General features: G+C 42.6%; 1 protein-coding gene across 11 annotated transcripts; it reads right to left on the bottom strand.

Moving 5' to 3' along the window:
* Positions 1 to 120,712: 120,712 nt before the first annotated feature.
* On the bottom strand, positions 120,713 to 283,182 carry NRP1 (neuropilin 1). Of its 11 annotated transcripts, none has more exons than XM_058297700.2 (18): positions 281,575 to 282,183; positions 278,064 to 278,238; positions 223,417 to 223,598; positions 217,688 to 217,915; positions 211,183 to 211,338; positions 209,237 to 209,403; positions 183,690 to 183,845; positions 180,279 to 180,423; positions 171,006 to 171,337; positions 166,949 to 167,093; positions 163,854 to 163,958; positions 159,212 to 159,271; positions 153,785 to 153,922; positions 149,602 to 149,876; positions 149,016 to 149,112; positions 146,415 to 146,465; positions 139,378 to 139,508; positions 120,805 to 120,939 (listed from the first exon to the last, which is right to left on the bottom strand). In XM_058297700.2, the coding sequence occupies exons 1-17, from the start codon at positions 281,639 to 281,641 to the stop codon at positions 139,411 to 139,413; spliced, it is 2,577 nt and encodes an 858-aa protein (XP_058153683.1). In that variant the 5' UTR covers positions 281,642 to 282,183; the 3' UTR covers positions 120,805 to 120,939; positions 139,378 to 139,410. The 11 variants fall into 11 exon arrangements, with proteins under 11 accessions (XP_004476210.1, XP_058153683.1, XP_058153681.1 ...); XM_058297698.2 differs by lacking the exons at positions 120,805 to 120,939; positions 139,378 to 139,508 and adding exons at positions 141,450 to 144,291; positions 282,657 to 283,182 and having other exon boundaries at positions 149,602 to 149,873; positions 163,875 to 163,958; positions 281,575 to 282,100; XM_058297697.1 differs by lacking the exons at positions 120,805 to 120,939; positions 139,378 to 139,508 and adding exons at positions 141,450 to 144,291; positions 282,267 to 282,572 and having other exon boundaries at positions 149,602 to 149,873; positions 281,575 to 282,100.
* Between the last annotated feature and the right edge of the window lie 5,176 nt (positions 283,183 to 288,358).

Below are 288,358 nucleotides of genomic sequence, written 5' to 3'. Positions count from 1 at the left end.
TTGAAAATACAATTGATGAAATAAGGGATTGGTGGATGGTCGAAAATAGAAACCAATACAGCTGAAGAATAAACGAGATGAAAGACTGGATCAAAAAATTCTAAAAAACATCAGGAAGGGATAAAAAGATGAAAAAAAATGAGACAAACTAAGCTTAGACAAAGAAATAGAAGAAGTATCAATATACATGCAAAAATAAACTCAGAAATAGATCAAAAGCAAAAGGAGGAGATTAAATATTTGAGTGCATATTGACAAAGATTTCCCAGAATTAAAATGGTAGAGCTGGGATCCATACCCTTAGCTACTCACTTTTTGCTTTGAGAATCAATGGACAAACTTTGAACTAGAAGAAAATTCAGCAAGCTTATGGATAGAAGATGGGAAGCATTCTTCCAAACCAGCAATAACCAACTACAGGTAAATTTAGAAAGGATGCAGAGAACCTTCTGGGGAAAAAACTAACCACTAAAGGACACAAAATAAGAGCAACTTCTTAAAAACCTTGGCCTGGAACTTGGGCATGCCACTTCTGCCCCATCTATTTGCTGGAATGATCACTCCTACCTACACAACTAATTATACAGATATCTGGGAAACATAGTCAAGTTTTATGTTCAAGAAGAAGAAAAGATGATCCTGGTGAACAAATAGCAGTTGCTGCCACAGGACAAAGAATAATACTTTTAAAAAACACACAAAAAACAAGTTCCTAGTACAGACTGGTTAGGATAAAGTGCAATGAGCAAGGTGATGATAAGATTCACCTAATTATGTGTAATTCATATCCTTTCAAAACCATTAATGCTCTCTCAGGAGTGGGATTGGTGAAGGTGGAAGCTTTGGGGAAAGGTGGGTAAGAAGCCATGATTGCTGTAGAGAAGGAAGTTGGTGTATTAGTCAGAGTTCTCTAGGGAAACAGAATGGACTGGAGATATCTATAAACAGTATGAGATTTTATAAAATTCTCTCATGTGACGGTGGGGATGCACAAGTTCAATTTCTGTAGGACAGGCTGCAATCCAGGGGCTCCAATGAAGGTCTTGATGAGTTCCCAGGAGATGCTGGCTGTCTGAAGTAGAGATGGGAATTCTCTCTCTGAATACTGAAATCACTTCCTCTTTTAAGGCCTTCAACAGACTAGTTGAGGCATCACTCATTGCTGACAGCAATCTCCACACTTGATTGTAAATGTAACCAGCCACCTATGCAATCAATTCACTGATATTAAAGTCCATGAAATGCCCTTGTATCACAGTTAGCCCAGTGCTTGCCTGACCACACAACTGGGTGCCATTAACTGCCCAAGTTTATATGCTAGCCTAACCATCACAGTTGACAAGGGAGAAGGCATGCAGGAAAGTGAGAATTAGTCTTGTAAGAGGTTGGAAATCTTTGCCAAAATACTGTGAAGAAATTCAGCCAACAATGGTTGTCTAAATAAAGCACCCAGCTATTTCCAAATATCTTTTTGAACTGTGTTGTCTCTCCATCTGAAGAGTGGCATGCGTGTAGATCATTTGTTTCAACAGTGTTTGCTAAAGCATGGCAATCAGAATTAGTGGTAACACCTTGGGCCCTTTCCAACCATCGTTATTCACTGGAATTCCCCAAAGGGCCTCTAAACTTGGCATTGTTGAAGCCCTGGTGTACTAATTTACTGCATAGAAGAGTGTGTAGGGAAAAATACTGCCAGGTAGATGAGGAAAAATACTTATCTATGTATATGTATACAAATGATGTGCAGACAAACCTGGAACTTTAAATGTGATTGAGCTCAAGCAAAACTGACTAGGGATTCTTAAATGTAGGAAACAGGGCAGGATGCCTGAAGAAGAACTGATCCCTTTTGCTTCTGTTTTCTATCTTAATATGGACTATGCTGCAGCGGAAATGCCTGATACTTGGGTGGTGATTAACAAAGTATTTTTATAGTCATTGCCTCTTTCGAGTTCCTTAGCAGGCCTGAGGATAATTTCAATTAAGGCTGCTTGATACCTGGACAGTTCCCTCATTTTTCAGGTGAGAAAAGAGGCCTAGAAAAGCCAAAGCCCTTGTCCAAATTCACCAGTGAAGGTGGTTGGTTGAGTCAGAAGTAACATTTAGACAATCTGAAGCCTTGTTCCAGGAACATCTTCTCAAAAGCATGCCTTTATAATGTCCAGCATCTGTCCCTGCAATATCATTTAGGACAACTCCAAGTCCTGGAAATGCACCCACATCTCATCTCTTCTTCCCTCTCCCTGCCCTCAGCAACTACCATGGCCACTTTCTCCAGATCAGTGCTAAAGTTTCTTCCATTACTAGTCACAATAGTTCTATAATAGAATACTAGTAAGTTCACTCTAATCCATATTTTATTCCTCCACCCTGTGGACCCTTGGTTGGTGATGTCCACTTCACCTCTATATTGAGAGGGGGCTTAGATCCCACATGGTCGATGGATACGATTCTCATGCTTGGAGCTGTAGACACTCTCGGTTCCCAGGTGTTTGTGCTTGACCATCTTCACCTCCCTATTAGCTGGCCTGTGCAAGTCCAACAAACCAGAGAGTAGGAGCTGAAACTCCTGCCATATCAGGAGTTTCAATATCCTGGGGGAGAGTGTAAACTATAATGTAAACTATAATCCATGCTGTGCCGCAGTGCTCCAAAATGGGTTCACCAAATGCAATGAATGTGCCACAATGATGAAAGAGGTTGTTGATGTGGGAGGAGTGGGGGTGTGGGGTGTAGGGTATATGGGAATCGCCTATGTTTTTCAGTGTAACATTTTTTGTCATCTATGCACCTTAAAAAAAAGACAATTTCATTTTTAAAAAGTTTGAAAAAAAGGAAGTAAATATATTCTTAGGGTGCAAACAATTAGTGTTCCAATAGGCATGTGATCATATTTAAATGATGATAGTAGGAAGATAATCTTGATTTCATTGGGAATCTTAGGTTTCCATAAAACAACTTGGAAAATTTTTTCCCCGTACTCCTGTTTATTCATGAATACTGTTTATCTTACAGTGAACAGTATAGATACTGTTCATTTTAATCTGAAGTAAAATACTTTTAAGAACCTTAAAAAAAAAAAGGAAGCATGCCTTTAATATTCTTAGGAATATTTTTGGGTGGATTGTTAGGGTTGGCAGGAGGAAGAGGCATTTGGGCAGAAGGGAAATTCAGTGTAGCAAACATTAAGTGCATATTATATGCAGGGCACTGAGATAGGGATTCGAGTATTACCCTGTCTTGAGGAGTGCGGACTTCCTACTCCCTCTTGCTGGTTTGCTGTTCTTCTTCCTTTCCCTATACGTTCCAAGGCATATTGCTCCGGTTACTCTTACAACTGACATTGTAATCTGTGAGCTCCTTGAGGGCAAAGGTTAAATTTTTCCTTGCGTTGGCCCAGCGCTGAGGAGATTGTTTGGCCCAGGGTAGGCACACTGAGTGCCAAAGGCAACAGAGAAACCCAGGTAACCCAAGGACAAGAGGTGGCCATGGATGGTCCTTGGTGACTCAGAACATATGCTTTCCCTAAAACCTGCTTCTGGCTGGTGGGTACCCTTACCTCTCCTCAGCCTGGAGGTTACTGACCACCACAAGGAGTCCTTAATTCTCTCCAGAAGCAATGGGGAATCTTAGCTCTTACCCCATAGTGCAGAGCTCCAGTAGGCTCTCCAGAGGTGTAAGAAAATGAAGGTGACTTGTGTATGAAATTAGAAGGACTCCTGTCCCAGGTGAACCCCTATTCACCATGGGAATTCCAGCCAGGTGCTCCGCAAGGAGCTGGAGCAGAGTCCAGGGCTCAGCTTGTAGTTGCCTGAGTGGTGGTAGGGCTCCAAGGTCACACATCAACTGTACCTCCACCTTCTCCTCCTCACTTCCATTCCCAAGAAAGTCTTCTGAGGGACCCCATGCAGAGCTTTCCAGAAACAAGGTCTAAGGTGAACTGGACCATCTCTTTCCCAAGCCCAAGGACTCTTGCCAAGGGTGACACTGACAGCTCTTTGGCTCTTTACCCTGGTCTTCCCTCTCTGAGTCTTATATGGGGCCTCAGAAAATGGTTTGAGGGGAATTCTGACATCCATCCCTCAGGCTAAGTCTTCCATTCTGTTCCGAGAAGCAAGCATTCCCTTGGCACCACTTTTTATATAGTACTGTGCATGACAATAAAGCCATTTTTATGGTGTTGGAAAAAATATAAATGGTGGCTGCTCTGCTTCATTCAGCAGAGGGAAATAAACAAATACGGTTTTTTCCCCCCACTAAGCTATCCTCATGCTCTATTTTTCAGACTGCAAAACATCAAGCATTGTTAAGGAATTATAAATAGCATGCAGATCAATCTGTGACATTGCCATCTTAACCAGGCTCTTTAAATCCTAGTAATGATTTAATAGAAAAACATTCACTGTGCACCTGCTTCGTGAAATGCAATTATTTCCCCTGGTGAGTGGTGTGTGATTCCTTTCCCCTGTTCACACCGAGCTGGGCTTTCTTTCCCTTTTCTCCTCCTTCTTACTGATCCTGCACTTTTTTCCAGGAGCTTATGTTTATCTTGTGAATTAGATATGCCTCTGCATATTTTCCTGGGGTAGTGTCTGAAAATGTGATTAGGCAAAGGGGAAAGAGCCTCACAGAAGAGTTCTTTTTTTCCAGCTGAGCTAAGGGTTGGGCCAGCTCAGGGGCTTTCTCTATGAATAAAACACACAGCCAGTTTGGCTACTGAATCACAATTCAGGACTGAATTTATACATAAAGAAATAATTTGTACCTGGTAAATAAATATCATGACTGGACAGACCTATTATGACTGGACAGAGCTCCATGCTTGGCTTTATTTTTTTCTTTCTTATTCTTTATGTTAAAAGGCAGAATGCAGAAACAAACACCAAAACCATTTAAGAGCAAACACTAATGCTCTAGATTTGTTTACTGGGTGGGCTGATAAGGGATTCCAAGTTTTGGTGATCAGGCACTGACGGTTTCCATTCCGTTCAGGTTCTGCTCTTTAGGACTGTTGATTTGGAAATGATTTTAATCAGGGCAATTTGGGATGAACATGGTTAGGGAAATGATTCAGTTGTAAACAAAATATCCAGGTCTAAGCAGTTTGTGAATAGAGCATGTGGTTAGATTTCCTTTATTATCCAAAAGATGTTGACTTGAGCCTCCACTCATCCACGACAAACCTGTATCCCCACCCCAGGTAGTCCCTGCTGCCGTCTGATACGTGTTCTCCAATAGGGCTTTATGTCTTCGGAATCCACCTTCTCGCCCAGCCACTTTTCCACCGCCTCTATAGCGTCCCTGCTCATCCTTGGGGCACAGTGCTTCTCCACTGCCTCCGCCTACGCTATCACGACTGCGGCTTTGGGAGAGATCCTCTTCCATGAAGTGCCCATAGGACAGTTTATACTAGGCGGCAGCTATTAGCACAGCTTCACTACAGGGTGGAGAGAAAGCAGAGGGAGGATCACTCAGGCAGTAGCTTAAAGGCTGCCAGAAGTGGCTACCCTCAGACCCTAAGATCCAGACCTGCCTGGCTTCTGGGCTGCCTGCCCATGGCCTGGGTACTAATCACCCCCCATCCTCTGCCCCCTGAGTCCTCCCGTCCCATTGCTATCATCAGGCACAGAGAGGAGGCATGCTTTGCCTTCCACCAGCCGAAGTCCTGCTCCCAAGGCCTTGGTTTCCTGTTCCAGAATTTCCCCCTTCCTTCAATAATTAACAAGGGAAATATCCACTTCCTTCCCTCCACGCACAGTTGTGACCTTGCTTTATGGCCCCAGCAGGATGATTACATCTGAACTTCAGGGTTGAAGATCAGTGTATTACGGATTGTTTATTTCACTAACAACAATCATTTATGAGAGTTGAGACTCCAGCCCAAGCTGGGTGGTGCCACGCCCAAGCCAGGTACTTTCCTTGGACACTGTTAGGCTATAAAGTCAAGATAAGAAACTCAGTTCCCCTCTCTCTTCTGCAGGACTCCTATTCAGGTTTTGCACAGCTTTTCAAAGCAAAGGGCTTTTGTGCTCAGTGCTCTGTTACTTCACAAGGAGCTAAAAAACATTCTCAGGACCCTTCCCTTATGTTCCCTTCTCCCACCAAAGGTGAGAACTTCTTAAATGGCTTTGGCTCCATGAGACCTAACAGTGCCAGAATGCTTTATTGAGCATATGATCTTTTCAGTGTAAAACATGGCATCAGGCCAGGGGGCTCCTCGAAACTCCTGGGAACAATAATGGGGGGACTTTCAGAGCCCTGTAACTCCACGGCCACTTAAGGATTTTCCCAGAAGGCCCAAACTAGAAACTCTTTGCAGCTTTGTCTGCTTCTTTTTTTCCTGATTCTACCCATCCAGTTCTGAAAACAAGTAAAAACTTTGACTGATAAATTAGTATGGGATGCACTTAATAATGAGGAAAAAATGCTCTGTATAGGTGGCTATTTTTTTTTTTTTCTATTTGGGTTACTTGAAGGATCTGAATTAAAATAAAAAGTAATCAGAGCCAAGGGGTTATTGGGGGTGGGTGCATGGGGAGGAAAATTCAAATATTTTTGAGCACCTGCTATGTTCAGTGCTCTGCTGGGTAATTTACATGTGGTGTTTTAGTCTACCCCTCAACCATCGTGTGAATTTGCTCTTTTATAGCCACCTGACAGGTGGGAATAATGTCCCCGAGACTCAGGGATATTAAGATTTTGTGCAAGGCCACAGAGCTGGTTTGTGTGTGTGGAGCTTGGATTCAACCTAGGTATGGAGGATTCCAAATCTCCTCTCCTTTCCATTAAACCAGTTTAAGAAAAGGGAATATTTTCATCAAGTTTGCGGCATCTCCTTCTCTACCTTGGACCTTTGCATATCCTTTTCTGGATATGTGACCCTGCATCTTGGCCAATCAAGGCTTCTCTGAAACCACTCATTCACTCAAGTTTTTACTATGTGCCAGACACTGTGAGATTGAAGGCACAGAAGCCAATGCCAGTGGGGGAAACCATTTCAGCAATGTACTTTTTTGAAACAATTTTTAATGTGGTAAGGTATATACAATAGAAAACTTTCCATTTTAACAACAGTCATGTATGCAATTCAGTGATATTGATTATGTTCACAATATTGTGATACCGTCACTGTCATCCATTACCAAACTTTTTCATCACCACAAACAGAAACTCTGTACCCATTAAGCAATAACTCCCCATTCCTTTCTTCCCCTGACCCCTGGTAACCTGAACTCTTACTTTCTGTCTCTATGTATTTGCTTAGTCTAGACATTTCGTATAAGTGATATCATACAATATTTGACCTTTTGTGTCTGGTTTATTTCACTCAACATGATGTCTTCAGGTTCATCCATGTTGTAGCATGTATTAGAACTTCACTCCTTTTTGTGGCTGAGTATTCCATGGTATGAATGTATCACATTTTGTTTATCCATTCACCAGTTTATGGGCACTTGGTTTGTTCCATTCATCTGTTGATGCATACTTGGGTTGCTTCCCCCTTTTGGCAGTCATAATACTGCTATGAACATTGATGTGTAAATACCTGTTCGAGTCCCTGCATTTAATTCTTTGGGGCATATACCTAGAAGTGAAATTAAAGGTCATATGGTAATTCTATATTCGACTTTTTTGAGGAACCACCCGACTGTTCTCAACAGCTGCACCATTTTACATTCTTACCAGCAATGTATGAGGGATCCTATTTCTCTGCGTTCATGCCAACACCACTTTCCGTTTTTTAAATAACAACTATGCTAGTGGGTGTGAAATGGTATCTCATTGAGGTTTTGATTTGTACTTCCTTAATGACTAATGATGTTGAGCATCTTTTCCTGTGCCTATTGCCATTTGTATTATCTTCTTTGGAGAAATGTCTATTTAAGTCTTTTGCCCATTTGTTAAAACACACTGCAATTTTAACATTACTGAAATCACACTTCATACCTGGCTGCCTATCCCAGCTACACATCAGTGCCCCTGAGAAAAGACATAGGGTTGCAACTTGGGTCATTTGGGCCATTAAGAGAAATTGAAACAAAATTTGTGCCTTGCACCCTACTACACATCTCAAGTGCTGGAGTCTTTTTTTCTCCTCCCAGGTTGTGTGCCTTGCACCAATGCTCTTTGGTTAATGTGGGTGCAGCCTAGAGAAAAAGAGAATTGGTTTTTTAAACCAAGTTGTAATTTTACCAGATGTGTGTTAATTGAAAAACAAAGGAAGAATGAAACGATAGATGGTCCAATCTAAGCTAGACAAGGACAGTGGTTAAAATAAATAAAAAGAGGGCTGAAGGATCAGGAAAAAAGTAGAGGGAAGAAAGTGAAAGGGGATCTTGGTATGGTGGAAGACTGGTTGGAGTGGTTGAAGATTGGCAAACAGGAAGGAGAGGAGAATGCTATCACAGCATAAGGTATTGGCTCAGTGATTTTGGAGGTAGAGCAATTACAGGTCATGAATGTATTCAAGGTGTCCATGGGTTTGATGGCTGAAGTGAAGTGAAGAAATCACTGAAGAATCCACAGAAATGGGTGGCTATGGTGTCAGAAGGGTTGTCTGTGTTGATACTGAAACCATAAGGACTGAAGGCAGGGCCTGGAGTGAAGAGAAAGATGGTGAGGCTGGTGAAGACAAATTTGAAGTTTGAGATCATGGTTGGTAAAGGGGAGCATTAAAGAAAGGAGAAAGATGGCATAGTTTAAAGGAGCAGATCCTTTGGTTTACAAGAAGCTGGAGAAAATATGCCTTGGAATTGGCCATGGGGAATACGGATGGTAAAAACTCACTGCCTGGTTTCTGAATACCCACTATTTGAGATGCCATGTCCTTGGGGGACACCCCAGCTCTGAAGAGGAAGAAGCTCAGAGCAGATATTCAAGACACAGAGGAGTGTGTTGCTTATGGAGGGACAGGACCGGAGGTCACAGGGAAGGGGTTTGGTAGGTGGGGAGTGGTGGGAGTTTGGCCAGAGGCAAGGATGTAGAGAGCGTTATGAATATAGTGGTGTAAATCAAGATCCCTGGTGTGTCTGTGAGGGGCAGGTGAATTTTAGTTTGGGTGTGGACTGAAGAAAACAGGAATGAAAGGTAGGTGAACTTATTCCAATAGTCTTTGAGGTGTTGGGCCCTTGCCTAACTCCTAAGCACCTGCTAGGAACGGATAGACAATGTATCTCACTTGGCCAGAATAATGAGGTTTACATACTGCAGACTATGCTGAATCATTACTTGAATATATTTTTTCTTTTTATCACCTGTATCTCATTTGGGGTTACTTTTGCACCTATATTATTAAATAACAAGTGACATTGGTCTGCAATTTATCTCAATATGCATATTTATATTTGTGTATCTTTGTGTGCTTTTGTATGAGAATTATGCTAGCTTTGTGGAAATAGAAAGATTCTTATTCATTCTCCATCCTCAGGAGCTCTTTCCCTAGCACAGACATCATCTGCTCTTTGTAAGTATGAAAGAATTGTTCTGTGAAATTCTCTGAAACTGTGCTCTCCCACAGGGAGCCAGTAGTCATACTGAACACCTGAAATGTGGCTAGAGAAACTGAGGAATGGAACTTTTCACTTATTTTAAATTAATTTAAACTTACATTAAAATGTACTCTTTCAGTTTTGGAAAACTTTTTAGTTTGTTTGGAATTACCTGGGCATGAATCAATTTTTACAAATTTCATGAACTCTAAATATAGATCAAGTATTTCTGGTGACATATAGTGAATGAATTTAAGTTGCACTTTATTTTTTTTTTATTATTATTATTTATTTATTTTTAAAGATTTATTTATTTATTTCTCTCCCCTTTACCCCCCACTCCGGTTGTCTGTTCTCTGTGTCTATTTGCTGCGTCTTCTTTGTCTGCTTCTCTTGTTGTCAGTGGCACAGGAATCTGTGTTTCTTTTTGTTGTGTCATCTTGTTGTGTCAATTCTCCGTGTGTGTGGCACCATTCCTGGGCAGGCTGCACTTTCTTTCGCGCTGGGCGGCTCTCCTTACGGGGTGCACTCCTTGCGTGTGGGGCTCCCCTACGTGGGGGACACCCCTGCGTGACACGGCACTCCTAGCACACATCAGCACTGCGCATGGGCCAGCTCCACATGGGTCAAGGAGGCCTGGAGTTTGAACTGCAGACCTCCCATGTGGTAGATGGACGCCCTAACCACTGGGCCAAGTCCACCGCCTAAGTTGTACTTTAAATGTAAAATAGACCCTGGGTTTCAGAGACTTCGTACAAAAATAAGATGCAAAATTAATAACTTTTATATTGATTTCACATCGAAATGATAATCTTTTGTATGTGTTGTGTTAAATAAAACATTAAAATTTAAAGACTTCCTGAGTGATCAGAAGGCTCCCTCCCATGATTCTTTGCTGCTTTCTACATGCTCATCCTCTTTTTGTAACTGTAATTGATTTTGTATTTTTAATTGTAGGAGGGTAAATTTTTAATCAGGAGAAAAAAGTCATGGAAAAAGTAGGCGAGGGAAAATATTAATGAAGCTTTCAGGAAACTTACAGGAAAATCCCCTGAAAAGTCGTCATCTGTTATTCTTGGTATTGACTTGTTAAAAGTGAATCTCATTACCTTTGTTTTATCTGGCATATTTATGGAATGTGTTTATTTATTAATGAATTTTTTCTAAAGCAAATGTAACAGACCCATAAGGGCATTCTCATAATCACTTAGCTATATGGCTGTGTATATTTATTACTAGTCTTTAGAGGCCATCCAGAAACGGCGAGTTCCAGGAATACAAAAAAGCATCCAATTCCTTAAAATGCCTGTGCCCCATGAATCATTTATTCAAAGGATTAAGAAGCAGAGATATTTCTAAGTCTGTCTGTGATCAGAATAATCTCCCTCAGCAACCTTCCCAGAATTGTCCATTACAATTTTCTTTTTCTTGAAACGGGTGGATGTAGCAAAGACAAAGGCACAGAAGCTGCTCCTTGATAAGCCAGATCTTGTCAAGTGAGACTGTGGAGAAGCAGAAGCTATGATCTCCTTTCCTCTTTACACCCACATCTCTTCCCCTCTTAATAATAATAATCGACCAAAGCTGGTGGGCATTGCTGATGTTTACAATGAATACCCAAAGAGACAGTTGGCATTGCCAAGTGAGACCGACTCAGGTAATCCGCGCCTGGGCTAGCAAGGAAGCACCTGTAAGCCATTTCTTATTCTACAGATTGGAAAGTGAGGTCCTGAAAATGTCACCTGATAGTGTCACCAGGAGGCTTGGGACTCACACCTGGGATCTTACCATTCCGCACTGAGGTGCGATATTGTGGCGAGTTTGTTCATCTGAATTCCCAGTCCCTTAAACCTCATGTGGAAGAGCCACAATTATTACCAAGCCTGAAAATCCAAGTGTTTGCTAGGCACTTAGAAGGATGGATGGGTAACAGTCATCAGAGGTCCCAGAAAGTAAAGGATACACTTTGGAAACAGTATGTCCATAAACAGAAAACAAATACATGCACATCAATTATGAGGCTAGTGTTTCTTATCTTATAAATGCAGGACAAGCACCTGGATGGAGTTTTTTTTTTAATTTTTATTTTTTTAATTCATTTTGTAAAAATATTACATTAAAAAAATATGAGGTCCCATTCAACCCCACCACCCCCACCCCACCACTCCCCCCACAGCAACACTCACTCCCATCATCATGACACATCCATTGCATTTGGTAAGTACATCTCTGGGCATCGCTGCACCTCATGGTCAATGATCCACATCATAGCCCATATTCTCCCACGTTCCATCCAGTGGGCCCTGGGAGGGTTTACAATGTCCAGTGATTGCCCCTGAAGCACCATCCAGGGCAACTCCAAGTCCCAAAAACGCCTCCACATCTCATCTCTTCCTCCCATTCCCCATACCCTGGATGGAGCTTTTAAATCCATGGCCACCCTTGAGTCCTGTGTAAGTTATCACATGGAGAGAGGTCTCACATGGAGAAAGGCTGCACTTGCGGGCGCTGGGCTCCAAGTGCAGGCCCCGATTGCTCCCGTTGTGATTTATTCTGCTCTCTCCCTCTCTTTTAAAGTACTGGGCAGGGAAGTGGTTTTGGCTCAATGGATAGAGCATTCGCTTATCACATGGGAGGTCCAGGGTTCAAACCCAGGGCCTCCTTGACCCCTGTGATGAACTGGCCCATGTGCAGTGCTGATGCGTGCAAGGAGTGCCATGCCATGCAGGGATGTCCCCTGTGTAGGGGAGCCCCACACACAAGGAGTGTGCCCCGTAAGGAGAGCCACCCCATGCAATAAAAGTTCAGCCTGCCCAGGAGTGGCGCTGCACACACGGAGAGCAGACGCAGCAAGATGGCGCAACAAAAAGAGATGCAGATTCCCGGTGCCTCTGACAAGAATACAAACGGATACAGAAGAACACACAGCGAATGGACACAGAGAGCAGACAACTCAGGGGAGCTGGGAGAGAAATAAATAAAAAATAAATCTCAAAAAAAAGGTACTGGGCAAACAATTAGGCCTGTGTTTTATGGGCGTGGGTCTGATTCCACGAGTTAGCAGTTCAGGGCCCTTCCGTGACCCACCGCTCCCTGCCCTGGGAACTGGGGGAGGCTGAGGAGGAGCTGAAGGAAGTCAGGCCTCAGCCTGCGTCGGGCTGGCAGACATTTCAGCTGCCCTGACGGTGATTCGAATAACGTGAGGTCACATTTAATAACTGTAGAGCTCCCCATGGATGTTTGGATTTGGGGGATCTTGTTAAAAAAAAAAAATCTGGCCACACCAGGTCAGACTCCCATGGTAGGAGCTGCCAGGGTCTGTCCGGCCTGTGCCCCGAGGGCACACCCTCTCAGGAGCCTCCTGCCCCGAAGCCATTTGAAGTTGCGACCTTTATTGAAGAGGAAATAATAAAAGCCACTAAACCACATCTCCACCAGAATGCATTTGTGTTCTTAAAAGATCACTCATGCTAGGGCAGGGTTCTTAACAAGGGGTCCGTGAGCTTGAATTTAAATAAAAAGAAACCGTGATTCTTGTGGGGACGTATTGGTGCGGGTGGGGTATATTTATGAAACAATCCACAGTATGGTGTGGACTTATGAATAGTAAGGGGTCTTTGGTTTCCACCTGACTGGCACAGGGGTTCGTAGAGCAGAAAAGGTTAAGAACTCCTGCCCTAGGGTCAATTCTAATATTGGGGGCTAGAGAAGTGAGCCGGAGAGACACGTTTCCTTCCACAGAATTGACACTCCAGGAGAAGAAATAATGCTCCAAGTCCTGCAAAGAGAAGACGCTGACTGTGCAGGGCAGAGAATTCGAGTAGGGCGATGTGGTCTCAGGTGCGGGGTGGCTACTGGGTAAGGAGACCCGGGGGGAGCTGATGCTTTAGCTGTTGTCTCAATGGAAAGGAGGGCGAACCGGTCAACAGTCAGGGGGAAGAGGGTAGAAGAAGGAGCTACTATAGGGACACTCAAGGTGGGAACAAGTACCTGAAGGCGGTTGTGAGGAGGACGGGGGAGGGAGAAGGAGGGGTTGAGGCGGGCAGGAGCCAGAGCAGGGGCTGCTGGCAGCCCAGGGTGGAGACTCGGCTTTTATTCTAAAGTGGACGAGAAAGCACCAGAGGATTTTATATAGGGGAGTTGTGTCATCGGATATAATTCACTGCTTCTGGTCGTGCAAGTTTCCCATCTCCAAACAGAGAACTTAAACCCCAGAGGAGCTTCTCTAGCTGCCTCAGTTTGATTCGCAGGGATGCGTTATCTGTGTAATAATGAACTAGTGTCCTGAGGCTGCCTAAACAAGTTACCACAAACCTGGTGGCTTTCAACAACCCGCATTTCTCCTCCCGCAGTCTTGGAGGCCAGACATCCGGAGCCCCGTTTCACTGGGCAGGGCCCGCGGCGGCTGCAGGGCTCTGGGAGACTCGTTCCTAAACGCCTTTCCCAGCCTCGGGTGGTCGCTGGCGTTCCTCGGCTTCACTCCAGTCTCTGCCTCATCTCCATGTCGCCTTCTCCTTTGTGTCTCTCGCTCTCTCTTAGAAGGACACTTGGGAATGGATTTAGGGTCTGCTCAGATACTCAGGATAATCTCCCCAGGTCAAAATCCTTAATCACATCTGCAGAAAGTCCTTTCACCTTGAACATTAACATTTACAGGTTCCAGGGATTACGGCCTGATATCTTGGAGTGGCCTTAACGCAGTCTTCAAAACCCCATTCTGAATAAAGTCATTCCCACTTGAGGTGAAAGGATGATTCACGCAATAAATGCTGAAATGTTAATAATTAGCAATCAAATTTGTCTCTTGTGAAGCCGACCTCGAGATAAGGACTTGAGTGAAGATAGTTTATCTGGGAGGTGATTTCCAGGAATCACTGGTAGCGGAGTGTGGGAGTGAGACACGAAGGGAAGGAAATCCATAAAAATGCCTTTGTGAGTGAGCGAGACTATGGGCAGTGGAGGCTCAATCCTGTTGTGGAACTCACAGAGATTATGTACAATGTACCGTGGAATTATTTCATCAGAGAAAAAGAAAGTTTAGGTCTTTACCCACTAGGCATTGGTTGAGGGCTGCACCTGGAAGTTTTAACTCCCTGCCCTTCTGGACTGTTTCCTTACCAGCTGGTGAGCCAAGAAGACACTCAGGCAAATAGTGGCAGGTGCGTGCACTTGGAGGCCCGTGGGTGTGACATCACAGGAATGAATACTGAGGAGCTGTGGGGATGGCACGGATGCTTGCTATCGTGGGCAGAATTTTTAAGATTTCTCTTGGGTCTGCTTCATTTTATAGTTATAAATAGTGCCTGAATTTCTGAAAAAAAATTCACAAAGAAAGTGTGGGAAACTCTATAAATATGTTTTAAATATATATAATTTCAAATTTACACTTATGGGTAGGAACAAAGAAATGTTCATTTAAAATCTATTTATGATCTGACTATTAGGAGGATGGTGCTGTATCAGGGTGGTGAGTATGTAAAATAGAACAAGGTTGGTCTCCTTGCTCAAGGAGTCTTGAAACAAGTTGGCAAAGCAGAGCTGCCTACGTTATTTTAATAATAGCCATCAGAGTACTGGTTCACGGACTTGAACAGTCTTTCATTTATTCATCACATATGTATTGCGGTAGCCATGTAAGGAGTAAACAAAGCAAGGGACATCTCTGTTTCCACGGAACTGAAAATTTTGTATGTAACTTCTTAGCATGACATTTAATTTCTTTTCCCTTCTGTCTCTGCCACTTCCTTGGAGGACATGATGCTTTAGCAACTTTGACAATTCATAAATTGTTTTATCTAATCTGACAGAGCTGGGCTCAGACCAAGCCTGTGTGATTCTGAGCCTGTGAGTCTACTCTCACTACCATGCTGGCCAGAGATTGACAAGACGCTGAGCCTCTTTCAGCTGAGGTTGAAGGGAACTATCTTCTGTGATTTGTTTCCATTTCCTTTTTTGCTGGTGTGGTAGGGTGACTAACGGCCCCTATAGATGCCTGTTTCTAATGCAGGAACCCGTGAGGATGTTACCTTACATGGCAAAAGGGACTTTGCAGCTGTGAAGAAGTCAAGGGGCTTGAGGTGGCCAGAGTCTCCTGGTTAACCACTTAGAAGGCAGAGGCGGGAGGTCAGAGGGTAGAGACGGTGCTCTGCTGCTGGTGTGGATGATACAGGGAGGGAGGCAAGGCTGTAGGTAGCCTTGAGAAGATGGACAGGGCAAGGAGATGAATCCCCAGCAGAACCTCCAGAGGGAACAAGCCCAGTGACCTGTTTTAGACCTCTGACCTCCTGAACTGTAAGATAATAAATCTGTCAGTGATGATTTGTTACAGCAGCAACAGAAAGCTAATACGGTATGGCAGAAAGGTTTCCTCATCCGTGGACTGTGGGCATTGGACCAGTTTATCCCCAAGGCCATTTCTGGTCTGTAAGTCTAGGTCCACTGGGCTTGGGTCCTTAGTACTGGTCAGATAGGGTCAATTCAAGATCTATGGGACAGGCCACGTTCAGAGTGTCTGGAGCACTTAGTACCAAGGATTGCAGGAGCTGACTCAGGGAACAAATCCTTTGAATGAGCAGTCTTAAATAAAAGGGACATTTTACTGGCAGCTTCTTAAAAGCACATGACTCATTCAGAAATACAACATTTGGTCGATGAATATGTCAGACTTTGAGGTAAATTTAATCAATGGACAACCACTATTTTATTTTCCTCCAAACCAGAATTTTCATATTACATTTCATTCCATTACCCTGGATATAAAGTGGCGGTTGATAGCAAGCCATATTGACAGGCCCTCCTGGGCATAATCTAGTAGTCACCCTAAATCACTTGTTCAGTGTATGATTCATGGTTGGCAGATGGAGGCTGGTAGTCACTGAGTATTTAAATATAAAGCTAAAATAGCAGAACATGCAAAATCCTTTATTTTGGCTATGTAATCCCCCTTAATTAGCTAGAAGGCATTAGATTGCCTTTGGGCATCTCAAATCATAACAAATGGAGTATTCATTTTTACCACTATGAAATGGCCATAGGCAGGCGATTCCTGGGGGGGGGGGGGGGGGGGAGGGAGAGGAGGTGGATGGGGTGACAGTGTCTGATGTTTGAAGCCACTTTCCCCATAGGCCAGTCAACTGCTGTGCTTCATGGGTTAGAATTCCCTCCACTTGTGACAGCTGCTTTCCTTTGGTTCAGGGGATAAAGCAAATCATTTTTGATCAACAAACACATCTTGATCACCCAGTAAGTGTCAGGCTGGCCATTAGGGCTATACAGATGACTAAGCCTCAGGCCCTGCCTTAGAGGACCCTCCATCTCAGGCCCTGCCTTAGAGGACCCTCCATCTCAGGCCCTGCCTTAGAGGACCCTCCATCTCAGCAGGAGCCATTCGGAGGTTCTAACTCAGGGACTGTCCCTGCAGCTTTTGAATTATTTTTGCACTACTGAGTGATTTTGTTATGAAAATATTGGTGATAGGAAAACTCAGTGATCTAAGAAGTCAGTTTCTAGGAATTCTACCTATGCAGGAGGCTTGTAAAATAGGTTTTGAGGTAAACTGGGATGGGTAATTTTATGTCAATTTAGCTAGGTTTTGGTGTGTAGTTGTTTTGGCCAACACTGGCCTGCAGGTTGTGTAGGTATGTTGTAGATGTGATTATTGTCTATAATCATTGGACTTTAAGTAAAGACCATTGTCCCAGATAATGTGGGTGGGTCTCATGCAATCAGTCGAAGGTCTTAAGAGCAAGAACTGTGCTTTCCAGAGGAAGAAGAAATTCTGCCTCAAGACTGAGCCTTCTACTGCTCTCACGTTTCCCAGGCTGCTGGCCTCCCTGTGGGTTCTGGATTCAGGACTGCAATATCACCTTTACCAGAATTTCCAGCCTGCTGACCTACCCTACTGGATCTCGGGCTTTCCAGGCCCACAATCACACGAGCCAATTCCTCACAAGAAATCTCTTAGCACACGTATACATATATCCTGCGGCTCTTTTCTCTCTGAAGAGCCCTGACTGACACAACAAGGAACAGACAGAATGGAATTGTAAAGGGTGCAGACCCCAGTTACTTGAGACCTAGGAGAACAGCTCTGGGTGGCCTTTGCATAATATCAGATTACTGTTTCCAGACCATTTAGCTCACAGTCTACATGCGGCTGGAGAAACTGAGAGGAGTGGAAACAGACCAATAGAAAACCCAGCCCTGAATGAGTAATACTGTGTTGGAGACATAATGAGAGCACTGGCGAACATGTCGCAAAGGAAAACAAAGCAGCGGTCTGTCAGCAACAGGTCACAAGAGCTGGCTGAGATCCCCCAGATTTTGCTTTTCTGAAGCGTACAATGCTGCGGCAAGTTAACCCAATCTCCTCCTTACACTGTGTAAACTCTTTGGGTTTGTCTCGGGAGGATTCTTCCTATGCAGTAGATGCCCAGTGGTAGTGAGAGCACTGAGTTATGAAAATGTTAATCCCTCCAGGGCTTCTTAGAGCAACAGAGCAGTGGCCAGTCTACTGTCTGCAGCCCAGAGCAGTGTTTAGTGGGAGAAACATCTGGGTGTGAGGGGTCAGCAGTGGGACGGGTGAGGCGTAAGAGGCAGGTGCTGCCCCTGAAGAGTTTAGGGAGACTGGCCATACCCCTACAAAGATAACCAGGAAAAGGTGCCAAAGCTAAATACCCACCACAGATTGCAGACAGTTCTGCAAGAGTTGAGTTGAGGACAGCAGGTGGGTGGGTGGGGCTCAGGAAAGCCTTGTTGAGATTCCAGTTCAGTCAATTTTGGGTGAGGCCCAGAAAAGAGTGTTTTCTTAAGTATCTGTGGTGGTTTGGAACTGTACCCCAGAAAAACATGTTCTTAAATCTATTCTTGTGGGTGTGGACCCACTGTTGCATGTACAAGTGACCTAGGAAAGGGAGTAAGACAGCAAGAAACATCCTGTGCTATAAAAATAACAATTGGAACCAAAGGCAACACGTTTTAAGCAGTTAGTGAGAAACCTTGAAGGGGTCAGAAAAGTGTTGTTTTTTGCAAATGAAGTAAGTGACTGTAATGGATGAACTCTAAATACGATGCATAATGTCATTCTTGCACAGTGCCAGTGACCCTGGTGGCAAGGGCAGGAGTCAGATCGGAGAGGAGGTCAGATCCCCTGCTCTCTTCTCGTACCAGCCACTGGAGTCTAGGAAGTGCAAGAGCCGACAAAGCCACACCTCGCAAGGGAACCAATCCTTGGCGCAGCAATGCTGGCCCATGAACACGAGGCTCTCACGACTGAGCTCCATCTCCTCCCCAGGACCGGTGTGAGTGAGAGGTGGAAAAAGGGTCTAAGTCCAAGTGTGGCCCAGACTCTGAAGTCCAAGTCCAACAAAGACGGGAATAAAATCATTGACCTTCAACTCTGCACCCTTCTTCGTCCTCCTTCCCTCCCTTTCGCTTTCCTTTTGCCTTTCTCCCTCTCTTCCTTCCTGTTCCTTTCTCTTAAAGACCGGTCTTAGGACAAGGTCCAGCGGCTCGCGTTGCTCTTCATCTCTCACCTGTTGGTGTGTCCGGCCGTGACCCCAGGCCAGCCTCGGCTGCTTTCACTGCCCCATCTGAACACGCTCTTCCTGACGCAGCACGGGGAACTGAGCTGAGCCTCCTAAGCGTTTTGTTACTGCTCCTTCCAGATGGATAAAGACCCTTCCCCCCAGACGAAGCTGGGGTCGTCCTAGAGCGTTACCCAACTGGGGGCCCTGCCCAGGACCCCTGCCTTCTTTCCCTCTTGCCTCTCAGGGCGTTTCTTCCAAGTCAGCTTCCCGGATCTGGCCCCGATTCCAGCCCTGCCTCAATCTCCCTGCAATGAACTGGTTTTACCTCCCGTCCTCACCTCCTTACCCTCTGCTCTAGGTTTGATATTTACATCCATGGCTGAGAGCTTGGTCTGGTCTCCCTGGCTGGGAGGCTGAAATAGGACACATTCTGACTCATCGATTTAGGGGTGCTCTCTCTCTCTCCTAAGGCTTTTCTCTTCTTTGACTCCATTAGGCTCCTTATCAGGGTGAAGGGAGGGCGATGATCACCTTGAGCACAAAATTTCAGGGAACACAAAAAGCTTTGGAATCAAGGTAAATAATATTTTAACAAACTATTTTAAAAAATAAAAATTAATGAGATAGTCCAAGATGAACAAAATATCAAATATTTAAATAAAGTTGGGACCGAACACTGCATCTGCACGTCTCAGCTTCACTCGCCTTGCTCGCCTCACCCTAATCCTGGCCCTGTGCCTGGTGGCTGACTGAGACAAATGGCCACACTGCAGTCGGCAGGGCTCTTGCTTCCCTTCACCCGTGAATAGCGTCTTACCAACTTTACAACCGAAGGTGCTTTGTTGGATTTTGGAATTCAGAAGACTCATTTAACACTAGGATTGAAGCTTATTAATTTCCCACTTGAGTAATTCTCTGCCAAGTCCCCTACACTTTTCCTCAAATTATGTGTTTAATTAGAATACCTTGATTTCTCAGACTCACTCAAACACTTCCCCAAGGGGGTCCCTCTGCCTTAGTTTGATGTCGCCGGGCCCTGTCAGTATCCCTCAGTCTTTGGTGTTTTGTTTTGTTTTCTTTAAATACCAAATGGTGGTGCATCTCACCAAGCGGGCTGGCCGGGGACCCTGCCCATCACCCTCTCCCTCCTGGGTCTCCTCTGGGGGTGGGTAGACGGCTGTCTCCGGAGGCTTATTCCTTTTCACTTCCAGGACAAATCTGGGGCAGGATGATCTCATTCCCCAAGACCTGCCAACTTCACCCGTGCGTGTGCAAGCCAAAAACTAGAGAACACACCTCAATTCCCGAGAGAGAAGAGCAGCACTGAGCTTTGTTCAATGGCCAGTGGGTCTACCTATTTTGCCAAAGTAATGGAGAGAAAAAAGTAACAAAACAGGTTGGTAGGCTAGAACTGTCCCCTCTGGATTATAGGATGGCCAAGCTGACCTTTTTCAGATTAGACAGAGTTTGTGGCTTGCCTTCTTTATGGCCAAATTGGACAGCCAGAGGGACTTGATTTGTGGTCATTCATTTTCTCTGTTCCTGAGCTCTTCCAGCTTCCACCTGGGAATACGTTAGTTTTGCAGGGCCACCATGGGGCAAATGTGCTAGGATTTCGATAGCAAGAAGAGTCAGCGTCGGAGGCGGCCCCGAGCAGAGGCCAGAGCCATCAGCCTGGGCCCCGGGCGGCTAAGAGCTCGGTGCGGCCTGCCACCGGGTGCTCATTAACAAGTCACCCACCTTCTCGAGGTCTCCTCGCGTGTAAAATGAGGCGCTTGGCACAAATGATGGCTGAGAGCCCTTCTGGCTCTAAGTCTCTGACATTTCGATTGCCTGTTCCTGGATGAAGGGGCATGATGGGGAGAAATTGCTTCTTCCGTAAATCCGCAAATTGGAATGAAAGTGCCCGTGCTTCCCTCTGTAAAGGTCAGCCCTGCCAGCGATCACAATTCTCGTGAACTCAATAAACTGTGCAATATTCTGGAAACCGCTGCCTCTCGGGAGTGGTGTTTAAGTCACCCAGCTGGGAAAACAGAGGACGAGAAATGGTCGTAAAATGGTTTTCCGCGAGACAGAAGCCCAATAGAAATGGATGCAGGGCCCCTGAGAGAGGCAAACGCTGCCGGACAACTATTCGTGCAGGGTGTTCCGGAAAATGAACATCTGTACTTTTAAATCCTCGCTTTTCTTTTCTTAAAGAGCCAGGGAAATATGAAAGAAATAGATTTCTTGAGATGCCAAAGAGAAAAGTGTGCTCTTTGACAGAAAAGGAAAAGGCAAAGGAAAAAAAAAAGACCTGGTGGCAGCTGGGCGCCTGTGCTGTTGCCTCCAGCCATGAGCACACTGTGACCCAATTTGCCAGCTCTTGCGGGTGTGCGGAGACCCTGGTGCTGTCTCTTCTGATTAGTTTCCCTGGAAGCAGGAGGGGCTGGGAGGAACTGGCTCAGTGGCACATCAGTAGTTATATTACACAACAGCTGTGGAAATTATTAACCTAACGTGGAGACAAATGGCTTGGGAGGGACTAAAGTTAGCAGCTCTGGAAACCTCAATAACAGTACATCATGTTGGCTTTCCTCTCCCGAGACTAAGACCCCCGTTCCTCAATGAGAACCCCAATTGCAGCTCAACTTTGAACTTTACCCGCTTCTCCTCCTTTTCGAATTCTTTGACTTCCGCTACTTAGAACTTAGAGTCCATCGTCCCAGCTTAGTCCATTTCTTTCCTCTTTTGTCTTGGACCAGCCTCCGCTTTGTGCCATTACCTCCCAAACATATGTAATCACACACACACATTCACACTCACAAGCACACCCTCACACACATCCCCGAGGCTACCAGAATCTATTGCCTCCAGGGTCTGGGCCCTCGTGAAAAGGCCACTCTGAACTTTTTTCCCCACTCCTCCAGAAAGCTGGAACTGAGCAGGTCCACTCCAGAAAGCTCAGCCCATCCTGCTGAGCATTTGTAACGGGGACTGGTCTATGACATGGTTTGGATTTGGTGGGGAATGGTTTTCTTTTTCCTCCAAACCTTACCGTTCCAACATAATCTATTGAATCTCCATTTCCTTCTTCTTAACAATGGCTCAGACAGATCCCTTTGCCTATCAGTTTTTTTCAGGTATTAAAAAAATCCATTCCTGGGAAGCAGATCTGGCCCAACGGATAGAGTGTCTGCCTACCACATGCGAGGTCCAGGGTTCAAACTCAGGCCTCCAGACCCATGTGATGAGTTGGCCCACGTGTAGTGCTGATGCGCGCAAGGAGTGCCATGCCATGCAGGGGTGTCCCCTGCATAGGGGAGCCCCACGCGCAAGGAGTGCACTCTGTAAGGAGAGCCACCCTGTGCAAAAAAAGCACAGCCTGCCCAGGAGTGGCACCACACGCATGGGGAGCTGACGCAGCAAGATGATGCAACAAAGAGAGACACAATTCCTGGTGCGGCTGACAAGAACACAAGCGGACACAGAAGAACACACAGCGAATGGGCACAGAGAGCAGACAACGGGGGGGGGGGAGGGAGAGAAATAAATTAAAAAAAAAATCCATTCTAGACCAGCGTAAAATTTATGTCATCCAATTCGGGGCTCCCATCACCTCCTTCCGCACGAGCCGCGCAGACACCGAGGGCCGCACAGTGGGTGTGGGCACGATGAAGCGGTTTCATTTCTTTCACTGTCTGCTTTTGACCCTGTGTGGGAAGATAAAGGGTTAGAGAAGAGGGCACAAGCTTTTATTTAGCCGTTCTTCTGTGCAGACGTCCAAAGACTGCCTCGCTTGGAGGGGAGCATGTGGCTGCTTTGTAGGGTGACATGGTAGGCCCCTCACACGCAGTTTCCTAGTGTGGGAAACCTCCTTGGGCTTGAGGCCTCTGACTGCACCCTCAGCTCCCACCCTCCAGCCTCTGATTGCTGCAGTTGCCTCCCCAGCAAGCAGGCCTTTTGGATGTTTTCCTGGGAAGTCTGCTCAGCCCTTAACGCATTCTACAACATTTGTCAGCCGCTCCCGCACCCTGGCCGTAGCCTGGATGTTGCTGTGAAGGCATTCCGTAGATGTCGTTAGCATCTGCATGCCGTTGTCCTGGTGCAGCTGCCAATTCCAACCAGTCCTGCCCATCCCGACTGGAGGAGGGTGCTGGGTTGACGGCAGCGTGTGTGACCCTCACGGCTGCCGCCTTGCCTCGCCCCACTCCCTAGCCCCATCCACCCTGCCCTTTCTGTCTCCAGACACGAAGGGCAGGTCAGCACGTCTGCTGCGTCGAGGCGGGCCAACTGAGGAAGCTCTGGCAGAAACCCTTCTTGCTCTCACCCTCGTTCTTCACCCAAGCCTTTTGCATCACCCCTCTGCTTGGCTTTTTGGAGGGATTACCTGTGGTAGGTAGAATTATAAGGCAGTCCCCAATCACCACTGTCCCCAGGTGTGCACAGCCTGCCTAATCCCTGGGATTGTGAACAGGCTGGAGTTTTAGTCCTGTGATTAGGTGATGTTACATGGCCCAGGCAAGGGAGATGATCCTGGGTGGGCCTGACCTAATCAGGAGTATGTGGGAAAGGGACTGGGCTCTTCCTGAAAAGAGACTTGACGTGTGAAAGGGATTTGGCCTTGGCCAAATGTTGCTGGCTTTGAAGATGGAGTAGGCCATGTGACAAGGAAGGCAGGTGGCCTCTAACAGTGGCTCTTGGATGACAGCCTGCCAGTGAAGAGGGACCTCAGTCCTCCAGCTGCAAGGAACTGAGTTCTGCTACAACCCTGGGGCCTTTGAAGGGCTCTGAGCAGCAGACGGGAATGCAGCCCCCTGACACTTTGATTTCAAACTTGAAAGCAGAGGCCCAGTCACCTGTGCTCGGACCTCAGCCTCCAGCACCGTGAGCTACTGCATGTTTGAAGTTGCTATGTTTGTTACGCAGCAATGCAAAATGAATGCAGTGACCCTTCCCCCGCTAGCGGGAAGAGGGAGGAATACCGGCAGCACTCTTCACCTAAGCTGACACCTCCCGATTCCAGTGAGTTTTCTGCAAATACTGACCAGCAGTAGGTGGTGGGTGGATGGTAGCAGGGTCCCATGGCCCTGGAGAAATGTCTGGCTTCCATCTGGGGCAGCTCTTTTGAGCTGAGGGGCACTGAGTACTACAGCTTTCAGCTTTGGATTTTAGTTGCATTTCCCAGACAACAGAGAAGGACCCGTTCACAGCCTGTCACTGTAAGGTGGTGGTCCCCATGTCTTTGTCCTGTTGTACTCATTACATTAAAAAAGTGTGACTCCTGGGAGGTAATTATTAAGCACTTTTCTCATCTCCCATTGTTCTTTTGTTCTGTGGACCTAATTATCCTCTTGGATGACCATGACTTTTATGGTCACCTTCAGATAGTAAAGGTCTTTGAATCAGTAATTAACATGTCCAGTTCAGTGTAATAGTCAACACTTTAAACTTCATTCAAGGTTACGGCTATGGCTATTTGCCAACAGCTATTATTGGCTATTTGTAGCGGGGAACTGGCGAGTGGTTGAGTTCTTAGCTTTTCTCCAACTTGTGCTTTTTTCACTACAAGCACGAGTGATACTCTAGTTTCTGCCCCCGGTGAGGTTGGAGACGAGAGGAGAAGGAAAGAAAAAGAATGTTCTAATTTGCTGGCCTCTTACTCTCTGGGTCCTAACATAGGGTGTCTCTAAAGAACCCCAAAAGGCCCATGAAGAGAGTCAGCTGTAAACAGCTGCCAAGGCCAGAGAGTGACAGACCAGCAGATACAGCTCTAGTCATGCCGGGACTGTCCTTTCCCTCTCCTCTCACTTACTTTACCCTGCCTTCCTCAGTTTCTCCTACCTGCCTCCTAATTTCTGTCTCCTTTTTGTCCTCTCACCCCTCAAGCGACAGTGTTTCTCAGCGTTCTGATTCTTTTTCTCTTGGTCTTCTATGCTCTTGTTTTTCATCTGCTCCCTTGGCTTCAGCTCTTACTTATTGGCTGATGACCCCCAAATCTGCCTGTCTGGACCTGTTTCTCCTCCAGAGCTCTAGTTCTGTGTTCCTGATGGTCCATTCAGAACTTTGACCTGAGCATCCCATGGTCTTCTAGACTCTCAGGTGTCTCAAGGCCAAGTCAGCCCTCCCCTGCCCCTAATCTATCTTTCTCTGACTTCCTGGCCATTCCCAACTCCATCAGCATCCTCCATCCAAACCGCTCAGGATCGGACATCGTTGGCTGCTCCTTCTTTCTTCCTCTCTACATCAATGCCACTGCCAAGGCTTACATTGTGCCTTCATCACAGCTTTTGATTCTATTTCCTCTTCTCCATCACATCTGCCACTCAGCGGTAACAACTGTTAATGTTTGATGCATGTTCTCGCAGCCTTTTGGTCTATCAACATACAAACCATACACACACGGGTTTTATAGGTTGGGATCACACTGTTCATATTCTTCTCTGTACTCATTTCCTACCCCCCCACTTAACATTATATTGTGAAAATTTTTGAAATCGTCATCTTCATCCACAATATTTTTCAAATATTGTGGCAGTGGAGGTCTTTGGGTTTTGCCTTGTGCTGTTCAGACAGGGTCTCCCTGGCCTTGTTCTCTTCAGTCAACGATGGCATAAATTCCCATGGAAGAAGGAAGCAAGAAAATGAAAGGATGCTTCACACAGGGCAGGTCCAGTCCCCCATGAGTGAAATTCCCTTAGAATCAGGAGTCCAGTGTGAGGTGGACCCAGACTTTGCCTGACTTACAATTGGGGTTTAACAAATACTTCCTGAATAGAGAAAATGTGCTGTAGGAGGCAGGACTAGATGTGGAGCTGGTGGACTGCAAAGAGCTATTCCCTGGCCAGGACAGTGATTGGACAGGTGGCTGCTTTCCAAAAGGACCTGTGGAGCTTTGATGAAGGTACCCCACCAACTTGTCTTCTTCCTTTGCCTGAGGAGGGGTACTTGATGATCAGATGACTAACCATTACAGTCTGAAGATTCTCCTGGAACATAGGACTTTGAGTGCTAAGACAGGAAACTGAGACAGCTGGTCACCCTACTCAGTGAGTCTCACCATGTCCACATTCTCCTCCTAAAGGATATGAATTGATTCTTGAAGCTTTGAAATCACCATCCCGCCCTGTGGGAACCTTCAGTGTGATGACTAGGACAGCTATATCTTCCAGCCAGAATCCTTTTATGTGTGAAGAAATAAACTTCTATCATTTTTATACCTTTGTTATTTGGGATTTTCTATCACTAGCAGCCAAACCTAATTCTAAGTGATACAACTGTATAAAAGTAATGCTAATTAAATTCATTTGCATAAACCCATCAATCCTACCCTTAATTACTGTGATGTGCAGTAACGAAGCATGCACCCCGAAGGGCTATTGCAAGTTTTATTTGATTACAGCCCTCAACTTAGTTTATAGACATGCTCAGCTTTTTCAATAGCTTATTGATTAAATAGCAGGGTCACCCATGGACAATTTACGAAACATGAGAGAACATCTATTTCTTCTAGCATTTGAATGGAGGCTCAGGGCACCGGGCCCTGTTATTGAATTTGGATACACAGGGGTATCTCTTTTGAACAGGGTCTTAGAGTCAGCATAACCCTCCTGGCCAAAATGTGTTATAGTCAGACTTCACTGCCTCCAGTTGTTTCTAGAGACGTGATGTAACATTTGGCATCTCTGCATCCGTAAAATAATGAGCCATTCTTCAAATCAAGATTATGCTGCATTACAAATGCTTGGTGAGGGTTTTAAAAATTACTATTCTAGTGCTGGTCTCCTTTCCTCCTTTCTCTTAAATAATCTGCTTTAGGCATTCAAAGGGTGTTGTCGTCCCAGGACACGACAATAGCTAATTTGCTGAGAGCCTCTGAACATACCCCAAGCCTGCTTAGGACATCTGCAGGCAAGTTAAATCATTTTAAGTGGAGGAATTAGGCTAATGTTCTCTGCTAGGGAAAAGATACGTGAATCTTGGTATTCTGTGCAAGACTTTTAATGGTGGAAAGGAATTACGCTGCAGATATACAAAAGAAAAATAAATCCATCCTATTTTACTAGGAGGCTGACACTTTTATTTAGAAAATTTATATTTCTGAATGCTTCCTTTGTACATTACAGATGCATTTCAAATGTGACTCTGGTAGGTTAACAGTCTATGCCATAAAAACAGATATGGGTGGAAGTGGAGATTGGGACCACTTTGAAGTAAGAAAGAAAGAAAGAAAAGAGAAGATTTAACTAATGATAAGATGAATCAAAGAACATAACTGATCTTTTTCTTGCAAAAGCAGGGAAATTCTGATATGCCTGAGAGATTCCAAATAGAAAATCATTCTCTTGCAAATTACTTTTGCCACCACCTATCTGCCTGAGACTTTAACATGGAAAACCTAAGTGGAAATTCTATGCAATGGACCTGAATACACAATGAATCAGTTAACGATACACAGATTGCATGTGCTTTCCTATATATGGGTTCAACATTGAACGCTATTTGCTATGCATATAGGATAAATTGCTCAGCTGAAGTTATTGGCTGGGCACCACGTGGGGAGTTCTAGCTAAGGAGACAAAAGGCAAGCATGAAACAGAGTCTGATTGGTTTTCCCTTAGTGCTACAGCGAGGTCATGATGTTGAGGGGATTCAGTATTTTGTTTTATTTTATTTTAGTAACATGTAACATTCAGTTTATTAATATGTGCAGTGTATCCCCTTGCTGCTGAAGGTCTGTAGGCAGAGCCCACCCCTAACTGCAGACAACCCGCAGAGCTGCAAGAAAGTAAAACAATACATAAATGTCTTCGAACAAAAATGAAACCTGCCCTGGCTAATCTAATTGCCCTTTTCCTTCTCTCCTCTGAGCCCTTCTTGAATCTCAGTCTCCTGACACGGGATAACATACACTGAGGCATTTAAGTGAAGGATACTAAAGGTGCGTGTTCTTGAAACCACATGCCTGTGTTTTCCAGAAAGAAAGGTAGCAATTGGCTTCTTCTCGTTGCCAAACCACTATCACAAGGGATGGGCAAGGGCTTGGCCAGTTGCTTGTGGTGTTTCAAGGCTTTGAGACCTGATTATCAACCTGAATGTATGCATGGCTAGGAGGCCAGACTGCTGTGGGTGCCTGCGGGCTCATCTACAGAATAATGATGTGAGAGGTGGTGAAGGAGCGAGTCCCTGGACACCGTGAGAAAGCATCGTGTTACTGGCCACGGCAGGTAGCATTCTTCTCCTTCTGAACTTCTAGCTGGGGGAGGATGGTGCCTGAGAGGTTTCAATCTTCCTCTCACAGAAGACAACCCAGTGTGGCTATGTGTTCATTCTGCCAGCGATGGCCTCTTCTTAGCATTTGTCCTGAATACTGGTGACCCTGTAGTGATTCTTGGGGGCCAATTTCTCTACTTGGCTATTTTATAACTCAGACTTTCTTCTTAAAAGAAAGTTCAACATTTATCATCCTTTGCTCAGCCTCTCGAGGGTGGCTATGGTGTCAGGCAAGCAGGCATCATCCAGCCAGCATGTTTGCACAGCTAATATATTTATCCCAAGAAGAAATAAACACGTACCAGTGCCCAGTCCCACCCTGTTCTCACAAAAGACCTATCAGGGGGAAAAAAAAGTTCACATTTCCCTTAGAAAGGTCTTAAATTGTTTTGTTTGTGGTTTCTAATTTCCTGTGACTTTGAGAAAGTTTGACCTAGCTTTTTTTTTTTTAATATATTTTATTGGAAGGAGAAAAGGTGGTGCTGTTGTTGCTAAGCAACATGACTAGGGAAGAGTGCTCATGCTTTTTTGTTGTATTATATAAACATGCAATAATGAAGATAAGGAACTAAAATCCTGACCTTTTTCTATTCCTTCATAAGCCAGATTGAAATACCACCACAGTGTCTGAACACATATATAACAGGAGCGACACCACTTCAGGCCCTGGGCCTTGACCTCCTGGAGCAGAGGGGAGCAGGCTGGCAGATTAGCTGTTTTATGAGAATGGCCAACATAATTTTTATCAGGAGGTTGGAAGCAAAATACACATGCAATCTCTAACCCCATTACTCATTCCAAGATTGTGTTTTCTGGCTGAATTTCAAAGGGCTACCTGACCAACTCCTTTGTGCCTGTAATTTTAAATTTTGTCTGATGTCGCTTTTCAGTTCACAGAGCGGGTAGAGGGAGGTCCTTGAAGACTTCGAGACGCATGTTTTCTTATTTAACAGATGAAGAAAGAGAGAGGTTAATTGGTTTGCCCAATGACACCGCATTTAACAAGATTCTGGGCTGGCACTATGATTCGCTTGTGCTAATATGCAAAACTTGGAGAGCCTAAATAATAAATTTCCCACAGAGATAGTTCTTCTCTGAAATGGGAAGTAAACTTGGGTGTAGAAGTAAGAAAGGAGCCTTTCATTTTCTATTCATTCCATAAATATATATTGAATGGTCATCATTTGCCATCTGGTAACTAGTAGAAACAAGGTCATTTGAGTTCTGAGAATGGACTTTTGGGAGAAGATCTTTCTTCTCGGCTTCAACATAGTGTCATTTTCATTCACTTATTCATTCATTCATTCGACACATTTATTGAGCATGTAGTATGTGCTATTGTTGTACTGAGCTGGAATCTGGGAATACAAAGATTCTGAATAAGCTAGTCTTTGCCTCACAAAGCTCATGAACAAATGAGGGAGAAATGTATAGAGATCCTTTCAATGGCACCTGCAACTATAAAGATGTGAAGAATGTTCTAGAAACCCCCCAAATATATTTTAAATGCAGAGCAAGGATGGGATGGTGATTTGGTAATACCTTCTGGAAGAGGGGACTTGAGTTGAACCTTATTAGAAGGGGGTCTCTAGGTGGAAATTAAAGTAATAGGAGAGGAAAAGGCATTCTAGGCATATACGAAGGTTGGCAAGTAAGAGTACACTGTGTGCAGCCCAGTGGTGGGGGACAGAGAGGCAGAAGAGCGCAGCTGTTGAACACCTGACTCTACACGGACGTCATACAGAGACTCTGGCTGAGGAAAGCCCCATCTCCACATCTCAGTGACTGCCGAGGAAGGAAAAGGGACTTTGCAAAAGTGTACACCAGCTCTTAAATCCTCCACTTGGGAGTGAAATATTGTTCTTCCTCACATTTCATTGGCCAAAGCAAGTCTTATGGCCATGCCTAGCGTCAAAGCCGACAGAGAAGTGCACACCTCTTATTTGCCCAGAAGGAGGAGAAGTGGAAGAACTGTGATTATCATTGCAACTGGACCACTAGTTAGATATTATTTAAAAAAACTCAAAAATCAGAGCTATTCTATTTGATTGTTGTTACCTATTTTTCATCTGGTTCATAAATAGCTCCTCCACAAAAGTAACTTTGTTTTGTTCCTTGGGTCCTATTTCCAAGGATTTCTCCTGGAGGGCCCACGAGGGAGCAGTCCTACTCAGAATGAAATATACTTTCGGTGTCAACCAGTTTGTCTGAAGTGGTCATCTGGTTTTACTCTTTTCAAAACTGTGTTCATACTATTTTACTAGCACTCCCAGTTCATCTGTGATGGAAGATGAGTATACACTGGCAACTACTACCTTCTTGCCACTTGCTAAGGAGTACTTATTATTAACCAACTCTGTCCAAGTATATCAACCCTAACACTTTCTTCAGATATTCTAAAATTCACACTCTGGATCACACAGGGTAGTTGGAAGCTGAAGACTTAGATTACAATGTAATGACCCCCTAAAGAATGACTTCTTCTGATGGGTATTTTGGGGTAATGTGGTAAGCCTAGATGGAGAGTACCTAGAAGAAGTAGGCTATTGTAAGGAGACACCCCCAGGTAATTTATGATGAATCTGCTGTGAGAACATTGCCCTACTTAGAAGGAACCCTCCTACTTCCTGGGGAGAAAGTTGTACTTCCCCCAAGCAGTGGTTTGTTTTTAATCTCAGGGACACTGTGAGTTACCCTTTTGCCATTAGCTGCTGTAAAACAGAATCTACCTTGTGGCCTGACAGTTGAAGTGAAAGATTCATTATGGAATGTACCTTGCCATCACCCCTGGTTCTACCTATGTTCCTAGCCTTGTTTTTTCTTCTTCTATCCTTCCCTCTTTTAATTTCTGTCAGCCTGTATCTTATATTTTTATTAATCTTTTCTGAAAGAAGGTAGAGCATAAATATGTAATGGAAGGGAAAAAATCTTTATATCATATATAATTGACCTCTTCTGTTCTGGAAGCACCACTCTGCCCCTATCCAAAACAAAAAATGAAAAAAAACCAAACAACTCAATTAAAGGTAGTTCAATCTCTTTAGTTTAAAATAATCTCTCTCTGATAACAATTTGGTATTTCAAAGTTCAGGTTTTCTCTGAGGGATATTTCTTTCAGTTAAAGAAGTCTCTCTTGCTCTCTCTCATCTTTCCTCAAATGGTGTATACAAGCAGGAAGAAACTGTATGGGGAGGGAGACGTAGATTTTTACTTTGTTTGTGTATGTGTGTGTGTGATGTAGAGAATTAATTCAGATAGGAGTGTGCCAAGCTGGATCTGCTTGTGAACAACTCAGGAGGCAGCTGGCTATCTGGGTGTAAAGTTCAACAGAGTTTAGTAAAGTATTATTACCTTGAATTCTGGGCTAAGAAGATTTTGATTACTTTGGGGGTTTACTGGGAAGCCATCTTGGTAGCACTACAGCTTCTGCTGAGGAATATGGAAAGTTCCTTCATCTTCCAGTGGGCCTCTCTTTGTCCCTCCTACTCAGTGCTCATTTTCAGCATCACAGATTTATACTTCAAAACTTAAGTATAAACACATCCATGAAAGATGTTTTAAAAAACAGACATACTTTAGGTTAAAATACTTACCAAGACAGCACAGCAAGGTATTGGTTCTCTGAGGAAACTGACCTAAGTGGATGGAAATCAGCGTTGGCTAATGTGGTGGGACACATGTGTAGCAGGAGAAGCTGGAACCTGGGGGGCTTTGTTGGTGAGGGGCTGTTATAGGTGTTCTCCCTCAACCAGGTGTCAGAATCCAATCACTGAATTGCTAGATTGAAAAGGGTGGTTTGAGAAAAAGGAGACAGGGTGTGGAAGAAGAAGACAAGGATTTCCAATTGTGTGGAGGTCCTCAAGATGGGGACTGATCCTGGGGGCGAAAGAGGTAGAGCCCTGGGCATTAAGAAGAGTCAAAGAGAAGAGGGTTCATAATACCTGACGTTACTGCCGCGTGAATGCCAACCCTTTGACGCATCCAGCCTCAGCCAACTTCTTCAAGGAGTAATACCTGCTTTTATTTTCAGCACCAGTCTGAGCAGGACCCATGAATGAAATAATTGCAAGGACCTCCCCAGAAGCAAGAGTGAGTGCCTTTGGTGTTTTTTGGCAAGTTGTTTCCATCGAGTCATAGCAAGTATCATGTCTGGAGCCAACAGACAACAAGGCCTCCTGGAAATGGTGTGCTCATTATTTACTGAGCATGTCAAAGTGCTAGCTGCCTCCAGGGCTCGCCGGGGAGTGCGTATTTGCCAGAATACCTTCATGAGAAACACAGGCAAGAAGTAAATTTGCTACTCACTTTTTAGGGCTGTCACTGAAGACACATATTCTGTTTGTTCCCTTTCCTGCTGAGGCTTCTGGATACAGAGAAAATACCATTGAGAAATAAATATAACATCAAGCAATCCTAACCAGTGCAACTGCTACAAACTGCACACCATAACTAAAGCATAAATAGGGAGTCATCTCTTTGTTCTTTTCAACTAATGACTTATGCCCCCATGTGCTGTATTAATGTAGGAGGCCCAAAATACCTCACTTGTGAGCAGGGGTTCTTAATCATTTTTGTGTCATGGGCCCCTTTGCCAGGTGAAATGAATACTACTGTAATTTATTTATTTCATACATTCATAAGTGAAGGAAATGCTAGATTTCAGTTAGAGGTCAGAGAAAAGGAAGATAATAAGTTGATTTTTTTCATTTCAAGCTCATGGACCCCCTGAAATCTTTCCATGGATCCCTCGCGGGTCCCTGGTCCTCTGGTTAAGAACCCCTGCTTTTGAGCATTGTGGGGCTTCTCTGCCTTCCCCAGGGAAGCTGAAAATGGACAAAATCTCTGAAGGTTTCAGACAGATAGCCTTTGCTTCTCGCTAGCAGAGTTGCTCTTAAAAAATGACGTCATCTGTCTTGCAGTGATGCCCCGGTGGCCCGGATCCCTGTCTAGGCTGCCCTGGCTTTCCAGGGACCAGGAGCTCATTTCCTCTTTGAGCTGGGCTGAGGCTGTCCTGTCCTGGGCGCTCTGGGTTGTAATCCTTCCTCTTTGGCTCTTTTCAGAACCAGCTCATCCCTAGGGTACGGGTTTGCTGCAGGGCCACCAGACCAGGACTGAGTTTAGCATTTGTCCTTTGCACACCTGACCACAGTCATCTCTACTGCCCTCAGGGAGCCATCCTCAGGGCCTTCACTAAACAGAAGTTAAATGGCAATGTCCCAAGCACAATGAGAGCTTCTAGGGATGCAACAGTGCCTGGGACAGAGACAACAGCTGCTTCTTGGGGGTGATCTCGTGAGCTGATTGGATGACAGGGACAGAGTGGAGAAGGAGAAGAGACACAGGCCTGGCTCAGAGTAAACTGATGGTCACCCACAGATAAGGGATGGGCAGGGGAGGATGAGCCCTCAAATAAGCCTGCAATGGCGTGGAGGGGGAAATGGAACTGGTGGGGGACTCTGCGAGGCTGACTCATGTGCACCAACGACAGGCTTTCCATCTTAGTCTGCTCTCTGGTGGGTGTGAACCCAGTGTAAACAGGATCCTTTTGAAGATGTTATTTTCAGTCAAGGTGTGACCCAGCTGAGTCAGGGTGGGCCTTGTGTGCTCCACAGGGCTGGAGTCCTTCGCAAGCAGAAGAAATTCAGGTGGAATCTGTCAGAGAAAGCCATGGAGCTGCCAGAATCTGGAGGTAGTGAGACTGGAAGAGCAGACACAAGGAGAGGCAGAGCTCCAGGAGACGGGAGGTAGTGATGCAAGACAAGGAACCCAAGAACTGCTGCAAGCCAGAAGCAGGGTGTGAAGACATTGGAGCACAGCCATGGCCTTCCAATGCCTTGATGGCTTCTAATCTCCCAAACCATGAGCCAAGAAATTACTGCTATTTAAGCCAACTCATTGTGTGGTATTTGTTTTAGCAGCTTGGCAAATTAAGACAGAGAACAGGAGAAGTTAAGAGAAAAACTAAGAGAACAAGTCCTTTCTAAAGAGACTATGATGCTTTAAGAAGGAGGGGGCAGTCGACTTTGATGAACACTGCAGAAGGCTTAAGATGAGAACACATAAGCATCCCTTGCATTAAGCAATAGCAAAGTCAACAGCAGAACTCTGTGCAGATGGTTTCTGTGGGGAAGCGGAAGGGCACTTCCTTGAGGAATAACTGGGAGGTAAGGAGCAGACACTGTGAGTGCTGATCATTCCTCAAGTTTTTCTGTGGAAGGGAGAAAAGAAATAGAATCTGAATTGGAAGATGAGATCGTGTAAAGAAAGGGTTTCATTTGTTTTTGTTATATGCACTTTATGGTAGGAGCATCTAGGGTGTTTTCAGTGTGGATGGGAAAGTCAGTAACTCGTAAGAGTTGAAGATGCAGGAGAGAGAATAATCAATAAAGGGGTATCCTAATCCCTGAGAAGGCAGTTGGGATTGGTAGTGGGAGGGCAAGTTGGGGATTAGTGTTTGGAGGAGCAGTTAGGTCTTTTCCTGTAACAGGAAGGAAGGTGAAAAAGGTGGATGCCAATGCAGGTAAGCTTGTGTATTTGGTGTATGGAAGTTGAGGAAGTTTCAGTACTTCAGCAAGTAGGAGATAAAATTATATGCCGAGAATGAGGGGTTTGGTTAAGATAGGGTAATGGATTGGGCTCCATTTATGACACTAATGTGGTTAGTTTAAACCCAAATGCAGTCAGAGTCTAAACCCAACCTCCAAGGCCCACGTGAGATCTTTCTCCACTGAGTTCAAGTCTCCTCATAATGTGAAGAGATGGTTTCTCCTGTGGTTTTTCCCCAAGCCCAGGTGACAAATTCCAAATCTCGTGTTTGTTCTTTGACTCTCCCGTGTGCCCCCCATGTCACACATACACTTTTTGGTCAATGCCTTGGGCTTTTTCGGTAGTGAGCCAGCGTTTGGAGATACAAAAAGGAGGAAGATAACGTTGCTATTTTCAAGGCTCTTGTCTTCCTGTGAAATCAAGTACATTTCAAAGGGAGGTTGGCTTTTTTTTTTTTTTAAAGATTTATTTGTTTTTAAAATTTCTCTCCGCTTCCCCACCCTAACCCCAGTTGTCTGCTCTCTGTGTCCAGCTGCTATGTGTTCTTCTTGAGTCCGCTTGTATTCTTGTCAGTGGCACCCAGAATGTTTCTTATTGTTGTGTCATCTTGCTGTGTCAGCTTTCCCTGTGTGTGGCGCCATTCCTGGGCAGGCTGTGCTTTTTTCATGCTGGCGGCTCTCCTTACAGGGAGCACTCCTTGTGCGTGGGGGTCCTAACGCGGGGGACATCCCTGCGTGGTACGGCACTCCTTTGCATGAATCAGCACTGCCTGTAGGCCAGCTCATCACACGGGTCCGGAGGCCCTGGGTTTGAACCTTGGACCGATTTAGCCCGACAGATGGGGGGGAGGTTGGTTTTTGAGAATTGCCTTGGATTATCTGCCTTCTTTGAATATATAGCCCCCTGTTCCTTTCAATGGCTTCTCTGGAAATATTGTGCTTTACTAAGATGAGAAAATGAAGACAGAATTAATTAAATGATCTTATATGATAATTTCATTATGAAGCTCCCTGCTTTATGTAGTGCCTTAGTTCTTAAAAGACTATATTTTTGTTGCTCTTTATGATCTATGGAAGATTTTCAGACACATTATTTTAATACATTAATTTATATACCACTTAATAGCTTATGTTTATTTTGTGCCCAGAATGTGTTAGGCACCTTTTAGATATAAATCAATAATCCAAGAATATGCTATTTTATTTAATCCTCATGAAGACTCCACAATGCTGGTATTATCCCCATTTATAGATAACGGAATAGAGACTCATAACTTGAATAGCGCCATTTAGCTCGGGAATGTCTGGAATTCAGATTCAGCTCTGAATTCCATATTCAGCCCTTAGAGTTTCCATGTGCAATGCTTCCTTAGGGACGTAGTAAAAGAATCTCCTGTGCTTTTACAGTAGCCCAGAAGGTAGACAGTCCTGGCCTAGGTAATGTCCAAGACTCTGGACCTCTGGTTTCTAGTCTGGGACCCTTTCCATTGCCCTCCCGCCCCCGCCCCAGGTTTGTTTTAGGTGTCAGCTTGGTTTGGTTATGGCGTCCAGTTGTTTGGTCACACTCTGTCTTAGATGTTGCTATGGAAGTGTTTTGTAGATACAATGAGCAGCTACAATCTGTTGACTTTAAGTAAAGGAGACTATTCTCAATGATGGAGATGCACCTTACTAATCAGGCCCACTCACATTATTGAAGGCCTTAAGTGCAAAAAACTGAGATTTCCCTGAAGAAGAAATTCTGTCCCAAGACCATCACATCCACTCTTCTCTGAGTTGCCCGGTTGCTGACTTCCCCTGTGGATTTCAGACTCAAGACGGCAACATCAACTGTAGCAGGAATTCCCAGGCTGCTGGTTTGCCCTGGGGATTCTGGACTTGCCAGCTGCCACGATTGTGTGAGCCAATCCTATAAAATGAATTTCACAGTATGTATATATATATATATATATATATATATATATATATATATATATATATATATATACACACGTATATCTGCTGGTTCTGACTCTCTGGAGAACTCTGTCTGATATACCCTGTGCTGACTCCACACTGAACATAGCCACCCCCGCAGAGGGTTTACCTGAGGGGGACCCACATTCTCCCTAGGTGGACGGCACTCTCCAGAAAGGCCTTGTGGGCCTGACTTCAGGGGACAAGCTAGTCCCTGGGAGAATCTGCCTCTCTGACTTGTTATGTTTCGGGTAGTGTTTGACAGGCACTAATAGTCAAGCTTAATTTATTTCTTACAAACAAAGAGGTCAGTCAGGGAAATAAATGAGAGAGATGGGTTCAGGACTGGGGGGCTACGACAGATGGTGGCAAATGTAAGAGCCACAAAAGTGATAAATGACCTGGAAGGACAGACCCGTGAGGAAAAAGTGTCTACACAACAACAATAATAACGAAAAACAAATAAGCCAAACCTCAACTCACTTTCTCGGCCAGCCCGGGGAATAAACATGGTCCTTTCGGGGACTGAATGCCAGCATATTGGAATCACAGTTGAGAGAGCTAAATTGTAAAACAAATAATAATGAAATGATATTTAGATTGAACATCAACAGAACGTTACTTGAAAAACCTGAGGGATTAGACAGAGCTTGTGAACTAGTCTTAAGCAAAAGTTACCATATCCCTGCAGAGGAGACTTTTTACACAATCACCAAGTATCAATAACTGGAGTTCCACAGTTTAAAATAATGGGTAATGATTCTTGCATCAAGAGGCCCAGGACAAAACAGCCACATCTGCGGAATTAGTGTTTTGCCCCTCCCCTCAGGAAAGACCTTCCAGTTTTTCCATCTCTCCTCATGCCTCCAGGGCCTTTACTCTGTCCCCTAATGGCCCCAGAATGGGACCGTGGTCTTGGAACTCCTCTACTTTTCCCTCCTTTACAAAGGAATCAAGCTTTATCTCCCCTCACCTCCCCACCCCACCCCCTACGATAATTTGAAATGAGAACCACTCTTGATTTCCCTCACATTGATTTCCCTGAAAGCAAATTCCAGCCTCAGAGCCTTCTGTTTACTGAATTAGTATCACAAACAAAATAGCCTGTGGAATATTTACATTTCCCCAAGATACAGAACTTTCACAAAAGCCAAAACCAGACAAACAAAAAACATAGAAGAGCCTATTTGTTTGTTAACAGGCAATTTATTTGCTAAACAGAGCTCGTTTTAATGTATGTTTAACATCACCTTCCTCCAGGAACAAGAATAAACTTATAGCAATTATTTCATCCAGTTAAAAGGAATAACATTGCATTTAGAAAAAATGCATAATTCAGTATTTTTATTAGTTCAGATACTATACCTCCCCCCTCTCCCAAACACAAATTTGATCAAAAGATGAATCTCTGGTACACTTTCAGACCTTCTGGGTTTAACTAAAAGAAATCCTCTTGGACTTAAGCCAGAATGATTGGACCACGTTGAGGACACCTCACAATCAACGGAGGCCTTTGGGAACTAAATTTGTAAAGCAGGCGGGAGTCAAGAAAAGACCTCTCTCTCCTTGCCTCCCGTCTACTCCACTGCGCCGGGCCCGGCTGCCCCAGGACACTGGCTCTGACCCTGGGGCTCCACGGGAACTATGCCAGCCGGCACACGATTGGCTTCCGGTTCCTGCGGTGTGCCAAGGGCTCCAGTGCTAAAACCCCATTGGCTCAGCCCGGTCACGTGCTGCTGCTCTGCACCCCAAAGTGGGGAAAGAAGCCACAGGCCCTTTCCGGCTCCAGTAGTGGGAGGCGGTGTCCTTTCCCGCTAAGACCCCAACTGTGCGGAGTCCCCCAAACTCACAGCAGGGTTGTAAATGGTGGATAGCACCCCCAAATTCGTTTTTGTACATAGACCCTTAAATCTGTCTCCAGCCCCAAACTCAGGCTTATACTTTATTTTTATATGGTGATGAACCTGAGTATTTCTGCTTTGTATGCCAATGGGGTAATCTGGTTCTTTTTCTCAAGAGTGGCAGTTCCCTTATCTTCAGGGCACAGGCGAAAAGAAGTAACTAGGGACATAGCAAGGGGCTGTTCTAAAGAGGAAGATGAAATTCTCTCGTTTAAATTTTTCCCTCTGGAAAATTGTGCACAATGTCAACTACCGTTAAATAGAATGAAGTAAAGATTTGGATTGAGAGGAGAGGGGGCAAGATGGCGGCTGAGTGAACATCCCTGTTAGAGTCTTCTGCAGGGAATCGGCTGGGCGGCGTTGGAGACTCTTTGGGACCGGATTGTTTCGGGATTTTTGCTGGTCCGGAGGTGTCTGGACATCGATTTGGAGGGAAGGTAACAGAGAGGATTCGTCTGTGAAATATACACGGAGATCCCAGCTACCGGTAGAGGATTCCCTTCTTGGGTAGGCGGAGACGAGGCATCTAGCCCCGCTCGGTGGGGCTGAGCCAGGCCGGCCGGGCCGCGGTAGCGCTTGGAGCCGGGCGGGGCCGGTGCAGGCCCCGGCGTAGCGCTTGGAGCCGGGCGGGGCCGGTGCAGGCCCCGGCTGCGGGCCGTGGTAGCGCTTGGAGCCGGGCGGGGCCGGTGCAGGCCCCGGCTGCGGGCCGCGGTAGCGTTTGGAGCCGGGCGGGCCCGGGTCAGGCCGCGGCGGGTACGGAGCCGGGCAGGGCCGGTCCAGGCCGCGGTGGCGGGAGGTGGATGCCGGAGCCGGCTGGGCCGCTGTAGCGAGCGGAGCTGGGCGGAGCCAGGCCAGGCCAAGGCGGCGTGAGGAGCCGGGCAGAGCCGGTCCAAGCCTCCGCGGCGGGCGGAGCCGGGCCTGCGGAGGGGTTTCTGTTTTTTTTTGTTTTTTTTTTTGTTTTTTTTGTTTTTTTTGTTTTTTTTTTTAATTTTACTTAATTTTTTTTTTTTTTTTTGAGCATCTGCAGTACTGGGGAGTTCGTGGGCCCTGGGCGGCCTATTGGGGGTTTGTGGGAAGGGAGGTGCTTGCAGACCCATTTGGGCAGACAGACGGGGGGGTTTTAGGGCAAAGCGGGGGGAAGTTGTTGTTTTAGATAGTGTTGCAATTGTGACACGTGTGTACCTGTATCTCTCTTCTCCCTATCCGTTCCCCACCGTTTGCCCATCCTCTTTTTCTTTCTTCCTTTCTTCTTGCCTTTCTTTTTTCTTTATTATAATTAGTTTTGTTTTTTTTTTTTTTTTTCGGTTTTCTCTTTCCCTCTTGTCCCTCATCTTCCACTTATTTTTACTTTAATTCAAGTATACAATAGGTGCTACAGGGAACACCTCACATTTGCTGGGTTTTCCCATCCTCCACTGCCTCATTTCTGTGTGAACTGATTTAGGCTACCTACACTATCCCCCTTCCCCTGCATCTTGATATCCACTATCATCTACTGTCTCTCCTATATTCCACCCCCCACCTCCCGTTCTTTGATCCACAAAGTGTCTAACTCTTAATTTCTAATACCTTTGTTCTGTTTTCTGTCTATTATCCACTCTTGAAACTATTACCTTTCTTTTCTTTTTCCCTCTCTCATGAAAACAATAGCTGTGTAGTTCATACCATATTCCTCCCAAATTCAGTCATCAACTTCATAAAAGGTACTCTACCTACAGCTATAACCCTATACAATCTACATGAATCTAACCTCCATCCTTCCAGATCTCATATTCCTGCTTTATTAACATACATCACCAATACAACTTTACACTTTTCCCTTGCTTACACAATTGCCTTTCCCCAACACTAATACTTTCCTCTAAAGTGAACTTAACCAACAAGTAACTAGAATAAGAAGAAAAAAGTGACAAAGAGAAGATATAACACCTGTGCAAAAATAACAACTAATTAACCTCGAAGAGCAGACAAAGAAGCTAAGGAACTGATTAAATTCGTCAAAATAAAGAGATGACCAGAAAGCAACAAAAATCTACGAACCAAACCAATAATCAGGAAAACATGGCTGAATCCAATCAACAAACCAATAATCACGAAGGGGAGCAAAACTTGGCACAAGCAATGAAAGATCTCAGAACATTTATCACCGACAAATTTGATGCAGTAATGAAAGAGGTTAACAACATGAAGACATCACTTGGAGGGGAAATTGCAGACATACGCAAAAACATAACAGATATGATGGGAATGAACACCACAGTTCAAGAAATCAAAAATACACTTGCAGCAAATATCAGCAGACTAGAAGAGACAGAGCAGAGAATTAGTGATGTGGAAGACAGTACATCAGAAATCAAACAGATAGTAGAAGGGGTCAATAAGAAGATAGAAAAAATCCAATTAGGATTTAGGGACCTGAATGACAATGCAAAACGCTCAAACATACGTATTATAGGCATTCCAGAAGGTGAAGAGAAGGGAAAGGGGTCAGAAAGAGTGTTGCAGGAAATAATGGCTGAAAACTTCCCAAATCTACTGAAAGAGACAGATGTACATATCCAAGAAGCACAGCGCACTCCACAAGTCATAAACCCCAACAGGCCCACCCCAAGACATATACTTGTCAAATTATCCAATGCTCAAGACAAAGAGAAAATCCTAAAAGCAGCAAGAGAAAAGAAAACCATCACATACAAGGGAAGCTCAATTAGATTAAGTGCTGATTTCTCTTCTGAAACCATGGAGGCAAGAAGACAGTGGTATGATATAGTCAAGGTACTAAAGGAAAAAAATTTCCAACCAAGAATACTCTATCCAGCTAAACTAGCATTCAAACATGATGGAGAGTTCAAAATATTTGCAGACAAACAGAAACTGAAAGAGTATACCAACAAGAAACCTCCCCTTCAAGAAATTCTAAAGGGAGTTCTGCAGGAAGAAAGGAAAAAACAGGAAAGGCAAAGTTGGAGGAGAGTATAAGACCACCACCAACAACAAAAAAGACAAAAAAAAATATACAAACAAAATATGACAAACACAAATCCAATCAAAATATGGCTAACACAAATAATTCCTTGATAGTAATAACACTGAATGTCAATGGATTAAACTCACCTATCAAAAGATTCAGACTGGGACACTGGATAAGGAAATATGACCCATCCATATGCTGTCTACAAGAGACACATCTTAGACCCAGAGACGCATGGAGATTGAAAGTGAAAGGCTGGAAAACAATCATACAAGCTAACAATAACCAAAAAAAGGCAGGAGTAGCTATATTAATATCAGACAAAATAGACTTTAAATGTGAAACAATTGTGAGAGACAAAGAAGGATACTACATTTTAGTCAAAGGGAAAATCTGTCAAGAAGATCGAACAATCATAAATATCTATGCCCCTAACAAGGGTGCCTCTAAATACGTCAGGCAAACGCTGGAAAAACTAAGTGAAAGAATAGATACATCTACAATTATAGTGGGGGATTTTAATACACCACTATCAATTCTGGACAGAACATCTCAAAAGAGAATCACCAAAGAAACAAAACATCTGAATAGTATATTAGAGGAGCTCGATCTAATAGACATATATAGATCGCTACACCCAAACACAGCAGGATATACATTTTTCTCAAGCGCACATGGATCATTCTCCAAGATAGATCATATGCTAGGCCACAAAGAAAGGCTGAACGAATTCAGAAAGATTGAAATCATACAAAACATTATCTCTGACCACAGTGGAGTCAAGCTGGAGATTTGCAAGGGAAAGAAGCCCAGATTTCACACCACGATTTGGAAATTAAACAACACACTCTTAGAAAAACAGTGGGTCAAAGAGGAAATCTCAAAAGAAATCAATGACTACCTTGAAACAAATGATAATGATAACACAACATACCAAAATTTATGGGATGCAGCAAAAGCAGTACTGAGAGGGAAGTTTATAGCCATAAATTCATATATCAAAAAAGAAGAAAGAGCAAAAATTGAAGAACTAACTGCACATTTGAAGGAATTAGAAAAACAACAACAAAGTAACCCAACAGGAAGAAGAAGGAAGGAAATAACAAAGATAAGAGCAGAACTAAATGAAATAGAAAATAAGAAAGCACTTGAACAGATAAACAAGACCAAGAGCTGGTTTTTTGAGAAGATTAACAAAATTGACAAACCTTTAGCGACACTAACAAAGAAAAAAAGAGAGAAGATGCAAATACACAAAATAAGAAATGAGAAAGGCGATATCACCACTGACCCCACAGAAATAAAGACTATCATAAGAGGATATTTTGAAAAACTATATTCCAACAAAAATGACAATCTAGAGGAAATGGACAAATTCCTAGAAACACATAAACAGCCCATATTGACAAAAGAAGAAATTGATGATCTTAACAAACCAATCACAAGCAGAGAGATAGAATCAGTTATTAAAAATCTCCCAACTAAGAAGAGCCCAGGGCCAGATGGCTTCACAGGTGAATTCTATAAAACATTCCGGAAAGAACTGACACCAATCCTGCTGAAACTATTCCAAACCATCGAAACAGAAAGAACATTACCAAACTCCTTCTACGATGCAACATTACCCTAGTACCAAAGCCAAACAAAGACATCACAAGAAAGGAAAATTACAGACCAATTTCTCTAATGAACCTAGACGCAAAAATACTTAACAAAATACTTGCTAATCGTATTCAACAACACATTAAACGAATTATACACCACGACCAAGTGGGATTCATCCCAGGTATGCAAGGATGGTTCAACATAAGAAAATCAATCAACGTAATACACCATATAAACAGATTGAAGGAAAAAAATCACATGATTATATCTATTGATGCAGAAAAAGCATTTGACAAAATACAGCACCCTTTCTTGATAAAAACACTCCAAATGATTGGAATACAAGGAAATTTTTTGAACATGATAAAGAGTATATATGAAAAACCTAAAGCCAATATTGTTTACAATGGAGAAATCCTAGACTCCTTCCCTCTAAACTCAGGAACAAGACAAGGATGCCCACTGTCGCCGCTCCTATTTAACATTGTCTTAGAAGTACTTGCTCGAGCACTGAGGCAAGAACCAGAAATAAAAGGCATTCAAATTGGAAAGGAAGAAGTCAAAATTTCATTATTTGCAGATGACATGATCCTATACATAGAAAACCCTGAGAGATCTACAACGAAGATTCTAGAACTCATAAATGAGTTTAGTAAAGTCGCAGGTTATAAGATCAATGCGCAAAAATCAGTAGCATTTCTGTACACCAATAATGAGCAAGATCAGGAGGAAATCAAGAAACAAATACCATTCACAATAGTAAATAAAAAAATCAAATACTTAGGAATAAATTTAACTAAAGAGGTAAAGAACTTATACACTGAGAACTATACAAGATTGTTCAAGGAAATCAAAGAAGACCTAAATAAATGGAAGACTATTCCTTGTTCATGGATAGGAAGACTGAACATTATTAAGATGTCTATCCTACCAAAATTGATCTACACATTCAATGCAATCCCAATAAAAATCAATGCAGCCTTCTTTAAGGAACTAGAAAAACTAACTATGAAATTTATTTGGAAAGGAAAGAGACCCCGAATAGCCAAAGACATACTGAAAAAGAAAAACGAAATTGGAGGAATCACACTACCTGACTTCAAAACATACTATAAAGCTACGGTGGTGAAAACAGCATGGTATTGGCATAAGGAGAGACATATAGACCAATGGAATCGAATTGAAAGCTCTGATATAGAACCTCACATATACAACCACATAATATTCGATAAAGCCACCAAACCCTCTCAACTGGGAGAGAGTGGCCTATTCAACAAATGGTGTCTGGAGAACTGGATAGCCATATGTAGAAGAATGAAAGAGGATTACCATCTCACACCTTATACAAAGATCAACTCAAGATGGATCAAAGACCTAAATATAAGAGCCAAGACCATAAAAACCTTAGAAAGCAGTGTAGGGAAACATCTACAGGACCTTGTAATAGGTAATGGATTTATGAATATCTCACCAAAAGCACGAGCAGCAAAAGAACTAATAGATAAATGGGACTTCCTCAAAATTAAAGCCTTCTGCACCTCAAAGGAGTTTGTCAAGAAAGTAAAAAGGGAGCCCACACAGTGGGAGAAAATATTTGGCAATCATATATCTGATAAGAAACTTATAACTTGCATATATAAAGAACTCCTACATCTTGAAAATAAAAAGATAAACAATCCATTTAAAAAATGGGAAAAAGACTTAAACAGACACTTCTCCGAAGAAGAAATACAAATGGCAAGAAAGCACATGAAAAAATGTTCCAAATCTCTAGCTATCAGGGAAATGCAAATCAAAACCACAATGAGATACCATCTTACACCCATAAGATTGGCAGCTATGAAAAAAACAGAAGAATACAAGTGCTGGAGAGGATGTGAAGGAAGGGGAACACTCATCCACTGCTGGTGGGAATGCAGAAGGATCCAACCATTCTGGAGAACAGTATGGCGGTTTCTCAAAAAACTAGCCATAGATTTGCCATATGACCCAGCAATACCACTGCTGGGAATATACCCAGCAGAACTGAAAACAAGAACACAAACCAATATATGTACACCAATATTCATAGCAGCATTGTTCACTATTGCCAAAAGTTGGAATCAACCCAAATGCCCATCAACAGACGAGTGGATCAATAAAATGTGGTATATACACACAATGGAATACTACTCGGCTGTAAGAACAAACACACTACAAACACATGTGATAACATGGATGAATCTTGAGAACCTTATGTTGAGTGAAGCAACCCAGACATTGAAGGACAAATACTACATGACCTCAATGATATGAAATAAACAAGCTGCCCTAGATAGCAAGAGACTGAACGATAGGCTTGCAGGAAATCGGAGGGTGGAGGAAGGATATGAGCCGATGTCTGCAGGGGTGGAATTTAAGACGAGATGGTGGTAAGTATGAACACAAAGAAGAGATAAAAGGGGGGCAAGGGGTTGCCTTTGCTTGGGGCTTTGCGGGTTTGAGGGTGGCTGGGGAGGGACGGGTGGGTAACGTTGCCCAAAAGTGGGGGGAGGGAGGGGTAGCATACGAACCAGGAGAGGGTCAGGTGTTGGTGGAGAGTAAAATGCCGAGAAAATCATATCAAAATATAATAAAGAGAGTTACCTGTTTAGAATGCTCGGAGGGGAGGGTCTGATGCAGGACGGGCTCCTGGGGAATGTCTAAATGCTCATTCTGCCAGAGTGGGTGACACCATGGGGTAGAAACCCAAGTAGTGAGAGTGGGGGTGGACCCACATCCTGGGGAGGACTAATGCCATCCAATAGAGGGAACTGTATCCCTCGAGAGAAAGGGTGGCTCCCAGGGCATTGGGGCAGTTGAGCAAGTTAGGCCCTGAACACTATTCCATCTATCTCTGGAAGTGGCTCCTCAGGAAACGGAGGTTGGCTATCACTGAGGGCACCAAGGTTGAAGGGAAAATGGACGTTCAATGTGTGGAACCAAAGTAAATGGGGGGTAAGAGAGGAGTTTCTTGAGAGTACACAAGGAAGGATATAAAACATGTAATATTACACCATAACATATAGGAGATGACAGACTGATAATGTAAACCATAATGTAAAACATAGGATAACTAAAAATGTAAAGAACTGTGTATCCTAAAGTATGCACCATAATGTAAACACAGATGTCACCTTGTTAGAAAGCTAATGTCTCAGACTCTGTACATCACTTTAAGTAAATATGATATGAATAGGGCGTAAGAGTATCACTGTGGAAGGGAAAAGGTTTTCTGGTGGATGTGTGGGAGTGCTGTATATTATATATATACATTGCTGTGGTCTAGGACTCCTGTGAAGAAAAGCTGAATAATTGGGGGGGGGGGGGGGGGGGAAAAGAAAAAAAAAAAGAAAAATAGGATGTGGAATTTTTTCAAGTCAACATTCTTTATCTAAGTTCTTTATCTAACTTTATCCAAGTTCTTTATCTATCCTTTAAACTCATCGCTATATGCCATTCCCTAGTAAGGGACCATGACATTATATTGGGCTTCAAATTTCGGGGAGTTCTGGATCACAGAGTGTTTCAACAATGGCAATGGAGGGATACTGGTATGGGATACCAATGACAGATGATATATGACTGACAGGGAGCTGTACAGAACATATGTCCAGGGTGCATGGTAATGTTTGGATATACTCATAGTGGCAACAATTAAAAACCACAGTAGGGGGGGTACTGGGTTCCTGGCCAGTGGTGCTCTGTCGTGGTCCCTAGGGGAGCAGCGACAGTCTCCCAGGTACAGTGGTGGGGACCGGGAGGGAGTGAGGGTTCAACAGTGAGCCCCTGATACTAATGACTATGCTTGTGAGCTGATAAACCCAAAATAATAACAAGGCCTAGAGCAACTTTGTGCCTGGGAATTTCCTTCTGTCAGCCTTCATGTTACTCAAATGTGGCCAGTCTCGAAGCCAAACTCAGCATGTAAATGCAATGCCTTCCCCCCAGCGTGGGACATGACACCCGGGGATGAGCCTCCCTGGCAACGAGGGACCACTATCAACTACCAACTGATGATGCAACTGGAAAATGACCTTATACGGAAGGTTCAATGCGGATCAGCAGAATATCCATGTCTACATAAAATACCATGACTTTAAAATGCTGTTTGACCTAAAGTAAGGGGGAAATGGAAAGGAGAAATGAGTTTATATGGCTACGAGTTTCTAAAAAAGAGTCTGGAGGCTGGCAGAAGGTTTGCCCTCATGCACAACTGAGCAGAGTCAGAGAGACAGATAAAGCAGATACAACCCCCAGATATTGGTTCCTTTGAGGGCTAAAGAGACCCATGGAAGTTATGGTCATGGCCGATGGGGTTAACTACCAGGGCAGATGGCCCCTCTTTGGAAATGGTGTTTATGTGTGATGAATCTGGACTCAGATGGGATCTCCCTTCATAAGACTTTCATGCTAATGTGCTGGAGGTGCAGTTAATGTTGGGGTTTAAGATATATTTAGGGGATTTGAATCTCTGGACTGACAATGTGATAGCCAGATCCTGAGCCTCAACAGACTCCAGCACCTACAATCTGATTTATTGGACTTACCACACTCAGCTAAGATGGAGGTGAAGAAGGACAACCACCACACCATGGAGCCTAGAGTGATTACAACTGAAAATGGGAGGATTGCATCCAGCATCCAGGTGGAATCTGAGCCTCCTCTTGACATAAAGGTGCAATGGACACAACCAATCCAGTGTCCACATAGAAGAGGTGGCATTGGATTGGGAAAAGTGGACATAATGGACAAAGGGTATGGGGAAAGGCAGGAAGAGATGAGAGGTGGAGGCGTCTTCGGGACATGGAGCTGCCCTGGATGGTGCTTCAGAGGTAATCACCGGACATTGTAAATCCTCACAGGGCCTACATGATGGAATAGAGGAGAGTATGGGCCATGATGTGAACCAATGTATATGAGGTGCAGAGGTGCCCAAAGATGTACTTACCAAATCCAATGGATGTGTCATGATGATGGGAACGAGTGTTGTTGGGGGGGGGGGAGAGGGGGGGTGGGGGGGTGGGGTTGAATGGGACCTCACATATATATTTTTAATGTAATATTATTACAAAGTCAATAAAAAAAAAAAAATAAAAAAAAAAAAAAAGATTTGGATTGAAATGTATACACAGCACAATTTCTTTTATGGTAATAGGAAATGTTTCTGTTACATCAATAGAGAGGCACTTTAGAAAATATACACTTGGGTCCATGGTTTTAGCAAATCAGTGAAATTCAGGAAGGATGTTTAAGATGGCATTGTACTCTTTATACTAAAATATATAAATGAATATTATACTCCCATTAGATATACAATAGAATTTATTTTAGAACATAAAGTTTATAATACATCATATATTAATATAAAATATAGTAGTATCTAGTTAACTATATAGTCATATTAATACACTATTATATATAACATGTTATATATAATATAATGTATGATTATATAAAATATATAGCAATATATATATAGCATAGTTAGCATATAGTTTGTCTTATTTCTCCTTTTGTTTAATTTCTTCCCTCTTTTATTATTTATCTCATTTTGAAACTCATTAAGTGACAGCCTAGTACAACAAGTATTATTCCTTGTTAACCATTTCATTACAAACAGGGTTACAGTAGTATTTTAAGTGATTTGTTTGGAGTATCTTTTATTGTTATTGTCTCTGTTTCTGCCAGCATAGTGGGGGCATTGAAAGTTGGCTTAATAGCACTTAAGCTACCTTTCATTGTTATTTCTCCATTTTATTTTATTTACTTTTTTAGGCAAGGAAATACTCTGATTTTTATTTTTGTACATTATTCTTAAGTACACAATTACAATAATGCCATACATCCATATATGATTTTTTAAAAAGATCTTTTACTTTTTGTACAAATTGTATAGAGGGAGGCATGTACAGTATTTAATAAGATATTTCTACAGAATAACAACTCATATGATATCCTTGTAAAAATTTGTACCTCCTTAAAACATTTTACTGAAACCTCCAATTTTTTTAAAGATTTACTAATCAAAATTGTTTTAAGAATTTAAACTAGGGCATAACTAATGTCCGTACATAACAGTAGCTACAATTTCATTTTCTCTTTATACAGACAAATAAATTTTCATATTCACTTGACCAAATCCTTAAATATCTTTTAAGGGTTTCAATATTGTGCTTTAAAAAGAAAAGAACTGTATATGATATCAGACTATGTAAGAGACATATCAAGTGTATAAAGTGTGTTCTTTATCTTTTGGTTTATTTAAAAATATGTAGCTAAATCACCAATTTATTTGTATTTCAAGAGTAATACTGAAAGGCAGTGAATCACACAATTGCAAGTGATTTATTCAGGAAAAAAAAAAAAAGCATGTTATGAGGGCCAAGAGGGTCTAGGAATTCCAAAACCCATTCCTTGACCTTCACTGGAATTTAGGATGGAGTTCATACGAGCCCAAGGCACTTAAGAACTAGACCAAGTCTATCTAGCACTTTGGAGGCTTGCCAAACTCAAATGTTTAGACTTCTAGGCCTATAAATAGAACTCCAGAATACAAATATCTATGGCAAAGGGAAAGATAAAAGATGAAATCTTGACTGCAAGAAAAGGAGAGAATACCATAGTGGAGTACAAGATAGCTATCAAGTGGGAAAGAAATTCTTCTCTCTCATGGCATGCCAAGAGCCAATTTAAAGAACTCCCAAAAAAAGAACTCCCGAAAGTGTTTTCTGTTCTCCAAGATTCATATTAACATAACCAAATTTGAATTCACTGAATTAATTTTGCAGATTTATGGCTCTGATTCAGACCAATTTATTAAGCAAGTAATGGAATTCAGAACATACTAATGAGCAAAAGGTGAAAAAGGTCCATCAGAAGCAATACTACTATTTGCACACAATGTAAACCATTATACAGTATTGTTTGTAAACCAGACTGATTGGCTTTAAAATAGGGTGGGGGGTATACAGGAACCTCTTATATTTTTTCGTGTAACAGTTTTTTTGTGATGAATCTATCTTCAAAAAAATACAATTTATAAAAATGATGTGGTGGGGAGTGGGCAGTGGGTTATATGGGAACCTCTTATGTTTTTTGTTTTTTTATATTTTTTAATGTAACATTCCTTGTGATCTATTAATTTAAAAATAAATAAATAAATAAATTTTAAAAAAGTACAATAAAATAGATTTTCTGCTTCAAGGCCAATATCTCTAACAAAGTCTTTAGAAGTAGTGCCAGGGTAGGCCAGCTTCTTTGTGATGTCACCTTGTGTGATGGCTCTTTCCTGAAGGTCTTCAGAATCCTTTCTTGCAGTACTCACATTGGTGGGGTAGTCTTTCATATGAATGGAAATAATGTGCCATTTAAACCTGAGGCACCCATAGTGCTATACTCCATTTGACACAGTTTCCTGCCACTGTGTGCCTTCCTTTGCTTTTTATGTTCATTCTGTTGCCTCAGTCCCTTTCTACAACCCTTACAGCTAAATGGAAGAATCTCCTGTGTGAACTGAGAGAATATGGTGACTTAGAACAAAGGAATTACCAGTTTTAAAGTCCTACTGTCTACCGTGGTATAAGTTTTTACCTTTATGGGCAACCACATGTTTCTTGAGTTTCAGTGGCCTGTGTAAGCCTCTGTCACACAAGTCACATTTGTGGGGGTAGTCCTTTGTGTGAACTGAAATTACGTGTCATTTCAATTCTCTTGAGTTCAAACTCATGTGGTAACAAGGCAAACACTGGCGTGTTTTGCCTTTTCGGTGGATAAGAGCGTGTTGCTGCACCTCTTTGATGTCTGAGAAAGTTAGAAGACAAAAGTCACACCTAAATGGCGTCTCTTTGCTATGTTAGAGGAGTCTGTGGACCTGTATTTACAGCACTGACACTGGTACAGCTTCTCCCCAGTATGAATTCCCATGTGCTTTTTGAGCTCTGTTGGATGCCACAGACCTTTACTGTAACCTCACAAAGATGTGCAGAGTTCTTGGCTGTGGCCTGCCAAAGGGTGGCGATTCAATAACCCTTGTCAGCAGTCTTGTATTCACGGAATTTACACTTGCACATTTTGTTGGTTCCTTTTTCCTTATGCGCAACTTTGTGAGTAAAGGAAGGCCCAGTGTGAAAGAAATGCTTCCCCCAATCACGGCATTTAATGGCCTTCCCTGCCTTGCTGGTCATCTTGTGGCTCTCTATATGGTAGTGTAAGCTCATCTTCCCATTGGTAGTGGAATCACAGCAGTATTTCTTCTTGGTAAAGTGTTCAGGATAGTTTTTCATGTTTTTTGAAGAAATCTCTCAGCTTAAACTTCTTCACACAAATCATGCAAGGATAGACTGTTAAGTGATGTCCATCAGGTTCAATAATTATTGCTGATTCATATTGCCTGGAACCAAGTCTCTTCTCTTTGATTTTTGTTTAACCAGCCTGCTGACCCTATAGGTAAGAAGGCATTTGCAGTGCCATTACAGTTTTCATTTCCATCAGAATAATCCTGTTCTTTTGCCATGAAGGTTTTGATTTCATTGCCATCCATGTGCAAGTCACGTGCTGTGGTGATTGTCCCTGCTGAGGCAGCATGCTCCTCACCTGTGATCACTACCATATAAACTTCTTCATTCAGCAACATTTAAAACTTCCTCTTCTTGGGAATCATTACAGTCATATAGACCATCTTTTCTCTTGGAACATGAACACCGCTATTCCGCTCAAGTAGTTTATTTTTTTTTTTTTTCCTTTTTTTTTTTTTATTGACTTTGTAATAATATTACATCAAAAATATATATGTGAGGTCCCATTCAACCCCGCTCCCCCACACCCCCCCCCTCTCCCCCCCCAACAACACTCGTTCCCATCATCATGACACATCCATTGGATTTGGTAAGTACATCTTTGGGCACCTCTGCACCTCATAGTCAATGGTCCACATCATGGCCCATACTCTCCTCCATTCCATCCAGTGGGCCCTGTGAGGATTTACAATGTCCGGTGATTGCCTCTGAAGCACCATCCAGGGCAGCTCCATGTCCCAAAGACACCTCCACCTCTCATCTCTTCCTGCCTTTCCCCATACCCATCGTCCACCATGTCCACTTTTCTCAATCCAATACCACCTCTTCTATGTGGACATTGGATTGGTTGTGTCCATTGCACCTCTATGTCAAGAGGAGGCTCAAATTCCACATGGATGCTGGATGCAATCCTCCCATTTTCAGTTGTAATCACTCTAGGCTCCATGGTGTGGTGATTGTCCTTCTTCAACTCCATCTTAGCTGAGTGTGGTAAGTCCAATAAATCAGATTGTAGGTGCTGGAGTCTGTTGAGGCTCAGGACCTGGCTATCACATTGTCAGTCCAGAGATTCAAATCCCCTAAATATATCTTAAAAGCCAACGTTAACTGCACCTCCAGCACATTAGCATGAAAGTCTTATGAAGGGAGATCCCATCTGAGTCCAGATTCATCACACATAAACACCATTTCCAAAGAGGGGCCATCTGCCCTGGTAGTTAACCCCATCGGCCATGGCCATAACTCTCATGGGTCTCTTTAGCCTTCAAAGGAACCAATATCTGGGGGTTGTATCTGCTTTATCTGTCTCTCTGACTCTGCTCAGTTGTGCATGAGGGCAATCCTTCTGCCAGCCTCCAGACTCTTTTTTAGAAACTCGTAGCCATATAAACTCATTTCTCCTTTCCATTTCCCCCTTACTTTAGGTCAAACAGCATTTTAAAGTCATGTTATTTTATGTAGACATGGATATTCTGCTGATCCGCATTGAACCTTCCGTATAAGGTCCTTTTCCAGTTGCATCATCAGTTGGTATTTGATAGTGGTCCCTCGTTGCCAGGGAGGCTCGTCCCCGGGTGTCATGTCCCACGCTGGAGGGAAGGCATTGCATTTACATGCTGAGTTTGGCTTCGACGCTCAAGTAGTTTAGTTCCATGATCCTTCTCAGGCTCATGCTCTACAATGTCTAAGTCATCCTCTCCAATGTGGTCTTTGAACATGTAAACTTTGATGACTTGAGGGAATGTGTCATCCACTTTACAGACATCATTCCAGAGAACATTGTGTTCTATATTGCCAGTATTGCCCTAAGAAATCATAAGGTAGTCCTCACAGTTGCTTTTGTCATCATCTTGCTAGTCCACAGGCTTCCTTTTGGCATCTATGACTGCTTCAGATGCACAGCCTGCTAGCCAATACTTCTTCTGAAACCCCATTGGTTGGTTGTCAGAGGATTGGTGACAATTTTTGCTTCTACTACATTATCATGAAACACATGTTCAACATGTCCAACATCAGGCTCATGTGTAGAGTCACTTAGATGTGTTCTGGCCTTGACATTGAGGCTGAAGTAATGGCAGAAAAACATCATCTAGGACTGTGCAATGTGATAAAAAATCTTCTTCAGTTACATCTGAGTCTAGCATTTGCTCAGGAATGATGACCATTTCAGATACATCTGCTTCTTCCATGTTATCTGGTCATCGAACATCTTCTGTAACAATTTTCTCAATAACGTCTTAGATTACAACTGAGTCTGGGTCATGAGGAGCAAAGTTATGCACAGTTACATCTGAATCCACAACATCTGAAACAAAAACGGTCTCTTGTACTTCCACAACAATTTGATCACCATCCACCTGTGGAGTATCATCAACTCATAGGAGTGTTGTGATGATCAAATATGGATGTGTGAGAAGTTTCTGAAAAACTGTTGCATCAAAAAATGAGTTTGTTCTCCCTCTGCTCAGACTCTGGTGGCCACTGCCTTTATATCAGTGATACAAGTTCTTCCATTGATAGAATAATAATAAGTCTACTTCGGTCCATAGTTGCATTCACCCTCCCCTTATGTTTGCTCATTTCTCACTACTGAGGTTTTTGGGATAGTGATGCCCCTTCTGTTTCCGACTAAGAGGGAGCTAAGATCCCATTGGGGAAGATGGATGGAACTGTCTTACTTGCAGTTATGGATACTCTATTTTTTGGGATAGGTCTTGTCCATCATCATCCTTTTATTAGTTGTCCTGAGCAAGTCCAATAAACTGGAGAGTAGTATTGCAACTGTACTGATATTCACAGCTCAACTTGCATATGAACAGCCCAAAGATTTAAGTCTCTGGGACATATATTTAATGAGTAAAGTATTAATTATAGGTTCAAATAAAAGGGGCAGAAGTGCCATGTGTAGGGAAATTATAAATGAGTCTAACTTTGTTACAATGGGTATCATATATTCCAAAGTAAGGCCCACTGACAGGATGCTGAATTCCTGAGATTGTCTGCCCTGCTTATAGTGTCTAGATGCCTCTAGAGTCCTCAGGAGCCCACGTTTTTAGGCATTGTTTACTGTGACTGTCAATTAGATCCTGCTGAGACATGTCTAAGCGTAACATCTGGAATGACCTCCTGACTCACTTTGAAATCTCTTAGCCATAAAAACTCATTTGTATTTAGTATTTTCCCCTTTTGGCCAAGGTCTTTTTCCAAATGCATTGTTAGTTGGTACTTGGTAATAATCCCTGGGTGGCAGGGAGGCTCATCCCCAGACGGAGGCTCATCCCCGGGAGTCATGTCCCACACTGGGGGGAGTGGAGGAGGTAGTACACTTATATGCTGAGTTTGCCTAGAGAGAGGTCCCACATTTGAGCAACAAAGAGGATTTCAGGAGGTAACAGTTAGGCAGTATATAATGCTAGGTTAAGTTTCCATTTCACAAGAGCAAGGTTCATAAGTACAACCATCAATATCAAGGACCTCGTGTAATGGTCTGTCCTCTTTCTCTAAGCACTGCCCATCTCCTTGGGGAAGGGAGATGGAAGAATAGGTATAACATGGGGCATTTTGGGGACATTGGAATTATCCTGTATGACATTGCAATAATGAGTACAAGCCATTATACATTTTGTCAAAACATAAAATTGTGCAGTGCAAAGTATAAACTATAATGTAAACTACACCATGGTTAGTTGCAATGCTTCAATATGTTTTCATCAATTGTAACAAATGTACCACACTCAAGAAGGATGTTGTTACAAGGGGAGAGTGGGGGAGGGAGAAGAGGTGGGGCATATGAGAATCTGCTGTACTTTTTATGTCACATTTATATAATCGAAAGCCATTTTTTTATATAAGACTATTTCACTGTCCATTTCAAAATATTAGATGCATTTAATTTAATTGTCAGTGAGTCATCAGAGTAAGCACAGTAGGAAGCAGAAGAGGAAATCTGAAAGTCTGTCGGAAAAGCAGAGCTCTAGAAGAATGAGTAGGAAAATGGCTGGGGTGAATGTTGCTGAGGAGCCTGCATAAGGTACCTGGGAAACAAAGCCAGGTGTCCCGAAAGGAAAAGCTGCTTCCTTGAGCTTTCCCTACTCAGCTGGGCTGCCCAAGTGGCCGCTCTTTCAATTGGTCCTATTCCTTTTTATTGTTCGAATGGCCACTTGGGGCTTAAGAATAAACATGCACACGGAATTACTTTATACGAATGGCGACAGCCTTTATTCTGTTAGTGGAGATGGCCTCCACCTCCTTATATGTACAGGGAGCAGGTCTGAAGACCCAAGTTCTCCCAGGTCAGCTTTACAGCAAAGCATTGTATAAGAAATTTTTCCTGACATCACATTGCCCAGAGCTTGGCGAAGCCAACGTGGTGGGAAGGAGGCATGGATGCGCTTATGCATCGGGGATGCCTTCATAGCTGAATCATTGCAGAAGGCACTAGTATGGAGTGTTTGTGGTTCCGGACTTTGGAATCTGAGAAGCCTGGGTGGAAAGGACATCCTCACAATGTACTTGGACCTCTCCAAGCCCGCATGTTCTCATCAGCAATGTGGGGAGAAATCGCGGCACTTACCTCAAAGAGCTGTTGGGCAGATCACAGACATAAAAAGCTGAGTATGCTGCTTGGCATAGAGGAATAATTATTATTCAGACCACGGTTATTAACTCTTAATATTTTCTCATTTGACCAGCATATGTTATCGCTATTTTTCGTATTATCATTTTTATGTTTTATAAAAATTCTTGAGGTTCACAGACGTTGAAATAATTGCTTGATGTCCCTCAGGTAGAATTAATCCAGGTCTTCGTATTTTAGGATATTTGCCTGGTTCGTTGTTGTCATCTAGTTTTTTTTTATCTCCGGCTTTGTCAGAATCACATCTTCTAAATAAAAATGGTCTCAGAAAACCTTCCCTTGTGGTGTAGTAGATTAATTTCACTACCTTTTGGTGTCTCAATTATGATTTCACAACTCGTGGGTTTACACAGGAACTTTTGAATCAAAACAGAACCGTAGATCTTGTGGTTTAATAATGGGGAGTGAGGACAGTCATTTTCATTTTTCAGCTATATTGATGTACAATTCATACACAATATACTGCTCATGTATGAAGTGTAAAACCTGATGAGTTTTGGCATAGACATCTGTGAAACCATCAGCACAGCCAAGGTCAAGAACATTTCCACTACTCCTAGTTTCCTCCAGCTCCTTTGGAATCTTTCTCTCCCGCTCTTTTCCTCCTTCCTCCACTTTCAGGCAACCTCTCACTTGCTTTTATATCACAATAGACATGTTTGCATTTTCTAGAATTTTAGATAAATGAATCATACAGTGGGTACTCCTTTTCATCTGGCTTCTTTCATTCAGCATAATTATTTTAAGATTCATCTATGCTGTCCCAGGTACCAACAAGTCATTCCTTTTTATTGTTGTATAGTAGTTTACTGTATGACTACACCATAATTTGTTTATCCTTTTACCTGTTGATGGATGTTTGGATTGCTTCCAGTTTTAGCTATTACAAATAAAGCTACTATGAATGTTGGTCTTTTAGTCTTTATGTTATACGATTACATTTGTCTACCAAGAGTAGAATGTAGTAATCAAATTACTACATATTTCTGGGAGACAGACGCTGAATGCTGATTCCAAGGCTGAGTGAGTGAGAGGTACAGAGAATACAACTGTGGTTGGAAAAGATACAGGCGATGCTCCTAAATTCGGAAGCCCTGCTATTTAGTTTGGGAACCTTTTCAAGATGCTCACCGTCACCATTCTACGTGAACTATTTCCCATTCATCTGGGGGCTTTTCCACCCCCAGTGAGAATAAGTATGGATTTCGTTGTTCTGTGACTCATGCACCTTTCAGGACTTCTGGTTCACACAATTAGTAAGGGGGAATTGTTTACAATGGTTGAGGAATATCAGCCTGCTGATCATTTTGTGTCAGGTTTTCTGATTATAGACTATGAAATCTCAAACCTTAAGAAGATATTTTAGTTCCTTGTAAGTGCAATTACAGATTCAGTTAGTGCTTATGTCCATCCACTATCCATGGTCAAGAACTTCTCAGAATTCACTTCACAGACTTGTCCTCAAACTCCTGCCCTTCCAAATGTCAATTCTAAATGTAGCAGTTGCCTCCTCAGGAATAGACCCTCGGGACATTTTGTCAGCAGTGGGAAAATTCCAACAGAACAACTGAGAGGATCAACTCCCTCTTTGTTACCCCTGTAGTCGGTCCTGGCAGCCTCTACTCCTGGAATGCACTGAGTCTGTCCTGCCAGGGACAAGTTCTTCCTTGTTCCTTAGATGGCCTCTAGCTGGGGACGGTCATCTATGGCCTTTCCTTGAGTCATGGGCTGACAGGTTCACACGTGGCTTTCTTTTTGTATGGAGTTAAATAGTCAATTGTTCCTTGCCATCTGGATACTGCTCACTGAAGAATAATGGAACAAATAAAATTTTTATTTTTAGTTCCCTATTTAGGAAAAGACATAGGACACCATTATAATGAAATGTAGTTTCTTTCTTAAAACAGAAAGGCTGTTCTTTTGACTTTCAACCATCTTTCATGGCTGAGTCAAGGTGAGCTCTGTCTTGTTTCATCCTATAGAAAGTAGTGGGTTTTGTCACAACTTAGGCTGTGCATTTTATGGTGAATTTCAGTTTCTGATCCAAATCTTTCTCAGAAATGAGTAACTGAACAGAGAGAGGCTTAAAGAAAAAGCCAGTGTTGTGGCTTCCTGAAGGGGGAAAGATTTAACATGAGAGGGTGTGAATCGTTGGGAAAGCTGGTAATAAAACTGGGAGTCTGCAGGACGGAGTCTTGGAAGATTTTGAAGGTAAATTCCAATTAGAGGATAAAAGAAAGAGAAACCTATCGCTAAAACAAGGTTGCGCGATGATGTTTGCAGCTGGGAATGTGATTAGAATGCAGAGGTGATAATAAAACACAAGCGGGGAAGGGAAACTTGAAAGAGCTAAATGAATGAAGAGGTAAGGTAAAATATTTTAAATCATGTTTAACGAGCTCAAGATAGAACAATCAAAAAAGCAGAACTGAAATGCGAAGAGGGGAAAAAGGAAGAATTTAAATATACCTCGTCCCTCTAATGAGGTGGGGGATGGAACGAGATGAGAGGCTCCTGCTGCCCAATGGGCCGCAGTGGGTGAAAAACCAAGTTGCAAGCATCCTGTGGGTGGCATGTGGGAGGCGTAGGTGTGCTCTCCCTTTGGTCTTGCCACCCAGACCCCTGCTCTTTGGTTGTGGCTGCTTGTCTGAGTTGATAATACACGGAGAACCTTAAGTCATTTTTTTTTTTATTTATTTCTCTTCCCTCTGCCTCCCCCCCCCCCCCCAATTGTCTGCTCTCTGTGTCCACTCCATGTGTGTTCTTCTGTGACTGCTTCTATCCTCATCAGCAGCACCGGGAATCTTTTTGTTGAGTTATCTTGTGTCAGCTCTCATTTTTAGCACCTGTCTCCCTGCATCCTGACTCACATCGTGGCACAATGAGCCGCAGCTGCCAGACTGGAGCGGAGATTAACACTCCATGCCTTTGCTTGATTACCTCCTCATTTGGAACTGAATCATACTCTGCAGCACACTTAATCTTGTAATGTTTTGCTTCACCGGTGAGATTGTAAGCACGGTGAGGACAAAATTTTGCTTTTCTCATGGCACCCAATACATTGTTCTAAAAACAGAAAGCGGTCAAGAAATAGGTGCAGGATGGAGGACTCCCTCCCTTAGCTGTAGGGCTTTCTGGAAGGGCTTCAGGAAAAAGACGAGCCTGATGTGAGGACAAGGGACTGCAGTCCTCAGACTCACCTTGCCTGCCCTGTGTGTCCAGAGGTTGAGGAGCAGGCAACACACTTCTAAGCTCTTGTTTTTTGGCAAGTGAGTACACCACTCTGAGCTCCAGTTGTTTTCTGAAGTGACAAGCAGCCTGAGGGGCTGCCTTATTTGCTTCCTCCCAGTTGGTGTTCTGCCATTTCTGCCTCAATTTGTTGGAGTCGCAATGCAGAGAAGCAGATATGGGAAGAGAGAGAGTCGCGCTTGCCTCTGGTGTCCCCTGCTAGGCTCACACCCCCGTCCCTGGGCTCCTACGAGATGAGTTTTGCTGTCCTCAGTGCTTTGTGTTCAGCAGGGCTTTTTCACTTAGCAATTTAGAAAGTAAATGTGCTCAGAAGAACTAAATCATTGTCTGGCTAAACCCGATAGAATCATGCAGCTGGTAACAGATGTAAGGTTCAGGTTTTTTTCTTTTCTAGCTACCGGTTCTTCCTCTGGGGTCAGCTCTTACCCACTGTTTCAGGGCAGATCTGGGCCTTGGTCTTGGCCCTGGACGTTTTGTTCTTGGGTTTGCTTTCCTGCTCCTCGACTCTCACTTGGCCATCCTGGTGTTTGATACGAGGGCCGCTCAGCCCTTTCTTAGCTCAATGCCTCTTCAAAATGGTCTCGGCCACTCTGCTCTTGCTACGTAAAAGACAGGAGCTGACGCAGCTGTGACCCTGTCTTCACGGGACTCCAGGGTCTCTCTGAGGCTTACTCTTTCAGACTTCTCAATTCTGGAGTCCTCTAGTCAGGGCACAGACTTAAGTGATTCCTGGGACAATTGTAAGGCATTGTCTCAGACAGGAAGGTGGAGTTTTGTGTTAGTTAGAGCTCCATTTAGAAGGATGTGCAGGATTCAGATAGGTGGGAAGGAAGGGAATCCAAAGGCATGCTTTTTAGGGTTGAGGGTAGACAAGAGAGATATTGGAAGAGTGGATTGGGGTAGCATCGTGGAGGACCCAATGGCTAGGCTAAGGGGTTTGCTGTTCTGCCATCTCCACGGAGGGCCTGATGTCAACATGAGCTGGAGACAGATGTGATAAATCCTCTGTTTAGGAGGATGATGAAAGTGAGTTTGTGTAGAACTTGCCTGCTCTTAGATTCCTTGCTCTGGAGGAAGCCAGCTACTATGCTGTGAGCAGACTCATGGAGAGGTCCACACCAAATGGCAATGGATTGACATCTCTGGGACTTCAGGCCTGTCAACAGCTCTGTGAGTGAGCTTGGGAGAAGATTCTCCCCATTTGAACCTCAAGATATCTGCAGGCCGAGCCAACATCTTGATTGCAGCTCATGAGAGACCCTGAGCCAGAGTATCTAGCGAGGCTGTGCCTGGATTTCTGGGTAACAGGAACCATGAGAAAATAAGTATTTGTTGTTTTAAGCCACGAATCTGAGATCATTTGTTATGTACCAACAGCTAACGAATACATCCATTAACAGTGGGTTGACAGAATAAAATTACGGTATGTCCATGTGATAGGATATAGGCCATCGTTTAAAATGATGAACTAGAAGACTATTTAAGAACATGGACAAATGTTTACATTATACCATTATTTGATAATAGCAGATTGTTAAACAATTTATTCTACACGGACCAAGGTATATATATGAAAAACACTGTAATTATATTCACCGAAATATATGTTAAGTGTACATGATGGAATTTATGGCTGGGGTATTTGTTATTGTTCCAGATTTCCTAAAATGAACATGCATTACTTCTAAAACCAAAGCAGGGAAAACACACCTTTTTAAACTGCACTTGCAGGGCAGACCTCAAGTACTGTAGTAGTCCAGTTATACTGGAGGACATTTGGGAGCAAATGTGGGTGTATTTTTAGTGGCCAACTCTTGGCTAGCACTATTTTAAACTCAAGTTCAACATTCTTGGTGAGCAATCTATTTAAAATAAATATCCATTATTTATTAGGATCAAGGAATTCTTCTTTCTACATTCAACACATCAGAAATGTCTTTGAAACTGGTTGCACTGGTTTTCCCCCTAAGGCCCAGCCACCTACACTGGCATCTTGCTAGAAAGCTTGTGTGGCTCACGAGGAGGATACCCAGACCACAGCTTGTCAGCCAGGAAGAGTCAAGTTGGTTTTGAAACTGCTTCCTGAACTTGATAGTGACTGAACATTTTCTATACAATTCACATGCTAGTTTTCTCAAAGTAGTAAGACATTGGAACACATCTGTTTTAGATGAAGATGAGAACTGGGTACCACAATTGAATAGCTGTCATGGCAAAAGGAAATGACCCTTACGTTTTGATCCTAATAATGGTTTAAAATTCCCGTGGAACCCATTCTACTTTGGGGGAGACCTAATGGCTTCTGGAAATAGACATTATGGTGGTTTGGCTCAAACAGAAACAAACTCTCTTTCTGAGGATCCTAGAATTTTCTTCAATTTTTGCATCTGTGCTAATTAATTTTAGATTGAATTTAGAAGTGAAGTAACCTTATCTTCGTCCCTTATTTAAAAAAAAAACCCACTAAAACAGTATTTTTCGAGGTTTATTTTAGAGTTTCTCTAAAACACCAAGGCAGAGTTCATGTAAACTGTAGAATGAAAGTTTGTGTTAGTTACTGCTGGATGAGGTCAGGCTCCAAAATCAAACGGCTTGAGTTTTTTCCCCATTCTACCACTCAGTAATTCTGTGACTTTCAGGTTTTCCTTCTCCTTTATCTGTATCAAAGCTTTTGTTTCCTAGAAATGTCAGGATGATTCATTGAGATAGGGCTCTTAACATCATGTCTGGAATATAGTATATGCTCAACATACACCAATTACTTTGGAGACCCATCATAAATGTTTACTAGAGCCCTTTCCTGAAAAGAACTTGGCTTTAATGAGCACTTTAATCAATGGGAAGAATTTTGTAGGAACAGGATTTAACACATTCTCCTGTTAACAAATGGCCTATGGTCTGTTGATGGAGTTGGAAGGGAAAGAGCAGGGAGGGTAAGACAGCCCTGCTGAGTATTTGGTAAAGTCCCAATTCCGTAGTCCTTTGGATATGGAAAGTAATGCGCTGAGAGCTCAGGATCATGGATCTGGGAGGAATGTAAAATTCCCAGGAAGGCTCGGAGGAGGGAATGGCTGTTAATGTACCTGACCCCCGGCGACCCTGGCCCCTGACCTCCACAAAGCCTTTCAGTTGGATCAGGTCAGAAGGTCATTTGTTATTAGAGAATGGGAAAAGCCATCATGTGGGGACTGGTGTAGAGATCTTGAGGTCCTTGCCATTGTCAATTCTTCTGGAAAAGAGTGCATAATAGTTGAAGCACTTTAATGAGAGTTGCAAGCTTCAGCTGTTCAACCAGTTTCTGCTTTTGTCAACCCATGTAGACTATCCAGGAGGTGAGAGAAAGTGGTCAGGAAAATTAGAAGATGAAATGCTTGGTGCTTTGTTCAGTGTATTTTGTTAATGTTAACATCTGTGTTTCCCTTTGGATTCTTGTAAATCTTTCCAATTTTCTTCTACGTGTCTTCATACATGTTTGGGGTTGGGGCATGCGCTTAGCCAGGGACCAAAGGACAACAGTGATTGTGCCTCCTCTGCACCAGGGCCTCACGTCTGTCTAACCTTGTAAGGAAGGAACTGGAATCCCTGTTTCACAGATGGGTAAACTGAGGCTCAGACAAGGTAAGCAATTTGTTTAAAGTTACACAACTTATATATGATAAGTTGAAAATTGAACACAGGTGTACCCAGGTATACTGCCGTGAGTTTTTTCTCTGCTTGTCGCAGGGTCTCCACAGAGTATTCAGGTCAGAGGAATGTCTTTGTGCAAAAGGTCTCTAAGAATTTGCTTAATAGCACTTATTCCTCGGTCCTGGCCTATTCACCGAGTTCTCCAATCATAGACAATGGGGTTACTCTTCAAAACTACCTGAAATGTAGGATTTTTCAGGAATGGAACCTTGAAAAAGTTCGCGGTCCCTGATAAGCACAGTAAATAAAACAGTGAAGTTCATTAGGAAGGAGAAGTGAGAGAGTTTAACAACACAACTTTTGAGAGTTTGGAAGGTCTAGCAAAGGCAGCATAACTAGTTCTCTCGGGGATTTCAAGCCATTCTTAGCTACAACACAGTCAACTGTTTTGAAGGTTCAGATGTGTGTGTACATACAATTCTGAATAAGTTCAGTTCGTTCATTTGGAGAAAGGTTCTCCAATCCAAATGGGCTAATTTCCATTTGGGGCTGCAGTAGTCACACAGAAATTGCCACAATCTAGCTCACTCCCTGCGTAGACAGAGCCTGCCTATGTCAGATGAGGTGTTCCATTTTCTTCTGTATTTTCTTTCTATATTAAGTTATTTCCTTCCAAAGATGTGTAACTAAAAGATAGAAAGAGGGAAAGAAAGGAAGAAAGAAAAGAAAGAAAAGGAAGGAGGAAAACAGAAAAAAAGAAGAAAAGAAAAGAAGGAAGAAAGAAAGAAAACTGTTTTTTCTTCTCTGTGTTTGTGTTTCATCAACCCAGCCTCAGCTTGAGATCCCTTGGGAAAAGCATTTCAAGGCAGGCAGAAGGATGTCCTTCCTGCCACAACACTATTTTCCAGCTGCCAGGGGAAAACTGCATATTGTACCCCAAACAACAACCAAGAGAGAGCAGATAATAATCACTCCCTAGGGGCACTTGCTTCAGCTTTCCTTAGAAAGAAAGAGCTGCAGGAAAGATCTTTAAGTTACTACTAACTTGGTATTTTAAGACACAAAATGGATCCCAGTCTTTACTTGTTGGAATGACTACTGCTCTCTGCAGTCAGGGTCTCCATTTGTACAGAACAGAGCTGAGCACGACTGGTCTACTGACCTGGGAAGAGCAGAGCAAGTCCCAGTGCTTCTGGGCTGAGGTTAACCTGAATGGAAAGAAAAGCCTGCAGAGGGGCTCAAATTTCTTTCTTAGCCCTCCTCCCGAGATGTTCTTATCAAGTGCAAAAATCCTATGATCTGCACAACAATATGTGTGAAAGCCACATGTTTTGATGCAACACATCTCTATACAATTCTTGTCCAGAAGCTGATACAAGACATGCAATTTTCTTAGAAGCACCCTGAATGAAAGTAAGTGTAGTCTTGCTTTTCTTGCATTTTGCCAATATTCAGGATGCCGAGGAATGACAGTGCCACATAGTCAAAGGCAGTGGCATGAAACCTGAAATTTCCTATTTTTTTTTTTTTTTCTTTTTAGGAAAAATACAGACAGAGTTCCTAAGGGGTTTCGGCTAATAGTGGTGCAGAGCAGCCCTATTCTCTCCCTTCTCCCTCACTGAAAACCTGTAGTTGGAGGACTCCTGAGCGGCTGGAGGCACTGCCCAAAGCTTCCGTCATCTGCACCAGCGGGTTCTGCTAAAAACCCAGAAGCAGTTGGCACTATTTTAACAGAAGCAAATAGAAAATAATAATTTCCTCAGGAAACATACCTTCTCAGAAAAGAAAAGAAAACGCAAAAAAAAAAAAAAACCCACACAAAACCACACCAAAACTTCTCAGTTTGACAGAAAAGGGAAACGCTATAGACAGTGTCAATTGAGAGGACTCTTTTTTTACAATCTCTACTTTCTTCCAACCGTATCAGTGGAGAGAGCCTTGCATTTGAAAGGGGTCTCTGGAGCTCGTCCAGTTCTCTCCCTAAGCTTTGATTCCAGCAGATAAGACTCTTATCTAATTTCTAAACCTGCCAAAAACCGAGATTGCCCACCCTCCCTTGGTAACTCCTTCCAGGGTTTAACTGTCCTCACTGTCAGAAAAGGTTTCCAGTGCCTAGCTTACCTCCCCAGTGTTGTGATTTGCATCTTCTCTCTCTTGAGGTGTCCTCAGAGAGATGGAACGTATCTCCCCCTATCTCCTGCTTGTCAAGGTTCTTCACAAACTTGTCGACTCAGAGTCAATCACTCCTCCGTCTTCCCTTTTCCAGGTGGAAAACAGAAATGTTCTTGCTTTAACTTTCCCTTTTGGGCTCCAGTTTCTAACTCGTATTTTCAGCTTGTCTCTGAACCCTTGCCACATTTTCATTCTCCCCCTTCAGTTCTGAACAGTGTACATCCTAATGGCAAGATCGCCCTGGGGTCTCCCTCTGCTGCAGTTTTCGGATTTATCTTTCAGTGTTGGAGATATTTCAGTCAACTCAGGGTCACAATGAAATTTTTTGACTAGCTTCTAAAAATAGTGCTGGGAAAAAAGATTTCTCAATTTTGTGTGCCTCTAGGGAAATTAACTAAAAAGTCCCCCAAAGAATGTATTAAAAACGGTAGAAGGCCTGAATGATCTATTTTCTCATCTAAATTATGGCTGGATTTTTAAAAGTGAAGAATGGGTTATAGAAGAATTATCTTCAAATAAAAAAATCATCAGTAGCTTTATATCATCTTCTGATGATATTAATATGAGACACTAATTTATTACCCTGAAATATTAAAATTCTACATAAAAGTACTCCAACATAGACTGATGAGTCAAATCAAATGGAAGGAAGAAAACCAAATAGTTGCTAAATAATCTTGCAAAGTTCTGTGGGACTGATCATGGTTTTCATTAATCATCAGTCAAAGTCCAATAGTTAACTCTCATAAGCATACATAGCTGTCTGGAGATGTGCTGGGTCCTTTATCCACCTTTTAAAAAAAGTTTTCCTTAATTATTTTATTACTAATGTAACACATAATCATTGTAGGAAATCTGGAAAATTCAGGAAACCATAAATAATAACATTTATAATGTCTCTACCCAGAGATAGTCATTATTAACACCATGGTGAATATCCTTATATGTCCTTTAAAAAATTATTAGAGAAGTTGTACATTTAGAGAAAATTCATGCAGAAAATATAATTTCCGTGTACTGCCCCACACACAAACAGTTTTTCCTATTTTTAAAACTTTGCATTAATTGCGGTATCTTTGTTACAGTTGATGAAACAATGTTATTATAATTATACTATTAACTATAGTCCATAGTTTACATTAGAGTTCACTGTGCTGTATATTTATGGATTTTTGCTTTTAATTTTATTCTAATAATGTACATAAGACATAAAACCTCCCCTTTTAACCGCAGTCAAATACATCATTCAGTGGCATTAATTACATACACAATGTTGTGTTACTATCACCACCATCCATTGCCAAAAATTTTCCATCACCCCAAAGAGAAACTCTGTACCAATTAAGCCTTAACGCCCATTACCTACCCCCCCCCCCCACCATGGCCCCAGATAACCTGTATTCTAGTTTCTGACTCTGAATTTGCTTACTCTAATTATTTCATATCAGTGAGGTCATGTAGTATTTGTCCTTTTGTGTCTGGCTTATTTGATGGAACAAGATGTCTTCAAGGTTCATTCATGTTGTCTCATGCATCAGAACTTCATTTCTTTTTATGGCTGGGTAATATTCCATTGTATGTATAGACCACATTATTTTTATCTATTTATCGGTTGATGGACACTTAGGTTGCTTCCATCTTTTGGCAATTATTAATAATGGTGCTATGAACATCATCATGCAAACATCTGTTTGAGTCCCTGCTTTCAATTCTTTTGGGTATATGTCTAGAAGTGGGATTGCTGGGTTATATGGTTGTTCTATACTTACCTTTCTGAGGAATCACCAAACTGTTTTCTAGAGTTGTTACACCATTTTATATTCCCACCAACAATAAATGAGAGTTTCTATTTTTCCACAACTTCTGCAACACTTGCTATTTCCCATTTTTAAAGCAGTATCCATTCTAATGTGTGTGAAACGGTATCTCATTGTTTTTATTTGAATTTCCCTAAGACTAATGATTCTGAGCATCTTTTCACATGCTTATTGGCCATTTGTATATGTTCTTTGTAGAAATGTCTATTCAAGGCTTTTCCCCATTTTCAGTTAGGTTGTTTGTCTTTTTATTGTTGAGTGGTAGGATTTCTTTATATATTCTGGATATTAAACCTTTATCAGATATGTGGTTTCCAGATATTTACTCCCATTCTGTAGGTTATCTTTTTTTACTTTCATGATGATATCCTTTGATGCACAAAAGTTTTCAATACTGATAAAATCTCATTTATCTATATTTTTCTTTTGTTGTCTGTCCTTTGGGTGTAAAGTGTGAGAAACTATTGCCTAATACAAGGTTCTGAAGATGCTTCTAGGAGTTTTAGTTTTGGCTCATATATTTAGGACTTTGAACTATTTGAGTTAATGTTTATATACAGAGTGATATTGTTGTCCATATTCATTCTTTTGCATATAGATATCTGGTTTTCCCAGTATCATTTACTGAACATACTATTTCTTTCCCAATAAGTGGACTTGGCACCTTTGTTACAAATCTCCTGAACATAGAGGTGAGGGTTTATTTCTGAAATCTCAATTTGATTCCATTGGTCTACAAGTCTGTCCTTGTGCCAGTACCATGTTGTTTTGATTACTATAGCTTTGTAATAAGTTTTACTATCAGAAAGTGTGAGTATGCCAACTTTGTTCTTTTCCAAAATGATTTTGGCTATGTGGGGCCCCTTACTCTTCCACATAAATGTGATGATTAGCTTTTCCATTTCTGCAAAGAGGGCTATTGGAATTTTCATGGGATTTCATTGACTCTATAAATTGCTTTGAGTAGAATTGACATCATAACCATATTTACTCTTCCAATACTTGCACACAGAATGTCTTTCCAGTTGATTAGATCTTCTTTGAAAATTTTTTACAATGTTTTGTAGTTTTCTATGTATCAGTCCTATACATCCTTTGATTATTTTAGTTGCAATGGCAAATGTATTTTTTCCTTGATTTCCTCTTCAAATTGTTCATTACTAGTGTTTAGAAACACTGCTAATTTTTGCATGTTTATCTTGTATCCCCACATTTCGCTGAATTTATTTTCTCTAGTAGCTTGTGTTTTTTCTCTTTCTAGATACTTTTTAGAAAATTTATTAGTGAGGTTAGGACTCTGATTTTAGATCTTTCTTTTCCTGCTGTAAGCATTTAGAGCTATGAATTTCCTTCTCAGCATTGCCTTTGCTGAGTCCCATAGGTTTGGTATATTGTGTTTTTATTGCTATTTGCCTCGAAATATTGCCTAATCTCCCTTGTGTTTCTTTACTTCAATCCATTGGTTGTTTGAGTGCATTGTTTAATTTCCACCTATTTGTGAATATTCCATTTCTTTCTCTGTCATTGATTTCGTAACTTCATTCCTTTGTAGAAGGAGAATATACATTGTATGATTTCAATATTTTTAAATTTATAGATAATTGTTTTGTGATTATCATATGGTCTATCCTGGAGAGTGATCCATGTGCACTAGGGAAGAATGTGTTTCTGCTTCTGTTGGATGAAGTGTTCTATATCTCTCTATTAGACTTATTTGGTTTATAGTATCATTCAAGACTTTTTTTCCTTATTGATTTTCTGTCCAGATATTCTATCCATTATTGAATGTGGTGTTTTTAAGTCTTCTACTATTTATGTAGAACTTTCTATTGCTCCCTTCAAATCTGTCAATATTTCTTCATATATTTTGGGATGCTGCCATCAGGTGCAAATATATTTATAATTGTTATGTCCTCTTGCTGAATTGGCCCCTTTTTCAATATATAGTGAGCTTTTTTGTCCTTCACAACAGTTTTTGACAGAGTATATTTCATCTGATGTTAGCATAGCTCTCTCGGTTACTATTTCCATGGTAAGTTTTTTTCCATCCTTTCACTTTCAACCTACTTGGGTCTTTGAATTTACAATAATTATCCTATAAACAATAAATTGGTTCATACATTTTTATCCATTCTTCCAATCTCTGGATAGTTTAATCCATTTACATTTAAAGTAACTACTGATAATGCAAGACTTTCTTCTGCCATTTTGATAATTGGTCTTTGTAAATTTTATAACTTTTTTTTGTCCCTCAATTCTCCCATTAATGCCTATCTTCATATTTATTAGATTTTTTTGTGTGTTCTACCATTTTGAGTCCCTTCTCATTTCTTCTGTACAAAATTTTCTTGTATTTCTTTGTGGGACCATGAGGCTTAATTTTAACATCCTAAATCTATAAAACTCATATTTGATTTGATACTGATTTAACTTCAGTGGCATATACATACACTGCCCTTCTTTTTTTTTTTTTTTTTTTAATTTTTTTTTTTTTATTGACTTTGTAATAATATTACATTAAAAATATATATGTGAGGTCCCATTCAACCCCACCCCCCCACCCCCCCTCTCCCCCCCCCCCCAACAACACTCGTTCCCATCATCATGACACATCCATTGGATTTGGTAAGTACATCTTTGGGCACCTCTGCACCTCATATACATTGGTTCACATCATGTCCCATACTCTCCTCTATTCCATCATGTAGGCCCTGTGAGGATTTACAATGTCCGGTGATTACCTCTGAAGCACCATCCAGGGCAGCTCCATGTCCCGAAGATGCCTCCACCTCTCATCTCTTCCTGCCTTTCCCCATACCCTTTGTCCATTATGTCCACTTTTCCCAATCCAATGCCACCTCTTCTATGTGGACACTGGATTGGTTGTGTCCATTGCACCTTTATGTCAAGAGGAGGCTCAGATTCCACCTGGATGCTGGATGCAATCCTCCCATTTTCAGTTGTAATCACTCTAGGCTCCATGGTGTGGTGGTTGTCCTTCTTCACCTCCATCTTAGCTGAGTGTGGTAAGTCCAATAAATCAGATTGTAGGTGCTGGAGTCTGTTGAGGCTCAGGATCTGGCTATCACATTGTCAGTCCAGAGATTCAAATCCCCTAAATATATCTTAAACCCCAACATTAACTGCACCTCCAGCACATTAGCATGAAAGTCTTATGAAGGGAGATCCCATCTGAGTCCAGATTCATCACACATAAACACCATTTCCAAAGAGGGGCCATCTGCCCTGGTAGTTAACCCCATCAGCCATGACCATAACTCCCATGGGTCTCTTTAGCCCTCAAAGGAACCAATATCTGGGGGTTGTATCTGCTTTATCTGTCTCTCTGACTCTGCTCAGTTGTGCATGAGGGCAAACCTTCTGCCAGCCTCCAGACTCTTTTTTAGAAACTCGTAGCCATATAAACTCATTTCTCCTTTCCATTTCCCCCTTACTTTAGGTCAAACAGCATTTTAAAGTCATGGTATTTTATGTAGACATGGATATTCTGCTGATCCGCATTGAACCTTCCGTATAAGGTCATTTTCCAGTTGCATCATCAGTTGGTAGTTGATAGTGGTCCCTCGTTGCCAGGGAGGCTCATCCCCGGGTGTCATGTCCCACGCTGGGGGGAAGGCATTGCATTTACATGCTGAGTTTGGCTTCGAGACTGGCCACATTTGAGTAACATGAAGGCTGACAGAAGGAAATTCCCAGGCACAAAGTTGCTCTAGGCCTTGTTATTATTTTGGGTTTATCAGCTCACAAGCATAGTCATTAGTATCAGGGGCTCACTGTTGAACCCTCACTCCCTCCCGGTCCCCACCACTGTACCTGGGAGACTGTCGCTGCTCCCCTAGGGACCACGACAGAGCACCACTGGCCGGGAACCCAGTACCCCCCCTACTGTGGTTTTTAATTGTTGCCACTATGAGTATATCCAAACATTACCATGCACCCTGGACATATGTTCTGTACAGCTCCCTGTCAGTCATATATCATCTGTCATTGGTATCCCATACCAGTATCCCTCCATTGCCATTGTTGAAACACTCTGTGATCCAGAACTCCCCGAAATTTGAAGCCCAATATAATGTCATGGTCCCTTACTAGGGAATGGCATATAGCGATGAGTTTAAAGGATAGATAAAGAACTTGGATAAAGTTAGATAAAGAACTTAGATAAAGAATGTTGACTTGAAAAAATTCCACATCCTATTTTTTTCTTCCCCCCCCCCCCCCCCCCCAATTATTCAGCTTTTCTTCACAGGAGTCCTAGACCACAGCAATGTATATATATAATATACAGCACTCCCACATATCCACCAGAAAACCTTTTCCCTTCCACAGTGATACTCTTACGCCCTATTCATATCATATTTACTTAAAGTGATGTACAGAGTCTGAGACATTAGCTTTCTAACAAGGTGACATCTGTATTTACATTATGGTGCATACTTTAGGATACACAGTTCTTTACATTTTTAGTTATCCTATGTTTTACATTATGGTTTACATTATCAGTCCGTCATCTCCTATATGTTATGGTGTAATATTACATGTTTTATATCCATCCTTGTGTACTCTCAAGAAACTCCTCTCTTACCCCCCATTTACTTTGGTTCCACACATTTAACGTCCATTTTCCCTTCCACCTTAGTGCCCTCAGTGATAGCCAACCTCCGTTTCCTGAGGAGCCACTTCCAGAGATAGATGGAATAGTGTTCAGGGCCTAACTTGCTCAACTGCCCCAATGCCCTGGGAGCCACCCTTTCTCTCGAGGGATACAGTTCCCTCTATTGGATGGCATTAGTCCTCCCCAGGATGTGGGTCCACCCCCACTCTCACTACTTGGGTTTCTACCCCATGGTGTCACCCACTCTGGCAGAATGAGCATTTAGACATTCCCCAGGAGCCCGTCCTGCATCAGACCCTCCCCTCCGAGCATTCTAAACAGGTAACCCTCTTTATTATATTTTGATATGATTTTCTCGGCATTTTACTCTCCACCAACACCTGACCCTCTCCTGGTTCGTATGCTACCCCTCCCTCCCCCCACTTTTGGGCAACGTTACCCACCCGTCCCTCCCCAGCCACCCTCAAACCCGCAAAGCCCCAAGCAAAGGCAACCCCTTGCCCCCCTTTTATCTCTTCTTTGTGTTCATACTTACCACCATCTCGTCTTAAATTCCACCCCTGCAGACATCGGCTCATATCCTTCCTCCACCCTCCAATTTCCTGCAAGCCTATCGTTCAGTCTCTTGCTATCTAGGGCAGCTTGTTTATTTCATATCATTGAGGTCATGTAGTATTTGTCCTTCAATGTCTGGGTTGCTTCACTCAACATAAGGTTCTCAAGATTCATCCATGTTATCACATGTGTTTGTAGTGTGTTTGTTCTTACAGCCGAGTAGTATTCCATTGTGTGTATATACCACATTTTATTGATCCACTCGTCTGTTGATGGGCATTTGGGTTGATTCCAACTTTTGGCAATAGTGAACAATGCTGCTATGAACATTGGTGTACATATATTGGTTTGTGTTCTTGTTTTCAGTTCTGCTGGGTATATTCCCAGCAGTGGTATTGCTGGGTCATATGGCAAATCTATGGCTAGTTTTTTGAGAAACCGCCATACTGTTCTCCAGAATGGTTGGATCCTTCTGCATTCCCACCAGCAGTGGATGAGTGTTCCCCTTCCTTCACATCCTCTCCAGCACTTGTATTCTTCTGTTTTTTTCATAGCTGCCAATCTTATGGGTGTAAGATGGTATCTCATTGTGGTTTTGATTTGCATTTCCCTGATAGCTAGAGATTTGGAACATTTTTTCATGTGCTTTCTTGCCATTTGTATTTCTTCTTCGGAGAAGTGTCTGTTTAAGTCTTTTTCCCATTTTTTAAATGGATTGTTTATCTTTTTATTTTCAAGATGTAGGAGTTCTTTATATATGCAAGTTATAAGTTTCTTATCAGATATCTGATTGCCAAATATTTTCTCCCACTGTGTGGGCTCCCTTTTTACTTTCTTGACAAACTCCTTTGAGGTGCAGAAGGCTTTAATTTTGAGGAAGTCCCATTTATCTATTAGTTCTTTTGCTGCTCGTGCTTTTGGTGAGATATTCATAAATCCATTACCTATTACAAGGTCCTGTAGATGTTTCCCTACACTGCTTTCTAAGGTTTTTATGGTCTTGGCTTTTATATTTAGGTCTTTGATCCATCTTGAGTTGATCTTTGTATAAGGTGTGAGATGGTAATCCTCTTTCATTCTTCTACATATGGCTATCCAGTTCTCCAGACACCATTTGTTGAATAGGCCACTCTCTCCCAGTTGAGAGGGTTTGGTGGCTTTATCGAATATTATGTGGTTGTATATGTGAGGTTCTATATCAGAGCTTTCAATTCGATTCCATTGGTCTATATGTCTCTCCTTATGCCAATACCATGCTGTTTTCACCACCGTAGCTTTATAGTATGTTTTGAAGTCAGGTAGTGTGATTCCTCCAATTTCGTTTTTCTTTTTCAGTATGTCTTTGGCTATTCGGGGTCTCTTTCCTTTCCAAATAAATTTCATAGTTAGTTTTTCTAGTTCCTTAAAGAAGGCTGCATTGATTTTTATTGGGATTGCATTGAATGTGTAGATCAATTTTGGTAGGATAGACATCTTAATAATGTTCAGTCTTCCTATCCATGAACAAGGAATAGTCTTCCATTTATTTAGGTCTTCTTTGATTTCCTTGAACAATCTTGTATAGTTCTCAGTGTATAAGTTCTTTACCTCTTTAGTTAAATTTATTCCTAAGTATTTGATTTTTTTATTTACTATTGTGAATGGTATTTGTTTCTTGATTTCCTCCTGATCTTGCTCATTATTGGTGTACAGAAATGCTACTGATTTTTGCGCATTGATCTTATAACCTGCGACTTTACTAAACTCATTTATGAGTTCTAGAATCTTCGTTGTAGATCTCTCAGGGTTTTCTATGTATAGGATCATGTCATCTGCAAATAATGAAATTTTGACTTCTTCCTTTCCAATTTGAATGCCTTTTATTTCTGGTTCTTGCCTCAGTGCTCGAGCAAGTACTTCTAAGACAATGTTAAATAGGAGCGGCGACAGTGGGCATCCTTGTCTTGTTCCTGAGTTTAGAGGGAAGGAGTCTAGGATTTCTCCATTGTAAACAATATTGGCTTTAGGTTTTTCATATATACTCTTTATCATGTTCAAAAAATTTCCTTGTATTCCAATCATTTGGAGTGTTTTTATCAAGAAAGGGTGCTGTATTTTGTCAAATGCTTTTTCTGCATCAATAGATATAATCATGCATACACTGCCCTTATACCCCTTTGTCCCCACCTTTTTGTTGTATTTGTTACAAATTATATCTTTACATATTGTACGGTCAATATCATAGATTTATCATTACTTTGTATGCATTTGCATTTTAGTAACTTTAAGAAGTTAAAAGTGGTACATAACAAAAACAACAATGCAACAGAAATGGTATTTATTATTACCTAGATGGTTACCTTTATGAGAAGTCTTTATTCCCTTAAATTGCTTTGATCCACTCTTTAGTGTCCTTTCCTTTCAGTTTAAAGAACTACCTTTAGCATTGCTTATAGGGCAGGTCTAATAGTGATGAACTCCCTCAGCTTTTGTCTATGTGTGAATGTCTTATTTTTGAAAGGCATTTTCACCAGTTATAAAATTATTATTTGGCAATTGTTTTCTTTCAGAACTTGATGTATTTTGTCCCGTTGTCTTGCCTCTGTGGTTTCCAATGAGAAATGAACCCTTAAACTTCTTAGGACTCCCTAGAAATAACATGTTGCTTTTCTCTTCCAGCTTTTAGAATTCTCTCTTTTTCCTTGGCATTTGACAGTTTAGCAATTATGTGTCTGGAAATGGTTCTCTTCCAGTTTATCCTGTTTGGGATTCATTTGGTTCCTTGAGTTTGTACATTCATGCCTTATTAAATATTGGAAGTTTTATGCCATTATTTCTTTGAATATTCCTTCTGTCCCATTCTCTCTTTCTTCTCTTTCTGGAACTCCCATAATATGTATATTGCTATACTTGATGTTATCCCATAATTTTCTTAGAATCTGATTGTATTTATAATTCTTTTTCTAATTTTGTTCCTTAGCCTGAATCATTTCAATCGTTTTGACATCAAGTTCACTGATTCTAGGGAAGCGGACTTGGCCCAATGGATAGGGCATCCACCTACCACATGAGAGGTCCACAGTTCAATCCCCAGGCCTCCTTGACCCATGTGGAACTGACCCATGCACAGTGCTGATGCGTGCAAGGAGTGCTGTGCCATGCAGGGGTGTCCCCCACGTAGGGGAGCCCCATGCACAAGGAGTGTGCCCCGTAAGGAGAGCCGCCTAGTGCGAAAGGAAGTGCAGCCTGCCCAAGAATGGTGTCGCACACACGGAGAGCTGACACAACAAGGTAATGCAACAAAAAGAAACACAGATTCCTGGTGCTGCTGATAAGGATAGAAGCAGTCACAGAAGAACACACAGCAAATGGACACAGAGAGCAGACAACTGGGGGGTGGGGGGGTGGGAGGGTGGGACGGTGGGGAAAGAGGAGAGAAATAAGTAAAATATAAATCTTTAAAAAAGAAAGTTCACTGATTCTTTCTTCTACTAGTTCCGGCTGCTGTTGAAACCCTCTAGAGAATTTTTCATTTCAGTTGTTGTGGTCATCAACTTCAGTAGTTCTGTTTGGCTGCTTTTTACAATTTCTATTCCATATTGAATTTATCATAATGTTCATTGTTTTCCTGATATCCTTTAGTTCTTTCTCTGTGCTTTCCTTTATCTCCTTGAGTGTATTAGGGATCACTTTTTAAAAAATCTTTGTCTGGTATGTTCAAAGTGTGGTCTTCATTGATGGTTTCTAAATTTTACTTGGCTCCTTTGGATGTGCTTCCATTTCCTATTTCTTTGTTTATAGTCAATCTTTTGTTACCTATGGTATATTTTAATATCTTAAAATGTTAACTCTGGTATGTAGTCTCTGAACTGTCTGTGTGCCTTAAGTTTGTATCCATCTAGTGATATGATAGAGATTTCCTTGAGTGCCAGGAGTTAACAGAAACAAACCAATGCAAAAAAACCTTTCGCAGTCCTTGTAGATGGGCTCTTCATTGGTTTTAGAGTTTGACCCTCTTGTTAAGAAGATCAGCTTGAGGTGAATATAAAGTACAGGGTCTTTCTGAGTCTGTGTGTTATCCTGGGTTTGTGTTTGCTGTGGTCTTATGAATTCCCCCATTTACAGTAAATCTAATGTCCCCTCTACTCCCTATGAAATAGACTTTCTTCCCCTCCCAGGTTCTCTATTTTATGACTTAAAGCAGGTAATCCTTTGCCCCAGGCTTCTTTGATATAATAGTTCTTACATTGCTGTAGCTGTCCACATGCTCCTTATGCCTCCAAGGCAAGTTTTGGGAGGGTGAGCTCAAGAGGAGTTTCTTGGTTTAGTCTTTCAGGCTGCCACTCAATAGATCGGCACTGACGTATCAGGTACTGCAAGAAATCGTAGGGGTGATTCTGCTCCCCCAGAACAGGTCCAGAGACCCACAATGGGAGTACAGATTGGCTACACACTATGCCAGGGAGGGTGTGGGGGATAGGCTAGCAAGGACTGGAAGCTTTTCTATTTATTTATTCTCCCCTTCTTGCTGCTTGCTTGCTGTCTGCTCTCTGTGTCCATTCACTGCACATTCTTCTGTGTCTGCTTGTCTCCCTTTTGTTGCATCATCTTGCTGCTCCGGCTCTCTGTGGGCATGGGCCATCAGCTCTCCATGGGCATGGGCTGGCTTGCCTCCCATATGGTAGACAGGAGCCCAATTGATTGAACCATATCTGCTTCCCTTTTCCTACCATTTTAACACTGTATTTTAAATTTTTTAAAAAAGATTTATTAGAGAAGTTATAGGTTTACAGAAAAACTACACATAAAATACAGAATTTCCATGTAACACCTTATTATTAACACTTTGCATTAGCGTGGTACATTTGTTAAAATTAATGAGAGACCATTTTTACAATTGTGGTATTAACTATAGCCCATTCTTTACAATAGGGCTCACTGTTTCTCTTGATTCGGCACTTGCCCAGTTACTGTAAGCCTGGAGTTCTGAGAATGCTCTGTCAGTTTTGCTAGTTGTCCAAATATTCTGTGGGGGAATAGCACCCTGGAGCAACTTACGCTGCCATCTTGGTTGACCAAGATGGCTGACTCCTTTACACAATTTTGAAATACATCATGGTGTTACTGACCCAGGAGTTTATATTTTATGAAATTTGGTTCTGCATGTATGAAACAGCTGCTTGGCATTAACTTTTGGCATGTAAGATATAAATTACTGCTGTGCTGAAGAAACGTTTTAGGTACCACATCACTATTGCTTCCTGGTTAGAGACTCCCACTCTAGAAATGAGCCAGTGAGACCATTCCATATTTTTCAAACATGCTAAATAAAGGAAATTATGACTTACTACATTAAATCTTTTTTGCAAAGAAAAGGAAATGGCCCAAGTTGCTTACTTATTCTGATAAGCAGCTTGTACATTCAGAAAAAAATAAGGATCACATTTGTAAAAATATGGTAATTGAAAAAATTTAGTCAGAATGCATTTAAAATATTCTTTTTGGAGGTTTAAGTGATAAATGACATCACAATAGGTTGGTAGGTACATGTTAATGTTTTAAAAAATAGTTTTTTCCGAACATTTACTTCCACGGAATAGAAAACCTAAGATGTTATCTAATTTGTTTTATAAATGGGGACTGGTTGGGTAGAGGATTGGGTGGGCAGGTTATTGCCACTTATAATGGATAAAAGCAAAAGTAATATAAAAGTCTTCTCTAAGGTCACAAATGACTCAGCGGAGAGCTGGTCGATTCATACTCACACAAGAGCCAGGGGACTAACATACTATTTCTCTTCTAAAACTCGTTATGCAGGACCTCTCCCCAGCACAAAGGCTGTCCCTGATTTCTGAGGACTTATGAGGGTGTTTTTGTTTCTTCCATACTCCACTGCTAGGTGGTGAAATTGCTCATCCAAGAAGATAACATCACAGACTATGATACTGAACATGTCTTGTCTTGGAGATAGTTCAATCCAGCTTTCCTCTTTCTACAGATAAGGCAGCTTTGGCTTCTGCACAGTGAAATAACTTTCCCAAATCAGACATTCTAACAGCAAAACAGTGGCTGCCACCCCAGGCTTCTGGCTCTTTCTTCTATTACACAAACTGAATGCAACAGTTACTACTATTTCATTTATGGTGTAATAAAACCAAATTCAAAGCCCATAGGCCTGGATAACTCCATTCTTACCATACTTGACACTTTTTGGTGCCTATTTTGGGGCTTATTGTGAAAAGTATTCAGATTGTACATAAGATACTATGCATTTTTTCCTGGTAAGTCAAATGTAGTTTCCATGTTATATTTGGGAGCAGATTTCATTTACTAACATAAAATATTATATTAAACGTCCAATTCAACCCCTCCCCCGAACAAAGATATTGCATTCTGCATGTCCTAGGCAACTGCTTGTAAAGAATGTGCACCATGTGAAAAAGTAATTTCTGCTATGCCTAAGGAATGCAGCTGATTCTATCAGCATGCCTAAGCTTTTTCAGATAACAAGAGAGAAGAGCCAGGCCTTACTAAGCATATGCAGTTTCTTTACCTTTTGAAAATGTGTTCTTTTCTAATGATTAGGTACAGAAAAGAGTGAGTTAAGTCCTGCTTGCCACTTAGCTTTATAGAAGGTCAGTGCTCCCACCTCCCTCATCTTCTGTAATATAGAACCAGCCAGCTGTATCGATGGTTTCTCCCCTTCTTGAATAAATTGTAAATTGAGCAACACAATTCTTCCATGTCCAAGACTAGTCCAGCCAAAATACTGCATTCAGAAATTGGCTGGCTGTATGTTGCAACTTGTCCGTCATCACTTTCTTTCATTACAATCCAGTGGTTGGTTTTTGTAGACTTCAGAACTTATTCACTAGTGATTCAACTCATTTGAGTATATGCTACATGTTACCCTGTGTTTGTGTTAGACCAAAATGCCACAATCCACAACTGCAACCACATGATTGTGGAACATGTAAAAGTCAGTTTGGGGGTTTGCCAAGGCTCCTTCTATAAGATCTCTCTTTTCACAATAGATAAGACTGGTCAAATATTTCCACTTTTGTTTATTATGCTCTTGTTTCACAGATGTGGCCCTTCCCAGAGTCTTGTAGTTCACTCTCCTTTTGCTTATGAATATATCTGTAGTGAATACTTATTAGGATATAAATTCCAGGGAAAGAAGTGCCTTTTCTTATGATTATCCTCTATTAGAGCTGTTCAGAAATGGATGGACAACCTTTATAGGAGAGCACAATTGGTTTTTGAAAGTATTTTTATTTTTATTTTTTTTAAAGATTTATTTTTATTTATTTAATTCCCCCCTCCCCCGGTTGTCTGTTCTGTGTCCATTTGCTGCATCTTGTTTGTCGGCTTCTGTTGTCATCATCGGCACGGGAAGTGTGGACGGCGCCATTCCTGGGCAGGCTGCACTTTCTTTCGCGCTGGGCGGCTCTCCCTATGGGTGCACTCCTTGCGCGTGGGGCTCCCCTTCGTGGGGGACACCCCTGTGTGGCAGGGCACTCCTTGTGTGCATCAGCACTGCGCATGGGCCAGCTCCACACGGGTCAAGGAGGCCCGGGGTTTGAACCGTGGGCCTCCCATGTGGTAGACGGACGCCCTAACCACTGGGCCAAAGTCTGTTTCCCTTGAAAGTGTTTTTAAAGAGAATAAATTTCTAGGCTAACCAGGAGATTGGAATAGTTACATTCAGAAACTCCTGAAATTAAAATTTGTTGACACTGTTCTCAAATACTTAGTTCAATGTAGAGTAACCAAGAGAAACTCAATAGTTATACATAGATGGTTTTTGTTTGTGTTTTGTTTCATCTTACTTGAAAAAGTAAACAGTCCTTTTATTGTTTTTTTCATTTAAAGAGTCATAAAGGTAAGTTCTTGTTTTGGAACAATGGAAGAAGTTTAGTTTGCTTTGGTGTGTGGGAAATTAGCTTAAACAGTGACACAAATTGCAAAGATGCTTCTGTAGGAGCAACCTGAGACTAGTTGAGCGTTTCATTAAGGAAGTAGGTGTTACCGTATAATCTACAGCAAAGGCGAGATGTGCCAGGTACACAGATCATTTCCCCATTTATTTATGAAGCTGTTTTTTTTTTTCCTTTTAAGCTGGCAAAAGCAGCTAACCATTGCATCTCCTGGGTGAGGTGGTAAACAGCTCAAGTGTAGATCAGCCGAGCATGTCTGTGGCTGAAAATTCAAGTCGACCTTGCAGGAGGGAGGGGAAATGTAGGAAATGTAGTTTCATTTCCCAGTAACTCCCCTGACCTGAGTTAATGTGGGAACGGGGGATAACGTCTGTGCAAATACAGCATGGAAACTTCGGAAGGACAGGGCCTGTGTCTATTTAGTGTCTATGTAACCAGCAGTGTCGGTCCTCAACATTCTGTGGTGATTGTACAGTGTGACTAAAAACCCCTCAGAGATCACTCATAGTAATAGAATCTTGGATAATCTCTTCACATGAAAATAGAAAAGGAACAATGGCCTTTCTACACGGTACCAATTTAATAGGGCCAGGAGACTTCTCTCTACCTGAACACCAAAGACATTTGCAACTTGATGGGGAAGAAAATCCAAATGCTCATTCTCAGAGAATAATCATTTCACTGACTTGATCGGCATCAGCCATCTTCAGTATAATTACATGACAACTTGGTATGTATCAGAGACTTTCAAATAGCACCATTGAGATTTACTCTGAGCCTTCTCCTTCATAAGTATGCTGATTGATAAAAACAATCCCAAGGGGCTTTGATTTGTACATGATGGGAATCATTAACACCAAATAACCAAAACGATATGTCATTGAGAATATGGTCACATAGAAAGCTAGAGGGTCAATGGTGAGATGCTAGAGAAAACCTCAGATTTCGCTGCTTTCCTGTAATGTAGGTGGTGGTTTACATGGTAGCTCTTGGCCAGCCTCTCCACATTCTCTACAGTTGTGGCACCAGCATCTGTCCTATATTACTTTAGAGAGTTGGGAGGTCTGGAAGACATCCTGTTTGTGCAAGTGTTAGTCCATTTTTCCTGTATTCTTGCCTGTAAGAACATCCGATAATATAAGAGCAGTGAGGTTCTGACTGTTAAAGGGAATTACCGAGGATGCTGAACTTGAGGAGGTTTCGCACACAGCATTTTAAGGCAGAGCTGCCCGCGGCCGCCCCGTGGATCCTGGCTCTGCCCCAGGGCCACTGAGCCATGGCGGGTCCTGTGGTGAGCAAGCCTATCAAACGCAAACATCCGGAGGTATCCAACTCTCCAGTGCCTCACAGAAAATAGAGCCAGGAACTCCATCTGGCACTCCATTTGCTAAATGTCCCATTGATGTCAAATACCAGGAAATGTGGCTGTTTAAAATCCTGGGGAATACGATTTCCACTCAGCAGCTTTCTAATGGACACACACCACACTCTGTAAGGCAAAAGCCCTCCGCTGAGATGTGCGGTCACAGGCCCTTGCACACCAGCTCGCGGCTGCCGCTGGGGTGTTCAAAGACACACGGCTGAGGAAAATGGACGGCTCAGCTTCAGGGGCTCATGCGATGCCAGCTGCCGACAGAGGGTGGTGTTGGATGGCTGCAAAAGCCCTCTACAGCCTAGTAAGACCACCACAGCACTTACCTCAGGCAGAACAGGCGCAATTAAGGGAACTCTCCTAGGTAACATATGGCTTTTGGTCAAAGCTCATGATTCCTTCATCACCACTTTGATATTTGCAAAGGGCTTCTAATCATTTTAAGTCATTATTCCTCACCGGTTGTTTTCTGCGGAAGGCAAGGCCCATTAGCCTCTCCTTTTAGAAGACTGAGATCCAGGGAGGTTAACTGCATGGCTTGAGGTCATTCAAGTCAAGCACAGGCAGACCCAGCAAGCAAACTCAGGGTCCCTGCAGTACATACTCAGGGCTTTGCTAGCTTAGGATGAAATGGCAGCTCTGTTGGCTTTCATTGAAAAAATTGCCTTCATTTTCTCTTGAGTAATTAGGGATGGCTATCTGGCTTGGTGGTTAACAGGACTTCACAGGGACACCTGTTTCCCCACCTTCCCATAACTGTCATTTATCTCAGTTATAGTTGATAACTGATAAGCCAACTGGTTAAGGAGGCCCATCCTGTAGCCAGTGAAGAAGTGAGGCAGGATGGGAAACAGATACTCAAAATCAGGTCAAAGAGGGAAACTGAAGCAAGCATTTGGGGTAACAGAGTTTCACTCTTTGTGTTCCCTCATTACCATTAGATAAGTGAGAACAGCTTGGGAGCTGACTGATCTCCCTCTTTCACTCTACCCCTGCTGACCCCTGGCCCATACAGAACCTCCTTTGGCATCTCAAGTTCTGAAGGCATTGAACCATTTTTTTGACTGAACACCTATTGGCTTTGGTGTCACCTGCATGCACAGTCTTGCTGCTGCATTTGAGGCTTGGTGACATGTCTTCTGTCCGTCAGTGGAGAAAGACTCAGACAGACCCCATTATGTATGACATGTCTTTTCTAAAGTGGAGACGAGTTCTGGCAACATGGTGTGGATGAATCGATAAATGGAACCAGGTGACCACAGCCCCATAGCTGGCAGTGGGTTGTCATTGCTGATTTAGTTCTGACACCATTAGGCATAAGAAGGCTTTATGGCCTAAGGAGGAGCCTCTGTGCTGGGGAATGACAAATTAATTTGATAAAGACTTGTGATGTCATTAAATAGGCTCTTGTCACTATTGCGATGTGATCGGCTGGAGCCTAAGGATGAGGCCCAGGATGTGTGGCATTGTGGGCATCAGAAGGATCTGCTTTGGGGCAGTGAACAGTTCACCTCTCTGGTGGCCCTGTCTGGCACCTCAGTCAACTACCTTGAAAAGACTGTTGGCCTCTAGTTAGGTATGTGTTACTTTCGCTCTTAGTCAGTGCTGTGCCAGTCTTGGGGCAGTCGGAAAGGGTGGAGGAGAGCAATGTGTTTTGATGGCTCTGGCCTGGTCTACAGTGACACACCCAAGTCTGAAGGGTTTGTGCCCACATCCTTTCCGCTGCAGCTGGGTTGCTCGTAGCAGTTGCCATTGCAGGAGCTGGCGTGTGCAGTTCCGGGGATTGTTTGCGCCAATTAGAATTTGGTTGGATCTTGACATAAATGGGCCCATATGCTTATTCTTCTCAGGTACATCTTAAACCATTCTGGGGGATTCAGAGGCCACAATAAAACCATCTGGCCCAAAGTTTGTGCACATTTCTCTGAACCAAAATGGCACCTTGGTATCCAGATACCTTGGGGTACAGTCAACGGTTTCACCTGGAGTCATTATCAGATGTCAGGCACAAAAGAAATCTTAGAGATAAGGTAGTCCAACCTCTCATTTTACACATGAGGACAGGGAGGCTCACAGAAATGTAAAGACTTGCTGCCAGATTGTCAACGGAGAGAAGAAGACAGTAGAGAGGAGAGGCTGGCTATAAAGTCATGGGGTTCAAATGTCCCTCCTCCAGCTAGTGTTGGACAGAACCTCTCTGAGTCTTGGATTGCTCTTGGTAATTTCTTTGAACTGTTGAAAAGATAACATGAATGAGCATACACATACTTTAGGGTGTTTCAGAATCACTTGGGATACTTGTTATAAGTTCTGATTCTGGCCCTGCTTCTACCCCAAGCTCACCTGCCCCCTGAGATTCTGATTCAGGTTCTCTGTGGAGGTCTCATGGCCCAGAATGCCCAGCACCCAGTGTTCAGTGCTCTTCTCCCTCTACAGTTTTTGTTCTGGTTCCAGCTCAGCCAGGAACAAGTCCGATCCTGACCTAACATCTTAATTTTAATAAGTAGGAATAAATGTCAGCCTTATTCATGTTATCTTCTACCCCATCACTCTTCTTTCCTGGCTGCTCTTGCTCTGGATTGCCGCCTCTTTTCTCCTCCCTTGCCTCTATTCAGGTCATAGAAGTACCCATTCTGTCCAGGAGTTTGTCTTCCTTCTGCTCCTGCCTGAAGGCCTGATGAACAGTGTGACCCCCAAGCCTGCTTTATGAGATAGGCCATGAGGTTCTAACTTCCTTGGTCCTGTTGCTGGCGTAGGACTAGACAAGTTGGGGCTTCCATTCAAGTGGTTCGTCCATGAAGGTGTTATGTGATACCCATAAAACCCTGGTGTCTCTTTAAGTCCCAAAACATATAATTTTTCATTAAAGGAATACATTTGGAATTGGCATTTAAATACAAATGTATGTACATTTTTAGGGCAACACATGGCACTGAAGATATTTTTATTTCAGAGTCTGAGCACAACAAATATTCTACCAATTTTCTAGGGCTAGAAAAAATAAAACCAATGTCAGAAGTGAGAAGAAAATTCAAATTTGGTTTCTGTTGAGTTTCTGATGTTTAAAAATGCCAGATTCCAAAATATTTCAAAACTGCCCAAACACTTTAAAAAGATCCAGTATTTCAAGGACAAATAGATTTTCCTTTTGAAAAAATATTCTGGTTTTGTTTACTAAAAAGACAAAACTATAAGAAAAGAAAATTGAAGAGAAAGACTTCACTATTACAAACACCTCAACTGATTTTACTCTTTTCAGTTATGTTTCTGTCCTTGTCCACATACTCGTAATTCAGAAAAGGTTGTTTTCTGGTCCCAGCTCAGCCATTAACAAGTATAACCCCTAGAAAGTAGCTTCACTTTGATAAGTAGGGATGCGTGTGCTCCTTATTCATGTCACCGGGTAGTTGTATGAGAACCCAGGTGAAAATGCTTTGCATACTGTAAAGTGCTTTAAATGCCCGAAGGTTTTTGTTTTCATCTAAGGCTCTCATTTCCTGATTATGTTCCTTCTTTCTCTCTGAAAGCTGTTAGCATCTGTTTCTAGGTGGTGCTGAATACAAAGTAAAATGAAGAAAGATAAAAAGATCTACAAAGATTTCAGAGTATTTGACCCAGATGAGAAAAAGCTGAAAAGCGATGTAGTAAATAACTTCACGTATAAAAAGGACTATGATAAAGTGAGAGTGGGAACCAGCTGGTCTCCACCGCCTCAGGGGTCAAATAAGTTACGGGCTTATATTGAAGAAGGGCTTTAAATTTGTTTTAAGATCAATTTTCCCAGCTCTGGGGAATTTTTGGCCAACTTGAAGGGGGCCAGCAGAGCACAGTTTGTCTTACCTTGAGTCTGGAAGAATGCTACATTCTGTATTGCTGTGTATAAACCACCATACACTCTGGGGTATAAAACAACCACCCTTCTTTTAGGCCCATGGATACCGTGGGTCAGGGATTCAGACCAGAATCAGTAGGAGTGGCTGTCTCTGCTCCACCATGACTGGGCCCTTGGCTGGGGTCATGTTAAAGGGTGGAGGTAATTTAAACACATTTGGACTGGAATCATCCATAGGCTTCATCACTCCTGTGTCAAATGCCCCCTTGCCTGGCATCTCTCTCTCGAGTCTCAAGACCTCTCCCTGTGCTCATTCCACATGACTTCTCCAAAATGGCAGCCTCTGAGTGGTTGGGTGATGTGGACATCACTTCTGTTGAACTCGAATGGGGGAAGCAATCACAAACCTGTCCAGATTCAAGGCCTTACTTCTCTCTCTCTTTTTGTAGGAGATGCCAGTGATTGAACCCCAGACCTCATACATGGGAAGCAGGTACTGAACCACTGAGCTATACCTGCTCCCCAAGACCTTGCTTCTTGATGGAAGAGCATCAAAGAATTTGTAACCAGGTTGAAAACTGCTGCAAAGAGCTATCTGTAATTCATTCATTTATTCATTTACTCATTCAACCAACCAACATTTATTAAGTGCAGGTCCCAGCCTCCATGCTGGAAAACAGAGAAGAACTCAGTATGCCCCTGCCTGCCTTGAGGGGCCTGACAATGATTGAGAAGTTGGAATCGGGGTGCAATACTTGGAGCGGGATCTGGTAAATCCTATTCAAGTTTTCTGCCACAAGGACTCTCCTCTCTGGAACTGAATGCTCTGGAACTTACCTGAATTTCCAGTCATTCTGAATCCAACTAAGCCAGCTAGCAACAAGTAGCTTTTCAATTTGTTTTTATTACTACCCCTTGGCTTGTGCTTTCTGGATTGTGGGCACTGGATTCCTAATCTTTGGCAATGAGTCCCATTCTAAATGTAAACAGATGGTGAAAGTGTCAGCATGGCTGAGTATAATACATGCTAATGCAGCAACATGCTGACACTGATTGGGCAAACGGAGCTGCATTAAACAACTGTATTTGCTCAACTCTTTCCAGCAGGGCCCAGAAGCTTCACATCAGGGACTCTAATGCTCCAGCCCCTCTCAGGGTCTACCCAGGAGAGGTTGGGGCAGCCCCAATTCTGTTCAGTAGACATTTGCAGAGCAGCCCATTTATAAGCTTCAGGGGAATGTACTAGGTCAGCCTTAGTGACTTTTAATCATTTCTTTTATATTCTCCAGCTTTGGAGGTTTTTGCAGGGCAGAAAATGCAATGAAGCTACCTCAAACTGCCACTGCCTAAAATAACTCACTTCATAACTGAAATTGGCCCCATCGCCAATTTGACCACATTTGACTCAGATTCCATCCCTTCTTTGTTCTATCTCTCCCCATCCTGCCTCCCTTGGTACAGAGAAGGGCCAGATGAGCTCAGGAGCAGGGCTGGCTTTTCTTTGCTTCTTTTGGATGGAGGTAGAGGAAGTCTCACTCCCCCTTTGCTGGCACTGGAGAACTGTTAGGAGAATCACTTATCCAAAAACACCCCTCCCTTTGATCTAAACAGAATGTACACCATTAATTGCCGTTCTGAGAGTCACGGGGATGCTGTCTCTAGAAGGCTCAGTGAAACTCCCACGTTCTCTGGTTGACTGCATTAACCCATTAACAGTAGTGACCATAATGGTCAACAAATATTGAGTATTTTGTATGTGCCGGGCACTTTGTGGGTCACTTTTCTTGCAGTGCACCATAACATCCCGCCTTTATGAGGAACAGCTTTGTGGCTCAGTCACCGTCATGATCCCATTTCATAGATAAGAAACCTGAGGCTAATGGAGGTTAAGTAACTTGCCCAGGTACTCAGTACTAGGATCAGAGCTAGGATTTGAAGCCAAGTCTCTCTGAATCCTAAACTCTTGTTTTTAGCTACTATCTGGTGTCACAGCAGAGTGCAGGAGTGTGGGATGCTGAGAGCCCTGACAGTTATGTTTTGATGGTGGGTGTGCAGAAGGAAGGAAAGAACATGGTGCTCTTTCTTAGGGCAGATGCCAAACTCAGACCACTGAGAAGATGTGAAAATAGGATGTAGGGGTTGCTGAACATAAATCAATATTTTCAGGATTTATTGAACACCGGCCATCTATAGCGAATTAGGGTAGGTACAGGGGAAAGGGGGCCCAGCCATTGTAACCACTCAAGCAGTGGTTAAAAACAAGACTTTTGGAGTAAGATCGATGGAGTCCAAATCTTGGCTGTGACATGCCCCAGCTGTGTGCCTGGGGAAGTCGTTCACCCTTCATGGGCCTCGGATGTGCCTGCTTGCTGGCTCTGGGTTAGCCAGGCTCTGGGCTCACAGCAGGAAGTAGAGAAAGTGTTCCCCAGCTGAGGCAGCAGGGTCCACCACCTTCAGGTCTTCTGGTTCCCTGGGCCTTAGCCGGCTGCATTTCCCTGTTATCTGCCAGAGACATCTCCCTCTTTGTCACCAATGGCTGCAGTTGATACTGCTTTATGCAATAAAAATAATGATGATTGCAACAATAGCGCACATTCACAGAGCACTTACTAAGTGCTTCGCACTGTTTTAAGCTCTTGACTTCTGCTCCAGATCATCCTCCCTGAAGCCCTGGAAGGGGACTACAAGTAGCCTTGTTCTGCAGACCAGGAACTGTGGCACAGAAAGGTTGAGTAACTTAAGAACTCTGTATCTTCCTTGGGTCCGTTGGGATCTGGGGCTCACCCCAGTTCAAGCCTTATCTTCTGTCTCTGGGTCAGTCAATGAGTTTGGATGAATTACCAATGCCTCCAAGTCAGTATTGTGCAGGGACCGTCAAGGGGTGAGCAGGTGTCACATTTGAGACGCTAGCCAGACTCAGGAAGATGGATGCTTTCCTCTCTGGAAAATCTCCTTACCCGCCTTGGGTCCATCAGATTGCTTAAGAGGTGACAGCCGCTTGGGGATCTGCAATGATCTCAGCAGCACTTCCCTTCACCCTGACTTCAGCCCCTGAAGTCTCCGGAGTTCCAGAGATGTCAGCTTTGTTTGTGTGCAATTGAAGCAGGATCACCCAGGTGGAAGAAAATGAGAAGGAAAAGCAGGACCTCAGAGGCTCTTGCAGAATGGCTGGAGGGAGCTCTGAAGCCAGCGAGTGCCCCTCACAAGAGCAGCAGGAGCTCCTGCCAGTGGCCTGACGGGCTGAAAACAGCTGGCACTAACTGCATGTTTTCATCCTGGCCTGTCCCTGATAGACGGGAAGTACTTCCCTCTGAGTGAGCACTTAGTGCCGACCCAGAGAATCAATGGGAGAGAGGGATGCTTGGGGGTGCCAGAGGAATCATAAATATTTTACGCTGTCGAATCAAATGGAAAAGCTATTTCTTTTTCAAATGGAAGTGGCAGAGATGTCACTCCATTCAAGATTAATAGGTGCACTGCCCAGTGATCAGAGCTTGCAGACAAAGCAAAAGATGAGCAAACGAGATTATAAAGGATCAAAATGGAGCCAGGATGTCCAGAGCTGGCGAGAAGGGGGTGTTTGGCCACGAAACCACTGACCAGGGAGGTGAGTCCATATGCAGGTGTGTTTTCCTTTGCACATTCCTGGAAAATGTGTGCACCGAGTCATTATTTTCAAAGCACCAGGAAAATTCAGGTAATGCTTTTTAAGTTCATTGCTGAGACCACATGAGTAACAATGCTCAAATAGAACACGTGTCCTTGCGAATTTGGCTGAAACAACGAGATCAGAGCGAAAGTGCACAACCCTGCGGGTGGAAGGCTTCCTCCTCCCGCCGCCCTCCACCCGGGCTGATCATGCTTCCGTCAGTCCAGGAGACAGAGCATCTAGGCTGTTTGTAGAGACCGACTGGGACAGATAGCTCACCTCTTCCTTGGGGAATTTTCTTTAATGTTTAATAGCCTCTGAAGGCAAATGAAAGGTGATTTTCCAGGCCATTTGCTTGACCTATTTCCCAAAACCCTATCCTTGCCTCTGTTTCCTGCTCCTTTCTGTGAAAGGAGTATGTGGCAGTAGTTCCTGTTAGCCCCCGCCCTCTTTCTCTTCCTGAGATCTAAGCTAGTCTCGGGAAGGCAGCTCAGAATTTATAGCCAGGTTGAGAGGTGGGCCAGTCAATTCTCTTTGAAGGGGAAGAAAGCCAGGCGGAGGCTGCCTATTATTCTGGGGTTTTCCCTGGGCACCAGGCATGCTTCCAGGAAACCTTGCATTGCACTCACCCTTTCTTCCCACCAACTAATCTACAAATCTATATTGGTCAATTGGTCGCATCCTGCGTGCCCTAGGCTGTAAAAGGAATGGACTATAAACTCACTTTTCCCGCCTGCCTGCCCCAGACGTTCAACTTCTGTCTCTTGCTTTCGTGGTTCTAAATTCTGCACCCAGGTCTCAGCTATGCTTGGAGGGTGGGGGGTGAGGTGGGGGCAGGGGAGGAAAATTCAGGAGAGCTCCGATCTCCCTGTGCCAGCTGGGCTCTGTGGGGACAGCGCTTCGCAGCGGCTCCAGAAACGAGGAGCTGCGGTCGGAAGATTCTTGACCTCAGGGAGAGTGTGCCTAGGGTGGGAGTCACAGAATACAAAGAAAAACAATTAGCAAGCAAAGCAAGATAAAGCATTTCCTTGGGGAAATCCTCTTACCCTAGATGCCAGCCCCCTGGCACCTTCCCTGGCAACACCATCAGCCAGAGGCACAAGGACTTTCTCTTTGTCCTCGTCCCTCATCTGACCTCAGGGCTCCCTGGCCCCCAGCAGAGCTGGGGCAGGGGAGGAAGGGCCTGTGTGCCCCCAGGGAGCTGAGGGACCAGCCTGGGATGAGGCCAGAGGCTCTGCTGGGTTCTGGGGCTTCCGCCTCCCTGCACCTCCTGTGTCTCCCCCCTGGGGCTCGATGTCACCAACAGGGCCCCAATCAGCACTGGCAAAGATGGCACAAGACTTCCAGATAGGGTTGCTCTTTCACTCGTGTTGGATAATTTTGGGAAACCTCAACCCCCCGCCTCTCAAGTGAAAACAAAACCAAAGTGACACCCTTATCTGCCCTCCTCCCTCCCCCAAAATGAAAAACCCAAAACAAAATTCCACACTCCATTCCAGAAAATAATGGACATTGAGGGTTTAGGACGTTGGAGAAGATAATATTACCCCATTCTCAGCTGCATTTAAAAAAAAAATCTTATTTAAAGAAAGGAAAAGTATTGCCATGCCAACCAGGATTAAAATTTCCTTTGCTATTTCCCCCTCAAGAGCCTTCCACCTCCTGTGCTGGGAATACCGCGGTGCTCAGAAAAAGCGCTTGTGGATTGGCTGGTGTGCCCGGGTGACAGAGAAGGACGAACCACACATCGCAGGGCCCTCTCTGGAGGTGGCAGAGGAGGAGCTCACTCATTTATAAAACAGGATAAATTCTTCTTGAATGAGATCAGGTTTGCCCCCTGCCTGGCTCCAGTGTGACACTCAGTTCCAGAAGGTTCCATTCCTCAAAGAGCAGTGGCCGTATTTGGTGCTTCTCTCTCATGGACTCAAGGATCCTCCATGGTGCCAGCTCCCACGGGCAGTCAGCCAGGCCACGGACGATTGCCAGGGCATAAAAGCATCCTACATTAGCAGTGCAGATAGTCTTCTCCTGCCCTTTTTCTTCTATCCTCCCTTTTCTCTGTCTTTCTCCCCCTCCTCTGGCTTACTCAATATATCCTCCACAAATTTTTTAGAACCAAGAGACCTGGCCCTCTACCGCTTTGCTTTGGGACCTTAGAGGAGGTCTGTCACCCCCTCAGAACGCCCTTTCGTTGTGTGGAGAAGCAGGAAGTAGGAGGATAGATAGCTGAGGAAGAAGCAGTCAGGCTGACGCAGTTAAAATGAGGGCAGAGGGCTTTGTCCCCTCCAAACAGCTCTCTCTGGGTGGCCTCTGATGGGGCACCCAGTGACTCCGGGAGTCAAGCCACCAAGCTCTCTCAGGGCTCTTCCAGCTCTGATGCTATCTTTCTTGTCCTCTCCTCTCCACATCTGGCCACACACGGTCAGAAGGGAAGTAGCAACTGACTCACGCAGAGCATGTGGGTGCAGAGCCTTCCCTGGGCTGTCACATAGCATGTCGTCCAGGTGAGGCACACACTGCCCATGCCGGTGTGACCTTGGCCATGCTCCGCAATGTGCCTTCATATCCTGCCCGAGCCAAGTGAGAGCTATGACACGGGGCGCAGGGACCAGGGAAGTAACATCTGAAAACGCCTGTGAGCTCTTGGGGCTTCCAGAGCATTTTTCTTTCAAACTCCAGCATGAGGCTGTCCCTTTAAAAAGAAAAAAAAAGCAGGCCATTCCTGGGTGGATTGAAATGCACTGTACACAATGACCCTGTCGTCACACTGTGGCTGAGTCCAGGGCCGGAATGTAAACCAGTTCAATTATTTCACAAGAAATTTTGTTTTCTCATCCACACATGGATGTCGAAGTAGTTTTCTAATACGGTTTTAAAAATAGGCCCCAGGTTCATGACCTCTGCTTCGGGGAATCATTACATCCTTGTCAGGTGACAGTGTCAGCAATCAGTCAGCTCCAAAGAGCATGCTTGCTTTCAAAAGCCTGACTGGTACCCCAGGCTTCAGAGAATTCTCCTGCGGGAAACGGGTCTGAGTTCAAACTGAGTTTTTCAACACCGGGCAAGTTTTAGCAAAGTAGGGCCGAGGCAATGGCCCTGCTTCTGCAATTAATCTCCTCGCCACAAAAGATTAAACAAGAAGTTAGCTTGGATTCTCCCAGATGCAGTTTATGAGCTTTAGTTGCCGTGAGATTTTTAAGATTCAAGGCTTATCAGGATCATCTGCTCTCTGAAAAGTGACCTAACCATATGCATGTATTTCTAGAACACTAGGAAGCTGGGATGAGGCAGGTAACCCCAATGGATTTTCCAAACTGTCCTTCTGTTTCAAATCATGTAAATTTTCTCCAGTGGAAAGATTGGGATCATTGGAATGTCGCTCCTTTGGGTGTTGATGTGACGATCATGGTGATGATCACAAGCCAAGCCTCTTCATGAGGCAATGGAATTTATAGCACATATCAGGAATTCTTTGCCCTGAGGCCTCAGGTCAAACAGGATTATTAGAGTGAACTGTATGAAACTTGAGATTCAACCACTTTTTCACCTACAAAAATGGCAAGTTCATGTGATTCAACCTGATGGGTATACTTGGCACTTGGTGATCTTTTTATTTCATGGTAACTTGAGAGACAGACCCCTATGCGGGATTTAGAATGAAATCCTACTCGTCCTCCAGTGTCCAGGCTGGCTCAGAAAGCGTGCTTAGCTAGTGTGACTTTAGGCGTCTACCTGTGAAACCTTGTGTTACTTCCCACCACCCCAGTCAGAATTTAGTTCTCCTCTGGGCTTCCCTGTGCTGATAGTTGTTAAGCGTACTTTTGCGATACATACCTTTAATGCTCTCTGTCTGTGTTTATGAATGCCCTTTAAAATGACAAATTCTTTGAGGCTATGGGCCATCATTGTCACTCTGCCATCTTCTAGATGCCTTTGCACATAGTAGGTGCTATTAATTATTTATTGCTAGCCTACCTGAATCTTTATACTTTGACTCATGTAGCAAAATTGATTACTACCAGTTAGCTCTTCCAGAATTTATCCTGGAGCTATGGTTTTTGCTTCATGGGACTAAAATGATTATCATCTTTTCAACTGGGGTTAAAAGATTGTGTGTCTTTTAATCTCAAGAGCTAGGTAGCTTTCCTTGGTGTGCACAAATGCATTTTCCTTTGTGTTGAAATGAATTCAGAGAATGAGTGTTGCGATCACTGCTGGCCGGTTTTCCTGATCCTGCACTACACTTACCTACAGTTCACCCTGCTGTGTCACCACTGGGGGTGATGGAGAGGGGTCTTGGGGGCAAGGAGGGTGTAACAACTACCTGCAGGTGGGTAACTAGACCACAGGCGGGCATGCTGCAAAGGCTGGGAAATTGGGGAGCCTCGAAGCTTCAAGTTCAATAGGTCTCAGATGGAACTTGTCATGTCATCCTCCCCATACCCTTTGCAGACCTGCTCCCCTCCCTGAGTGCCTCTTCATGGTGAGTGGCTCTCCTGTCCCCACAGATGCCCAGACCAGAAGCCTAGGAGGTAGGGATTGCTTTTCGCCAACCCCGACCTCTCACCCAGCATCTCACACTTCCTCTGCTCGGTCTCCTTTCATTACCATTGGTGCTACCTTGTAAGTCAAGTCATCCACATTTCTTTCCTGGCTTCCCTACAGTCTCCTCTGTTTTCACTCTTGTCTTGTGTCCCTCTCCCACCTGAGCAATCTTTATAAAGTGCGTTTCTGATTATGTTGATTCCCCACTTAATCCTTCTCTGGCTCCCATGGCCCTTGACGCAAAGTCCCACCTCTTTCCTAATCCAGGCCTTGTCTTATGAGCTAGAGCAGGGGCTTTTGTTCCATGGACCCCTTTGCCAGTCAGGTGAAAGCTGTGGACCCCTTACTAAGTCCACACTATACTGTGTATTATTTAATAAATGTATCACACCAACACATCCCCACAAGAATAATGTTTTTTTAAAATTTCATTTCAAGCTCACAGACCCCTTGTTAAGAACTCCTGCTCAAGAGTCCATTTCTGCCCCCTGCAGCTCACATTCACACAGCAACTAAATCAAACTACTCCCAGTTCCTCTCTCCCCTGAGTCTTCCTCTATTGCTCCTTCTGCATGGCAGGGTGACACTTTCACTAGCCAACTCCCACCAACTTTGGAACTCAAGTCAAGGATTGCTCCACCATGCCCTTCACCAGGTTGGATTGGGTGACTCTCCCTCAGCATCCACAGCCCCCCTAAGCTTACCTCTGGCAGAGCAATTTGAGCCTTCAGTCCAGCAGCAGCTCATCTTAGTTGGTGACTGAATGGTACTCTTCCACAGCCTACTTTGCTAGGCTTTTGTGATGTGATGATTCCCAGATCCTTGAAAAATCTGTTCAATTTTCTTTGGGCAGGACAGGGACTACTGCAAAGAGGAGCTCTAGTTCTCAACAGGCTAATCCTATTCCTCGAATATTTCCGTACATGGCACATTACAATAGGAGTTAATTTATGGATGACAGAGGTAGACACTGAAACTTTTAGGTAATTAAGTAAAAAAGTGCTGTGCTACTACCATCCTGCCCCTTTGGAAATAAAACACAAAGAGAGGAGAAAGATGACATGCTGGTTTATTTGGGTAAACCTCCTGAGGCTTTAGTGCTGGGACTTAGTGACCAAATAAGGGAAGGAACAAACCCTCCAGCTTCAGGCAGAACTCTCCCTTCTGGCTGGGAGCAAGGAGAGAAGGCAAATCTCAATCAGAAGGAATGGGCTGGAGGCAAACCCCCATCCTCTGGGGGCGAACCGGTCAACCAGCTATGCTGACCGCAACGTTGTCACCTCCTCCCTAATGCACGAAGTGAAGATAGGCAGCCTTTGAATCTCCCTTGGATAAAGGCCTGCACCTAAACTAGGTGATGAAAACCCAAAGCCAGGGCCCATGCCTGAAAGCTGGTAGTGCCCGTGACTCACCTCGCACATGAAAGTTTAGTCATTTCAAGGCAAAGTCATGCCAGTTCAACACCCAGTAAAATTTTCCACTCAACGAAATACCAATAAACAGGAGATAGCCAGTCATCTCTAGATTCTGCTTATCGCAGAGGTTTAGAGCCCTCGCTGAGGAGGTGGCAAAGCAAAAGCTTAATTTCACTTTGTTTCCTGCTTATCTGCCAGCTTACACAAACACTATGGCCAACTCTTGCCAGGGTCGCTCCTTGGCACTGAGCTAAAAGTGGGGGCTTTTACTATTCCATATATTTCAGAGTTTAAAGAATATTGTATCACTAAAATAGCATTTGAAAAAATTGTGTAAGTTTGCTCTACTGGGTGAAGCTAAAATTAGAAGCCGTCATTCCATCAAAACATAAGATATGGACACCAATCAGAAGAGGTCTTAACAGAAAAGCCAGCTTATGGCAGGGATTGGTAGGCTCAGACTGACTCGAGCAGCTATTTCTGGAAAGGGAGTGCTCAGAGGTGGCAGGAGCCTGGGGAGGCCTTTGAAGGTCCTGGTTTAGAACTTGGCCACCGTGTGGATTATTCATGTGCAAATTCAAGCCTTGATGGAGTGGAAAGGCTGGTGGAGAGGGGGTCTTGCTGCTAATTGATACAGTCTGAACTCAAGTCTAGCCTCCCTTGGCAGACACAACTCTTACTAGGAAGAGAGACGACTGAATCAAAACCATTTACAGTTCATGTGCCAAGTCATGGAGATGATGCAATTATGATCACGGACCCATGTTGATGAGTAGTGGGTGGCAAACTCCTCAGCACCAGAGGGGGTCATGTAGGAGCAAATGACAGTGTTTGGGAGAGAAAGCCTGAAATGAAGAGCTGATTCAGACACAGCCTGACAGGGGACAGGTGTGTGCTTGGAGGGCCACCTCCCTCTCCACGGAAACTGGAGGGCAGGCATGGCTAACTAAGCAGATCTGCTGCTTGCTCATAAAATCCATTTCAACCCCTTCTCCCCGACATAACCTCCTGCACCATTAAGTAATTTTATCAGAATCTAAAAATAAGGGTGCATGTTTCTTAGACTTCCTTTTTGTTGGAGGATGCAGTGAAATGACAAATGGGGTGTGGGAGTGAGGGGTTGGAAGGAGAGGGAAGATATAAATAGGTTAATTAGCAACAGTAAGTGAGACTCCCTTATGTTCTGGTTTATCTTTTTTTTTTTTTTTTTTTTGCCAATGTTTATATAGGAGCTTTACATTTATCCATGAGTGTAAAAAAAACCACAAAAAACAAACCCTGGAGATGGTATGCTAGCATCCTCCTTAACAGATGGGGGTGGTACAGTGGAGAGAAGTTGGATGAGTGCTCTAGGTCACAAAGCTAGCAAGAGGTGGTAACCAACCCCAAACCACAGCACCGGGTCTCCAAACTCAATGCTCTTTCTGTCAAACTGCATTAGCTCCCTTATGAACCCTGGACAGATCCTGGCGACAAGACTTCCCCCACCCCCCGGGTTACTTGGGGTCCCATCTGCGTGTGACCATATTGCTTCAGAGGCTCTAATGCATTAAGCCAGAATGTTATTTTTGCCACTAACTGGCAGTTCCGGGGCAATTGGGGAGAGACTTGTGGAGGGGCCTTTGGGCTTCATTGAGGGGCTCCTGGCTGCTGGGTGAGAGTTCTGAACAGGACAAGAGGCACTTCCTGTGGGCGAGGCAGGGCATCTGCGCCTTCCTTCTGGGGACCCATGTTCTGAGCCATGAAGGGATTCTGCAAGTCAGGAAACCCTGTACCCTCTCCTTAGACCAGATCCACAGGACCCAGGATAAATTCCTTGAAGGGGGGTGCTGTGGAGGTAAATGAGTGTAGCTCTTCTGTGGACTGCAAGATCTCAAATTAATGAGAAGGCAGGATGCCTAAGGCTGGGTGAGGAAGCTTCCAAACACAGAAGGGTAGAAAGAGCTACAGAGGAGGGGTCCTACCATGCATGCCACTTCCTTGGGGAGTACCTGCTGTATGCCAGACACTAAGGCACAGCATTTATTGAACAAGTGCCCTGAGCCATGGGACATGAAATTCAACAGACACAGTCCCCACCTTCAGGAAAATCCCAGTCTAATCAGGGATACAAGCTCGTGAACCCGTGATTCTTCCTGCTGGCACTTAGCCCAGACCTGAGTTAGGATTGCTAAGCCGGAACCTCAGGGATGGGTATTTTTAAGAAGACATCACAAAGCTTCTTGATGTTCATTCAGGGTTGAGAAATTCTGAAGCAAACGCAGAATGCTTTGAAATAAGAAAGGAGGAGCATCTCACTCATCAACAGGGAAGAAGGGGAGAGTGGGGAGACTCGGGGAGCTCATTCATTCATCAATTTATGAATTCATTCATTCAACAAATATCTGCTGAATGTCAATCATGTGATGCTCTTCTGGGTGCCAAGATTTGGCTGAGAGTGGGGACACTCGGGGAGTTCATTCATTTATCAATTTATGAATTCATTCATTCAACAAATATCTGCTGAATGTCAATCATGTGATGCTCTTCTGAGTGCCAAGATTTGGCTGAGAACCAACATCCCTGTTGTCATGGAGAGGATGGACCTGGTCTTTTTGAATAGGATCCAGATGGGTAGAGAGTGGGGGAGAGGGAAAGGTGTTTTAAGTACAGGAACAGCATGTGTGAGATGAGAGAGGCTTTTGTGGTGGATGAAAGAATGACTCTACTGAACAGGCATGGGGGGCAGAATAGGCTTCTAGCAAGCAGTGATTCTGATGAAGATGTCGAGAAGAAATCGTGCATGGAAGAAGGGGAGGGGAGGCGAAAGGGAGATTAAGATGGGAACTTTTAGATGACAGCAAGGTCTAGGCTGTGATTATGGGAGCAGTGCATTGAAGAAGTAGTGACACTGATCTGAGCTCAGCCATTGCCCAGCAGGATGGCAGGGGCCACCTTCAGAGATCCACTAAAAAGGAAGCAACACACAGCCCTGTTTGTGTGTCTTCTACCTATGAAAGGACAAAGTATTATCAGCTGTGAAGTAAAACTAACTGTTGTTACCACTTCAAGCATTTGGGGTTTATTTTCTTTTCCTCTGAACGGAAGTAAGCCATGGGTAGGTGTGTGTATCTGTTTCCCTCTGAAAACCAAGCTTTTCTGAATTTCCTTAACAAAGTACTTTCTTTCCTGTAACTAATGCAGAAGTGGGAAAAATAAGAAAAGAAATTGTCTACAAGTCTCAATATATTCCACTCCTCTAGCTGAGTAGGGTGATTGCTGTTAAAAGAGGAATTTCCGTCTTGGTCTGGAAATATCATACATATAAAATTCCCTGAAATATGCATCTTTTGCTATTTTAATTTGTCCTGAAGATAATACATTGATAAACTGTATGCTTTTTCTGTGCATATATGTCAAATCCTGGTTCTTCATGCCAACTTTACATAGCAAACAATAGTTGCAGAAATTTTTTGTTGGAGTTCTGTTATGCTACACTTGGCCTTGTTTTACAAATTTGATTGTGGTTTCTAAAATGTTTTGAATTCCTTAAGGGAGTTTTGCCATTTGTGTAGATGATGATCTCTACCCAATAGGCTTGTAAGCTGATGTTGAAACTGCTGACCCAAAGATGAACGCATTTGTTAGCCTGTTTCCCCAGAAGCACCAGTGAAGAAGGGGAAAGAACTGAAGGACCAAACTGACAATGGCAGTGTCATCGACACCAGTGTCCATCTGGTTTCCTGGGTGGGGCTCTGTGACCCCCCTGCCCTCTCCCAGTGATGGCCTCCTTGTGGGGAGCATCCTGTGGTAGAATCGGGGGGCCTGTGTTTGAACCTCAGGTCTGCCCTTTATGTGCAGCAAAGCCTTTGTTCCCTCAATGTCACAAAGGGACTGGGACACCCTTCCCTCTCCTCTGGTCTCCACCCATCTGGAGCCTATTCACTTGGACCAGAGCCCATCCTCTCCATGACAAAAGGAGGTTGATCTATTTGGTTCTCAGCCCTGGTGTCCCAGCACCCAGAAGAGTGGCCGGCCGGCAATCGACTCTCAGTAAATATTTGTTGAAGAAATGAATTCATAAATGGATGAATGAATGGACTCCCTGACTCTACCCACTCTTGCCTCATTCCCTGTGGATGGGTGAGGTGCTCCTCCGTGCTTCCCATCACATGCTGTGCTTCCTCCAGGATTTCTCAGCCCTGAGTGAACATCAGTCGGTATGATCTGTTGATGTCTTTTTAAAAAGGATACTCATGGGAAACGGACTTTGGCCCGGTGGTTAGGGCGTCCGTCTACCATATGGGAGGTCCGCGGTTCAAACCCCGGGCCTCCTTGACCCGTGTGGAGCTGGCCATGCGCAGTGCTGATGCACGCAAGGAGTGCCTTGCCACGCAAGGGTGTCCCCCGCGTGGGGGAGCCCCACGCGCAAGGAGTGCGCCTGTGAGGAGAGCCGCCCAGCGTGAAAAGAAAGTGCAGCCTGCCCAGGAATGGCGCCGCCCACACTTCCCGTGCCACTGACGACAACAGAAGCGGACAAAGAAACAAGACGCAGCAAATAGACACCAAGAACAGACAACCAGGGGAGGGGGGGAATTAAATAAATAAATAAATCTTTAAAAAAAAATAAAAATAAAAAAAATAAAAAGGATACTCATCCTGGAAACCCAGCCCCAGAGATTCCAACTCAGGTCTGGGCAGGGAGGATCACAAGTCTGTGAGCTTGTCCCCCAATCAGCCTGGGGCTTTCTTGATGACAGGGACCGTGTCTACTATGTTCGCATGGGCAGCCACAGGCACTGCTTTCATAAATGCTTCCTGACTCAAGCGCACGAGTGACTCAAGTGTGGCTTTGAGTAAGTCATCTACTTTAGGTTTTAGTGTCTCATTTGTGGAACAGGCTGGGTAGACGATCGGTCCTTAATTACCTTTGTAATGCTAAGATGAGAAGACGTGCACACACGAAGCCTGCGAGTCAGTGTGTGGAGGTTCAGATTGGAAATTTGATTATAATTTCAAGGCATACACTCATCAGCCAGCTGTGCGCCTGGGACCTGAGCAGCAGTGAGCTAAAGCACGCTGTGTTTATCCCTGATTTACATTCCTTTTCATTTGATTTGCTAGAGAGCCTGGATTTGTCAAGGATCTCAGTTCATTTGCTTCAGGCAGATGCACTTAGCTGCCCAGCATTCCAGGGAGCAGCGGCAGGGGCTGAGTAGGAGGGGAGGGGCAGCACTGGGATGGGGCTACCTCTCCAGCCACCCCCTTACCCATCCCCACACACTCTTCAGTCCCCGGAGGACATCGGAAGCGAGGCTCAGGGTCTTGCCTAGTTCTGGGGGACATGGCGAGACCGCCGTTGGCTCCGCAGCACCGTGCAGCACAAAAGTAGCTCAGGCCTGGCTGGGGTAAGGAAAGAATCCTGTCCCCAGGGGACTGGTCCTCTAATGAGGTGCTTCAAGGACAGGGATGGAGGAAAGGAGGTTCGGTGGGTTGACAAAGCCTTTGAAATCTCCAAATCTGTTAGGAACTAGTGAGAGATGGAGGAGACAGATTAGAAATCAGCTTTTGGCACTTCTGAGTCTCCCAAGCTGAGCACAGCTACCAAAAGCCCTCATCGCCTCTGCAAGGTCATCAGTGAGTGATGGAGCCAACAGGGAGGGAGCTGTGGATGGAGGAGAAGGGGGGTGGGGAGGAGGAAAGGAAAGAAAGGAAGAGGGAGGGGGCTGACAAAACGCAGGCAAGTGCGCTCTCAGGGGCTGAGACTCTGGAAAACAAATTTGGAAACATTATCCCACAAGATCTCCGTTGAAGACATTAAGGCCAGAGGCCCATAGGGACCCATTGAAGAGAGGAGGCCAGAGGCAGGGATCTGCGAGGCTCAGTTGTTCTGGCGAAGTCAGAACAGCGTGAGCCAAACCGCTCGTGAAGAGGTAGGGGATTCGACCAATGCTGGGAACCACGTCAAGATGAGGGCATCGCTAACATTCTTGAGGTCCCCGTAGGAAAGGGGCTTGTTTAATTTAAGAAGGGGCTGTGAAAAGCTGAATTCCACTCTGGGGGCTCTGTTGAAGCAGAAAAATAAGAAGAAGAAAAAGTTCTTCCATAGGCCATTTGGAAAGCTGTCACACGATCCCATTCGTTCTGTTCCAGGGTTCACGGCACCGAGCAAACCCCATGGGCCCTCGTCTGTGATTGCTCCCTGACGTGACACCGACTCATGAGTTCAGAGGATTTGGAATCCACTGAGGCCATGTTTATTATACTTTGCCCTTTTGTGGTAAAGTTTTTTCATCTTGGAATGGATTCCTATAGCTCCCTGGGCAGCTGCCATTCTGCCTTGCCAGAAATTAAAAAAATAAAAAAGTAAATTAAAAAATAAAAGCTGAGAAGGCTTTAGTCAGCTATAGATAATATGAGAGATACGCAATCAGGAAGGAAGTTGTGGGTGGATGTGGGGCAAGTCCCTTGGTATTAGGGGGATGCACAGGACAGCTATCAGATCGGGGGGCACTGGTATTTATGCTGAACATTCAAAAATGTCACTTCCTGCAACACCAGGCTTCACACTAAGATTCTCGCCTTGGGCGCCAGGAATGCAGTCTGAGCTCCCCTGGCAGAAGTTCTCCAATTTTTCCAAATGTGTTTCAGTCATGTTGGAAAGTGAATTTAAATACCAGGCAGAGGGCAAGGACTTCTGGCATCTCTTGGGATCCTGAAATGCTGAAAGAGACAAACTGAAACTCTGCCCTCTACCTCTTGTAATGCTGAGTCATATTAACATTTAAAATGAGCAAATGCTCTCTGCTGTTGGGATTGATGCATTGGGATTTTGCATATACTGCCGTTACTATTTATGAGAATTTGGTGGCCTCTTTATATTCAGAACCACAGAAGGTCGTTGTCAATGGAGAGCTCAAGAAGCGAGCACTCTGCACGGATTCCTCAGTCCTGGTGAGAAGAGGCTGGACACAGGGGGTCCTAATACTTTTAGCCCTGTATGTGGCATCAAAGCTCATGGGAAAGTGATGAATGCAAAACTATGTGATAATACCGAATACCATTGGTTGTACGTTTTGGATGAATTGAATGCTTTATTAATATGTACCAATAAAATTGATTTAAAAAGAAACAAAAACTCATGGGAGCCAGTGATCCATCTGTTTCCTCCAAACTTGTTGTGAATTGTGGCAAGACCATTGATATGGTTGTGCTCATTTGCCCAGGCTGCTATGACAAATACCACTCAGAGGATTGGCCTAAACAACGGGGATTTATTGTCTCAAGCTTTTGGAGGCCAGAAGTTAGAAAGCAAGGGGTTGGTAAGGCCATACTTTCTCTAAGGTCTATTGAGTTCTGGTAATAGCTTCCCAGCAATCCTCTGGCACATGGCAACCTCTCTCTTTAGTTTTGTTCTCCTATTTCTGCCATCTACCTACTTCTGGCTGCTTCTAACTGGTTGTGTCTGAATTTCCTATACCTTATAAGGACTTGTGGCAGTTTGATAATATTTATGAATTCCAAAAAAGAGATATTGATTATGTTTGTAAACTAATTTATTCCTCTAGGCATGATACTCTTTGATTGTATCAGAGTTAGCTGAGATGTCTTCGATCAAATTATGTTAAGATTAGGGCTTTGGTTCAACCATGTCATTAAGGTGTGCAGGATTGAGTCGCCACCCCCTTGGTAGGCTGATAAAAAAAGACTCTCACATGGAGGAGAATACAGAGGAAGAGAAACAGTTCCATTAAACACAGCAGAGGCCCGGGAAGAGAGATGAGCCTGATAGCCTACAGCTGACCTTGTGAAGCAAGCAGAGCAGCTGAGCACAGAAGAATTGAGTCCCAGGAAGAGAGACAAGCCTTATGCCTGCCTACAGCTGAGATTGGAAGAAGCTGGACCCACAGAACCTTAAAAGGAAGAGGAAAGCTGAGCCCTTACAGATGTTACCCGCCATCTTGCATCAACATGTGACAATAGGGTTTGGTAAGGAAGTAACCTTAACCTTCAATTGGACTCTTTAGGGTGTCCTACATGTAAGCTTCTACCCCAAATAAATACCCTTTATAAAAGCCAACAGGTTTCTGGTACTTTGCATCAGCACCCCTTTGGCTGACGAACACAGGACTCCAGTCTTATGGATTAAGCCTCCCCATCCTGATTCAATTTAGTCTCATCTAAACAGGATCTTTAAAGATTGTGCTCACAAATGAGTTCATATCTTAACTAATAATAACATCTTCAAAGGTCCTATTTCCAAATGGATTCACACCCACAGGAACGTGAACCAAAACTAAACAGTTCCTTCGTGGGTAACATGATTCAATCCCAACAATGGTCTACCCCAAAAAGTGCAGGTATGCTGCTTTCATCTTTACCATCCAAGGCTGCCTCTGGAGATCCTCCTGGAGATCCAATTTGCTGGCCTGCGTTGGTTTTTCTTTGGCGCCTGCTGATTCCTTCTCTCTTATGTCCTGGGCTACTGCTGCACTTGTCATCAGAGTGTTGAAGGAAAGGAAGCTGAAGCATGAGTTCACACCCTTCCTTTACCTTCTGACTTAACATTACCCAGGAGATTTAAAATTTTTAAGTATTGTCCTTCATATAATGTACAGGATCCATCTATTGGTGTGAGGATAATTAAACAGAAAACCAAGTAAACAGAGTTAGTATTACTCAGACAACAGGCAAAAAGGGGGAGGAGTTGGTTAGAATAGAAGATTTGGGGCTAACTAGAAAAAATGAATGGCATTAGGATAACTAGATACTGCAAAAATACAAACTATTCCATTTTAATGACAACACAACAGATATTTATTTCTAGCTTCTGAATATTTTGTTGCAATATTTTTGATTGATGGAGGACTTACCACATTGTGGCAATTTGGGATACTTGCTTCTTCCATTTTGTGGTTCACCCATCCTTGGGCCTTAGAGGAAGAGAGTATTCGGAGATGGCATCCCCAGTTCTTGACTGCCTGTGCTGGAAGTGACACAGTTCATTTCCACCCATATTCTTGTTCTGATTCTTTATTGATGCATAACAAATCACCCCCAAACTTGGCGGCTTAAAGCAATGACAACATGCGTTTTGTTCATGAATCGGCAGTTTGGGCAGGACTCAGTGGAAGCAGCTTGTTTTGTTTTACTTAGGGTCTGCTGAGATTGCATGAAGGCTGTGAACTGCAACCATTGGCAGACTCACTCTCCCATTTTGAAGGCTGGCTGTCTGCTAGTGATTCGACCAGGCTGCAGTCAGAGCACCTACACTGGAACTCACCGTGAGGCTTGGATCCTCACAACATAGTGGCTGGCTTCCAAGGGTGAGAGTCCCAAGAGGACTGCACAGAAGCTGTATCATCATTCATGACTTGCCTGCTGAGCCTCACAGGCCTGCCCAGATTAGAGGGAAAAAAACATGGACCCCACTACTGGATGCAGGAGTGCCACATCCATCATCAGACCACATGAAATGGGACATATTGGTGTGGCCATCTTTAGAAAATACAATTGGCCACAATTCCATTGGTGAGGACTAGTTGTGTGAGGCCACCTAGATGCAAGACAGACTAGAAACTATGGCACCTAGCTGGGCAGCCACTTCAAAGTGACAAGCATGGTAAGAAAGTCTGCATTTTGGTTATTGCTAGCATCCTCTGCTTCGTGCAATAAGAAGAATCTTTTTTCTTAAATGGGCCCATTATAACACTCGCTGATCAAATGGAGACATTTGCAAAGATACTTTGTAGAGAAAGCAGCACCATGTTGTGCATGCTTGAGGTCTTGCTTGACAGGAAACTGCTACTCTGTGGTTCTCACATGGCATTCTTATATTCTCCACTCTTAGGATAATCCTGTGGAGTCTAACCAGGCCATAGTGGGCCTCAGGCTCAGCTTGGCAGCTGCAGAGATGTGGCATGGTAGGACACCTGGCATAGGTTCTGACCTCACCAGTTAGTCCTCTCTCCTCCTCCCCTGGATCCGTCACAAGTTGAACATCTCCAACTTTCTATTGAAGTGAGGAATTGTAGTGATGAGAGTAAGGCCGTAGGAACTTTGTTCATCAGCAAGCTTAATGTATACCTACTGTGTGCCAGGCACTGTGCTAAGCACTGAAAAAACCCTGGAAAGCAGACCGGAGAAGGGCAAAGCCATCTAAAGCAGGGCTTGTGCATGGCTTCAGCTGCAGCTCAGCCAAGAGTGCAGTAGCACATAAAGACGAGGTAGATGGATAACAAAGAAGAATCTAGTGGCTTCTGTACCATTCTGGTGGCTGCTTCAATTAACCTAATTAAACTGCCTAACTGGTTAACTACATGCTTCCCATGTCAAATGTGTAAATGAATGATGAAAGATGAAATGATAGGGACATTCTTGCCATACACTTATCTGGGGCAATTAATTATAACCGTCTGGAATGGCATTTGCGCCTTGGAATATGGAGGCAGCTGAAGAAATTATGTATGTACTGCTGCAACTAATTTGCATTTAATTGTAATCGGCATTCGTTTAGGGTCGTGGCAGCTGAGCTGCACTGTGTGTCAGCCAGACACTTCAACAGATCATGAAATTACCCTTGGAGTACTTCAGGGATGCTGACTGCATTGGTAACAAGTGGCAGTTTGACACACAAGAAGCGTCCTTCCTCAGAAAAGAGACAGACCATGAAAGAAATGTCAAAATCAGGAATGGAGAAAATCACTGGGTGCCTTTGGAAATGCTGTGCCCCGGTCCCTTTGGGGGGAAAGAAAACAACCCCGGACCTCTTTAATCCTCCTCTTTCAGCTACAGCAGTAGAATTAAAGCATGTTTTTCTAAATTGGCAGAGAATGAGTGGTGTTTGAACAAAGAACACATCAAATGTGGGACAACTTCATAGGAAGGGCCTAACAGAAAGAATAAAGAAAACAGAAGCCCAGACCTGTACCGGCTTTGACGCCTGTCCAGGGAGAAGACTTCATTGGTCATTAAGGAAGCTTAATCCTTGCTTTTCTGGACATGGGAAGCCTCTATTCAGGATTACCTCATTGGAATATATAAGATGTGACCATAAAATCGAAAGACAAAACATGCTCACAAACAGGACTTCTACATTCAACTGTGTGCCATCAGCTTGGGTGGCTCTAGCCTTGACCCTGACAATGTCATTATTCAAAACATTTTTGGAATTTCTGTTCAGAGACTGAAGCATATTATTTCGAGTATTTTCGCTCTGAAATAATTTATAAACAAATCTGGAGAAAAAGGTAGGTATGGAAGCTATTACTAATATAGATGTGTGTGTGTTTAAGTCACAAAGGAGTTATGTTAAGGCAAAGGAATGTTTTTATATGTAGATTTTAACTTGGCTCTGAAGGGACTTCTTGAAAAGCGCTAGCCACTCGTTTTGAAAGATACTTACATTGCTAGAAGGCGTCTATGGCCTAATGTTTTACATACTTATTTGACCATGGGATCCTTTCTTCAATATCTTTTTTTTTTTAATACCAGAAATTGTTTTTTTTTAAAAATTTTTAAAAGATTTATTTATTTATTTATCCCCCCCTCCCCCACCCTGGTTGTCTGTTCTCTGTGTCTATTTGCTGGGTCTTCTTCTTTGTCCGCTTCTGTTGTTGTCAGCAGCACGGGAATCTGTGTTTTTGTTGCATCATCTTGTTGTGTCAGCTCTCCTTGTGTGTGGCGCCATTCTTGGGCAGGCTGCACTTTCTTTTGCACTGGGTGACTCTCCTTACGGTTGCACTCCTTGTGCGTGGGGCTCCCCTACACGGGGGACACCCCTGCGTGGCAGGGCACTCCTTGCACGCATCAGCACTGCGCTTGGGCCAGCTCCACATGGGTCAAGGAGGCCCGGGGTTTGAACCGCAGACCTCCCATGTGGTAGATGGATGCCCTAACCACTGGGCCAAGTCCTCTTCCCTTCAATATCTTTTATTAACAATGCTTGTAACCACCATTCCTCAAAACAACCTTTGGGAAATGCTGATTTGCAGCAATCACCCAAAAAAGGTATATAGGAATACTAGGGAAGACAGTAGGGGTTTCAGGAGAAACAGGGGAAATTGACCTCATGCCTCTAATTCTCCCCTCCCAATATAATAGCAAAGGAATCAGAAAAATAAACCATCAAAGACAGTAGAAGACAACAGAGGGCAAGGGATTTCAATAAGTTCCTAGGAAACGAGAAGCATGGGAGACGACAATGACTTAATAGAGCAGAGGAAACAGAAAACTTAGATACTTGAGGAGGAGATACTGATATGGGCTGTGTGTGGAGGGGTGCTGTATGTTTCTTCATAAATAAGCTGGGCTGTGTGTGTAAGCTAAATATGCTAATTCAAGCTTACGGAATATGGAAGATATGTGTGTGGGGTGGAGTATGTGTCAATTCAGATTTACCTAGAGAGTATGTGTTAATTCAAGGCCAATCTGATACTCAGATAAAACACTTGAAACTCTAAAAAACTCACAAAAAGTCCTTTTGCATATGAACACCACTGTTTGATTCCCAATTCCTACATCCTCTGTATAAAAGAAACCCAAAGATCCTATTTGGGGCTTGGGTTTTTAAAAAGGAACATTCCTGAGCCCAGCCAGTTGTTCATAAATTTTCCTTCCCAAAATTATTACCGAGTCCTGGCCTTCCATACTTGATCACTGAATCTCTCTGCTTCCACAACAATACAATTGAGAGGTGAGTTGACGTAACCCTCTGCCCACAAGGAGGCTCAGAACTTGGAAGCACAAAGTATTGTTTTGAAACATAGTTGGTTAGTTAGATGTTGTGCTAAAATAGGGACACCACCAGAAAGTCTACATGTGGAAAGGTTACTCAGATGCATTCCTCTACCTAACATCCATTTCCAATCAAGAACTAGATGTTTGTTATTCTTTGGGGAAAGTGAACCTGAGAGGCTCTAAATTCCAGGACTTAAGACAGAGTTAGGTGTGGAGGGAGGGAAGGTTGAAGAACGTACCTGAAGGCAAGGAGATCAAGTGAACATATTTGTAATGGGTGATGGACTCAGTTATCCCCTTCCCTACCCTCCTTCCATACCACTGGTAGCAAGTGGCTAATATTTCTCAGGCAGGAGGTTGGAGGATTAAGATTCTTTTATGGAGAATTTGATAATCCCAGAGAAAGGCCTGCATGTATTAACATTTGAAGATTCTTCCCTTTAAAAAGCTGGTTTGCCAACACACACATGTGCAGACAAATGATTTTTGACAAAGATGCCAAGTCCACTCAATGGGGAAAGAATAGTCTCTTCAACAAATGGTGCTGGGAAGACTGGATATCTATATGCAAAAGAATGAAAGTGGACCCATATCTCATACCGTGTATGAAAGTGTGGACTATAATGTAGACCACTGTCCATGCATGTACTGCAGCGGTTCTCCAGAATGTATTCGCCGGGTGCAGATGGATGTGCTACAATGATGGAAGAGTTTGTTGATATGGGAGGGATGGCGTGGGTGGGGTGGGGGGTTTATGGGGACCTCATATTTTTTTAATATAACATTTAAAAGAAAATAAAGAAGAAGAAGAAGAAAAAAAATTCAAAGTGGACCAAAGACCTAAATGTAAGAGCTAAAACTCTGTAAAACTCTTAGAGTAAAACCTAGGCCTTAATCTTTATGACCTTGGATTAGGCAATGGTTTCTTACATGTGATACCAGAAACATGAGCAAAAAAGGAAAAGAGAGATAAATGAACTTCATCAAAATTAAAAACTGTGGTGCATCAAATGACATTATTAAGAAAGTGAAAAAACAACCTACAGGGTAGAAGGAAGTATTTGGAAGTCATATATATATAGTAAGGGTTTAATATTCAGTATATATAAAGAAATAGAACTCAACAAAAAGACAAACAGCCCAATTTAAAAATGGTTAAAGGACTTGAGTAGATATTTCTCCAAAGAATATATATAAATGGTCATTTAGCACATGAAAAGGTGCTACAAACACAGCGGCACTGAGATATGTATGTGAATGTGATTAGAAGGGAAAATGTTAGATTGTATGTATAACAGGATAAAAATTGTAAAGAATCCATGGAAATACATTACAAAAGCTGTGAACCGCAAGTTAAACCATGGTCTTTAACTAATGGTACAATTGCAAAGGTGTGCTATCATCAATTGTAACAGGTCTTCCACACCAATGCAAGGTGGCGGTGGTATGGTAGTATAGGGAACAACTGTGTACTGCATATGCTTGTTCTATAAAATGACAACTTCTCCAACAAAGAAAAAAATGATTGTATACAACCATTGTGTGATGGTTGTACAACTTTGTGAACATGCTAAAAACCATTTTAAATGAATTGTACACTTTTAATGGGTGAACTGAATGGTATGTGAATTATATCTCAATAAAGCGGTTATTTTTAAAAATATGCTCCACATCATTAGCCATTAGGGAAATGCAAATCAAAACCACAATGAGACACCATCTCATGCTCATTATAATGGAAATTATTTTTTTAAAAAGGAAAATAACAAGTGCTGGTGAGGCTGTGGAGAATAGGAACCCTTGTACATTGTTGATGGGGATGTAAAATAATGTAGCTGCTATGGAAAACAGTTTTCTCACAAAATAAACATAGACCTTTAGTATATCATTTGACTAATCTGTGTTCATCTGTGTATCTTTCTGAAAACTAGAGGAAGAATTGATTTAGTAGTTGGAATTAGATGAGATAAAAAGCGCTTAAGCAGAACTTTTTAGGGTGATGCTTCCATAACTTGTTGAGCTGCCTTTTTCTATTTTATTCTTTGAATTTGAAATAAAGTTATTAAAAAAAAAAATAAGCATAGAACTACCATATAATCTGGCAATCCTACTTCATCCAAAAGATTTGAAAGCAGGGATTTGAACAGATATTTGTAAACCAATGTTTATAGCAGCATTATTCACAATAGCCAAAAAATGGAAGCAACCCAAGTATCCTCAAGAGATGAATGTATAAACAAAGTGTGGAATATACATACAATGGAATATCATTCAGCTGTAAAAATGAATGAACTTCTGATACATGTGACATGGATGAATCTTGAAGGTATCATTTCAAGTGAAATAAGCCAGATATAACAGGACAAATATTGTATGATTCCATTTATATGAAATAACTAGAATAGGCAAATTTATTGAAACAAGTAGTAGAATCCAGGTTACCAGGAGTGGGAGTGGAGGGGGGGGACAGGAGGATGGGGAGTTAATGCATATGGGGGTAGGTTCTGTTTGGGGTGATGGGAAAGTTCTGGTAATTGATGTGGTGGGAGTGGCACAGCATTGTGAATGGGAATGTTGAGACGGGAAATTTTATGTTGTATATATGTTTCCACAATTACAAAAAAAGAGAGAAACCGAAGAGACAGTAGCAGTTAGATGCAATACATGATCCTAGAGTGGATCTTATAATGGAGAAGAAAGTGTCCAATAGGACACTATTGGGACAATTGGGAAAAAAATGGAATATAGAGTATATGCTTTATATCAATGTTAAATTTCTTAAACTTGATAAATGTACTGAATATGGCTACATTAGTGAATATAGTAGTTCTTAGGAAATATGCATGGAAGTACTAAGTGGTAAAAGAGCATGTTACGTGTAACATACTCTCACATGGTTAGAAAAGGAAGGATGGATGGATGGAGGGATAGAGAATGATAGAATGATACAACAAATGTGGCAAAATGTTAAAAGTTGGTAAATTAGATATCTAGAAAGTAGGTATATTGGAGTTCTCTGTGTCATTTTTGTATTATTTTTGCAACTTTTCTGTAACTTTGAAATCATTTCAATGTAAAAAATTAACAAGACAAAAACTGTGCATTACCATTACCTTAAAGCCCACTATTTGCAACATCTATCACCATGCATGCTCAGTGAACTCCCATCATGCTTTTAGTGCCTCATCTTTAAATCTGAAACTGCTGAAACTTACCAGGCATTTAAAGAAAACTTCCATCATGAAAAACAAAAACAAAAAACAAAAACTGAAATAGAGACACAGAAAAAAACTAAGAAAAGGAATGATTACAGAGCAAGGAAGGGATCATAGAAATTAAAAAACCAGAATAGCCCCTCTTAGAAAAATTAGAGGATAAGGTAAGAAATACCTCAGGGGAAAAAAAGGATAAAAGGACATATGTAGAATTAGAAATGAAGAAATAGAAAATTATAGATCCTACCAAGAAGTCTAACATCTGACTCTAGGAGTTCTAGAAACAGAGAATAGAGACTGGAATGCACAGAATTATCAAAACAATCATACAAGAAGATCTCCCAGAACTGAAGGGCGTGAATCTCTAGATTGAAAGAGTCCCTGAAGTGCTCAGAAAAATACATTGAGGACTGATAAAGGTCTACGAAAGGGCATAGAGCATGATGGAACTTGTGATGATGAAATGATCATAACAAGGATGGGAAAGAATAGAACTGAATTTCTCAACAGCAACACTAGAAGCCTGAAGACATGGATCATTTACTTCAATATGCTGAAGGAAAATAATTTCTGACCTAACGTTTTATGCTCAGCCAAATGATCAATAAGAATACACTGGTAATCTCATTTAAATGATCTGTTCTGCATACAATTACCTGGTCTCCAAGGTCCTACCCTGTATGCCAGTTAGACCAAGAAAGATCTTTTTACTCTCAGGCATATTTTAAAAACATTTTCAAATCCTCTATTCATCAGCACAGCACTTAGAGAGATAGTGTGTAGCAGAGATCAAATTTATTGAGGTGGCTCAACTTCCTTTTTTCCATTCTCCTGGTTTTGAGCCCCTATATGGTATTATAGATTTGGTGACTTCCTGTTTCTTGGTTTACTCCCTCATTTGGCTGGAGCACATCCTCTGATAGCTTGCTAGGGAAATGGCAAACTCGAGTCCTCATATACCTGCAAATGTCCTTATTGTACACTTATACATTTACTTGACAGTAAATAATCTAAGTAACAAAGGATCCAAAAGTAGGGGATACAACTGTGTAGTTACACAAGCTTAGAGGAACCCCAAGTCAGATGGAAGCAGAATGGAGTGAAATCTGGGTTAGAGGAGATTTTATAGGTGTATGACAGAGGAAATTTTATAGTAATTATAATGGAGTTATTGGCGTATTTGGAGAGAAACTGGGATATGTACAAAGAAATAGAGCAATTATTAGCTCCAGGAAACAAATTATGTAGGAAAGGTGCATTAACTTTCCATGCCAATTGGCTTAGCAGTAAACGATAATTGCATAACCGTATACAATTAACTACTAATATAACTAAATACTGTGATAAACCTTTCTTGGGAGGATGGGGAAGGCAGCAGTGATATGGGCCAGGAGATGTACGTTCTTATATACCATGATGATTAATGGTTAATGTCTAAAATCTTCATATTTTCAAGATGTAATTTTACATTTAAAAAAATTTGGCTATAATTCTAGATGCAAGATTCTAGTACATGTACCTGAACATTGTGACCTTTGTGGAAAAAATTTGCATTTATAATCTGTGTTTAATTGTAATTTTCTGCTTATATTCTGCTTATATCTGTGGATTCAAGTTATTGAAGTGAATACCAATAAAAAAGTGTTGGCCATGTTCATTGGTTATACATGTTTGGAATGTTAACCAAAAAATATATATATTATTTAGAAATATGACTGTAAATACTTGAGGGATCAGTCAAAAGAGTTGATTATAATTAACTCTAGGGAACACACCTAGAACATTGGGATCGGAAGGACAGAAGACTGCCTTTCAGAACTATTTGATTTTTTAAAAACCTTGTAAATTGCAAATATCTGTGTTTGATAAAAATATAAATTAACCAAAAGGAATATTTTCAAGCTATGAAATAGTAAGTTTATTTGATAGATAAGATTGTAGTTGATTTGCATATTAAAATCAGAGCTACACTGGCTGGGGATCAGGCCCTGAATGACTTAAATCGAGCACTTTTGGCATGGATGTGGTTCAGAGTGGCTCTGAGGGCACACAGGTTGTTGTCATAGCTCAGACCTTCCTTTGCAGTGGGGAAATCACATCTCCTTGGCAGTACATTTTGGGAATCCCAAAGTTTTCATTGATAATTTCTGCTATTCTCTCGCCACCGTCCCACTCACTTTTTACACTTAAGGTTGCGTAGTCACATCAAAGAGCTCTGGCTCATCCTTTGGGTTCTGACTTTTGACAAGACTAGGCCCATTTCGAGGATGACCTCCAGTGTAGGACAATTCTGAGTGTAAGTCCCTTGCATTATTCAATCAGACACATGCTTATTGAATACTTACTGTATTGAGGGCAGTTCTCAGCCCAGAGAACTGAATGTAAACAAGGCAAGATTCCTGATTTCCAGGAGAGTTGGACGTGCATTAGCCATCATGCCCACATTAGACACTTCATTTTAATAGACAAATTGAAACATACTGAATTTTTGTTTAAGTGCTGTGGAAGCACTGCTTAGCTTGGGTGCCCTGGAAGACAGAGCCCCACTAGGTGCTGATGCCTATGGAGTGCTACCCTTGGCCAGCAATAAGGACAAAAGGAAAGGAAAAATGGAAAGTGGAACATGGCCTATTTGGGGCATCTCCTGATAACTTACAAGACCCACTGTATCCGGAACAATCCATGGGTGTGTGTTTGGGGCTGGAAGGCAAGGCATTTCTCTACTGGCTCTTGCCTGTCTTGGATTCACAATTGGCCAAGGTTTACCCTGGGTGAGAGTTGCGTGGCCTGACACCCCATCCCCGCCAGCCTTTGAGCAATCCAGATTCCGCTCACCACAGGGAGCTTCACTGGGGCTGGAAGTGATGGGAGAAGCCAAACCCTCCAAAGGGCTGGTCAGGTGGGGCCCGTGGGAGCTATCGTCCCCACCTGGGCTCCCATCACGGTTTGCGTGCTGCTGGGGGTGTGAGCAGATGAGGTGATGGCATGGGTGGCAGCCTCTGCAACAGGGAGGACATGGGTCAATACAAACTGGGAAGGTGCAATAGAGTTTATTTCCATTCCTAACCCCAACCAATTCCACCCTCTGAGAAGGAATGACCATAAACAGTTGGGTTTGTCGATACTAGCAGTTCTGATGGTTGCTCAGGAAGTGTGATAGCCTCTTTTTTTTGGCCTAAATAAAATAAAATAAAATAAAATAAATTGAAATAAATCCTCTCTCAAACCAGGACAAATAGTCTTGACAAAGGGGTCTTTGTGGGTCTTTTTTCACTGTAGCTACCTCAGTATCTGGCACTCAGTAATGTCTGTTGAATGGAAAAATGAATTAGTTTATTGGACATCAGTATATTCCCATTGATTTATTAAATTAACTGACAGGACAGAAAGAAATCAGAACTCTGGCTCAGTTGTTTTCAAGCCTCAGTATGCACATGTGCCACTGGGGTGCTTACGAGGGCTGCAGATCCTTGGTGTCCCCTGCTAGAGGGTCTAATTCAGTAGCTCTGGGGCAGAGGCAGGAATTTGCCCTTCAACAGGCACCTCAGGTGATCCTGGGGCAGGAAGTTTGTGGATCATAATAAGAGAAATGTTGCTGGATGGTTCCAATAATTTGTGACATGCTGCTGAGGCAGGTTAGTAAAGGGAAAAGAGGAGAAGACAAGTCATAGCTGGGACAGAGAACATGGCTGTGAGATCCCACCCGGAAAGCCCCCGCTATTAAGAACAAAGCCAGGGGCGGTGGACTTGGCCCAGTGGTTAGGGCGTCCGCCTACCACATGGGAGGTCCGCGGTTCAAACCCCGGGCCTCCTTGACCTGTGTGCAGCTGGCCCATGTGCAGTGCTGATGCGCGCAAGGAGTGCCCTGCCATGCAGGAGTGTCCCCTGCGTAGGGGAGCCCCACGTGCAAGGAGTGTGCCCCGTAAGGAGAGCTGCCCAGCGTGAAAGAAAGTGCAGCCTGCCCAGGAATGGTGCTGCACACACGGAGAGCTGACACAACAAGATGATGCAACAAAAAGAAACACAGATTCCCGTGCCGCTGACAAGAACAGAAGCGAACAAAGAGGATGCAGCAAACAGACACAGAGAACAGACAACCGGGATGGGGGTGGGGAAGGGGAGAGAAATAAATAAATAAATAAATCTTTTTAAAAAAAGCAAAAAACAAAGCCAGGAGAAGTGGGTGTGGCTCAAGCGCTTGTGTTCCCACCTACCACATGGAAAGTCCTGGGTTCAGTTCCAGGTGTCTCCTAGAGAAGACAAGCAAGACAGTGAGCTGGTGCGGCAGGCTGGTGTGATGAGCTGATGCAACAAGATGACACCACAAGGAGACACAAAAAGGAAACATGATGAGAGACACAACAAAGCAGGAATCAGAGGACCACATGGGAGGTCCCAGGTTCAGGTCCCAGTACCTCCTAAAGAGAAGATGAGTGCACAACGAATGGACACAGAGAGCAGACAGTGAGCGCAAGCTGTGGTGGTGGTGGTGGTGGTGGTGGCATTAAATAAATAAATAAATAAATAAATAAATAAATAAATAAATCTTTAAAAAAAAGAACAAAGCCAGAAAGACTGGCCCATGAGGTCCCATTTGGAACTCAAAGCTAAGAGCCTAGAGGCCCAGTCCACAAACTGCCTTGTGGATTTGCCTGTGGAAAAGACCAGGCTTTGTGTGTACTGGCAGCAAAGACTGCACCTAGAGGCCCAGCTGCACAAACCACATTTTCCTTCCTATGCACACACGTCTGGAGCAGCACTTTCTACAGAAAAAGGAACCTCACAGCCACAGTCACAACCAACCTGTAGATGTGCGGCTGTCCAAGCAGCCTGACCTGAGAAGCTGCGAAGTCCCCGCTCCACGCCCAAATACCCTGTGCCAATGGTTCATTCCCACAACAGCCGTGAAGCCCTTACCTTGTCCCAGGCAGCGGCCCAGTGCAGGAGGCCAAGGGTGCTTAGACAGAGCCGTCATAGGGTGTCCCGTGCCTGCACTTTCTTTGGGTAAAAATGCAGCCTTGCTCCCTGTGAACCCAGAGGTCAGACCCAGGGCTGGGGGCTCCCGGCAGAAAGTGAGCAAAGTGAGCAGGGGAGGGTTGCCAGAAGGGATGAACCTGTAAAAATGACTTTTGTCCATTGGTATCGAAGAAACTGTGCTGAGAAAGCTTGTTTCCTAGAATCACTGACTGTGAGAAGCTTTGCTCTTGGACTTGTTTCAGTGGGGTTGGGTAGCGTGATTCCTGCCTGGGGTATTGAAGGCTTGTGGGTCATTGGACAGAAAGGGCAGCCTTGGTTTTCACGTTTATCTTAACCTCCACATTGCCCTTAACTTTGCAGTTTCCAAGGAAACAGGGCCCTGAGTCCGCTTCTTAGCCCTGCTGTCATCAGGGAACCAGGTGATGATGTTTCTAATGAAAAAAAAGAAACCATTTCTAATGCGACATGGCCAAGACCACATGAAGAACGATTCTCCGAAAGCCACACCACAGCTGCAAATCCTTGGCCAGCCTCTCTCCTCCTGAGTGACGTCTGCTTTCTTACCTAATGACAACTGCTTTCCCATGAGGTCCCCAGCCCTGTCCACTTCTCCTCCTGACTAAGGAGGACTCTGCACCCAGCCTCTCTACTGCCCCTGCCTCAGGACAGTGTCCAATGGACAGCTCCTTCACCTTCCCCGGCCCTCCTGACAACCATCTGCACAAGCCCAGACCTTGCAATAAGCCCCAGCCTTCCAACTCTCAAGGTGAGACCCTGCCCCCCCGAGTGTTCCCTCATCATTGATTAGCAGGTTAATGACCTGAAATGTGCTTGGCTACAGGCTTGTTTCTGGTGGTCCTTTCCTGATGGGCTGTATCAAAAGGCAGAGTTTGGCAAAAGCCGGATTTTCCCCTCCCAGGATGGTCCTGGTCAATGTTTTATAACTGTATGTCTAGAAGAAAAAGGCCATGGTTTGTAAGTGCTGGGATAGATACTCCCACCTGCTCAGTTTCCAGCTACCCTATGATTTCCCTGGACGCGGAGGTGGGAGGAGACAGGCAGAGGCAGCTTTCGGGCATCTGTTCATGCTGGCTCTAGCTTGCCGCTGCCGCCTTCTCATCCACCTTCTTCAAACAAGAACTTTTTTTTCTTATAGAATTTTCCAGTTTCTTTCTTGGTGGGGTACTTGTGGTCTTTTCTTTCCCTGGATTAGTGAGAGGATTCTGGCACCTAGCAAGTTCTGAGGAATGTCACGACTGAAATAGAAACTTGCTGACAGAGAATGCTCATATAAAAATTGGCAAATGGCACAGAGTTCAGAGTTTTAGAGACCAGTAATTGCCCATCCATATGCTACTGTCAGTTGCTTCATGGCTAGGGCTGGGGCCAAATGATTTCATCCTAGAGAAGAGAAACTCCTCCTCTTTGCTATCAACACTGGTTCATCTTGCTTTGGCCTGGGCTTAAATCTACAAAGGCTTCAGCAAGAACTGATTTTTTTTTTTAAATTCTACAAAGAGAATTCTCTTTGTGAAATACCTATGAAGTAATTATAGATAATGGTTCATAATCCTGCAGCTACAAATTCAGTCCCTTGATTGAGAAATGAATTCCCTATCTGCTACTACAAGACCTCAAGACCTCCTTATGGGCTGGGCTGGTGAATTTATACTGGAAAGACTTAAAAAGTGTCACTAGATCCCTTCTTAGCCTGACTGGACAATGGAGCAGGGTTCAAGGAAACAGATGCCTGAATTCGAGGCAAATTTTAAACAAGATAACCAGAGGCTTCTTATCCTCTTGGAATTCTGGGAATGTGCAAGTGTGAAAAGCCAACAGACCAAGGTGGAAATACCAGAGTTAAAAGAAAACAAACCAACCAACCAAAAACATAGCTTTTCAGTTTGACAAGACAAAGAAAGTAGACCTCACTGTTATTAGTACCTTTCTCAACAAACTTGTGCTGGAGATACCCAAGTGAAGCTCCCGTCTATTGGAGGAGGTAAGTATGTGTGACAGTCTTTTGCCCCTTTGCTCTTAGGTCCTATTCTAGAATTTTCCCTGAAAATTGCATTTCCCAGCTCCCTTTGCCAACTGGCTTCCATCCAAAATAAGACGTAGTAGGTACTGGCTGGAGATTGGCGCGAGGTTGTCAGGGAGATGCTGGGGTATTTATCCCCATCTCTCCCTGTTTGGGGCAGTGGGCTCTGGAACCAAGTCCTTTTTCCTTCTTCCCTCTGGCCCTGTGGCTGCTAGAGGCTTCTTACTGAAACTTAAATCTGTTGCCTCCTTGTGCCCTCTTTGGCTTATCAACTCTCCTGACACCTTTGTAACCAGCCCACTGCATTAAAGCCCTTCTGTTGAACTACCTGGAATGGGCTTTAGAAAGGACACAAATAGTTGTCGAGTTAAAGCAATACTTGATGCTCACAGAGCCCGTGCAGGAGCTCCAGGGGCCTGGACGGTGGTTCTCACTCCTTGGGAGGGCTGGCAAGCTGCAAACAAAACAGGAAATTTGAGTTGGGACTTGAGGAATAAGGAGGGAAGTCCCAGGCAACCAAATGAGGAGGAGGAAGAGGAGCATGTTCTAGGCCTTTGCAGAAAGCAGAGCAGGGTGACAGAATATGGAGATCGGGAGGACTCTCAAATCCTCAAAAACCATGGAAGAATGGGTTGGGGCACAAAACAAGCTGACTTCCCAAACTTTAAATAGAATCACGTTTCTCTGACTGTGGGTGTCACTACTGCCGAAGAAGCCTCTATTTCCCCAGGACTTGAGGATGGGAAAAATCACCTGGATCTAAATGGAGAAAATAAGAATTGCAGCCTCCTACTCTACTAATTCAAAGAGCTGCCTTATCAGAGACCACTGGGGAAATTTTAAACAGTGCTTTACATACAAGACCTATCTTAGGTAAAGTCTCTAAACTGTAAGGTGCTTTATTGTAAAAAATCAGATATTGCCCTTCTTGAGTATTCACTTCTCGCTTGCCTCTGTTTTGCTGGGGGCGGGGTGGTGTTGGAGTGGCTGGGGAGAAATCTCAGAAGTCATTGATGAACAAACCCGCATCAGGAATTGGCAGCAACCCAGACCGTATCTGTTTAATTTTTTTCTTTTTGACAGTAAGACAAATGGCACTTGAAATTTAACTTACTCATCGCCCACTCCCAAAATATTTATGTGCACAAGGCAATGGCCGCCTTTCTGCCTGATGCGGAGGGGGGTTGTGTGTGTCACAGCTTCCAGTTTTGGAAATAGGACCTAGAGACTGCTCCCCACCTCCCACAATTATTGATTAAAGCATAAACATTTGCTTGCCTTAAAGCATGTTAGTTACATTTTTATGCTGCCATGCAGCTTTCTTTAGTAGCAAGGCATGGTATGTTTTCAAAGATGCTTCCTGTTCATTTATCACTTAATACTCCCACATGACTCTGTGAGGCCACTGAGGCCAGTGGAGAGAGCTTATTACTTGCCCAAGAGCCTCCAATAGACTTCTTTTAAAAAAATAAATTTTATTTTACTTATTTCTGCTCCCCTCGTTGCTTGCACTCACTGTCTGCAAGTCTTCTTTTTTTAGGAGGCACTGGAAGCCAAATCCGGGTTCTCCCACTGGGAGGAGGTGCTTAAATAACTTGAGCCACCTCTGCTCCCTCCAAGAGACTCTTATCACACCCAGAGTTTGCACCCAGGCCTCTTTATTTTGGGTTGGATGTTTTCTGCCATTCCATGGTCCAGACTCCAGGGCCAACTTTCAATAAACCACAGCAGCTGCCAGGTGGGACATGGTGAAGTGTTTCACTTAGGTGATGCTTTAGGAGACAACGCTCAAGGAGAGAAGCTTGACCATGGACAATGCCTCCAGAGCGACCCTTTCTTACTATGACTATGAACCACTTGACCTCAGAGAGAAATGGCCTTCTGACCCCTGCTGGTTGTGACCGGGTATACACCGAGCATCAGGGATTGTTTCAGAGCTGATGCCAGAAACTCTCCAGCAATGACTGGACCAGAAGTTTCAAGAGAGGTAGCTTTTACTCAGTTCCGATAAAACAGATGGATGGATGGAAACCAAAAATCACCCTGCATGTAGCAATTAGGGAGCAACCAAGTAAATATTAAGGGAGAGCCTTGCTATCAATATTTACCTAGTGGATTGATGCACAGAGGATGCACTTTATGGAATATGAAGGTGACCAGAGAGGCAGAAACGGCTCAACTATGGTACAGGGTTGCAGTCAGGGAAGAGGGAAGGGTTGCCTGCATTGTTTAACCTAATGTTAAACAGCACAGCAGAAGCAATCAAGGGTGATTAAGCCAGGAGATGATGGTAAGCAATAACATAAGGACTCGTTAACATGAAGAATTCCTTGAAGGAAAGGGGGAGGAAATAAGTTATACATTCTGGTCAAGAGTTCTTGCCTAAGAATCCTGCATATTTAAGTCCTGCGTATCAATAATTTAAATTAAGTAATTATTTATCAAAATAAATATTTTGTTCCTTTGCTTTTTCAACTAGGACAAAGGATCTCAAGGACCACTTCCTCAAATCTTGGGGCAATGTTTCCAAACTGTAACTTTGCTTGTTGTCTTTTGTACATGTAACCTAATATATTTTTTAATCTATTAATATCTAACTATACCTCAGAACGGGATAGTCTCAAAAGTATTGAACACAAAAAATTTGCCAGTCAGTTTGGGTAGTTCTGCGATTAATTTATTTAAATTAATTAATTCTAATAAAATCACTTAATTATATTTCAATTATTGGATTAATTAATTGAACATGCTAAGGCACACTGCGATTCTTCAGGAGAGATATAGCTGTATATAGCATTTCCCAAATCCATTAGCCTTTTAATAGAAGTGTCTTAAAACAAGCGATATTGCTTAGATGTCTCTTGGGGGAGAGCCCTTCTCTCCAGTTTCTCTTCTTCAGTCATTCCACTTCTTCAGTCAGCTGTGACTGGGTTCCCACTGCAACACTTTGTCCTCCCTTCCTTCAAGTGTGGAATGAGATGGCCACCAGCTGTTTGTCTGGGCACCTTTGAACGAGAAAGTGAGAGGCCCTGCTACATCACTGAAGACCACTTCTCCCCTTCCCCTCGACATGCTCCTGAGCAGATAGTAGTGGCCCTACCGAGGTATTTCTATCCTTACATACTAGAACAGCAGGCAGACACATTGGCACTTAATAAATAAAATGCATTGTTCCTCAACAAAAAGGGACCACTTTTCAGTTCCACTGGGGTGGCACTGGATGCTGATATGTTTTTCTAAGAGCTAATGAAATGTGAAGCCTCTTAGGATTCTGGGAATTTGCAGGGTCACCTCTCCATGATTTAATATTACATGGATCCTGAATTTTCCTCCTGGTCGCTTCTGAAATCTTCTTGTTCTCCACCTCATTCTGTATCCTTCCTAATAATTCCACCCAAAACTGTGCAGAAATGGGAAAAATTAGTTCATGAAAAAGGGTCTTGTGCAAAAGGGGTTAAAGCAAATGGTTGTGAATTTCAGAGGTCCTCTTTCTTGGGTAGGAGCTGTGTTTCACTGCTGCCTTAACCCCTAGTGTTTTGGGCCACCTGGTCAGGTGATTATTACCTCTGTGCTTTCTCTGTCAAGAAAGGATATAGCACCCACACAGAGGTGTTTGGAAATGAGTTTGAAAAATAAACAAAATCCACAAAAAATGTAAGGTCATATCTTGAAAAGTGACTGTCATGGACCTTAATAGGATTTTTTTTTTTTTTTTTTTAATTTTCCAAATGAATCCATCGCTTCCTTCCCTGGTGGTGAAAGACACTCATACAGGTTACGTCCTTTAACGTTAAATTCTAGATTTGGCATATTTTCAAGCAAAAATGAATGAATGCCTTGGCTATGAATCAGTTTTAATCAATTTACTGACATTGAGATTGAAAGGGGTGATATGATAGTTCAACTGCAGCTCTTGTTGGAGGGGACACCAAGGCGCTATCACTGCTCTCTTGCATCTTGGTAGTTGTTTGCCTGACCCTGGATTTGGAGCACACGCCAGGAAGCCTCTGGATGGAGCCAGTCCAGATCCTTTGACCCAGGGAAAGCAGGGATTGCATAATACCACTCCCTCCTGGGAAGAGCCACAAGGAAGAGACCAAAGACCAGAAACTCTGCCTTGCCTTAGGCGTGAGGATGGCCTGCCCATGGGGTTAGGCTAGGACAAGAGAAAGAAATCTGTACTGCTAAGTCCCCCCAGATGGATGGGTTTTTAGTGTAGGGCTGGGAAGGCCAGGGAAAGAGGGAGCAAGGGTCTCCTGTACAGCTGGTGAGGGGAGGCATACAGTCTGAGCTGCCAAGGCAGACTACTCAGCTCCACCACTCACTTGCCATGCCACCTTTGGCACATGATTTCACCTCCTTGTGATTCAGTTTCATACTTTGTAAATGGTGATGATGATGATGATGATAGTAATACCTAATTCATAGTGTCATTTTAAGGGTTAAATAATATGTGCATGTTCATTGTTTAAAATAGCTCCAGTCGCATAAGAAGCTCTTAACAAATAGCAGTAATATTAATATTATCAATCCAAAATAAATAACAGCAGTTATTAGGGGGTTGGAGTGAGGAAGGAGCAAAGCAGGGAAAAACAAGGAGGAAGGGAGAATGTTCCTAAATACTTCAGCAGTAGGGTAGAAGGGGGTGTTGTGTAAGTCTTAGTTGGCCAGGGCTGCTATGACACACAATGAACACTGGTTGGCTTTAACATCAGGAATTTCTTGGCTCACAGTTTGGAGGCAAGAAGGTGCAAATCAAGGCATCCGCAGGCCATGTTTTCTCTGAAGTCTGTAGCATCCTGTTGGTGGCTCCCTGCTAATCAATCTCTGCTTCTGACACTTGGCCCTCAGGCCCCTTGATCTGCCCCTGGCTTTCTGTTTCTGTGTCCAAATTCCCTTTGCTTGTAAGGACTACAGTCATACTGGATTAAGACCTGCCCTGTTTCAGTTTGGCTTCATCCCAACAGGATCTCAAAGATCCAACTTCTAAAAGAGTCCCCAACCACAGGACCTGAGGTTAGGACTTGAATGTGTCTTTGTTGGGGGTATGATTCAACCCAAGGCAGTGGGGTTGGGGGCTTTCTGATAAGAGCTATCTGTTGAGAAGTTCCCAGTGCAGGAAATAGCTCTTAGAAGTTCTCTCTTTCTAGGTTTGCAATAATTAACAAGCTGTGACTCAGTTCCCTCTGACATGCATTGAGAAAAGACAAGGCCCACCATAAACTTATGTGTCTGAAAGCCCGGCACTTCCCCAAAAGTTGAACAAAGAAACCACATGGAAACGGGAGTGAGGGGAGATAGAGACCTTCATGCCCTGCAGATCAAAGGAAACCTGCTCCTCCAGCATTCCAAGAAAACATAACTCCCTAGCCATTTCAGGGAAAATCTTCACTTGTAGGGCTTCCTATTGGCCCCTGCACCTAACTCAGACCCTCAACCCCCTCCCACTCTATCATTTCCCAGCCTAAAAATGTACTGTATAAATTCAAATTCCCCCTTTCTAGAAGGGGGCTGAAGTCTCTCTTCAGACCCCCACCATGCTGGCAGGGGAGCTGAAGTCTATTCTTCAGACCCCCTCCATTGGGAGAGCTTCCCAATAAACTTTCTGCTTGCAATCAGTCTCCATGTTCCAGTGAGTGCCCCCCTTTTCTCCAACCATAGCTTTGTAGGGACTTGGAGGGGTTGGATAATATACAATTTCATTTTAACTTGTTTGGTACGATGTGACTTTTAATAACTTCTCTGCCAGCTCTCTACCCCATCCCCAACTAATACGTACATTTCTCCAAAACTTTCAGCAAGACTCTGCCGAAACAATTGCCTATGTGCATGGTTACTTGGGGGAATTGACTGGGAAGCTGCTGCACTGCCTATTTAGGTGGGTGGAGTGTGATGTGGAGAGAAGGCCCTGGGACAGGAGATGAGACTCCAGTGAGACGGAGAAGCCGACAGATGCAGAATGGCAGGGAGAGGCCTCTCAGAGAGACTTGGGCGCAATGTTGGAGGGCTGGAAATTCCACTGTATGTGGGATGGGGTTTTTGGAGCTATTGTTAATGAGATACTTAAGGAAAGAAGACACCTTAAGGGTGGGAATTTGGCTGACACTGGTTCTGTTTTTATTTTCCTGCTCGAACTGGATTCCTGTTTTTCAACCCTGCCCTGAGGCTAGTCCTTGTCATCAGCTGTCAGAGCTCATTGCACCTCCCATCTCAGCTTGCTGCTTCCCTGCGGCCTGTTATATGGTAGATTGAGTCATGTGCCCCAGGAAAAGACAAATTCTTAATCTTAATCTGCATTCTTGTGGGTGTAAACCGGTTTGCAAATAAGACCATTTGAAGATGTGTTAACAGTTAAGGCATGAACTCATTTGCAATAGGATCTTCTAAGCTCCTATTTTGGTGTGGTTCCACTGAACTGTTGGGCCTTAAAGTCCTTTACAAACCGAAGAAATTCAGAGTTAGTTGAGAAAGCCATCAGAAGGAGCCACCATGGGATCACCATGGGACAGGAACCAGAAGCGGAAGCCAAGGAACCCCAAGGATGGTGGCGAGTCAGCACCAGAACCCGCAGACTTCAGCAAGAGCGCATGGCTTTGCCAACACCTTGGTTCTGGACTTTTAGCCTCTGAAACCATGAGTCAATTAAATTCTTATTGTGTAAGCCAGCACCTTGTGTGATATTTGTCATAGCAGCTCCAGCAATTTCCGCAGCCCCCTGCTTCCAGTGATGCCACCCACTGCCGATTCCGCTCTGGTACATGCCCACAAAGACAGATCCAAGATTTCTCCACATCGACCTCTTTCCTGAGCTCCAGATCAACATCCCCATTGCCTGTTGGACATTACTTGGCTTATGCATTCCAGTAAGACTTTGGAAGACCTACTAAGTGCTAGGGCCTGGGATGTAGTAAAGGACAAAACAGACATGAGTCCTGCTCTCATGGCTCAGAGATGGACAATAAAGAGGTACCCAAATAAATTATATCATTAAATATCCTAATAAGTGTGATGTGGGGCCACAACAGGACCCACTAAAGAGAGCTTTCAAAGAAAAAAAGAATATATACTGCTTTTAAGGAATGAAAGAGTTTGATTGAAAGGTCTATGTAGCTGGACCTCAGTGAGAATGAGGTGAAGCTAAAAATAGGGACAAACCTCTTATTATTAACTTATTATAGCTGTATTATTTTATCTATGAAGCATCAAATCATGCAGTACCTTTTGGACCATATGTTTCAGGCATCTATTGCTGTGTAATAGAACTATCCCAAACATAGTGGCTTAAAACAAGAATGGTCTTTTATTTCTCACAATTTAATAGGTTGCCTGAGTCAGCTGGCCAGTTCCTCTTCTCCATGGTGGGTGACTGAGATAATGTGGCTGCGTTTATCTGGGAGCTCACTTGGTGCTGTAAGGTCCAAGGTGGGCTCTTATCTTCTAGGTTCCCTCTGCTCACAACCTCCCGGCATTCATTAGTCTTGATGGAGCTTCTTTACAGTATGGTGACTGGCTTCCAAGAGGACAGTCCCCCATGTCCATGCTTATCAAGCCCCTGCTTGCTAGTTGTCCGGCTAAGCCCAGAGTCAATGTGGGAGGGGAATGCAAAAGGGCATGGAGAGCAGGAGATGTGGCTCCTTGAGGACCTTTAATGAAATAATGCACCATTCCATGGAAAGAGGACCAGGTTTTATGCTAAAGGCCATGGGACATTGTGAGTATTTGAAAGCAGGAGATTGATGATTCAACTCACATTTTTAAAGGAATGGAGAATGGACTGAAAGAATGTTTTCTTATTACCTCAAGCTCGTTTTGTTTCAGAGTGACATTGTTTCTCCCCCACCCCCCTCAATTAGCTCCCCCTTTGACCCTCATTTTAGAATGGCTGGCAGAGCCGTACTTTCAGCCAGTCAAGCTAGAAAATAAAGATCATCTTCATCTCTTTCGCATCTCCATTGTTGCCGCATTCTTTCCTCTTCACCTCCACCATGTCCCCCACACCTATTCTCTTTATTCCCATGGTCACCAGTTCAGATCCTCCTCACTTTTCCCCTGACAGACCCCTTTGTCTTTCCTCCTAACTTTACATGCCTCCCTATCAAATTACTTTTGCCAAATTATTTTTTTCTAAAGCAACCTATGTAATTCATTGCCCCACACCTCAAGTGTCTCTCCATTGAAATAGATGAAAGTCAGTTGTAGAGATTTTCAAGATCAGCTAGTTCACCCCTGCCCTCACTTGAGAGGCATCATGGGACTTGGAGAGGTAAGTAACTGGCTCAGTGTCACATCTGTGGGAGCATCAAAACTTATCCCCTACTCTTTTGACTTCAAGCCTAGTGTTATTTTTTTTTCCTAAGAAAAAAATTGTACAATTTTCTAGGTGTTTTAGACATATTACCAATTTAGTCTTCACAACCAATCTTTGAGTTGGATAGTTTTACCTTTATTTTCTTAGAGGAGTAAACTGAGGCTCAGCAAAACTAAGTAACTTGGACAAAATTACACAGTGAGTAAAAAAGGAAACTGGTGTTTAAATTTTGGGCTGCTAGATTTCAAAGCCCATGAAATTTCTTCTTCATCATTCTGTCATTCATATTTCCCCTACAAATCTACAAACCATTGGAGGGTGTAAACTGAATCTTTTAAAACTTTTTCTATCACATAGTATATTGCATAGTAGGTGCTTCATGCATATTTGTGGAAGATAGGAAGGCAGGAAGGCAGGAAAAAAGAAAGAAAGGAAAGAAGTGGACAAATACCCAGTCTCCTTTGGTAAAATCCATTGTTCTTCTCCTCTATACTAAACAGTATCCAGAATATTATTTATCAGAAAAAAAAAGCAAAGTACAAGCTTATATTACTGTTCCTTGATGTATTTCTGGTTTCTACCTTCTTTTTGTGTGAGGAAATATGCATATATTGATTCAAAATAGTCTTTGTTTACAAGTTAGCAGGAGATATGAAGAGTTAATGAAAAGTTTCTACAAAAAAAATGATCTCCATTGCTTAAATAGAACCATATGAGTTCATAAATAACATTTAACAACACAGAGCAATCAAAATACCCATTGCTAATTAGGGGAGAGAATTGACTGAAGTGTTACTGGACAAATATTAACATTTTGCTTTGTTTTACCTCGTTGAACAATCTTTTGTTTATTTCCGAAGTGAAACGGAATCTCTTGAATTTAAGATCTAAGAGCACTCTAGTTCATTTAAGTAATAGATCAATGTGTGTGAAGCTTTTTTCACTTATGGTTTCTGCCCAACTTCCCCCCAAGAATGGTGAGAGGGGCTTAATGGCAGTGCTTGACATGTGCCTTGCAGAACATGCTCTCTGGAGCTTGGGATAAGAGTCTCAAGTGACGGCAACGCAGCATGACAAATAGGCTGTTCTGCGCCAGGAGGTGCCCTTTCCCGTGCGATTTCATAATAAGAACACTTTGTGCTTGCAGATGTCTATCTGTGGAGCTGTATTTTAGTAACACTCTTGCCATCCCCTGCGTTCCCCCGGGTCTGAGGAATGGCTGGCTGCTTCCCAAGGTAAGCAGACATTGAGTGTTGGCACAGCTCAGGGATTGCACTTCTCCGCCCGGGGCTCTCAGTGAATGAAAAGGGAATTCTGAGCATGATGGAAAAATTGAACCTAGGACTAATCTTTGCGTTTAAAAAGCTCTTTTTTTTTTGAAGGGGCTTAACTGCAAAGTGCTTTGCCTATTACATATTCCCATAGGCTAAAAGGCGGGCAAATGGAGGACCTTGCAACAGGAAATTATAAATCAGAACGACATCACGGAGTAACATTGTCAAGTAGCGGGAAAAATAATACCATTTTTCAAGATGACCTTAAGAGTCCAAAATGCTGCCAGGTGAGGCAACGGAGTGAGCTTGCCTGGCAAGAAGCCTCATTTGACCTGTCAGAGAGCCAAAAGTGTCTGCCAGCCACACTGGCTCAAGTGAACTGGTGGGAGGAGATTGTTGGGTTTCTGGGCGGTCAGGTAGAGGATGAGAGGCTGGAGGCAGGCCCCTTAATTCTGGCCTCTGTTTGCAAGCCTCTGCTGTCGAACGTGAGGTTCTTTTAGGGTGGTTTCTAGAACAGAGGTGCTGTTGAGGCCATTAGCATTTGGGCATTTTTGTCAGTAATTGTTCCTTTCATGTGATTGATACAGGTCAATAGCACTGTCCAGGGAAGTGTCATCATCTAGCCCCCAAATCACGGCACCTTATACTTTATGGATTACGCCATTTTTTTAAAAAAAATATTTTATTTATTTCTCTTCCCCACCCCACCATTGTCTGCTTTCTTGTGTCCATTCGCTGTGTGTTCTTCTGTGTCCACTTGCATTCTCAGCGGCACTGGGAACCTGTGTCTCTTTTTGTGGCGTCATCTTGCTGTGTCAGCTCTCCATGTGTGTGGCACCACTCCTGGCGGGTCGCACTTTTTTGCGTGGGGGCGGCTCTCCTTGCGGGGTGCACTCCTTGCATGTGGGGGCCCCCCTATGTGGGGGACGCCCCTGCGTGGCATGGCAGTCCTTGAGAACTGCAGCACTGTGCATGGGCCAGCTCACCACAGGGGCCAGGAGGCCCTGGAATCGAAATCTGGACCTTCTATAGGGTAGGCGGATGCTCTATCAGTTGAGTCCACGTCTGTTCCCTGGATTATGCCATTTTTAGCCATTCATTTCCTAGCACACTGAGCTTGTACTTTGTGCCAGGCAGTTACAATATTTTGATTCACTCTTTAATCCATGTGGACTGACAATTTATTGTTTGGAAAGATACACACTTCTACTGAGAACTATTTTGGAAATAGGTATATAGGCAATATGTTTTTGGTTTTCCTACCTCCCTGCTGGTGGAGCCCTTTCCCCCTTGTTAGTACTTTCTCTAGGTAACCAAGCTCCCTTCCTCCAGTGAGAGCTGGAGAAAGAGAAAATAGCTGTTTCCTCTTCCTGAGAACACACCCTGCACTGGGCCTGCTCCCTCTCTAGAATGTTTCCTTGCCTTGAGGCTTCATCTCTAAGAACTATGCTATCCTTCAGGGATAGTTGGTAAAACTCTGATAATAGAATAAACCAATTAGTACCAGTGTTTCTAAGTAGCTAATCCTTTATCTTCTTAGTAATACAGTATAAGTACCTTAAGGAGGAGAGTGGGCATGTGGAACGTAAACTTATAATAATGTAAATTATATATATACACACACACACATATTTAGTTAGTTAGAAAGTAGGAGATATTAATTTGATTTATTTATTTTTAATAAAAAGATCTCTCGAGAAGTGGATTTGGCCCAACAGATAGGGCGTCCGCCTACCACATGGGAGGTCCGAGGTTCAAACCCAGGGCCTCCTGACCCATGTGATGAGCGGGCCCATGTGCAGTGCTGATGCACACAAGGAGTGACGTGCCATGCAGGGGTGCCCCTGCATAAGGGAGCCCCATGCGCAAGGAGTGTACCCCGTAAGGAGAGCTGCCCAGCGCAAAAGAAGTTCAGCCTGCCTAGGAGTGGTGCTGCACGTACGGAGAGCTGACACAGCAAGATGGTGCAACAAAACAAGGCACAGATTCCGTGTGCCACTGACACAAGCAGACACAGAAGAACACACAGCAAATGGACACAGAGAGCAGACAATTGGGGAAGAGGGGACGGGCAAGGGGAGAGAAATAAATAAAAAATAAATCTTTAAAAAAAAAAAAGGTCTCTCATGATCCCACCCTAAGGGTCTGTTTTACTTTGTGAAAGCTGCTGGGAGCAATATACCAGAAATGAGTTTTTTTTTATACTGGGAATATATTAAGCTTACAATTCCATGTTTGTTAAAATGTCCACATCAAGCCATCACCAGAGATTGTCTCACCAAAAGTCAGCTTCTGGCAATCCTGGACTCCTGCCCCATGGCAAGGCAAGATGGCAGCCTCCAGGCTCCCTTTCTCCCAGAGCTCAGCTGTGGGCCATCAGGTATATGGCTTGTCTGGCCCTTCTCCTCACTTCGGGCTGCTCCCCTGATTCCAGCCTCCGGCCTCTCTCTCAGCATCTCGGGTTTCTCTGTCTTTCTGCAGCAGTAGGCAACCCAAAGTCCTTTCTCTCACATAGCAGGTGCAAATGGCAGCTGTCTCTTTGTGTGTCCGCTTATATAAGACTCAAGCAAGTGGGCCGAGACCCAGCCTCACTCATGTAGTCCAATCAAAGGCCCTAAAGCGATGTAATAAAAATGACCTAATTGAAAGATCCCCTAACTGAATCCAATTCAATCAATGGATCCAACACCCACAGGAATGGATGAGTTCTGACAGCATGATCTTTTCTGGAATTCACAAAAGCTTCAAACTGTCAGAGGGTGTGAGAGACATCAGGCAGGCTGGGGGTTCCAAGGGAATAGGATACAAACTCCCGTTTTAGGGACTGCCATGAGAGTGTACAGAACCAGAGACTTGTCTTCCCTTTCCAGTCTAGAATAATTTCAATTCCATCTTTCCTTGCCCCTCCTCCCCCAAAATGCTTTCTCTCACCTGACTCACTCTGAGACACTTAATGGTAATTTTTAAGGGGCTTTATGTTTTTACAAAGTTCACTTCAGCTGCTTTTCATCTAACAAAAATGCTGAAGGCAATGAATTACAAGGCTGGCTGCTTGTTTAAAATTAGGGAAAAAGGAAAATCTATATAAAACAAGCACAAGTTACTATTCAATCAATTACCTTGGCACACCTGTTTTTCCATCACTAATATTAGTTTCTTTTATTATTGTAATTTTTTAAAATACGGACAATTACAGGTAAGAAAATAATTGTCATCAGTATTCTTACTATTGGAACATTAAAGGTATAATATAGATTGATAAATAGAAATATTTTTTCATAAATGAGATTTATTATAGATGCAGTTTTAGTGAAAATTAATTTGAATTAAGGAAAAACACTTGAATTACGGAAAATTACTGAATCAGCACAGAAAACCTCATAGTCAATGCAAAAGACTGAAAACTTTCCCAAGAAGATCAGGTACAATACAAGGACACCTGCTTTCATGACTGCTATTCAACATTGTGCTGAAAGTTCTAGCCAGAGCAATCAGGGGGAAAAAAATGTATCCAAATTGAAAAGGACAAAGTAAAACTATTTCTATTCATGATTGACATGATCTTATACACATACAATCCCAAAGAATCAAAAAGAAAGCTGCTCTTGGAGCAAACAAACAAATTTAGCAAAATTGCAGGGTATAAGATCAATGCAGCAAAATAAGTTGTGTTTCTATACACCAGCAACGAACAATCCAAAAAGGAAATCAAGAAAACAATTCTATTTACAGTAGTGACTAAAAGAATAAAATGTCTATGAATAAACTTAACCACAGATATGAAAGACTTGTACACTGAAAAACTACCAAACTTTTGAAAGAAATTTAAGGAAAACACCACCACCTAAATAAATGGAAAGACATCCTATGTTCATGTGCTGGAAGACATATTATTGTAAAGATGTCAGTACTACCCAAAGTGATGTGTAGAATCAATTCAAACTTGATCTTAATTCCAGCAGTCATTTTTGCATAAATAGAAAGGCCAATCATCAAATTCATATGACATGGAAAGGGACCCCGAATTGTCAAAATAATCTTGAAAAGGAAGAACACACTTCCAAACTTATTACAAAGCTACAGCAATCAAAACAGTGTGGTACTGGCATACAACAGATATACAAAGTAATGGAATACACTGGAGTGTCCAGAATAAACCTATATTATCTAGGGCCCTTTGAAAAAAAATTTTTTTTTAGGATTTATTTTTCGAATTTATTTTCTCCCTTCCCATCCCCCTTTCCCCACCCTGCTATTTTTGCTGTCTGTGTCCATTCACTGTGTGGTCTTCTGTATCTACTTCTCTTTTTTGTCTTTCCTTCTCATTTTTTCTCCTCTAGGATTCACTGGGATTCGATCCTGGGGACTGCTGATGTGGAGAGAGGTTCCCTGTCAGCTTCGCCACCTCAGTTCCTGGTCTCTGCTGCGCTTCATCTTGACTCTCCCTGTTGTCTCTCTTTTGTTGCGCCATCATGTTGCTGCATGACTCACTTGCGTGGGTACTGGCTCACCGCACGGGCACTCAGCTCGCTGTGCAGGCACTTGTACAGGCACTTGGCTTGCCATGTGGGCACTCATGCAGGCACTCAGCTAGCCACAAATGCACTTTTGCTCACCATGCGGGCACTGGCTCACCACGCAGGCATGCTTTCTCTTCTTTTTTATCAGGAGGCGCCAGGGATCAAAACCGGGTCCTCCCATGTGGTAGGCAGAAGCCCTAACACTTGAGCCACATCTGTTTCCCCCCATTGAATTTTGACAAGGCTGACAAGTCCATTCAATAGGGGAAGAATCCTGTCTTCAATAAATGGTGCTAAATGACCTAAATAGATGAGCTAAAATCATAAAACTCTTAGAAGAAAATATAGGGGAAACTCTCCAGGACCTTGTATTAAGCAATGGATTCTTAGGTATTACAGCAAATACATAAGCAACAAAAGAAAAAAATGGATAAACTGGACTTCATAAAAATGAAAAGTGTTATCAAGAAAGTTAAAAGACAACTGACAGAATGGGGAAAAATTGTAAATGATGTATTTGATAAGGAACTAAATTCAGAGTATATAAAGTAATCATACAACTCAACAACAAAATGAAAAACAACCTGATTTAAAAATGGACAAAGGACTTGAATAGACATTTCTCCAAAGATAATATACAAATGGCCACAAGCACATGAAAGGATACTCAACATCAATAGACATTAGGGAAATGCAAATCAAAACCACAATGAGATATTACTTTACACCCACCAGAATGGCTATTATTAAAACAACTGAAAATAACAAGTGTTAGTAAGGATGTGGAGAAATTGGAATCCTCATGCATTTTTGAAGGAATGTAAAATGGTCCAGCCACTGTGGAATACAGTTTGACATTTTCTAAGAAGTTTAATGTAGAATTATCATATGACTTAGCAATACCACTCTATGTATATACCACAAAGAATTGAATGCAGGCACTTAAACAGACAAGTGTATACCAATGTTCATAGTGGCATTATTCACAATAGCCAAAAGGTGGAAACACCCAAGTGTCCATCGACAGATGAATGGATAAAGAAAATATGGTCGATTCATACAATGGAATGCTGATCAGCCATAAAAAGGAATAAAGTTCTGATACATGCTATAGGGGTGAACCTGGAAAACATTATGCTAAGTGAAATAAACCACACACAAAAGAACAAATACTGCATGATTCCACCTATATGAAATGCCTAGTATAAGCAAATTCACAGGTTCAGAAAGTAGATTAGAGGCTACCAGGGGTGTGGGGAAGGAGAAATGGGAAGTGTTTGCTTTAAAGGGTAAAGAGTTTCTATTTCAAGTGATGAAAAGCTTTAGTTATGGAAGGTAGGTGTTGAGGATTGAGTCATGTACAAAGACATGTTGAAGTCTTAAGCCCTGGACCTGTGGGTATGAACACCTTTGTAAGTAGAACCTTGGAAGATGTTATTATTTGTTAAGGCGTGAGGTCATTTGTGCATAGGGTCTTCAAAGATCTCATTAGGATGAGGGGAAATTGAATCAGGGTGGGACATAATGCATATGAACAGTGTCCTTATCAGGCTGGGGTAATTGCCACACAATCAGCCAGTAGAAGTCAGAAGTCAGAGAAAGCCATGAGAAGAGACCAAGGAGACAAATCACCGTGGTTGGAGGATGAGATGTAAACCAAGGAGCCCCAAGAAATGTAACAGGTCAGCACCAGGACACTGCAGGTTCTGTTAAAAGCACAGCTTGATTTTGGACTTCCAGCCTCCAAAACCACGAGACAATCAATTTCTGTTGCTTAAGCCAACTATATTGTGCCATTTGTCATAGCACCTCTAGCAAACTAAAACAGTGATAATGGCAGTGCGACATTGTAACAGTAATTAATGCCACTAAATTGTACACTTAAGAATGGCCAAAATGGCAAATTGTTATATACAACCAAAATTATTAGCAATGTCAGTTTCTAAAAGATCATTTTATGTTCAACAAAGATTAGCAAAAATTTTAGGAGTTAGAGTTGTTAAAAAACAAAAGAAGTATTTTAATTTAAAACAATATATACTGATTCCTTGCTCTGAAAGAAGAGGGCATTGGAAAGATGAATACAATCTTAGTTTCTGTCACCTCACTCTCCTTATATCCTGATATATATTTTTTAGATAATTGTTTTCATTATCCAAATTTATAACATTCACAGTCTGTAGTGTAACTTTAATTCCCAGTATAACTTAGAATTCATCCTTTTAACACTTTTTCCATTCACAACTTCCTTATTTTTGATTCATTTCTAAATTGTGTGGATTTGATTGTCAAGCAGTTCTTTCAATAGCACTTCATAGGAACTGCACTCCCAGTGTTTCTTTGTGTCTTTTTCAATAACATCCTGGCATATTTTTTTTGGTGGTGTTACACTTTCTTTCTCTGAAAACTTTGTGGGTTTATGCTTTTGTTTTGAATGGAAACTTGTATATTGCTCCGAAGAAGATAGACAAGACTAATTATTTGTCCTTATTTCCTAGTAATTTGTTTTTATTCTTTGAATGCCTGAAACATTGTTTTAGTATTCTTGTAATTCAAAAGTTTAACTAAGATATAGTTCAGTGCTTATTATTCTATATCACATTTTCCTGAATCACAGTATTTGTTTCAATCAGCTGATTCAGTATCATCTTTATTTCAAGAAAATTGTCTTGTGTTATATCTCTCAGTACATCTTCTGTTCCTTTAGTTGGGGTCGCTAACTTAGGAGCACAAAATATCTTTATGTTGGGTTGCTTCTTTAATCTATATTTTTGTTAATCAAAAGCTTGAATAGCTTTCTTTTTCACCTGTGGTTATCATAATTATCTCAATGATTTCCTCTTATGTCAGTAATTCTATTTTCAGCAGTATTTTACTTGTTCTTGAGTTATTTGCTATGTTTTAAGCTATTTCATCCCTCAATTTGTCTTCTTAAGTCTGCAGGTCCTATTTTTGCCATATATAGTTATTTTATCTAATTATGAGCTTTTGGTCTTTATATTCTCTAGGTAGTATTTATAGTTAGTAAATCACTGTTATTTCTTGATTTGTGTTTCTTCTATCTTATTTATTTTTTTCCATAATGTTTTTGCATTTTGCTGTTGATTGCTTAGTGCCAGGGTGCTTCTTTTCATCTTGTTCATGCTTGGACCACTCTGCCTGGTTATTCTCTTTCCTCTGATATATAGTGAGTAATTCTTGACTCTTTTCCCATTAGGTGTGAGAAAATGAGAAAGGGAGGAGATAAGACTCTCTTGGTCTGTGTGTAGTCTTTGTTAGAATATCCGGGCTTGGTTCTCTAGGCTATGATTTTGTTAAATATCCCAAGTTAGATCTCTAATCAGGTATTACAAGTGATGATGGTTTAGATCTACAGAGGCCAGAATAGCAGTGATCTAAACCATGTAGAAGTTTATATTTCTCTTACATGACTAAATGTAAGCAGTCCAAGTTGACATGGCAATGGTGCTGTGGTGTCAGGGATCCAGAATGATTCTATCAGGTAGTCTGTCAAGTTTTATCTTCATCAAAATGGCAGCTCATCTCCTACCCAAACTTTCACATTCAAGCCACATTCCTGGGGGAAAGAGGATGGAAAGAGTATGGTCTTTCTTTTATGATATGAACCTGAGTTTTCAAACATCATTTCTCCTTACATATGATTGACTAGGACATGGTCACATGGCCAGACTTAGCAGCAAGATAGGTTGGAAATACAGTCTTAATTCTGGGGAGTCATGTGTGCAGTGGAGGTTCTGTTATAAAAGGAAGAAATTGGAAAATCAGTAGCTCTACATTACCAGGTTTTCCTCCACCTAATGGTGGGATGTAGCTCATTCCCAGGGTGGGGGTACCCTTGGACTTCAGATGGTTTCCCAATGCAGAGAGTTAGCTCCATGTTTCTCTGGACCTCCATCCCATCAACTTCTTCCCACTAGTTTTCTACTTTTTCTCAGTCAGAAAAGGAAAAGGAAAAGGATGAGGCAGCCTTTCAGTTTGCCTAACTCCAGGTATGGGGCTTGCTTTAGTTTCACCATGAAATGAGTTGACTTAACAAGGGGAATTAACCAGCTTATAGTTTTGTGGTTGAGAAAAATGTCCAAATCAAGACATAATCAAGGGAAGCAGATTGGCTCAATTGATAGAGCATCTGTCTACCATATAGGAGGTCCAGGGTTCAGCACCCAGGGCCTCCTGACCCATGCGGTGGGTTGACCCGTGCACAAGGAGTACTGTGCCATGCAGAGGTGTCCCCTGTGTAGAGGTACCCCACACACAAGGAGTGCACCCTGCAAGGAAAGCCGCCCTGCACAAAAAATGTGCAACCCGCCCAGGAGTGGCACCACACACATGGAGAGCTGACGCAGCAAGATTACACAACAAAAAAGAGACACAGCTTTCTGGTGCTGCATGACAAGAATGCAAGCAAACACAGAAGAACACACAATGAATGGACAACAGAGAACATACAATGGGGGGGAAGGGGAGAGAAATAAATAAAATAAATCTTAAAAAAAAAAAAAGACATCATCATGGTGATACTTTCTTCCTGAAGAATGGCTGCTGGTAATCCTTGGTTCCTCTGCTACTTGGCAAGGCACGTGGTGGTGTCCGCCAGTCTCTTTCTTCTTTTCTAGGTTTTGTTGCTTTCAGCTTCTTGCTTCCATGACTTTATCTCTCTCTCCTTTTTCATTCAAATTGTAAAAGACTCCAGTAAGAAGATAAAGACTCATCCTGAAGGAGGCAGGTCACACATTAACTGAAGTAGCCTCCTCAGAATGTCCTACTTAGAATGGGTACACACCCACAGGAATGGATTAAGTTTAAGAATATGCCTTTCTGGGGGGATATTTAGCCTCCAATCACTACCACACTGTTAGTGAGAATTCTTGGGGTGCCTTTGAGACCCCAGCCTATCTTTCTTCTTGAAGGTAGAGGCAGGTGAGCTCCTGGCTGTGCTGCCCATCCCCATCCTGCTCTAGTTCTCTGTTTCTTTGGTCTTAGGTTTTAAAGTTTATTTTAGCTAGGTTATAGTCCTTCCCTTTTTTAGTTGTTTTTGATTATTTTTGCTGGTTTTACTATTTTAACTTAATTTTCATAGGAGAAAGTTTGTGATGTAGTTTTTTAAAAAATACTGTTTTTCTCTATTTTCTGTTCTTCCATTTGTAAACCCCTTTCTGGCAGTCCTTATCCCCCTCTTTGCTTAATTTTTCTCCATTGCACCTATGTAATGAAGCCTTTTTTTTTTTTTTTAAAGATTTATTTATTTATTTATTTATCTCCCCTCCCCCCCCACCTTGGTTGTCTGTTCTCTGTGTCTATTTGCTGCGTCTTCTTCTTTATCCACTTCTGTTGTTGTCAGCAGCATGGGAATCTGTGTTTCTTTTTGTTGCATCATCTTGTATCAGCTCTCCATGTGTGCGGCACCATTCCTGGGCAGGCTGCACTTTTTTTCGCACTGGGCGGCTCTCCTTACAGGGTGCACTCCTTGTGTGTGGGGCTCCCCTACACGGGGACACCCCTGCATGGAAGGGCACTCCTTGCGTGCATCAGCACTGCACATGGGCCAGCTCCACACGGGTCAAGGAGGCCCGGGGTTTGAACCGCGGACCTCCCATGTGGTAGACGGATGCCCTAACCACTGGGCCAAGTCCGCCGCCCTGTGATGAAGTCTTAATTCACCAATTTAACTCAAAAGACCCGTAGTCTATCTTACTTGTATTCTATCTTCTTGTGTTTCTTTAAAATATCTAATCTGTTGTAGTTCTTGTTTTGTTTTTTTAGCCTGCTTACAACTTTATTATTTGAAAAGTATCATTTTTTTAATATAAGGTGAAATCTTGAGAAATAGGAAAATACTGATTTATGCTTAAGTCATCTTTTTGTATCAGAAGCAGGGTCAAAGCTATATTTTTGGAGACCTTTCAGTAATGATCAAATAATACCACCTAGGAAGATATCTGCTACCTTCCTTAACTGATCCTATGAGTGGACCAAATGTGTTCCCAAATTTATTCTTTTTTCTTTTTAATTTTTTATCTTTTTTTTTTAAAGATTATTTTTTATTTATTTCCACACCTTCCCTGTTTCTCTCATTGTCTGCTCTCTGTGTCCATTCACTATGTGTTCTTCTGTGTCTGCTTTTATTCTCATTAGGTGGCTCTGGGAACTGATGCTGGGACCTTCCAGAGTGGGAGAGAGGCAATTAATCTCTTGCACCACCCCAACTCCCTGTTCTGCTACATCTTCTTATTTTCTCTCCTCTGTCTCTTGCTGCATTATTTGCTGCGCCAGCTCTCAGTGTTGGCCTGCACTCCTGTGCAGGGTGGCTTTCCTATGCTGAGCAGCATTCCCACACAGGTGGGCACTCCTGCATGGGGCGGCATTCCAGCATGGACTGGTACTCTGCATGGGCCAGCTCGCAGTGTGGGCCAGCCTGCCCTCACCAAGAGACCCTGGGCATTGAATCCTGGATCTCCTATATGGTAGATAGGAGCCCAGTTGGTTGAGCCATATCCATTTACCCCAAATTTATTCTTAATATTGTCATCCTAGAGATTTAAACTTATGTGCTATTTTCAGTAAGGTATCTGGAAAGTTTATCCTCCCTCAGTTGCTGGAAGAGGGGCTCCTATGACACAATGGATGATTTAACACTTAATAAATCCTGTGTGGTGAGGATTTTGCATTGGCTAGATAGATAGAAGACAGAGATAAGACAGAGAAATTTAGGTGAGAATCACTTGTCTCTATGAGAAAGATAAGTAATAGAGGAGGGGGCATCCTGTTTAAGAGGAATTCCAGAACAAGCAGGGTGTGAACGAAATTTCTTTTATTAAGATAAAACGCTGATGTCCTCTCTCTCCAAGTTCTTACTCCAGAAGAATTCTGGTAGGTTAAACCTACTCCCAATGTCATTTCCTGATTTCCTATTTCCACAGAGGTTCTCTCGCTCCAGCTGCTCACCACGGCCCCTTTATACCACAAATCTTTATTTAGCATCTACCCTGTGCTAGGGACTCATCTATGTGCTGAGGAATTGCAGTGACCTTAACAGACGCAAATCTGTTGATGTGTTTCAAAACTTGAACATGAATACAAGTCATCTGGGGATCCAGCAAGCTCGTGGGCCGTGCCTGCATTTCCAGGCTCCTGGTGGCGGTGGCTCTCAGGCCACACTTTTGCATCCCAAGGTCCTGCCTGAGTACCTGCAAGATAATGCAGGGCTGTGCAGTGGTGGTAGTGAGAGAAGGGGAGAGGAGACCAGATTAAGACCTGGGCTAGTCACTTTACCTCTTGGACTTCAGATTCCTCATTTAGAAAGTGGAATAATGAACTTACCTCCCAGAGCTGCTGTGCAAACAGCTAATGCTTTCAATAAAAGAGGTACAAAGGCGGAGGTGGATGTGGCTCAAGCATTTGAGTGCCCGCCCAACCAGATGGGAGGTCCTGGGTTGGGTTTCCGATGCCTCCTAGAGAAGATGAGCAAGACAGCGAGGTGACTGGACGGGCTGGTGTACCGAGGTGACTCAACAGGATGATGCAACAAAGGGACACAAAGAGGAAACACAGTGAGAGACACAACAAAGCAGGGAGTGGAGATGGCTCAAGCAATTGAGTGCCTCTGTCTCATGTGGGAGGCCCTGGGTTCGGTTCCCCGTGCCTCCTAGAGAGAAGACGAGCAGACACAGAGATGCGCACAACAAATGGACACAGAGAGCAGACAGTGAGTGCAAACAATAAAGGTGGAGGGGAAGGCCGGAAGAAGTAAATTAAAAAAAAAAAAAAAAAAAGAGGTACAATGGGATCACCATAGATTTCTGCAAAGCAGAGTTTATTCTTTCTCTTCCTAAATGGTAGGATCAGTTCATAGAAACTTTATTGCTGACTAATAACTTTATGTATGTGACAATGTCATGTTCCCATTTGTATCATCTTACACTATTTCTTTAGAACATTAAAAAAACCCAGACAAACAGCTGTTCTGCTCTCTCCACGTTTCTTGGGGCTAAGTTCAACTCCCTTAGAAGCTCCTTTCCACTCAGGTATTTCAACCCCCAAGCTGAAATTGTGCTTAAGGTAATTTAGTAGATATACTTTAGGGAAATAGAGCTGGTTTTTGACAGAACTACTTTTTAATTCCACACAGATAGCTGTAATTACCATTGGGAAGCAGAAACCTCATGGAATGTTACAGAATCTATTTGATTTGCACAAAGATATAGTGCAATTCAGCCCAAGTGGCAATTAATAAGTTAGCGGGAAAGTGAGTGCGTAGAACAAGAAATACTTCTCACATTTTTGGGTAAGTGTTTCCATCCTCATGTCATGTTGAATTTCTGAATTTGAGAAGTGCTGCACAGTGGTTTAGCTCAATAAATCCCGTAAGAATTCCTTGTTTAGCAGCTAACTAGAGATTAGAGTGAAAAGCGTCTTCTCAGAAAATGAAACAGAGATGGTATGAGTCCATGGCCGTTTGATCAGTTTTCGGAGGGTATCCCTGGATTCACCCCAACAGACTCCTTGCTGGTCATCATGTTTTCTAGAGGCACCCATGAGCACATGTGGACTTTAATTTCAGGAGGGTGATTACTTGGCTCTGTCTCCATTTTCTCTGACTCCATTTTCTGAGTAGATAGACCTAAGAATCCACGCAACTGGGAAAAATTTCCATTCTTGGTTAAATCTTGGAAGAAATGAAAAGACATAAATATTCAGAGAATAGCAGGAAGAGGAAGAAATATTGATTCAGGGAGAAGAGCTGTCCAGAGCAGCCACTCCTCAAGGAGTGCCCAGGTTTTCAGGATTAAGTTTTCCCACACTTGGAAGGAAAGAGAGAAAGACTTGTTGTTCTGCAGATAATGGGGGTTTGAGTAGGCCAATTTTATTTTGATAAACTCTCTAAATGTGTGTTTTAAATTACATACTATGCAGCATGCTTTGGCTGAAGACCTCTGCTGGCCTGTTGTTGTCGTCATTCTTATTATTTGACCCCAAATGGTATAGAACTTCTCTTAAAACTACCAAATGGCCACTGTCAATGCCATGCTCAATAGTTTCATAAACACGATCCCAGATTTATTACCTATTTTTCACAAGAACAAAACTTACCAACAGATATTTGCAAATGCTATTTTTAAAAGTTACCTAATGGACTATGGAACCCTTGATGCAGATTTGAGGATGAAAATGATTCCTGTGTGAGGGTGAATTCTGTACACCTTATCTTGCACTGTCCAATTTGGATTCATGCTCTGTTTTCAGGGAATCTCTTCTTAATCTCTTATCCTTAGTAGGGTGCTATTTTTAACAGAGAACTTAAAAAAAAATCTGGAAAGTTATTTGATGCTAGCATAATGCCAAGTTATTTAACAACAACAAATCTAATATAATAAAAGCCATCAGGTTTGGGATATTTTGTGAAAATGTTTAATTCAACTGTTTCTTTGGAATGTAGTAGTCATAGTTTGGAATTTAAGTTACAGTTCAGTTCTATGTGTTTTTTATGCTACTCAGTGTCTGAGAATACAAATGTCATTTAAAGTTAAGGCTTTGCTGTTCATTTTGAAACAATTTACAAGTGTCATATTGTCATAGAAAATAAAAATTCTGTAAAAAAAATCTGCACAAAATTTTATGATGGTACAAAACATGAAGCAATAATATACCAGTAAAATGAAAACATTTTACTACAGAAAGTTTTATAGATTTCAATAAAGAAAAAATATGTTATTTTACACCTTTAAAAATTACGAAACAATCTAAAACAATATAAACTGAACATTTTGTAACACTGCCTTTACAAATTAATAACTTTATAAACATATAATTTTTTAAATATATTTATCAGTGCAAGATACTTTAAAATGTAAAGTTGCAGTATCATTTTTCCTTGGTGGAGGACAATTTTAAGTCTGTTGCTTTCAGAAAAATCAAGCTTTAGTTAATTCTTTAGTCTGAGTATGATTATAGCAATGCCTCTGGGGACAAAAAACTATTTTTCCTTCCTGGTGATCAATATTTTCCTGGAAGGAAAAGGCATTCTCAATCCAATCAAATCAAGATGAATGGACTGTCCTGTCTCTAATGCAAATGTGATTCCTACAAATGTATTTGAGTGAGCCCTAGAGCAATAAAGGCAGGAAAGAATATCTAAATATTATCATGGACATCACAGCATGACACAAGAACACCAAAAACTACCAAGGCTTCTTTGGGCTACTGCTGCCTTGATAAGATATTTTACATTGCTGTGCTGTTAGAGATTTATGTCTTGCCAGCCCCAAGGAAGGGTTTTTCTTTTCTTTGTGAGCTGCTGGAAATATTTCTAGAAGCATTCATTCAAGATTTTGTATTTTCACGGTTGCCACTGCACAGACTTTCAAGAACATTTGGTTTGACTTTGCTCATTTACCCCCCTCTTATCTTAAAATACCAGCTAGGCATCTGGATTTATAGTTTCTTTGTTAAATTAACTGTTCTTCCTTTTTGCTTCCCTTGTCTGACTCAATAACGAAATAAGAATGCTCTTGTGGGGCATTTGGAAGATTTTATTCAGTCTTTCCTTCAGGTCTCACTTGAAAGCCAATTGATATTATTCCTTTGCTCAATTTATCACTACTTCCATGAAACTCAAACATTTCTCTCAATGGTCATTTTGATTAGTAGAGACAGCCAGTGATTAGCAAAGCACAGACAACGGCTGGAGGAAAAAAGATACTGTCACTTTAACCAGTTAACAAGAAAACCAAAGTTATACTTTGGAGGGCAAAGTTAGGAATTTCCCTTATTTATTTATTTTTAAACATAAAGTCTAGTAAAATCTTTTGCCATGACCAGCAGGTTAAAGCTGCAAGTTTCTTTTCTGGACAATGGCAAATGCTTAAGTTCTAAGAGAGAGTAAAAAGACAGAGCGATAGGAGAGGAAGAGAAAGAGTTTACATTTGAAAATACATTCCATATGAAAGGACAAGAGAGGATATTGCAGCTTTATACAAAAGGATCAAGAGAAATGAACTTGAACTACGGAAAAAGCAGAACAATTAAGCCACGTTGCCACATCTTCGGAGCCCTTGACTTCCCGGGGTGGACATCTCACACTAAAATATACTTTCTTTTTAGTCAGTGGGCCACCAGGGTTTGATTAAAGAGAAGGGCTTTCACCAGCGAGAAACAGAGTGGGTCGTTAATGTAACACAACGAGAACCAGTACAAACAAAAAGGCACTTGAGAGGACACAGAGAAGCCGGTGCCAGAGTTTTTCATTTCGGTTGTCGGCAGCACACCCAGTTGCCAGCAGTGTTTGGTGATGGCACAGTTTTCTGTATGGAGTTCACAAGCACGAGGTTTAGTACAACACTGGAAAACATCAAGAAAATTTGACGGTATTGCTTCGTAAACAGAGCTGACACACTACACCAGTACTGAGGCGACAGTACTTTTAAATGAAAACAACCTAACCCTTCTTTGCCTAAGCACAACGCGGCAAGTATACACAAGGACAGCTGCAGGAGTCCACTGAAATGTGGCCATTCTAATAGATTCTGGGCACTGGGCAACAGGTAGCATGTCTGTCAAAAAGGGCCCCGCTAAGTTAGTACACTTGGTGCCAGCATCTTGGATTTTGCACAGTTTCCAAAAAGAAGCCATAAAAAGGAAAAGGAGAGGGAAGTGGAGTGGGGAGTGGACATGAATTATTAAGTCCATCATACTTGGTCTCAACACCAGCATCTGATTATTCCAAGGAAACCAAGAGAAAGAAGCTGACTGTACATGATTCCGAGTGTTCACACAGCTAACTTGCTCATGTCTGTCGGCGACACTCATCGAAGCTCCTGAGAAAAGCCTGGCTCGGCGTCAGCGACGCCCTTTCCAGCCTGGACAGTAAAAGAAGTCCCCCAGCCCGCGCACGTCCCCCGTCCTTCCGCGTCGATTCTCCGGCTCGCCTTTCCGTCGCCGCCTGCCTTCATGCCTCCGAATAAGTACTCTGTGTGTTCAGTTTGTCCTTTTTCAACTTCACACCGTCCACGAGTTCAAAGTTATAGTTCTCCAGGGCCGACAGGTTTCTTTCGGACATGCCGTTGTGCCAGCAGGCGCAGTACAGCATGACGCCGCAGACGGCGCCCAGGAGGACGCCCAGCGCGCTCATGGCGATGATGGTGATGAGGATGGGGTCCAGGGTCTTCAGCACGCTGCCGGGCTTCCTGGAGATGTTCTCGTCCCCTTCTCCCGGGCCCTGGTAGCCTGGCGTGCTCCCTGAGGGGGGAAGCAGTACCGGTTCCATGAGCGACACCAACAGGCCGGATGATGGCGCACAGAAAACAAGAAAAAAGCAAGGACAGACAGGGGAGGAGAGCGCAGTCTCCGGTGTGCCCGCCCCCTCCCGCAGAACCTGCTGGGCTTTGGAAGCGGGGCTTGGCCTCCACGGTCACCTGGAACCATCCCCCGAGGTCCACTGGGATGACTCAGGGTTGGGAAGCCAGTCGTGTGGGGAGGGGAGCAGGGAACAGTGTTGGGAACTTGGTGCTGTGAGTCTGGCAGAGAGTTGAGCACATGGAAAATTCTGGTAAGCAGTGAGGATTATGCTCTAATCTAATTCAGACTGCACACAGCCCTCCATCTGTGCTAGGCTGCAACCTGTGCATACAGCCCTGGCCCAGCTATGCGGTCTCTAAGCTTTGCAGATGCTTAGTCACGCACTTGTCTAGAGGAGGGCTTTAAACACTCCCTCTGCGCCTGCCTGGTTCCAAAACCAGACATGGGGAAGCCTCCAGGGCTGCCCTTTCGCGTGGGCGCAGTTCCAAGGTCCTGGCACAGTTTCCACTTGTGTTGTTCTCACACGTGTAAAATCTTCAAGCCAAAACAACAGTTCCCCTGCATCCCCCCCCCCCCAAGTCTACAGCGGTTTCACTCAAGGGGTGTTCTCAGAACATGTGGGTGCTTGCTGCTGTTTCGAGAGGATATTGGCTGAAATCTGGAAACAGTGCCTGTGTTATGCCGAGTAGGGCACGTTTAATAATCGGTGTCTTTGCAGCGCTGGTGGATTTGTTGGGGCCAGTTACGCTGCTCTGCAGTTTAGTCAGTGGGGAAATGTTTTCTTTAGAGTGGAACATGAGAAATTATTAACAAGGGAGCTTTGCGCCTAATTACCTGACTCTAGAAACAGGCCAAAAATGTTAACGTGCAGCATGCGAGGTGTTTACTTAATGGTGTCCTGATCAACAGAGATTCCAATCAAAGGAAACTAAAAATATGAGATGCAAGTCCCTAAAGAGGGAGAAAGAAGCCATAGGGGCATATTAATATTCTCTCCCTTGACGAAATATTGTTTTGCAACAAGCTCTAATAAAGTTTGCCTCTCGGCGTGGACTCTGTAACTAAGCTCAATGAGCCACGTGCTAGTTACTAACAGCATAGCTACAGATTTCTTTGGCCCAGCAAGCCCACATCTGGCTGTAATCGGACCACGTGTCCCACAGCAGCAGATGCTGATCTGTACAAATAGTCGTGGGCAGCGCCGCCCGCAGCAGCAGGGAGTGTAGCTGGGGCAACCGTCCAGTACCCAGAACGGCCAGCCTGGAGTGGTGGAAAACTCTGGGGATGAAATAATGCCAGACAAGCCTGATTTGGATCAGACATCATGACCTGACTGTTCTTAGGCAGTGTTCAGTGCAAACGCGTTTTGTAGTTAATCAGTGTAAAGTCTGGCGCTAACGTCCAATCAGATACATTGCTTAGGCCAAATCACCCTTCTGAGTTGCATCATCTCCTGTGCCTGGAGAGGTGCTGTGATGGTTAGATAAGGTAATGTATGTAATGTGCCCAGGACCAAGTAGTTTCTTTATCATTCCTAATCATCACCATCCTCATGCATACTTCAAAACCAGCTTCCAGTAGATAAGGATGGAAACAGATGGATCAAATGTAAGGGACTCCAGTCCCTTACCTATCCTATCTGTTCATCAGCTGAATGCACGAGTTTGGGTTGCCTTCCAGTACAGAGTGAAAAGCATCCTACAGAAGTCACTGGTTGAGTTGCTGTCTTCACCAGTTCCCAGTTCCCATAGGTGTAAAAAGAGCGCCTTTCACCGATGACCCCGCAGGCAGGGAAGCACCAAGGCTAGCACCTGCCTGCCCAGGCTTAGTGGCTTATACAAGTGGGACTGGCCCAGAAGCCCTCAGCTGTCTCAGGGGGCTTAGGAGAGGGCCCTCCCTCTATAGTAACAAACTGATCCCTGAGCCAGCAGGGCATGGGTGTTTATTTTATTTGAACTGCATGGAAATGCCAAAGCATTAGAGTTCTAGAAAACATCTTCATAAACATAATGTAAGCCATGGTAAATTTATTAAAAAAAAAATTACCAGCAAGACACAATTACCTGTTTCATCATTTTTACTTTCTGGGTTCTTTTTATCCAGTTCTTCTGGTTCTGGCAAGTCAAACAAAATTGAATGAGATTATTTGAAATGCCCACAGATTCCAATATGCACATGTGCACACCCACAGACACAGACAGACACACACACAGCGGCCCCTTCCTGCCTCTGCTGGGCCTCCTTGAGTCCCTGCTTCTTTACTGCTGAGTGCAGAGCAATGAGGAGGCACCAGGAAGTGACTCCGAAATTGGCAACATGGGGTTTGAACCCTCCCTTTAAAGAGTCAGTTCTAGATCCAGGCGCTTCTACTGTTAGCAGAGTTAGGAGAGGAGAAGGGTAGAGAGCTTTGGGTGTGGGCATCTGGAGGATGAGGAAGCTCTAGTGAAACTAGGGGACAGGAGTGAGGTTGGACACTGGCTACACAGTGTGCTTTGATAGATAACTGCTTCCTAAGTTTGAATCATGTACCCCAAGAAAGGACATGTTCTCAACCTTAAGCCATGCTCCCGGGGGCGTGGACGCATTGTAAACAGTCTCTTTGAATAGGCTACAGGTGAGTCAGGTATGGACCTGCTTGTAAAGAGGGTCTTCTAAGACCCTATTTGGTGTGACCCAACTGAATCAGGGTGGCCTTATTCTTGGGGGGCTTATAGGGAGAGGAGCCAGAAGCCAGAAAGCAGGAAGCCAGAGGAGGAGACCCAAGAGGAGAGACGTGGCTGTGTGATGGAGGCGGAGCCCGGACGCAAGCCAGGGAGCCCCAAGGGTTGCGGCAAGCCAGCACAAGAGCTCGATAGACTTTGGGGAGAAAGCCAGGTCTGGCTGGTGCCTTGATTTTGGACTTCAAGCCTTGTAAACCAAGAGCCAGTAAATTCCTGTTGTTAAGACAGCGCATTGGGTAGTCTTGTCATAGCAGCTTTGGCAAATGAAAACAAGTTTCCCAATAGTTTGCCAGTTACTTGAGGCAAGAGACTGTGTCCTGAATCTTACAAAAAAAAACAGGCTATGGAAATAACGAGTAGAGTCCTGGTATCCCTTTTGTTACTGAGTACAGTGCACTGACTTGGGGTACTCTGCTCCCTGCTATATCCCCAATATTTAGCATAGTATGTAACATGAAAGTGCTCCAATAAATATTTGTGATATGAATGAATGACTAACAAATAATTGACACTCTCATAGCATCTTATGTTAAATTTTACAGAAACATATTTGATAAGTAATTCTGTAATTATCTTAGGCATCTTTATATTGGTATAGCAACATAAACATCTCTAATTGTGACTGATGAGCACCTTGCCTAGCAGTGACTGCAGCTAAGCAGAGCAGTCACATGGAAAAAGAAACATCCACAGAAATGTATTAGCCCTCGAAGCAGTCATCAAAGCACCTGGTATGCCGCTTTGCAGATAGTATGTGGTCAGTTAAAACTTGTTGATCTGAATTGAATTTTATTTCTTTGTCTTAGTGTGTGGCATTTATTCTCATATTCCAAAAACACTGGTACCATCACTTTCATCTTTGAATAGGAAGCAATGGTATTACATACATAGGGCAATTATATGAAATATGGATTTTACCAGCTTTGTGAATTTGGAGGTGGAGAATCCAAAGTAGTTGCACCTGAAATATTAAGCTTTATCATTTTGGGTGAAGATTTCCTAAGTTATGGGGCATTACTTGATTTTCTTACATGATATAAAGAAGCAGACCTTTATTCGTTGCTTTATTTTCCCCCCACTTTCTTCAATTGATTCTATCAAGTTATTGCACTTAAGGGATTGAGTACATTCAAGATTTGTAAGTTGCTGAAATGACCAAACTCCCATTATAGCCAACAGACTTTCTTGTCTTAAATTTGCCCAATAGGCTTATTACACTTAGTTATAATTAACATTCCTATTATATAATGATATATAACAAAAGTTTAAGTGTAGCAAATGGAGCTTAAGACTAATTATTGTGCTATTACATTGCCATTAGCGATGCTATTTATAATTATATATCAAGAACCAGAGAATATGAATTTCTCTATCAGATTTACGTCCACACTGATAAGGACTAGCGAAGTCTCTGAATTTCATTTATTCTTTTGAGTCATTTCGATTATTTTTCAAGTCAGAAACATCTACTTATTTGTAATAAAGCGAAGAATTATGGCTTCTATGATTCACTAACAATGACATTTTAATTAAATTCAATGCGATCAAACTTTCCAAAGGCCGTCTGTTGTTTTTTTACATCCATATTTGGGATTATCTAGAAGCCTGAGCTTTTCCACTTTGCTACAGAATGTTTTGGTATGACATGTACAGCCTGTAGGCTGTGAGTCTTTCTTCTTTGCTGTGCTATTTGGATTCTACACTATTGATGTGGTTTTGGAGGTACCAACCAGACAATCTAAGGGATGAGGTTAGGTGAAGGGGTAGCTAAAGGTAAACTGACTTGATTTCATGCCTTCTTGCACCAGAATATGCATTTCATATGATGTGCCTCTAGCTAACATTGAAATTCTAGATCTGAATGGGCAAGACAAAGCCCATCACATGGAAAGAATCCTGCTCTTGGCAAGAGCTTCACCGATTCCCATGGCAACTCATACTTACTTGTACAGTCCTCTTGTGAAATGTGGTTATTAATGCTAATGTCATCCACCGCAATCCCGCCAAGGTTCCCTTTTCCGATTTCGCCCTCAAAAATCACCTAACAAAATGAGATCATTTTCACAGTGTTTAAACGTTCGTCCCAAATAGCAGTGTCTCCAAATGCTTGTTCAGTTCTAGCTATGGTACATAAATTAAATGCATGGGATTTCACATAAGCACACAGTTTGCTCATCCATCAATATTAGCTGCCTGGCGATGGCATAAAACTTCCCCTCCTCCTCTCTTTTTGAAATACAAAATTCAAAAACTGGAAAGAGCAGCAAATAAAAGGAATGATACATTGCGACGGTCCAGAAACAGATTAGAAAAACAGCATTTTCCCTTCATTCTCGACAAATTGCTTCTATTCCTGTAATCGAGGAAACTGTGAAATATGTCACCAAGGCTACCTGTTGTGGCAACCTTGTCTCAAGTTCAGGAAGCATCTGAAATAATTTTTGATATTCCCACATCTGCATAACTCTCACGCTATTATCTCAGTGTGCCTGGAGCAGCTGCCCGCCCCCACCTAGCCAAGGGATCGTACCTGATAAAGTTTCAGAGACTTGTGAAGCAAGACGCGCCCTTCCTTCCACTGGTCTCCTTGGTGTCCAATGGCTGTCCAGACCAGCTGGTCGTATTCATCGGGCTTCTGGTAGCGGAGCTTGACCCGCAGCGTGCCAACGTGGGACCCCGACATGTGGTACCAGAAGGTCATGCAGTGGGCCGAGTACTGGGAATAAACCACGGGGCTCACCAGACGAGCCACTTTCCCCTTCTGGTTCTCGTCGGCTTGGGAGTAGATGAAGTTGCCATCTCCTGCTGTGGCAAGGACTGTGTTAGGAGGGGGCCACCTTGACAACTCCCTTGTCTCTTTCTTCTCATATTCTCATCAGACTCTCCCGGGCAGAGCACCAAGAACTCAAATAGCAGTGGGAAGCAATAGTAGGCAGAGTGGTTGGGTGACCTCTTTGGCGTGGGGGGCTCCACCCTAAGTCTCTCTCCTTGACGCTCGCTAGGGAAGGGCTGTGGGGTAAAATAGCCTGACGTGGGACACTACGTTTTCAGACTGCACTGTCATATGAAAACGGGCTGCGACTTTAGTCCTTTACTCCTCTGCAAGCAAACTGAAAGCACAGGGCAGACCGAATGGGAAACATGGTCCCTGCTAGGAAGAAAAGCTCCTCTTGTGCAGCTGTGAGATCACTTAGCTTCCCCCGTTTGAACTCCAACATTAAGTGAATCATTTAGGTGTATTCTAATGTATCATCGGGAAGCAGGACTTCTGGCTGATAACGCAGGTCACCGTAGCTGCTTGATAATAATCAGACTGCGCTTTTGCCCAAAAGTCCAGCAATCTTCTCTTTTTTTTCACGGTCAGATTATTTTTTCCCTAGCTGATTTTAATAAATTCCTTAAACACACCTGAGAGCTCGATTGTCAACTGTAAGCACCGCTCTGTTGGCCATGGGCTTCTGGTTCAAGGAGAGGCAGGGTTGCATTTTGAGGCTCATTAGAACATGGCATTTTGGCAACATAGACACTTGCCGAGCTGTGAGCTGTGAGGACTTACTCTCAGCTTTGCTTTTAATTACCCCCACTGGGAGCATTTCCTCCTGCCACCACCTGGTCTAAACCCTCATCTCATGCTTCAGTTTGCTCTGCAAATAGAAGTCACCTACTCTGTCGCCTTACCCGATGCAGGTGTGAACCCGCTGCTCTGGCCTCCATGGGCAGCCGAAGTGTTTTGTTTGCTGCCCGAGAGGCTTGTGTGTTTGTGAGAGACGCTGTCACTGTGCACATGCGGGCACGTCTTGGATCTGCTTGGGTCAACAGTGGCCATGTGCAAGTGGAGTGTGTTGGCAGGCAGCTTTCTTCACTGACCTGGCTGCCTCCGTGAGAACCCAACGTAACGCTCTCGATAAAACCAGTCAATGGATGACAAAGGGATGGCTGAAGTAAGTTGCAGCCTTCGCAGCGTGTCCGCCGCTGAGGGACCTCTCTCACTCTCTGCTTTTGTGAAGTGTCTGCCTTTGTGAGTGGATTTAGTCATGCCCAGGGCTGGTTTAACCCCGCTAATTTAACAAGGAACGGTCACTTGTCTGTGTGACAGTGTCATCTCACGAGATGGGTATTGTATCCATCTACCAAGACAGGATAAAAAATGCCCTCCCTGTCTTGTCCCAGCTCCCCACTAGGGAAAAAGACTGAAGTGGACAGAGGTGCTGCAAAGAGGAAACACATTTGGTGAGCTCATGAGGTTTATTTAGTTAGCCAGGGAATAGGTGTGGGGGGGACTGGACATGGTATAGAGAGGAAGGCTTCCTGAGAAGCACCTCACAGCCTCCGCTCTGCGCCATTGTGGTCTTTTCAAAATTTGCTCATGTGTTTAAAAAGGTGGATCCTCACCTCCTTCTTCCTATCCGTACACCTTAGCATGGCACCTGAACCCCTGCATCCCTGCCAAATATCTACCTGCCTTCTCAGAAGTAATCTGTCCAATCACAGTGCTCTCTCTTGAGCCGTCTTTGCACATGCCGTTCCCTGAGCTGATGCGAGGCTTGGCTGAGGCTGGCTCTCCCACCAGGCTGCCTGCCCTGATTGACCACTGTTGCTTGCTCTGCCCCTGGGCACCCTCACCCACCACCAGACTGTGAGCTCCCCAAGTAGGAAAATCCTCGCTCATGCCCCCCCTTACCCCAGTGCCCAGCACAGGACCTGCCAGGCGACAGCCCTGCTCAAGCATCATTGGTTCAATGAACCAACAACCCATGCCAGCTTTCGGGACTCCTCCGTAAGAAAGTGCATGGTTTCATTCTCAGAAGTGAAATGCAGAAAGCCAAGCAGAATTCCTTGAGATCAATTCAAAATTGGGCAGCAAAACATTTTACCTGGAGAGTGTTAATTTAAAAAAAAAATCACTCTTTGTCTGATTTGCAAAGTTTCATCACCTGGGTTATGAAAAGGGATGTAGGCTAGGTAACGTTGGTACGTACACGTGCGGGCTACGGAAGGCTCTTCTCACTGAGCTTTTTTTAATCTAACAGGTTCTTGCCTTTCTGAAGTTTGGCCCCCCATCTCTGCCTGGGTGTGACCATTTTATCGAAGGCTTCAGGAGGCTCTTTCTAGAATGGGCAGGGCTGGCACAGGAGCCAAGTTAACTGGGTGGTTGGGAGAACAAAAGAGGCGAATCTTTCTTAAGGAAGAGCTCTTCTCAGCTGTTAAAAGACAAGCTCTCCTTTCTGATACCCCAACACATGAAGGGCTGATATTTTTCCTTTCAGGGGTTTTATCATAGTTCTGGGTCAGGGACTCTGCCTTCATTTTCTCAATTAGCACTTTACTTCTGGAAGCCTTTTAGCGTTTGTCTCTGGCTAACACAGCTTTTAACCTCTTTTGAATGTCAGATCCTACTGAGCCATTTTGCTTCACTTTGCATCAATTTTTCCACCATTACTGCCTTCATTTCAGCTAATTGCATTTAGTTAATTTGATGCCATTTATATGTACAGTGCCATTTACAGTCAAAGTATTTTAAGTTTTCTAAAACTGCTTGTCTTAAGATTCAATTGGAAGTGTCTCAGAATTGAAGAAGTCCAATTTGATCCAATTTCCTTGTCAGTCTCACTAGGCAAGGAGCTGGCCGTGGTGGAAGGAGGCCTATTCGACCTACTTATGATTGCATTCACAGGGGAAGAGGGGAAGGCACGAGGTATCCCCCGCCCACCTGTCCCTCGGCCCAGTGACTGCGCCTCTGAAGCAGTGGCGTGGGGAGAACTTTGCTGAATGAGATTTCTCAGCTTCGGCAAATGCCCCTCTGGGGTATCTTTTGGGGAAGCTACTACTTGAGTAAGTCATGCTCTGAAAGCATCGCTGAATAGGACAGACGTTTCTGGGTTGGGCGTTTGTGGGGGTGTACGTGTGCGGGTGTGCACGTGTGTATCTGGCAGGATACTACTGGCTCTTTATTCTGGACCTCAAGCAGGGGGCTGGAATGACTCAGAGAACAGCACTGGGGTGGATACAAGAGTTCACTGGAACATTGGCAGCCTCCTCTATCCCGAGCCCCCTCTCCCCCCAGCTTTAGAAAACGAGGTTGATTTTAGAAGGAAGGTAAGGCAGGAGGTGGGTCTGCAGGGTGGTTTCTACCTGCTCAGAGGAAATGGGCTAGATTTAAAATCTTTCTCAAAGTCGTGAGAAGCAGACCCCGCCTCGTCGCATCTCCACTGCAAGGGTCAAGAGAGAGCAAGCACTAGGCCCACTCATCATTGCTTCAGCTGTTAAAATAATTGAGATGACATAATCTATGTCTGGACTTGCTTCAGAATAATCCAGACTCAAGAGATGGGGGCTGGGTATAGATAAAAGATGATTCCCCATGATTTGATCATTGTTGAAGCTGGCTTATATACCTTTACGATTCACTATACTACTTTTGAGTATGTTTGAAATTTTCTGTAAGAAAAAGTATGAAAACAGGTGTTCCGTCACACAGCCTTTGGCTGTTTGGAAGGCGAATCAGTGGCCAAATTAAATCAGCATTCTCTATCCTTTGCCCTAAATATATCTCTACTAGAAAAAAAAAGACCTTGTTACCCCAGAAAATAGAGGCCTGTGAGAATGCTCTGTCGTAACATTTTAACCCTCTGAATTCACAGGCTCAGCAAAACCTCCTCTGAGTCCCGGGGCATCTGCAGAGACCACGAGTGCCGCAGCCACCTCTCCTTTACCTGTGTGATCCTGAATCGGTCCCGTCTTGCTGGTCAACACACTCCACTTGAGTTGCACATGACTGTCGTGTTCCCAGTGACAGAACGTCTTATGAGAGCCCCAGCCAAATTCACAGTTAAAACCATATGTTGGAAACTCTTCCGTGGGTGGAAAGGAAAATAGAGACAAGCAGAGAAAGACATGTTTAATCATTTAGGGTCAGAAAGGCCCTTCATTAGCTTCTGGAAAGCCCAATTTATACAACTGAACTTCTTTTTGAAACAACAGGGAAAGGCACAAAATCCAGGATTACCAGGAAACCCAAAAGATACATGGAGCTGTCAAAATGTTTGCAAAATCACATTTAGTAATTTTTTCTTTATTCAGCTTTAAAACGATTATGGACTATCAAATTGGTTTCCCATAACATTTCCAGGAAGGTTACTTTCAAGCACATGTCTGTTGCCTCTCAGCTCTCTCCCTATTTCCACAATATTTAAAATGCAAGATCCTCAATTGTGGAGGATGAATCATAAAAAAAATTGATATCTACGACTCTAAAGAATCTTAATTAGAGATTGCCAGTGACCCTCAGAAGTCTAGAAATGTACTTTGACTTCTTGCCTCATCCTGGAATCTGTCTTTTTTCCCACACTACCGTTTTATGCTTCTAGATCTTAAGTGCCAGGGTAGAAATCTCTGAAGCAATTTCCTTGAGATTAATTTTTTCTTCTGTGCTTTATAACAGGTCAATTAATTTAACTGTAAGTTTAGTTTTTTTAGGTGAATTTAAAAATTTGCCTATAAATTCTTTGCCCCACTTAAAACCTTAATGCAAGGCCATGTGAAGCCAAACACAGTTAAATAGCTGTCTATTTTTATTTTGTTAATGTTGAAAACATTTCCTTTGGAAACATGAATGGATTCCCAGGAATGATTCATCTCCTGTATTCTCCAAAGTGTTATTTCACTATGGAGTTTCCTAGGCCTATAGCCTTATGTTTTACTCAACCACTTCGTCTGGAAGCCTAACTTTTTAATCATTGGTAGGTGGGAAATCATTGATGTTTCAAATTTTTTGATAAACTTTAGCTAACAATAAAAAAATCTTAAAATAAAATCCTCATGCTTCTGGACATCCCACTCCCACCTGCCTTCCCAATATGATATACAGGCCTCAATAGCACTTATTTTCTCTAGTCGAGGAGGGTCATGGGTACTCGTCGAGTTTAGACAGTCCACAAGATGGCAGCATTGAGACAGAGAGAGGAAAGGTACCTCTGGCGTCTCGCCAATAAACTTAAGCAAGGGGCCTCAAAACAAGCCTATGCGCATTAAGGAAAGTCTGGAGTAATATGCTGGATTAGGGGCAGGCTGAGATTCTATCTCGTTTTGAACGTTCCTTTAATTCTGCCCAAGTGTTTAACACAAAGTGGTTTGCTTTCTCCTCTGAACCCCAGCCCTCATTGCCCCTCCCTCACTTTAACAATGGCACTTGGAATTTTAATGGGAAGATTGGTGAAGTAGATAAGGATGATTTTCTTTGCATTTCTTGCTTCCAAGGAACTCTATGCAAGTGCTGACGTCAAATTTTGGAAGGAATGCACTATATGAATTGTTAAAACTGAGCAGGATGAATTTCCTCTTCCAATGACAACAGGACCTCTCAAAGGGAGAACAGGGTCAGCTTGGGAAAGCAAACTAGTAAACCATATGATAAGACATGATATATGACATATGGTATACACACACACATACATAACGCAAACACTTTCAGTGCATGGAATGGGCTATATTTCATAGCTATAACGTCATCGGAGAGATATATTTTATGTCTAGTCTATCATAACCTAAAATAGGACCTCCAAAAGCACGAGAAACCCTCCTCACGATTTACCACACTTTTGCACAGGAAGACTGAATTATGCAGATACAGCAGAGCCAGCTGCACACTCACTGAATGGCTGAGCAACCTTGAGTGTTACACGTCCAGGGCCGTGGAATGCTCTTTTGCATAATAATCTCAGGTTAGAAAATGTTAATATTGGAAAATGTTAATGCATGTGTGATTTTGTGTTTTCTCCTCAAATATCATTTATAAGCCATGCACATACAGGAGGTCAGCAAGCCATACAGCTCACAGATTCTTGGTTATATTTGTCTTGTTAATTCATTAGATTTATTGGATAGTACAGAAAGGCACATTATCTGTTATTCTGTTAATATTCTGATATCATAAAATATCTGAACTTGGATGTTTTTCTAATGACTGGGACTTGGAATGCCTTTGGCTGAAAGGACGTTGTAGGCATTTTTCTGAGTTCCAGTCAGCCTTTATCTTCCAATGCCTTTTCCAATCGTAGGAATTCAACAAGGCAGACTGCTCTTGCTTTCAGTATTTTACCGCTATTTTGTGCCCATCATCTAAGTTATGGCAGTCTCGTTCATTTAACAGAAATATTTTGTGCGTGCATTTTTTTAAAAAGTGTTATTTTTTAGGGGAGGCAGTGGAGTAAATGGCTCAATGTTAAAGATTCATGCCTGGCTAGAAATACCCAAAAACATTTTAAGAAAGGAAAAGCAAGAATAAGAAAGAGAAGAAGCAAGGACAGAAGAAGAAGAGGAAAAGGAGTAGAAAGAAAGGGGGAAAAATGAATGAGTGAACAAAAGAAATATATATGGGACTATTGACCTTTAAATTTCAAAATATTACGCAGGCCCCGTGGCTGCACAATTCTCATTAAATTCAATGGGAATAATCTGGCTAAATCCCTTCTTGACTCTTAAAAATAGCAGGAAACAATATTCTAAACTTAAAACAAATTTATAGTCTCTGCGAGCAAGCGCCAGCTGTGCTCACTGACCCTATCTTGCTTGCATTTGAATCATTAACACCATATATGCACAAGGATTTAATTTTCAAATCTGGTATTCAAAACTTCCATTGCCTACGCTAACTCCCTTCCTCACGGACTGGGTCTTTCAGTTCAAACCAGTGGAGGAGCAGAGGCCCATGTAAGCATAGGACAGGGGTGTCCTTGGAGCAGCTCTGAAGAGCCTCAGAGGGTAAGAGACCTTGCAAGGGGGTGATCGAATAAAAACACAAGGTTGGGGGAGTGCGTGTAGCTCAGTGGTTGAGCTCCTGCTTCCCAGGTATGAGGTCCCAGGTTTGTTTCCCGGTACCTCCTAAAAAAAACAAAACAGAACACAAAGGCAGGGTTCTCATCTGTTCCTGGCAAAGCATAGTAGACTTTTATGCATCTGATTACAACTTAGCATATGAATAGTGTAAGCTCACTGAGTTTATTATATTGATAGGAAACCTCAAAATGAAAGCTTAAGTCTTTGCTTGAGTCTACATGACTGGCAAAATCGGATTATGATGAAGGTTGAGGTGCCTGACTTGCTGCTGCTTGAGAAGATGCTTGAAGAACCTGAGACCTGTGGGAGGCATGGGAGGTATCAGGCAGCAGTCAGGTGAGCTGGCAGTGGGTACCCACTCAGTAAGCCAGCGGGTAGACCTGGTGCCTGAATGCCAGGCGCATGCCAGTGGCTTAGCTAGAAGATGACAATGAAGAGAATGCCTCCAAAGAAGGTCAGACAAACCACAACCCACAGTTGAAGACTTGCAGCCCAGATTCATGACTCACATGATGGAGAAACAGTTAGGAAACGAAGGTGATTTGTAAAGTCCTCTGTGCTGACTTGGTAATCAAAAACGAATCAGACCACCCCTATCAGTAAACCATGTGGTCAGCCCTGAACTTGTTCAGGTGGGGGTACGTTGCATCTTACTGACTCGGGTCTTGTACAATTGCCCTCTGACCACAGGTGAGCCTGTGGATTGACCCCCTTGCCCTGGAGTCCCTCTGTGAAGGCATCATGCTGAGCAAAATCAAATGAGTCAACAAAGTCATTCCTGCTCTGAAAGGGTAAACCTGCAACAGTCAGGGGAAGATTGACTAGTTTTTGAATCTGACATAACTCCATTTTCTCCACAGCTGCTGTTCACCATTTGTGGTCTAATTATCCCTCATTCTAGAGAGATGAGATAAAAACAAGTTAGTTGACAACGTTGTAGTGCCTTTAAATAACTCTGGCAAAAGAAGAAAGGGAAATAACAGCTACAACAAGTGTGCCAATATCGGAACTTCATTGACGCATCTCGCCCTCTTCCTGTTACAAAGGACGCTTCTCTGACTATCCTTCACCTATAACCAGGTTCACAGCAAAGAACTGTGGGGACTGGCGGAAGCAAGCCTGGAGCAGAGCTTCACTCTTGGCAGAGCCTCAGCTCTGCGGGGTAGCTGCCTGATCCCCAAAGGTCTCATTCTATCCCTTGGAAAGTTGCTTGTAGGTCTACAGAGTTTCAAAAATTAGGGGACAATTCCTTTGTTTTATCTTTTGGCCTTTCGGGGTGCTTCAGCTTTGTGGGAGTAGGAATCCCATCAACCTGACCTACCACAGGAAACCTGGGGTTACGTTCAACTGAAGAGAACTTTGGTTCGCGGTTTAATCAGGTCATCAGTGACCGTTTCCTTGAAGGAAGCGTACTAATTGGAGCCGTCCTTTTCACGTTCTGCCTAGCTGGGCAGCACCACACAGTCGAGGAAACACTGATACACATCACACGCCCTATTAATGGAAGGCTGTGGAGGCGAAGGCCGGGTGGGCTATAGTATAGTAAAGGAAACGGGAGGAGCTGGAGAACTAACCCGGTCACCTTACTCTAATGATTACCTTCTAAAGTAGTTAAAACCTCTGATGGCTTATACTGACGGTCTCCCTCCCTGTGTGTCCACGGGGAAGAATTTCACAGAATACTGACACGACACAAAAGAGGTGGGAGGGCGCCGCTGACCTCTGATAAGAACAGCCCAGGGCTTTCAAAATCGTCCCACTTTTCTATTAATAAAAGGAGGAGGGGGGTGCAGTCCCTAAACCTGCGCCTCTCCTGCGCACAGTTATAGCTGTGGTTTCCCGAACCCCATTTCGTGGCACGCCCACTGGAAACGCTGTTGTAAAACTGCCAACTCGGTGGCAGACAACACTGACAAACTTTGCCTGTCTCGGTTTTGCAGGATTGTGATGAAAATAAATAGTCAGGCTGCTGCCTGTGAGATTTCCTTCTCCTGGAGTTTGCAAACACAGTCTATGTCCTAGATGTGCTGAGTTTAAACAAAGTATGTTCCTCAGTGCCTTCATTTGAGAGCTGGGATTGTCACCATTTGGCAATTACTGATGGAGAAGGAAATCTCACTCCCTGCTGCATATACATGTGGATGAAAGGAAGGAAATATTTATGGCTCATGCTCGGAGACCAGATGCTCCGTGGCATCTCTCCTTCTAGGACGCTCAGGGAAACCTGAAATGGAGACACGCAACAGAAATTCAGGGGAGGAGGGGCATGGATGGAATCTAGCACTTTTTTATATTGAATATGATACCTGATTGCATGGTGCTGTCTATGACTGTTGGCTTCTCTGTGGTCAGCAGAGCGGTGCCACCTGAAAAGCAAAAACAGGGGCATGCAACATTGAGAGCAGGGAAGCCTTAGTGGTAGATAAGGTGCAGCACAGAAACACTGTAAGCTCACACACATCTATTAGAGGCAAACGTTTTCCAAAGAAGATCCTATTGTTTCAGGCCAGTGACAGGAATTACGTTACTTCAGTTTTACTCACCACAAATATCAAATTCAAATAAACCAGGATTTCCCCACCCAACGCATTTCTTATAAAGCATCTAGGCAGCGTGGCGAGTTTCAGACTTTGTTGTAAGGGCATTTTCTGATTCCCGTTGGCAGGCAATGAGAAAAGTGAAAAGCAGGGGCCTCTGGGTGGCCTTAGTGACGTGGGTATTGAACTTGACCTAGACCTCTAAGCTTCAAATAACTTTCCAAGGTTTCACATGTGTGCCTGCAGGGAAATTGCAAGGCTAGTCCTCACAATCTATTTTAAAAACGGAACGTTGAAAGTGAATGGCAGTGGTCCTATTTTTTTTTCCCCTTAATTGGGCTGTAGTTGTTTATTTTTCCTAAGGACAAATATTCTGCCCAGTATGCGGTTTGGAGAAGCCGCAGGAGGCAGCAGGAAAAGGGGATGAGGAGAAATATTTCTTCATAGTCCCATGGTGCTGTAGGATAGAACAAACAGCACCTTGAACATGGCCAGCTTTCAGCCAGGTGGGTCGGCTCTGGAATTCCTGCTCGGGGGACAGGTGGGAACCGAGTCAGGCTCTGAGTTAGCCTCCATTCTTCCGTATTTTAGCACGTCTGGCTTCCACTCTCCATCCTTCAACATCTGGCTGAAAGCACTGTCCTCTGACTTGCCCAATCATAAGAATCACCTAAATGCATGTCAAAATCACAGATTCTTGTCCACCTCTGCACCCGCCCTAAAGGCGAATCAGAATCTGCAAGGGTAGGGCCTTGGTATCTGTATCTTTGAACACTTCTTAGGTAAGTCTCTTAATCACCTCAGTTTGGGAAACACTGATTTGCTGCTTCTTAGTCACTGGAGAAAGCCATTTCTCCTGCGTGTCTGCGATGCAGCAGCTCGTGGCCTAAGCTAATCCATCTGCCATCCCAAGAGATAAAGTACGGGCTCTGGGTGGACCCAAGGCTGTCACGAAAAGTTCTGGGAGTTGGTATAAAGTGCCATAACTGTACAGTTTCAGGTAGTATCAATCAATAAAGCTTACGCTGATCTCCATTCTAGCCAGGCCCTAGGTCAGGATCCCCAGACAAGAAATCACTTTACAGATCCAGATCACGAATCAGAGAGTGGTAAAATCGTGCCCTTGGAATGGTCTGAAGATTTCTGGGCTAATCAGCTGCAGCATCAAGTCATGCTCCACCCGCTCTCCAGGTAAATATGCTGGGTGAGTAGGCACATATGTAATGTGGCCTCACTGAGGCAGCCACTAGAAAGAAGGAATTATATATATTATGGGTTAAGAAGGTGAATCTATAATGGCAGAATTGGAGGGAGGCCAGAATACATTAGCATTCTGTTCCCAGTGGCCTTACAAGGAGAATGACTCAAGGTGAAAATTCACTTTTAAAACCCGATATGCATTATCAGTTTTGTTATAGGTGGGGAGCCAAATTCCACTGTTGGGTACACACAGCTCCAAAGAGAAATTTGGCCTCCCGGTGCCTTTGAAGCCAATTATATTATCTAATGACTTCAAAGGCATTTGCAAATGTGTAACTTGTGCAGTGGTGAAATTTCACCTTGGCAGGCAAGTAAAGGAGAGCAAAATCTCTCCTCATTTCCAGGCATTTGGTACCGAGAATTCAATGTTGTTCGGAAGTGTAGCGTTTTGCTACAATCCTTCTCCCCCTCTGTATACAAATAGGTCACCCCAGGAGAAAAAATTAAATCAACACCATCTGTGTTAAAGAACTAAAAACCGCTAAAGAGAATGCTGAACTCAATTTCCACGTTCCCACCAATCAAGGTTAAAGTGAGAATGCTCTTGGTTGGGTTTCATTACTCTGAAGCTCCCAAGTCTGCGAGTCTAACAGTGAAGAGCGTGACAGAATTAGCCGAGAAAGAGCAGGCTGTGGGTGGGTAGAGGAGGCACGAGATTTAGATATCGAGAGGTACCTGGGTGAGGCGAGGTTTTTGTTTCTTGCCAATATTTACATATGAGAGCATCCTTTTTCAGAAAAGGATGACGAATACCATCATAAAGCAAAATAAGTTTTTTTTTTTTAAAAAAAGGACAAATTGGCCTTAATGCAATATATGAGATACCTTCTAAAATCATCTCTTCTTAATGGGAGTGTGGGGTAAATATTATCAATACCTCCAGAGATTCTTAATATATATATATATATCTATTTACTGACGCAGACATGCTGGACTGAGAAAATAACTTTTTTTTTTTTGCCATGGTGATAAGTTGAAAAAGAAAAGAAAAGAAAATTAGAATGATTTTTTTTCTTTCTACCCAAGAAATGGTTCTAAACACTGTAGAGAAAGCAAAACCTTGTACTTTTAAAGGGTTGTCAGTGTTTCCACTATAAATGACTCATTTTTGTGGTTTGTTCCTTGTTGCCATACACAATTTGCTCCAGGCCAACATACTTGCCCTATTTTATTCAAAGGCTTCAGTTTCAATTGATTCAGTCATGAACTAATGCAAAAATGAGAAGGTTGGTTGTTCTGATATGAGGAGTAAATCTGAGGCTTTGTTTCTAATCAATATTAACTGACCACTTTAGGGTTTATAAAGAAAAGAACCTCACCCACAAGAGTGTAATTGAAAAGGATATACAGTAATTGCTGCAGTCTTTTTCCTTTTTATGAGGAATTTCACTGCGGATGTGTGATGGGGTCTGCAAAAAGCCTGGGGTTTGTGGCAGAGTATTGACAGGTAACCCCGGGAAGGATCCAAAGAACCTCATTCATGGACTGGGATTCTGCTTTTTACATTGGCTCTAGGGATTTTCAACTTGACCTTGCCATCTTATACAGACGATATCTCTGCATTAATGAGAGTAATTTTTGTGGCTTGTGGCTACTTAGAGACAAGATTTGTCTTCAAAAGCTCACAAAAATGTAAGGTGTTGGTTATGTGAATGTGAGTGATTATCCTGGAAATTTGGAGGGAGACAGCTTCGGGAAGGTGGGATTTAAATGTATACCCAGTTCATGGTACTAAATTTCTGAGCTAGACTTTTTTTACACCTTATTCCATCTCAGCGTGCAGAGCTCTCTGTTCCTTCAGAGGAGAGCTTTGAAAGTAATTGAAAACGGACTGAGACATTTCCTTCAAGATTTTACACTAATGCTTTAGCCAATACCATGGTGCTATTATTGGAGTTAGGTGAAAACACCTTCAGTTTCACCCGTGAAAATTAATTATTTTGGCTCACCTTGTCCCTTCTGGGTAAAACTACAGACCTGCATCCAGAGGCTCACGTTTAATATCTGAGGTTTGGGATTCTTAAAATGGGCGTCAGATGCTTTACGAAACTGCATTTTGACCTGGGCAGCAGCAAGGGTCCATGATACCTTTTGCAAGAATAGGGGTGAAAATCCTAGTGCCTTGGCCAGTTTCCCAATGGTGTAATCCCACTTCCCCACTTGGCTAATATTTTCTCTGCCATTCCAAGTGGAAGAGGTCACTTTCTCGTGGTCAGGGTTTTAGAATGCTATGGAGCAATACTCCAGATTAATCAATGAAACACTTGACACACGCCATCTCTGATCTATCTGCTAGTTGGTGGTGACGTGATGTAACCAGGAGTGCTGCCTTTGTAAATTTTGCTGTAAAAGGACTTATAAAATCCTAAGTGAAAAGCTGCACTTTATGACATTCTTAGGATGTTTCTTTTAGTTGAGGTGTGGCCAGCTGAATCAGGGTGGGTTTTAATTCTATTGCCAGAGGCTCTATAAGAGAGAAAGCTAGAGGGAGGAGGCAGAGGCTGAAGGGCAGTGCACCTCACCACGTGATGGGGAAACCAGGGAAGCCAAGGGGTCCCAGACAGCCAGAATGCAACCAGACCTGAAGAGGCAAACCTTCCGGCCTCTGAAACTGTGAGCCACTAAATTCACAGCCTATTGTCAAAACAAGAAAAAGCTGCATTCCTCGTTCCAACCTCGTTCCAACCGGATGCCATGAATCAGTTCAATAAAGGATCTGCTCAAATAAGTTTGTCCTCATTCAAAAGTGAAAAGAAACATTAAAAAATGTGTGGTTGTGTAGGGGTGATGCCTGTGTTAACAGATGGGTAGAAAGGGAGAGGGGAGGGTAAGATACAGAGGACTGCTTTAGCATACCCAACCATGGATAAGCTCTCAGTCAATTAGGATATTCTTAGCCTCCGGCTCTGGAAATGGCTGAAACTGTTGTTTCAAATGGCTGTGGCTATGAAGAACATTTGTGTACATGCATGGCATGAGAGAGATGAAGATGCACAGGTTCTGAAGGCTGCCTCCCTCCCTGGGCCAGTTCTGCCAGAACCCTGGTGCTCCACCCCCTGAGGAGTTAGGCTAATAGAAGCAGGCACTGGTGGGTCTCTACTACGACACGAGCTAAAATGGTACAGCAATGGGATGAAGATGGTTTCTGCACCTGTGAGCTGGAAGTCATCACCTGTTCCACTGTGGCAGTTGGCCTGGTCGTCATCGCATTCGTCCACGGGATTTCCGTTAGGAGTCGTTGGTCCAGCCGTTGGTGCTGAAACAAGAGCCAGGGATATTGTTTCATATTATTTGTAAGCTCAAGCCTCTGGCTGTTGAGCCTGCTAGGGCTTTTGGAGAAAACTCTCCTCTGTCCTAAGTAGGCAAGGTGCCTGGTCTGCTTCTCTTCCAGGAGCTAAATACACTTGGACTTTGCAGAGTGCATAAGGAAACACTTTGTTTTGGTGTTTGATCCATATCTGCTGAGTAGAGCTGTTGGCCTTAACATTTTGTACATCGTTATCATCATAAACATACCTTTTCTGAAAAGCTCCTAAATCCTCGTGGGTTAGTTATTCATGACCCTGGAGTTGAGAACTTTGACGATAGAGATTTTTTTGGAACTATCTTTCTTTCCATTTTCAAGGTGCTAGAGAATTCACTTGTCATGAATTCTATTAGATTCTTAGTATTTACTGTTTGCTAAGTCTATATTATAATTTGTGAGGTTTTTTTTTCCCCCAAAGGGAATCCCAACACTCACTTTTAATGCAATATTATTCTTTTTAATGGGTCATTCCAGTTCATTCTAAGTAAGCTTCTCAACCTGTGGTCCCTCTATTCAGAGCAGGTGTCTGTGAGTAGTTGTCTCAGCTAGTCAGGGGTCATTTTACTCCTCACCTCCCACAGGGCTACATTCCACTGTTGGCAGGCATTCCCATATCTTTGGATTTGTAGTTGAAAGGTAGCCAACATTAATCAAAGACGGCTTTTGAAGTCCATTAAATTTAGTTTGGTCTATTCTACTTCTTTTTCCTTCAGCCTGTTACTCATTTTTGCAATCTGTTTAATATTTTACAGTTTTCGGCATTGCATTTCACTTTATAAGGCTTGAGATAATGTACATTTCTCTTGATGTCTGGGCACCAGAAAAGATGCTGGGAGTAGGGGGCCTGTTCTCTTACAGCTTCTGGCCAGTAGAAATGTGCTGGTAACTGTTGCTTTCTCAATAAAATCTGACACTGTTTGTTCTTGTGATTCAGTTCCCAGCAGTTATGACAAATGTGGAAGTGTAGTAAGTTTCAGCTTCCTCAAAGGCCCAAGCACAGCCAACAGCAACTAGGAAATCACCGGGGGCAGGTGACACACACACCGTCTAGGCATGCAGGGCAGGCTTTGCAAAATGCTTGCACGTGTGCTCTGGGCTCTGCCACCACTGAATCCACAGCATCCGCTCTGGCAATCCAGGCCTTGTCCACACTAAGCTGTCCTTTCTCTCAACAATGTGCATTTTACACACTGTCTACTGCTTTTTCTGCATTCCTTATTCTAGTTATAAAGGAGGGATTCTGCTTTGGAAGAGGCCCTGGATGATGCCGAGATCAAAACTGAAAAAAGTAGAAAGAGAAGGAGTTTTACTTCCCCATTTTATTAGTTGAAAATATTTGACTTTCTGTGGCGTCTACTCCTTTCTTAAATGTAAGTGCTAACACAAAACAGGATGGAAGCTCATGGAAAGCTTTGCTGTTCCTTAGCCTCTTTCTTTATCCCTTTAGGAGTCTTTTGTAGAACAAGGCACATGGTAGATATTTAATAAGGGCCTGCTAATTGATTTAAGGAGAAGAAATACACTCCCTGTTGCCAATTGTGTTAAAAGCTTTGACATTATTTTCCCAGATGTTGGTTTCTCCTATGGTTCGGGGGCAACATCCTCACTTTTGTGGGCCCTTGGAAACATCCACAGGCAAATCACTTCACCAACAATTTCCACCTCCCTCCAGAGTTGACGCTGGCAAACTGCCACTGGCCTCAGTCTTGTCAACCATCTATTCACGCCGCCTCCTAAATCGGGGTTCCCTTCCAGAACCCAGGATAAAGGCCTGCACCATAGCAGCAGCCTCCTTTTCCAGATGACCACATTGCTTAGCAAACTGAATGAAAGTGTCCACAGTTGGTGCTGTCCGCCCAGCCCTTCTTTTTCTTGGCATCGTTGCCAAAGCCCTGGCTCACGGTCGTCCTTAGTCTGTGTGGATCGTCATTAGATAATTCAGAGTTCTGGGACATGATTACAAACATGGAAACAGCTACATAGTAAAGACTGGGAGATAATGGCCTGGTTTTAAATAAACACATAGAAAAGTAGCTATGAATTATTCAGTAGTAGGATGATTTATAGCCCAAGATTTTGCAGTGTGTAAGAAAAGTTTTATGGCATTTCATGTGCTCGGGAATGTAATTAGATTTGGGTAGCCCAAAACAAATAATTTTGGAAACTACCAGAAGAATGTGATATTAAAAAGGCTTCTTCCAAACAACTATGAGCATATGCTCAATTGATTAACATCAGGGCACTGACAACAGTCATTTTTTCAGCTAACCTGGAGAGAGACCTCGTTGGGAATGGGACAGCTGGTATAAGGTTGCTCATTTATGCCCAAACCTAAGGCAGATGGGGAGTATCCTGCATGAAACCAATAAAGGGTACAATGAGCAGCCATCATATCATTATTTTCAAACATTAATCTCATTCACTATATGTTAAGAAATGCAGAGATGGCAGTCCTGAGGTCACTGAATTCATCATTGACATTACCTCCATGCCATCACCTAGGTTTATTATGCAGCAAAGTCCTTAAACAGACCTCCCAGCACTATGGTATAAATTAGTTCAAGTAAAGTTTTGTTTCTCTGCAGTACCTATAAACAACAACAGCAAAAACAAAAGACCCAAGATGATGCACTGCTGCCTCAGCCTGTCAAATGCTGTTTCCTGCTAGAAGGTGGCGGGAGCCAGCCTCACAGACAAGAACTTGGACCAGAAATAGGCCTCAGCATGGCATTGAAAGAGGCCAAAGAGACAAGTCCACAGGATCTGGGGAGGGTTCTGCAAACAATCGCGGCAAGGGTGTAATTCCTGGTGTGTGCCAGCCTGCTGAGCCCCACTGGCTGGCAGGCAGAGGAAAGGGTGGCAATTTGTGACAACACCATCAGGGGCATAGATGCATGAAAAAGGAGGGAAAAACTAGAAAAGATGCTAGTTCCAATTACCTTCCACTTCACAGCCCAGCAGCTCCATTCGTAGCCCTAGTCCGCCATGAGTGGCTCTCTCGGGATAGATCCTGATGAATCGTGTGGAAAGAGGTGGAAAAGTCCGTAGCTCAGGTGTGTCATAGTTGTTGTTGCCCTCGAAAGACTGTGAAGCATGAAAAATACGGGTTTTAAGAAAAACAAAGCCGTCCCTTTCAGCAGTTGTTTCTTCCTTCCTCTGGGACTCTTAATAAGGCAAAGAAATGGGCCTGATTCTACCAGTCCATAAGTGACTGACAGTCTTAAATAAACCAGAAGAAAGAAATATCTAAACCTTCCCCAGGAAGTGACAGATGTCATTTCTTAGAACCTTCAGAGAACGTGCTGAAGCTACCCGAGAAGCTAAGGATTTAATGAGACACGTTTTTAAATGATACGCTGATGTGTGCCCTGGCGAAGTGATACCTTTATCACTTCTCTGAGGTGTGGAAGATAGCTCAGGAAGAGAACTTGCCATTTTTCAGAGCTCATGAAAGACAATGCATTTCCTATGAGCACTCCTGTTAGAGCCTGGTTTTGCTGAAAGTTGGCCCTCTAGAAGGGAGAGGAATTAAACCCCTGAAGGAGGCACCAGTGAATTTAACCTAAGGCAAATGATGTTTTCTCAGGTACTTGGGTTATTCCAATCCATCAAAACTGCTATTTACTAAAGAAGTACCTGCTCACTGACAGTAAGTAGCAAGCGTCCTATTGGTATGCTCTGAGACCTGGTTGAACTGCAGCACGAATCTGCATCTCTTTTGAAGTGTATTCCCAATTTGAAGTCACTGTGACATTTTTCAGGTGCTCCGTCACTCATTGCCAGTGCTGCTGCTAGATTATTTTACTTCCTTTTTTAAAAATTGACAGCAAGATCAAAATCCTTCAGTGGAAACATAGGGAAAGGGAGCAATGACTAGACCTGTTTGCTTTTCCAAAAAATGCCTAAACCTCTCTAAACCCTCTTTCTCTAACACCATGCTTAATCCCATCCAAAATGGGAGGAAGGGGGAATTAGAAAAATTAAATAGTCTTTTCACAGGGAATGTCCCTTTATATATCAAACACTATGTAATGTTCAGCGTGCTTTAAAAATATAAACTCATTTAATCTTCAAAATGACTCTGTGAGGTAAATTCTATTATTACCTTCATTTTATAGATTAGGATCAAGTCATTTGCTTACAGCCATATAGTAAGTATCAGAGTCAGGATTCAAATGCCAGGGAACTTAACAGGTGCCCTTCAACCTCTACGTTGTCTCTGCCCTGAAAAATAATCTAGTTTCATCTCCTTTTCGTAGATGGGAACCCTGAGGTCCAGGGAGTATCTGTGCTCAAGGTCACAAATGTAGTTTCATTAAATTTGATGCAACTTGTTCTTCCAAATCCGGTTGGACAGATTGAGTAGCTGGCCATTCCAAGTCCACACCTGTCAAAAGCAGAAAACATGCCCAATCTCTGAGTCAACTCATCATGACCAGGATAAAGGAAGACCCATTCAGTGATGGAAATGTTATGACCATAAAGTACAAGTGTGTAAGTGAAGAGAGATTGGGCAGGTTGTCACATAACCAAACAACTGGGGGGTTGCCAGGTTCTGGAAGCAGAATTAATTGGCTTTTCCACCCCACAAAGTTTCCAGGAATCCAAAAGTACATGGTGAACATAGACCTCTCCTCCCAATGAAAGATTCCTCCTATTGTTTTCAGGAGTAAACTCACTATTGGGGTTCTGCACTCTTTGATGGAACTCCAATTACTGCCTAAAATGAGGATCTGGCATAGATTACTGCTAGGTCCAATTAAGTTGTAAGATACTTATGATAATGAAAATATCATCACCACACATGCAAGTTCTATAAGTGGTAACAGAGATCCAGAGATCACTGACAAGAAGTATTCATGTAGAATCCCAGGCTCTTTTGATTTTAACTTGAGAGAAGAATTAACCCAATGTAAATACGTTGTAAAAGCTGGCAGTGGTAAGTTCAAAAGAATATTAGCATTGAAAAACCATAGGGAACTGGGTTAACTTTGATAACCTAAGATTGCTTGTGAAGATCTTGACATTCTTTTACTAACCATTTTTTAGAAGAAGAGGACTTTGAGTGTTTGGATTTCCTGTCTTTTCTTCAAAAGTCGTATTATTTCAAAGACTCTGTCTATTATGCACTATTTGGGAGTAGGGGGTGAAGAAAAGGAAAAAAAGGATTTAAATTCCAATTAAAGTGTTGTTTTATTTCACGAAACCGATGGCTCATTTCACTCATAAATAAAAGGCCCTTGGCATCTTAAGCAGCTAAACTCCATTCATAAATTTAAATATAGAATATTTTAAATACCTTCATAAAATATTAAAGTAGGTGTTGCTCCTAAAATGAAGGTTTTACCAGTTTCCTTTTTCATTTTAAAAATTTTATTTCAGTGGGAGGCCATGTTAGGAATTACAGCCTGGGTTCTATACTTAATTTAGACGTTTTTATGAGTTTACATATCACAGGAAGATGAGGATGGATAGAGTCACACGTTAGGAATGAAGTGGAACACATCTGACCAATCCTGAATTGAGTTTTTTTGTCGAAGGTGAAAACGAGGTGAAGGCTTCAGGTGGGACGGCCCTCTCCACCGCTGTACTGAACAGAGTGCTAGCTTGTGCTAGTCTGAGACCTGACTACGGGTGCGGGTGCTTGGATTAGATAACAAAAGACCGGGAAGTGGATGAGGCAGCCTATCAAAAGCATATGGTGATTTGTTTTCTTTCTCTCTTAGAACTACAGTGTTGAGGAACATGTCAAAACAGCACACCCTTCCACCCGGCAGCAGTTCCAAGAAGCTGTTGATTTGCAGCATATTCACACTTTGGGATGAAATCACATGCTCCCTGCGCAGCAGAGGAGATTGGCTCTTTGGGGAACTCTGGTTTCTGACATTTATTTTACTTTTTTTCTTCACTTAAAAAAAAATTGTATTCACAAAAGCAACAGGAGAGATGGAATGGACAGGAGAAAGAAGCTGGCTACACATAGAAGAAAATAACACTGAAAAGCATTTAGAAGCTGAAAGTTGGCTGAAGAAGTGATGGGAGAGAAATCTTAGATCTGAGAAGGCACAGCCCTCCGGAGGGTGGGGACTCTAGCACAGGGAAGGCAGAGCCATCTGGGGTGAGTGGAGGCTGGGAGCAGGCGAGGTGTATCTCCTGCCTGCAAAGCCTGTGGCCTGAGTCACCATTTTAAGCCACGGGAGTGAGCGTAATAGTCCCTCCAAAGAACTAAAAAGTTTTTTCACAAGGGGAGTAGGTCGGGGGCAAAGCAGGGATGGACGGGCTGGCAGCAAAAGGCCAATTACGCTGGTGGTCAGAAGTATCATCCGCTGCATGAAATTCCCACATTGCAGACAAAACCGAACCTTCTGCTTGTCTCTGGATTGATTACTTATTTTAATCCCAAACAGGCTTCCTGGCCGCCCAGTGTACTTCTGGGCCCCCTTTCCCAGTTAGTGATGTGTGCTTGGGAAATGCAAATAAATTTAACTATCGGCCTAAGTAAAATATAATTTTTGACGTCTATAGAAAAAAAAATCATCCCATGTGTTCTGGTGAATTTCAGAATATTTTTACATTGAGATTCCATTTCCTTTTTCACTGGGTAATCAAGAGCCAAATGCAGTGTAGAAGATTCCAATGCATTTAAAAACGCCCTTAATGCCGGGTTGGGTAGGAGAGGCTCCTCCCCATGGAGCTGTCCTCCTCCTCTCCCCCACCCTTGCTGCTGCCCTATCTCCTGGAGACCTGCTGAGCTATCTGGGGTGACCCCGCCCAGGGGAAGGTGACCAGCAATGCCATTCCTATTCTGTGTTTATCTCAGTTGTCACTTCCAGCCCGCCATTCCAGAATCGGGGGACTTGACTGGCATCTTTACCCACCTGCAGTGATCTCAACGCTTAAAGGAAAGAAGAAGTAGCACTTCCTCAGGATTTAAATCAAGGACCCGAGGAATGGCTTCCGCCCTGGGGAGCCACTCCCTCCCCCAAGACCCCTCACCTTGGCCTTGCGCTTGCTGTCGTCCATGATCATCTTCCAGTCCGAGCCATTGTTGCTGTACCCGATCTTGAATTTCCTCATGAACACCTTGTTCTCCCGGTGCTTCCCGCCCTGAATGATGACGCCCCTCACAATCTTCTCCTCCCCCAGGTCAACCTGGAGCCACTCGTTTAGGTAGGGGTGAGGCGCGGGTGGCAGCGCCCAGCCGGAACGGCTGGTCACCAGGCGGATATTTTCAGGCATCCAGTTTCTCTCCCCTTGGTTGGATGCTGTAATCTGGGAGTCGGAAATGAGTCCAGACACCATGCCCAGCATTCCAGAGCAAGGATAATCTAAGGGACGGGGTGAAATCAACAGGTGAAATGATTTTCCGGGAGACTCCACTCTTAGAAAAAGAGACAACAAAATTTGAATAGAAACATTGTTTTTACCCACTCATATAATTTTTTAAATCTCTGGAATATTCTCCATTGAACTAGAGCCCTCTCCCTTTCAAACCTTTCTTCTGCTCTTTCAGAACTCCTCTCCCTACACTCATATTCTGGTAAAGAAACTCTTCAATAAGAACATCTTCTTCTAGGTTTAATGCCAAACCTTTGATGCCCCACTCTCTTTGGCAGCCCAAAGCTATCTTTAGATCAATTATAGGCCCTGTCCAAATTCATAGTTTATGATGGCTTGAGAGATATATAAATAAATAATTCCAACAGCAAGGGAGTTGCTAAAACAAAGGTAAAAAGAAGGTGATGAGGTGATGAGAAGAAGGTGAAAAGGAGATAGAGAGAAAGAAAGTTCTTGACTCAGCTTGGAGAGGTAAAGAGGGGGCTTTCCAAAGAAGTTGGCATTTGGATTGACTGTTGAAGGATTATGCCTGTCTTTGCTCTTGGCTGTCCCCACCCCCACCCCATTTCTAATTATGCTAGGATCTTTCAACAGGAACATCCTTTTGTCATCTCAAATGTACCATGTACAAACTCAAACAGTCCTCTTTTTCTTGACACTGAATCCCTTACTGAACCATGTATTTTAATCAGTGGCGTCACTGATTTTGTGGTTTCTGCCACAAAATCTTGTTTTTCCCTATTTTACATTTTACTTTTTCTACCAAATCTTGCCATGTTTTCTTTAAAAAAGAATAAAGTATCTTGGAACTGCCTCGTGGCCTCCATTTCTTCTGACATTACTCTGACCCAAGCTCTCATGGCCAGAGTGGGAAAATGGTGTCCTGGTTGGTCTTCCAGACCCTCGGCTTGCATCAAGGCTCCACGTAACTGCCAAGTGATTTTTCATCAAACCTCATCTTTGTCATGTCCTTCTCATGCTTAAAAACCTTCCACGACTCCCCATTAGCTATAGGATGATGATTAACATCCTCTATCTGGCATTCAAGGCCCTCATTTTGGGTTTACCCTATTCATCTACTCTTATTTCCTACTGCTGATTGTAAATCCCGGCAAATCTATTTTCTTCTTCTAGGGATGATTCCCCTCATGGCTTGTGCTCAAAATGTTCCTGCTGTGTCCCCTCTCCTACCTCTGGCAGAACTAAATTCTGACCAAACTCTAAGACCCAGGTTAAGACTTGACATGAAATCTTCTCAAAAGACCCTTGCCTTTATTCTGAGCTCCCCTTTCTCAAAAATATGATGGCATGGGCAGTCAGCAGCAGAGTTCAGTTGTACACTCTCTTTGAGATATTTTAGGTGTGTTGGTCTTCCATCCATCTCTAGATTATAAATTCCTCAAGGCAAGGAACAGCATCACACATCTTTTTACATCTTCTGCAGTCACCAGCAGAATGCTAAGCACAAGGAGCGCATCAATCATCTATTAGATGATTGGTGACTTCATAACAACATGTCCAATATTTCAATGATTCTTTCAAAATTGTGCATGGAAAATGTTCTCCCAATCAAGGACATGCACAGGAATGATAGCTTATTCTTCTTTGAAACAATTCATGTCTGCATTATTTAATCAAGGTTTTCCTTAAAAATATAATCACCCAGAGAGGCCTGCATCTAATGCAATTACAATACATGGGTGTTACCAGCTGAATGTTAATACTTACTTTCCACATGAGTTGTACAGTTTGGATCATGTCATTTCTATACTCAAACCTGGAGTGTCTGCTCACCTAGGAACTCTGCATGTCCTTTCCCACTTTCCACATCATGTCCTTCCAAGGTCTCTCCTCTGTCCTTCTACACAAATCTCTTGTTAGAGTCAACTGAGGTGAATGATTTCTTCACTTCTGAAGAGACTTTCTCACATTCTATTCCCTCTGCTAGCAATTCCCAGGTGTCTTGCCCTTCCCACTATCTGAACCTCTTAAAATTTTCACCTGTTTTTGAATGCCACATCATTATTCAGTTTTTCCATTTCTCCAACTGGACATAACTTTCCTTTTCTCTTCTTCTTTACAGCACTTTATCTGTGTTTCTTGTACTTTGATGTCCATATTCCTTTCCATGGGTTGCTGTTATTAATCTCTCCAGATTTTAAGTCTTTTGAGGGCATGAACTAAGACATATTTTTCTATTTCCTATGATTCATTGTGCCCTTTTTTTATACATAGTACTTGCTCAACAAATATTTGTTAAATGAATAACTTCTTAATACAATAAAAAGCAGCTATCATTTTCTTATTTTCCCGCAATTCAGCCACAGTATTTGAGAATAAACTCACTGGGGATTAAAAAGAGATTTATAAACACAATTTTACCAGGCAACTATGAAACCATAATGTTAAAAATAGTAGTCACATTTGTTGGCCACTGTGGTCACACCTGCCTGGTTCAAAACCAGCTTTTATAAAGACAATATTTAGCTGGTAATGGGGAGGAGATGTCATTTGAAGAAAAACATAATTATCTTGACCATTGTAAGGCAAGCAGAACCTTGACCGGATTAATGTCCTTTCTCTAATGCTGAGCTGGGGGGACAGCAGTTTACAGAGTCACTCAGTTGGAGATGCCTGCCCCCACCCAGCCACCCCATCCAGCACCCATAGTTAGACAGTTACTCCTTTTGAATGTCTGCCTCATCCGAAAACACAGTGAGGGCACTTTGACTTGCCATTAACCCAAAACCTCAATGACTCACTTCTAACCATGAGGTTAGGAAATTTTTATTAACAATTCAGGGTGTGAATGAAATGTGAGGCTCTAACTCCATTCTTCCAAGGTGGACTAGCCCAGCTGTAGTTTGGCTACAAGTTGAACCCTTTGAACCCTCCATATTTAGAAAACAAAAACAAAAACAAAAACAAACCCAACCCAAACCAACTCAAAACAAAACAAACAAAAACAAAACAGGGTGCCTAGCTACATTTGATTTTTAGAAAAACCATGATTTTTTTTTTTAAGTATAAGTGTATCCCAAATATTGCAACTTACACTAAAAAATATTTGGTGTTTAACTGCATCAAATTTGCCTGGACATCCTGTACTTTACCTGGCAATCTTATTCAGAAAACTCAACACCTATCCTAGGTGTGAGAGGTGATTGAGGTGGTTATTTTCAGCAACATTATTTTACAGTGAAATCTCTGTATTCAGCTTTAGTGGGAAAACTGAGATATATTGCACCCAGTCAGCCAATTTTCTAAAAGTGAAAAGGTAACAATTGAATTTGATGGGAGATGCTAAATGAGCATAATTTAATCTTCCCTTGATGATTCAGAAAGTACCTCTGGATCCTGTGGTGTCTGAGATTGTACTGTGAACTTTGATGTGCAGAATGGGATGTGTGGAAGCACCAGTTAACAGACTTCTGGTTAACTAACACCAGACCACAGAATCCATTGTGTGTTTTCCTACATCAAGCAGTAACTCTAAGATTTTCATAAAGTTCCATCTGTGCCAAAATGATGAGGCCTTCTTCCAAAAATGCTTCATCAATTCACCTATAAAGCAGAATGGTTTGTGCCAACCTTATTTTCTTTATATCTTTGTATGTCGACACACCATTGCTTACTCTGGATTTTCCAGGATCACTATCTTTCGAAAAGGCAATTTCTGGTCTCAAAACTTAGGTTAAAAACATGGGGCTCCAGCACACCTCTGGAGGATTTCACTAATTGTCCCAGTAAACATTGCCTCAAGCAGGGTTGCTCCTGAGGGATCTAGAGACATCTAGACACCATGGGCAAGGCAGACAACCCCAAGAAATCAGCACCCTGTTGGAAGGCCTTACCTTGGAATATATGATAATCCATCTCCCCAGTGTATCAGAGTTAGACTCATTTATAATTTTTCTTCATATTGTTCTTCTGTCCCTTTTTAAAAAAAATTATTTCTCTCCCCTTTCATGCTGGGTGGCTCTCCTTACGGGGCACACTCCTTGTGCATGGGGCTCCCCTACACAGGGGACACCCCTATGTGGCACAGTACTCCTTGAGCACATCAGCACTGTGATGGGCCAGCTCCACATGGGTCAAGGAGGCCCAGGGTTTGAACTGCGGACTCCCATGTGGTAGGTGGATGCTCTATTCATTGGACCAAGTCCACTTCCCTTCTTCTGTCCCTTTTATTTGAACCTATAATTGCCACTATATCCACTAAATGTGTCCAAGAGATTTAAATCACTGGGCTATTCATATGCCAGTTGAGCCTTGAATCTCAGCAGATTGTAGCTAACACCTACTCTCCAGTTCATTGGACTCACCCAGGACAACTAACAAGGAGATGATGATGGACAATGCCCATCCAAAAACAGAGTGTATCTACAACTGCAAGCAAGACAGTTCCATCCATCTGTCCCATGGGATCTAAACTCCCTCTCAGTCAGAAGCAGAGTGGGCATCATCAAACCAAAATCCTGAAGATTGAGGAAGAAAGAACAAACGTAAGAGGGAATACAACTATGGACTAAAGTAGACATTATTATTCTAGTAATGGAAGAACTTGTAACACTGACGTAAACACAGTGGTCACCAGAGTTTCTGAGCGGAGGGAGAAGGAAGAGCAGGTATAACATGGGGCGTTTTGGGGACATTGGAATTGTTCTACATGTTATTGCAATGACAGATAGAAGCCATTCTACATTTTGTCAAAACCTATAAAGTTGTGTGGTACAAAGTGTAAACCATAATGTAAGCTATAGACTGTGCTTAGTAGCAATGCTTCAATGTGTTCATCAATTACAACAGATGTACCACACTCATGAAAGATATTATTTAAAATGGAAAATGTGAGAGGCAGAGGAGGTAGGATATATAGGAATCCACTGTATTTTGATAACATTTATGTAATCTAAAACTCCTTTAAAAATAAAAGAGAAAAAAGAAGTGCATAAAATGATAACTGAGATTGGAGTTGGTCACTAGGCAGAGGTATAGAAGATTCAAGATTGGCAAAATGTTGATCATTGTTGGAGGTGGGTGATGTGTACATGGGTGTACATTACATTTTTTGGTAAGTTTGTTTATGTTTAACATTTTCCATAATAAAAAGTTAAAAAGAAAAACAAAACAATAACCCAAAACCATAAGCCTCTGGATACCTTGGAAATCAAGTGATGTGTTCATACAGAAAACTTCTAACATATGTTTAATCCAGGGAGACTGAGTTAGGATTTCAATTAAAAAAGAAGAGGGTGCAATTTGAGGTCCAGTCACCTGTGTGTCAGTAGGCACAACTAAGATAGCAATTCATTCATTCATCCATTCAAAAAGTAACCATTGAGCATTTATTGTGTTCCAGGCCTACAGGACACAATAGAAAATATGGCAAACAAGACCCCTGTTCTCATCCAGCTGAGATACCACAGTCCTATGCCTCTTTCATTAATCTCCCAGTCTGGGCAGGGTAGGTGGGGAATCCTGGCCTTGAGAAGAAGGAAGGTATCAGCTTCTGCTAACCAAGAAGAAAATTCTGATGTCATTGCCTTATGAGGAGCTCTGCTTGTTGGGCCTTAGTCTGGGTTCAACTTCTTGAACTCCATGGTCTGCCTTAATTTACTGGGTGCCATTTAATGAGAACTTATTCTTTTTTTTTAAATAATATATTTCATTTTTTAATACCCAAATTTATTCTTTTTTTCATTTTTTTCTTTATTTTCTTTTAAATGTTACATTAAAAAAATATGAGGTCCCCATATAACCCCCACCCCACCCATGCCACCCCTCCCACATCAACAAACTCTTCCATCATTGTGGCACATCCGCTGCAACCAGCAAATACATTCTGGAGCACCGCTGCAGCACATGTACAGTGGTCCACATTGTAGTCTACACTCTCCCCCAGTCCAGCTAGTGGGCCATGACAGGACACACAATGTCCAGCATCCATCCCTGCAGCACCACCTAGGACAACTCCAAATCCTGAAAATGCCCCCACACCATATCTCTTCTTCCCTCTCCCGACCATCAGCAGCCATTTTTCTATTAATGGAAACCTGGGTTTCCTTTTTGAAGAAGTTTTGGACTACAGAGAGGTTCAACTATGGTGAGGGAGGAGCACTTGTGTGGGGTGTCTTTAGTGGGGGGCACACAGTTGGGAGGGAGTTCTCCAAGGCATGTATACAGGGTACATAGAAAGGTTTGAATATTTTCATAGTGGTTTCAATTGGAAACGACAGGTGAGAGAGTGCTGAATTCCTGACCAGGGGAGCTCTGTCACATTTCCCAATGGAACAATAACAATCCCCCAAGTGCAATGGCAAAGACCAATAAAGAGAGATGGTCCAACAATGAGCCCTTGATACTGATGGTTCTGATTATGAGCCTGTGTGCCTGAAATATGAAGTAGGCCTACAGCTGTGGGGTGCCTAAGAGTTACCTCCTGAGAGACTCGATGCTCAAATGTGGCCACTCTCTAAGCCAAACTCAGCATGTAGATGCATTGCCTTCCCCCCTGCATGGGACATGACTCCCGGGGATGAGCCTCCTTGGCACCGAGGGATTACTACCAAGTACAAGCTGATGATGTAACTACAAATGAGCACTTATTCTAAGCCAAGTGTTGGCAAAAATTCTTTGATTGAATCCTCAGTACATTTGCATTACTGTTAATTTTATCAATCAGGAAGTGGAGACCAGAGGGACTAAATGACTTGCCCATGATTATACATTCACTAAGTGGACAGTCCAGAGCCAAACCTAGGTATGTTTGTGTAATTTCTGCTTGTGTGACCATCATTATAATACACTGGCCTCTTCGGAAACCTGCCTAGACCAATTATTTGGAGATTAATGATATCTTACTAAAGGAAGAATATCTAAAATATATTAGAGGTCATGATTAAGAGACTAATACTATGAGATTAAAAGCAGTGCAATTGCCTTATTTGAAAAAAATGAGCCACTTAAAATAATAATAAAATAAAATATGTTTCAAGTATTAGAATATGCTGTTTTAGACATCGATGTTTAAATAACTAGATCATTTAATTTTTTTAATCTAATAAATCATTTGCTTTCTTTATACTCTCAGGAAAATCCCTGTGAAAATGGAAAAGGGCAATTTGGATTTTAAAAAGCATTTTATTTAACAAAAAGAATGTGGCAGATATCTTCAAGAGCCTGGGTACTCAGAGTTCAGATTAACACATTTGGAGTCTTTATGACGTTTATGAAGTTTGCTTCTCTTTTTTTTTTTTTTTTTTGGTATGTTGCCATGAGATAAGGTTGGAGGAATGGGCCAGAAATTTCCATCCTGACCTCAAGTGGCCTTGTTTCCGCAGATTTATGAGTAGATTCTCAAATTTGTAATGCTCTGAAAGTGACCTAGAATGTTCTGCTGATTGAAAATAAAGTCAAGGTTATACCTAGTATTTCAATGCCCTTTCTTCCCTCCAAAGCCTTCTCCACCCAATTCCTGCCTCTAAGGCTTTACTTTCTGCATTTTAGATCCTAAAACAATAAGAAAATCTGTCTCTGGGATGGAAATAAGTAACATTTTGGTAAGAAATCAGATGTCAGATCTTTCTAAAATGGAAAGCACAAACAAGTATAGGCTTTTTTTCTTAGTGCTACCCCAAATTGTTTATAATTTCACAGAAAATTGTCCAGGTGATTTGGTTTTTCCTTATGTAGTCTGCTTAAATTTGTCAAAAGCTAGTATTTCCCTTTTCTAAAAATAATTATGCTACAGAGGATAAGAAAAAATAATAGTGCTAGTGTTTATGGACTGAGAAATGCAGTGCCCCAATACATATACTAAAATGGTAATATTGAAAGATAGTTCATAAACTTTGAAACATTGTTCACCTCTTTGGGGAATCAGTCTCCTGACTCTATTTTTGAACTTTTCAGCTTAATATGAAGTGTACATTGTACTGATTTTTGTTATGAAAGCTTTGCAGTGTATTTGCTTTCATGGAAAGGAATCCTAATGTGATGGCTATTTACTTCAGAATGCAAAGCAGTCTTACAGGGAGATTGGTGGGCAAGGAATAGCAGCCCTGGTAGCCAGAGAAATACAATGAGAAAAACAAGCATGGCGAAAGCTCCATCCTGACCAGCCACTTGTTTAGCCACTTAAACTCTCTCAGGAACTTGCAGTTTCTTATCTCTCAAATGGGGGCTAATGCCATTTCCTTATTCTTATCTCTCAAATAGGGGCTAATGCCATTTCCTTATTTTAACAGAGACTTTAAAGTCCTGTTAAAAAGAAGCAAACTAAAAAACTAGAAATACTTATGAATTGATTTCTAATTTCAGGATATTCATTCAACAAAAGATATCTATTAAGAAAAAGCCTAAGAGAAAGTTGGCAGTATGATTAGTGAGTAAAAAGAGAAATTCTCAAGTTAAACTCCTTCTTAACTGTAGATGATGAGACCATCTGTAGACTCCAGACTTAAAACAATCAAGTAGGCAGAAAACATTCCATGAAACAAGTATTTATTGTAAATCTAAGAATTATCAGTCAGTGTTCTGTGTATCAAGGAAATGGAGAGAAAAAGTTTGGTTCTTGACTTTATGGAACTTAAGACTAGGGGAAAAGGTACCATTTAACAAATAGCTACTACATGCCAGGCTGTGCTAAATGCTTTACATAACTTATTTCATCTATAACCACAACAACCCTATGTGATATTTTGTATTATGACTATTTCCCATGTGAGATAAGGAAGGCTTTGAAAGGTAAGTATATTCCCCAAAGAAACAAGCTAGTGAGTAGTACAGGTAGAATTTGGACCCAGAGTCTAACGCCAGAGCATATGCTCTTAACTACCACATAAAAATGACTATTTTTTACGAAATTTCTCTGCTGATATCTAAAAGTTTACAAAGTCCCAACTAAGCAATCTGAAAGCTGGAGCTTACCTGTTATCTTGCAGCCATACACTTCAAATCTCATAGAAATGCCAGTTTCCCATGTCATAGGTTTGATTCGGACAAATCGAGTTATCAGTGGTTTGGGGAAAACTCCAAACACAACTTCTGTGGGGTTGGTATTTCCCTGAAAGATCTATATGGGAAGAGAAAGGACCCTTTAAATAAGTCTTTTTGATTCAGAATAAATCCAAACATATGCTTTCACAAAATTATTTGCGATTTCAGCGTTGTCTACCAAGCATTGTCTATCAAAGCTGATATCGAAGTAGTATTAACAACATAAATTATTTTTTTAAAAGATGGCAATCAGAAAGAATCCTGTCTAATGTAAAATGTTCTTCTAATCATCTGCTCACTTTTCTGAGAGGCCAGAGCAATTGGAATCCTAGAAGCACTATTACAAGGAGAATAATTGTTAAAGAATACATGCTACTATGTATAAAATAGGAAATGAACTTTACCGTAAGGACTAACAAAATATTATAGACATTTTACTTTCCCAGGGACCCCTGAAGGAACACTTTTTTTTTTTTTTTTTTTTTAGCTCACTGTAGGGTCTGCTTTTGAAAATTCTGGGTTAGGGGAGTGAATGTAGCTCAATGGTTGAGCAATTGCCTCCCAAATATGAGGTCCCAGCTTTAATCCCTGGAGCCCCCTACAGGGGGAAAAAAAGTAAAAATTCTAGGTTATATTCCCAGCTACCATGCTAGGCCAAGCCACTTCTTCCCTTTTGACTCCATTTCTTGATTGAAGCTCTTATTCCTAGCATATCTTTTTGGGTATTAGTAAAATTGCATTTCAGTGGTTGTAATGGTTATTTTCATGTGTCAATTTGACTAGGTTATGGTATACAGTTGTTTTGTCAAGCAATCACTAGCTCGATGGGTACTGTGAGGGTCTTCTTTAGACAGATGGAAATCATTAGGCAGTTGATTGCATCTACAATCAACAAAGGAGATTGCCTTCAGCAATGAAAGGAATCCCCTCATCCAACCAGTCAGAAGCCTTAAAGGGAGACCTGAGTTCAGCAGTAGAAAGAAGAACTTCTATCTGTACTTCAGCCAGCCTGTTTCTCCTGAGGATTTCATTGTCACCATTGAGCTCCTACCTGGTGGCTGCCCTACAGAATTCAGACTCACCAAACCCCATGGTTGCATGAACCAACTCTTGTGATAAATCTCTTAATACTTACATATACATACAGCCCATTGCTTCTGCTTCTCTGGAGATCCCTGATTGAGTCATAAATGATTTTTAACTGAAAACCAGCTTTTCCAGGGCTTCTGCTTCTAGTTTTGAAAGTAGTCATTTAATCACAAGAAAGGTGAGGTGCATAACTGCAAAATGTGACGGGCACCAGACAGGGGTGGCAGCAGTGCTCCTGTAAGCTGTCTGAGGAATGCACACTATTTCCTGTTAAGGGCTGCTCTGGTATTTGACCTGCCTCTGGTGGAACACACAGCCCCCATTGGCCCCACTCCTGGGTTTTGACTCCAGCCCTGGAGTAGAAAGCACCCTTTGCGGTTCCCTGCCCAGAGCGCCGAGCACGCTGCTTCTCTGCACAGTGGACTGGGAGGCCTCCTGTCAGGGCGGGTCACTAGCACATTCTAGGGGCCCATCAGCCAGAAGGAACTTCCATCCCAACTTTCCCTCCCAGGGAGGGAGACTAAAGTATCCTCGGGCTGGCTCTTCCCTTCTGGGTGGAAGGGTTTGTAAAATCTGGCCGGTGCTTTCCTTCCATTTAGTTTAAGCGGCTGCACAATTGAACGTGGCCAAATGCTTTACAAAGTCGGTTGCTAGCCCGATGCTTCTCCAGAGACAATTTGCTACCACAGTTTAGCCCAGCCTGTGACGGTCTTTAGAGAATTCTGTCCTCCTTCAGCATCTCTCTCTGGGAAGCAGTCTGCATGGGGGCGGTTGCTGCCAGAAGGAGAAGGTCCCAAGCCCCGGGTTCCCCTACAAGGTCACCATGTCCACGTCAGAGAGAAGCCCGCAGTCTGTTGCTAGGCTGAGGGGGTGCGGTTTTGTTCACATGGAGGGACCTTCACGTTCGCTAAAAAGCACGTAAACGCGCGCATTCAGTTCAGCGTGAAGAGGCCGGCTGCAGTCGCGTTAGCCCAAGGCTGCACTCTCTGGGGCATGGACAGCTCTCCCTGAGAAAAGGAGATCAGTTGTTTGCTCTTTCTCTGCGTCCTTCCGTTGCCGCTGTGTTCTTTGCCTTTGTGTTTGTTGGAATTAAAGCCTGTTTTTTAAAAAATCTCCCTCAAAACAAGAGTGAGTCATGAAACTTAGGGTCAACATTCGCTCGGCTTCATCTCCACCAATGTTGACCGTGAGGGTTTTCGTTCCCTGAGGGAAACCTGCTTCTGAAGGAACCTCCAGGGGGAACGGCGGCCTTGAACTTGTCTTCCCGCAAACAGCTGTGCACCTCTCTGCCTCCTTCTGGCCTCCGCTAAATGAGAGCGGTGGCTTTACAGCTAATCAAAGGGAATTAATGGTTCCTTTCTCCCTTAGCCCCAAGCAGACTTTTCTCAGTTCCAGACCCAGAAGGAGAAAATCAGAGAGACAAGGACATGCTAATTGGCCTCATCTCAAAGCCTTGATTTCTAGTTACCTGGCCCTTCACTACTTTTTGTTTCTGGTTCCCCGTGTTTCACTCTGCCTCCAGTGGCAAGCTGTTCATTTTTGGGAAACTGTGAGTTCCCAGAACTCTTTTGATTAGTAAATCAGAGCAAGTACAACTTCAAATAAACAGGCAGGCCGAGAAAAACATTTCGGTTCCAAATGCATCCGGGCAGTGAGCCCCGGGGACCTGGCGAGTGGATGTTGCTCCTGACTGAAAAGCAGTAAGGAGGCAGGAGGTTGTTTGTGGGATCCCAGGGAACAGAAAGAAATCCCCTTCGTGCTCTAACTTTCCCAAGATGCGGCCAGACACGTTTTGGAAGCTAGTTTGTAAGGCAGAGAGGAGAGACGAAAAGCGTTTTCTAAAATGAGCCCATTTCAGAGAGGAAGACAGACTCAATCTATGAACGAGAATGAAGAAACAAAGGGGAAAAACCAAAACAAAACAACAACAACAAACACAGCCCTGAGGTTCTAAAAGCCGGGCACGGGCATTTATCCTATGGATAGTCACGTCCCTGCGGGGTGTTTAAAGCAATTCTTGAGCCTGACACTTCATTTGGCTGGTATTGACTTTTCTTGGGAGGCTTTGAATAATTTCCTTTTTGCTTCTGGATCTGGGAACATGAGACCGTTTTAAACCTCTAATTGCACTTTTCATTTTAGGTCAATTCAAGAGTAAAACAGGCCGGACAGAAAGACCCCAAACAAACAAGCAAAAATTGATTGCCAGTTTAAAAAGACCGAATGGATGGAGGGGCTGGCAGCCAAACTTACGACAGGTTTATTTCCTTCTTTGATGGTGATCCAGTCTTCCCCATTGGAGCTGATGTCTATTCGGTAAGCCTTGACATAGTATTTCTTCTTGGTTTCCTTCGAGATGGCTCCCTGTGTCCCGACAGCTGTGACAAAGCGCAGAAGGCCCAGATCTACCTGCAAGACAATCACAAGTGGGTTTTACAAAGGGTGAGCACTCATCCCCCATGCCCCCACCCTCAACAGGAGTGCCTTTTCCTGGCTCCATATTGTAGTTTTCATGCCCCTGGGAGCATTAGGCCCTAACTCCATCTCGGGTCAACAGCCCCTAATTCTCCACTCCAGGTGTCTAAGAAAAGGCACCAACATGCTCCATCAGTGATTGCCCTAGGCTGGTTTCTATTGCCAGGAGGAAAGCCAAGAAGGGGCCTCTCTAACTGCTGCCAGCAAGACCTGATCCCCGGTGCAAAGGTGAAAACTGGGGTCAATGTCATGCTGTTATCTTTTCTGATGGATTACAAATGCTTTCCAAACAGCACATGAATAATGTACTCCATTTATCAACCAAAAATCAGGGCAAGCTAGGAAAACTCACATATGGGACTCAGGAGAGACCTGGTCTAGAACTCAAGGCTAACACGAGCCCACTTTTCATCCCTTTTGAGCATCCTACCTCCTTGCAAATAAAATACAGCCTGAAACAAGAGTGAGTTTGAAAGTAGTGAGTGCTGTGGTTTAGGTAATGGGCCAGAGACTTATAATCCAGAATGGCGTGGAGAGGAGGAAGACTAAATGAGGGTTTTTATTCATCTTTCAATCCATTTCTTCCCCACATCCTCGTAAGGTCTCTTTCCTTGTGGTTCCGCTTGAGAGGCAGGTGAATTCCAGGACATCATCTGGTAAGGTTCGAAGCCTCTAATCCAACAACTGCTAGGGTTTGCAAGCTTCTGTTTGTAGATGTTCCATGGAGGAATCTCTCAACGTGGCAGGCTTGCTTGCTCTCTCATTATCTGGAGGGGTGGGCCTCAGTAGAGAACTGTACTTTGGTGGCATCATAGTGATGACCACATCCTCAAAGGCCCATGATTTCACCCCAAAGATATGGAGGAGCTTGAATCATGCCTACGGCCCTTTGCTTTTAGTGGGAGGACACAGACCTACCCATCAAGCACTCAGGGTTCTAGTCTGGGGCTAGCTAGTCATTGGGCCTTGGACAAGTCACCACATCTTAAGCGCCCAGCTCCTCATTTGTCAACTGAAAAAGTTGGACTGGATAACCTGGAAGGTCCTTTCCAGCTCTACTTCCTATAATTCCTCCTTCCATATGCCTTGCAGATGTTTTCAACAAAGTAAAATTGTATTTTTTTCCTTTTCTTATTTCCATCATTAATAGCCAAGAATAATCTTAGAATAAAACTCATTATTAGTCTCAATATATTAGGAATCTTTTAGCTTCCTTTTAATAATAGATTTGATTATTCCCATAAAATTTTCCTCTATCTAATCCTGGATATTACATAGAAATGCTAGAGAAATGAAACACAAATCTATGGTCCATATGTTTGAAAGGACACAATATAATTAAACATTATGACGAGTTAAAATTGACAGTATATTGCAATAGTCCATTTGTCATTAAGAGGCAATAGAATGCCGTTTTCCCTGAAAACAGCTACAAAAGCCAAATAGAAACACACACAGACACCGCAGTTTCTGAATCCTGTTTTCTAGTTATTACAAACATGACAACCCAATTTTCAGAAAACAATATTTCAACGAACCCTCCAGGGCCAATGGGCCGTAAACACCTAAAGAATTTCCATTTTATGCACAGCCTGGCTCCTGAGGAACGACCATGGTCTTTCACGAACTGAACTGCTTTTTCCTGAAATCCCTTGGAGCAGTTAAATCAACAAGTTGCCAATTCTCTTCAAAACTGAACCAAGAGTCACAGCCGGGAAAAACTGGGTATTTCACTATCCCTGGCACATAAAAACCAATTTGAAGTTATGCAATTCAACAATAAGAGACCTCATCTGGAAAAGATTGGGGTGCCATTCAATGCAATACAGTCTTTATTTCATTTCACCAATTTTGGGTTTTCACCAGATTTAGAAGCAAGACTTTGAAAGAAATAAAAATTTTAGTATAATTATGGCAGATATTTTACATTTTAATCTAACCAATAGCAAATACGTAACTAAGATATTTTTATTAAGTTCTTACACTTTTTAACTGTAATTTGTATTTTTTTCAAAAGTGAACCATGGTTCTTTGTATAAATGTTTTATTAAACTTCCCCACCTTCACTGTATACACATTTTAAAAAGAAGGTGGGGAGTCCAGGGTTGCAAGATTTCTCAAATTGAAAATATAGGATGCCCAGTTAAATTTGAATTTCAGCTCAATAACTATTTTTCAGTGTCAGTGCAGCCCATGCAATATTTGAGACATGCTAAAAAGTGATTTGTTGTTTATTTGAAACTCAAATTTAACTGAGCATTCTGGATGTTATCTGGCAACATGAAGTCTAACTTGATTCCAAACAAATAATCAGATGATTTTTAAGTTGCTGTAAAACTCTCTGATTTTATAATGCTGCAATCTGAAAGTGAATAGGGACTCTGGAAATGTTTGTACTGAACAATATCAATTGCTTTCAAATGTTCTCAGAACACTTAGTACTTTCCTGATTGTCCACTGAGTCACGCCCAATGCCATATCCACTTTCAAGCTGAAGGGTCCTTAAATTCTTGAAGTCTAAGGGAGCATGAGGCAGAGCTATTTAAATAAACTCTTCCTGTCAAACTTATAAATGGCTCTTCAGTTGGGAAATGATTAAATTCCCAAGAGTACATAGTCAGTGAAGCTGATGTGAGATAACTCTAGAACTTCATTCCATGGTTATCCTCTTCCTATTTAAAAAAAAATTTTTTTTTTTTTTTGATTAAGATTTAGTCAGTGGGTGGGAAAGAAGTTAAGCTGATGGTCAATTAGAAGAATCCTAGTCTCTAAAAACAGTTGACTTTAAAAGGAGAAATTAACAAGAATTAACTAGTACCCAGCAAAGGAAATGTCCAAGGCCCCAGATACAAAAACCTAATGCATATGCATGAATCACTTATAAAAACAGAAAGATTTTTTTTTTTTTTTGCAATGGCAATGAAATGCATTAACAACCTCCCCTAGTAATTGCATGGAGTTTCCTTCTGTGCATTAAAACTCAGCAGATTCTCTTATTTTCCACAATGGGATACTTGAAAGCTCATTTCATTTTTCTTCCTAATATTACTGCCACTGGGTTTAGCGAGGATGAGTGACAACCTCACAAAAAGATTAGGGATGGAACCTGAGCCACTGCAATAAAAAATCGACTGTACCCAGAGCTCTAACAAGATGGGGACTCCGTGGCACTACAGGAACACTTGCTGGCAACATCCTGAAGTCCTTTCCATAGTGTCTTTCTCCTTACGTTCCTTTTGGTGAGTTCTCTAACAGCCTAACGAGTTTGGGATGAGAGAGAGTGCCTTCCCACTCACGAGCGCACCGAGCGCACTGTTGGGCTAAGAAGACACAGCAGGAGTTCATGCTTTTTTGTTAAGGTTTCCCCGCAGGTGTCTTTGTCTCCTCCAATCATGACACAGGTCGCAAGCTACCTTTCTAGTCTTACCTCCTGCATCTACCCTTTCCAACCACATCTTCCAGTCACATTAAAATATCTTTTACTCTAAACAAAATATATATATTTTTCTGTCTGCATTGCCTTGGCAGGTAAAGGTTTTTTATTTTGAAATAAACTTTTCTTCTTTTCTGCCTAGAAATGACAGGTTTTCCTCTTTTTGGCCTGGTAGGCAGTTATCCACTGCTCCCCAGTGCTCCTAATTCATAATTCATGTCTGTCACTGACATTATACCAAGTGTGGTTGCTGTACCTCCTTCTAGGCTTTTATAATTTCTTTTGAGACATGTCTTCTGTTCTATATAGAAAAGTAATAGATGCCTATTGAATATTCATAAATACAGAAAAGGTTAAAGAAGAAAATTAGATCTCTGCAAGGCCATTATCAAAAACTTACCACCAAAAACAGTCTTCCAGAATTTTTTTCCTATGCACAGATATGTGAATATTTGTATGTATATGTTGTTATTATGAAAATTATTATGAAAGCGTTCGATCTGTGTTTCATTTAATTTTATGGATATATTCCATGCCAAAATACACATCACTATTTTTAATGGCTTCATGGCATTCCATTGTGTACTGTACTATAATCTACTTTGCTACCTCCGAACATTTAGGGAGACTCACTCCACTAGACTGACATTCACTCAATGGACTCCTACCTGAATACCTCTTAACCTGCTGAGTGGTTAGGGTAGAGAGAGCAGTAAGAGTGTGGGAAACACAACAAAACAAATTTTTACAACATGGGCGATAGGCACAAGGTGCGATGCAGCAGAGAGGAAGCAGTAAGCAGTTGAGCAGACTTGGAGGCTGAAGATGCCTATTGAGGGATATGCAGTCAGAGCTTGCAAAAGGACACGAAGTGAAAGAGGGCCCAGGGAAAAGGAACAGGAAGTGCAGAGACAGGTAGGAGGAAGCGAAGGAGTCAGTGAAATAATGGACAGCAAACAATGTATTATGCTTCCCTTGGCACTTTAAATATTATTTGTCAAGAAATTTATTGATCTCTGAAGAGCATCGGGCGCTGGTCATTTTGAAGTTTAAAAAAATTGGTTGTTATGAAAGCTGGTTGAAATCCCCCACTGCCCATCATCTTGGTGGTTTAGCTTTTTGAATTATGATGAGCTCTCACCAGCCTCACATCCTAACAGGCAAGATCCATGACCCAAGGCAAGCAGCTGGAGAGACAAAGATAAAACTCCAGAGCAGTTTTACATAATGCGACCCTCTGTATTTTGGAGGCTTCATAGTCTTAAACAATACTCCCTTTCTTTCCATAAAAATTCAGACACACAATGACCATAATTAACTAACCTGCTTGCCTTAAATCCAATCAGAGCTTCTGCAATCATCATTTTCTTATTTTGAAGGAATATCATTATTTCACAGCTGCTTTATTTTTAATTAGAAAATGGCTGTGATTTCACATTGGAGCCGGATGTACGTCTGTTCTACATTAAGAGGGATGGTGGCGGGGTGTGGCGATGCAAGGCTTTGCAGACAGAACTGAACATCAAATGCCTTCACGAAAATTACTGGACGTCTCACCCGGTGTGTGACAAACATAAACATCTGGTGCTTATCTGATGGTATGTAGGCTATTTGACAGAAGTACTTCAAACTCTTTTTGAGTTCTAGTAGCCACTCTTTTGAGTTAGCTTCCAGCATTCTCCGCAGAAGTGACCCTACATGACACTCTGTTTCCAATATAAATCTAAAATTCTATCACTGGTGGAAGGACGTTTACCCATATCTTATTGTGTCCTCACCATGAAGAGCTTTTTGCAAAGAGGAGAGATTGTTGTTGAACGACATCTACAGCAGAGGAAAGCTCCAGCCTTTCGTCTGGGGTGGGGAGAGGCGCACTAGTAAAAGAAAACAGCTGTCCTCCCCAGTTCCAGGGTGTGGTGGGGATACCCGACGGGCACTGGGCTCTAACCATGCTACCTGTAAGATGTCTCCAGAAACAATCCAAGTGCACTTTACGACTATGGCCTTGTCTTGATAATGACAGGAAACACATTCCCCACATAAAGAGAAACCATGAAAGGCACACACATTTTGCTGGGAATCACTTGAGGACAAAGCGGCACATTTAGCATTGTGTAGTAAATCATGCGGCAAATCTTTACAAAGTACTGGTTAAACACCGGCATGCAGCCTTCCAGCCATGAAATGAATATCATTGCTTCCTATAATAATCCATAACCAGCTATTGGAGATGTCATAATGTGAAAGCTTCATTTCTGAAATGAAAATCTGTCTTGCTCAATAAAATACTGCCCATTGAGCTAGCATTGGCAAGGGAGCATTTACCAGCTTTTAATGCTCCTAAGACAGTTCAATATAACAGCCTGAAAAAATAAAGGACAAAGAACTGAGCGAGGTCTGATTAAAAACAGGAAATTTTTTTTTTTTGTTTTAGGTGGTGGTGGTGGGGGTTGTCGGTTTTTCTTTAGATCATCTCTTATAGCTCAAAGAGATGTTTAATTCATCATTTGACACTACAAGCTAAAGAAAATATTTTTAAGCAATTGTCTCATTTCCTTAGATAAAACACATGTTTTTTGCTGGAGCCTGAGCAGTGGACAATCAATGCTATTCTAGGAGCTGGGGGCTTAATCACAGCACCTGGCCATTGTGCTCCTTAACTTAGGACCTTGGACCTTTTACAGTCGCTGGTCTGAATGACAGACGCTTTATAGTTAGTAGCCTAATTCCCTCTTTAGGTATTTTGTCATTACTGGGGTATGCTGTAGATAAAACACTGATGGCTGAAATTACTATAACAAATAGAAACATCCATGGAGCAACTTCTATGTGCCAGGCATTTTATTAAGTCCTAAATTTATAGACATTGCCTCCTTCAATACTCACAATAGTCATAATAGGAAGGTTTTTGTGGATGAAGAAACTGAGGCACAGAGGGATACATGTACTTTGCCTGGAGTCACACAACTCAGTGGTAGTTGAGCCAGAACTTAGCCCAGAGCTGCTCAATTCAGATACCACATCTGAGTTGCTACACACATGTTGATTCTCAATTCACATTTTAAGTACCTCAACTATGAAAATGGTAATTCAGAATTTCTTGGCAGATAATAATGACATCTTCTAGACAGTCTTTTTGGAAATTAAATATTCTAGTAACGGTAGAAGACAAAAATCATTTAGGGCAGGGGTTCTTAACCAGGGGTCTATGAGCTTGAATTGAAATTCAGAAAGCATTATTCTTGTGGGGCCATGTTGGTGCGGGTATGATCTATTTATTAAATAACACACAATATAGTGTGGACTCAGTAAGGGGTCTGACTAGCAAAGGGGTCCATGGAACAATAAAGATTACAAACAACTGCTTTAGGATTATTTTGACTATCAGCTTAAAATTCACACTAACTCCTGGAAAGTAACACTTTGCAAATGATTCAGTTATGCGTATGAAGAACAAGACCATGGTCACAAGTACTTTTAGCAAAAAAATGCAAATACATTTTAAAAATTTTGGTCAATTATAAAAATATCAAGTACAAGAAAAGTGCAATACTGGAAGAACCTCATCAATTTCCTTTTCCAGTTGTAGTTGTCTAAATTTATCCCCCACCCCCCACCCCACCCCGTTAAATTGGAAGAGAAGACTTTTTCTGGGTGGAAACAAGCTCCTAGGTACAACAAAACCTTTGCTGATAGTAAAACAATCCCAAGTAAGTGTACAGATGAATTTTCCTATCAAAAGCCTTGGACTAGCCAGTTAGAAAAACATTAGATAAGGATATAAAAGCACAGATGCAAGGGAAAGCAGGCTTCTCTGACAGCCACTGGGCTTACAGCAAAAAGAACAACCAGGAAAGAGGGAAGGAAAATGGAGTCCCCAAACAAGGGCTGGCTTTGGCCTTTTGGGGCAGATACAAGGAGCTAGTGCTGGTGTGGGTCACACCTCATCTGGATTCCTGGCACATGCTTCCACTCGAATGTTAATATTTTTTTGCATAAATCAGAAGCAACTAATTAAAAAAGAAATATTTAATTCTGACATGTTCTTTGAACTGGAGTTCCATCTGGTTCTGTTTGAATAGTAAAATCTGCTGTAGTTGTTAAAATTGGCAAGCAGCATTGGCAAAAAAGAAACAAAAGGGACGCCGTGCAGCAGGTTAATACACTAGCATTTCAGCTAGAGACATTTCCAGAATCCAGCTACCCAAATCGCTCCAATATGGAAAACATAAAGATCAAATGGAAGGAGAAGAATGCTGTTTCTGGGGTGGAAACCGTATCACTGGTCTACATTAGAAAGGTTCGAGGGGAGTGCATGGGACAGCAGCAACCTACCAGAAAATGCTCAGCTTATTTTATGAAACATTTATGACAAATTTGGCATAGAGGCCTCAAATATTCTATGTAAAACCTAAGGGCTTTTTGTTTCTTCCACATTTTCTAAAACAGATACTGCATTCAGAAAAATCAGACAAATTTTCCATTTTAATTCCTCCCTTACTTGATAAACCTGTCAAATCTGGACACCAGGATTCAATACATTCTGATAACAAAAGAAGAGAGAATGAAATAGTATTGGGGTTTCTATAGACTCTGGGATACGAATAATCGGTATTCTAAGGCAATTTGAAACTCCTAGGTAGAGTCAAAGAGAAAGGCTGATTAAATCCCCATGCTTTAGAAAAGACTGTTTTACATTTTCAAGATGTACATCGACCTGTGAAGTCCTTTTTCCTTTAAAATGAAATCCTTTACTTCAATACCATATTAACTTGTAGTACCTGAGCAATCTTTAATAGCTTGGCCAAGAAGATGACATTTGAAATGGCCTTTTTTTCCCACTAAACTAGTCAGGAGCTCTTGCTGGGCAGTAAAATATTCAGGGACTTAAAACTTTTAATGAACTTTTTTCTTTTTAATGTTTTTTGTAATTTATATTTAATTTAAAACCTGAGCCTAATTCTTTTCATCTGGAAAGAGGACGAGTACTCAGGACTGACCAAATATAATCCCCTGGAAATGTGATTTAGAATGCACCTAACTTTAAAACTCTATAGTAAAAATTGCCTAATTAGAATTTTTTTTGGAGGAAAAAAATAAGCTTGATGCAGTTTAAAAAAAACTGCAACCAACCTCAAATCCATATAAATGAGATGCAAATCTCTTAGCCTCTCCACAAGGGTCTGAGCATGCATTTCTGTTGGATGGATTTACTCCATAAAGACTTATTAGCAAGCACCTAGCACGAGGAAGGCCAGGGCTGGGGCAGTGCTCTCCTGTTGTCACTCTCTTCCATCCTGAGTAATCACTTATGTGCAATATCCATTTACACTAGCTAAGAGTTCTCCTAGTAGGAAACTCCTAGCAGAAGGAAGCATGAGGTCGGTGTGAGCAAGCTGATAGGTCAAGTGGCAAGGACTGGGTCGCCTACAGGGACACAGCTCTACGCATTCTGTGGGCAAGGGCTTTGGCTCCTCTTCTTTCGTCTCTGTCAGAATTAAGAGGGTGCAATAGCCAAAGAATGGGTCACAGATGGCCTGAAAGACAACCACTTCCAAGGTTAGTTGTAGAATTTATTATCTCGGAACATACTTTCAGTAGGGCTGGATTACATGGATTTAGTATTGGTTGATGTTTTTGTTTTGTCATTAAAGAACATTTTGGGGGCAAGCACCTATGTCCCAGGCATTCTACCAGGTGCTGAATTTCTATACCGCAGGCCCTTCAATTCTCACAAAAATCCCACAAGGAAGGCTTTGCAGATGGGGAAACGGAGAGACAGAGCAATTGGGTCATTGCATCACAAGCAATGGAGCCAGAGCTCTTGGGCACATAGCTCTGTCCTAAAGTCCTATGGTGGTGCTTTACACATCGTAGATGCTCAGATTGGAAGTGCGAAAGTAACGTAGACTGAAGGCTGCCAAGAGTCCTGATGAAAATCCCTTAATCGCTTAAATTCGACTCACACCTGTCATGTACCAGGCCCTGGAAGTGAGTAGAAACAGTGGTATTACAAAGCTGAAAGGAATAAGGGCCAGCCTGGAGATAGAGAAGGCATTCTGGGATTCCAGAAGAAGAAAAGGGAGCTCTTTCCAGGGGACATAGAAGGTTTTATGGAAAAGAGGTCATCTGAACCATTCAACTGGACCTCATGGTGTGAGATAAGACTTTGGCTGGGGGGTAAAGCTGGGATTGACAAACTAAATGAAAAAGAAACTGGGAGAAATACTCCACCCAATGGCCTACGTTTCAAAATATTTACTATGATGACATTTTTTCCTTCAGTCTAAAATCTCTTGGCAAAATTCTTTTAGAGAGAAAGGCTAAGTGCCCAGGCCCCAGCCATCATCCTTTGTGTCAGCCTTCATGTAATTCAGGAGTTTAGGCCAGAAAGCCATTTGGCTAGTGACAGAGAGACAATGAAAACTTATCTGTAATTAAACTTTCAGCTCATGAGCTTGCACTGTACTGCTGAGGTAATTCCCCTAAAATGTTTGCTTGCAATGCCTCTGGGAATCCAAGCATCGCTGGGATGAGCCCTGAGTCTCCATCTGCATGAGTTAGAGGAGCCATCTCCTCTGGGCTTAAGGGCACACTCTCCGTCCTACACTCTGTTTACGTCTACATTTAAAAGAAAACATTTCCACGGATAGCATTAAACAGTGTTTTCTTCAGGGATTCACACTGGTGTGCAAATCACAGTTGGCTCCTCAAACATGTAAAGGAGGGAGCCTGTTGAGGTCCGAGCCTGAGCTTAGCATGGCTGGTATTTTTGTTTCTAATATCCATCACACTGTGGAGGGAAGTTGGCGGCCAGCAATTATTCATTTATAACACAAATAAGTGGTAGTGCTTGGGCGAAAGCAGGGGAGGCTTAGGAGATGCCTGCCCTCAAGTCAGTGAGGCAACAAGCCATGCAAACGATAAATCTCAATGCCGAGTGAATAGGCGACAGCAAAATACTCAATGAATTCTGGCAGGGCAGGGGGAAAACGTGGGTGATGCAGGGCAGCACGCCATGGCAAGAGCCCGGGCCGCAGACATAGCCCTGCTGATTTGCCTTTAAAGAATGATCTGGACAATGTTAAATGAGTTAATTAGGCCGTTCTGAGTCCCAGTCTCCTCCCACCAACAGACTTAACCATGCTTGGTCCATTGACTTATCGAGGTTATTAAGGGATCACGGCGATGCACATGTGCACACAGGAGCAGATACGATCCTGATACTTTCCCCCTCAATCCTTTTTGAGTAATTACCATGTGTGTGTGTGAGCATGTGTGTATAGCTTTGCCTTCAGTACCCAGGTTATAACATTTTTGAAGGAGGGTAGTCTTCTTTACCTTTAAATTTACCCAATCCCAAATATTTAGCATATACTCAGTGACTACTTGCGAAATGAGAGTTGTTCAAGTGCTGGTAAGGTCTGAAACCCCTTTCATCCAAACCAAAGCCAAATGCTGAAATCAAATTGAAAAGGGTCCGGCAACTAACTTGACCTCTTCAATAAAGAGTGTGATTATTCTTATCTTGGGATTTATCACTGCAAATGTTATACCGAGTCATAAAATCTCCAGTCCTTTGAAAAGTCCACTACTTAAATCTAAAGGCTGCTAAATCACGAGTTTCACTGGCCTGGTCCATGCAGTGTGAAGAAGTATCACTTTGTATTGATTTCTCAAATGACCACTCATTAACTTAGTAAGTCTCCCTCCTCCCAGAAGTTGCCCCAAAGGACAGCAGGGATTAATGGTTTTCCTTTTCCTCTATCATGGTCTCAAGCACTTCATTTGAACCTCCTCTAAACCTTTTTCTTTTAGAGCTAAGGCACGTGCTAGCATGATGTCTACAGGATACTTGTGCATTGGATGTTCAGGTATCTGGTATCCTTGCCTTTGCCTGTACCTTTCTTTAGGTTTGAAAAAGTAACAAAAACAAAATTTCACTTCATCCCTGTAGGTCCATAGTTTTAATTAATTAACCCGTGATCTTGATAAGGTGCTGGGATCACAGCTGTGTGTGGGTAGAAAATGAATACAGATTTCAGGTCTTTAGCGAGCTTTGTGTGTCTGTGTCTGGTGTTAGCTGAGAAGCAGCCTGATGGGAAGAAGCATCAGATCTGGGCTTCGCAATGAAGCAAGACCTAATGTGTTATCAATGTGTAGCTGCCTCAGTAAGGACGGACATATGTCTTTCCAGTTTGTTGGCAGCTTAATGTGCTTCTCAAACCTGAAAGACCAAGGAAATGTAAATAGAACGTACAGATAAAATAGATTTCTGGTTTAAAAGTTGTGGTTCTATGCTACCTATAAAATTATATGTGCACTGTTGGGGAGATTCCTAAATGATTCAAGATAAACACGCATCTATACACAAACATCTGTCTATTCCGGCACAAACAAAATGACTTGCTTATTATTAGTTTGGCAGTAAGTCATGCCTTTAATTTTTTCCCCCTCCTCCTGAAAGCTTGGTTTCAAAAACAAACACCGGGATGAATTTCTGGAAACTAAAGACTTGCAGATGGGAGTGCTAGTCTAAAACAGTCGCTTGGTCTATAAATTTTGACAGCATCCTTTTACACTGATTTTCCATGTATTTCTCAGTGAAGGAGGTGGGCCTCTCACGTTAATGAGAGTTTCATGTGCTGACAAAGAATCAGGAAATGCAGGTGTCCAAGAAAACTCGTGTACTTGGCATTAAAAATTCTGCAAGGAGCTGATGGGATTACCGAGATTAAAGCCTGCCCCCCGCTTAAGGTTATAACAGATACGACCCTGGAGACAAGGAAGAAGAGAAAGAACAGCTTGCCTAGGTACAGCTGGCTGTCAGAAATTGTGTTTAAACAGTACGTCTCTGAAGAGAAGCCCAGCATTCCTGTGAACAGATGAAGCGAACTTCATGATTTAATATTTGGTCAACTGCGTTTTCTCCACTAGGAGAGTGACATACCACGCAGCCAGGAAGTATAATACATACTGACTCTTTTTTTTGAGGATCACTCATAAGGGGAGGGGCAAAGCCTTGAAAGTATACATTTTCAAGTATTGTATAAGACAACATTTGTCCTGAGAAGTCACAATGGATGTTTGCTATGGATTGAACCGTATCCTCCTCAAAGCCATGCTCAAGACCTATTCCTGGGTCCTGCGGTGCGAGCCCATTTGTAAAGGGGATCTTCTGAAGATACTGGGTGAGTAAGGGTGGGCCCCAGTGCAATCTGACTGGAGTCCTGATAAGTGGAGGAACTTTGGCTGCAGTTGGGAGGAGATGGCAGTAGACAACCTGGGAGAGAGATGGCCATGTGACTGCCAGCAAGCCACCCCCAGCAGGCTGCAGGCATCGGAAAAACCATCGTCCTGCCAACACTGTGATTCTGGCCTAGTCTCCAAGGCTACGAGATGAGGCCTTCCTGTCGTTTAAGCCACTTGTCTGCAGGACTTTGTTACAGCGGTCCTGGCAAACTGAGGCAGCGTTACCTAGTTTTGAACTGAGATGAAGGCCAATGTGGCAATTCCATAGACGGGATGAAAATGAAACCCAGGAAGGGAGCCATGCCTTCACCAAGGTGTGTGGCTTCCTTCCTCCGAGAAGAAATGGATGGGCAAGGCAACAGTCTGTGCTCTGGAGACAGGCTCGCTTTGCCATCCCAGTGCAGTCAGCCGACGGAACAGCAAATTCTTTTCCTGTTCTGAAAAAAAAAATCTATCTTTCCTAATTTCACGCATTTCAGCCCATTGTGTGCAATGGGAAAAACGCATCTGCACGACTCCTTTCAAACCACAGGAGAGTAAGCACAGATGTTGCACTCAACTTATCGTGTTATTCTCCCCATAGCACTGCCCAAAGCCCTTAACATAACAGAAGCTGTAACTTACATTTGTCTGTAGGAACCATTCTTAACACATGACTGGACAATCTATTTCAGTCACATACTTGGAGGTGACAAGAGGTGAAAAGTTTTCCTGGTGAACATGGCCACATTGTTGTGTCTGTGTGTGTTTGTGTGTGGGGGGTAGAAAGCTCTTGACAGAAAAAAAAATAGAGCAAAGGCAGATATTTAGAAATGCTGAAAAAGGCTGCCTTTTATACAACCTCACAATGTTTTTGGAGCAGCAAGAATTCTATCATGTTGTTGCCATACTTTTAGATTCAAAGTTAAGGATAAACATGCATCACTTTGCATAGGTTAATAAAACTAAATAGAAACGGAATGAACTGGATCTTAATCTGTTTTAATTGCTTTTGATAAAGAGAATTTAATTGAGATTCATTTTATATGAGGCACATGAATAATCTATGTCTAGAAACTTTAAAGAAAGATAAGTAGATAAATCCATGTTCACATAAATCCTTCTGGAAAACAAAAAGTTCTCTGATGAAGGGAAGTGAATTATTTATCATAGAAGTGGATAATCAGAACCTAACTTCATCATATACTGGATGAACCCCAAATTACCTTTGCCTTGTTGTCCTACTCCTTAGTAGATACAAGGCACATCCAGAAGAAGGATGAGTAAGATGAGTTTTGTATTTGGCTTTCTAGATGAGATTGATTTACTTACTAGCAGTTGAGTTAGAGGAAACATCATGTTAAATGAACAAGTATATTGACTTAGGTTTTTTAACGGTAAATTATCCTTAATAGATTGCGGCGGCTTGCTCAGTCGGTGGCGGTGGGGGTGCTCTGCCCCACGTTGGGCGCCAACTGCGGCGGCTTGCTCAGTCGGTGGCGGTGGGGGTGCTCTGCCCCACGTTGGGCGCCAGCTGCGACGGCTTGCTCAGTCGGTAGAGGTGGGGTCTGGCTGCGGACGAGGGGTCGGTCCAGCTCTGGACGAGGGGGCGGTCCCGCTTGGGACGAGGGGTCGGTCCCACCTGGGACGAGGGATCGGTCCGGCAGCAGACGAGGGATCGGTCTCACAAGGGGTTGCGCGGTTCGGCTGACGGGGTCGCCCGGCAAAGCCGGCGACGAAGGGGTCGCCCGGCGAAGCCGGCGACGAAGGGGTCGCCCGGAGAAGCAGGCAACAAACTGGGGACAAGGGAGGCCAGGCCCTTGTCGGGGGCTCTCAGGACTGGAGGGCGCACGGCAGAAGAACTACCGCGGAGACAAGGTAAACACGCAAGTCCACTTTACTGAGGGAGAGGCAACAGTTTTATAGGGGCTGGGGAAGGCTGATTGGTCGAAGCCACGCCCTGTTCTGATTGGTTGCCGGCAAAAGGTCAGTGGGCGGTACTGGACGGGGGAGGGGTGGTGGTTAGGGATTGGCTGTTGCTGTTGCTGGGGGAAGTGGCAGGGTTTAGTGATTGGTGGCTGCTGTTGCTGGGGTGGAGGGCAGACTTGAGTTTCCCGCCCACGCCTGGCTATTGCTGCTGTCGGGGGAAGGGAAAAGGGCGGGCTGGATTTTTCCGCCCACGCCTGGCTGTTGCTGCTGTCGGGGGAGGGGAAAAGGGCAGACTGGAATTTTCTGCCCTGCACCTGCGCAGGGAGAAGGAAGAAGAAGGGTGCCGCCCCACAAGGCATCGGGTGGCGCCATCTGGGAGGAGGGGTGGCCGCGGAAGCATGGCTGCCGAGAAGGGGAGACCTGAGGGCACTCTGCACCCATGCCGAGCTTCCTTCAGGGGTGGCGGTGGGCCCGACCAACCACCCTATTACGGGGGCAGTGGAATTAGGCCTACCGCGGCCGCTCCCCTGCCAGGCCAGCAAACCACACTTCAGCCCGAGGGGTGACCGCATTAGATGAATTCTTACCATTTTGTTATTGGAGCTTTCTGAAGAAATGACAGCATCCTTCTAGATGATTGCAATGTTTGGAAACATAAATTTAAACTAAAGAAATAGTGTAATGTCTGTATTGTAGAATCCTGCAGATTGAGAGTAGCAGTGGGAAATCTGGATTTTTTAAAACAGTGTTTCAATAACTAGGCCCGTAAAATTCTGCCTGTTATATCTTCACTTTTTTTAAGATTGGAAACTGTAGAAATTTTACTTGTCTTTCCCTCATGAGTTCTGGGATGCCTCTCAAAATATCAAAAACATTCTTTCTTACTTCACATTTCATATGATTTTCTAACTTCTTTTCTTTCTCAGAAGTATTTCCCACTGGAAATTTTATATTTCGCATTCAGATCCTCAAACTTAAGTCTCCGTCAGATCTCCTGCACCTGTGACCATGAGTTAGCTTATGCGCGGCTGCCTGACTTCCTCTCTCTTCTGAGATGGGATCTGCTGGCATCTGCTTTAGTCCAAGGCAAACATTTCCAATCCTAGAGCCACAAGGCGATTGGGGTGCCTTTCTTCACGCAGCTGGATCCCTGGCTGCTTTTGCTCCCTTCACTTTTCTCCATTAGCCTCCTGGCCTGTGAAGGTCTGGAATTGATACCGGTCTTCCGAAGAGAGGGAAAAAGTTAGGCATTGGCAGGACTCGAAAGTGTGAAGAGTGTGCAATGTGGGTAAGCCTCTGCCTTGCGGACCCTTCCCTCAAAGTTCATTTCATCCCCCCTCAGGCACTGCATCTCCCTGCAAGCTAGCAGGAGAAAACTGAGCAAAACAGGTCTCCTAGGGAAGTTTCTATGTGAAATTCTCAGGGAAGCTTCATGTGAACCCAACTTAAACAATTACTTGATCGAAGGCGAAAAAAACCTTAATTAAAAAAAAAAAAAGATTTTCCATGTGCTGCTTCACCTGATTAGCAAGAGTATTTGAAATGATTTCCAGGGAGCTCATATATTTATATTTTCATCTTAGGCCAAGTTCAGGGTATGAGTTGATAGAGTAAATTTATTTTCAATAGAATTACAGAATCTTAAGGGCTTGAAAGACCTCAGAAACTGTTCTAATCACCTACCCTTTAAAGAATTCCATCCATAACCCATTCAGGCTTGCTGAAAGAATGAAAGAACTTATTTTTCTGCTAAACCCAGAAAATGAAGCTAGAAGTTTAAAGAGTAGAAATTGTAAGAAAAAGAAAACTTTGGTCAAATTCAGATTTCATTCTTCTAAAGGAAGACCATTAGAAGAAGGCAATGAATATATGTTTTTTCTTTCTTTCTTTTATTTTAATGTATTTTTTAACCTCCTGAGGCAAAGAGAGCTAAAAAAATATGCACCAGTCACTTGCACAAGCACATCCATGAAGAATTCTACCTAGTCTACATGTGCAATTAGTTTCATGTACATACTCTGTTCAATAGTTGGAAAGAGAAATACATTTTATTACTCTGGGGATTTATAGAGCTTTTTCGGTTTAATCTACTTTACTTTCTTTCCTTGAACTTAGAATTGTGCACGTGCATGTGTGTGCGTGACTGTTACAAGCCAGCAGCCCAAACTGTCACTCTGATATGGATCAAAACTGCCATTTTGATGTGGAGCTTTCAAATTGTGCATAAAAGGAGGAATATTTGAGGGCAAGAAAGAGCCACCCACGTGCAGGGTTTGGGGTTTTCAAGGTACACCTCTCTCTTTCACCTTTTGGACAAGGTTGCCATATATGTGCTAGAAAAGTTTTAAACTGCGTGGGCTGTCAGTTTCAAAGAATAAAATTTTTTTGCCCTGGGGCTTTCAGATTACGATATGAAAGTTATTTAAAGCTTAGGAGTTTGTGTGCTGCATTACACGCTGCATAAACATAGCCAATGCTCCTGAATGTGAACATGAATGCAACTCTATAAAAGTTACAATTATTACCGCCGGGACAGAAATCAGCAAACCTCACTAAAGGAATTTCTTAAAACTGCTATCGTAAAATCTGTGCATGCTATGGATTTCATTAACATTTTACTCCCTTAGGATTCCCAATTGTATAATAACAGGAGTTCTTTAAATTTTAAATACCACAGACAAGAACAGCCTTTCACCCAAAACAGATGTGAAACCATCAACCTGGCCTACTTATTGGTCCACAGATATGAAACTGGTGGGTAAGTGATAGCTCTTAATGTGTTGTTGTTTAGGTTATAAAAATGGAAACTCAATATTATTTTTCCCATGAAAAGATAAGTTAATAAGCAATAGACAGGGTTTTCAACCACAGTTTCTTACTCTCGATTATATTCAAAGGTTTTTTCTTTTAAATAAAACCCCTTTCAGTGTTGATGCTGTTAAAAACAAAACAACCACCACAAAACTAGAATAAGTAGGAAAAGGTCAGTGACACAGTGTCATACATGTCCATATGTGAGAGCTAATTTCGGTCTTATTTTCCCTCATTCTTGTCAACAATAACTTGTGATTTTGTTCTTGTGTTTCCTTTACTTAATCCCATTCCTTATCAGTGCATTTTGAGTCCCAAAAGTGCCCTCCTCTTAAATAACATCTGTATTTATTTAGCTAAAAACAGTTCCCTTTAAAAGCTAAAAATAGGGAAGCTTAAGATAAATAAGTGGGGAGGCCCTTGATGCTATTTTCCTGCATAAGGTAAACAGACACATCTATGTTTTTGGAAAACAAAAGAATGACGGTTCTAGTTAAATAATATCTACAATAGTTGAAAAATCACATTAAGCAACAGACTACTTTTTCTTTTAAAATGTTGATCAGTTTGAGTGTTCTGAAAATGGCTTGCTTAGGAATTTGAGTATCTTCTACACCAGGGGTGTTCAGTGAGGGGGAATTTTACCCACAGAGGACATTTTGGGTTGTCATGACCTGGTGAGCAGGGAAGGAAATAAAATGGTGAGCAGAGGGTGACAGTGGGTTGAGGCAGGGGATGTTGCTAACCATTCTACAGGGCACAGGACAGTCCCCCCAACAAACAAATATCCCACCCCAAAATGTCAGCATGGTCGGGATTGAGAAACCCTGTTCTGGATGTAATCCAATCATTTGTTAAAGATAAGGCTTCTGCAGTGACTGTTCAACTTAATAGACATTCTTTACCAACCAGCAATTAAGTACGAATAGGCTGGCAATTAGCCAAATTTGGTCAGGGACCCCAAAAAGTTTGTCTTCAGGACCCCACCCTCAAAATGGACCCAAACCAATTTTCACATAATTGTTGCAGTTGAGTAGTATGAAGGAAGTGGGAGCAGGTATGTTGAGATTCTAGGCTAGGTTCTCTAGATAACTTGCTATGCCATTTTGCAAATCACTTGGCCTCTGAATATCTATGCAAAAATTCTCATCTAGACTATACCTATAAATGTTGGTTCCAAACAGACCCTGGCATAAAACAAGAAGACATCAAAATGAGAACTCGTATACTCTACAAATCAATTTATTTTTAAGTGTAATTCTGTCTAAATAGTGGTGGTGCTTCTAAAATTCTTTCCTGCGAAACTGCATAATAAAAATCTAAGAACTTTCTTCAAATGCCATATACATTTTCTTTAGGGTGTGCTGACATGGAATGCTATTTAGTAAAATTGTTTGATTTTTTCAAATTGGATTAAGCAATTTAATCAAAATGGTCCAAATAGCTTTGGTAATTTCTACATGACAAAACCATCAGTTGAAAAATATCCAAACCATTATCTGGCACATGTGCACTCTGTTTTGCCCAAATCAAGTCTTCCTTAAAAAATAATTTAAAAAAAACCCTCTGAATTTAATTGGCCTCTGTATTTCCGGTAAATGACTTCCTTTAGTTGAAAAAACAAGTATTAGGAAAAGTTTCAGCAGACAATAGTTTTTGGAACACAGACTTTCTGGGTGAAAACCTCTTCTCAGGTTGCAGACCTGTAACATGTTAAAGAAAGGTGAAATGTGAAGCATTTATTCTATGCAGGGAGTAGAGCTCAAATCAGAATCGGGGTAACCTAACCAAAGACTGACTCTCCTTGGGGAATTTTTTGAAGCAAATTGTCTCCCTTCCAGATGAATGTTTTTTCTAAAACAGCATATTAATATTAGTTGTAATAAATACACACACACATATACACACAAAGCACAACAGCACACCTGGGGAACATTCAATTGAACAGCTGTATTTTCCGTAAAGTTGCCAACAGTATATTTTACACGCATCATTCCACATTTGGGTAATCCAGTGAGCTATTTCTGTCACTCCTCTGGGTTACAGATTTATAAAGTATCATTTTATTGTAATTTCAGCAATTTACTATTGATTTGAATGAGTTAAAGCACCCCCTGAAGTGTCTGGTTTATAACCACAAAGTGTTTACAATCAGGATAACCTGGCTCAATGAATGTTCCAGATTAGTCAATTTAGCAGATGGAACCGATTTTGAATCCAGCATTATAGACGGTAAACCTGCTAGAAATGGGCAATTTTATGAAAAATCAAAAACTATTTCATAGAAGATACCCGTTTCCACACTCAACATATTAATATAAGAGAATGAGAGATTTGTTCAGAAAGCTTAGAAGGAAAGGAAATTACATAAGAAACTTGCCAAAAGGAATGGCATTCTAAAACTTTAAGATAAATTGCTTCAGTGTCTAAATTTAATTTTTAGCTTGGAAAACACTGTCAATTTTAGCAGACTCTAATTTTAAAGACAAAGGCAAGAATTTCAAGTAACAAATTCTTCTAATTGAATAAGCAAGCCCTGGCGTCTCCCTCTTAAAACTTGATAAAACTGATAATAATACTGCTGGTCAGGGGGAAAGGCTTCCAAGGATTCATCAGTCATTTCAACCATTTGCCACTTAAAGGAGGTCCAGCGGTTCCCCTCTGAGCTTCTAAAATCAGGTCCATGCCTCATTCTTATCAAGTCGTAACTGGCAATTCAAGCTTTGAATCGTGGCAAAGCCCCTTTGGAAGGTGCTGGTAGGAACAATCTATGGATTGTGTGGGACAAGGGGGCCTGGAAAGTTGTAAACTTCAAAGGAACCCCTGACCTCTTGAAGGCCTCCTGCACTGAAGGAAAGACCCTGGGGTGAGTCTAAGGAAACTGGGTATTGTGTGAAACTGCCTTTGTGATCCACCTGGCCTTAAGAGCTTGCCACGCTTTGTGGCTCTTCTCTGATAGCATTTCGACAGCCACTGTCCAGCTTTCCTCAATGGAGGGAGCCTGAGATGAAAAATGCCCAATTAGAATGATCAGGGAGACGGGCAAATGTGAGCTGCACCCTGGGCCTGTGTCAGATCTGAGCACCAATGGTGATTCATCAGCTGTCTACTGGCCAAACCTCTCGTTCACTGCCCCTTTGCTAATCCAAGTCTTAAGAAGGAAATCCACTTCAACGGTGGAATACTGAGATTTCCCAGAAGTTGAGTCTTTTCCCAAAGTCAGGATGTCGGTGAACCGTTTACCCTCTGTGGGCCTCCGTTTTCTCACATGAGGATGGGGATAATCATCTCAGGTCTACTAATCTCAGCTTCTAAGATTCAACTGCAGTATGTATGAAATGGTGCTTTAAAAAAAGGAAAAGTGCAGTAGAAACCCAAGGCTGCGTTGTTAGAACCATACCTCATAGTTAACTTTAAAATCCATAGAGCAACCAAATACAAACAACTTCGACTTGACTAGTTTCACGTGCTGAACGGGCAACAAGGGTACTTTTTTTTTTTTGACTCTGTCATTGCCTGTAGGTGAACCTGATTTCGTGAGTGCTGCATGGGAATGATTTGATTCAGCTCAGCCCACCTTCCTGCCACACAGAGGGCTTTTGTTTACTGTGTCCACTTTCAAAGTTTCTTCAGTTAGGAAGTATGGAAGACTTTTATTATCATTCAAGAGAAATACCGTCAAGCAAAAGTAAACCACAAAAACAGGACTCCCCGAAGGTTAGTTCTAGCTCTTCTCTTCTGAAACTTTTTTTTCCTCACACCTCAGAGCTAACCTCTGTACTTGTAAACATAGTGGAGAGAGAAGGAGCGTTTGCTTCTGGGGCTTATGGCTGTCTTCTTAGAGTTACACAGCATTTTCGTGGAGGTTTCCTTTCTCCTGTGTGATTAATCCATAATGGGGCTGATTTAGCAAACAAAACAGGATGTGGTTTAGAAGCCAACTGCTTTCTGCTCCTCTGGAATAAGTGAGGGCATAAATATTCCAGGGCCAAAATTTTTCCCACAAAAGACAATGTCACAAAATTTGAAGAGTTTCTGCCCGAGATGATTTCATAAGTAATTCTGTTTCTCAAGGCACTGAAGGGTGTGGCGGCCGATCAGTCATTAGGGTTACCTTTGTTTCTTCAGATTAACCAAGTTCGTATCCCACCCAGGCGTTTAGTCTCTTTAATTTTCTTTCTTTCTTTTTTTTTTTCTTTCTAAATGTCTCCTGGCATTTTAATCAGGGAAAAGTCACAGTTGTTTTGAGAAAAGCACTCCCAAGAGCTTTAATTAAAGCTAGAGGGATAAATCTGTTTACAGTGCGACAAACACTATCATTAATAAAACATTGAAATAACGAACAAATTAAATTCTTCTTTGTGTGCAAATGGCTAAATTTAGGATCTATAGGAAGATGTCTCCCGAATAGACACAGTATGTCATGTCCTTAGTGTGATGAGACAAGAAGAGTCAACAGGGATGGCGTTTCTCCGAGATTCCTAGTATGCCAGGCTGCTAGAGAGCGAATGGGGTTAAGGCTACATTACCTTTATTTAACAGGGAAAGAAACCCACTTTCGATGGCATTAATGGCCTAGACTATAATGATGTACTTGAACTTGAAGAATTTCTACACTGAATCTTCACTTTGAATCCCAGATTAACTATTCAACCAGAAACAAAGGAAGAAAAAGATAAAAATGATAAGCATCTCGAGAACACAGAATCTGGAATGCAATTACATATATACCTAAAAGGACCCTTTTTAAAAGTGTGATTAACTCCACCATTGACAACTGTGCACTTTAGCAGCTCAGGATACGAAGTGGCCTTTTGGTTAGGATACGCCTGTGTGCAAATGTCCAAAACGGGACTTCCCTTCGTGCCCCTTCTCACTAAGCTGCTCCTTGACTTGTTTTTAAGCTTTCTGGCAGACAACCCTTCCACAGGACAGGAAACACCAAAGTAGATATTCATACTGACGGGTAATGATGCATTGTTTTTTTATGTCACTCAGTAATTTCCTAGAGAAAACAATGGGAACCCAAAGACTGTTCCTGTCTTGAAGGAAAGTCAGCTTCCAATATTGCCTTATTGATTTAACACATGGGAGTATTTGTCCTTGTTGTTGCTACAACAACACATTTTGGGGGGCAGACTTCAAGCGACATGAAAAAGCTGGAAAGGAAAACAAACACTATCCACATACACGTGTGCATACCAATAGCTATGTCTGTGTGCTAAGGTTTCTGTGGTTAGAGGTATGTGCCTCTTGCCCTCAGTCTAAATTATGCTGTAGTTGGTGATTAATTTACAAAGCAGCTATCCAAGGAACACAACAAGCCAACCACTTCCAAGGAAGTTCAGAAAAGCTGGAAACACATGAAATTCTTCATAATTAGGTGATCAGTGGAAGATAACAGCTCCCACCCTGTATGAAAACATCCCTCAGAAGGCAATGCCTGAGGCGGGAAAGCATTCTTGCTGAGCTGGGGACTGCTCCATTAGGAGCCTCTCAGAGGCCCTTGGAAGCATATGGATAGAGGGTGAGGTCAAGAGATGGAGTGGATAAAACTAGGTGTCAATGAGCCCATCCAGGCTCAAAGGAAAAACATAATATTTTTTGCCTTAAGGCGAGCTAAGCTTCTTCGCCATTTTCGGAGGGATTGAAGAGCAAGGTCCCTGCATTTTTGCTTTAGAGACAGTAGGCACCCAACTCACCTCAGCATCAGCTCTCTCCGTAGGAGGAACGGAAGGGGGGTGATGCATAAAAGATGTGTCTGAATTTACATGGGTGATAATGAATAATGAGGGTATTACAGCTTAGGTACAAAGAAGTGGGTTTTGGGGTCAGGCCGTCCTTGGCATGATCTTTGGCATGGTACTAATTTCTCTGAACCTCAGTTGTCCTCATTCGTGGAATGAGCAATCACGGCATTGCTAAGGAGTCAATAAAACATATGCAAAGTCCTGAGCACGGGTCAGACAAACCGGAACTAGTCCACGACATAATCATCATTCGTGCCAGTCACCACAGTCTTCCCAGCTCTCTTCCCACCAGCACACGTTGAACTGCACCTCCTACCCACTCAACCGAAGTTATATGTGATTTGCTCTGGTCAATGAAACAACCTGGGGAGAACTTCGAGAGCTTGTGTTGGGTTTGCCATGCTCCCTTTCTCCCTCTGCCTTGGTGACACACCACAATTCAGATGACTGTGGCTTCATCAGCACAGGGCCTGGAGTAGAACCCAGTCAGCGAGTGACCACATGGCACGAGTGCGAAGTAACCTTCTGGTCTGGGGGCTGGCGTGTTTGGTTACATGACTGCTCTTGATCGTGCTTTATCATTGATAGAGTTGGACAAATCTAGATGTTCTTCTGGGGAAATCTCAAATCATGCCTAACTCTTAAGAATGATGTAAATCTTGTTGGCAAACCATCTGTGAGAGCCTATTTCTTTTCCATGCTCCTACTTGCATAGAATTGCCTTGCACTGAAGAACTGCTACAGTTGCAATTTCAGAATTCTTGCAAGACCACCGTCCCTAAATTATTGCGCGCTCTACACGTTCCCAAGAATAGGACTACATTACCATTCAAACATGCTTAGCACTGCAAAAAGTAAGCTCTCCTCTAGAGGCATGGCTGTCAATCATACTGAACAGCTTGCTGGTTTGGGGGATGCAGAAAAAGAAGTTACCAAGAGCTGTTTTGACACAGGCAAATTCATTTCATTTCCCACTTAATCTAGAGCGAGATTCAGGGATCCCAAGGTAAAAGTCTCATCTTTTCTCAGCCTCCACACATTTCTCAGTGCTCTCATTTAGAGGTTAGCATGAGTTCAGTCTCCTGGAATAGCCCATTTCACTTTAAGTGTATGTTAAACTAATATTGACCTTTCCAAAGTAAAACAAAATCTGGCATTTGTGCTCGAAAGACTGAGACAGCAATAGATGTGGAAAGTGGAGGATTAATCATCTTGATTTTTTTCCTTGCTTAGAGGCTCTCTCTGGGAATTAGTCATTTTTATATATCTAGCAATGAATGTAAGACAGGGTCTGCCTACTCTACTGCCAAGGAAGCCTGGATCCTTCAGTAAATACCTTCTGTATAATTTGCCCACAGATTAACTCGTATATCCAGATATGGACGTCTCCTTTGACAATGGGTGAAACAGTCAAGAATGGGAAAATCTGGCCTCTGTGGGAGCTACTAAGGCTGGCAAGTTGTGGCATTGGGGGTGGTTCTGGGGATGAGCAGGGTTCAGAGTAGACTGCTGGGAAGGGGTACAGTGGAGGGGAGGGCAGAGGGGTGGGCACGGGGGGAGTGCAGGGTTTCTGGCAGACAAGGGCGTGCCAGAGCTACCTGACATCACTAACAAGGATACAAATGCATACACATTCATACATAAATGTATATACGTGATTGACAGAGACCAGTGCCATCAGTCAAACCCCTTTTTTGGTGTATGTCACATAGACCTGTCTGGAAAAGTAAACCCCCAACCTTTCCTTCCCTTATCCTACTCTGAACAAACAAGCAAACAAAATACCCTATCCTGGGAAACAATTATCTCATGGAGGTCTACTCAGAGTGTTAACATATTTCACCAAGGAAAGTAGACAATGTTGAGGTAGTGGTTATTTCAATAGAAAATGTGTAGCTGATTGGGAAAATCCAGATCTTTAGTTATTACCAAAGTGAGACAACTGTGAAGAGGAGGGCATAAACATCTGAGAAGACAAATGATTTTTGGGGACATCCTCTGGGCTTGCTTTCTTTTCTTTGATAGTGCTGTGACTTGATTCTACAGAGTGATTAAGGCAGTACCCGTTCTACTTTTCTCCTTTGAGGGCAAATGATATGGCCCTAGCTCTTGCCAGCAACTTTTTCTAGAGTGTCACAACCTTTAGTGCCACCAGGTCTTGGGCTACATACCTGTATCCACTCTCTGTAGGAGTCTTCTCCAGGCGTCCACCCATTCTCAGGGTAGTTGAGGCGGGACCGTTCTGCTGACCAGTTGATGCTATACTGGGAAGAAGCTGAGATCTGATCAGAATGAATCTCTCCTGACTCCATGCCCAGAGCTTCCATACATTTGAAATCTGAAGGGGAAAAAATGGCCCAATCATTAAAACAGATGTGCATTTGCCCTAAATATGGCAGACTAAAGAGTTCATTCTGTTGCTCACTCAAAGTCTTAAAAAAGATGGCATCAATCATTGGAATTTAACACTAACACTTGCGTTTTCAGGGCAATGATTTTTAAAAATCATCCCAATGATGAATTATTTTCCCAACAGAATCCAATGATTAATTATTTTTCCAACTGCTTAGCAGAAATAGTATATGAAATTTATTAGGAAATGATGGAAATTCTGATCTATTTTCAAAGGTGGATGTACATAAGAATGTCAAATGGGCACACACCAAAAGTTACATTTAAATAAAACTGAAGTTATTAATGATTACCTCCAACATCTAAGACAAACCAAAAAAGGCGCTATGTCTGTTTACAATTCATCTTCAGTGGACAATAGGTCTTGACTCTCAGCCCTTTAGATTCCTTGTGATTGGAAGCCATGCTGTCTGTCCCTCGCTCCCATTATTATTGACATCACCAGTTTACTTGCCAGGGAACAAGGGATCTACCAGGGGTAAACTGCAGCATCATAGGGACTGATGAGCAGCACAGTTTTACAATATAAAATAATAATGCTCACAAAGATGACCACGAATCACCAAAGCCTGTATTCCAGTAGGCCCAGCATACTCAATCTGACAGTATTGGGCAATGAGTAATCATGTTTAGAAAAATAACAATCCAAGTAGGAAAAGCTTTAGAGAGTAAATGGAAGATTCTCAACCACCCAGAAAAGCTCATCTAAACAAAATGGAAATTTTTCTGAGTTTTCTATCATGATAGATAAGGTTTTATGTTATAAAAAGTTCCTTTCCTCCCCTGGCTCCATATTTTTAAGCCTTGGTTTGTTACTGATAATATAAAAAGTACGCATAGGCACAAAAATACATAAATTAGTTAATAAAATAAATTACTTACAAATAAGATTTAAAAATTTAATTGGCCTTCTCCCCTCCTTTCCCCCACACAATCTGGTAGAGAAGATACCAGAATATCCATAGAACAGGTCTGCCAAACACTCCTTGTCCTCTTCCTATATTATTCTACAATCTGGCAGCTAGAACTAATGAAACACACAATTTATTTTTTGTTCTTTCAGATTTTTTTTTCACCTTCAAGCCCTTAAATGAACTAGAAACTGCAGGAACTTCAAGAAAGTGTTGTTAGTTGAGTTGAATTTTTTGATAGGATCCAAAATTACATACTTTATCTTTTTATGGTAAGGGATAACAGAAATTAAAACATATTTCTTTTACATGGATATCCATTTCCATTCACGTAAGTAAGAAAACACAAATGGCTCCCTCCAGGATCTCCCACCAAACCAAACCACCCTGCACTGTGCATTCTGTGTGACTGCTACATCAATAAACTGCCTACAGATTTGTCCTTGTCATCCAAGATCAATGCTCATCCTTTTATGATTCTCCGACTATTAGACATTCAAGCAAGGTAGACGGTCTGGCCCGTATTTCATCATTTCAAGGCACTCTTTGCCTTTTCCTACTTTGTCCCCTAATTTCAGAGACTTAAAATCAGCCTTCTCCTCCTCCAAAAACTTATTAAGAAAGTGCATTCAATCGTTCTTCCTATTGATATTTATAAAAGCCTTTTTAAAAGAGAAAAACAAACACTTGGCACCCCAATCACCAAATCTCTCTCCAGTGTTTCACGTGGCGCAGGTGTGCGAGGCGGAAAACAGGGTTTACCACAGGGCTTCACAAGATGTATAAACACCGACCTTCTGAGACGCTGCTCTGCAAGACGCTGTAGTTTGCTGAGAAGCCTTCTTTTGCAATTGCACTGTCAGTGTAAAAAACCATGGAGAGAATGCCTGATGAAGAACGGATCCGACCTGGTGTTTGCTGTCCACAGAAGCGTCCAATGTGAGGGCCAACTGGAAAAGGAAAAATGCAGGCAATGTCACATGACCTTTTTCATACAGCAGATGCAAGAATAACCATTTGCAAACATGGGTCCCAGCAGACTCCAGATGTGTTTCTAGTCCAAAGCAAGTCTTCCCCAGTTTATTGGTTTGCAGTGAACATATTGGACCAGGTTCTTAAAGTGTGCTCAGAAGGGCAATAACAGGCATAACCACATGCCCCTGAGAGCATGGTGGTTTTCCAGAACAGACTCAAAATGCTTAGTTCAATTGCAAAGAATGAGGTGTGGGCTTTCAAGTGGCACGTTGGCATTCATCTCCACGGGCAACCTGCACACACAGCCCAGGGACGAATGGCCCCAGCCATGCTGTGATCACCAAGTCCTCTGGGATTACCCTGCCCGAGGAGAGAGCCCAAGGAAGGCTGATAACCTGGGAACCACAAGAGTAGCAAAGGCCTGCCCAAAGCTCCAGGGAACCCCAATCACCATCCTCATTCCATCGCTTGGTCCTGGATTCTTAGGATGTTAAGCATCATGAAGTTGCATAAAGAACGGCAGATCATTTCCTACTCAGACTTTAATCTGAAAAGTAGTTGATAATTGTACCAATTTTAGAGACTACAGATGCCAATCATTTACACAAAATAGGAATCTGCAATCAAGATGAAATGAAAATGCTTCTTTCTGACTTCTGTCCCAGTTTTTTTTTTTTTTGAGACTGTCTCCCAAACCTAAGAATGTAAAGGTGTTACAAGTATGTCCAGTGGCCAAGAGATGGCCCCAAACAGTCATGGGACAGAGTGTGCTGGGAATAAAGTAGTACCTAAGGCAGGAGAACTTTGGAACTCTGACAAATTTGTGTTGCTATTTGGCTTAAACTAGTCATACCTTTGCTGAGAAGTACTTTTAGGCAGACTTTGGCAGTTCATAATTGTAAGTTGTATTGTGGACTGTGCAGAAGCCTCCTGGGATTGGAGAATATTTCCCTGTCCAGATCAGCAACCAGACAAAAAATAAGTCCCTTTTCCTCTAGGTTTTTTGTTACACATATGGTGAAAACATACCAGATGGTTTGGGCTTAGAAGGACAATCTGGTGTGGACTGTTTTCCTCTCCAGGAAATCCATGGTTCTGTGCATTCCAACTAAGAGTTACTGCTTTGGTAAAGAAGGCACAGTAGGTAAGCCTTTCCCTGGGGGGAATGGACCTTCACCAGGGCTCCCCTTGGTGCATTCCAAGGTCTGGATGTGCAGCTCAGACTCAGAAGGTAGCTGATAAGGGCTAGCAGAAACTCAAGTGTAAGTAATAAAGTGAACCCCATGAGTGCTAATCTGAAAATGGATCTCTCTGGAGCCCCACATACGAGCTGCGTTCCCAGTAGGCAGCTAAGCACAGTGCTCTGATTTTTAGAGTACACAGCTCCTTAGCTGTCATGGCCAGCCATCTCTAAAAAGGAAGTCAACTACAACAACCTAAACATATTTGCCTGAGTGCAAAATGGGTTCCTTTGACTATCTGGTGTCTTATTTCTCTGGGGTCACCCTAACAAAGTGCCACCAACTCGGTGGCCAGATCAACAGAAATTTGTCTCCCAATTCTGCAGGCTAGAAGTCCAAAAGCAAGGCATCTGCTGGGCCATGCTCTATGAGAAACCCGTCCTAGAGACTCCCTCCTTGCCTCTTTTAGTTCCTGCTGTTTGCCAGCAATCCTTGATGTTGCTAGGCCTGGGGACGCATGTGTCTAATCTCTGCCTGTCCATCTCACCTAGGTCTCCTCTCCCCTTTTTGGTGGGAACCCAACATATTGGAGCAGTACTAACCCCAACCCATTTTGGTCCATTTTACTAATAATCATTATCTTCAAAGACCCTATTTCCAAATAGGATCACATTCCCAGGATAGGGAGTAAGAATTTGAACCTACCTTTCTGGAGAAGACAATTCAACCCAACCTAGGCTAACTGGTAACTTTCTTTAAATGGTTAACTTCTCACTCAAAGTAATTAATTGAATCCAAAGGTTTTTCTCTCTACTGCAACCCCTCACTGTCCAGAAACCAAACATTTTGTGTATGTAGACTCTGCTTTATCAAGAAGAAAGCAGGGAGAATGGAGTGGTATAGGAATTGATACAGATTATCTGTGAGGCATCACAGTGTAGTGGACTATGCCTTTGCATTATGGGAAGAGAATTTTGTTCTATCAGGCTTCCCAGTTGGCAGAGGAAAGCATCGCAGAAGATGAAGCTCTTGCTGTTATTTTCTCTTCAGCTTTAATCTTGACCTCAGATTCTGCTGCAACAAATGATAGCTCTTTGCCAGATTTTCTTCATTCTGAACAAGGGCTTACCACCGATTCAACGCTTATTTTTTTCCTCTATAACATAGCCTAAGCACAAAAGTATTTTTCTGGAGTCATAAACTTGAGTCTTTCCTCAGCAAGGATCCCGTTTCTGGGCTGCATTCTGAAGTGGGAAGCTAAGAGTCATTCATGTTCCCTTCTTTCCACCCCACCCCCCACCCCCACTCCCATTTAAATTGCAATATTTTGGTTTCAGAATCTTTCTAATCCCTGGGATCATTCTCTGATCACCAAGCCACTGACCTTACCAAAAATGCAGGCAAGGAAGGGAAGCTACGACAGCTCTGTTCAAGCTGTAGCTGCCCACGTCCTCTCCACTGTCACCGAGTTCCTTTGAGGAGGCTGGGAGGGGGAGACTCTTTGAAAGAGCAAACAGAAGAGAACTTGTCTAATGCAGACTCATAATTTAGAGAGTCTCCATGACTCACTGGTTTATAATGTTTAAGACATGCCTGGTAAATCTGCCTTCTGTCCTTTAGAACATTGCCCGCAGACAGCAGCGTGCAACTCTCTTTAGGAGCCCTCAAGATATGAGAGTAAAAGGCTTTTCGACTATAGTACAAAGACGTATTGAATTTTCCTGAACAGCAGTGAGACTTAGACGAGCAAGCTAATGCAATATTGATCTGAGTAAGGGAGGACGAAGTACGCATATCCTTCCTGTGTGTGTGCATATTTGTATATTTACGTGAACACAGCTATTAGATTTCCTATTTCCGTGACTGGGGACCATCGGCCAAGGAGATGAATGAAAAATGCCTCCAAAACTGAAGAATCATTTGTGTGTATTGAACATTTAAGTAACATGTGCCAAATCATCACTTGTGCAGAGTAGGATTACAATGACTATATTTTCCCAGGCAATAATTTTCCTGTTTAAAAAATAAATCCACTGTAGGAAATGGTAATAGCACATTCCTTGTAGTTTCCCACTAATCTGGGCGTTCTTAACCTTTTCTGTTCCATGGACCTCTTTGCCAGTCAGGTGAAAACCACGGATCCCTTACTAAGTCTACACTATACTGTGTCTTATTTAATAAATGTATCACACCCACACCACCACGTCCCCACAAGAATAATGTGTTGCTTTTTAAAAAATTTTCAATTCAAGCTCATGGACCTTTTGTTAAGAACCCCTGCTAATCTCTCTAATAGTTACAGTCCTACCTCCTAATTACACATTTTGACATTTCACCAGATTTTATTACGTGTGTGTAGGGGGAAAAGGACAAATTACTATAAAACGTTACCTTTAAAATGAGGTCATTTGCATATATAAACAAAAAAGGGAATCATTTCAAAGGTTTGAAATAGACCACGTATACTTTGTTTAAATTAATAAACATTTTGGTGACGAGTATCTGGAATTCCAAAAAGAAATGTTGCTACTTTTTCCCCCAGAAAAAAAAAGTGCAATTTTTTTCCTATCCCTGTAGTTTCAAAAGTCTAATTTTAGTATTCAAGTAAATAAAAGATAAACAAAACTCAACCTAGCTTTTATGAAACATATTCCTAGGACAGTTTGGAATTTTTGGGGTGGCTGCAGTTCCAGCCCCACCCCTGGCCTGGACAGAAGGTTGGCCTCCTTCGTGCTGCTGTGGTACGAGATAAGCATTTGTGTTTGGCTTTATAATCTGACCCAAGCACTTGTGGTACCGACCAGGGCAGCCACGGGAAGCTCATGGCTGCCAGACAATATGTAAACTTCTACATATTGCTTCAGCCGTACTACTTGAGAACCCATGGATCTTCCAAGCCGGTGATGGGTGGAGACTTGTGACTCAAACATGCACGCCTTGTATTTTGAGTTTTGGAGTAAACTGCTTTTCTTCAAAGTCAATCTGAATCAATGGGTAGCTTTCAATTACGGAGTCATTTAATCCAATGTTTATGATAAAATGCAACATAAAATCACTTGATGGTTAAAAGCCTTCAGCGCCTTCTGGTTGTTGTTTTTGGAAAGGATATCAAAGTCTAGAAGCAATCTTGTTGGCAGAGGAACTGTATGCCTTGAACTACTACGACAAAAATGTTTCTAGTGCCACAGACAAACACCCAGGAGGATGCAAACAGAGAGACCTGTTACACTGGCATAGGCTGGACGAGATTAGGTAAATGCGACAAATATACAAACAAGTTTTTCACATTCCAGAGCCAGCTTTCTCTGGGAATAAGTCAAATGCACCATGGTTTAAAACATGGCAGAACTGCAAGGTTGATAACTCTCATTGTTAATTGTTCCTCGCTTCAACTCAGTGATTTTCTAGAACCAGAAAATTACTACTTTGAAAAACCCTTGACACTAATAACAATGTGCCTCTTTCTGAAAGTATTTTAAATAAGTTGGTTGATTGGACCTCCTTTTCAGATGTCAATTTAAATGAAAGTTCTAGATGGGAAGGCTGAAAATTTGGGTGGTGAACAAATAAGCCCATTATTAAATGTTTCAACTATTGTTATAATATTATTATAATGCCGTTTTTATAATGATCAGATTGAATATTTGGAAGTCAATCAGCATTCTGTTTGGGCACATCTCATTACTTAATGAAGGCGTTTCGATGAGATCATCAACACCCTATTTATAGTGTAAAGAGCAAAGAAGAACCTTAACTAACATCCACGCACCCATTTACCCTGATTACAATATAAGCTTGCTCTAAACCAGTTTTTCTCCAATGATGTTTACTATTGAGGAACATACCTAAATCAAATTATGTTGATAATTTCAAAGTCCATTCAAAGACTAAGGCGATCTCTTTCATGTCATACATGTTATTTATTTAAAATTTATTTTAAGTTCCTCCAGTTTGATAGTAGCATATGCCATTATTTTATAGATGGTTATACATCTCTAACTACAGGGCTCCTCAGAGCTTCCAAGCCGCCCTTTCTGCTCCATGTAGCATGTGTTCTCTAGAGAAATCTTAGTATTAAACCAGACTAAATGTAAGACAAGCAATGCAGCTGCAACAAATTATTTGATATTATCTCCCTCTGTCCAGAATTTGTTTGTGTATTTCTGCAGCTCACCTTCTAACTCACAAGGCTTGAATGGAAGCCTTTTGTTTAGATGTCCACATGGCTCCCTCCCCATCTCCTTCCAATCTTTGCTCACGTGCCACTTCCTTACTCTGCCCATCCCTCTAAAAATGTCAATCCCCCACCCCCCTCCTCTAACCCTACTGCTTCTCATCCCTTTACCCTGCTTGACTTTCTGTTTTTTCCTTTTTTCACGATTGCATGCCTCACCATCTAACATTCTATCTACACAATTTGCTTTGCTTTTATTGTCTGAGTCTACCTGACAGAGTTTTTCTTTTCTTTTTTTTCTTGTTTACTAAGTGCCTAAAACAGTGCCTAATGCATGGTAGGGTCCTATAAGTCTAGTTTTTAAATGTATGAATGAACTTAGATGGTAGGAACAATGACTATAAATGATCACTAAGGTGGTTCAAATTGTCCAGGACAAAAACCCCGTAGAGGGTAGACAGGGAGCGACTCTGCCTCAGTTAGGAAAACCCAAACCTTGTCATACCTTTCCTAGATTTCTAAACTTTTTGGCAGCATATAATGAATGCATATTTTACCTTTTAAATTTTATTGGGTGCTTATTCTCTCTGCATTTGTAAAATGAGAGGGTTGATTTAGATGCTCTATAAAATCTCATCCTCTAAATTTAGTGACCAGTCGGCAGGTCAGTGAAATGAGCAAAATACTTCAGTCAAGAAAATGAAGTTTTGGTCCCAACTCTATCCCAAAACTAGATACGAGAACATGCATAACCTTTCCTGGCCTCAGTTTCCTTATCCATAAAATGAAATTGGACTCGATAATTGCTAAGGTCCTTTTCAGAACAAACATTTCATCACTCCTCTGCATAAAGAGAGTTGCTTTTTTTTTGTTTTTTTTAAACGATGCATGAATCACGACACTTGTAAAGAATACTGGAACACTTCCTCCAGGTTGCCCCCTTTTGGGGACACTTCCCCTCGTTCTTACCATCAGGGAATCCATCCCAGATTTCTAGCCGGTCATAGCGACAGAACATCCCGCCTGGGGGATTCGAGTCAGGCTCCAGGTCAAAGCTTTCAAATTCCAGGATAATCTCAGACATCTTTGGCGCAAAGATAATGTATGTGCATTCTAGGCTGTTGGGATATTTCTCAGGGAATCCGGGGGACTTTATCATTCCGCTAGGTGTTGTATAGTTCTGGGAACATTCAGGACCTATGAGCAAAAGAGAAACAGGAACCAAGTGAAAACTCCACTCACCAAGACATAACCTGACCAAAGACAAGAGATCTTACCAAGAAAAGCCAACTGTGGTAATCGCTGCCCTAATCACTCGGGCAGCCTATTCATGTTAGTGATAGGTACAGAAAGTCAACTTCAGATTTATTGTGTTCACCCTAGTTTTCCATTTGTGTAGAGCAATTAAAAAACGTCTGCTGTTGCAGGGGGAAAAATAACTGACAAATACAAAATCATGTGGGAACAATGAATGAGTAAGCTGCAGAAATCTCGACAGAGCCCTAGAGAAATAATTATAGCCCCTTCAAGCTTAAATCTTTAAATCTTAAGGCTGACAGGCCTTTATTGGTGAAATAGAACATTTACAAAAGCGAACGGGTGAATTCAGTGGAGGGAGTGTAGGTTTCAGATTCCTACACCAGTGACTCCATAACTCTGCCAGATGTGACCTATGCCTCTTTGACAAACTAAATGTGAAAGGTAATTCGTACATGTGCCCAGGGTGAGTGACTCATTCCGAGCGGTGTTGACACAGGTGTGTCGGGCAAGTGTGGTGTGAGCAGGGGACCCGGTAAAGTGTGATTACAGCCTGTGTCGCTGGAAGTCACCTAATATCAATGTTGACATATTAACCTTCCCCGAAGTATCAGGCACTCAACCATATACTATTCTAAACTTGATCATTGTGGAAACGTTGTTAATAAGGGTTAAAGATATATGTGGATGTATACAGAATGTATATCCTTATAGTGGAGATAATTTTAATGACTATTCAGCATTGTCAAGACTTTGGAAGCTATCACAGTTTGTAACTTAAAATTGGTCATGAGCATACACATATGGAAAGTTGACTTCGTGGCTGTGTGAATGGCTACCATTTCAATTTATGGTACCAAGTTCTGAATAGGATGGCATTCATTTCACAACTGAAACACACTCATCCACTCAGGTACCTCAACATATTAGCTCCTCACCACCACCTCCATCCCTGCAGCAACTGTAATCTTCAAAGAGCTAAATTCAAGGCTCTATGTGAATCAGAGATGTTTGACCTTGAATTTCAGGATCAAATCTGGGCATGTTCAATGGAATAATTCTTTTCCTGGGCCATTCAATTGAGGTTTTTCCCCACTCTCGTGACTCTTCCTTGTCTCACTGGGAGGTGCAGGCAGAAGGGAAGGGCACCCTGAAATTGCCTGCATGGACTCAGCTCTAAATAGGGTGGTTTGGTGAAATTCTTCTTAGCTCAATGTTCTCCAAAAGTACCAAGAACCTAGAGTGGCTACTTGGTAGGCATCAGTACAGATTATATTTAACTAGCCAGGTCTCTATTTTCAATGACTCAGGTCAGTAAGCTGAATCTTTACCTTGCTGCATCCAGCAGCCTTTTGAGAAGGCAAATTCATCATTTTCTCCTGGTGGACATATAAGATATCCTTGGCACTGGAGACTCAGAAGAGTAATACTTATTAAGTGGGCACAGCGAGCAGTCTGCAGAGGTCCGATTTGCTTAAAATACCGTCCAGAGCCTTTTCTGGCAGGTTTACCCTTTACCAGGACAGTCTCAAATATTGGTTCTGGTTAAACAGTTAGTAACATCGTGTTTTGCCACATCAGTTCTATTAATAGGTGAAGAGATTCTGCAATGTGCTGGATAGTTTATAATCTGTTTCTGAGCCACTCTGGTAGTTTCCAGGATGGCAGTTACTACGCCAATTGAAGCCCTCAAGTCCCAACAGAAACATATGATAATGAGAACCCTTTAGTATTTCGTTTCCAAAATGTAGGAACAGTGACATTGAAGATCCCCAATCCTCTCCCTGGAGGAAAAAATGGTTTGAACATGTCCTTGTAAGGCAAAGCAAGCAGCATGGTTTAATGCACATAGTAATGTTTTCTGCTCTTCAAATAAAAAAACTTCACCAGGTGTGATTAAGACTTAAAGAGGGAAGCGGATGTGGCTCAAGCAACTGAGCTCCCGCCTACCACACAGAAGGTCCTGGGTTCAGTTCCCAGTGCCTCCTGAAGAAGATGAGCAAGATAGGAAGCTGGTGCAATGGGCAGGCATGGTAAGCTGATGCAACAAGATGACAAAACACGAAGACACAAAGAGGAAAGACAATGGAGACACAACAAAGCAGGGAGCAGAGGTGGCTCAAGCGATTGAACGCCTCTCTCCCACATGGGAGGTCCCAGGTTCAGTTCCCGTACTTCTTAAAGAGAAGACGAGCAGACACAGAGAGCACACAGCAAATGGACACAGAGAGCAGACAGTGAGCCCAAAAACAACGAAGCAGGGGGGAATAAAAAAATAAAAATAAATCTTAAAGAAAAAAGAGAAAAGAACTTAGAGGGCATAGAGGGAAATAACAGGAATTAAGAGATAATTTCAAAGCAGAATGAATTCCCGTGCATTTGCCATGCCCTTGTCATGTCAAATATCTTTGGAAGCTCAACCAAGCCTTCTAATAAATTTTGAGAAAGCAGGGAGCTTGGGGTAATGGAAAGAGACAGCATCGAGCATCAGGAGGTCTAGTGCCCCCTTTCTACTCACCTGCTGCCTCGCCTCAGGAAGCCACTTAAACTGTTTGGTCTTCAGATTCCACATATAATGAGTGGGAGCTGGGCATTAGGATTTCAGAAAACAATCCTTTCTAACTTCACGATTCTGTCATTTCCTCTTTCATTCACGAGCTACCAAATTTGTTTGAATGTTTTGCTTCCTGACTGCTGATTAGGTTTGCCACAACTGAACAAGCATATCCTCAAAAGGGCAAGGGCCGGGCTGGACCAAGCCCTGGGTACTCAGGGCTGGACAGAGGTGAGGACTCCTGGCCCCCGCACTGGAGGATGGGCTGCGTGCACAAGCCCTGGGAGCACGAGCGCCAGGCTTCTGAAGCCCTTGTGAGACTGAGAGTACCCCATGTGGCTCTAAGAAGGCCACATTCAGTTGTGACAATGAGGATGGATAATTATAACTTAAATACTCGATGTAGAATTATTATTTTGAATATATAAACATAGACTCTTAAACAAATAACATTTATCAAGTTAGCAATTCTGCTCTCAGTAACCGTCCACCCTGACACCCACAGAAAACTGCTACAGCTTCTTCCAGCATGTGGGTCTGGATGACCCAGGCCAAAGGGAGGGACAGAGGAAGAGTGACGAGTAGGGAGACTTAGATTTCCTAGAGAAACTTTCTTAGGTGAATGGGGGTAGCTTTAGGGCTAGCTTCCCAAGCTTTCAGCATCTGGGAAGAGACACATGGATGGGGAAAATGGCTCCCTGGGAAGAGCATTAGCTTGGCCCAAGGTGGCTCCAGGGAGAACCGAAGAGGTGGACACTGGCCTTCCTGAGAGTTAGGCATGGATGATTCTCTAGAAACATAGTCCCAGGAATGCAGGCATGGTCTAAATCTCCCTTAGAACTGTAAGCTAGTGCTTGAAAACCTGAAGTGCTGCAGGTGAGAAATTAATTTCCTGGTTGCATTAAACTACATTTGGTATCATTCATGTGTTTTGAAGAAACTTAAAATTGCTGCACTCTGAAAGAAATGCTATATTCTCAAAAGAACATAGATTCATGAATTCTATAGTATCATTAGCTAGCTTTTGAGGGGAAAAAATAGTTCATAAGCCTGTTTATGCATGCACAAATATGCTACATTAATTAATGAGTAGGAAGCATATATGAGGACTATAGGATATGCAGGAAGGGAAATGAAAAAATAAAAGATGTGTTCTTTGCATTTTTTGGGTAGTGCCCATCTAATTAGGATAGGAAATATGCACACATGAATATTTGAAAAGATTTAGGGGAAACACATAGGTGAATGGGATATGTACGTGTGTGTCTACATATATATGCGCATACACACATCTATACAGTACAACTTGATGTGGTATAAAAGGAAGTAATGCAGATTAATTATGAGCAGCTTCCTGGGAAGAACACGTTTAGAGTCAGGTTTCCAAGGAGGTAAGGGATCTAAACTGGAAGACAGCAAGGGCTATGACGTTTGAAGGCACCAGCTTTATCACAATAATTGTAACAAAGCAATGGTCTAGCGCCCACATCTGCAGTGACAGGCCCCGCTGACACGTTTTCCACGTTTGCATTTCAGTTGACCTTCACAACTGGGGGGCTGAGTATTGTTATCCATTTTTCAGAGGGGGAGTCGGAGACACTGAGTCCACACAGTAGCCAGGGGCAGAATTCAGAGGAAAACTCAGGTCTGCTGGACTCTGAGTGCACCGTTCTGAGTTGGGGCTGGGGGTCGTGGAGGGACAGGCTGTACAGCTGTAGGAGTTGAAGGTGAAGTGCAGGGAGCAGTTGGTCAAGCCTAGGCCAGGTCCCTGCAGCTTAGCACACGAGGCAAGGGGGACCTGCTCTGGTTGACTGGAGGACAGTGACTTGACGGCAGTTAGGGAAACTGTATGGAATAAAATAACACAGGGACAACCACATTTGGGTTCTACTTGGGGAATGCAGGGGACGTGGAAAGGGAGCTGTGGCTCTGAGACCTTTGGATGAAAATTCAAAAGAAGTGGGTGTAGGGAGTCAAGAAGAGAAAGAACAAACTAAGACGTCCAGTCTCAAGGATGGTGGGGGCCTGGGGTACTGCCGAGACTGACAGAAATGGAGGGGGCTGAGTTCATCTGGAAGGAATATGGAGAATTCCTACTGTCTCAGTGACAGAGCTTTCTCTTTTCTCTTTTGTACATCTTCAGTCTTTGAGAAACATGGAAAATGAAAGGCTATTCTTAGCCCCTTTCTGACACCTTCTTTCTTTGATAGTGCTGCATGCAGGCAAGCAAGCAAACGTAGAAGTGTGTGCATATATATATGTATAATATGATTCCTATAGCATATCAAACAGCTTTCAACACGGGAAAATATGTGCATATATTACCATCCGCAGATATGATGTCATAGTATACTATCATTTAGACTAAAGATGTTCTCAGTATGCATTTAGATGCATTTCTGAAGATCGGTCTATCTATCTATATTCATAGGGAAAGAGCTGGATTTCTTTGACATTTGAAGAAGTTGCACCAGAAGTTCCTAATGACACACCTTTTTCCCTTCTCATTTTCCTCAGATGTTGCCAAGCTAGAAGACCTTAGACTTTTGTAATTGGCATGGCTAGACTTTTTCCTACTAAAAATCAAATGCTCCTTCTCCCACATTCAAGGGAGTTACATTCAAACCTGAAGCCTCTGTCCTGGGATCTGTCCTCCATGCATTAACGTCACCTTAAAAAGGTAAGTCAATGTACTTCCCCCCATGTGATGGGTATTTTTCCTTTGTTCCAAAGTACTTTCCAACATTTTGTAAAGGGAATTTACAATTTTTTAAATGAAAGGATGAAAGCGTTCTCCCCAGTCTTTCTTTTCATGTTGCCTTTTGTGAAACCAAATAGCGAAGTGAACGTTTAGCCATACTTGTTCTATTTTAAGTCATTCACTCACCTCTCTTGAAAATTTCATAGCGAATAGAAAATCCTGCACCATGTGTTTCATAATCAGAGACAAATCTGATAAAAAGAAACGGCCCAGTAGACACTACAGGGGAAGGAGCAATCTTTCCACAGAACTTTCCCCATAAACGTCCATTTGCGTTGTCTCCGTCGATGACTTCCACGTAGTCATACCTAACACACAAAGACGGAAGGAGACAGTAGGTGAGTGAGGAGGAACTTTTTAATTTCAATAGTTTAGCAACCGGCATGTTCCAGCAAAGAGTGTCAGGGAAGTGGGGGAGGGGGCGTCGTCATCTACCACTGCGTTACATGGAGAAAAAAAAATCTAGCAAAATGAAATAATTAAAATGGACTACATCATGTCTGTATACATCATCTGGCAACACAGAACTATTAAGAATAATGGTGTCCATTATACTTGCAGACAATGTCAGTTAAAGTAACCAATTAACAAGAAAAAGAAAAATCTCATGAACACAATTCTCTATTATTAAATTGTGCTCCTTTGTCTAGGGTGGCGGGCCGTCGATACATAATGCTATGCATTCTTTTCAAACTGTGAAGTTCTTTTATGAATTCGAAATGTCTCCTTGGCTGGAGTGCTCTATGAACAATACTTTGATTTCTGTGAGCGACCCTCTGAACATATGGCCACAGAATAATAAACAGATTCTTTACTATTTAACTCAATTCTACAAACTCCAGACTCCTTAGAAAAAAACCCTCTCAGTATCCACAGCCACTGCTTACAACACAGATCATCTTCACCCAAACCACACTGGGATTGTAGCACGTAATTTCTCCAAAGATAAATGTTTATTTCTTAAAAAATGGAAAGTAATTTTATTTATACCCACCAGTCTGAATTATCAAAGGAATATCCTTGTTTGAAAAAGCAAAATGACACTCAGAGTGAGGTGATTAAAAAAAAAACCAGGCTTAATGATACACTAAGGATGCAAATGACAAGTGAAGGGACAATAACACTCTAAAAATTGTAGTGAGGCACCCGATCACTCAGATCTTATCCCTAAGAGGTGGAAAAGCCATCATCAACAATTAGCCTACCCCAGGAAAATAGGAAGGTTTTAGTTTATCTGGTATGATACGTTTTAGTATCTTGCTCGTCCCTTTTTATTTACTGAGTTGCCTAGGAGCCAAATAATCTGATTTGTCTTCCATTTTTCTTCTAGAACTGACATGAAAACATTACAACCCATTCGTTTCAAACCTTTATTTTATTTCTGTGTTTAACTTGGTTCCAAAGTCCTGGGATATATTAATTTCAGGAATGGTTAAAATATGGCCGTAACATAAACTGTATTTGGCAATTGAAAAGAGATCAAAGTGGGGGAAATCTTCATGATGACCAATGTCATCTCAAACAATCGCTTTTCAAACTGTCCAGGACATATTAGTTATGTTTACATAGAGTCTCGAGAGACAATTGTAAAGATGATATCACTAGTTAAAGTGGACAGCTTAGGGCTCTTTAAATTAAAAATGACATTACCTCATCATTTAAAATTGTGTGCCAGCTTTGTGCATATCAAGAAGAAAATAGAGCTGACATTGATGGAGCTAAGCATTCACATATGTGAGTTATTGTATTAGCTGCATTTCCTCCACTGCTTCCAGTGGTAATCACTTCGCCTGCTAGCCTCTCTGTCCCTTTTCAAAACTAGGGAAATACACAGAGGAATTGTTCATTTCTCAATACTTGGGGGGGATGCTTTGCATGTTAAAAGGAGGAGGAGGAGGAGGAAGAAAGCTCTATGTTCAAAATCCTAACTAGCCTTTGACAATCAGCTAGGGGCAGCTGAAAGGGGCACCACGGCTGTATTCACCAAAGCCTCAGAGGCTGGCCTCTATGGAGGATTTCTTTTATCTCGACTGCTTCTCAGACGGGACAGGTCTGCGGGTTTTGCCCCCACGCCGCCTTATCGTTTAACAGGGATTTGAACTGTTGACTGTTTTGGCTACTGTGCACCCAAGCTCCCGCCATATAGCCTTTTTCCTCGACTCCTGACATGGTCTGAATACTAAGTGGTCAAATCCTAGTGCATTTTGCCTTCCGGTTACAAATAAGGGGTGGGCCAGGCATTCCGAAGAGCCACGGGCATTTGGGTGAGACCTTTCTCCCAGGTATTCTAGCACGCGGCTAAGACGGTGGGTGTTGGTGAATTGCATCAGGGAAAGAAGCGAGTATTTGAATTCACATCTCCTCCAGGAGTAAATACTAGGCTCTCCTCTTGGCAACGGTGAACATATTTTTAAAAGGGGAAGGGGGATTCGAATACCTTCCCAGCAAGAGATAAGCCATTGCGTGGTTAAGCGCCAATTTTAGGAAATGGAATTATTCAGAGATACAATAGCTTACGTTGGTAAACTGGAATGCTGCAAAGGCTGCTTTCATTTTAGCCCTTGCCTTCCAAGTACCATCCCACAGGGCCCCCAGGAGGATCCCAGATCGCAGCTCTTGTAAATATTCAGGAGGGCGCGTGCGCGCAGGTTGCGAAGGGTTCTATTGCCAGAGAAGTTCGGCAAGCAGCTTGCGCCTCCCTCTCGCTGCCACCAGTTCCACTCCATAAGGTTCTCCGTGGCAAACGTGGTGCCAAGAAGCCAGGAATGCAGCTGGTGTGCCAGCCTCCCTCCCCAGAGACGAAACGTGTCGCCACAGCAACGCACCCAACCCGCACTGGGCTGAGGCCCAGGCGCCTGAGTTTGCAAATTCCCGCCCTTGCAGCCGCCTGCGCATTGCTCCGTTGCTGCTGCCAGGCGGGCCCACGCTGCGTTTCCGGGAATGTCAGGCGTCCCGTAGCAGCCAGAGCAAGCAGGCAAAGGGGAAACCGAGGCGCGCCTTGGACGCTCGTCTGAGCGCGCCTGCTGCAGCTGGGAGGAGAGCTGGCGGTTGCCTTCGAGTCATCGGATGCATGCCATCTGGAGACCGGGCTGGTGACAAGGTGGCTGCAGGGTGCAGGGGCCTGGGAACCGGGGCCGCTGCCCCCTGCTCACGGGGTGGAGAGAAGAACCCTCTGAGAAAGGGCCTTCCTGCCTCGCCTTCGCCGCTTTTCATGCAGGCTTTTAAATGCACAGTGGATCGTGAAGAATATTGGGGGCCACTAACCCCTACTCCCACTTCTTCTCTTAAATTGTCCACCTCCAAGCTTTCAATGGTAAAGCAGGCATACGTTTACTGGAAAGCGATGCCACGGTAGGTGGCTGCCAACCCACTGGCAATTAAACCGGTTTTGGTTTTAGCGTGTAATTCATTTGTGTGGGTCTTTTCGACCTGCCTCCCTGGCTTTAGAATCCGAGCTCCTTAAGCTAAAGGACCACGCTTTTTATTTACCTAATCCTCAGCCCTTGTCCTCCCGCAGGTGTATGTGGGCGGTGAAAACATTTTGACTCCTAAAAGTCACGGCAAGGTAGGTGTCCCATAAGAGTGATAAAAGAATAAAGGTTTCCTCCCAACAATTCTTGAGAGGAATGCTTTTGGTTTTGGAAAGTTTGAATTATGGTTTTAGGAAAATGGCCAAGTAGGGGGAACGTGATGGGAAAATAAGAAATGTGTTCAGTCACTACAGAGAGGTTTCAGAGGCATTGTAGGTGTGTGGTGCGGAATAGACGGAGAGCACACTTTTTTTAAGTCAGGTTTTCTCTCTCTCTAGTACAAATGACCCCTGACTCTCTACGGTGGAACCATTAATGGAGAAAGAGCTAATCCCCCGCCTGGCGTTGTCTGATCCCGGGAGCTACTGTACCATCCCCTTAAGCTTCTGGATATTCTCGCATTTTTCAGAAGGGGGAGATTTTACGTGGTGGGGTCCTTTTAATCTCTTTCCAAGAGGATCTTCCCCCATGTGCACAAATACATTAATAATGGAGAAACTTGAGACCTGACATCATAAACCAGAGTGAGAAATTATGTTGGCGAACATAATTTTCACCTCTAAAAATGTGTTTCTTTGGCTCTTTGGTTTATTCTGCACGAGGCATTAATAGCTATCCCACTGAACAACCTGTAAACGATTAGTCTGCTCCTGTCCAAGAGTTACCTTACAGATTCCCCAAAAGAAAACAGTCCTAGAAAGAGGGTTTGGAAATAAAAACGTACAAAGATGGAGTTAGGAGGATCCATTTAGTCTGCACCTCTTTCTGGGTGATTTTACCTGAGATTCACCCTCAAACAGCTCCAGCCTGCTTTCCCTGTTTTAACCAAGACATAGGAAAAATCTTATAATGTTCATAGCTCCTCATTTAGTAATTGCATTTTTTAAAAAGATTTATTAATTTATTTTTCCCTTCCCCTCCCCCCGCCAGCTGTTTTTGCTGACTGTGTCCATTCACTGCATGATTTTCTGTTACCTATTTCTTTTTTTTTTTGGGGGGGGGGGTGGTCTTCTCTTTCTCTTTTTCACTTTTTCTCCTCTGGGATTCACTGGGACTCCATCCTGGGAACCTCTGATGTGGAAATAGGTTCCCTGTCAGCTGTGCCACCTCATTTCCTGGTTTCTGCTGCACTTCACCTTGACACTCCCCTTTGTCTCTCTTTTGTTGTGTCATCATCTTTCTGTGTGATTCACTTCTGTGGGCACTGGTTCACGGCACAGGCACTTGGCTTGCCACACGGGCACTGGCTCGCTGCACAGGCACGCTTTCTCTTCTTCTTTTTCACCAGGAGGCCCCAGGGATCAAACCCAGGTAGGCGGAAGCCCTGTCACTTGAGCCACATCTGCTTCCCAGTAATTGCATTTTTTTAAGGAGTCTCTTCTCAGGGAATAATCTGGAATAAAATTTTGCGATTTTTTTTTTGCAAAACGTATGGCCTGAAACTATTTTTAATAGTCAAATGGAACAAAGGAAATAAGGAAGAAAGGAAGGAAACAAGAAGGAAATTAGGTAATTCATGCAATGGAATATCATACAGCCATTAAAAATCATGGTCAGCAAGTTTTTTTTTAATAACAAAGGAAAATGCTAAATACAGAATAAGTGAAAAAACCAGAATATAAAGCTCTCTTTATAGTATATTCTCAATTCTAATTCTTATGCAGAAAAAAAAACCTGAAAGATATATGCTGAGCTGTTAATAGTGTTTATCTCTGGGTAGTGAGATTATGTTCTTTATTTATTTCTGTATTTTTCAAAAGTTGTACAGGTGTTCCTTTATAATCAGATAAAAATTAATTTGTAAAGCATTAGCTGACATATATATATATATAAAGTAGCAAATCAATACCTGTTTGCCTAAGATAACTAGAAGGCCTTTGGTCATATTGGATTATGGCCCACCCTGCTTTGGTTTGACCTCGTCTTAATAGGATCTTCCAAGATCTCCTTTACAAATGAGTCCACACTCACAGAACTGAGGGTTGGAACTTGAACATATCTTCATGTGGAGCATGATTCAATCTACCACACTAAATATATGTCCTATATATCCTTTTTGTGTATTATAAGCAAGAAAATACTCTCTGTGTGTGATTAGCAGGGTTGTAAGATGCTAGGCTTTGTTCTGGGGCTCAATTTTACATCTGTTAAAACATTTTTTTAAAGCTCAGTTTTTCTGACTTCCAGTAGTTTTTTCTATACAACCTCACAATCTAACTTCTAACCTGTAAAATTTCTAGTTCTAAACTTGTAATATGTTGATGTACCTTTGCACCAAGCAATCGGCTGTGGGATTGTCAGGGTGTAAGGCACCATTTTCTCTCTTGGGGTAGCTACCTATGTCATACTGGGGTCCTCATTCAAGTAGGGGAGTGGTTATTTTAGCAGCATTTCTGTTTCCTCACCACTTAGTTCCTTCACCAATTTTATCACCCAAACTAAGTTTCCGTCTATGAGTAGACATATTTTTGCTGCCTGCATAGCCTCAAAAAAGAGTACATGTTCCAAAGTGCAGGGATGATGCCCTTGGCTCGCAGCATTCTTGTAGCTCCGTGTGATGCTCAAGAGACTACAGCAGCTTTGCTCAGTGGCTGCTGGAGAGACTTAAGCTGAACCACCTCCCTGCAACTGACCCATTGATTATAAATTGGACACCACTCCTCACCTCTACTGAAACTATTTTTTCCCCCAAAGCTTTTGCCTTTTGTTACATTACCACCCTCCTCAAAGACCTGCACTAAATTATTCTTATAGTTTTCCTCAGGCTTCCAGATAATTCTTTCTCAGAAAATTCTAACACTATATGGTCCATCTAATATCTTTCCCATCATGTGGTCTTCCTGATTAAGTTTCATGAAGGTTTCTATATATGGTATTTAAATAACTAGAATCCAAATAATCAGAGTGAAGTAAAACTCAAAAAGCTAATACCAAACACTAAAAAGTTAATCTTTAAGCTTTTGTAATGCCTCAGGGTCATTATAATGCATATCAATAATTTTATTGCGCTATAGAAAACCTATAATTAATAGATTAGATAATCACACTTCAAGAGAGTTTGTAGTCCCAGGAAGGTATTATAAAAGTGAAAAAGCAAATATTAAAGAAAAAAGTTTTACTGGAGTAAAATTAAAGGAGATATTACATTGCTTTTCCTACGTTAAAGGATAATTGATTGTGTTGGGAATGTGAGTGCTGCACTGGGTCATGGGCTGGTCAGGGCTAACAAAGAAGGAATGAAACTGAGATGATAAACATCCAGCTGTAATAGACTGTGGCAGTTTCCTATTGCTGTGTAACAAATTACCATTAACTTAGTGGCTTAAAACAACACAAATTTATTAGCTCACCACTCTAAAGGTCAGAAATCTAACCCACATGGGCTGGGTTCTCTGCTCAAGACTGAAATCAAGGTGTCAACTGGGCTTCTTTCTCATCTTGATCTTGGTATTCTCGTTGAAGCTCATGCCAATGTTGCAGAGTGCAGTCCCTTGAGGTTGCAAGACTTCAGCAACTCATTTCCTAGTGGGCTGTCAGTTGGGGGCTGCTCGCAGATCCTAGAAAGCACCTGAATTCCTTGCCACATGGCTCTCTCCATCTTCAAAACCAGCAACAGAATTGCATCAAATTCTTCTCATGTTATGATTTCCTGAACACCTGATAAGGCCAGGCTCATCCAGATAAACTTCCTTTCTTGAGGGCAACTGAAATGGGACCCTAATTAAATCTTCAAAATCCTTTTGCAATGGTATCTAGATTAGTGTTTGATTGAATAACTGGAAGAAGGAATGGATACACCAGGGGATGGGAATCTGGGAGACCATCTTTAAATTCTGCCTACCACACAGACGAAGCCCTGGTGGATCAGATGGAGTTCAGAGGTTGGAGTGACTAAGGGGAGGAGGGATCATCCATTTATACCCCCTGAGAGAGCGAAGAGTAGTAGGATCCAGGATAAGGGCTTCACAGGCAGGACTGGGAAATTGAACCCAAAGGTTCAATTTCAAAGGCTTGGGACCCTGAGCCCACAGGCATTACGCACAGACAAAAGGACAGCAGGGTTCAGGAGGAACCCATACTCCCCCCATTGAAGTAAAAACAGAAAATCCAAGATTGTCCAGCACACATGTCTAGAGACGGAAAAGTGATAATAGCTTAATCTAAAAATAAATATACATGAGAATTCAAGACATGTGAGGTAGAATAACGGTGGAAATATACCATTTTAACATAAAATACTTGGAGTTTACATTTCTTATTTCTGAGGGATTTCATTTCATAATTAAGATTTATTTTTATGGATGATAAAACATGTTTGCATGAGAAAATATTTGTTTGATGTAACTCAGATTAAGAAACCCAAAGATGCATTTTAAATGGAGGAGGAGGAGAGCCTCCCTTAAAACAACGATGCTTCAGAAATGATGGAGTTTTCCAGTGTCAGACTTGCAAAGTTCAGTATTTATAGAAAATTCACATGCCTTTAATTACTCTCAATTTTGTTCCCAAGCAAAACTGTGCCATCTGGAAGATATTAACATCATTTACAACTTGTTCACCTCACTATTTCATAGAAAATTTTTACTTCTTGCCAACTTTCCGCTGTTCTCCAGGAAAAAAGAATGACTTTTATGGATTTTCTCAAGATAGGTTTATAGAGAGAGTGAAGCCATTGAGAAGTGGCAATGGACCTCTGCACATGGTTACTTCCTTCTCATTCACTCTAAATCCTATGTTAAGTTTCCTTTCTTTCTTTTCAGAGGATATTTTCTCTTCTCTCTTTTCTCCCCTCAGCTTTCCAAAGGGGATAGCTCTGTTTTGTTTTGTTTTATTTGTTTTAAAATTAAAGACAACTGAGTTTCTTTTAATGAAGAAATAGAGCTGCAATGTCAGATCCAGGTCCTAGTCCCTGCTTTTCACCCCAGGGATTACTCCTGTGCCTTGACCAAACAGAGGTCTCCTCTCCCAGGAAAATCACCTTCTTCGATCATCCACAAAGCTTAAAGGGGACCGAAGGGGAAGGAGGTGGCCCCTGCCTAACCATCGGGCAGTCCACTTAGCCAGAAGAGGACAATGGCGATCAGAGCCCATCTGTCCTCCCGCCTTTACCTCTGCTCACCTGGGGGCCCTTGGTAGGTGACCTCAACCCTGTGAGCCTCAGTTGCTCATCCGTAAAAGACAAAACATGCAGGATGGTTGGGAGAATTAGATGAAATATTAAATGCAATGGCCTCTGTAGGGGCATGACTGTGCCTTTCTAAGTGAGCTTGAAATGTGGGAAGAAGGAAAAAGATACAAAGAAAACTAAAAAGGGCGAAGGCTTGCTTTCCAAAATGTGTGCTAGCTGGCTCACAATAGGCTACAGCTCAGTGTAGTATGGAATATTGAGGCATTGTCCCCCCAGGAGCATCTGACAGTTAGATGATGAGTGAAGGTCAGAATATGACCATAACTTGATATTCTGAAAAATACTCTTTGAAATGACAGTGGGTCTTGCCCTAGAACTATGGCCCACATCAACCAATTAGGGCAATTTTCAATAATAGAGTTAAAGAAGAGTAATTTCTATATACCATGGTATTTTTTTTTTTTTTAAATCACTAAATCCATTAAATGTTTCCATTGATGCACCCTACAGATTTAATGATTTGCAGTTGGTTTAGTGCTATTAGGAATCAGTGCTGCATTGGCTCAAAAAGCCCCTTTAATTGGTATGGTGGAAGCACTGGGGTGCAACTTCTAATTCTGGGAAGACGGTGATGGGCTTACAGCATCATGGAACCATAATCCTCAAGTTTCCCTTTTAATTCTTTGGTGAATAGAAATAGAACAATAATTCTGTTTTAGACTATAGGCCCTAATGTACTCATTTTAAGAATTAAAAAAAAAGCTCCTGATTAATTAGTAATTATTCCCTGGGGATCTAGGTAGTTTGCTAATCAGAGCTGCAGGAAGTAAAGTTGGCAAATATTCATTTTTAAAGAGTTTTTATTTTCCAGTAATTACAGTTGAGCCTTTTCTGTATCAAAGAGGTAAGATTATTTATTCTAGAGTAGGGAAGTCCTTTACCCTGAAATGGCCATCCACCTTTTCTAAAAATATGGAAAGCACAAACATCTGAAAAAAATGAAGCAGGTGACACAGATTAGCTGTCTCTTCTCTTTTACTGACACCAGCGATTTAAAAAAAATAAAATAAAAGCTAGAAAAAAAGAAAGCCAGTTGAGTCAAATTCTAGGATGGGCAGTGGGCACACGCTCAAGGCAAAATTCTGCTAACTTGTTCAGTTGAACCCTAAGATTTCCTTAAAGCACAAACCACAAAACTAACCATCACCAAGAAACAGGAATATTTTAGATATGGGCCTAATGTATTTATGATAAGAGAATGAAATACACATGATAAAAATCAATCGTATCATGGAGAGGTTGCCCTTTTCCTTAATCTCTTGTGTTTATTGAAAGCAGCATTCTGTTTGCTGCAAGTCATCTTTAGAAACCAGAGTATTTGCTCTTGGTCCTGCCTCAGCTACAGATCAAGGGCCACTGGGAGTCTTACTCCACTGGCACAGAGTCAGTAACCGAAAAACAATTGGTAATAACACAGGGAATCACTGACATCATCTGTGGACACAAAATACTTTGGCATCACCTGGAGTTGTTCCTATAAGACAATATGCAAACCAGTCGAAAAACAGACTATTCAGGGAATCATTGGTAATTGGTTTAACCGCTAGTTCATATGACTTGTTTTTCACTGACCTGTGATACAGATTGAGTAATTGTTTGGTGTAGTGCAAGCCTTGAACAATCTCTGTATTAGGAACAAGCTCATGGAGAGAAGAAAGGATTTTAAAGACCTAGGTGGCCTCATGAGTCACAAGGAACTTAAGGAAAGAGTGTCTGCTTATAAGAAAGGAAAGCAGCGGCCATAAACATTGGCGGTAGCCTCAAAGCAGAAGCACCTTGTTAGCTGAGTTTAACCTTATGACCACATAAAGGGCAGGCACAGAGGAATGGACTCTGTGATTGGAACATGAGTTTCATTCAACCATGAGAATCTATAGCCCATTCCACCATCTGAAGAGTCCCCAGTCCCAAGATAGCTTTACAGTAAGCTTACCAGAGAGGAAAAGGAAATATGGTCAAGTTAGTGAAAATAAAATGTAGCATAAAGTGAGCATTTCCAAAGGCACTCTTCTCCTAAGTACACCATAAGCTACAGAAGGGTATAAAAAGATCCCCTTGGTGATACTAAAGGCTCAGCTGCAAAAACAAGACAGGTAAGCAAAGGAAAAGGAATCTTGTGCTTTACCTTCCTCCTTTTGACTAATTATTCCATAAAGGAAGGGGATTTTTTTTTTCCACTAAAAACCGGAATTCATAATGATTTAACATTCCACTATACTTAAACCTAACATCTTTGAACTCCTCTAATGTAGAAGAAAAGGTTTACTAAGAGAATTGATAGTGCAGATAAATTTACAGAGAAAGATAATAACAAGCCAGTTTTTCAACATTTATGTCCTTGAATTATTTTGGGGCATATACCTGCTCAATACAAATACACATTGAAGCAGGCCCTTTGGGAACGCTTTCAGGTGGAACTTACTTAAAACACTGCAGGCTCTTGAACGAGTTTTTCCTTTAAAATACTCTATTACTTCAATTATTTAATTAATTCAGATTGCCTTTTCCTCTAGTTATCTGAGATCACATTATTTTCCATCAGTTTCCAATCCATTGTGTTTACTCCTTTTTTTTTTTAGTGCAAAGTGTTAATAGGAGAGAACTAGATTTCCACTGAAAATGGTCAGTGGATACTAGTCTTATGAAAGGCTTCAAGGGAAAAACAGTTTTTATGTCAACTCATTTGGGAAATGCTGCACATACTGTTCCTATTCTGAATATTCACAATTTATATCAGCATATTAAAGGCTCTGAGATGTCCTACAGTTATGAAGTTATGATTTGACTTGGTTTCAACCAGCATATCCCAATTGACCCTAAGAAACTTTTATTGCATAAAGCCTATGTAACTCATGTTCTTCAGAAAATATTTCTTATGTGTCATGTTGAAAAGCCATTTACTTGGCACTTGCCATAGGTCAGAAGCAATAAGAATTTCAAGAAAGGAATCAACTTTCTGAAGGATGACATAAATTTGAGAATATGGAGATAAATGTGGCAATGGAATTCCTTCTCTTATTCTGTCTTAAATGTTAGGAGTTGAATTTGAATTGGTGATTTGAAAAACAGTTTTAGCAACTGTTTCTGGCTAAGCAAGTATTGTGCTAACTCTTACGACTGTGCCCATCCTGGGTAAAATGGGCTCAGCGGAGGCCGACAGATGCACTTAGCACGGTTCACTCTACTCTGTGTCTTTGAGAGCTGGGATCCAGAATGTCCTGGTTTCACTGCTTAGAGTTAACACGACCACCACGAGGGGAACAAAGGACAATTTTTCAGTGAGATGAGAGCTAAGAAAGAATCGGCCAATGTTGCATTTTATAGATGAGAAAACTTAGCCCAGAAAGTTTAAGTGACTGCAATGCTATCTCATATCCAGTTAGGAGAAGAATCAGAACTTGCTATTGGAGTGTGACAGAAGACAAAGCATTCCATATCATTTTCTGGACTGTGATGGAAAGAGTCTCTGAGATCTTTAGGGTCTACTTCTAATTTGAGAATCCCACTAAGGCTCACTCAGCCTTTGCTCAAAGAGCTACAAGAAGAGAAAACACACTGAGTGCGTGCAGGGAGCTCACATCATCTTTAACGGCCTTTAGTGATTATCCAAGTCCTTCCTTCCTTTGCCTTGGATCTGTCCCCTTGGCAAACAGTTGAAACTCAATAGATTTTTCTTCAGCATTTAATGTAGCATGGACTGATTGATCCTAAAACATTTCATTCCTCATCTTCCCGACAGCCCTTCAAGTAACTACCACTATTGCACCACTAAATTTTTACTTTTCCATGATGAGTCTCCAAATTTTAGTATTTTAAGAGGAGAAAAATATAAAGAACTTGTCTATTAGACTGCCATTAAAAAATAATAAAACCTGGCATGAACACTGATGAATAAAGAAATCACATCTTTAACTGTTCTAAAGTTGTTGAGGCGTAATTATTTTAGCAAGAAAGGGATGGCAAGAACTTTGAAAAGAAGCTATGTATTTCAAAGGCTCTGTTTTGGGGAACTGGAGGCATGTCAGCACTGGGGAAGACAGGATGGATGGCTAGACTTCTACTCTCTCTGTTCCACACCCTTCTTCAGCCTTTCTTATCCCTCCATTTCTACACCTTCTGGCCATCCATCTTTGGTAATTCAGTACTAATGATGGAGAGGTAGGGTCTTATTCTGGAATGAAGAATCAGAACTTTGGAGCAAGGATCCAGGACGTGAAGAGAAGTGCAGGGCAGAAGGAAGGATGGACCCAGCTCTCACCATAGATGGTGTCCAGAAGCTTGAGGGTGAGGGCCAAAGAAAGGCCTGGGTGACTGTTGAACATGTGCATTTTCCACATCTACTTTAGGGTAGCCTTTCTGATGCCAAAGAAAGAAATGAATTTATTCTGCTGATTTTTCTTCTACAAATTAGGTACGCCAGCCAAGAACTCCAAACTCTGGACAGAGAACATTCCTATTTTTGTCACTTTAATTTGAATTTTCTCTTCCTCTCTCCTCACACTTCTATGTAATTTCATGCCAAATCCAATAGTTTCCTTAACATCTTTAATGTAATGTAGTATGATTATTGCAGCACTGTAAAAATGTCATAGACTTAGGATACTCTTCTTAATGACTCAGATTGTAATAATGCTCCTTCCCAGACATGGCAAAACACCCATTCGCACTAATTAAACACACATATAACCTTCAAAATTCTTTTTAACCTTAAAATGGGCTTTTGTAAATTTAGAAGTCAAGTAGTCTTTCCATCACTTACTTACAAAAGACATTCTCCCTAATTATTTGCTGATGAATGTACATTCAGAAACACAGGTTAAGAAGTTCAAGTTCTACCGAAGCAGCTGTAATGTTGGATTTGGTGGTCATTAAAAATAACTTCAACCTGACGTTTTTCTAATTTTTCCTCTTTAAAATCCACTGTCTTCAAAAAAATACTTTCCCCTTAATGCATGACAGACATATTAAACACGGGCTGTGTAAATGTTTAAACAGCAAGAACCCTGATGTCTTCATTGGAAATTTTACACAAATGGTAAAAGACTATTAGCACATGCTTTGATTTTTACTCCCATTATGCTTTGCAATTAAGGAGAAAAGTATTCTTTGCATGTGTGACATATATATGTATATATGTACAATGTGTATCAGTGACAAAAAGGAGTAATAGCTTATATTTATGCAGTACTCTATTCTGAGAAACTGAGAGAGCTTTTACGCTCACCATTGCTGCAAAGAGAGTGAACAGGTAGTATCCTATTCCAGCTGCGTCCACATCACCCTTGGACCAGCTAGTCGATTTTGCTACCCCCCGGTTTCACAGGCAATTCTTTACGAAGTTGACTAAGCGACAGAATCAGTGCCTGATTTCTTCACCCAGAGTCCCACAGAAGAGCCTGAAAAGGAATTCCGATCAGAATGGGTGGTACGGGCAGCACTGGCCCTCATCCTTCGGTCTGGACCTCGCCATCAGGGAGCAGGAAGCCATTCAGTGATGTGAGCTCCGTGTCCTGGGCTGAGCGCTACAGAGAAGAAGCCTCGCTAGGTTACAGCCATCAGAGAGCAGGTCTAGAAAAGCATGTTCGCCATGGTGTCCTGGGCACGTTCTGGTGTCCTGAGCCGTCCCAAGGGACAGCGAACCACATGGTGTAGCTACTTCTTACTCTAACCCAGACATTTTTTAAAATTTTATTAATTTCAGTGCAAATTCACTGAAAGTTCATTTGAGATAATTCATAAAATCCAGACAAGTAAAAAGAAAAGGATGGAATTCACCCTGCAATTGTACCACCCAGAAAGGATTGTTCTAATTACTTGGCCTATCACTTTCCTGCCTTTTCTCTGGGCAGATAAAATCTATGCCCTTTTTTAAAAAAGCAATTTTATTGAGATATATTTACATTCCATACAACCCATCTAAAGTGCACATTCAGTGGTATAATCATGGTGTTATGCATTTATCACCACAATCAATATTAGGGCATTTTCATTGTATCAAAAAGAAAAACACCCCTACTCCTTAGCTGTCACTTCTCATCCCTCTAGCCTTCCCCTGCTGGACATAAATGCTAATCTATTTCCATCTCTATAAATTTATTTATATGTACATTTTGTATTCATGGAGTCAAGCAACATACAGTAATTTATGCTTGGTTTCTTTCACTTAGTATAATATAGATTTTGTTTTTACAATTGATAGGAAAATATTAATATATTACTATTCCCTACAGTCCATAGTTTGTTTTAGGTATATTTTTGCCCAAATATCCCCCCAATATTAACATCCTGTAATATTAATATTAACATCATTTGTTCTGATTTTTGGAAAAACGTTCTTTTATTTATACTATTAACCGCACTAATTATCCACAAGAGGTCTAACCCAGACTTTTGAAAATCGTGTTTAAATCTGCTTAAAATGAAGTTCAATGGTAGTCTTAAAAGAGAGAGAGAAAATATGACTCTTAGGAGCTAAATGACCGAATAAAAAGGAAATTCAAAAGGGCAATTAGTAAGTCAAATGGACATCCAGGTACTAGTTTCAAGGTTTCCATTTTAAAGTCCAAACTGAAGGGGCCAAGCCCTGGCTTGTCCTGCAGCCTCTGTCCCGAGTCCCTGCCCAGGGGCCATCCCTAGGATAGTATTAGGTCTTCCCAAGGTCAGGGGCAACTGTCCTGATGTCCCTCACCTAAGGCTAACTGCACAGAATTGTTTTTGCATCTCTTTCCTAAAGTTTCCCTTTTTCAAATTTCTGCACTTTCAAGTCCAATCCTTTCAAAGCCCAATTCAAGTTTTGTTTGTTCTGTGGCGCTTTTCTTATACTCAGTCATCTATGGATGGTTCCTCCATTTAGATTTGTGAGACCCTTAATTAGGTGGTATGGACCAAATAATTATAAACTTGCCAAATGTTGCACAGGGATTGTTTTTTAGCTGTTACCATGAACAACGCCTTATTTATTTCCCTGAGAAGTTGATACTTCTGGTAGGCAGTGAATACATCTCTCTTTTAACCTTGTCTTTTTATGAGAAGCAAAAACAGTGCTGTTTCCTGGCAAATAAGTCAATGTTTATCGAGGAAATGAATATATTAATACAAGGAAAACTAGAATAAACATGACATAGTCCAGGTAGGCAAACTATTTTATAGTTATACTTTTACTACCATCTTAAATGGAATCTTCTACAATTCTTCGTAAATAATTCTGGAAGAAAGCATCTTATATTTTCAGCATTTTTTTTCTGCAAATCACATAAATCACTTTTGGGAAAGTAATGATGCCGAGTCTTACACTTTGTTCCAATTACATTAGACCTTATTAAAATAACCATCATTACAATAACATCTCTTCAGAAGAACACACCAAATTCTTAGGGGCATAGTCTCCTCTAGACGTTCTGGGACTTAGGTACATAGCTCCTATTAGCGATAATAAGTATTACGTCTATAAATCCCTAGGCACTTATGTCAATCCTATCTGTTTCAGTTTCCACAGGTGGAATGATAGCTCTAATGAGGTCCATGCTTTCAAGATTTCTGTTTAGAAAAATAAAATGTTTCGATCTTAGTTTTTCTGCCAATGCCTGGTATTACTATGGATAAGGGGGACATTTACTCATTTTTCAAACTGTAGGTCGAAGAGCAGTAATTCATTATCTTGTAAAAAATTCGCTCCATATGAAAGTCTTGATCCAACTGACATTAGTACATGTTACAAACACATACAAATGGCAAGTTTTACCTAATGAGGCTGTTAATTATTTCCTCCCCCTCCTTGTATTATCACTCTCTTCTTCCTTCAATGAGGAGACAAGCTTGGAAAGGTTGCCTATGCTTTATCTTTATCACTCATCGATGGAGCGCACTACACATGATTCATTCTCCTTCTCCTTCGTGTGTGCAATTTTTAAATGCATTTTATTTATTTATTTTTATTTTAAACATCACTGCCCTCTGTATGTCAGTAGGTCAGTATTCTGTGAAAGCCAACATTTAAAAATGACTATTTTTTCCATCATTTGAATTTCAAATCCTTATCCACAAATGCATTTGCCACTTTTATTTATTTATTTTTATTGTCTTTTTTTTTTAAAGATGCATAGATCACACAAACTATTACATTAAAAAATATAAGAGGTTCCCATCATTTGCCACGTTTAAGTCCAAGCCTAGGGAAAAGGCAGTGCAGCCTGCAACAGTGCTTTGTCTCTTGAACGGCTTAGAGATGTAAATTGCAGGCTTTGTTCTTTTATTTCTTCACTAGAGTATCTAACGTCCTATTTTTGAGGTAACATGGGTTACCAGTCCAGCAGGTAAGGATGTGTATACTGCCTTATATGGGGCATATGTCTATCTGCATACATTTGCATATGTGCGGACATAAATACAAGAGATTACAACCCTCTGCGTCCAAAGAATATTCATTTACAAAATAAAAAGATTCCACATCTGTGCCAATTGATGCAAAATGTTTCCATTTAGAGCTGATTTTCGTGTGCCTCTGTGGCCAGGCAGCATTCTTATCCATAGGGACCACCGAGGCGGGAGGGGACGACCCAGCCCAGTTCATCCAAACCATAGCACTGACAAATGATTAACTCCAGTCCTTAGACGATTAGCTCTAGTCATCGGGTCACAACCTTGTCCGTCAGTAACTTGCACGCAAACTCCTTTAGGAAAGGCAAGAAGCTTGCAAACGCCATTTCTTGAAGGCAAACTCCATGCAATTATGACAAGCTCTATATTCCGTGCACCGCTTCTCAGGGTCCTCTGATTTCTCGTTTTTGTTAAATTAGTTATGTGTCAGTCAATACTTGTTTAGAAACATGTCAGTGGCTCATGCATGCTTCAATTACCTCTGATTATTACATCAAGATTCACAAAACGAGACACCAAAGTCACTTGTATGTCCTGGAAAATGCTGTTGAGACAAACTGAAATTCAGTTTCCGAACGGGTTGCAATAACCCATTGAAACACGGCCAGTGGAGAGGAAGTTGGCCCGTGAGGTGTGCGGGGCCACTGGGAAGTACTGGCAGCATCTCACCTAATAATTTAAACGGGGTCTTGTGGGCTGACATTTTTAATGCTTTTTTGATCTCTTTCTTCTGGCGCTGTGTGTTCTTTGACTCTGTAGGGTGCTGTGCCTGGCAGGTTGTGGATTAAACACTGAGCCTCATTCTGCCAATAGCACTTTCAGGAGGGGAAAAATGATTGGGTACTTTTATTAATAGTCAAGCCGTAGGTGTCCACAGAGAGCAACCTTTATTCGGGGCTTTTAAGAGCTGCCTGCTTTTTTTGATACAAACTAATCCATAAACCTGCCAAGTTCAAATTTTCTGCTATTATCTGGGCAAAAAGTCTCAGGTGACTTGGTAGGCTGATTTTGTGACCATTTTGTCAGCACAAATTAGGGTCCCAGTCTTAATTCATTCAATTTGGTTCTAAAAATTAATTTAACTTACACCATCCCCACGATATGCAGACAATGGTTTGCATTTACTTTGTGACTCATTGCATTTGGGTTAAGCTAGAAGGTTAAGAATTTTACCCTGAAAGGAGCTCTGACTCTGAAAGAACAGAAAAAATGCATATTTCTCCCATCATTTTTTGCTTCGGGGCAAGAAAAAGAAAGACACTGAAATTTGGAGACAAGACTTTTCCAGACAGTGACGAATAACAGCCACCATAACATGTGACTAAACAGAACCGTGTTGTGGAAACCCAGGACAGCAAGAAATCAGCAGGAGAACATACAGGGGGCATGGCTAGACAATTTCCCAGAGACAGTGTGGCAGAATGGCTAGGAAAAACTCTTAAGAGCTCACAAACTCATATAATAAACATTTAAGACATGGGGTTGCAAAGTATTTTCTGGAGGCTGAGAATCAATGAAATGGGGGGGGGGGGGGGTAAGGGGGAAGAATTAGAAGATTCATAGACCTGGAAATGAACTCGAAAATCGTCTGGTTCAATCTCCTTATTTTTAAATATGGAAACCAAAGCCTAGAGAAAGGTGAGTTGTACAGGACCGCGGAGTTAGTTTTGGCATCAAGAAGATCCAGGTATTTTGACTTCTTATCCAGTTTTTTCCCGTATCTATTTTTTTCCTGCTTGTATTGGTTAAGAAGGCAAATCACCTTTGGTAGTAGATTTTCTTCTTAATTTCTTTGAAGAACAGGATTCTCCAGTGGCATACTCTTGATTGTGGACCCCTCTTATATTTCTAGCTATTTTGGAAAGATAAAGTGGCTAAAAAGACATTCTCAAGGGTGTTTCCTAAGTATTCGCCACCCTGTTGACTTTGAGACTGAGCCCTAATAGGGAGCGAAGCATCTGAGCCTTTTGGTGGGAGTCATTTGCCCACCCTAAGCCAGCTCAGGCAGAGGAGCAGAATTCCAACTGTCTTGTTTTTAAAACCCGCCAGAGAAAAAAATTCCACAGACTTCCTAATAATTCAGTCCTGTATTCCATAATCCCTACTTTCAAGGAAAATTTAGAAGACAGTTTCCAACCTGTCTCTTTTCAGTTAGAGACAATTTCTTCTTGTCTCTCTGAATTTATGAAAATATACATAGGCACATATACTAGAATATCAATCTATTTTGATCCCAGAACACTCAGAGACTCTATTTCTTGTTAGAGGAGGTAAGAACATTTATAAAATATAAACTTCAACACAGAAAATGACTTCTTTCCAGCAACCTTTAACTCTAACATCTTTGTACAAATCTTGATACTCATTGCAGAGGAAAACAGAAACGGTGCTTCCACAGAATTTACAATCCATTTGTAAATCCATCTTTGTATGGGTGGACTTCTTTTCATGTATTCAATCATATCAAATTAATGTTAGTGTGCTTGAAACACAGAGGACTATCATGAACCCGAACCACAGAAGGGAATTTAGAAGGCACCTCCTCTGACCTCTAAATGTGACTGATAAGGAAGCAGCCCCCAGTAAGTGCTATGTGTTGACAAAGTTCACAGGACCAAGAGTTAACGGCAGTCAGTCCTGGACTCTGGAATCCCCCTGCCAAATTCAGTGCCATTTCTCTTGAAACACACTAGCCCACAATTCAGCAAAGATAGGAAAACAGAAAGCATGTTTGTTGTCTTTGAAGGAGGAGTGCTTGAAATCAGCTAAAAGCAAACACATATACACACACAAACATATACTCGCACATGTACTCAAAACCCACAGAAGTCCTTCAAACATAGCTAGTTTATTTGTGGAATAGGGGTATGGCACTATTAGCACATTATGGAATTATTAATTTTTGCATGTCCAGGTGAATGAATGAATTTAACTCATCTATACCCAATGTGTATTCTTTGAACCATCACAGTCATGGTGTAAAGAATGTTCTTCAGGATTAACTCTGGAGTAACCCAATCTAGTCATGAGTACGAGTTAAAGATAGTCTTTATTTCATGTGGCCATTGAAAAATGCCATGTGTGAAGAAAATTCAATGGAGCAGAACTTGTTTATATAAAATCAGAGTGGAGCATGCCAGTTAAAATCAGTGTGCTTCCTATAAAATAAGATGTTGATCACTTGCTGCTTTTTTATTTATAAGTGCAATTTTATGCAGTGGTGACACCAACACATCAAAAAGGCTTTGGTGAGTGTCAGATTGAGGGTAAGCTCTTAGAACATCAAAGAGAGTAGCGAGAGACCAATGTGGTGTCTGGCTTCCTTCTACTGTGGGCCTCCTCTTCATGTGCTTCATCTTTTTACAGAACAATGTTTCAGCAAAACCTATTTCTAATAACTGTGCTGAGACAAGGGCCAGAAGAGTATTTAAAAGTTAGTGAGGAAGAAAAGAACTAATGTGCCAAGTGAACTTAGGAGCCAACCAGCCGCCATTTCGAGTCTGAACAGAAACAATAACCTTAAGCCAGTCCCATCTTTTTTAGAGCTGCAGCGGCCAATCTACTCAGCTGCCCGGGTTAGCTGTCCACACAAAGCAGGCGGCTGAGGCGGGAAGGGCCTTGGCCAAGAAATCAGGAGAGCAGAGTTCCAAATTGGACTCAACCCCTAAGGAGTTGGTTGATGCTGAGTAAGTCACTCTTCCTCTCTGGGCTTTGTTTCCTCATCCACAACCTAAGGGGATTGCCTAAGAAGAGCTCCCAGATCCTTTCCATTAATGACTCACAGTGGTTCAAACACTGTCACGACATGCTCTTATTTCATCATCACATTAGCCCCTCACTCACCCCGATGCCATCTTCTGCTTTATGCAACATCAAAGGTAGAGTCCTGAATTTGGGCAGTGGGCCTCAAACTGGACACTCTTCAAGTATCAAATAGTTATAAAAGATATTTTTAAAGTTTAGGTTTTCATTTTGATGATTATCTTTTAAAATCTAGTACATAAAAATGTGCTGGATCACCTGACTACCCACCATAGAAGGGCTACTGCTATGTCTTTTTAGTAACCACATATATAATTGGGTTCATGCTTAAATGAGCTCCATTGAAGGCCAAAGGAAATCAGAGGCTCCCCGTACGGACAAAGGCTTCCTAGTAGATCAGAGAGAAGAATCATCACTTTGGAGCACAGGAGTAGCACCCAACACAGCCTAAAGGAACCCGGGTCCTTGCTGCTGGCACCAGCCTATTCAAACATTTGGGAAACTAACAGAGTACTTCATTAGTGGTAACTAGAGATAAATAGGTAATGAAGAACTTTTGGTTAAAGGTTTTGTGTTTTTTTCATCGATATCATAATTTTGGGGTACGCTATTAAATTGACTGACCCATCAGCGGTTAACAAAAATCAATCAATTAAAAGGGGGAAACAGCAACAAAAACAAAAAAAAAAGCCAAAAGCATTGTCCAACATGCTAAAACTGAAGAAGATTAGGTTAATAACAAGTAGAACATAAAAGTGCAAATATACCTTTCTGTTAGTTACTCAATAACAGGAATTCTGTTTCTACAAAATGCCATTCATCAATCTCATCAAATTAATGTTGCCATCAGAGGGTCTGGGTTTTGTAGTTATGTTGGAATTAATGCATAAACTTGCTTTGCTTTAGTTCTTATATATGGGAGTGCTAAACATCAATAGTATATGAAGAATATAAATATGTAATAAAAATAATATATATAATATTATAATATATAATAAAGATAATTCATTAACACTAAAGGGTCCTTGGATTTTTTTTTTTTTTTCATTTAAAAGGGGATCATTCTATTCCTTAAGTTTGAGAAACACTTTCCTTTTCTTTCAACTGTCTCCTCAGGACTTTCAATGAGGGCAGGAAACCTGTATCCAGACAGGAAGGTCTGTTTTAAGCCATGCTGTCTCCTGTTCCACAGACCTCTCCGATGAGTTTAATTGTTCCGGAACTCTCTGTTCTCCTTTTTAGTTTATTGTTAAGTGGACTTTTGGAAAAGGGCTGTTTTCATCTTACTCCTGCTCTTATACCCCAAGCCAGCCCAGAGCCATCTGGAATCTGCAGAATCGATGGGTTCTTTGCTGAGGAAAAGGACACGGAGTTCTCTGGACTCTCAGGGCAGGTCTGGATGCAGACAAAGCAATCGCAACAGTGCATCCCAAGCGATAACTCGTCATCGGTGACACAAGGGCCCCCGTTCTGGCCCTACTGCTTGATGGGTAGGAGGGAACAGGTAAGGAAGCCGCTGGGTGTTTCAGGGTTCAGACAAATTGGTAAGCTCCCTGGGAGGCACTGGGCCACCAGAGGCCAAAGAGGATTAGCATATTAATCTCAATAATCCAATTTAAACAACGAAAAATCTTGCATTCAGCACTACTTCAAATACTCTACAAATTGATTATAAATCACAAACTGGCAGTCCACGCAATCTGTAATACAAACTAAACACTAAAACATCTCTGTCTGTACCTAATGGCATACAATTTATGGCATATTTAGTTTATTATTATATTGAGGGAAAAATATGTCACTTGCAACCTATGCTTTAACACTTTAAGGATATTCCTAGAAGCCACTGGTTGAATTTCTCAGTTTCTTTGTATTTAGATGGCATATCAGAATTCTGGAATATTCTTGCTGGGCCTTTGGCAAATTTATTTCCTACCTTATATCTCATGTGGTCAAAGTATGCCTTGTTCCAAGGAACCTACTTTTCCGTCAAACACTTTGGGGCTTAAAGATGGGATTTGCCGTCATAAATCATGCAGCCCCTGAAGGTAAAGGGAAGGGTGGGAAAGAGCAGTTGCCCACTCCCATGGTGACTTACTGGGATCCTACAGTCAAATGGGATATGGCCTCATAGCCCTAGAAAATCAGACTCATGGATGCTGTTCTAAGAAAAAAGTTCCTTGCAATTGCACTGTCTTTTGAAAACCAGTACCACATATTCCTGTTGATAACACACTTAACTTCAGCTCACAATTGGAATTTGGTTATCCTGTTACTCTTGCTCATTTTGGCAGGCAGAAAAATGAACATGTTTTTATGGAGCATACAGTGTTTTCTAGGATCCTGGGGTCCCCCGGAAATACTTTTTCAGTTAGTAAAAGGGAACTTGCAAGAGATATCAATGCTGATATCTTCAGCATTGGCCCTGGAAGCAGCACGTGAAAGGTCCGTTACACGTTCTTCTGTCCTGGGCCACCAGGGACTCACCCGCTGGGCAGAGAGGCAAGTGGGCTCTCTTGTGTTCTTGGTCCAGGCTGCAGAGTCTCATGGAACTGAGATCTCCCACCCTTCTGAGTACCCTATGGCCCATTCTTCACAACCAGTCTTTACCCTGAAAAATGCCCCATGGATCTTCACTCTCTAAGTTTGAGAATAGAGCCCATTTAATGATTTCTTCATACATAGTGCCTTAAACCATGACCCCCAAGTGCTTGTTACTTGGTACCCAGGAAAAAACCACAACAGTATCGGTCACATAGACAGAAACCCTGTAAGTGCCACTTGGCTGATAGTGGAATGTGAGGTCCACCAACTCAGGATCTGGCCAGGCACCCTAAGGACGTGTGCTGATTTGGGCATTGGATGGACCTGGCATCAGGCCCGGGTTCTGCCCCTCGGAGTTCTGTATTCTCAGGCAGATCTTTCAACCTTCTAATGATTAGTTTCCTTTTTTATAAAATGAGGAGGAAAATATCTTGCAGTGAGCCCTGGTGAGGATTCAAGATGATTGATACACACACACACACTACCAGAGACCCAGTAGACACTGCACCCAGTGTAACAGTTATTATTTTAGGCCTAGCCTGGAAGGTTGCCAGAATGTCAATCCCATATTCTTTCCACTAATCAAAACACCTCCCCACCCTTTCTATGACTTTCGCTACTACTAGGTACTAATCAGCGAGCATCTAATTGTTCCCGGAACTTACTAGGAACTTTCCCTGCACTATCTCATTTTATACTCCAATAACCCCATGAGGTAGGTACTATTTTTAACTCCAATTTGCAGGTGAGAGTATCGAGATTTACTAAGGTTACTTGCCCAAGATCACAGAATAAGTGGCTGATCCTGCGTCCGACTGACCCAAAGTTAGGGCTCTTGAAACTACGCCATATTCCTTTCTAGAGGAGGAGCTACACCTACCCCCCACCCCAACCATAGAAGAGGTTCCTCCTTCTCCCACTGCAAACTCCCTCTTCCCACCCAGTAGTTTTCCTAGGAGGTCGTCTGTCAGTCCTGCAGGCTGGGCATAGCACACCAGTCTTTGAGTCTGGGGACCTGGGTGCCAAAATCGGAAATCTCCTGTTCTGCCCACCAGAGTTGCCTGGGATCCCGGCCTCATCCCTGGGAATTTAGCTCAGGCTGTCTGAGGCAGAGACTGGTATTACCTATTTTCATTTTTTAAAATTTAATGCATTTTTCTAGCTATCTTAAAAAAACCCACTACCGGAAACTGATTCTGAGAAGTGCACTTGGCTGAGGAGCACCTGGTGCCTTGGTGCCAAATGTAGACCTTGAGGAAATCCCTGGGCCTCTCACCTTTCCCATCTGAATCCCGAATTATTAAATGCTTTCTCCTGAGCCAAAGAGAAGGCTGTGAAAGGGGGAAGGATCATGTATGTGGCCGGAAAAAAGTCGCTGGAAAAGTTCACGCTCCACTTTTGCTCTCAGCTACTGCAGCCAAACGGAGAGGAAAAACTTTGCTCGCCTCTCACGGAGCTCTGTAATCCTCCCCCGGCTGCTCACCGTTTTCTCCCTGAGTTCACTTCTGCCAGGATGCCCCTCCCAATCCATGCCATTGAAGTGTTTTCAAAGACCAAAGAAGGTCACTCCTTGACACAGCTTTCAAAGTGCATCTCAGGTCCAAATGCCGGCTGTCTCAGGTGGGGGCTCTGGCAAGCAGCCAGAAGAGGATTTCCAGGGAACTCCTACCTGCTGGCCAGGATGGAAGCAGCCCAAGCGTCTGACAGGTGGAGGCTGCAGCTGGGTCTCGAATGTGCACCCATGACCTGCCGGCTGGGCCCATCGCCCTCCTTTCCGTGGGATGCCTGCCCTTTCCTCGACGTTCTCTCCTCGGCTTGAACTGAACCGAGTCCAAACTCGGCAGAAGCTTCCCCACAAAAGCACACGAGTGTTGGATCATTTGAATAAGAAAGCCACAGTTCTCTGTTGAATTACGCCTACAGTCAAGACGAGCAGAGCCTCCGGGGCTGCTGAGTGGGAAGCACTAAATTTGGAGTGTCGCACAACCCAGTTTGCGGAGATCCTCGGTCCTAAGATTACATTCGGGATTTTGCCTGGAGCCTCAAGTTAGGAGGGTAGGCGGGGCCAGGCTGACCTTTGGAGCGGGATTTTCATAAAATAAATAAACTGGATGACAGCGTATAAAAGTTACAAACCTCTTTAGAATGCCATATGTGAGCAACTTGTAAACAGTCCATAAATATCACCTGCTGGGGGGAAAGTCAAGGAAGCCGAGGCGGGATTCTGGGCTAACACATTTTCTGCAACACTGAACCATCTGGTAGTGACGATTTATTGTCTAGTTGGCATCGGACTACAATTATAAAACATGTTACTACTGACTTCTGTCTGGAAACAGATGTTCATGGTTAACCCTGCAGTGAGGATGGAGGACGTAGTGGGTGGAGCCCGAGCAGCCGCCCGCGACCTGGGTGGTGTCAGGAGAGGGATTAAAACATTAGATGACGTTGTGTGGAGATCCCCACTGCACAAGTGAGATTTCCACAATGACCACCACTACACACACACACATAATGCAGTCTGAAGCAGCAAAAAGTGTTCCTCTCCGAGTGATGCCTCATCGCTCGAGCTTTGATTTTATAAAGGTTCATAAACATCTTGGGTCTTGTTCTTGGGGAATAAGAGCGTACTTTACCCTTTATACGCTTCTCTTCTTTTCAATCTTCTCATTATTACTTCTAGAATCATTAACTCTGCAAAGGAAAACAAGGTCTTTCCCAAGCTCGATTATATGGAGAGAATTGAAAAAAAAAAAAAGGGGGGGGGGTAAGGTTTGGTTGCTTTTCCCCAAAATGCAATTAACATAGACAGTGTGTGTAGAAAAATTATTTTGGATTTCTCCAAAGGGAAGGAGAAGGTGAAGCAGGAAATAATGAAACAAGAAAAGGTAAGCTAACGGCATCTCCTTACCAACAGGCACAAAAGCTAGACGTATTTGAATGTCATTATTCCCTACCCACCCAACACAAACCTTTACAATTTTCCTTGTAATCAAGAACTCCTTCTTATGTTGCTACATCCTGCCTTTCTGGGTTCCTATGATATACGATTTCCATCCTGGTCTCTTCCTGTTTGGCCCCTTTGCGTAAAGGCTAAGGAGACTGGCCACAGCCTGCCAGGATTTTTCAAAGGCCCAGGAGTCTGTAAACAGGAAAGATTTCCTCTGAGGCTGTGAGCCCCTCCTTGATCCAAAGATGGCTCTTGGATAAGAACTCCCCCCAGTTTTCAGCCTTTAGCACTTTCCAGATCAGATGCTCTCTTGGAGGGCACAGTGTTGGCAGAGGGGGCGGACAGTTCTCCAGGAGTCCAATGGCCACACATGAGTTGTGGGGGAGGTAAGCCACAGCTGGCCTGTCTGTTCCTGAGAAGGTGGGCAGAGATTTCCTCCAACCGAGAGCCCCGCACTTGGGGGCCCCTCCTGGGGAACAGCCTGGGAGGGTGAGGTGATCTCCCTGGGGGTGGGCATTTGTAGGGGACGTAGGACAGCCAGCGAGGTGCTGGGCCAGCTTGGGGAAAACACCCCCAGTTTAGAGATAAGAAGGATGACTGTTCTTGAGAAATGGGAGCATCGTCAAAGGCTTATTGTCGATGCAATTTCCATGTAAGGGTTCTGGTCACACTTGTTTTTAGAGCCAACTTTATTACTTTATAATCACAGGGAATATTTTCAAAGTTGGATATATACTCATCCAAGGCTGCTAATCTCTTCCCTCTGATTTCACTATAGTCCATCAAATTCAGGCAAAATCCACACGACAGTCGCAATAGTTTGCATTCCTTTCTAGCTCTTCACTTCCCAGTGCTCTGGCTGGGAACCTCACCCTCCTATAAGAATGAAGTGAGAGGCAGGGCCATCAAAGCTCTCGTTTATCTCCCTTCTAACTTGGGCAAAGAGATCAGAGTGTACCCCAACAAACAAACAAACATTTTAAGAAGACCTTCTTTCCTGCAAAGGTCTTATCTATGGAACTCATCCTTCTTTTTTAATTACCTGACAAGGAAAAGGTATGCTTTGAATTCTTATCACAGTTTTCTCTCTACCACTCAGCTTGCATGTCCCCACTGCCTCAGTTTTCATTTGCTTTCTTGTTATTTGGGTAAACTCTATCTTCTAAAAGAGATGATAAACTTTTAAATCCCCGGGGATTGTAGCAGAGCTCTTTGTCTTTTCTTCAGCGCTCCACAGGTGGTAACAGATCAATAACTCTTCATGTGGAAACTCCACCTGATTTCCAATTGACAATGGCCAGGGCCTCATTGATTTCATTATAACAGGGGCAAGAAGTAATGAGGCCAAAACTTGTCAGTGTGAATGAATGTTCAGTTTCAGGGTCTCCAAGTCAGAGGTTGGTGGTGAATGAGAAGCAAGTCAATGTTAAATGTGATGCCGGTGGCTGGAGGAAAGTGACGCTTTGTCCGTACCACCAAATCTGGTACCAGCTTACAAAACATTTTATTCACGCTTCTACACAGCAGTTGTAAAATATCTGATTTAATTCATAAGTTCTGTCTCCCCCATTGACTGACTCTAACCCTTTCAAGGACAATAAATAAGTAGTATTCGTCTTTTCTAACCTCAGTACCCACTGTGGTACTGGCAAACAAGAAAAATTCTGTAATGGATAAGATCAAATAATATTGGCATGGTGATGAAACAGAAGAAAATGGCAGATTCTGATCTATTAAAATCTGTTTTTCTTTCAGGATGAAAATGGGGAATTCAACCAAATCACATGAGAGAACAAGTATTTCCTGTGTAATAATTCATGCTTCTTGGAAAATAATTCAATGTAATCTGGTTAACTCATAAACAAAGGCCAAACAGTTGGAAGTAACTGAAACAAATTGTAATAATTAGTTTAGGAGCTGACCCCAAGACATGTTCTCACTAAAATCCTTTCTATTTTGTGTCTCCATCCCCTTTTCATTCATTGATTTACTTTTCTTTTATTTGAATAGAACTCTGGCCCCTTCTTCCCTCAACCCCTGGGAGGAACACATAATCACTGCAAAAAGTTGAGAAGGCTAAGAGGCTACGGATCAAGAATGGGGAGGAAACAAACATCACCAGAAGGGACCTTGGAAGCATTTTGTCTCTGACGGGCTGCTCTGCCAGCCCTCTCTGCCCTGCTCTAGAGGGCTCCTGCTGCTGACTGGAAGGATGTTTTTACGTTTTAACCAATCAGTGCCTCACTCATCAGCACCCAGGGACACGAGGAGCCTGATGTGCCATGGCTGTCCCCTAGCAGCCTTCCTGATGCTCCAAGAGGCACTCAGCTTTGAGCTAAGCTGTGTCTTTCATTATGTGCTCTGGGGAACGGAATGAAAACAATGCCATCAAAACCAATGGCCGTGATGTGGTTGGCACTCAGTCATCCTCTCACCTGCATTTATCTGTGGATCCCATATGGCCCAGGTCGAACTCTTTCGAAGACAAGGCTCCTAGATGCCACACCAGAGGAAAGAGCCCCAAGCAGCACTTTGGGTTTACTCGGGATGGGATGCATAGGAACATGTATTTGTGTTAATGTGTGGAAACAATAGGCATTCTGCCACAAGTTTCATACACAAGGGGCAAACCAGAGACAAAAAGCAGGGGTAAATAGGACTTCCAAAGCATCCCCACTCAGCTTCCAAACCAGCGCGGGAGGCCTGGGCACAATGCCCCTCACATACAGCATCTGACCACTGCTTGAAAGCTTCTGGAGAAGGGGAGCTCACTCGTGGCTTTTAGAGGCAGTCTGTCCCATCTCCAGACAGTTCTAACAGAGTACTGAACCTTGAGTCTAAGCAATGAAACCCAAAAAAGTAAAAGTATCCACACAACCAGAATGACTTAAAATGATGGGAAAGAAATCAATGATTTTTAATCACTACAGAATGCTTTGCTATATTCTGCCCAGCTACAAATAAGCACTCTGTGATATTACAATGGACCCATCCATAGCCCAAGAGGAGAGAAGAGTAAATCAATGATGTAGGGTGTACTCGCCAGTAGCTCGGTTCTGAAAGGTCTCTGCCATTTATATGTTTAGGTGGATAGTGACTACTTCAATGTGCTGAACTGAATTTGTGCAAACATATAGTGTACCAAAACCATTTTTAAAAATGTGTGTACCTTTAGAGTTAAAATAGCTCAAGATTGAACTTGGACTTTCCAGGTTCACACTATTTCATCAAAGTTAGAAAGCTTGTTATGATATAGTATGACTATAATTTCTACTGACTGATTCCTGTTCTACCGTCTGGATGACACAAAAGAAGTTCCAAAGCCCCGAAAGGGTTAGCTGCAAAAGGGAGACATGCATCCCAAAGCACCAAATCATGAGTATGCACTACCTGGAACCAACAACTGAAATAAGAAAGACAATGTGGCTAAAGAAGTGTGAGAGAGTGAGAAGACAATTGTCCTGGGAATCAGGAGAAGAGAGCTTTTACCATAGACCTGCCCCATTGGGTAAGCCATTCACTGCCTCAACTTCGATTTCTTCATCCGTGAAGTACCAGGGTTAGAATTCAAATTTGGGGTTATCTTTGCAGTTATCTGCCAAGTAGTATGTGTGTGTTTATAAAATTCTACAAAAAATTTTAAAATGTGCATTATGCCTAAAATAAGCTCATGTTCAGGACACAACTTGTGGTCCTTAGTAAAAAAAAGTATTTATAGAGAGGACTGTGGGAAGATGGTGATGGATTATCAGGCAGAGCTGAATGCTCTCATAAAATCAATGGAGAAAGAGCCAAAGCTGCCTGAGGGACCTGCTTTGGGGGACAGCAGACCAGAACAGTGCTACACAACTCCCAGGAGAGTGAGGGACAGAGAGACAAAGAAGCCTAAGTAACAAACATGAGTTACCAAGCCCCCATGATGGCCAGGAAGGGCTCTCCTCCCCCACCCCCAAGATATTAAGCTGGGGTAAAACACCTGACTCACTGCAGCCAACTGAGAGGCTGAGAGGGAATAGACATCTTTCTTCCTGTCAGCTGTTTCAAGGGAAAAGGGAGGGGAGGATAGGGTGCTTTTCTTCAGTGAATTGGGCCAGTTGAACCTTCTTTGAATCTCTGATCTAGAGAGTCTCTACAGGAACCTCTGTGGAAAGGTGCATTGACTAGGGCCATCTGCTGGCCGGTCTGGAAATTGCATGGACAAAAACTTGGTGCTCTCCGTATCCAACCTCTGGGGGAAAATCTGCACCCACTAGTGAGTCTTTGGTTTGATTTTGAAAACTTAACCTGGGCAATTTTAAAGACTGAGAATAAGCTGAGCCAAATATCAAAGAAAAGCTGTGAAACAAACACACACACACAACAGGTAAAAGAGAGAAATTAGCCATCAGAATAAATTCACCAACATATTCACACGCCTGGACCTCAGCAAAAAAATTTTTGGAAACAGTAAGAGATGGCTCAAACAAAAGAACAAACCAAATATCCTAGAGCAATACAGGATTTAATACAATTCATCAGTGATAATCAAACAAGTCTCCTAAATCACTTCAAAGAATTTAATGAAAATATGACTAAAGAAATAAACTATATTAAGGCAAAACTGGGAGACCATAAAGAACAATTTGAAAGCCTGCAAAGAAAAGTAACAGACCTTATGGTAATAAAAGACATGATGGATGAGATTAAGAATACATTAGAGAGAAGTGGATGTGCCTCAAGCAATTGGGCTCCTGTCTACCATATAGGAGGTCCAGGGTTCAATACCCAGGGCCTTCTGGTGAAGGCAAGCTGGCCTGCACAGCGAGCTGGCCCATGCAGAGTGCTGCCCCATACAGGAGTGCTGCCCTGTGCAGAATAGCTGGTGCAGCAAGATGACATAACAAAAAGAGACATAGAGGAGAGGTAACAAGAGACGCAGCAGACCAGGGAGCTGAGGTGGAACAAGAGAATGAGGATCTCTCTTCCATGCCCATGCGGGAAGTTCCCAGGATTGGTTTCCAGAACTGCCTATTGAGAATACAAGCAGGTATAGAAGAATGCACAGCAAATGGACTCAGAGAACAGACAATGAGGGGTGAAGGGGGGGTGAGGAGAATAATAAATCTTAAAAAATACATGTTAGAGGCACATAAGAGTGGATTTGAATTGCTTGAGGACAGAATTAGTGATTTTGAAGACAGAACATCTGAACTGGATGACAGGAGAACAGAAAGACGAAAGACTAGAAAAAATGGAACAGAGTCTCAGGGAATTGAATGACAACACAAAATGCACAAACATTTGCATTATTGGTGTTCCAGAAGGAGAAGAGAATAGAAAAGGGGCAGAAAGGTTATTTGAGGGGACCAAAAACTTCCCAACCCTTATGAGGAATAGAAATATCAATATCCAAGAAGGACAATGCACCATGAACAGAATAAATCTGGATAGACCTACCCCCAAGACACCACTACTCATAATGACAAATATCAGAGATAAAGAGAAGATTCCAAAAGCAGCAAGAGAAAAGCAAAACATCATATACAAGTGAACCTTTGTAAGATTAAGTGCCGACCTCTTATCAGAAACCGTGGAGGAGAGAAGAAAGTGGTATGATGTATGTATTTAAGGTACTGAATGAGAAAAATTGCCAGTCAAGAATTCTGTATCTGGCAAAGCTGTCCTTCAAAAATGAGGTTGAGTTCAAAGTCTTCACAGACAAACAAAAACTGATAGAACATGTTACCAAAAGACGAGATTTGCAAAAGATACTAAAGGGGGTGCTGCAACCTGAAAGGAAAAAACAAGGGAGAGGGATTTGGAGAAGAGTTTAGAAATGAAGGGTAAACTAATGGATATTAAGGCAGACAATAGAATAATATGACAACAGAAAGCCAAAGGACTAAATGGATGAAGTAAGTAATGCCTTTACACAATAACACTGAATGTTAATGATTGAACTCCCCAATCAAAAGACGTAGATTGATAGAAGGGATAAAAAAATATGAGCCATCTATATGTTGTCTACAAGAGACCCACTTCAGATATAAGGACACAACCAGGTTAAAAGTGAAAGGTTGGCAATAGTAACCAAAAAGAGCTGGAGTATCCCAGATAAATATAAAATAACAATATTATAGTATATGAACAACAATTACTCAGTGCAACTGGCAAATTATTCCTGTGATCAGTATTCTGTAATTTTTTTTCATACAAAATAAGCCTTAGCTTTTAATTGAGGAGGGCTGGAGAAGAGATATATTTTTGGATACTTCATTTTTCTCTAACTCTTTCTTATTCATACTCTTTAATAAAATAATCTCTCTGGATCAATAATGATTTAGCATGACTACTGTTGAACAAGATTTTAAGTTTTTCTGCCTCATAAAATTATTATGAGTTGGCAAATTGTTATCTGCTGTAATTCATTCCAATAAGATGTGAAAAATTCCCAAATAGCAATTTGATTATCAGAAAGAATTATGGCTTAAATGGAAATTAAATAACTAAACCAATAATTTATTTCATTCTTAGAGATTAGAATGTCCAATACTTAGAGCTGTAATATAAAAATTAGAATTATGTTAGTATTAATTTCTATTATATATAAATTATTATTTACTTTTATAAATGTTGGTTGCTATGCTAGCTATTTTTTATAAATGATTACATTAAATCTACCCTGGCCTTGTATTCTTTTTTAAAATTTGTAATTTCTTTCAATCTATTTTTCTATTTATTTTACAATTTTACAATAAAGGACTTTTTAAGAGCTAAAAATAAAAGCCATTTTTATACCCTTTGGATAGATCATATGGTATGTGAATATAGCCCAATAAAACTGCTTAATAAACAAACAAATAATTGTGCAAGAATATCCAGAAAATAGCAGCTATAAATAGCAGGGGAAACAGAGAGATTGAGAGATGAGGAATTTTCTTATTTGTTTGTTTGGGTTTTGTTTACTATTATTATTATTGAAATAATGAAAATGCTTTAATAATGATTGAAGGGATGAATGCACATCTATGTGATTATATCAAATACCACTGATTGCACATTTTGGATAAATTGTATGCTTTACCAATATGTATCAATAAAATTGATTTGTTTAAAAACAAGTCTTTTTAACCAAAATCTTACCTCCAACTGCTATATATATGGTGTGTGTGTCTGTGTGTGTCTCAGTGTTGAAAAGTTATTATTTCTTCTGTCCATTTTTTTCAACTTTTCATTACTTGCTTGTGCTAGCCTACAAACACAGTTCTAAAATTGGTAGAGAGCTGTTCCTATCCAGCTCACATTGTTTCTCAAGCATAAATAAAAGAGACAGGGAAAATAAGCATAAACCTACTGCTGGACTTCGATGTGCTGTTTACAAAGGCAGATGTTTGTGCATTCTGGGCATAGAAGGGCGTGCGAGTGCATAAAATCCAATATGACATAAGGTCCTGCAGTCACTGAAAGCAACTTCCCTTCAGCTTCTGTTTTGCTACAAAGATTCTGAATTTAAAGCACCTTGAGAAGCGATAAGGAAACAAGGAGGGCAAGCAACCACAAAAATAATATAGGTCGCATTTTATCTCTGTGGTCATTTTACAAGTTTCCTTGACTGAGCATGGCTAATTATCTATGGGACAGTGACATTCTTTGGGAAATGAAAGCTTACTTTATTTGTTTTGTGTTGTATACTTTGTTGAAGGTAGTCCATAATGTCTTTTAGCTCCTTCTATAAAGGTTCAGCTAAAGAAAAGCAATTGTCAGCTTAACATCTGGGAAAAATATTCCCTGTTGGGTAGATTTTATGAGAACAAAATGATTTCTCAGAAGATTTTTTTCCTTCCAGTTTCAAGCTTTGTTTTCCTAGGAATTGTGTAGAAATGCTGGAATTAGTGAGTGTTGATGTCTTTGAATCAATATAGGGTGAATTTAGTTTGTATTCATGGATGAGACTACTTTTGTGGAAGTTGGAGAGAATTACTCAAGAAAGCACACTAAGAAAAGGTGCAAAGTAGAACTACAGGTACCTGACAGAGGCAAACAGAAGCCTAACTTACAGACTTCTCCATACTCTACTATGTTAAAACAACAGGCTGATTGAGAGCTTCCATGCATGGTTTCCAATTCTCCTTGCAACAAGAGCTGATGTCCGTCCTTCCCTAAACTTCAGTGGGAATTCTGAATCCCACAAGCTCAAACCTTAGTAAAGCTCAAACCAAGCAAAACATGTCTCCTAATTTTTGACAGTCACAAATTCAGGCTTTTCTACACAGCAGCAAAAATTTCAATCATTTTTGAGAGCAAGTTCTGCAAACTATGGCCCATCAGTCAAATCTGGCCCTTTGCTTATTTCTGAAAATAAAGTTTTATTGGAACGCAGCCATGCTCATTCCTTTACATGCTGTTTATGGTGCTTTCACACTACTGGGGAGAGTTGAACAGCTGAGATAGAGACTGTCTGGCCTGCAAAGCCCAAAATATTTACTCTCTGGCCCTTTCCAAAGCAAGTTTGCTGACTACTTTATGTCATGCAAAAGAAGAATCCGTTTATGTGAAAATGTAGATGCGGTTTTATAGGAGACTTCACCTGCTCCTTCTACTCGTCCCTTCAAATTGCTCTCTAAAGCAAGTTGGTCATATGTGTCAGGAATCTTACTGCTGTCCTTATTCTTTGGCTCAGGAACCCATCTTCTAGAGACCTCTTCTAAGGAAATACTCAAAGATACACAAAAAATCATGTTCATGGAAGCTCATTCCAGCATAATTATTTAAAATTTTGAATTGAAAACAACCTACATACAAAAACCAGTTTGCATAAAATGTATAATTTTGGAATGATAACATGATCTATGGCATAGAACTATATAACTATATATATGAAAACAACTTAAAACTATACATATGGAATTTTAAGAGCAAATGATTGGATAAAAGCTGTGTATAGATTATCATCTCTATTTTAATAACATATATCTATTTCTGAATGCAAAGAGAAGAGGCTGAAATAAAGATCTACTAAAATATAGATAGTTGTTACCTTTGAGTGGTAGGATCACAGGTAACTTATTTTCTTCTTTGCCTGTTTGTATTTTCAAATATTTGTTTTAAGAAAAAATGCAGTTAAGTTTCCATAATACACATGCAACCTTTGTGTGGTCTGAATAAAATGCCTGCTTGCAAAAAAATATGGGATTTGGCAAACTATAAGGAACATTTTTATTCAGAATGGGAAAATCTATAATAATGAGAAAAAAAAACAAGATCCACCAACTTTGGAGTTTTAAAAAGCTCTTCCATAGAATACATCACTTAGATTTTATTTAAAACAACAGAACGATTAATCAAAAAATTGTCATTGGGTTTATATAGCAGTTTGATTTTAAAATTTATTTCTGATATGATTCTCAAGAAAAATACACATGCAGTTTCATTAAATTAACATTTTTTTTTCTTCAAATGAAGCTCTTCTCTGCTATTCTGTGGCTAATCGATTTCCAAAAGAGGCCATTTCTGTCTATGGATTAGAGACGGCTGATTTTTGGCACGTGTGCTACCACTTTTCCTCAAGCCAGCATTGCAATCTATTGTGCCACTCTTTTCCCAAAAGTTTTCCCAAAGTTTTCTGAATTGTATGACAGACAGCCACTACTAATTAATCAGTGTTACCATGTGATAGCAAACATAGCTTGTCGTGACTGAAACATGTGAGGTACTAATTCTAGTTTTCCTCCTTCCTTTAAGATTAAATTGAGAAGCTCATTTGTATCAACATTGAACCTGACCATCTTAGATTTTGAAAGTGATAGAATAGTCTGTATATTTCTCCCAAACCCAAAGGAACCAAGAAAGGTTCACAGGCATGGTATCTTCTTCCTCAGAGGCATTCTGTGCTTGATTTCTAGCGTCAGGGCTTCTCATGCCAAGAGTTGAATGAAATGCTTCTATGACGAGCCTAGTTACCTCAGAGTCCAGGTTCATGATTTCTTTTATTTCTTTGTAGTATTTGATACTACCATGTTACCCTTTGTGAAAGGCTCCCCTCAGCAGCTTTCTGTCAGCGAGACACTATTCCAACCCTGTACTTCCTTCCTCACTCCTTCCCATCCTCCTTCGCACATCTTCCATGCTTAATCCAGGCCATGGAGAAGGCTCTTTTCAAAGCCCCTCATTTATTTTCTCTCTCTGCTTGCCCTTCTGAGAAATGTCCACTTTACAACTTCAGCAATCAGAAGATTTCCAGATCTCTATATCCATCTGTGGCCAGTTTCCCATGTCCTAGTTCTTTTTCTTGGACATCTTTACATAGAATTTTGAGAAGCATCTCAGTATGTCTAAAATGGGACAGCTCGCCCTCCTTTTGACTATTTATGCTGCTGGTACTGCTGTTCTCAGATCTTGAGATGGAGTCGTCCCCAGAATCACTAACGTCCCAGTCTCCATCTCCTCTCAAATCCTCTCCCTGATCAAGTCCTGCCATGCCTCCTTATTGCATCTCTTTCTCTCTGGCTCACCTGCCACTGGCCATTTGCAGGCAGAGGCTGGGGGCCTGTAGCGAGAAGAGATGAAGACGGGCTGCTACAACAAAGCATTCTGTTCGTTTACTTAGCCGTTAATATTTATTGAAGAATGATTATTTTTGGACCCTGGCTAGGAATACGAGGTAGAAAACATTTCCTAGAGTTTCTTGTTATCCTTCCTGTTAAATCTGTGCCACTTACAAAGCCAGTAAAATGGCTGCTGTGAGTATAAAGCAACTCCACAAAGTCACGGCTGACTCGGGTTAGTCTCCCACTGAGAGAATCCCATATATGAATCACCCAGAAGCCACATCCCTGGCAGCCCCTGCTGAGCTGGCTTCTGACCAAGATATATTTTAAAGTGACCCAAAACCATCACGGGAAGCCTCAGAAGCCCTGTTTTGGCTCTGTCCATGGCTCCTGCTTCCTGAGCCCTGTCACTCTGCAGCCTGGGGCCTCACTGGGGTACAAGGAGGCTGACTGGGAACCCCGTAAGGCAAAGAAGACAAGAAGTGAAATCAGAGCTCGCCAGCGAGCACGCGGCGTGGAGAAGAGGCACACGCTGGTCGAGAGTTCAGGGTTCAGGGGCTGCGTGGACTTGAGAAACGAGAGTGGCTGGGCCGATGTGAACACACGGAAGAGGCGGGAGAGCAACGACGTGGTCCTGCTGTGAACAGGTCAGGAGGCCAGCCGAGGGCGAGTCGTGGAGAGGCTAGAAGATTCCCAGGAGAGAGCAGCACCCACCAGACATGAACTTGAGACTCAGCCAGCAGTTGCCTCACCCAGAAGTTCTTTATATGTGTCTTGTTTAGGACAAGAGCCAGGTCCCAAGTGGGGCTGCCTTAGAGCCTGCAGGTGGAGATAATGAGGATCGGGAGGCCAGAAGGGGGCAGGGGAGCATGAAGGGCAGCTCCAGAAGAGGCAGCTTTCTTTTGTTTACGCATTTGCCCCTAGAAAGCAAGCAACCACGAGGTAGGGGCTGATGTCTCTTTCCTTACCCTCACTGCCACTGAGACAATCATCAGCACGTACCAGGTGGTCGGTAAATACTTGTTGAATCACGAGCCAAAACATGGAAGCAACCCAAGTGTCCATCAACAGGTGGATGGAGAAACAAAATATATGTATACACATACACACAATGGAATATTATTTGGCCATTAAAATAGAATGAAGTGTTAACACATGTTACAACATGCACCTTGACGATATCATACTGAGTGAAATAAGTCAGACACAAAAGGACAGGTATTGCATGATTTCATTCTTATGAAAAAACTAGAATATACAAATTTGTAGAGACAGAAAGTAGACTATGGGTTACCAGGGGTGGAGAGGGGGAGGAGGGGGAGGACTGGAGAGAAAAAACTTAATGGGTGCAGAGTTTCTGATTAGGCTGATGGAAAAGTTTTGGTAATGGATGGTGGTGATCGTTGCACAACACTGTGAATGCAAGTATGCAACTGAATTGTAAGTTTGAAGGTGAATAAAATGGGACACATTAAGTTGCAAATATGCTACCACAACTAAAAGAGAGAGAGAGAGGAGAGAGAGAGAGAGAAAATACTTGTTTGTGAGTGGAGACAACAGTTGAGGAATTTACTGTATTTTGGTGCCCACCTTCCAAGTCAGTGAGCTCAGAATTTATTACTTTCTCTCTATTTTTCTAAGTACAGGTTGTGATGCATGGTTAACAGTGCATTCACATCCACCACCAATCTCAGGTCCTGTATAATATTCAATATATAAACCAAACCCTAAAACGACATTGACAAGAAACATGAATAGTTTAATTTTCAAGGTCTTTCTCAGGAAAGATGCAATGACAAAAATCATGTGAGTTGACAGTTCCAGTTCTTTTTTATCCTGATGTTTAGAAATACTAGACATTCTTCCAGTTAATGTTGGGAATTAGCCAGATAACTTTAGACATTAGTCCACCATTACTCGTTAGCTCCAACAAAATGATGGCTCTAAAGGACCAAATGGGATAAAAGTTCAATTAATGTGTTTGGTGATTTCAGGTCCATTTTACACTTGCATCCTGTAGGACTTGCTTTTATTTTTTAAAACCAAATTCCCTGCCTTTAAAAGAATCATTAATATGGCTCTTTCATCTTATGGGTTACATATCTATGTTTAAACTGTTCAGAAGTGCCTATTCAGATGTTTATAGGACACAGAGAGGAAAGAAGGCAAGTTTTAATCACATCCCTGTCCCTCTTTAGCCTTCAGCAAATTGTTTTAACTTTATACATTTTGATTATTTCATTTAGAAATGGGTCTGGTACAGGTAAACAATTTTCTGAGGATGTCTGACTTAACCAGTGGTTATAAAGAGCTTTGAAATGATGATGTGCTAACAATGCTAAGTCAAATTATGAAACTGCACCTTTGCAAAAATGCTATGGTGGGAAGAAATGAATCTGAACATTTTATTTACAGTGTGATTTTCTTCTCAAATAGAATATTCATAATGGGCCTCAGCAGGCGACAACGAAGTGCCATCTTATCTCCTGTTGATAGACCACAATTTCAGAAAATTATTTTTGCAATGGTTTCTGAATAAGCTCCTTAATTTGAGACTATTTTACAAATAGATACATAGCTTATTACATAGCTTACACTGCCTCTGAGACAGAAGAGTGAGGTGGGATTCATGAAGAAAATTGCTGTTGTCAATCTTTGGCATTTTTCAATGTAATTCTTATTCTTCAAAATCTAGTTTTAATAAGTTATGTTGAGCAAAAAGATAAGGTAAAACCTACTTTTGTGTTAGCTATAGTGGATTAAGAGTTAGGTCATCAATTGCAGTTAAATTACACCTTAAACTAGACTTGCAGCTCATCATGTTTCAAGACCAAACATCTCAATCTTATACGGAATTTCCTCTGACTACAAATGTTACATTACAGCAGCAGCACAATAAGTGAGCGTTTTTTGCGGAGCATATCACACCCCCAGTTCTTTCAGATAATTGTCTGGATATACAATGTATCTGTTACTACGTAAAATGAAAATCTAGGCAAACCACTGAATGATTCCTTAGAAGAAATTTAGGCCCAAATAGAGTCTAAAATGTCTAACTGAATTTAAGGGTAGAAAACTGCCCAAGAATATGTGTCTTGGTGAAAGAAGAGTAGGAAGGCGGAAGGGGGCTTGTTGCAAAAAGGCAGGGAGGGTCTGGGCTGGGAAGACAGACAGAGCAGGGGCTCTTGTCAAAGGCCAACGAAAGGTCGGGGGATAAGGGCCAGGCTAAACCACCCAAGAGAACACCTTTGGAATTTATTCTTACGGCAACAGGACTCCCCCCGGACAGACAGACTCCTTTTTCATTAGAGCAGGGTCCATCTATCCCCTTTCACAGATGAGGAAACTGAGACCTAAAAAGATTAAACACTTGATTGCACAGCGAATTAGAGGCTGACTCATTTCTGGAAACTCAGGATCACACTGAGCGCTGTAGGCATCAAACATTAAGGCCACATCCTTTAGTATGCAAGTCTTTTGAGAGATCCAGGGCAGTGGTTGAAACAGGACTGGCACAAAGTACAATAAATTGAAGCTAGGCTTGGCTAGCGCTGCTGCCTCTGCTCCAGTGACTTTTTTATCCCCCTGCAAATGCAAGCGTTTACCACCTCTGTGATTCTGTTCTCTGGTTGCTGACAAACTAGAGAGGAGATAACAGGGAGTGCTATGGGTTTCTAGAATAGATAGATAATGGCAACATTTGGAAATAGCCTGGAAAACCCTCTGTGAGGGAGTGATATTATGGAGCTAATTAGGAAAGATTATTTTAAAAAGTATATACAGTGGCTGGACTTCCTCGCTCTTGTATGTGTATAGTGCACCTGCCACTTCTTCGTCCCTTTCCTCTTGGGCTGCATGTGCGCCAGTTGTGAAGCATGGCTTTGGTTCACTTCAGAAAGCACTCACCCCGGCCATCCCAGGCTGGCCAGGTCTAGCTCTTCTCCTGAGTGGCATCTTTACCTCGTTGCAGGAGAAAGCAGGGCTTGTTATTTGTCTGGCCGTATGGGATAACACATTTATACAATTCTACATGGGATGCATCCTGCGTAAGGATCTACAATGGAGACGTTCACTGGAAAGCCTTCCCCCGGCAAGCCTGCAGAGCACTTAACATGCATTTATAGGGGTTGCCAGCTGTAACGGAAGAAGGTTCTAAATTATCGGTGTTAAATTTATGTTAAGGTGGTTTGGAAGTGAGCCCAGATACGAATATACAATAGAATAAAGTTTACAGAATTGTGACACAAAGTCCCAAGAGTTGTGGAGATGTCAGAAAACACTCAACCATCAGGACACATGCCTAAATCTTAATACATTTTATGCCTCGAACTCCAAGACAGATTATGGAGGTGACTGTGAAAACAAAAAGAAAAGCTTTCAGTCAAGCACTACTTCTGCATATTTTGTTGAGCTTTAGCTAAAGCTACTCACTTACATGTAGAAATCTAGGCTTTTAAAAATAGGGGCTTTTAGAAGAAAAAAAAAAGAGTAAGTACGATTCCATTACCTGGAAAAACAAAGGGTTTGCCATGGAAGTGGAAGTATAAGTGTGCATTTTCATAGGCCGATTAAGTTAAAATATATTCCAGCAAAGCGCTGGCTTGGTCCTCCCACACTTGAACTCACTGGAGAAGACAGTTGGTCAATTTAACTCAGAAGATATGGGTTGAACATCTATGATGTGCAAAGCACCACGCTAGGCTTTGCAAGTAGCGGAAAGCAGTAGCCAGTCCCTGCTTACAGCCCAGCTAAGTGAAAAGTAGAAGAACACTGCTAATTATGACACAATTCGAACACGTCAGGAGCAGGAATGGTGTGTAAACATGGTTCTTGGGGTATTGTGGGAGAGAGAGAGAGATTGCATCTAGTTGGCAGCTGGCTGTATGAAGAAAGCATCTTTTCAGGTGGAACAAGGCTGAGGTGCAACATTTGACAGAGATACAGGAAGGTGAAGGGCATTTAGATGGAGGAAAGGGCATAAGGGTAGGCATGGAGTGGGAAAGCAGGGGTGCGTGTGAATAACCACAAGGGGGCCATTTGGGCTGACACATAAAAGAGAGCCAGAGGAGGTAAGGCAAGGGAGAGAGTGGAGCAGGCTTGTGGACCTGAGAAGTAGGGATGAAGTGAAGAGGAACTGGGGAGCTCTGAGTGTGTCTCAGCAGAGGTGTCAGGATCAGAACTTTACCTTCTCGAGATTCACCTAGAGTAGAGGTCAAGAAAGAAGAAAGCCCTTTCAGGGGCCTAAGGCAATTGCTCTGGGAGAGGGTAAAAAGTGGTAGAACATGGCGGTAGCCGTGGAAATGCATCAGAAGAGATAGATGTGAGGGCTGCTGTTGATATGCAATGGAGAGGACTTTGCTCAGATTTGGGGACCTTACAATGACTAGATTTGGGGGACAAGCAGGAATCAGGAGACATTCCAGAGTTCAAGACTGGATAAATAGGAAACGAATCAATAAAAGAAACAAAAGTAAGAAGAAAAGTTGGTTTGTAGGAAAGGTGCAAAGTTTGATTAATCCTTTGAGGCAATATTCAATCATCTGGATTGACAACACCAAGAAAGAACTTGGAAGTGTGAATCCAACATGTAGGTCTGATTTAGGGCTCAAAAGAAATCTGGGAATTATCTACAAAGAAGTGAGTAGGAGTGGCAAAGCTCAAAAAAGGGGAGATTATTCTTGGGGAGGAAACCAAGGCACAGGCAAAACCTTGGCAAATGCCTAGATGTAGTGTTGGAGAAGAAAGAAAAATGGTCAAAGTAGGAAGGAGAAAACCAAGAAGGTGAAGAATGCTGGGATGCAGGAGAGAAGGAAGATCTAATAAGTGAAAACCAAGTTGGGCATAACGTTGTAGAAAGGCTGAAGAAACTAGGGTCTAAAAGTGACCAAGGGCTCGGGGCACCCCAAGACCAATTGGGGTAAAACATTCATGCAAACAGTTTCAGTTAGCTTGGAAGGGCCAGAAATTATGCCAAAATGGGTTAAATGGGAAAGTGGAGGTCTGGAGTGCAGCTGCCACTTTCAACAAATGTAGCAGTAAAAGAAGACAGAGAGAGAGAGAGAGAGGAAATATTTGTCTGAAGGGTGACCAAGGTTCAAGGAGGATATCTTTTACTCATGAATAGAAAAGTCCTACGGAATTAATTTGACCCCAGGAGGCTCACAATGGTCCCACAAAAAGGAAAGCAAACTCCTTCTTCTACTGGATTTCCCAGGCACAAACTGGAGTCCTTTCAAAGGAGAAGAGAGCTGAGGCTGAAGATATAATTTATAGCATATAAGGTCATTCATGGGGGTGGGGTGGGCTAACATAATAACTTCATTCTGCCAGCATCCCAAGAACCTTCTTGCAAAGCTCTTGGCTGGCGTCTTCCCTGCGAACACTCCTTTCACTACTGGGAAATGGGGGGAAGAGAGGACAAGGCAAAGAGACTGGGGGCTACTAGAAATAGAGAGAAAGGGATGAGAATGTAATAGAACATCCATTTTAAAATGTTTATTTCCCCAGCTGAGTTTGCCTACGGTTTTTCGCTACACAAAGTGGTTACCTCTTTTCTTGCACATAAAAATAATGGCACTCTGTTTCCACTGACTGAAGGACAGTCGCCCTATGATATTGGCTCCAGCCTCACTCTTTGAGTATTGGCTGGTTTATGTGCTGAAGGAACAAAATATATTTGTAAGTCCTCAGGCATGCTTGGGAAAAGAATGATTTTTTTAAAAAGCCATTAATGCTGTTACCAAGTTAACACTGAGGCAGCATTTTGCATGAGATGGTCCACTCCCGCCTCGTAGATTTTTAGATGACCAGTGATAACAGGTATGGCCAGTTAGCTTGCTCTAAGACCATGCAGGAGCCCTCGTTGGCTGGAGGCATGCTGAGCACCAGCTCCTATCTCTCTCTGGACATGTGAGTGCTTTTGAAATATTTATAAACGCCTCCTCCCAAGGATGCAGACATTATTGTTTACAGTCTGAACTTATTTAAGGAACAAACCTGCGGATGCACTTCCTATTGGAGTAATACCTAGGCTTTATTTAACCTGCTTCTCTTGTATTCATAAGGCACTTCCACTACATTATCTCATCAACACAGAGGTTCCGAGATAGAGAGAGGAAGGAAGGAAGTTGTTCTTCAGAAGGAGAAGGGGAAAAGATGGATTAACGCCGTGTCTAGGTAGTATTGGTCAACCAGGCCCTGGAGTAGCCAACCTAGCCTTTCTGCCGCCTTCCTCACTGCACATGGTCAAGGTTAGAGATCAACCTTGGCCCATGTGACCTGTCTCCTGTTTCACAGATGGGGGTGAATGGCAGAGGGGCAATTACAACCCACGGCCCGAATTCTCACCAGAATACTTGTTCACAGGGAGCTGCTAACACAGTCCCCTGATAACCAGAAATCCCCAGCTCGCTTTAATGAAGCCAACACACACATCAGGTATGGTGCTAAAGAGGGAAATGAGGATGTGTCGTGAAGGACTGGACCGATATATCCTAGCAGTTACTCAGTAGGGTCCCCAGCCACGGACAAAGCAATCAACACTGGAATAAAGGGAAAGAAAAACACACAGTGTTTGCCTGTAAAGAAAAAAACATGTTCCGATCAGTGCTTCAAACACTGACGGTTCCCTCAGCCTTCCATCAGCCTTCGTGGAAAAACACAATTACCGCCTGCCCTTTTGTAGAAGTGAAGAAGCTGCTGGGTTGGGGTGGCTGAAGTAAGGGGCTCCAATAGACCCAGGGGGCACCTGCGTCCAGGTTGGCAACCTGACCACATTGGCATCATGCAGGCACGCAGTGGAAGAAGGGGCCAGGCTGTGTGTGTCCAAGAGCCTGCTCCCACTGCTCTGCTGCTCTCCAGACCACCTGTAGCCTTCACCTGTGCTGCTGGGAACTGGACGTTCCAAAAGTCAAACTCAGATGCCTCTGACCACCCCAGGGGTGGGAGTAGGAAGGGGAAGGGCTGGCCAGATCCCTGGAATTTGTAAATGCAGCCACCACCTCCCTGTCCCAGGGGTGGCTGTTGCTGCTCTGAAACCTTTTAGAAAAAGTGTGCCTTTGAGTAGCTCTCAAAATTGCTCCTTTCACTCTCTCTTCACTGAATTTTGCTACGGTCCTCTCCATTTTACTTACTGGGAACCACAGATTCTATTCAGGGAAATGCTACACTTTTTCACCTCTACTTTCCATATACCAGATTTCAATTTTAATAAACTGTCAGCTGCTAAATTACACAGCAGCCTAATATGTGCAGAGCATCCTGCTGGATTATGGAAAGCAGAGAAATGAGAGACATGGTTTCTGCCCGCATAGAGTTTGCCACCCAAAGGAGAGACAATTGCTTACCTAAACAACAAAGGTGAAGAACCGACAGTTGAGTGTTAGAACTGAGGTGCAAATTGAGGGCTAGGGGAATGGGGAGGAAGCCAATTGTAAAATTACTTATTTGTTCTTTTAAGAAATTTTTGATGGCTACCATTTCTTTCAAAAGTGCGAACTGATCCAGAAATTGAAATTTTAATTTATTTTATTCATCTTTTCAGTGACCAAATTTGCTAATAAATAAATCCCCACCCCAAGTTACTGAAGAATGGATAGATGGATGAGTAGGAAACCAAGATAAAAGGTAAATCAGAGACCTAATCTAGTCAGGGGCTCTTGCATTTAAAACACAACTTAATCTCAACTTGGACCAAGTCAACTTCAGTGCTACCAAGTTTGTTGGATTTTGTGTCTGTCCTTCTTAGGAATTCATATCAAGTGTGTTCTTTTTTTTTTCTTTAAATTTGAAAATTTGGTGATTTAAAATTTTTTTTTAAAGTTACCTATCTACCGTTAAGAGTTTGACCACATCTTAATTTTTTACATGCCATTTCATCAATTGCTTTTGTCTTACAGCAGAGCCTCAGTGTTAGTGGCAACTGTTAGTTGGGAAATTAGACCAGGAGTTGCAATTGTGATTATATTGATTGACCTTTGCCATTTCTAGTTGTTTTTAAGGAATTTAAGAACTTGACTAATGTAACATTTAGCATCCTCTTTCACTTCCAGACTGGAAGCTCTTCCGTGACACATCCAATCTATTACAGAAGCAAGCAAGCAATCACCTCAAACATTGACAGCTGCTTGTACAAAGTATCTGCCTAGATAAAAACAAAATACTCTGCAGCATCTGTTTCTTCTCAGAAAACACCCTTTTATTTCTCATAGGAACCCCGTGCCTGAACTAACATCCTCCCTTTAACTCTTATGTGGCCTCTGTGGCAAATACAATTACTGAACTTTTACAAATGGGGCAGCTGCGGGAGAGCGAATCCTTTGCTGATGTTTGCCTGAGATTAAGTAAACGAGTGCTTGGAAGAGAACACAGGCTTCCTACTTCCAGGCCTGTGATTAAGCGCTAGGTGCAACTGTTATCTCCCATGTCCCTTTAACCAGTTGCATGTCCCTTTAACCGAACCTAAGTGCTGTCTGGTCATCAGCCTTCAAATAAATATTGTATTGATTGTGTGCTTTGTGATTTCAAACTCCATGAACCAATAGAGAATTTAGACAGGTCCTCCCCAGGATTTCTAATCCTAATTTGAAGCATGTTTCGATCGAATAAAAAAAAAATCACCAACTGGTTGGAAGTTTCTGTGCAGTTGTCACAAGGACATATTTAATCGGAGCTAAAAGTTGAAAAATCAAGTCCTTCCGCAGAATTAGTTGTTTTGTACTTAAACTTCTGTGTGAGATCTTTCATAGAAGAAGATGACTGCCTGAATAAAGAACTAAGAGACAACCGTTTTATAACAATTTTCTCAGTGAGAAGGTACATTGCGATCACAAAGGCGAAGAGACCTTGGGTGCAGCAGCTGAGCATTTGGGTTACGTTGAATCAGCTTGGGCAAACCTCAGTGCTGTCATCTGTGAAATGGGGACGATAGGAAGAGCAAGCGACATCATCATCTAGAGTGCTGAGGCTAGCGCAGAGTGAGGGTCCAAGAGTAAAGGCCCACCTCGGCCATTGCATTCTAAACACCCTCTATTCAAATTAAAGGAGGAAAAACATGGTGACTGAATAAAACAGAGCAATATGCATGGCCCTTGGCTCAGTGAGGAAGAAATGCATGTTACAAGGTCTCCTAGGTGAATTTGAGCTCTTTTAAAGGAATTGAGTGGATAGAAACCAAAGGATGGCTGTCTTTCCTCCTCCTTCTCATTCTCCCCCTTCTCCTCCTCCTTCTCCTCCTCCTTCTTCTCCTTCCTTCCTTCTCGCCTACAGAGTTTAGTAGAGTCCTGAATGTAATGTCATCCACTTTCCGCATTTTCCAGGCTACTGTAAGGACCCTAAATGATTTAACTCATTACAGCCTAACGGCTATAGCACCTTCATGGCCAGTTTGAGAGTTAGACCACTGACCTCCTGCCTCCCCAAGTGGCCTCAATGCTAGGCCCAAGTCAGCTGGCCAGAGGGCAGCAGGAACAACCTTCTTTCGAGGTGCTACTTTTTGCCAAATCACAGGCTTCTACAATCAGAATTGATTACAAACACCCAATTAAGAGGCATTTGGAACCTCCTATGAACGCTAATCTTGTCTCTTGTTCCTCAGGCTTAATTATCAGTCTTAGATGAATACTACAACTGCAATTAGTTAAGCTTATTTTTCAGCCTCCTTTACAAGCACACACATGTGTTTGTGTGTGTGCTTCTGCCCAAGTGCATCAGCACGCATGAAAGGATCACGTTTGCTGCTGGAAAGAAAGGAGCTGAGAGTGTGCATTCCAGCTGAAGGTTTATGTCTCGCTTGGATCAGTTTTTTAAGTGCCTGCTCCCCGAAGTGAAATCTGATTGGAGATGCCATGCACGTGTTGATTCAATTTGATAAGATTCCAACCAACCTTCTTTTGCTTCTCATAAAGGCTGTTTTTTAAATTTTATTTTAATTACAGAAACACCTAACACAAAATAACCTTGCAATACTCAAAATTCATTATGCTCAAGGGTGATTGCTTGTAGCAAGAAATAATAAAGAAAATTAATTTTAAAAAACAACAACACAGGGTCCTGTTCAAATTAAATCAGTGCTAATGGACAAAAAATTCAAAAGGAAAGAAGATAATTATCTGCCTGAGCAGTAACCAAAGCTGCTGCCGGTGCAAGCAACAACACTGGCCAACAGTTGTTCTGAGAAGGGTTCGTTCGTACCTACCCAATCATTTTTTATCTAAATTTGAGCTTGGAGGTGGCTCTGCTCACATTGCCTGTCTTGGGAATTTACCTGAGAGCAAAACCAGGAATGTAGAGATGAGAAAATATAAAACAAGGGAAGATATTTTTTAAATTTGCCTTGCATATAACCAGGCGCCAGATTGAAAAAATCTGGGTTTATTTTAATATAACCATGGTATATGCAACAAATATAAGCTATTTCTATAGTACCTGCTGAAAAAAAAAATCAGGATATGTTTCAAGGGGTCTTTGCTTTTTAATTAGAAAGAGAATAGGCTGCCACTTTCTATCTCCATTCCGAAAAGTTTTCCTGTCTATCTTCAAAGGATATTGTCCTCCATCCACCGCTGTAGTTTAGTCTGATTGTGAGATTTGTGAAAATGGAATCACACAAGACAGAACGACTGTTACCCTTGAGGAGAAAGGTTAGTGACTAAGAAGGACACAAAGGACCTTCGAGGAAGCTAGAAATAGTTGATTCGTGATTGAGTGCTGGTTACACGGATGTGTTCACTTAGTGAAAACGTCTCAAACGGCACACTTAGAGTTTGTGTGTTTTTCTAGATACATATTATACTTTAGGTAAAAGCCTAAGTATTTCCATGTTTCAGAAGGAAAATGGAGAAATAGTTTGGCTTAAAATACCCATAAAACAAGGGCATTAGTTTTTTCTTTGTTTTGTCTAAATTATGATCTAATCCACAAGACTAGGAGAAGGAAGGCAAGTGAGGCCTCACTTTGGGCCAATTTAAGACTGCAAAAGCTCAGTTATCAAGAGAAATAACATTTATATATATATATATATATAATATATATATACTCAAAAAGGATAGCTTTTCTGCTGAAACTAAAGAAGAACATGAATGTGTGTGAAATGAAGCTTATATTTATTTTTTTCTGAGCAAGGCCATCCCAAGTCATTCAAAGTAAATTCTCAAATCGGAATCACTTTTTTCCCTTTTTAGAGAAGTTATGGGTTTACAGAACAATCATGGATAAAATATAAGATTCTTATTGACCACACCACTACCAGCACCTTGCATTAGTACGGAACATTTGTTACACCTGATGATAGCGCATTTTTATAATTGTACTATTAATTACAGTCCATGGTTTAACTTAGGTTTCACTGTTTATGTAGTGTAGTTCCATGGATTTTTTAAAATAATTTTTATTCTGTTACCAAATATACAATCTAACATTTCCCCTTTTTATCATATTCAGATACATATTTCAGTGCTGTTCATTGTATTCACAATGTTGTGCTACCATTGCCACCAAGGTAAATGTTTTAATGCTACATTTTAAAAAAATCAAAATGAATGCAAACAATCCATGATAAACGAAGTAGTGAAATTTAAAAATAAAGGCTCAAAACATATTTTTTACTATGCAGGAAAACTAAAAATAGACCTTATATTCCCCAAATTGCCAATTAATTACTAAATGCCCATTATGTAACCAAACTTGCAAGTAAAACAAGATTTGAGAAACTCGGGGCAGATTAATTTTTATTCAGCGAGTTCATATTCTTTCAAATAAACGCGATTAGCAGTGTTTGAAAGTTTGCAATCACTTAGGTAATTTCCAAAACAGCACTAAAGAAACAATGTGTGATTTATTTCAACAAGATTCCCAAAGTCTGAGTATCATATCTATTTAATCATGTCACTGTGATTGAACTTCATGTACAGTTCCAAAAGCAAAATCTTCCTTTCGATGCATTTGCTTAGGAAAAAATACACACCTATAAGCAGCTCCTCAAATACAAGTTTGCAAATCTAAAACATATAGAGAAAAGCAACATATATGCTATGTTAGCTTTGTATTTTGGTTAAGTCCTATAAAACAGCCTTGTCATATCAGGTCTTGAAGTCAGGAACTTGTCAGTGGAAAGACCACTACTGGGCTTTCTCTCCTAACACTGCCACCTTTTTAGACTCTTTTTCTAGAGCTTCACATTCATTTTCTTAATGTTTTTAACCCAATGTCTGTGAAATTTTTATTGCTCCCCAGATGATGACATCTGATCTGAATGTAACCACACACCTCTTTGCTCAGCAGTATTTGTCACAAACCATTATAAATTATCATGCTGATAGTTTGCATTGCTGGGAAACCGGAAAAGTTTCATAAATTCTACCTACTGTATCAGTGACATTCTTGTTTATTATACAGATATAAAGTTTTATGAGATTCAAGAGGTCTACCTTTCCACCAAAGGAAACTTGAGGGGAGTCAAGTCCGACTAACTCAATGTAAACAGTGAGAACCTTTTGCAGGGTACAACAAATGTGGTTTTCTGAGCTACCCTCAGTCGGGTACTTCTTTCTTTCCCAGCTACTTTTAACTATGCTTCGACATTCCACCAGCACATGGGATTTTGCTGGTGTGAAAAAGAGAAATCATTCATTTCTTCCATACTCTTAGCATCTCCTCCCCCTCTCAGAATAATTTCTAGTTTCCTCTCTTATAACAAAAAACCTATAAGAACAGACAGTATGCCCAGCTAGAAAGCGAGCCCAATGCTACCCTGCAGGCAGATGCTGTACCATTCTACCTGTTTATTGGTTTGTACCACACCTTGTTTAATAGCAGAATTGAGGAAGTTATTGCAATATGTTTTTGAGGCGTTTTTTTTTTTTGTAAGGAGGCATGGTTCAGTGGTGACATGCACATAGACTACTGAGTTTTAAAACGGTCAAGCACAACCAAAATTTTTATTTTTTCTAAGGAAATAACCCCATTGATACCCACTGTAAAAACTGAACACTCATTTTGTGAAGTAAGGTCCAGAGTTCACTTATGAAATGAGTCAGATTTTAAGCCAGTTACATGAAAAATTGTGATTGTACACACTTTTACGGTATTGCTGAATTCATGAAATTATTTTTGTCTATTTCTAAGTAAAATAGTAAAACATATATTTTTCCCTACCAGAACTATTTGGCTGGTCTGTTTAATTACTTATCCATCCATACACCCTACTAAAGAAAGTTGCTTACTTGGGTATCAAGGATGATTCTCAATCAGTAAACAAGCTAAGAAATTGATTTCTTGAACTTTCATATGGTAAAACTCGATTGTGCAAATATTGACAATTTCAAGAGAAAATACAGGGTGTATTACATGCAGATCATCCCATTACTAGATCAATATATTTTGCTTGACATATATTCATATGTTCTAAAAATGACCAAGTTGTTAAAGATATCATAATAATAGCACTAACTTATTTTGTGAAGGGTTTTTAAAGTTTTACAGGACTTTCATATTCACCACCTTATTTTAATAGTAACCCTATGAAATAGGTAAAGCAAGCATTTTTACTGCCATTGGGCAAGTAGTATAGGCAAATCATGGAAAGATATTAAATGTCTTATGACATATAGCTCGCATACAACATGAGTGATGAATAAAGCTTACCAGCTTTCTGCATGTTGCTAACTATATCCGATATGCAGTTTTGTGTCATCCAATCCACTTTTGGAACCATTATAACATAAATTGTGAAACAGAACAAAAAACACCTTCCCCAAAAAACAAAATACAAAACTATGTTTGGGGGGCATCTAAAATAAACATTTGAAGTTTATGAATTTATTCTTCAAAGAGTTTCAGGTGTTTTAATTTTCTAGGGAATTCTAACCACCTTTAGGTTTTAAACCACCTTTGGTTTTAAAGCTGTGGATTTGCAGAAGGAGGTAACACTTGTGCTACCTTTGTTGACTCTCAACTGCAACCTTTGACACCGATCAAGAACATCTTTACATGGGGTTGGCCTGAAAGTTAGTTCTGGCAGTGTCTTAAATTGGTCTTCCAATATCTTTTGGGGTTTTCTCATTGATAACAAGATGAGGTAACATTACAAGAAAACATGGCACAAAGGTGTTTTCTACCAGCACCATCTCCATTGACTCCATCAGGATAAATACATCAGCTTTTCAAAGCTGGCCAGGAGATGACAACTTCACAGAGAACAAATCCTGTTACCACAATTAAGTCATCTTCTAGCATTAGAAAAAAACCTTGCTATCATAATTATTGAAACAATCTTTTCAGCAATATCAGTTTCCCAAATACCTTGCTGATCTCACTAAATGCGTGCCTTCCTAAAAAATTACAGTCGTCCTTTTTCTTATCATCTTAAAAAAAAAAAAAGAAAAAGAACTAACCAAGAAGGTACTCGACCAAACCCATCAACTCACACCATGATAATGGCACAGGATTATTTAGGATTTACGGTGGGCCAGGCACTGTTGTAAACGCTTTGCATATATCAATTCATTCAACCAGCATTCCCTTCTTAAACTTCTACTCCAGCACTGAGCCAACTCACCAAAGTTATTTGTGTACATCCCTTCCCAACTCCATGCACAGGGACATCAAGGTGGTAGCATGAAATCACCCATGGAGGGAATATTTATGCCACAGAAACTGGCAAGTGTTACAAATCAGGACTTTATCCTTATTTTCAAGATAACCAGTTGTTAACCATTTACCAGCACACTGCTGCTCATAGTTAGTGACTCTCTGGCTTCTTAAACTATTATATTACATATATGTATGGTAGTAATTTACAGGTCAGTAATTAGTAAACATAAATTGATTGAAATCTAATAGCGGGAAGCGGACTTGGCCCAGTGGTTAGGGCGTCTGCCTACCATATGGGAGGTCCAAGGTTCAAACCGGGGTCTCCTTGACTGATGCGAGCAAGGAGTGCCCTGCCACGCAGGGGTATCCCCCGCGTAGGGGAGCCCCACGCGCAAGGAGTGTGCCCTATAAGGAAAGCCGCCCAGTGCAAAAGTAAGTACAGCCTGCCCAAGAATGGCGCCGAACACATGGAGAGCTGACACAACAAGATGACGCAACAAAAAGAACACAGATTCCCAGTGCTGCTGATAAGGATAGAAGCGGTCACAGAAGGGCACACAGGGAATGGACACAGAGAGCAGACAATGGGGGAGGGGGTGGGGAAGGGGAGAGAAATAAATTTTTAAAAAATCTTTAAAAAAAAAAGAAATCTAATAGCGCCTTACTTTTCGGAGTAATGTTATTACTGGAGTACGTTTTGTAAGAGTTTCTTAAAATATCCCCATCACAGTTTAAGCATTGTCAAAAAGCAAACAATAAAAAAGTAAAATAAAATAAAGTTGAGAATAAGTCTACAGGTTGTCTAGGTGACTGACATTATAATAACCTCAGAATATTGGCAAAACAACAACAATAAAAAACCTTATAATGAACTCCATGTTTCCCAATAGTCACCAGAACACTCTATTAATGGCCACTTCTGCATGAGATTAAAAAGTTAATATAATGCCTTGAAGCATTTCTGAATCACAACAAAGATTAGACTGGAATCAGCATAATTATACTGCAGCACAGTTTATGCTGATTATTTGGAAACTGGACATCATATATGGATTTACGCTGATTATCTAGGAACTAGAGTATTGACTTCACCAGATGATCTCATTCCCTGAATGTGAAAAACTAGTCTACCCCACCAACTCAACAGGTTTATTACATTTTCATAGTCTCTGTCCTTCCCTAAAAGGGTGAAGTGTGTGCAAATCAAATATCTTTAATAATGAATATTCCAGCATAATAGTTATTTCCTACATATAAAGTTATATCAAATTGGCCCATTTTAAAACTTGGGAAAAATACCTTAGAACTGACATTTAAATAGATAATTTTCCTTTAATGAAATGATTTACATATCTAAATTTTATAAAAGACCAACATGCAGATTCAAAACTCTCTGGAGACCAAGTATCATGGAGTAGAATAAGATGATGGGGAAAAGAAAGAGGCAGGTGGTCTGCTGGGTGTCCAAAAGAGAAGAACAAATGGGGGTCTGAGTGGCCACTGCTTTTAATGCTAAAACATACTTTTCACTACAAGTTCTTTCATATAAACACAAGTTCATTCATATAAAGTGAAGAAATTGTATTTAGACTGTCTCTATGGTGAGAATGACGTTGTAATAATGAAATCTGGTGGCATAATTTGATGCTCAGTAACTTAACAATAGAAGGAGCTAGCAAGACTAAAGATAAGTGGATAAACAACTGGTTCATATTTGAGTTCCCATTGTATTCATTGAGCATTAAAATTAGTCTCCAGCACTTTTCAAAAGAGTTTTGCAATCATTAATCTACTATAAAAAGCCCTCAACTGATTCACCACTATAGGTCTTATTTTTATTCAATGGCATTTTGCATTTTCCATGTCAAATTCAATAAGATAGAGTTCTTAAATCACAAAGTGTGCTACAGATTTGTTAAAAATTTTTCTAACCTTAATGTCATGAATGCAGTATACGTTAGTGGCCCACATTATTTCATAAAATTGGGAGCGAGAGTTTGGGTTTCTAGTTTTTCCCCTTCCCGCCAAATATAAAATATGTGCTCATTGCTTAGCAAGAGCTCCCAAACCCAAGTGTTAACAGGAAAAAGAGTGTGCGAGAGTACACATTTAAATATAAGCTTCCTAGTTTGGGGAACTCAGAAATCACTTAACATAATTTAATTTCCATTCCATTGGCATACGATCTGGCTTAGATTGGAATCCCCCAAATCCATTTATACCCCACCTTGTATGCATACTTTCCCCACAGACATATACGACCACTAGATGGTGCTGTGGTGCCCTGTTCAAATACATCCTTCACTTACTTGCAGTCTCTGTCCTCCAAATCGAAGTGGGGGTTGAAGTTGATCATGATTCTCTGGTATGGGTCTGGAGCCTGGATCAGCCATTCACATTTTTCACTTGAGCGATAAGATTGAGGATAACCAGGAGACGTAAGGTAACCGGGGCTTTCGATTTTTATAATATCGCCACATTTCTCTGCAATAAAAATAATGTTTCAGTAGCTTTTCCTCTCATACCCAGTTCAGCAGTCTGCCGTTATATATCAATTATCAGTTATTAAACATTCCATAAGTTTTTAAAGGGACCTCCCGGAGGTCCCCGCAGGTCCTTCGGGTGACACGGATAGCTACACCCTACCAAGGACCGCTCTGGTCTCAGGCTTTACACAGCAAGGCAGGTTAGGGGTAGACTGAGCTCTGAGGGGACTTTTTTTTTTTAATCCGTCTCAAAGCTCCTTCCCAAGAAAAAGGTCTTCCAGCATTAAAAAACATTAAATCCCCTCAATTGATGTTAACATGGTTCCCCCCGGGGAGCTTCTGCTAGACTTAATTATCCCCAAGAAGTGTAATCGCATTAAGTAGCAAGTTCTAAGTGGAGGGGACTAAAAGATGCTGTTGGACCCCTTGTGTCACTTTTTGATGATAAGCCTGGTCTATGTCATTGATTAGCAGGGATTGTCTTCCAAGACCTCAATTGGCTTAAAGCCAAAACTTATTTGTGGTTGTCTTATCTGCCCATAAATCTAAGTAACTTTGAGTTGTCTCTGCTCCTGTGATCCTGATCAACAGAGAACAGTTTATTTGCTGAAGCAGAAAAAATTCTGCTTTACTTCTCTAAGTACAGTTGCTTAGGCTTGGAGACCAGATCAAAGCGGGGGTGGGGGGAGGGCAGAAAGAAAAAGGAATAGTCACCCAGATTAATTCTAATTACCCTAAATGTTGAAACAAAAGTTCACTCTATCGAGGTCTGGGCATCCCATATGGTAAGCCACATTGTCACCTTCTGGGAAAGGTGAGCCTACTGGTTTTGAGCTTTCATTGCCAGAAACCCAAATGTCGCTTTATTGTTCAGCATGGATTCTCATTGTCACTTTTCCTGATGGATTTCATACTGGACAACCTTAGTTTGCAATGTTCCACATTTATGGATGCTTAATTGTGAGCAATAAGCATTCAGTGCATAGACTATTTAAGAGAAACAGGTATGAAAACAGTGAAATATATAACCTATCAATCACGAATTTTCAGTAATGGCATATATAGATTTTAATATTCCATCTAATAGATTCCCTGAGGAAAAAGAATGGCATTCTTTGCTCTCAGCGTGAATTTATAAATCTACAGAATTTTATTACAGGAAAACCAGGTCAAATGGAAATGAAAGATGAAGTGCACATCAAAAATGCATAAAGCTACATGCATTACAGAAATCATTTCCCATAACTCAAAAAGAAGACAATATATATTATATTGTTTCTTTCTCAGTTGCTAGATGTTTCTGACCGTGTTTCTTAGACTGGGGATAGTCTTATTCTGGTTTCCTTTGCCTTGGCTTTTAATAGCTTGAGGTTTGCCAAGAAGAAATGATGTTGCAACTGGAGTTCAGAATCTCCGCTAATGATCCTATTGGACTCTGTTATGCGATTCTACCGAGGTCCTTGCATTATTTTAAATGTGCAGAAAACTTGGAAAGTGCCCCTGTCTCATTAAGGCCCTCCAGCTCTGTTCAAACATGGCAGTGTCTGGCATCTGTTAGAGGAGTGAAATAAAACAGCGCTGCTTCTAGTCACTCAACAGAGTCACTTCAGAAGACATTTAGGTGGATTCGGTACCACACCAGAGCTCTTTAATCTGTGACTTCTGAGAAAGTGACAGTGTAATAAGATAATGTGGACGGCTAGACTCCCTGGCTCTGTTAAATCTCTCTAGCAGTTGATTAAGAAAGAGCAATTTCTAATGACTCTGGACCATTAGTCCTAAATAAGGTTAATGAATTAATTTAGCAGACACTAGTAGTTGGAGGAGGTGGACGTGGCTTTAAGAGGTCTGCTGAGTTAAGAGGCGTTCACTGGCTCTGGGTACTCCAGTGGCGACAACATAGCTTTAACTAGTCAAGTCCCCCCACTGACAGGGCTCAGGGTCTCATCATCCCCCAGATGTCTGCTAAGAAAATTAAGAAATCATATAAATATGTATACAATTTATGGAATTCACACCCTAAAGTCTGAAAGCGTTTTGCATGAGCTTTCAAATGCATCCTGTGATCACCTCCCCCGCTGATTCATTCTCAGGAGTCGTAGAGGGTAGTGGGTGGGTTACTCTAATTTCTAAAGCCTCCTCATTTGAGGTCTTTGAATGGGAGGAAAAACCTTATTTCATTCCCCGCCAGACTATAGGCAGATGCTACCAACTCAGGTTCATCAACAAGATGAATGCCACAGTCACAATTTGTGCATGTGTTTTACTGGCAAGCCTTTTTTTTTACAGCCCTGCTTGATTGCTGTTGGGGGGAATCGATTGCTGAAATCACAAAACCTCCAGAAAACATATTAGAGAGATTAACTTCCATCATAAAGACATGATTTAAATTCCTCTTGGCTTGAACCCCCTCTACTTGTGTCTCTTATTAAAACAATATACTACGGTAAGTGGTGGATGTCCTTTCCTTCTAATTACTTTGATTGAAGTCGAAGCCAGATGAAAGTAAATATTGGATCATTAGTTAATAATAATTGCTGAAGGCTTCCTGTACAGATCATTTCATAGCCCTTGCCTTCACTTACTTAACAGTGGAAGTCACACATGCCTAGGACCAGATCCCATTTTAAAACACGTTGTTTATGTTACATGGGACTGTGGATGCCCCCTCGCAGCCTTTCATTCACTGAACAGTGAGTGGTTTGAAAAGCAGAGTGGAGTCTGCAAGTAGACTAGGGATTTTCAGATCTCCTGGTGCCTTACACTGTCTGTATCAGATTCCTTCATTGACACTGTGCAACTTTCATTCAAACTCCAGCCGGATTAGGGACCCTTTACACAGGCGGAGGAGGGGGCTCCCTCACCCAACAGACCGCTGTCTCTCGCAGGCACTCGCCAAGAGGAAATAGTTGGGGGAGCTGCAAGAGGAGCAGGAACTTCTCCGGGTACAGCGTTCATTAACTTTCAGCTGCCATCCGATTTTTGAAAGGGAGTCTCATCTAATTGCCTTGGGGAGGAAACATTATTAAGATAATTGGTGTGCTGATCGGGGAAGGCAGGAGGCTCTGCCTCGAAACAGAGGTGAGGAACCCCCCACCAGCGCCCGAGCAACTTCGGGGAGAGAGCCGGACGGCTGCAAGTCCTCCGGCCGCGAACCGACCCATCGCAGCTCTTTATTCCTGTGCGCGGCTAAAAGTTTCCTTCGCCTGGGGGGCCGCCGGCTCCCGGGGGCTCCCAGCAGCCCGGGTGGGAGCCGAGCCGAGCCGGACGCGCGCGGGCAGCCGGGGGAGCCCGGGGCGCGGCGCTGTCAGACGCGCCGCCGCCTGTCACTTACCGTTGCGAGGAGCGCCGGCCAGGGAGAGGGCGAGCGCGGCGCAGAGCAGCGGCAGCCCCCTCTCCATTCTTCCCTTCGCAGGACCCCCAGGCAGACGCGGGGGAGCCAGGAGGTGCGGGGCAAACCCAGCCAAGGGGGTGGTCTGCCCGAGCCCAAGCGCCCCAACTCCGCTTCGGCGCTGTAAAAATCCTCCAGCCGGTCTTGGAGAGAGGCAAGCGGCGAGGCAGTGCCCGGATCCGAGAGCAACGCTTCTCTTTTTGTGTCTCAAGTCGCCTGCATCCTGTCATTTAGCTCCGATTTCCTCTCCCTTTTCCCACACTTGTTCCTCTTCCAGGAGCCACTGCCCGGGCCATGTCTCAAAAAAAAAAAAAAAAAAAAAGGGGGGGGGGGTGGGAGGGGGAGGAGAGAGGGAGGGAAATACACAGCCAAGCCAATCTCCAGAAAGCGAATTAAAAAAAAAAAAATCCGGGTTGTTTCTGGACCCGTCGGAGCCGAGGAGCTGGCGCCCAGGGGATGTCCGGGGTGTCTGCGGGAAGGAGAGGAGCGAGCAATGAAAAGATGAGCGGGAGACGGCGGAGTTTCACCAACTGCACCCCCGCCTCCCCCTCCGCGCGCCCTCCCCTCCCCGCTCGCGCCCTTCCCTCGCTTCCTCCTCCCCTCTCCCTGCTTTAGCTCGCCAGTCATTGCCTGACAGCAGACGGGGAGGAACAAGTTTCTCTCCGTGGGCTTCCCCCCTCCGTCTGTCTGTCCCTCTGAGGGCCTTCAGAGATCTCCGCGCGAAGGGAGGCGCTTGGGGGTGGGGAGGTCTGCGGCTAGGGCGTGGGTGTGCTTGGGGAGGGGGCGTCGAGGTCGGTGCCAGCATCCGGGTAGGGTTAGCCGACCTCAGCGGCCTCGTTCTTGGACCCCCGCGGCGAGAGCCCGGGCCGCTCCGGGGCCGCGAGGGTCCCCGCCGCCCGGCAGTGACGAGCGCCCGGGAGGCGGCGGCGGCTTCTGGCGACTCCGAGACCCCGGGGCAGGCGCGGGCGGCGGCGGGGAGCGCCGCTTCTCCGCGCCCCGCACGGCCGGCGCCTCCTGCTGCCCACCTCGCGGGCGCTCCGGGCCAGGGCTGGGGGGGGCGCGGAGTGGACGGCCCGGCTGGGCAAGGGAGCGGCCCCCGCAGAGCCGGGCGAAGGGCGGGCTCGTGGGTGCCACGTAAAGCCGAGGCTAAGCGCCCGGTAGTGCGAGCTCCGGCTGCAGACGGCGCCGGCCTCCTGCCTGGACTCCCGCGCGCGCGGCGGGGTGCCAATCGCTCCCGTGTGCCCGGGGGGGCCCTGGTGCGCCGCCGGGCTCCATTGTTTCCCGAGATTTGATGACCTCTCTGGGACAGAGGGGACCTTGGCGCGTGGGAGGTGATGTGCCTTCCAGCTAGGGGGCAGCCGTGGCCCAACCCCGCCCCGCGCGGTGTCTCCGCGCCCAGGTGCTCCGTGGTTTGGAAAGGAGGAGTCCAATGGCCCTCGTTTCTCGGCATCCCGGGGGAGAAGCGACAGCGGGGGTGGCGGGGGAGGGGGTGGGTTAGGGAGAGGGCGACTCTTAGTCCGGCGCTCACGGTGCCGGCTCCCGGCAACAGGCAATTGTTCGCACCGGCCCTCCAGCGCCCTGCCCGCCCCCACTCCCCGCGGAGGCGCGTCCTCGCGGTCGGCTGGAAGCTCCCCAGTTCCACCCCCTAGGGCTTCTCGGAGAAACGGCGGACGGAGCGCGTCTGCGGAGACGAAAAGCAAGGACATTTCGGAGAAACAGGTCGTGGCCACGGATCGGCTCTTTAGAGGGTGGATGCCCGCGGGCGCATCCCAAGGAGTTCGCGGGGAAGGTGAAAAGGTCATGATACCTTCTGGGAATTGGCGTGTATTTACACACCCCGAAAACAGATCCCTCTTCCTACCTGGCGCAAAGAGCTGGCCAAGGAGATTTTAGGAATGTTGGCAAGGGGACTCGGCCAAAGGTTTTGGCGGAAGAGCTCGGGGCCTGCAGGGAGAAAGGCCGCCCCGGCGCGCCGGCCCGGGGCAAGGGTTTCCCGCGGGCGGGTTAGGGCCTGGCGCGCTGGCGAGCACCCCTCGGCGTCCAGGCGAGCCCCTTGCGGGCTGTGAGACGCGGGGGTCTCCACCGCTCGGTGACGGTGGCTCGCCACTTCGGGCTCAGTCTTTCTTCTAACCTTCCCCCGCGGCCCAGCCCCGGCCCATTTGGACCGGCCCCGGGCCCAGAGAGCCTCCTGGCCTGGCCGGTCGCCTCCTTCTCGGCTCCCAGGTCCATGGGAGGCGCCCCAGGGAGGCGCGGGGTGGGACGGTCCGCCTGGGAGTTCAAGGCATGATCGAGAGGAAGGGGCAGTGGCCGGGCCCGTGGGCAGCTCCCAAGGCCGGGCTAGAAAGAAAAGGAGCGGGGAGAGGGAAGGGACGGGGCGGGTGCGGAGCCGGCAGCCGCGCCCTGCGGGGACCCCCGGGGAGCGAGCGCTCGGTCGGGAGGAGGGAACCCTGGCTCTCGGCTCCCACCGCAGCGCGTCGCCGCCTCCCCGCCTTTCTCTCGGCTCTGGGCTCCGCCGTGCCGGTCGCCCGCCGAGCTGCGTCAGCTGCATCGTCAGATTTGGGGTGACCCCCTTCGGACTTCAGTCCTGAGATCGGTGGGAGAGGCGGCCCGCGGGACGTGGCGGGTTGTCAGGGGAGGGGAACTGGCGGGGGCAGCGGCCGGGGGCGTCGTGGAGTCCCGGGAAATCGCCTTGTTGCTCACGGGACCCCAGCGGCCGCGCGCGCTGCGGAGAGCGGGTCCTGACCCGCCCGAGCCGCGGCGGGGTGAGCGCGGGGGCACTCGCGGGAGACTTGAGCTGTGTTGTTTTTAGAAAACTGCCGCCAATCTCTCTTCCCCTCTCCCTGCTGAGTGTGCATTTCCCAGCCTGGACTCGCCAGGCCGATAAATAAAGCCACCGGTTCGTGCACTCTGGGAGAGAGGGTCGCCCGCCCGGGCCTGGCTCCCTCCTGGCTCCGGCGACCGCCGCTCCGCCGGCTCCGGCCTGCTTTGCAGCGGGTCAAGGAGCAGAAAATGCCCCCGTCGTCTTTCTTGCCCAGCAGCTGAGCACCTTTGTCAGCCCTTCTCCAACCACCTAAATAAGGCAGGTGATGTGTTCGCGGGGAAAAATATCATACTGAAGTTCTGCAGTGGTTTCCCTGGTCTTAGCTGATGTGAGGCGTCTGTGGACCGCTTGGTTTCCACACTCAGTACGAGTAGTAGAGCCTTACCACCCTGATGGATACCTGCCGGCGAGTGGGTTGGTACAGGGCACATTGTCCCTGCTAGCAACCTCTTCCCTCTACCGTGACATTCCACTAAGCACTGGAAAGTGTCAGGTCTAGATTTCTGCCATTTCCCAGCAAGGGGGACAGAGTGACCTCCATATAAGAACAAGTGGTAGAGGAAGAATTTGGCAGGGTTCCTGGGTTGATTTTATTTTCCTCTCTCAAACACATCTCTCTTCCCTGACACCACAAATACTCGAGGAGAGAGGTCCAGTTCACTGAAGGAAGATTCACTGAATCTTCCCTGGAGTGGGGTGCAGAGGCCCTGGCTCAGCCACATCCAGCCCTGCTCACTCTCACCCGGGAGCCACTCAAGGAATAAGGTACTAGCTTTGCTCCCTGGGAGCCAGGCAGGTGCATTGGGCCTTCTTAAGACTGGACTGGGTGGTAATGCTTTGTTGCTTTCATCAAGCTCTCATTGATTTGTCAGAAATGAGAGGAGACCCACTGCTCTCAGAAGGCCATTTGAGCCACTGACTTCCTCAAACATTTCAGGATTAGGTAATATGGAGATTCATTCAGGCTGGCATTTCCAAATTGTGTCAGGTCTATCTTAGTCAAGTTTTTAGAATCATCAAACCCACATAGTTCAGAAGAGCCATAAAACAATGTATTTTTAGTAGGATCTAATTTCTGTTTGAGATGTAAGAATGGAAACTGGAAAAAGATTAAAAATTGGAATTTAAATGAACTTACTATTATTTAAAATAATTCTATTAAAAGTAGCACTTATGTCAAACGTCTTTATGCAGGAGGTGTCTTTTGGACTCATTTATAGCTGTCTCCTTAATTTGAACTGAAAGAGGAAGAAAGAAATTTTTAAAAACCAAATCTTTACTTTATGATTCTTTATTCTCGGCCTTCAAAAAGTTACCTTGAAAATTCTTCAAATATTGAAGGAGACAGCCATCTAAGTTTTTAAATAAGATCACAAAGCAAAGTTTTTAATATAATCTATGCAATTGTGAGATTCAGGAATATAATGCTAAATTTTCAAGCATGTTGGGGATTCAAGACATTTGTTGGTGGTAGAGGTTAGGGCTGGAATTTGAAAACTGTGCCATAGTTAAAAGCATAGTCTTAGTTCATTCTGCATTAATTGAATTACTTTTTAGCTAGGAAAATTCATAATAAAAATAGAAATACTTGTCAAATGAAAAAAAAGTCACTAGAGAGAAAATATTCAAAATTTCAAATGAACTTTTTAAATAAGACTATTTTTAAAATATAATTTGTGCCATCAAAACGGGGGACTGGCTATCCCTTTAAGTTTAATCATAGATTTGTGCAAATAGAGAATTAAAATTTTAAGACATTTTAAAAAAAGGTGGTAAATAATTTAAAAATATCAAATGAAGACCAAATTTAAAAAAATAAATAGAAACCCACACAATTAGGAATTGTGGAATCTATCCTAAAAGAACCTAAGAAGGGAGCAGATGTTGCTCAAGTGGTTGAGCACCTGCCTTCCACATGGTATGTCCCAGGTTCGGTTCCCGGTGCCTCTGAAGGGAACAATAAAACAAACAACAAGCAAAACAAATGAAAAAACTTAACTCAGGGAAGCCAATGTGGCTCAGTGGTTGAGGGCCTGCTACCCCCACATACAGAGGTCCCGGTACCTCAAAAACAAAACAAAACAACCCCCCCCCCCAAAAAAAAACCTAAGAACAAACGAAGAACTGTAATTTGTATTTTTATTAGATGGCTGCCTGCCATGGAGAATGGGTTGTAGGTGGAGCAAGAGAGAAGTGAACAGACCAGTTAGGAAGCTGCTACAATAGAATCCAGTTGAGCTTGAACAAGGCTCAGGGCAGTGGAGATTGGCAATGGGTACATTCAAGATATACTTAGGAGGTATAATCAATAGGACAGTCGATCAGTTGGATATACCAGTGAAGAGAGGGTTATCAAGCATGGCCCTTGAATTTCTAGCTTCCATCACTGGTCAGGTGGCCATACCCTTCACATGGGCAAGGAACACTCAAAGACGACTAGTTTAGAAGGAAGATCATGAGTTTGATTTGGTTTAGGTTTAGCTTCGAGTCTCTTTGAGACAATCAAATAGAGTCAAAGGTAAGAGGAGGGCTTAGGGTTGGGAATCAAAGTTTGTACAGTCACTGAAATGTACATGACAGTCATCCTGGGGAAGGAATGGATGAAATTGCCTAGGGAGGATATATAGTGTAGAGAAGGATGCCTAGGATGGGACATTGAGGAACTTTGAAGGACTGGGTTATCAGGATGAGTTAATGAGAGACCTTAAGAAGGAGCAGCTGAAGAGGTAGTAGGGAAACCAAGAGTGGATCTTGACAGAAAAGCCAAGTAGCAAGGGTGTTTCCAAAAGGACAATATTATTGAGTGCGACTGAGTCAAGGTGGATGAGGATAAAAGAGTTGAGTTTAATGCCTTGGTGATTACTAAGAGTTGATTTCGGTGAAAGCCATTTTAGTGGAGTGATGGCAGGGCAGATTGGACCCCAGATTGGAGTGGGCTGGGGGTGAATGGAAGGTTAGGAAATGGAGACAATGGGTAAAGAGAATTCTCTTTGAAAATTTCTATTGAAGGGGAGGAGACAGAACAATAGCTCTGGGAGGAAGCCAGGGCCTAGGGGGCTTGATTGCTTTCCATTCTTTTGATGTTTGCTTTTAAGATGAAGCTCTGTTAACATTATTAAATGCCACTGGGTAGGATCAAGTATTAGGGGAAGATACCAGATTAAAGCAAAGAAAAGATAATCAGAGTGTAAATTGCCTGGGAAGGCAGGAGGGGATATAATCTAGAGCCCAGATGGACTGATTTACCCTAGACAGAAAAGAGGGTTAGCACTTCTGTTGTAAAAGTGGGGAAAGAGGAGCTGATGAGTGCAGTTGCGAGTAAGTGTGTGGTCCTTGAAGGAGCGCCTTTCCTTCTACTAGCTTCCATTTTCTCTGTGAAGTAGGTGGTATGGTAGAGTGATGGTAGAGGTGATAGGAGTTTGCAGAGGTCAGTGAAAGGTGGAGTAGCTGACTAGAGAAGCTTTGGTTGTTGTTATTATGGAGTAATTTTGTGAACTGGAACTTTGAGCTGGCGTTACCAAGCAAGTACACAGAAGTCAGTGCTACGACACCAGGATTTCAAGAAAAGAAAGCGTTTTATTGCGTGGTTGATGGGCGAGGAAGGGCTCAAATCTGACTCCCAGATGTGATGCGTTTCAGAAGTTGGTATAGGGCTGAAATACAGGCTGGCATATCCTGATGGGCTGTCTCCCAAACCCTCAGCGGTGGGGAGGGTTAGGGCTCGAATGTGAAGGCAAGGAGCATGCGCAGCTGTGCTACTTCACCTGATGGCTTTAGCCTGGCCAGTGGGGGCGACCTAGTTTTAGGATGTCATTAGGTTATTAGGTGGGAAGACCTTTAAGTGGGAAGAGGCAAATGTGGTCTCAAGGAATCTTAAAAAAACCTGGTAAAAACTAGTTGGGAAAC

Source organism: Dasypus novemcinctus, chromosome 5 (genome assembly GCF_030445035.2).
Source record: "Dasypus novemcinctus isolate mDasNov1 chromosome 5, mDasNov1.1.hap2, whole genome shotgun sequence".
Classification (NCBI taxonomy): domain Eukaryota; kingdom Metazoa; phylum Chordata; class Mammalia; order Cingulata; family Dasypodidae; genus Dasypus; species Dasypus novemcinctus.
Note: the sequence above shows the minus strand (reverse complement) of the source record. Positions and strands in the feature narration are given on the sequence as shown.

What these genes read in the sequence shown, in the direction of transcription:
- NRP1 (XM_004476148.4), bottom strand. Translation starts at nt 281,641, where the DNA reads ATGGAGAGGGGGCTGCCGCTGCTCTGCGCCGCGCTCGCCCTCTCCCTG. An exon ending in GCTGGGCTGTGAAGTGGAAG is followed by an intron (nt 163,959 to 166,948) that starts GTAATTGGAACT and finishes CTCTTGTTTCAG; the next exon opens with CACCAACGGCTGGACCAACG. An exon ending in AAGTAAAAATGATGAAACAG is followed by an intron (nt 144,292 to 146,414) that starts GTAATTGTGTCT and finishes TTCCCCCCTCAG; the next exon opens with GGAGCACGCCAGGCTACCAG.